Genomic DNA, 288,358 nt, shown 5'->3' on the forward strand with positions numbered 1-288,358 from the left:
CTTTTTTTATACTGTACATGCATAAATTCATCACTGTGAATTACCAAATTCCTCTTGAGGATTTAGTTTTGTTGAGGTTGCAGCAAGTGGAGCCTCCACACTGGATGACAGGGAGCAATCAACCGTGGGGTATGTGGCTGTAAAACAGTAATAGAAGAATAAGAACAAGTTAGGCTATCACACTCTATTCTTGTTCTTCTTTTCAAACTATATACTAAACAATTTATGAAATCAGACATATGTTTGTTAAGTACTTGGTAGTGTCTCCTACAATAATGTCACTGAAAGGTTTATCTACTTTTTAATGTCTTTTTAGATATTTGAATATTTTAAACTCTCAATAAACAATTACATTGTTCTAATTTGAGTTGGTCCAACATTGTCATAGTAAATTCCTACAAATGTCAAATAATCCAGATATAACCTGTAGCGGAGGCTTGGCGTCGCCCTCGGCTTACCACGTCCTACAGAGTCCCTTTTAGAGGTGTGTGGAGGGTCTCGTACACGTTTCCTCTCATCAGCTGCTCTCTGTGTATTGGAGTGAATATTTCTTGTAAGACTGATGTTGATAAAAGTATGGTAACCAAAAGGCAGGTAACTTGTGAAAGGAAAACACAACATAGTGTGTTAGTAAGGTGTTGAACAGCTTAAATGAGCCTTGGAATAGATTCTCCAAGTCTCTGTAACTCAGAGGAATGGAACTGCATATACTATTATTATTATTATATTCCCTTATTAACACGTTACAGAGCATGGCAGGATGCATCATGCAATATACCTGTATTAAATCTTCTGCACTCATCATTCTTACATATTCCTCATCATGTTTTACTTTAATTTGTTATGTTTGTTATAAAATGATTGAGGTGTACAAAAACTCTAACCTTGGCTTCAGCTAGAATGTGTTCATGTTTCAGCTCCAGAGCCATGCGTCTCCTCTCTTGGTAGTGGGGATCCTTTGAATCAAGTTTATGCTTGGTGGCCATTGCAATGCAGTCAGATACAGACAGACAGACAGATACAGACAGACAGACAGACAGACACAGACAGACAGTCAGAGTGAGATACAGACAGACAGATACAGACAGACAGTCAGAGTGAGATACAGACAGACAGTCAGATACAGACAGACAGACAGATACAGACAGACAGTCAGAGTGAGATACAGACAGACAGACACAGTCAGATACAAACAGACAGGCTGACAAAAGATGGGTAAGACAGACAAGTAGACAAAGACAGACAGGGAGGAAAGAAAGAGCAATAGATAAAGACCGTGAGATAGATAAAGATTGAAGAGATGGACAGAAATATAGATAGTGAGAACAGAGAGGATGTAAGATATAGAAAATAATGAAGAGATGGCTCTTAAAAGTGCCTTTGGGTTTTAAAAAGCAGGTTCAGATATGTTCGACAGGTGATATGTTTGACAGGATCTGCAGGGAGAACAAAAGAAAATGTTAATTATGTAGTGTTATGTTGATATAAGATTTAAAAAGTGTACCCTAATAGTGAGTGATTCCCATTTTCTTATAAATGCTTAGGATAAATAAATACAGATCACGTTCTTATTTCCTGTGCTACTGTTAAAAGTCACGTAACATTTTTTTTTTTATTAATTTTTATTAATATATATAGGCCTACATATATATCTAGAACCTATATCTAGGCCTAGAACATGTTTTTTTATAAACTCGTAATTGTATTAATTTTGGACGTGTAAATAATGCTCATGAATTCATCTTGCTTATTAGACTGTTGTAAGCGACTTACCGTGGTGGAATCGCGCTGGGCAATGGTTTCTGCGATGGTCGCACAGTGACGTGTTGCACAAAATTGCGCCAAAATATCAATCATAATTCAAAAGTACAGTCTTAATATTTTATATCCGTGCTCAATTATAAAGGGGTCAGCATAAATGTCCAAGTGAAGGAAAAACGAGTATGTAGCCATTACATTTAAACACATATCACTTCCCAGAATGCATCCATCTCTTTGCCAAAGGATATGTCCATATAAAGTAATAAACATTTCTGCAGTAGGCTATATAATTAATTTATTACAACTTCATAATCAGTATTGAGATTTTTTCTTTTCTTTTTTTGGCGCAAAAAAAAACTAAGTAGGCTCACTATTGCAAATTGAAATACCATCGACAATTATAAAATATCCCACAATAAATTAAGGCATGTTTTAAGCCTACAGCAGATATGCAGTCCTGCAATTATGTCGTTTTAATGTATTCCGAAATTATATTAAAAAGAGAGGAAAAATCGTGATATTACCGAATGAGAAAAGGGTTTCAGCTAGCTACCCTCAACGTCGGCTTATGGACGTGAGGGGGAAATTACCACAATATGTGATCGAAAATTATCAAATATAATGATGAATGTTTTAAGCATATAGAAAATATACCGTCCTGTAATTATGTAATTTTAATGTATAAAATTTAATAAAAAAGAGAGGAAAAAGAGTTAGTGTTAGAAAATAATCAAAGTTCAAAATTCAAAGATGAGGGATTTGCACTCAAATCTATCGGACGACCCTCTCCGTTGTCAAGTGACGAATAGGGGTGAGACCGTGTTGCAAAGAAAGACGTGGTGCAGGCACGGAAAATACGTCCCTTTGAAATACATTAGATTGAAAGTCGTGCCGAGTGACACGAAAAAAAGAAGAAAATTCGTGCTAGAGGACACGAACCAATTCGTGTTGAGTAGCCTACCGAATATAAAGCAATACAACAAGGATTAAAATCTCCTGATTAAATGTTGAGTAATGTAGCCCTTAAAGTTTACAAAATGAATAACAATTGTAAAAAAAAATAGTGTGCTCTCGGAAGAAAGACGTGGTGCAGGCACGAAAAATACGTCCCATTGAAATACATTGAAAGTCGTGCTGAGTGACACGAAAAAAAAAGAAGGATATCTGTGCCCTTGGACACGAATAAATAGATTAATGTTGAGTATAGCCTACCGAATATAAAGCAATAAAAACGAGGATTAAAATCTCTTGATTAAATGTTGAGTAATGTAGCTCTTAAAGTTTGCAAAATGAATTACAATTGAGAAAAAAAACAATAATGTGCTCTCGAAAGAAAAACGTGGTGCAGGCACGAAAAATACGTCCCGTTGAAATAGGCTACATTAGATTGAAAGTCGTGCTGAGTGACACGAAAAAATTGGGAAATTCGTGTCAATGAACACGAATCAATAGATTAAATTTCGTGACTATGTCACGAACTGCGTGAATAATAACATTAATTTTCATCATTGTCATACCACGATAAAGGAATAATACACAAATGTCCTTCAGTCTTTCAGTCAAGATTAAGTTCCAAGTCCTTAAACACAGACACTGTTCTCGTAGCTTTTACGCTTTTAGAAAACTCAATGGATACAAAATACATCTCAAGTTTAAATCTTTAAAAAAAAAATTACATTTATTAATGTGGTATTTGGCTAACAGAAAAATAAGATTTACAAAATAAATATAATTTTTCACCTTAATCAAAACCAAAAATTACATTTGTATGAATCAATTAATATTAGGATCAATCTTTGATAAAATCACAAATATCAAACCAAAATGTCACTGATGTGTGAGAGCAATTCCAAAATAAATGTAAAGTAGATTAAAGTTTCTCTAAACAGAAAGAACTGAGGGTATTAATGTAATTTTAAGTCTTTTGAGAGAGCACTTATCTGGATAAAACCTATGAATTAATTTAACAGTAATTTATCTCATTTTGTTGGTTATCAGATTAAAGTCACTGATATGCAAAAACACACATGAGGTCGCGTGAGCGAGAGCACATCCAATGTCAACACATTTATTGAACAGTTACAATATTTATACACACAACAGTTAACGTAAATATTTTTATTATAATCCGAGAATGCTTCGTGTCCAAAATCTTCATCATTATAGCTCATAAACGTTAATAGAGCAAAACCTCGGTGTCCTGCTGTAGAGATTTATTTAGAGTGTTGTAATGCCAGAGCAACCTTGCGAACAAATTGTGAAAATACTTCAAAACTAAGTCAACCTTATTAGAAATGTTGCAGATGAAACAATAGCAGACAAAAAAGACACATTGTTGCTGTCAAAACCATTTAATTTATTAATTATAAAAAATAGATTCTAATCAATATGTTTAATGTTGGTCTGTTGGTTTGTTCAGATTAAGGCAGTTTTAGGCCGATTTGATGGTGTCCACATTATGCTGACTTTCTTTTTTCTTCCTGCAAGAAACAAAATAAAACTTTTATGAGAGGCTTTTCAAGTTGTAACTTCAGCTCAATTGCCAGTATATTCAGCATAAGGAGAAAAACTACAAAAAAATTATTACATTTGCACATTACAAAAATTTGAGCTGGGTCAGAATGTTTGCCAGTTTAGTCATATTCACAACTAAGGTTACATTTTGTGCTCAGTGCCGTTCAATATACACTGTTTTTTAAGAAACATAAATGTAAGTGTGTCATACTGAACTCACTGGATATGTGCGATAGCTTTATGAACCCATAGATCATCAGGGTTAGCACAGATCAGTCTGTCCTTTACTGTAGTAAATCTGAAGGAGAGAGAATGTTCCAGATTAAGTAGATATCACAGATCATTAATATCCGAGATATGTCATTTTAATCTATCAAGACAGAACCAGCGTTGTTACTCACATGACAGCCTTTATGTTGCAGGTCATGGTGGCGTCCTGCCGAGTGAAGTCTTTCAGCCGGAGAACAGGAAAAGCTTGCGATGAATACTTGGTACAGCACCTCACTGGACCTTAACACATGACAGATTATCAGTTTATGTGCTACCTGACCAACTATCCTGTCCCACAGGTTTATTTAAAGATGCATTAACCCTCAAGGCTGCCCACTTTTCTGGTAGTAAACTTGGCATTGTATTTAAAGTCACTTTGGGTAAAATCATCTGTTCAACGAATACATGTCAATTTAGAATTAACTATAAAATAATGTTTTGAATCTCTATAAGTACAGTAACTTATTTGTAAAACCTTCTTAACAATGCTAGAACCAATGGCATCTTGGAGTCATATGAAAAAGGCAAAAGATGATCATTTTGAGGAAAAGAGCTAAATAATTCTTTAAAATGTCTCCTTTTTGTTCCACAGAAAAAACAACAACATACAGGTTTGGAACGACATAAAGGTGAGTGACAACGACTGAATTTCAACACTTTTGGTGATGCAACTGCAAAAGCCCTATCAAGCCAGTGATGCTCAGATAAGTTAAAGATGTAACATTTTTTAGTAGTAGGTCTATTCAATTCATCACTGAGTTAAGATCTAAATTCATCACAAATCAACTGCAAAAGCCCTGGTTATCAAGCATGGCAGCTATATGGTAAACGTGTTCGTCCCAAATGTATAAAAATGCATTCAAAGCACTGAAAAAACACTTGAAACCAAAGAGAATATCTGATAGAAGTGAGTTTTACTTACTGCTTTGACTCAAAGTGACCCAGAAACACAGCAACAGCAGCAGCGTCGATGACGTCAGGACGAGTCTGCTCATCATGGGACGGAAACAAGCCACTTATAGGTGAAAAATAAAAATTCAACTGATCAAAAGTATTTGATAAATTAGTTGTGCGGACAATAGCAGCAATGTTGAGGATATTGATGATGAAGAGCATCCCCAAAATCTACATTATATAGCTGTTCATGAGGGGAATTTGAAGACCACGTCATGGGGTGGAAGACAGGGGAAAATCAGAGTGTTAAATATTAGTAGGTCAGCTACATTTGTGTGCAATAAAGTGGGATGTTCCATCCCTCTAAATATCCCAATTTGTGAAATAATCACTGCCTTTTTTTCTTTCTTTTTTTAAAGCAATCATTGTGTCATTAATGAAATTACCAGTTTAGACACTAAACATTATAAGAGCTGGTAAATATAATTCTAACGCAATTAATTGAATGCAAATATAATAATCAAAATCACTCTTGACTGTAAATACAATGGTACAAATATTAAAAAGGCTATTGCCTCATTTTAATATTGAAAAAAAAAAGAATAGACTTTCTATATTATAATTATTTAAATAACTGAACATTTTAAACGTTAGATTAATTAAAAAAATGTATGATTTTTTTTTCTTAACAAGTAGATTTTAGGTAAAAATGTACAGTATGAATGTACTGTATAGATTTTAGGTGCTGTGACTGACATTTTTAAACATAAAAACAATCATAGAACAATGAAAAAACGTATTTATACAAGAATTTAAATTATGTACAGCTCATAATGTATATACATGTTTATTTAGTACCAGAGACAGTCGAGTATTTTTACTCTGCTAAAGTACATTTTTCACGTGTCTATTCTTTATCAGAGTGTTTTTCTTTGGAAAACTTTTACTTAACAACATTCCAAAGCATAATGTCATACTTTTTACTGCACTACGTTCCATATTGAATATCATTTAATACTTAATTACATAAAAAATACAAGTAAGAAAGTACTATATTTTTATGTAATTAAGCATTAAAGGTTAAAAAAACCCAAAACTTTTATTTATGAAATGTAGTTCAATAAAAAGTATGACATTATATATTATAATGTATGCTTTGGAATGGAATAATGGAATAATGCTTTGGAATGTAGTTAAGTTTTCGAAAGAAAAACACTGATAAATATACTTGAAAAATGTACTTGAGTAGAAACTATAAATACTTCACTACTGTCCGCCTCTGTTTAGTATAAAAAATGTGACCAAACAAAAATTTGTGCCAAAAACTAAATGCATATGTTCAGTGGAAATTAAGTTTTATTTTTATTTTTATTAAATTCTGTTTATTTTAAATAACGTATGTTTGTCCAGTAGAAACACAACCCTTTAAAATATATGATGTACTGTATAAATAGCATATATTTATATACTAATAAAATAAACAAATACAAGAGACAAAGTCACACCCTAAAGAACAGACTTCATCTCATTGGCAGTGTGTGAATTCCTTCAAATCTTTATTCTATAAAATGCAAAGTCATGCAAATGTTCATTAAACATTAAACACTGAGCAGAGACTCAGATGGCTCAGTTTTTCATGAATTATTCTCGATTTCAGGCAAGCATTTTTGAGGAAGGAAATGGTAAATCTTTGATGGCAGATGAGGTACTCAAGTTAAATAGAATTTCCATCTACTTTTAAGTCCAAAAGAGGTCATGCTTTATATTAGGTTTTTCTTTAACTACTAAAATATGTACTTGAGTCAGAAAAATAAATAAACATGTTTAGGCCCAATGTTAAGGCCCAAACATGTTTTTGTTGTTGCTGCTATTGAGGTGAGATAAGGGTATGGTTGGGGGCAAGGTTTGTGGTATGGTTAGTTTAAGGTGGGTTAAGGGATCGGTGTATTGCAGGATTATTATCGTTAACTAAAACCACCTGAATAAACCTGAAATAAAATAAAATATTAATATTAGTTAAGTAAGTGAAAATTATAAAGGTTGCCTTAGCAATAAATAGAAATAAGTTTAAGTTAAAACATTATTAACTGGAAATAGATTAAAAATAAATTAAACCTAAATAGCAATGTTTAAAAAACAACAACAAACTAATACATTTTCAAAAGCATATAATGAAAGTACTAACATTTAAACTAAAATTAACATAAGAACTAAAAATATAAACATAAAAGCCCATTTTAAATATTGATAAAGCTATAATAACACTGTATAATAATAGTGCAATTATTTATGTATTTAAATAATTTTTTTTTACTGATGTAGGTATTTTTAAAAATATAAGCACAATGTAAAAACATGTATGTATCAAATGATTAAGTTAAATCTTAGTAGTTAAAGACACTTAATATAATATGGGAGTCAAAATAAATAACAGAGATACAGTCATTTAAACATCTAGTCTAACAGTTAGACTAACATTAAGTGGTCAAAGGTGCCTGTCTTTCCAGGAAACCCCACACGCATTCTCTTATCACAGCTTTAGATCAGATCACAGCGTCTGATGAGAAGAAACAGTAGGATCGACTTAATATGATCTAACTATAATTCTTCAGACACTCCCCTGTTTTATAACATCATAAGAGTCTTTCATAGAAATTAAACTTGAAATGTCAAGCACCATGACACTTCTCTAGACCTGGAGGTGTAAATAAAAGAATGTGAGAATGTTTTAGTAAAACCACTACTGAGGGCAATGCTTTTCAGTGACATTAAAATAGGTGTTTAAAGTCGTGCAACAAGACTAAAGCGAAGGATGCGGGTTTGAAGGGAAGTGATTCATCGCTAAAGGAGCACTGTAAGACTTTGTTCTCACTCTTGACCTATTTCACTTTTCGATTTTAGGACATGAGTTACATAAAACATTATGACCTAGAAAACATATGAAAGTCAGCTACACCCGCATAAACCACAGCATGGCATGTGGAAATGAGGACGCTGTTGAACATAGTTCAGAACAATCCATATGTGTGCATCTTGTGTGGTGTGGTGTGTTGTATAATCATAAGACACAGTACAATCATAATTCCATAATGCATTCACACTTTAACCAAAAGGTTAAGGTTTGAGTCTCTGTCCTAGTGGATATTCCCAGTTGCTAAAAGGTTCTTTGTTTCAAAAGTCCCTGATCAAAGGGACCGTGACACTCTTTAGGAAATCATTATCGCTCCATCTGTAATGGTGATTCCAAGCGGTTTGACAGTATGTAAAATATTCCATGTGCTGCTGTCTTTGAGAACAAACACAAACATTGGTCAATAACACTTTAAATAGTAAAAACGTCTTAATTCAGGGGACTTTTTACAACAAGTTGAATAAATGCATGGTGGCCAAGTTAAAAATTTGAATTTATTGACTTAACTTCAAAATTACAAACATTATTTTGTTGAGTTCTGTTGACATAATAATGTTGATGACTACATTAACTTAACATTGTGAGTAATTTAAACTCAGATTTCTGCATGAATTGATGTAAAAAATAAATTGCAGTAGTCCTAATTTAAAGGGATGGTTCACCCAAAAACGAAAATTTGATGTTTTTCTGCTTACCCCTAAGGCATCCAAGATGTAGGTGTCTTCGTTTCTTCAGTAGAACACAAATGAAGATGTTTAACTCCAACCGTTGCTGTGTGTCACTCATATAATGCTTGTCAATGGGGTCGAATTCTATTAGAGTAAAAAAAACATGGACAGACAACTTCAAATTAAACCCCGCGGCTCGTGACGACACATTGTTGTCTTAAGACACGAAACGATCGGTTTCTGAGAGAAACCGAACGGTATTTATGCAAATATATCACCTCATATCAGACAAAGATGTTTTTTTTACTCGATAGAATTCGACCCCATTGACAAGCATTATATGAGTGACACACAGCAACAGTTGGAGTTAAAAATCTTCATTTGTGTTCTACTGAAGAAACGAAGACACCTACATCTTGGATGCCTTGGGGGTAAGCAGAAAAACATCAAATTTTCGTTTTTGGGTGAACTATCCCTTTAATGAAACTGTCTTGATAACTTGGACTGTGAATTTCCCCAGCAAACGTTGGACTGGACAAGGAGAATAAATATTGAAATTAAGTGTTATTTTATTTGTTTTTTAGTGCAGAGAAAAAAACCTGTTAGTGTTTAATGCTGTAAAAAAAATACACTATATTGCCAAAAGTATTGGGACAACCCTCCACATCATTGAATTCAGGTGTTCCAATCACTTCCATGGCCACAGATGCTTGAAAAATGAAGCACCTAGACATGCAGACGGCTTCTACAAACATTTGTGAAAGAATGGGTCGCTCTCAGGAGCTCAGGGAATTTAAGCGTATCATTCAAGTCCATTCGTGAAATTTCCTCACTACTAAATATTCCACGGAGTCACACTTCTCTGTCTGGCAATCCGATGGATGAGTCTGGGTTTGGCGGTTGCCAGGAGTACGGTACTTGCCTGACTGCATTGTGCCAAGTGTAAAGTTTGGTGGAGGGGGGATTATGGTGTGGGGGTTGTTTTTCAGGGATTGGGCTTGGCCCCTTAGTTACAGTGAAAGGAACTCTTAATGCTTCAGCATACCAAGACATTTTGGACAATTTCATGCCCCCAATTTTGTGGGAAAAGTTTGGGGATGACCCCTTCCTGTTCCAACATGACTGCGCACCAGTGCACAAAGCAAGGTCCATGAAGACATGGATGAGCGAGTTTGGTGTGGAGGAACTTGACTGGCCTGCACAGAGTCTTGACCTCAACCCGACAGAACATCTTTGGGATGAATTAGAGAGGAGACTGCAAGCCAGGCCTTCTCGTCCAACATCAGTGACTGACCTCACAAATGCACTGGACCTTAGTTGGACAAAGGTGGACCTTCCCCGACTTCTTAAGTTGTCTATTAAAGCATGTAGACTGATTGGGGGGTCTTAACAACTGGAAATCAGATCATAATGGGTGGTCATCAGTATAATAGTTCCAAACCTTTCCAAGAAATATACTAATAAAATATGTCTGTGGGACAAATCTGATAATTTCCCCTGCCACTTTTACAACTTAATCTATAACTCAAATTTAAAGTGCCATACATTGTAAAAAGTGTAACCTGCAATTATCTCAAAGAGCTGTTTTTTACTTGATTTAAACAGAAACAATTAATTTTGTAGGTATAAATGAATGTATGTGTGTATAGTATAAGTATAATAATATATATTTGATATATATACTTGATATATGTTTGACTGACTGAATTTGGAAGATTTTTTGGATTGGTGCAAGTTGAATTTGGTGCTAATTTCCTTGAGCTTAAAGGAATAGTTCATCCAAAAATGAAAATTCTGTCATCATTAACTCACCCTCATGTTGTTCCTGTATACATTTCTTCAAAAGAAGATATTTTGGGGGATATGGAAAACTAATTACATACACTAAGTCAATGGGGCCCATCAACTGTTTGGTTACTGACCAAAATATCTTCTTTTTTGTTCAGCAGAAGAAAGAATGATGATTTAAATGTAAATGACAGAATTTTCCTTTTGGGGTGAACTATCCTTTTAATGCAAGTAAAACAGAAGAAATTGTGATAGATTTCCAAAAGAAAACACATCAAATTGTCCCTGTAAATATTCAAGGGGTGGACATTGAAACTGTGAAATCTAATAAATATCTTGGAGTCTACTTAAACAAGGGTCATAAGAAGCCATATGCATTTGCTCAGTCAGCTGAGATCATTTGGTGTAGGGATGAAACGGTATGGAAATTTCACATCACGATCATAGTGACCCAAATTATCACGGTTATATTATCAAGTTTTTTTTTTCAAATGCGATGAAAGTGTTCAAAAAGAACAGATGCACACACTTAAAACATGTGATTATAACAGATGGCTTTTGAGAAGGCTATAATAAGTTCAACCGCCCAAGTGGCTATGAGTGACTGTGTTACACGCCTCAGCCGAAATACACCCGCAAATGGCGGTTGTTAATGTCAAGCCCCGATTATTATCCCTTAAACATCACCCTAGTCTTGTCTGAACTAGTTCGTTCGTCTTTGACTCAAGTTTTGGTATTGAGGTTAAAGTCCACTTGCCTTGCTTTCGCAGAAGTGTTTCCCCCTATTACAGCAACTTTCTGCTGGCATGTTCTGCAAACACGGTGACCATCTTCGATTAAGTTTCCCTCAGGACTTTTGTAAAAGCCAAAATATGACCACACCTCAGATTTGGTCCTTTTAGAAGGCTAAAAAATCTCCCAGCGCTGTCACTGCCTTTTGCTATTTCTTCTCATTCAAAAAACAGCTTGCTGACTGGACAGGATTTACCGCAAGTTTTCAAAATCGTGATAAATCACACAAGGTTTTAATGATAATTACATTTTAAAAGATATTACCGTCAGTAGCTACATTTTATCGTGAAACCGGTAATCGTTCCATCCCTAATTTGGTGTGTGCCAGACTTTTAATGATTTTTTATGAGACTGTGGTATCATCTGTTGTGGTATGTTGAAGTGCTAGTTCTGCCCACTGTAGATGAAATTGGGCAAGAAAGAATGGTAAGGAAGTTGTCTTCCATTATGAATCATAAATCTAACCCCCTTTATGAAACAGTGTGGGCTATGTGTAGCTCATTGCTCAAAAGAGAGACACATACGTCTTTCCTTCCATCTGCGTAAAGGGGGGTGAAATGCTGTTTCATGCATACTGAGTTTTTTACACTGATAAAGACCTGGATTCCCATGCTAAACATGGACAAAGTTTTTTTTTTTTTTAAGTTGGACGTTTTAAGGAGTATTTCTGTGCCAAATACTGATGTACAAATACTGCTTCCGGTTTCTCACAAGTGTCGGAAAGTTTTTTTCGAGTATCTGACGTCAGCAAGGGCAGAATGTCCTTGTACGGGTCGTACGGGCTCTTCTCCAGGAAGGGGGCGCGCGCGCGACCAGAGCGAGGGAGCAAATGCACGCTCATTAACGCGCTTTGCTCAGCTTTAGGGAAGCCGGCTGCGCTGCAGTCACAGGACTTCACGAAATCAACCAAAGATGAGTCTTTTTGGTTGTCAGGGCAAGACAACCCTGTACAGCCTCCCAAAGAACCCAGCGTTAATGGGACAGTGGATGGAGTTTGTTTTTCCGGAGAAGCATCGGAGTTGTGCAAGTGTTTTTGTTTGTTCCCTGCATTTCGGCGACGATCGTTTTATAAACAAGGCCCGGTTCATCTCCGGATTTGTAGCTCGTCTAAATCCGAAAGATGGAGCGGTTCCAGCGATTAAGGTTCACGGTCATGCGTTGGAAGAAAACGGTGAGTAAAACTGCTTCAAATGTCTTTGATTTGTTAGCTATCGGCGTGTAAGTGCACCTCAGGTAAACAACATGACGTGCAAAACCGTTCCTCTTGCTACTGCTAACTTTAAGTCCTTATAAACCTGGTTTATGACCTCATAAACCATGAGTAAACATGGTGTTCACACAAATGTTGTAAAACTTGCGCATGACAAGCCGCTAAGCAAATATATACAGTTACAATACATACCACACAGAGACGTCCTGCTGTAGTAGTTGCTGCTGCTGCTCCCGTTCAATTTCAGCCTCTGGATCAGATTCTGGATCATATGTGTGTGGTTGAATCTGATTGATAGTCATGGTTTATTTAGGATAACGTTTTCTTTTCCACGTTTAAGGATGTCACAGCTTTCAGACGCTCTCAGCGCATTAGCTGCGCACGCTCGTGGCTGTTTAGCCCCGCACACATGCCGCTCTGTTTTTTCCGGAAAGACTTGGTACAACGTATCTTTCTTTTATAAATATGATAAAGCTAAAGACTTTTCGGAGATATGAAGGCTGCAAAACTACTCTATAGGTACTCAAGATTGACACGAGATTGGCTGAAACTGAGTGTTTCACCCCCCCTTTAATCAAAGTGATTTGCTGTATACAGTGCCATGAGTTGACGTGTTAGGTTGGTGTAAATGTTGTTTTTTAAATTTATTTTTATATATTCAATTTATAGTATACACAAAAAATTGTGCTATATGGCACTAAAAGTGGCTCTTGGCCGTAATCATAGGGGAACTACTTTTGGTGCTATATAGAACCGTATCTTTAAAGGTGCTCTACAGCACCTTTGTCAAATGGTGCTGTTTGGAACCCATAAGAGGTGCCATATCGCATTTTATTTATTCATCAAAAATGGTGCTAAACAGTACCAACAGTGGTTCTTTGGCTTGTAAGGGGCTTAAAAGGTTCTTTGTACGACAGTGGTGCTAGCACCTTAACCCTTAAATGCATACCGCGGTTCTTTAGCGACCCGAGACATCATTCACTACCCTCCTCCTCATTAATTTGATAAAGTTAGACATCAGTATTCCTCAATCAATCCATTTTAAATAATATAACAAGAAAAAAAAATTTATAATAATTGTATGCCTGTTTTTCCTCTAGTTTTTTGTCAAAATTGTATAGGGTCGCTAACAACCCGAGGTGTGTAAGATTGTACGTATTTTTTTTCTGCACAATAATAAATTAATCTATAGTGACAAAATATGTGCAATTCCCCTTTATTCCACAAGGTGGCAATGTCCGATACACAACGATGAAGTGACGTTTCAAGGTAACGAAATATGTTTTATTTTATTCTCTGTAATTGTTATATACAGTATTATATGACAGGTATAGATCTATCCATATAGATCCGGGTCGCTAAAGACCTGAATATGTAAGAATGTTTGGCGAAACAGTCATGCATTTAAGGGTTAACCACCCCAAAGAACCACTGAAGCACCAATATTTGGAGCTATACAGCACTTAAAGTGGTTCCCCTATGATTATGAGCCAAATAACCACTTTTAGTACTATATAGCACCCTTTTTTTAGAGTGTATGTTGCTGCTGTGACATGTAAATTAAAAAATAATAATAATTTGGTTGATTTAGCAATATTAAATAATATTTTTGATTTGAAATATTACAATACAAAAAAAACAATTCAATAAATTGTTTGTAAAAGTCATTGCTAACATTTATGATGTCATTCTACGTACTCTCAAACTGATAAATGCCACACACCCTTTAGGTGTGTAAATTAATGTACTATTACACAACATCTATTTCGGTCACAACAACACTGAACAAAAGTAGACTTTGAGGTTTATTTTTGGCCGCAGTCTGGTCCTGAAATTTTGTCTTTGTTCCAGTGACCTTCAATTTGTACCTAACGGCCTCTCGGAGTTTCCAACATTATTAATTTACCAGGAGGAAACCATTCAAATATGTTGGTGGTTCACTCTCTCTTTCAAGGAAGTAAACATACAAAAACCTCTGTTCTTTCCCACAGGCCATTTTTTTTCCTCCGTTCTTCCTTGTTGCACCTGTTTGACTGACAGACAGATTATATCTAATTGTGGTTAATTTTTTTTTTTACACATGTACATCTGTTTACGTAGGCACGGAAAGCCCTCGGTTATTCCATGTCCGACCTACTCTACTGTATATAAAGACACCACACTGGCCCCATTTATTATCTCACTCTTGCTCTAAGGATCTCACACAAACACAGATAGAGACGATGACTCGGGTTTCAGCTACTGTGATCGTGCTTATGGTTGTGGCTCTCAGTGTACTCTGTACAGATGCCTCAGCTTTATGTAAGTACATCTTTCTTACCTTTATTCCACAAGTCGATGCGTTATCAGATATTTGCACAATCATAGATACATTTTTAGTTTTTACAACTTTACTGGAATAAGTATTTTGTTTCTCAGAGACATTGATATGTGGAAAATGTTTCAAATGTTTTTGTAATTATCAAATATATACATACACTGAGTAGGTTTTAACATGCTCATATTCTTGTGTTTACAGCGTGTTGCAGAAAGTACACCAGAGGAATAATACCAATGTCATATATCAAAGGATATTCCATCCAGACCATGACAAGAAACTGCCACATTGATGCTGTGATGTAAGTATAAGATGCATAGTGCATTATTTAATAAATGACCGATTCCTGAAGAAAAACAAACTAAAAGATGTTCCCTAACCCCACAGATTACACACAAACAAAGGCAAGAACATTTGCACAGACCCCTCCAAAACCTGGGTGATGGAGACCATTCGTAAACTGAGGTAAGCTTGATTGCCATTGATAAATTAGCACAAATTAAGAAAAATTCATTGTTCAACATTGAATTGAAGCTAATGATTCTGTTATTTCTTTTCTGATTTTAGGGAGAAAGTGCAAGCAATCAACAAAAAACATTCAAGAGTCTAATTTGAACACATCTGAAGCCAAACAGATGTTACTAATTCTTCATTGGAGGAGGATCTATTTTTCATTATGAAATTTGCATAATGTACTCTGCATATTTGTGTATGCATGTTATGTTAAATTGTTTAATTCAATGCATTAAAATATTTTTTTATGTAAAGTGAAAAGTTTTTGTATTTAATTGTGGTTCTTGTAGCTCAAACTTAATTCAATTGTACGAAAAATAATAACTTGAATAATTTTAACTAGTGACACTTGAGTTTCAGAACAACGGCAGTAAAATAAATTGCTGTTCATGTAGCTCAAACGTAAACAGTTAAATTGTACAAAAATAATAATAATTTAACTAGATACATATATGAGTTTCAATAGCAGTAAAATAAATGCACATTAGAAGATTAGCCTACTAGATTTACATATGACTAAAAGATTAAAAGTGCAGAGGAATTCGTGCTGTGATTGAAAAAAATTAAAAAGCGAGTTATTTTGAATATGTTCTGTGACTGAACAGAGAAAGTTATCTTTAATGAGATGAATGAGAGGCGTAGGTGAAAAATTCCCCATACATGCTTCAGCTCTGGGAAATAACATTAAAGGTCATCTAAGAGGAAGCACTGGAATGCAGAACAACTTCATTCTGGTTTAGAACAAACAAACCTTGAAAAGACAATCCGTCAAATGAATAGCCTATTTAGTTACACATGCATTGTTCTTCTCTTGTGTCACGAACTTTACACAGACTAAGAAAATGGATGAAATAATCAGAAGCTCCACATGGTGTCGCCCTCCTCTATAGAAAATAAAACATTTTGATTTCATTGTCCTAAACCAGCGATTGTAGCCAGCACAGGATGGATTAGGTCATCAATAGCAACAAATCTATTAATAAACTAAGTTCTTAATTCAATCTTCTCTATGGTCAGAATCATAACTGCATTGTTAATGAGGTCTTTCTTTCTTATGTGACATTAGTAGGTTATGAACAGCTCATGGTTGAAACTAAGATATAGATGCACAGTGTTCAAAATAAATGACAATAAATGAGCGAATCCGGATCTTTGTTATTTAATTTCAGATATTATAATTTATCTGATTATGAAAAATAAAAACTCCCAAGTGAGAATGATGAAGAAAGACAATTCCCTGCAAACTTCATTGATGACTAGAGTGAGAGTAAATCATAGGCTACAGTTTATTTCATACTGGTAAGGAGATGTATGTGAATATAGCCTACAGAAATACACAAGAAAACAGAAACTAAAGAGGCTTGTCACCGAAAAAAATGATCATTCTTTCATCATTTACTCACCCTCACAATGATCTAAACTCATGACTTTCTTTTAGTGGAACACAAAAGCAGACTATTTGAAGATCACACTGAGACACACAAAAGCATCATAAAAGTATCCAAAAATATAATTTAAAGGTCCCATGGCATGGCATTTTTCTATTATTTTATAATGTTTCCTGAGGTGTACTTATATTGTTAGTATGACTTTTACATCATAAAATGTCATAATTTAGAAATAAAAGGCATTTTTTCTATACAGCTGTTTGCCCTGTGGCTGAATGCCCTGCTTCAAGAGGCGTGTCTGCTGTGAGACTTCAGTAAAAACGCCCACTGTTGTGATTGGCTGACATCTTTGTATTTTAAATGAGCGGAGGGGGCGTGGTTTAACTTGGTCTACGAGGCACGAGCAGGCACAAGCTGCTGCCAGAGAGACGGATGGACCTGAGTTCACTTCACATCAGTTCTCAGCATGTCTGAACTGTTGTAGTTACAGCATATACTTCAGGTTATTAGTCTATTTCTAGTCGGAGGGACTGTCACTCATGTCAGAAAGTTAGTAACTTTAGTAAATTATGGATCAGCGCTGACTGGAGACGAAAACCGTTTAGAACGATTCAGTCCAATTTGGTGAACTGATTCGGTTCACTAAAAAGAACAGGTTCAAAAGAAAGATTGTTCGCGAACCGGACATCACTAACGTACCAGAGACGGAGCTCAGCGATCGCTAACAAAGTTATTTATAGTAACTACTGAGTTACCTACTGAGTCCGTCTTCATCATTTTTACCAACTTTGTAACACATGCAAAGTACCATTACAGCTGTCGAGATGAACGAGTTAAAAGTAAGTGTTGATAATAGCATTATTTTTTAAATAAAATAAAAGCGTCAGTGACGCGCGTTGAGCACACAGCGCAAACAAAGACACAACAGCAGTAATCGAATCTAATCCAGTTTATTGTGGGGCTAGGCTGGCTAGCCCGAATATGCTCACACTTACCCCCCTTCTGCTTAATCTCACGCCACGTTTGGTGCCTCTGCTGTGGGCCAGATGCAGTACTGGGGGCCGGGGATGTTGAAGGCCAACGGCCAGTGCAGCCCGAGCTTCGGCGTGTGTGAGGCCGATGTTGAGCAGAAACTCATGACTGTATGCACATTTTAGAACCGATAGACGCGACGAGGACGTACAAAAACACTGACTCACAAGATTGAAAACACGAAAACACCGTTCTGTCTGGAGAGAGAGAAGCCGCATTGTGTGCACGAATAATAAATAATTAGCTACACATCAGAAATTACTGATCACAGATCAGTAAATAACATTATGAATTGGCGATAATAGTTTTTGTGCGCAAAAAAACCCTAAATAACGACTTACATAGTGATGACGATTTCAAAACAAGGCATCGTGAAGCTTCGAAGTGTTATGAATCAGCGAGTCGATTCAGCGGTTTGAATCGCCAAATTTCAGCAGTTTGGCGGTTTGACACACGATCCGAATCATGAATCGGCTCAGTGATTCATAACAAAAACTTTGCACAAAAACTATTATCGCCGATTCATAAAGTTATTTTAGAACCACTGTAGTGAGATGGACTTTGTAACGACGTCTTTAGTACCTTTTAAGTGTCTTGAGAGTGAACCGTGCCATTGTGCCAATGGAGGCCTTTCAGAGCCATCAGATTTCAACTAAAATATCTTCATTTCTGTTCCGAAGATGAACGGAGGTCTGACGGGTGTCGAACGACATGAGGGTAAGTAATTAATGACAGAATTTTCATTTTTGGGTGAACTAACCCTTTAAGACGTTGAAGCTGCCTAATATGGGAACCTTACACACAGCCAAAATGTCATTGGTATCAAATATCCTTCTAAATATAGGGGAAAACTATGAAATTCTTTTTATTTCCAACTTTTTAATGAGCTGTGTTGGGGGTAACACATTACAAGTAACGGATTACATAATCCGATTACTTTTTTCCAAGTGAATAGTAAAGTAATGCATTACTTTTAAATATACAACAAAATATCTCAGTTACTTTTTTCAAAAAGTAACGCAAGTTACTTTGTTTTCCCATGTATTGGCTGACAGCTCTTCTGTCCTCATGTTGAAAGAAATTGTGAGTAAGTGCAGAGGCTGTGTGTGTGCTGTGTGAACAGGATGCTTATTGTAGCTCTTGACTAAATGTGAGTATGCATTACAAAAACAGATTCAGTATTCCTCAAAATGAAACGTAAACCTGCAATAGTTAAATAGTTTAAAGAACAAAAATATGCTTTATGTAATTAATCTCACTTTATTAACCAATGTCTTTGCTGATGACATTCAAAGATGAAGTTCAACCATATCAATAAGCAAAAATGACACATTAGATCACAATTGTATTTCTTGTTTATTACTGAACTTATTACAGCACAGCTGAAAGGTTTGAGCTGCGCCCTCTACTGTTCAGGTGTGAATTAGCATTTTTCCTTCCGTGGAGAAAGAGCCTTTACATTTGGCTCTACACACTTTTTTTTTTTTTTTTTAAACAAAGCAAGCCCAGCTGAGGTGAGAAAAAAGTATTATTTTCCATAAAAAGTAACTGTAATGCAATCAGTTACTTTTTTAGAGGTTAACACAACATTGTAACACATTACTTTTGAAAGAAACTTTCCCCAAAACTGTTCACAAGTATATCGTTGGTGTTTCAGAGCACTGAACACTAAAATGAAAAGTAACATCCTTTTGGACGAAAATCTCCCACTAACTAATTATAATACTATTAGGTTACTGGCTTAACACTAAAATTCAACTTTGGCTGTTTGTAAAATTGAAAAACACATTATTTACTCTTATGAACCATTTAGTCTATTTCACAGCACCCCAAAATGAATGATTCATTATTGGCTGCTTCTAGGGAATTTTGCAGCCATTTTTGCCCCAAAAAGTACATCACACGCTTCCTGCAGCTGAGTTGTTTAATTACCAGCGACTCTCTCATGATTGGCGATGACATCATTGCCTCAGTCCTCTCTGCACGGCTGCACACACAGAGGACTTCCTGCTGAATAATGGAGAAACACACACATTCCAAAACACCCACACACACAAACAGGAACACGGCAACAAAACAGCTCCACTGCCTAGCGCTAATCTTTCCTTTAACGCAACGGCGAACAGCAAACTTCCCCCACCACATGAACTCATACACATAGTATGTAATAGCTGTCCATATTAGCCCAAACTAACTATTAGCTAAGCATTCATATCCCTTATTATTGGCATTGCAGAGTTTATCTGGTTCATGCAGTGTGAATAAAGTCTATTGGTCATATGTCCCACCCCAAAATCCTATTTAAACAGGAAATAAAGAAAACTGCACTCTTCAAGCCATTCATTGGGGCCCTTAAAATAAACTAGCACTGAGAATAACTCAGACAGACAATGTCATTCTGCATTACTTTTGATTATTTCATTTACAGCTCCAGGCAAGGAGGTGAGATCCCAGTGCTGTGGATCTGTGTTCAAACAGAGCTGTGCTAGAAACGGACTGCTTTAGGGCTCGAAAAGAACCATAAAATCCCAATTGCTGGGTTTATTGAACCGACTCATGACAACAGTTATTTATTACAACAAAGGTGCAGATACAGCTTTATATTTATAGCACTGACGATAATGCAATAACAACCAATTCTGAGTGATAACTCTCAGGGAATCCATAGGTTCACTCGGCTTATGAGGTTTAAGGAATTGCTCTTGGATCAACATCTATGCTTATCCTGAAAGGTAAACCAATCACTGCCTTCCAATTTTCAGGGGTACAACATAATTTTCAACCAATAGCCTGCCATACAATATCATAGTACTCTTGGTATTGAATATTCATCAAATTCACATGGTATTTACATTTAACTCTTTGTTAAGCCATTGATTTAAAAGATGTTCTTTTATATATAGTACATATACATCAGGGGCGCCGCTAGCAATTTTGGGCCCTATGAAAGAAACTGATGTTGGGCCCTCTACCACACCAACCTAGCTATCCAAAATCTTTGTCTGCAATTTAATAATACTGACCAATTAATCTCCGCTCGCTCAACCCAGAATGCCCCAATTGGCTGATGAAACATTGATTAAAATTAAGATACAATTTATCCAAAACAAAACTTAATGAAGTGGTCAATGAATCATGTCTGATCAACTCCATTCATCTTATGATGTGTCCTATCTCATGCTGTTCACTTTTCATAATCAACATAGACAGATCGACAACATAGACAAAAAAAAACCACATTATAATATTTAAACATAAATATAAAAATAAATACCTTAATGGCTGCAACAATTATAGCACGTCATGTCGGAGTGGGATATGAGTGAACGTAGTTTTACCGGTGAGTGAGCGGTTCATGAGTGGAGTGTTTTGCTGGATTTTGCCGGAAATGCGGCATCATTTTTTTATATTTGTAAAGGCCTTTGCACACTGAGTCCGAAATTCGCATGCGAAATTTTCGCACGTCAAAAAATAAATGCGACCTCATGTTATGTCAATTACGCTTGCACACTGTCTCCGAAACTTTCGTTCGTCAAAAAAAAAAATCGGAACAGGTTCGATTTTCTGCATTGTTCGCATCCGTTTTTCCCATCTACAGTGCTGATGCCCAACCTAAAACTGCTGGCAATGGTGGTGAATGAATCGCCAGTGCTCAGATACCTACATATACAAATATCACTGTATCAAAAATACTACAAATATGATTATATCACAGCTATAATTATAGCACACCAAGTCCCTGTAAACCGTGTGTGTGTGTGTGTGTGTGTGTGTGTGTGTGCGCGCGCGCGCGCGGATCCCTTTAGACATAGTCTCTGTTCAGGATAAATTGATTCAAGGAAATTTGTGGTCTTCTTTTTAATATGTGGCTCCAGTATCACTAGCAAAGCATCAAACGGAGCCACTGACAGTCTAAAGTAAACTTTGAATCGGTCTGGATAATCCCGCAGCTCCTTGATAAGAGGAACTCTCCTTCCTCTCTACGCGATCGCAGAAGTGGTTGGACCCAATATTTCCTCTTTTTCATTTTTTAAGAGAGAGGACAAAAAAAATCATCCTCACTACTTGAAGACGGCATTTTATGTTGTTTTGCGGCTTTTTTTCGTAGCGCATTCATTAATACGCATCGGACTCAGTGTGCAAGGTCTCTGTGCGTGACCAATTTTTCGGATCACGAATACGAAAAAACGCATGCAAATATTTCGGACTCAGTGTGCAAAGGCCTTAACTCTTTGGTAGATTATACATTTATAATACATTACTACTAGTACTGTTACTACTAATAAAACCGATCTCTGGGGGCCCCAAAAGTGTGTGGGCCCTTAGAATCGTCCTAACTTTCCCCCCCTTAGCTACGCCCCTGATATACATACACACTCACCTAAAGGATTATTAGGAACACCATACAAATACTGTGTTTGACCCCTTTCGCTTTCAGCCTTAATTCTACGTGGCATTGAATCAACAAGGTGCTGAAAGCATTCTTTAGAAATGTTGGCCCATATTGATAGGATAGCATCTCGCAGTTGAGTGAGATTTGTGGGATGCACATCCAGGGCACGAAGCTCCCGTTCCACCACATCCCAAAGATGCTCTATTGGGTTGAGATCTGGTGACTGTGGGGGCCATTTTAGTACAGTGAACTCATTGTCATGTTCAAGAAACCAATTTGAAATTATTCTAGCTTTGTGACATGACTACTTCCAGCAGGATAATGCACCATCAAAGGATAGGTACATGGTGGTCATAAAGGGATGGACATGGTCAGAAACAATGCTCAGGTAGCCAGTGGCATTTAAACGATGGGCAATTGGCACTAAGGGGCCTAAAGTGTGCCAAGAATACATCCCCCACACCATTACACCACCACCACCAGCCTGCACAGTGGTAACAAGGCATGATGGATCCATGTTCTCATTCTGTTTACGCCAAATTCTGACTCTACCATCTGAATGTCTCAACAGAAAAATCTCTGTCTTCAACTGTCTAATTTTGGTGAGCTTGTGCAAATTGTAGCCTCTTTTTCCTATTTGTAGTGGAGATTAGGGCTGTGCAATTAATTTAATTTCGATTTCAATTTCGATTTTGGCTCCCAACGATCACCAAAATAGTACAATCGAGAAAAAACTATTATTTTGCCATGTTCTGTTTTGCAAGAACACTCTTATTTTGTCTTGCGTTCTGAATGAAACGCTCACACGCACATCCGCCCCTCCCGAAGCCACAAACTCTCTCAGGTCGTGACTCGTGTGCATATCATCCGCTGGAATTTAAAAACTCGGCGCGAGTAAAGATGGCAGAAGGAGGCCAGTTACAGCAGCGTTTGGTGAGCAAAAAAGGCAAAACCAACTCCGTTGTCTGGGAACAGTTTGGCTTCGAGGAATCAGACGACAAGCAGAAACATGCTACGTGCAAGATGGTAGTGGCTGCAACGCAAGGGAACACCACAAATTTGTTTAACCACTTGAAAATTAAACACAGAGTGACCTATGACAATCTAATAAAGAAACAAAAACAGCAATCCACAACCATGAATCATTTTTATTTTGTCTTACATATTAGTTAACTTATTTGCTGTTAATTCTGGGGGCTGATGGTGAGCCAGCCTTTAATATTCTGATCGAGTTACTAGCTGGAATTTGTTAAATTTTCTTTGCCAAAATGTTGCCTACTTGTTTTCAAGAGATTGCGGAAGTGCACTTTATTGTTGATCTTATTTATTTGTGGTTATCATTTTTACTTGAATACTTTTATACTTGATTTGAATATATGTTATATTATTTATTTGAATAGTTCAAAAAGTACAACAAATGTTACAATTTCAATTTAAGAATTGTTGAAAGGTGTCTTTTTAATAAATGCAATAATCGTGTTACATAATCGTGATTTCAATATTGACCAAAATAATCGTGATCATGATTTTTTCCATAATCGAGCAGCCCTAGTGGAGATGAGTGGTACCCGGTGGGGTCTTCTGCTGTTGTAGCCCATCCGCCTCAAGGTTGTGCGTGTTGTGGCTTCACAAATGCTTTGCTGCATACCTTGGTTGTAACGAGTGGTTATTTCAGTCCAAGTTACTCTTCTATCAGCTTGAATCAGTAGGTCCATTCATCATGCATCAACAAGGCATTTTCGCCCACAGGACTGCCACATACTGGATGTTTTTCCCTTTTCACACCATTCTTTGTAAACCCTAGAAATGGTTGTGCGTGAAAATCCCAGTAACTGAGCAGATTGTGAAATACTCAGACCGGCCCGTCTGGCACCAACAACCATGCCACGCTCAAAATTGCTTAAATCACCTTTCTTTCCCATTCTGACATTCAGTTTGGAGTTCAGGAGATTGTCTTGAACAGGACCAATTCAAATTGTGATGGCTAGACGACTGGGTCAGAGCATCTCCAAAACTGCAGCTCTTGTGGGGTGTTCCCGGTCTGCGGTGGTCAGTATCTATCAAACGTGGCGACAGGGTCATGGGTGGGCAAGACTCATTGATGCACGTGGGGAGCGGGGAGCCCGTGTGGTCCGATCAAAAAGAAGAGCAACTGTAGCTCAAATTACTCAAGAAGTTAAAGCTGGTTCTGATAGAAAGGTGTCAGAATACACAATGCATTGCAGTTTGTTGTGTTTGGGGCTGCATAGCCGCAGACCAGTCAGGGTGCCCATGCTGACCCCTGTCCACCGCCGAAAGCACCAACAGTGGGCAGGTGAGCATCAGTACTGGACCTCGGAGCAATGGAAAAAGGTGGCTTGGTCTGATTAATCATATTTTCTTTTACATCATTTGGATGGCCGGGTACGTGTGCGTTGCTTACCTGGGGAACACATGGCACCAGGATGCACTATGGGAAGAAGGCAAGCCGGCGGAGGCAGTGTGATGCTTTGGGCAATGTTCTGCTGGGAAACCTTGGGTCCTGGCATCCGTGTGGATGTTACTTTGACACGTACCACCTACCTAAGCATTGTTGTCATGTACACACACCCTTTCATGGAAATGGTATTCCCTAGTGGCTGTGGCCTCTTTCAGCAGGATAATGCGCATAAATCAAAAATGGTTCAATAATTGGTTTGAGGAGCACGAGTTTGAGGAGTTGACATGGCCCTTCAAATTCCCCAGATCTCAATCCAATCGAGCATCTGTGGGATGTGCTGAACAAACAAGGAGGCCAATCAATGGAGGCCCCACCTCGCAACTAACAGGACTTAAAGGATCTGCTGCTAACATCTTGGTGCCAGATATACCACAGCACACCTTCAGAGGTCTAGTGGAATCCATGCCTCGACGGATCAGGGCTGTTTTGGCAGCAAAAGGGGGACCAACACAATATTAGTCATAATGTTATGCCTGATCGGTGTATATCTGTAAGGAAAAATTGATGAAGGGCAGTTGAATTATTGGAAGCAGAGTGGCTGTTACACCTCGGGTTTGCATAATTTAAAAAAAATACGTCTATGGCCAGGAGTCAAACAGAGAAAGGATCTTTGAAATAACTTAAATTATTTGGCAAAGTGGAACTGTAATGCGGTGAAGACTTGCCTACTTCAGCAGTGCGTTTTCTGGAAAATAATTGCATTCAACAGCCCTGTAATATAAATAAACAATATATTTTAAGCTTATTGCAGTGCTTCATGGGAGCGAGCAGTTCTTTTGGCACAATTAGCTTGTTTCAATGTTCTAATTGGTGGAGTCTTTTTAAAGAACCATGTGTAATGTAGTTTTTTTTTATGTAGTTAAAATAATGCAGGCTGATGGCTTCAACAAAAGCATATACCATTTATTAACAACCTCTTAGCTCATAGTAGGTCTATGGGTTATAAAGGGTTATAAGTTATTGCTTAAAATCCGCTCCCCTATGGAGAAAATGAATGGATTTTGTCGCTCCCTGCTGTTCAAGCACCGGTTTTAAAAAGAGCATCTTCTCCATAACAAGACACGACAACAAACACTCAAAATCAGGACAGAGACACAATGCGCCACTGAGATTTTATTATTCAGACATTTTATTCAGATAACGTTCCGCTGAGAACATGGAGGAATGAAAGGTAGTCAAAGAAAGAGACAGAAAACAGACGGGATTAGACAATGCCTGTGTTGTTGTGTTTCAGTATCTGGAGATTTTAAGACTGAAGCTTTTTTCCTTTGATGTCTGTGACAGAGTCGCATACACGGTCTCACGCTACCTATGTACATAGACTAAAAAGTTGCACCTTATACACTTGCAAGTGCACACAAAACACCAAACAGACACACAGCTGACAGAGAGGACACAGTATTCAGCAGCAAGTGCCATTTTAGGCTCATTTCAGGCTGCAGTGAACACAGTATATAATTTGAGAGACAAAACAGCCAAATGAGGAGAACATCTGAATGATTACACATTCATCCTCCATTTCCTTCTATCCGCTCGACACACACACACACACACACATATATATACACAACCACCAATTAGATGCAGGAGGAAGCAGTCAGTGCAGCAGCTTCTATTTGCGTCTTCCTTCAAGAACTCCAGATCCGTGAGGATGAGAGCAGGAGAAGAAAGGAACAGAAAAGCTGATCTCCGCTGAACTGGCATAGAGGGTGATGAGCGCTGGCATGACAGGCAGGAATCTGGGCCATAGTTACATTCATTGTTCAGAGAGCTGTTACAAAACTAAACCCACCGACAGCAATGAATGTTGATTATGACCTTTGAAGAACGCCTCTATAGAGGTGGGCGTGTCCAAGTGAGGTCTGTTGGGCTGAAGAGGGCGTGGCCTCAGGGCACAGTCAACGGTCGATGGTTTTTCAATGTCAAAAACTCACCGACAGCGTTGAATGTTCAACAAGACCAGCAAGAGGGTGAGGAAAAAAAACAAATATTTCACTCAAACCTTGTCACGTGGGCCTCGGTGTCCTCAGAAACCTTTGAGAAGACTTTCTCCACGCTGAGCCGAGCACCTGCTGGAAGACAAAATGAGAATATTAGTGAAGAATTCAAAATAAGAAAAGCACAATTTGATTAAGAAGACAGAGAGATTTTCAAAAAGACAAGAATAATGGTTACCACATGGATGTATCCATGAAATAAAATTAAATGAAATGTCTATGACAAATTAAATTGATTAAACGTGACGGTAAAGACATTTACTGTATAATGTAATGTTTGCTAAATAAATATAGACACTTCAAATGTTAGGGTCAGTAAGATTTTTTTTTGGCAAGAAATTAATACTTTTATTTAGTAGGGGTGTAGCGATACCCTCATGTCACGATTCGATACATATCACGATAATCACGATACAATATTATTGTGATACTCCAAGAAATACGGTAAACGGTTACCAAAAACTGTACTGGTGATTAAAATGATACATTTGTATTACATTGGGGTGGAAATGAATAGTTTTGGACTTGGTGCTGGAAACCCACTGCACAGGACAATAGTGACACCAGAATTAAAATGACTCTGAAGCTGAAAATACAGAATTATTTTAGATAATATCCTCGCACTGTCACTGACTAGATATATTTAATGTAGGTCAATTTTTACTGGAAACATAAGACATTTGACATTATCAGGACCCACAAATATCCCCCCATTGCATTATTATACATTATATATATAGTAGTTTAATGTAGTACTGACACTAAACTTTATTTATAATTTTCATTTTAAGTGAACTAATCACAATACATATTGTCACTATCCATGATACATATTGTCACATTTTTGTATTGCGATATATTGTGACAAAATATTGTTACATGTTGTTATTATTTAGCAAGGACACATTAAATTGATCAAAAGTGACAGTAAAGTCATTTATAATGTTACAAAAATATTTATATTTCAAATAAATGCTGTTCTTTTGAGCTGTCTATTCGTCAAAGAATCCTGAAAAAAAAATGTATCAAGGTTTCCACAAAAATATTAAGCAGCACAACTGTTTTCAACATTAAAAACTATAAGAAATGTACCAAAATCAGCATATTTGAATTATTTCTGAAGGATCATGTGACACTAAAGACTTGTGCTGAAAATTCAGCTTTGCATTACAGGAATAAATAACATTTTAAAACATATTCAAATAGAAAACAAATTTTAAATGGTAAAAACACTATTACAGCTTGTTTATTTATTTATTTTTGCAGCCTGTGTAAAAGCTCGAAAGAAGAAATGGAATAATAAACAAAAGAACAGAATACTAAACCGAACAAAAATATTCCATCATATTCACATGGTACTAAAATCCTAATAACTCTGGAGGAAATACTGTTGAAGAGGACCTTCCCACACAAAACCCAAATCTAAGGGGAAAATGCTCTGCAAGTGAATCATATCTCATCATAAAATAATAAAAAGTAATGTTATGAAAGCATGCACTGCAGATAGCATTTCATATAATTTCAGTAATTATGTAATTTAAAAAAAATAAAAAATGCACGTTGACCTCTCACGCACACATTCTTTCTTCTCCGACAAAAGACCATGATCTGATTTGTACCAAAACCAAACTTTTCACCCAAATCGCTCTACCATTTCAAACACAATGCACGATGAATTCACACACCGCAGCACCTCTTCAGATGACCATGGGGGGTGAAAGGGTTTCCTATAGCAACAGCAGTATGAGGGAGGGATGTGATAATCCAGGGGGATTGTGGGTAGAGTGGATATGAGTGTACGGGGGTCTCCTGTGAATCCAGATACTCAGCATTACATTTTCACGAGACGGAACACTTCACAGTATATCAAAATGAAATTGTATGATGTAGTCCGGTTTATCCTGCATCACCAAAACCTCAGTTTGGAGGATTCTGTCACACTTCTGCAATCTTTAGATATGATCAGATATATATCAGGATATTTGTGTGAATTACATATGTGTGATCAGTGTATATAATTAGTAAAGTAAAACATAGCATGCAAACGTATGAGACATCTGCCATTAAAGTAGTCCACTGTCCATACACACAGAGACAAAGGGTGCCAAAATTGTACCTTTTGGGGTACAGCAGCTTGTCGCTGGGGCAGTACCCTTAAAAGGATATATTTGTACCCTTTTTACTACAAAAAGGTTCATAATAGTACCATAAGGTACGTATTTAAGGTACTAATATGCACCTTTTAGTAGTAAAAAAGGTGCAAAGATGTCCTTTTAAGGGTACTGCCCCAGCGACAAGCTGCTGTACCCCAAAAGGTACAATTTTGACACCCTTTTTCTAACATTTATCGCTCAGGCTGTTCATGAAGATGCTTGCCTTTCTCAGTCTTCAAAGCTGGAAATGACATGGTCAGTGTAAATTATTTGCTTATATTTGATTTTCACATAGGCAGAAAAAAAAAGTTTTTTTGACCAAAACAATTCAAATCTATTTAGTTTTTAGCCATTTTTAATAGACAAAAAGAAATGTGATTTGTACAAGTATGATCGAAAAACGTTCAGCAGATATTTGACAGTTTCATTACTTTACATTTTTGAAATCCTAAAAATAGTTGTTTCCAGGTGTAATAAAAAAAAAGGCTAAACCCCCATATTTGCACATACACTAGTGATCAAAAGTTTGGAATAATTAAGAATTTTTTTTTTTTTAAAGTCTCTTATGTGATCAAAATTACAGCAAAAAGAGTAATGTTGTGAGATATTATTACAATATAAAAGAGCGGTTTTCTATTTTAATATATTTAAAATGCAATTTATTCCTATATTGGCCAAGCTTTCATTTCTTAGTATTATCAATATTGCTGCTTAATATTTTTTGTGGAATCCGTGACGCACAACCATTCAAATGTTTTGCGCAAGTAAGATTAAAAAATAATAATAATAAAATTAATAAATAAATAAATTATAAATATATATTCAGCAAGAATGTATGACATTGTTCAAAGGTGACAGTAAAGACATTTATAAAGTTACAAAATATTCTATTGCAAATAAATGCTGTTCTTTTGAAGCTTTTTATTAATCAAAGTATCCTTGGTTTCCACAAAAAACCCCAGCAAAAACTATTTCTAATACTGAGAATAAGAACCATTATTAATAATTGAGCACCAATAAGTAAAACTGATAATAACTGAGCACTAAATCATCATATTAGAATGATTTCTGAAGGACCATGTGACACTGAAGACTGGAGTAATGATGCTGAAAATTCAGCTTTGCTAACACCGTAAGTCACATTTTAAAATACATTAACATAGAAAACAGCTATTTTAGATGTTTAGATATATTTCAGAACATGACTGTTTTTGTCTGTATTTTTGATAATTTAATGCAGCCTTGGTGAGCATAAGAGACATTTTTTTCAAAAATATTAAATATCTTAATAATTCCAATCTTTTGACCAGTGGTGTACTGCCATTCAAAATACACACTCCAAACTCACCCTCAGTCCCACAGCAGTTTGTCCTATAGTGTATATCAAGAAAACCAGATCCTGTAGTGTAGATTTCATTCCTTATTTGTCCTAAAAGTACAAAGGGTGGTCCAAAGTGGTCCAACTTCACAAACCGAGAGAGAGAAAGAATGTGCCTTCCTATATATACGCATGTATCTAATATAGAGTCTGTAATGGCTTTCAGACGTGGTGGTCTGATCTTAACGTGGACTGTGGATGTGGCCTTTTTCAGTGCGTCTCCTTGTGGTCTTCCACAGAATTTGGGGGGGAAGTGGGGGGTTGGGAGGGGGCCCCGTTTTAGCTCTTAAAATACCCTGGATCAAGCCGTGGTCGGGCAGCTCGTCTATCAGTGCTGATTACACGTCGCTGCCGCTGCGGACAGGAGGCAATCAGGAACACGTTCACCCCTGATGTGTCTGCACAACGCTTCCGTTCTCTACAGCCACCTGTGGTTTCCACCGATGTGGACGTGTCTTTACTGTGAGAGAGGAAAGGTAGACTATGTGCTAGGATTTCCTTTTTGGTACAAAATATGACTTCATGCCAGAGCTGAAGAGCGCTAATTAAAAGCAGCAATGCTAACTAATGCTTTTTCACAGGAACACGCTACTCCTTCAAACAAGTTACATTATAATTTCAAATGGACTTTTGTATGAATCAGTTCGGTTTAAAAAATGATTCACTTATTTATATAGTTCTGGTGGAAGTCTGATTCGTTTTAGTGGATTAATTCGTTTTTTCAAATCAAACAAATGATTCACTGATGTCTGATTCTTTTTAACGAATTGATTTGTTTGTTCACTTTAAATGAATGATTCACAGATAGATGTGCTGGAGTGGAGCAATTCATTTCAGTGAACTTTTTGTTTGTTTTAAAACATCATTCAGTGATTGATAATTTGTACTGGGAAGTCTGATTAATTTTAACAAACTAATTTGATAAATCCAAACAAATAATTCACTAATAGATGTGCTGGGCAAATCAATTCATTTTAGGTTTTAATAAATGATTCACTGATTGACATACAGTGCCGGGGAAGTCTGATACATTTTAGTGGAACAATTTGTTTGTTCCGATCAAACAAATGATTCACTGATTCATATGAAGTGTTAGGGAAGTCGGATTCTTTTTAATGAATTGATTTGTTTGTTCACTTCAAATTAATGAAATGAATGGACTTTTGTATGAATCAGTTCGGTTAAAAAACTTATTTATATAGTTCCGGTGGAAGTCTGATTCGTTTTAGTGGATGAATTTGTTTTGCCAAATCAAACAAATGATTCACTGATTGATATATAGTGCTGGAGATGTCTGAATCTTTTTAATGAATTGATTTGTTTGTTCACTTCAAATGAATGATTCACAGAAAGATGTTGTGCTGGAGTGGAGCAATTCATTTCAGTTTTTTGTTTGTTTGTTTGAAAAAAATATTCCCTGATTGATATGTTGAGGTGGGGAAGTCGGATTCATTTTAACAAATTAATTTGATAAGTTCAAACAAATAATTAACTGATAGATGTGCTGGGCAGATTAATTCATTTTAGTGAATCAATTTGTTTGGTCTGTTTTAATAAATGATTCACTGATTGATATGCAGTGCAGGGGAAGTCTGATTCATTTTAGTGGATTGATTTGTTTGTTCAGATCAAACAAATGATTCACTGATTCATATGAAGTGATAGGGAAGTCGGATTCTTTTTAATGAATTAATTTTTTTGTTCACTTCAAATGAATTATTCACAGATAGATGTTGTGTTGGGGTTGACCAATTCATTTAAGTGAATCAATTAGTTTGTTCTGTTTTAAAACATCATTCACTGATTGATAAGTAGTACTGGGAAGTCTGATTCATTTTAACAAATTAATTTGTTTAATCAGTTCAAACTAATAATTCACTGATAGATGTTGTGCTGGGCAGATCAATTCATTTTAGTGAGTCAATATGTTTGGTCCGTTTTAAAAAAATTATTCACTGATTAATATGTTGTGCTGGGGAAGTCTGATTTATTTTAGTTAATCAATGTGTTTGTTCAGTTCAAACAAATGATTCACAGATAGATGTGCTGGGCAGATCAAATCATTTAAGGGAATCAATTTGTTCTATTTAATGACTCACTGATTGATATGCTGGGGAAGTCTGACTCATTCTGATTCTGATGTATTTGTTCAGTTAAAAAAAAATGATTCACTGATTATATTCGTTTTTGTTGTTGTATTTAGTGTAAATTTACCTTTTCAAATGTAATTCTGTCAACCTACCTTTGATGCAAAGTAAACATGGAAAATGGGATCTTAAATTGCCTTAAACTGCAACTGCTCTGAAGTGATTTTCTCATAATTGAGATTTTATCTTTTTAACTACAGCTTTAACTTCTAATGATTCCAGCAAAAGGACAATTACACAGTTTATCAGTCATTATACAAAAATATTGACTACAGAATGTCGCGACTGACCAATCCTAATTAAGTTTCCATTTTGATGGTGTCTCTCTCGCCTTTGGTGTGTCAATCTTTCATCTGAGCTTCAGCCCGTTTTGTAAAGGCCCACTGAAGACAAGGCTCTCTTTTGAAGCTGCATGACTGTTTCGTTGAGATGCGCCGTTGGACAGCAATGGAATACCAGACGGACGGTCTGATGAGATAAAAGAGAAGCTTCCCCGAGTTACCACAGCGATACAATCTCACAGAGCCGCAGGTGCCATGAAACTTTTAAGCTGAAACTGAGGTAGGGGGCTGGGAAAACGGTTAACCTAATCAGCCTTTGATATGAAACAATGCAAATGGAGAGCGAGAGAGAGAGAATTAGCTGAATGAACAGCTTTTTGGAAACAATATATCCTACAAGTAATATCACAGTGCTAATGGGTCAATCAATGCATTTATATTTTCCATATATTTCAATTTAGCAGACATTACGCCAAAATAAACCCTATTTTAAGATAATAACCAACTGAACTGCTTATACATGTATTCCTGTGATGGCAAAGCTGAATTTTCAGCATCATTGTCATATGATCCTTCAGAGATCATTCTAATATGCTGATTTTGGTGCTCAAGAAACATTTATAATTATCATCATTGCTGATAATACTGTGCTGCTTAATATTTTTGTGGAAACTGTAATGTAATGAACACCATTTATTCCAAATAGAGATCTTTTGTAACGTGATAAATGTCTTTACTGTCACTTTTGATTAATAAATGTTTTCATTTCTTTTAAAATAATGATAATAATATTAATATCTTACTGACCCTGATCTTTTGAACGGTATTGTATCTGACGGTTTAAGGGGGTTCCGGGAGCGTTTGACCTCAAGTGTGTCAGGTTAGACAGTGAAATGTGTCACATAGGCATTTAACCTTGAGGAAAACAGTTCAAGTGCTCAGGGCTAGTTCGCCGTCTCTGAAGCTTGTTTTAATTTGCAGCACAAAAAGGTAAACCCCGGTTTAACCTTTGACCCCTAAACCTTTAGGAATGCAGTGCAAAGGTTGCTGGTCGCTGGTTGCATTGTTCCAATAACCCCCAAAGGAAAGAGTGTGTATGAACGCATTAGCGTGCGTGTCTACAAGAGGCATTTAGAGTGCTGTCAGGCTTTGAGTGAGAGTTTGTCTCTGATATCAGCCTGAAGGCATTCTAGGGGTCACCTGCTTCAGACCTGAACTCAGAGACCGTCTGGGACTGTGACTCTCCGACCCACAACACACACACCCCCCCCCAAAAAACGATTTACATGCACACAGCTGCTTTCTACACTGCAGACAAAAGGATGTTTGTCAGACATGCCTATGCACAATGTTTCCTATTGTAAAAATCAGGGACTGGACAACCCATTCAATCTCTGGCAAATCACCCCGCAGACACTCACTTTCCTGTTAATCACCACAGAGTTCATTCAAATCCCTCACACAGCATCACAGAGAGATGAGAGAAAGACAGCGAGTGGAAAACATCACATGGCTAGTACATTTCGAAATGTTCCAAACTAGGCGTCAAACGATATAGATCGCCACGGCGATATCGGTCGATGTTTGGCATTTTTTTAAATGATCAACCTTGAATAATAAGTTCCCTTTCAGTCGGTCACGTTTGACCGAACTGACAGACGAATTGGCTATCGCTTCGAGAGACCAATCTACTTTTAATATAACTAAACGAGCCAATGAACATTGGCATTCGGTTCACGCATTCTACGGTCCTCCCCGCCGTGCAGGTATAAATAAGGAAGTGGATGCACCGCATCTTTGCTTTTTCACTGAGGAGCCGAACTTAGTGACTCGGCCGTACAGGAGGTACAGCAACTGTGGCGACAGGATGTACTGTACGTCTCCGTTCCCTCCTTCAGGGAACGAGGGTTACATACATAAGCAAGACGTTTTTCTGTTTGGCAGACTTGACGAAAGCAGGACTTTTAACAGTGTGTAGGACTTTTATTTTGAAAGTGCTGACAATGTCAGCTCCTGAATGTCCGAGCACCCAGTTTCTGTCTTCATAAATTTACTGCCTTTGTTTAACAGTTATGTCTAATAAATGATTAGATAGAGCAGTTAAACAAAGAAAGTAAACGGTAAACAAATTCATATTTTCAACTCTTTCTCTTTTTGTAAAAAAAACACTATAATCGGATTATAGAATCGAAAAGTTGCAATCTAAAGTATAAATCAGTTTTTTTTTACAGATTTTATCATATGAATTTATTTTAGTAAATATGTAAAATATCAATTTAATTTCAGCAATTATTATGCATATGTTTCTTATTATGTTTAAAATTTAAATGAAGCCATAAAATATACAGTGCATGTGACGAAAAATTTATTTTTAGAATATTACGAGCATTTTGAGGTTTTTTTTGCACTAATTAGTCAGTACACAATGTTGCAACACTGGCCCGGGCCATTGTTTTACAGTCAAAAAAGAAACCGGCGACACAGAACAACAATAAACTACTGTAGACAACAACAAAAACAACAACAATATACGCATACTTATAGAATACCCGCAACTCTAGTTTAAACAAGTACAAAAACAGACACTGGATCAAACTTTCTAGTGCACGTGTCGAGCGCATGTGTTCATGCATGATCAATTGTCAAATTGTATGCATACTCTAAAAGTGCGTCGCAATTCGCATACTAATGCACTATTCTATGACTTGACTGAAAATTCCAAGCAGAAAAAGTACACTTTAAACACACGAATGATGCACTTAATTAACCGACGCAAAAATGACATTGTTGGAAATGTCATGCACTCAACTGTCGCAGCTTTAATTACGTAGAGGAGGGGCTATCAGTTTCTGATGTTGAAATACAGAATAACTGTATAAAATGTATACACTACACGGTTGAGTACATAGTGCATAAGTACAATAGTGTACAAGTGCAAAGTGTATAGGGTGTCATTTGGGACACAACTTAAGTAAACTGAAGTATACATTGGGCTTAGATCTCTCCACAACCAATCAAACATCCCTACCTTGAAGCCATAAACCGATCAAACAACAAAAACACACCTAAACTAATAAAAAACAATGGGTCAAGGTTTGGCTAGTTAACATGGGCCAGTTTGCCTCTTCTGGTAGATGCCAGAGTTACACTATTTTCTTGCCAAAAGCTTTTTTCCATGAGTGGGCTTTCAAAAGAAGCACTGTAATCCTCTAATAATATTTAAGTAAATATTTATAAATAATTGTAAAGGTTTAAATAGTGTCATATGGCATGGCCAAGTGCAACAATGGCAGAGCAAATCACATGCACTACAGTTCAAAAGTGTGGGGTTGGTAGTATTTTTTATGTTTTTGAAGTGTCTTCTGCTCACCAAGGCTACATTTATTTGATCAAAATGACAGTACTATTTTGAAATATTTGTATATATACACAGTATAATATATATATATATTTTTTTTTTTATAAATAACTGCTTTATATTTGAATACATTTTAACATGTAATTTACTGCTGTGCTGCAAAGCTGAATTTTCAGCATCATCCCTCCAGTCTTCAGTGTCACATGATCCATCAGAAATCATTCTAAAAAGTTAAAACTACTTAATATTTTTGTGGAAACTGTGATGCATTTGTTCAGGATTCTTTAAAGAGCTTGAAAGATCAAAAAGAACAGCATCTATTTGAAATAGAATTCTTTTGTAACATTATACATGTCTTTTTGTCACTTTTAATGGATTTAATACATCCTTGCTGAATAAAACTATTACTTTCTTTTGAAAAAAAAAAAAAATCTCCAATCTTTTGAGCAGTAGTGAACGACTGTAGGGGTTATGCAAAAAATTAGAAACTCCCATTGGGATGAATTCAAGTATCATAGCTCTTCTTGAATATAACAACCAATCAAACAACCCTACAACCATTCAAAACCACAAACCAGTGAAACAATCCCACTATAAAAACAGCTACCAATCTGAAAGCACCAATTAAACAGCCCCACCTTAAAACATCAATCAATTCAAACAGCTCAAACTGTTCTCCCTAAAACACATCAAAATGTTGCCTCTTCCTTTCACCCTGAATGCCCCTTTTTTCTAAAGCCTGTAGGAGTGGCGAGATTCCAGAGTACAGTGAGACTGTTTACGCCACGGATCACAGCAGACAGACATAAAGCTTTCACCCAGCCTCCCTCACATAGCGGCAACTATGTTAAAAGGACATAAATCTGTGGGAGTGGACACGCAAGAATGTGTATGAGCGTATTAAAGAAAATAAACCTGATGTCAGTCAGAGAAACCAAAGCCCTGCAGATGTGATGATGTCTCCGTGCGCGTTGAAAGAACAACTTTCACCTTGCTTTTCTGGTCAAGACTGGTTTTCATCGTTCCCTCTTCTCTCATTTTTGATTCACGATTTATTAGAGGCTGTTCCACAGACGTCACTTACACATGGAAAGCCATTGAAAAGTCATTTTGAAATAAAGTTACGGTCAGGGTTTGTGTGAGGATGTATGGAGCCCTTATATGCGACAGCCTCATTTTTCTTGGAACACACAAACTGCAATAAATCCCTTATATGAAGGGTCGAGAGCCAAAACCCAAACAATCATTTACATAAAATATATCTACAGCATGTCAGGTTTTGGAAAGTCCACCATTTTACTGTTTTTCTTATTCAACACTGTAGTATTTTATCCTCACAGCTTACTTGGAGGTCCGATGAGGACAAGATGTGCGTGTGTGTTGGAGTTCTTGAAGGCCGACAGTTTATTTCTGTTCCTGCGTCGCGGCGCATTTTTGCCAACTCAGCGAAACCCCTGCAGCTTCTTGGAGACAGAGCGTGGGTGAGAGGGAGCGCAAACCCACAGTCAAAAACTTCAACAGCTCCTACCGTCCAGCACAGCCTCTGAAAAACACAAAAGTCACACACTTACATGATCATGCTCGAACTTCTTGGCCCCCGAGCAGCTGAAACAGTAAAAAAGAAAATCACATGGCATCCCAGTCACACAATACGGTCATAAAAGAGAAAGTGCGCAGCTATGGTTGGCTGAAACAAAAGGACGGGGACAGACCGTCGGGCACCAGAGCCACATCCACAAAAGATGAAAACCCTGGATTACAGAGTACTGCAGAAAACCATATGACTGATGCAAAACAGTCTGGACTTATTCAGCAACCCCGTACACTCATAATTAGGGCTGTGCAAAATGTATCTTCATATTTTTTATATTTACTATAAATAATATATATATACAATATTATTTTTTGTTTACTTTTATCGGTTTAATAAATAACAAAATATATAAATATACCAGGAAAAATATATATCAGTATATATATATTGTGTTATTTATTAAAAGCAAATAAAAATCCAGTAAATGGCCATTTTTCACACAGCTAGAGAAAATTATTATTTTTATCTGTATCTATTTAGCTATTTCTCTATATGGAGTTATTTTTGTACTATTTATATTCTATTATTCCATTTATTTTTATATTAATATTTTACATTTTTAACTCTCATTTTAATATTAGTTTAAGTTTTAGCCATTTTCTTTGCGCTTTTCTTTTCATTCGTTTTTAAAACATTTTTATGCAGCTTTAAATTATTATTATTTTTTGTTGTTGTAATTTTAGGACTTAAACTTTAGTACCTTAACATCAGCTTTATCAGTTTATTTAGTTAACAATAAACAAAGATTTTCAGTAAATGCACCAATAAATAATAGTAAACAGCAATTTATACCTGCATATATTTTTTTACAAAAACACCTCAACATATGAAAAATGTAGGGACTTCTCTTTTATTTACCTATTCATTTGCACCACACTATTACTGCATGCGTTTGTATTATAGACCCATTCAGAGCAGACGTCACCGTTACGTCACTTGCAGCTGTGCGCACATAGTGGCTGCAGAAAAATAGAATAAGAGAAACATTTTTTGTTGTGCCTTTGTATGTCAGAATACGGTCTTCATTTATATAGAATTCCGTCGTTGAGGACACCCTTTGAATCGCTTATGTTGCAAGTCACAGACTGGACTGATGAAACCTGCAATGATTAGTCTACTATTAAAGCATACATTTTGATGTAAACAGTAAGTCTACATAATATTCACATATGCAGTTCATAGGGGACATATGAACCTATACAATTTTACAGATAACTTTTAAACATAGCCTATAACATTGTTATCTCACAATTTTCTTGACTCTTTGTCTTGCATTTGCGTGTTTATATCTCCCAGTTCAGACTTTATAACTCGCAATTGTGAGTTTTTAAATCACAATTCTGAGGGGAAAAGAGTCAGAACTGCAGGACATAAACTTGTAATTCTGAGGAAAAAAGACTGAATAACGAGTAAATCTCAAAATTCTGTTTATCCTTCAAGAATTGTGAGCTTCCATGGCAGAACTAGTGATTTTCTGCAACCGGGTAGGCTCCGCCCACAAAAAAAAGCCATCGCTGTTTGCGAACACAAAATAGGTCCATTCTCTGAAAAAGACAGTTTGAAGTGATTCACAGAAATGAATCAAACCCAAATTGCAAAAAAGTAGAAACATGTCTTAAAGCTTGAGAAACACATAGCATTCTAGTACTACAAACAGAGACAATGGAATTAAACAAAAATCACATAAACAAAGTTGTAAGCTTATCCAGCAAATAACTGATTCATAAGCATTACTTCTATTGGAAATCTGAAGACTTTCATCTATATGGAATACATTTCACCACTAGTTTCTCTGTAAAACATAGGCTAAATATTCAATATACAAATCTCATGCCAGGACTCAAGTCATGCAGACTCAGGTGATCTTTCCAGAAGTTAAAGTGGAAGCAGGGCTGTCACAAAGGGTGTGTCTCAATCAGCTCCCTAGTTTAGAAGTCAGGGCACTTTGAGAGTTGTCTCAAATCTTCCAGTACATTGAAACGTTCACTCCCTAAAAAGTCCCACAATGCACAGTGAAAACCAGGGAGCATCGATGCTCACTATGTTCCCGTAATGGAAGTTCTATCATTTAAAAGTATTTATCATAATGTACTTTACATAACTTACATAAAACAAAGTCAGAAAATGATCAGTTCTCCTGCTGTTCTTACAAGTAGTGACATTGTTCAATGAGGATGTTGTCATGTCGGTTTCCAAACGTGTAGTGAGCCAGGGACCGTAGAGGGAGTTCGAGTACACGATATATGATTCACGGCCTAGGGAGCTAGGAAGCAGAAAATCAAGACGCACCCTATGACAAATGGCAACCTCACACACTGGTCAAACAATCACATGTCTTGCTGACAGGAAGTAAAGAACTGCAGGGATGTATGTGGCAACACAAAGAGCTTTAATCTTCCTTACAAAAGAAGGAAACATGGTGTGTGTGTGATTTACAAGCCAAAACTATCACACGAGGATTCAGCGAATCACAGCAGAGGTCCTTGAGTGTAACGGAGCCCGTTTAAGTTTAACAACACTACACTCTTTATTTCCTCTGCTTCTGTTCTTTTCCCTCTTCACCTCTTTTCTCTCTTCTAAACGCCTCTGCAGGAAGTGCACACTGGAGTTTATTTTTGAATCGGACAAAAGGAATGCATGCCATTTCCTGTTCATGCCGTCTCCATATGGACATATGAAGACATGCACAGGTCTAATAGAAGGGTTTTCCATGACTGAAGAGTCAGGCGCCAATATTAGCTCATCAGACTCCAAACATAAAACAATAAAGGCTTATTTTTCATTCTGGCAAACACTGAGAATCAGACATCCAATATAAAACAGTCCGAATTGAAAATGTATGAAGTTTTTGGCTTTTTTCAGAGACAGTATTCATGAATAATGGCACATGAATTGTCATCTTTCAGCAAAATACTCAAAAACATTTGAGAGCCAAGTACTATAGTTCAAAAGTACAATATTTTGTATTCTTTGACTACTGGTAATGGTGCCATCCTACGCTCAGCCTGTCCCAAATTCCACATGGTCCGGTTGTGCACTCTTAGAAGAAAAGCTTCTATATAGAACTTTCAAGGGTTCTGTCAGGCTCTTCATATATACAACATTTTAGGGGTGCTCATCATGGGATCATTTTATGGATTTCGTTTTTAGTTTTGATAAAATTGTATGTATTGAGCAGCTCGTAAACATACTTTATCACTAGGAAAAAAAGTAAATAACCCATTAAACACTAAAGTATCATGCAATCATTTAAGACATTTCTCTTTATAAAGAACCTTTTTGGCATAAAGGGTTCTTTAAAATTAAAACATACACCCACCGCCCCTACCAACCCACACGTACACACACACACACGGTGGCAATGGGGGCACATGAGTACTCTTCTGCAACTTAAAATGACATATAGGACATGCTACACGATACATACACTATAGACTGCAAGTGCGCAATTTGGGTTCTATAAAAACCTCAGTATTCTGGCCTAACTGTAAACACCAGGCGATCAGATTGGACCGTTTAAAGGGCTGTTCACAACCAAAATGATAACTATAACAATAACTATAACTATATTATCATCCACACCAAGAGACAATAACATTCTTTTTGTTCTAAGCATGCACTGCAGTTTTGTCGTCAGCAGGAAAAAAAATCATTCTGAAAGAGATATTAGGCAACGATAAGAGCAACAACATAATTTCTCTGTCATTACCGTTATAGCTGTGGTGTGGACTTCCCTATTCTCACAGAATTATACAGATTATTTAAACTTTATAGTTATTGTTATCGTTATAGTTATCGTGATGTGAGACTACTGATATTCTTTTGCATCCTCACTAAACTACAGAAAGCGGTGTATGGACACACTCTACTGTAAGAGCCCCAAAATGTGAGTCATTATGTAGTTTTTCGTACTAAAAGCAGCATCTGCTTAGGCGTCTGCTGAAACAAGACAAATTGGTGGCTTCCACTGAAGACAAATTTAGAAGCATACAAAAAGACTTTAATGAGGAAAAAATAAGAAATAATAAAAAAAAATTCTATGTAGGCCAAAACCTCAAGTCTGAAAAGAGAACCGTACATCAGGTTTTATGTGGTCATGTGACATCAAGACTTGAGCGCTAACACTATATGATACAATACAAGTAAAATTACATTTCCATCAGGGTATTGCATCGGAACAGGCTGGTTCTGTTTATGTGGAAAGATTGTAAAATGCGGTTTTTTCCTATTTAAATTAACATAAAAAAAAACTAACGTAACTAAATATTCAGTTCCGTCATCTCCAAGCGGATTAAATGAACAAAACAGTGTCTTTTTCTTTCTCCTTGACATAATCAAAATGAATTAAACTCTCAAACAGTCCTCACTCATTTTTCACACAGAGAGGGGTAACAAGTAAAAAAAGAAAGGGAGAGAAAGAAGAAGAAAATGAAATAAGAGAAATGAACGGCTCATTGCTTGTGCATCCTACAGCAGTGGGGTCCCACACTGCGCCCAGTGGGGTTTACAGCATTATGGGTAATGAAAGGGGAAAAAACGAAATGTTCTAATGGTTTAGACTAGCTGGGTGGTTTTCTTTTGGAAGTGAGAAAAAAAGAGGAATCGTCACTTTCTGTTTATGCCATAGACACTCAATAGAACACAGCGTTCTTCTTTAACTGTACTGTATGTATGTATGTGTGTGTGTGTGTGTGTGTGTGTGTGTGTGTGTGTGTGGTCGCTCTTCAAAAGGTTCCAACTTATTGAGTCTGCAGATCACAGATTACAGCCAACAATACAGAGGTTTCATGCAAACAGACATAAAAAGTAGCCAATTTAGACATTTGGATGTTTTTTTTTTGTATTGCATTTCTTTGGTGGTATTTATGTTTTTTCTTAATTTCTTAATCAGAGGTGTTCTCTTGAGAAACTGCTGTTTAAGACATTTGTGGTTAAATCTTCAGTCATAAACACATGGCACATTCTACAGTCAGCACCTTCAGAAACTGTTCAAGACAGCTTTTAGTTTCCAATGAAAATAGGAAGTTAAAATCTATTTCACTACTGTTTCTTCAATTCAGATTGTAAGGAAAATGTGGTGTATAAATGCAAAGTTTATATCAAAAATGGTCTTTCGTTAAATAAATATTATTCGTTTGGGATCAAAGATAAATTAAACATAAAGCCTTAAAAACTTCATCACAATTAGTCAAATTAATGTCTTTAAGACTGATTGAGGATGCTTTTGAGACAAATTACCACCTACATTTTCCAAACTATATGGAATATAGTATCTCAGTATCTCCAGCCACCATGTGTGAAATGCGAATGTCGTTTTTCACTAGAAGTGCCACTGAATTTAACACATCAACATCAAACAGTTAAAAAAAAAAAACTGTGAATGGAAGCCGAAATGATGACTTTACAGCTGACAACCTTTAAAATGCCCTAGGAGAAAAAAATGCAGTAACTACCAACACTGAATGAGCAGATTGGCTCAGTCTTTTGATTAACTTTGATTTCATATTAATTTTCACACTTCGATTTCTCAGCATTTTGTCACTAGAGAAGTGTCACTAAATTTTCAACACTACGTTCCCATCAAACACAAAAAACTTTAATTGCCCTAGAATATAAAAAAAAGTCAGCAACCACACCAACAAAACACTGAAACAGAGCAGATTGACTTGTTTTTTGATTGACTTTGATTTGATATCAATTTTCGAACATATTTCTCCAAGCACAGCCGAGCCAAGCCCATCTGTCACAGTCAATCATACTTTAAGAGACTTATTTTCGGTTATAATTCAATTGGCAAAATGTGCAGTTAGTGTTTTGCCTTTGTAGGACAGTGTTTTTCCATCCTCAGACTAGGACTGTTATATTTAATTCAGATGCTTAAGTCCTAAACACACCCATTCCAGCTCACAAGTCACCAAAGGCTGCAAGTTGGGTTAGGATACGTTCCACTCAAATTCCATAATGACTACTTCAATTCCAATTAAAACAGCTGTATGTAATCCCTGCGCCACAAGTGGCACTATTTGGAATGAGGGTTTCCATGTAGGACAGTTTCCCCTCATTTTCCATTGTTCGACCAAACAGATAGCCCCACCCCAAACTCGTGCCAATGGCTGAGCCAATGCTGCTACACTCTAAAAAAAAAAAGGTTCTATATGGCACCAAAAATGGTTTTTCGTCGTAATCATACTTTTGGTGCTATATAGCACCATATCTTCACGTTCTGTATATGGTAGCGGTGCTATATACACTCTAAAGAAAAAAGGTTCTATATGGCACCAAAAATGGTTCTTGGCTCGTAATCATAGGGGAACCTTTTTTAGTGCTATATAGCACCAATTTGGTTCTTCAGCGGTTCTTCAGAGGTGCTATATAGCACCTTAGTCAAAGAACCGGTGAAGAACCTCTGAAGAACCGCTGAAGAACCTCTGAAGCACCAAAATTGGTGCTATATAGCACTAAAAAAGGTTCCCCTATGATTACGAGCCAAGAACCATTTTTTGGTGCCATATAAAACCTTTTTTTTTTTTAGTGTAGCACCTTAGTTAGCGGTGCTATATAGCACCTTAGTCAAGGAACCAGTGAAGAACCTCTGAAGAACCGCCGAAGAACCACTAAAGCACCAAAATTGGTGCTATATAGCACTTAAAAAGGTTCCCCTATGAATACGAGCCAAGAACCATTTTTGGTGCCATATAGAACTTTTTTTTTTAGAGTGTACTCAAAAACAAACATACTTTTGAAAGCACACAGAGACACAAGCTATTTACAGTTTTCGGGGAAATGTTTGTGAACAGCTTACTTATAGTTGTCTCTGCATATTAAGCAGGGATAAGAGACGGTATTTTAACACTGAAAGAAGAAAAATGACAGTTTTAGCACCAAACTCATATTTACGACTGTGCAGTAGGTAGTGGAAATTGTCCATAATATCTCATATTTTAACTGCTGAAACCATGCCGTTTTAGTGCGATTTTTTTTTACCAACCAACTGCAGTCATGCTCCAGGGAGCCTGAGCTTGTGTTGTAAGTTTTCAGTGAAGAGTAGAAAGATCGTTAGCATAAATCATTCGCTACGTTAAGGGTTGTTGGTGATGTAGATGCACTTACGCTCTACATTGCCCCACACCACCCAAATGCTCCAGATGGGGACAAAGTTTATGCAGATTGGCTCATTAACCTCACTGTGCTGATCTCTCCACAGTAATGGCACACGCAGCACGCTGGGGCTTCAATAATCCATCTCAACATCCTCTCCACACAACAGATTACAGTGGATGTCACAAAACCCTGCATGGCCCTGGAAATAGTGATGGCTCTAAGGAGTCTACATATGTGAGTGCACATGCTCAAGCGCACCCAGAAAAAGTGTTAGAACAAAAAAAAACTAAACTAGAAGGCATCTTAGCAGCTGGTGTCACATTCCCCCGGAGGTGTTTCCGTTAATTTTAGTTCCTCAGACAGAATGGATGAACATCTCTTTGAAGTGCGGCCCATTCTGGAATATTTCTCTCAAAGCACCACAACCACACATGGAGGTACTGCACGTTATCTATATGTGTGTGTGTGAGTGGGTTTTGTTGAGACTTGGAATGGGCGTGGCTTCCCTCAAGACAGCCCTAGCATTCTCCGGATTTTAGAGCAGCCTTGACGTCTGTACTGTACGTCTGAAAATGATTGATGAATGGTGACTTCTTTTCGCCCACATTTTTGCCGCCAAAATCTCATCTCTCAGTTTTCACTTGAAAAGCAGCCCATGTGCTTATACCTCCTGCAAGTGTTCTTTGATTTCTGGGACTTTTTTGAAAGAGCTGCACTCAAACTATTGGTTTTATAATAGTAATAACTTCATATTTTATTCTTGAAAACAGTTGTGCCACTTAATATTTTTGTGAAAACCATGCTACATTTTTTTTCAGGCTTCTTAAATGAATGGAAAGTCCAAAAGAAAAGCATTTATTTGAAACAAATATTTTGTAACGTTGTGTCTACTGTCATTTTTGATTCATTTAATACATCCTTTCTGTACATAAAAAAAAATCACTCACCCCAAATTTTTGAACGGTGTTGCATGTTTAAAATGTACTTTAATCCTATGTCTTGTGCAAGATACCATTTTGAACTTTCCAGACCTACTATTCCACAAATATGTAGCCAGTTTCAAAGAAACTTTAAGACATGTAGCTCAACACAAAGCAGTATGTAGGAGCCACTTAACATAAAAATAGCCCAAAATTTGCCACCCGTATTTTCAGGTGACGAGAGCAAGAGATCGTAGTAAAAATAAGTCTGAGAATGGTATAATGCCAAATAAACGGAATATGTTTAGATCAAACATATTAATTTATCAATCAAATTACACAAATATTGAGAAGACATGAAATTCAGAGCAGATATCATGGCTGTACATTACATTAGGGGATTGTTAAAAATTAAATGACACAAATTCTAAAAAATTATATCTAACGAGCTCTTAAAATTTCAAATGGTGTCTTATAGTTTATACACGTTTCAATACAACAATAAACCAAGTGGCATTTGCAACCAAATGGGTTTCTCTCAGAAGTAATTTTACTTTTCAGAAATATTTTTTGCAGTTGGACTGGAAAAAAAAAGGCTTTGAACCCATTTTCACTTAGAAATTTCTAGTAAATTTCACAAAGAATTGCCAAGAAATGGCAAGAATTAAATAACTTTGAAGTAAAAAAGACTCAACAATTTTTTGTTTAACAATGTAGCCTTTTAACTTCTCAACTCTGAACCCACAAATTCTAAAAAAATATATATATCTAACGAGCTCTTAATTTCAAATGGTTTCTTACAGTTTATACACGTTTCAATACATTAGACATGAAACAATAAACCAAGTGGCATTTGCAATGGGTTTCTCTCAGAAGTAATTTTACTTTTCAGAAATATTTTTTGCAGTTGGACTGGGAAAAAAAAGGCTTTGAACCCATTTTCACATAGAAATTTCTAGTAAATTTCACAAAGAATTGCAAAGAAATGGCAAGAATTAAACAATTTTGAAGTACAAATAATTATTTTTTTAACAATGTAGCCTTTTAACTTCTGAAATTCCAATGTAATTTGAAATAGTATATTATTTAAAACACAACAAATGTCTTTTTGTTAAATGTGTTGCTTCCAAAAGTGTGTTTGAGCTGTGTTACGTATTAATCAGTTTAAATAGTTGCGCTTGACATTGAGTTGTCTAATGCAATGACATTCATACAATGATTATGATCAAATGTTTAGGCCTGTTTATCTCACCCAGGAGATATACCTGGCATTCAAAACATGGGGATCTGAGTGTCTGATCATTTTGTGTGCGTGTCCTGTTCATGATACAGAGTTCTTGCTGTCTGTTGGGGCCTGCTTGCTTGTGTGAAGAGAAAGAGAAAGAGAGAGACAGTGGAAGAGAGGAGGGGGTGTTCTCCCCAGACGCCGTTGCTGTTGATCATTATGTCTGTGTTCAGGTGTCTTTGAGGGTGGCAGTAGGTGGAGATAACCCGGGAGACAGACAAAGAAGGTGGAGCGAGTGTGTGTGTGTGTGTGTGTGTGGAAGCTGGAGGGGGGTTACTTTCCGGTACAGATATAATCACAGCCTGTAATATATTTAACAGTCGTCTCTCTCTCGGTCTGTTGCGGCTTTCCGTGACCTTACTTTATCTCACTGCAGACCAGAACGGCAACAAACAGATTTCATATATTGCAATTAGACACATCTGGATCCTGTCAGCAACACCAGACGGATTTCAGTGATCAGCTGTGAACTTTTTCACTACTTTTTCTTTTAAACAGTGACTTGTCTACACAAAATACATCAACTGCTGGAGTTAATAAGTAACATTTACTGTACTGTATAACGGGGGGGAAAATGCAGAGAACAATGAAACTGAAAACCCAGATTAAAGGTAATTATGCACATTTAACTTGTCACTGAGCCAAGTTTACCTTCAGCCCACATGCAAGCATCGGTTTACAGATTTAATCTAATGATGCAGTGGTGATGATGAGAGTCTGGACGCTGAGATGACTCATACCACAGTCTGTGTGTGTGTGTGTGTGTGTGTGTGTGTGTGTGTGTGTGTGTGTGTGTGTGTGTGTGTGTGTGTGTGTGTGTGTGTGTGTGTGTGTGTGTGTGTGTGTGTGTGTGTGTGTGTGTGTGTGTGATACCGTCAACGGAAAGCAGTCAAACACAAGAGGTGAAATCCAGGTGATCTGGATCAAGCTGTTCATCTACACACGTTTAGAAAATTGAAATATCACGTCTGAGCAGACGGTGAAAGGTTGCAACACTTTCCAACTGACTTCTGCTGGAGCTATAAAGATTGCATGGAATGGGACAGTGCATTTGTTTCCTATTTTATATGCTTCCAATACACTATTCTGGCAAGTCAATTTCATTGCCACAATAAATTGATGCACAGAATTTAAAATGTCTTTCAATTGATGTTACAGCCCACTCTGGTAGTGGTATAGACTGCAACAATAGCACTCTTTGAATATGAAATTAATATTTACACAGTATTGTAGATTTTTAAACTACTTTCATTTGTTTCAGACAACATTCAGGATATTATATCAATGATTGAGATACAAAACTATTGAAGAAAAATGTCTCTCCCCAGTACTGTACCATATATCACCTTTAACCCTCAATTGAATTGCATGGATTATTAAATCACAAAAGAAACAAACAAACAAAAAAATCGTATTTTTTTCTTTTTACTTCAAAACATCAATTTATTTATTTTACTTCATTTATTTCCAATCCTTTTAATGATCATGTAGATGAGCTTATTGCAATAAAATGTGAATATTTAGTAAATATGAATAAATATATAACCTAGGCAAATATATAGATTAAAAGTGGCTTTTAGAGATCTTTGCATTGTTTCAGCATTATATAAACCGAAGCTTCTTGACTTATAGTTCATTTTTACTACGTATAAATGTAGTCATTTATTCTGATAAACAGCCTAAATACATACAACATGTGAATAAATAGCAATATCTTTTTAAAAGATCAATAAAACTGCAGATATAGCACTTTTATGAATAAGTTATTGGTGTGACAGTTCCTATTTCATGCGCAGCTGCCACCTACAGCTTTTACCCTTAATTCATGACCAATATCTTCAACTTTTGCATTGTGAGAGCAAAGTGAAGGCTTACGTACCTTCTTTCAAATCTTAAGAAGACGTGAAGGAAGACAGTCCACGTAAGGAGCCTTTGTATCGCTGCAGAAATGTCCTCGGATCCTCCAGCTGGTTGGATCTGCGCCGGTCACCGCTGAATCGCTGTAGTTCCACTCGCGCTCTGAATGATTCCACAAATGGGGCGGGGCTTTGTGTCATATGACAGACTCTACAATATATGATTGGACACTGTGATGTAGGTTGACACAATGCTGTTGCTTGTGATTGGTTGAGTGTGAAGCTATTTGACGTTCAGTTCGGCTTGTGTTAAGAATTTGGCGAAGGGGGGCGAGTGAGTGTGGGTGGGTGGGGTCCTTTAGAAAAAAAGAAAGAAAAAAAACCCAAAGGCCCATATTTTCTGCGAGTCTGTCAGTGGTGAGATTTCCAGCTTAAAGATGCTTAAAACGGATACTGAATATGAAAGGTATGTATTCAGAGAAAAATGTGAGAGAAAATGATTTTACTGTGTTTGAAATAAACTCCAAATATTGTTGTGAAAGAATATTTATATAAATAAAAAATATATTTTAAGTAGTTCCCTGATCAACATACTGGAGAATTGTAGAGCAATCACATTTTACACTTAATCTGATCTCTGAACGCTTTTGGTTTTTGTATTGTGTGTGTTTTAGTGTGCTTACAATAGCTGTGTGTTAGTTGATTTGCTCTTAATTCTCTGCCTGTAGACTTCCTGTTTACCCCACAAACCACAAATCTGAATGAATTTGCTTGGCTTAGAGGAGAACGAGTATTGCTGTTGGGACACTTTTAAACAGACTCATTTGTCTTCCTTCTGGTCAGGGCAGAAGAAGGAAGCATTAAAGCATCCTTAAACAGTTCCATTGGGGTATGCTTTTGACCATCATCTGGAACAGATTACATTTTAATTGACAATTGGTTCCCCGAGATCTATAAAACAACAAAGAGGAATGAAAAACATGAAGAGTGCTTCTCCTCTCCTCTGTGCTGTTTCTGCTGAACCGCAGTGCTCTGTGACACATTTCAGTGAATTATTTACAAAAGAAAAACTCAAAATAGGATGCAGTCCTCCTTTTTTGAGCAATGAGCATCAATCGTCAAAGCTATCAGGCCAAATAGATTGTAATACAGATCTGTAAAGTAAAAATGACAGTCATCATCATTTACTCACCATCAAGTTGTTTCCAACCATATGATTTCGTTTCTTCCGTGGAAAACAAAAGGGAGTTAGAAGACAGGAGTCACTTTGAACACTTTTATGGATCTATAATTGCTTGGAAAAAAAGAGCATTCGTCAGAATTTCACCTTTTGTGTTTCATAGAAGAAAGTCATATAGACTTGAATGACACAAGGGTCATGACAACGATATTTTGGGGGCCTGATCACAGAAAGTTGTGAAAACGGGTGTACACTCAAAAAAATACCTCTTTGAATGAACATAAAAAAATCATGGAAAGTATTTCCACATGATTAACTTGCTTTATTTCAGCATTATGCAATTATGTTATTCCAATTTCCTGTACTTACGTTGGGTCAACTAAATTTATTAAGGTTGATTCAACTTATTTACTATGGTTAGGCACAGCTTAATTTAATAGTGTCATCCCAACTAATTTGCAATGTTTTGGACCAACTCATTTATTTAAGTTAGCCTAATACAAGTGCTTCATGCTGAAAGAAAGCCATTTAATCACATGGAAATCCTTTGCATGATTTAATTACATTAATTCAAAGAATAGCTTTTGAGTGCACTTACAAAACCATTTACACGATTTTATTGGTTGGTGGTTTATTGGTAAGATGGTTTTGTTACATCCATGGCATGCCCAGAGTAGATTTTTTTTAATACAACTACTTTAATAGTTATTAGTAGGTCCTCAACCCAAACACATGCTGTACACTTCACCACAATGGTAACCTCCAAAAACACTATCATAACACAAACTTTTAAATACCAACATAACAAAACATTAAGCATTAAAAAGTATCTCAATTTTCTCATCTTGTTAAAAATGCATCAAATTGCACTTTATTTAAACATTTAGACTGCGTCCCAATTCGCCTACTTATACTACGTCCTAAAAGTATGTACTCTTTTTGTGAAGAAAAAGTACATACTTTTGAGTGTGTAGCAGAAGAGTATGCAGGCTTTGGGACATATTACTTCGTCATCTTTAACGGACTCTTACGTGCGTCCCGTCACCATTTAAACTGCCCTATCAATCATCGTCACAGTTAAAATCCCCCACTTTCAATTTAATTTCCTACCGTATCGGAGAGAAATGTAGTCGCTCGTTGATCTGCCTTTTGTGGGTCTTTAATGGGACTTTAGTGGGACTCCTCTCATGTGTTTGCAAAGTTAATGGCCAAACGTATCATTACAAAAGTTCTCAATGCTGCTGAAGGAGAAATATAATGTGGATAATATTAAATAAATATCTTTTCGTCAGGTTAAATACTGATAATTGCTCACTCAAACCACTTTATCTAATCCTCTCCACTTAACCGTCAGACTCGCGTAACCGTCATGTTTGTAGTTTTCTTATACACTTTTTATCCGCGTTTGTAGTTCTAATCGAATCCTCGTCCATCTCGCAATGGGTTGTGGGCAATATCAGCCGTTAGAGTGCGCATCGATCTGCACTTCGGATTCTGACCGGAAATAGTAAACCATCCGGGAATCTTTGGAATACTTTTTTCATCGAATACTATTTAGTACGGATAGTATGCGAATTGGGACGCAGCATTACTCTCCGAATTCAGCCCCTTTGCAAAGCATGATGGGAAGTGAAAGTCTTATTTCTTTGGGTTACTTGATTGAAACATGTTATTTCAAAATGAAAACATCAACATCAAGAGTAACGGTTTTAAGTCAGTTTAACATGAATCAATTACATTTGAACCAGAAACCTAATATAATGGTGTTAAATCAAGATGAATTGCTTAAATAAAGTGAACAGCATCATAAATATTTTTTTTTTTGAGTGTAGATATGGGAAGAAGGAGGCGGGAATCGGCAAGCATTCAACAGACTTTAAACAAATAAACTGAAAGTAAAAGTGTCAGCCCCTCACGGACAACTGCCGCGCACACACATAATAAATGTAAACAAAACACAACGTAAAATCCAGGCCTGGTTCTCTCTCATCCTTCACTGTTGTCGCTCCTCCTTTTATACTCCCGTCACTCCTCCGTGAGAGATCCGAGACCGATGTGACGCGAAGCTGGCGCTCATCATCCAATTACTCACTGGCCTCGCGTCGCTCTCTCACGGCTCTCGCTCGCCCTGCTCGTCACATACCCCCATCGGGGGGTACCAACAAGACTGCGCTCTACTCCCTCCCGGGGCCAGTCTCGGCGGCCGCAACACCTGGGGGTAAGGACAGACGAGACGAGAGAAAAAGAGACGGAAGCACAAGGAGCAACAAAGACGAGAGAGGGGAGAGAGGAAAAAAAATAAATAAATCTTGTTCCGGTTCCGAGAGGCTCTTCCCCGCGGTGCCATGCGATGGTACTCGACGCTCGGTGGACAGCTCGATCCTCCTCCGCCTCCTGGCGGCCGGCGGTGGCTCCTCCGGTTGAGGGCAACTGGCAGCGAGTCCAGCGTTCCCTGCTCCTCCCCATCATGGCAGATGGCCTCCTCCGCTTCCTCTCGGAAGGCAGCCACCCCACCTCGACGCAGGAGCACGGCAGCGAGCTCTCCGTCCCCCGAGCTCTTCACTCGCTCCAGCATGCTGTATCAACACGGAAAAAATGGATCTATGATTGTCAAAAATGCCTTAAATGTTATATTTGAAAAATCTATAATAAAAATAAAAAAAAGATATGTTTGCTGCTACTGAAATGAGCCGTGCAGTGAAACAGCCAATCAGGGCAGAACTCTGCATTAATATTCATGACCCTTCCAAATAAGGCAAAAACAGACCATTTCATTCTAGGGACAATTTCTAGGGTTGTAAATGGACCTGTAAAACCGTGTCTGGACAATTTTTGCCCTTAAATAAGCCACATACCCTCTATGTAGATATTAGAGAACAATTTGAAATATTGTTTCAAATCATTCTAGGGCCCCTTTAAATTATAGCTCATCTAACATTCTGTCCCCATAGGCTCAGAGTTCATAATACTGCACACATTTCTGTCTGTTATGTTGTCTGTTGAAACTGCAATTTATAAGGATGCGGTAGACAGTGTGAAGGAAAATTAATCTCTTTCCTTTTCACACACACACACACACACACATTCATGTGCTCAGTAGTTATTTGCAGGGTTGATAAATTCGCTCCCGCTAAAGGATAATCCATAATGAAAGTATTGCAGGTTTGTGCAGCAGAGGCTGGTTTCTGTCGTCTCCATGGTGATTTGACATAGATGTTCACATGTGGGTAAAAACATTTCACTGGGATGGTATTCAGTGCTGGAATTTATTGCTAAATTTAGGCAGGACATTTTCACAGTTATCTGGCTGACACTGCAGTGTAGAGACCGCATCATGAATTGTATTTGGCAGAGTGTTATGAGAAAAACTCACATCATGTGCATGCTATATTATATCCTTACAAGCAGATTTGGGAAATTACTGCTGGATAAATTCCGACTCTGCTTTGTAAATCAATTCAAATTGGGATGGCACATAATTTTATAACCAAGATCATACCAAAACACTGTTTGTGTGTGATCAGAATGATTGTTCCACCTTTTGTCACTGTCATCACGTGTGGAAATCTGATCTGCTATACTTGATTACCATGGCAACCTACCAAAGCCAGGGATTTAGTAGTATCGGTGCCAAACACTAGGCAAATTTCTATGTGTGCTTCAACAAAAGCCAATCAATCAGCTTTAGCCTGAAGTGAATAATAACTAAAATTAGAAATTCAGAAAAAAAAAAAAAAAGATAAAGTACATCTTCATAATTTACAAAAGAATATGAAGACTGCGCCCGAAATCGCATACTCTCTTGAGTAGGTACTTATTTTGAAAAAGTATGTTCTATATAGTATGAATGTGTGTATGAATGAAATCCATACGTACTACATTCGCCATGTTGGCATTACCATGTGACCTACCAACGTCAGTTACGTCGCTTCAATGCCATTCATAAATCCTCTCCCGTGGCCTCATGGGATAGTAAAGTGTCCATCGAATGCACACTTCAGAATCTTAAAGGAAGTAGTAGATCATCTGGGTACTTTTTGCCTACTCTTTTACATACTGTGAATTCAGAAATACTTCTTTTGTCACATACTGTTTTTCGCCTACTATAAAGAAGGGAAGTATGCGATTTCGGATGCAGCCGTCGATAAAATCTGTATAGATCCCCGTATAGCTCACAGATTATTACAGGTGCTTTATGCCTGCTTAAGACTGTGCGATTTCAGAAGTTCTGTAAGATCTTTACAAAGCAAAAGCACACTGTACAATGTGGATCTAATAAACTTGGGTATGGCATGCATGTAGACTGTACGATGATGACACCTATGAATCGTAGGCTACAACGCAAGTTAGTGTAGAATAATAAAACTAGCATGTGCTAGTGTTAAACCAATAGAGCATGAAGAATCGCATTTGTGGTTTTAATGTGCCATGAAAAAAATGAGGAAGCGAAAGAGGAGAATATGGCTTGGGAAAAGAGGCCAACTCTGCATGGCAATTTTGCAAATGGAGCTTGAGGTAAGTAGTTTTAAGTTTTAGCACCATGTCGATATGATCAATACGACATTTCATGCTGCATTTTTATTGGCTGGTCAGTATGTAGGTCGTAGCAGCAAACACACTGTGAGATTATCATGCTAACATTTCTGACACAGTCAAAAAATTATTGCAGGTTATCTTTGGTCGCAAGACTGTGACGCCGTCTGTCTTCGAACCGCTCTCACTGTACGACGTAGGACCACCATTTAGGAACCACGATCGGTCATTTTTTAATCGGGGACAACCTAAATTCGTTGTACAATGTGTTGGGTAAGTCAGGGTAAGATTCCCCCAGGGTAAAAAGACCCCCCACCTTATTTTTTTTCTCCTGACCATAGATTGCACAACATTCGGACATACTTCTTTTTTAAAAAGTTATAGTTTTTATTTTGAAGTTCAATTCAATTCAATTAAAATTTATTTGTATAGCGCTTTTCACAATACACATTGTTTCAAAGCAGCTTTACAGAAAGTGCATTTCATAAATGTACATTGAAAAATGTTAGAAAGAGAATGTTAAAGCAAAATCTTTGAAAAAGTTAATCAATCATGTATTAATTTAGGCCATAACAACGCTGGCGTTGAGTCGTCTCTTCACAGGCGTTGAGTCGTCTCATCACAGGTGTTGGGGCATCTGAAGTCTCCATGGGAGGCTGGATACAAACCGGAGCTAACGAACTATGATAACAACAGAAAAGCAGATGGGAAATAATTAGCATAGCTGCTGTTCAGAATATTAATGCTTTTGATCCGATTTAACTGTAGTATAAAAGGTAATTATAATGTGAATGCTTGGCTAAAGAGATGCGTCTTTAATCTAGTTTTAAACTGGGACAGCGAGTCTGAACCTCGAACAATATCAGGAAGACTATTCCAGAGTTTAGGAGCTAAATGTGAAAATGCCCTCCCTCCTTTAGTGGACTTAGATATCCTAGGAATGACCAGAAGCCTCGAGTTTAGTGATCTTAAAGAGAGCGATGGATTGTAGGGCGATAGAAGATCCGTTAAATACACTGGAGCTAAACCATTTAGGGCTTTATAGGTCAGTAGCAATACTTTGTAATTGATACGGAGCTTAATAGGTAACCAGTGTAGAGATGATAAAATTGGTGTTATATGATCATATTTTCTTGACCTAGTAAGAACTCTAGCAGCTGCGTTTTGGACTAACTGTAGCTTGTTTATTGAGGATGCAGGACAACCAGCTAATAAAGCATTACAGTAATCTAGGCTCGAGGTCATGAATGCACAAACTAACTTTTCTGCATCAGAAATAGATAGCATGTTACGTAGTTTAGCAATGTTTCTAAGGTGGAAAAATGCCGTTCTTGTAACATATGAAATATGATTTTCGAAAGACAAGTTGCGGTCTAATATAACACCCAGGTCTTTTACTGTAGTGGATAAAGTGACAGGACATCCTTCCAAGTTAAAGCGAAATACTGAGACCGTGTACATTGCTCAGTGTAGCACAGGCTAGAGTAGGGAGGGGAAAAAGGAGGAGAAAAAGGAAAGGAAAGTTTTTTTTATGAGGTTAAGTGGTCACGGAAGAGCTGAGTTTTTAGTTGACTTTTGAATGTTGTCAATGATTCCGCGTTTCGGATGGCGTTGGGAAGATCGTTCCACCAGCTGGGAACGTTGAATGAAAATGTTCTGGAAAGGGATTTTTTGCCTCTCTGTGATGGTACCAGATTCTCTGCCTTGCTCTAGAGCAGGGGTGTCCAATCCTGATCCTGGAGGGCCACTGTCCTGCAGAGTTTAGTTTCAACCCCAATGAAACACACCTGTACCTGCTAATCAAGGTCTTATTAGGCATACTAGAAACTTCCAGACAGGTGTGTTGAGGCAAGTTGGAGCTAAACTCTGCAGGACAGTGACCCTCCAGGACCGACTTTGGACACCCCTGCTACTCTTTGTCTACTCTTTCTCTCTCTCTCTCTCTCTCTCTCTCTCTCTCTCTCTCTCTCTCTCTCTCTCTCTCTCTCTCTCTCTCTCTCTCTCTCTCTCTCTCTCTCTCTCTCTCTCTCTCTCTGGATCAATCAATAGGCCTATGAGTACAATTAAGGGTTTAAGTTTACATCCATTTGAAACTATTTTAAGTGTAACCATAACTAGAATTTATGTTTCCTTTTAAAAAGAGATTTCTGTCTATTATGTAATTGACATTTTACATTTACCTGATTGTTAATAAATTGTTACATTTTGATCCTTTCTGAATTACTCTGTAATTATTAACTATCTCCAGTACGGAACAGTATAATTGCAACAAAGGGTTAAAACGGAATGATTAAATGTATGATTAACTATCAAATATAAATGACCAAACAACCAATTGGTACACTCTAAAAAAAAAAAGGTTCTATATTGCACCAAAAATGGTTCTTGGCTCGTAATCATAGGGGAACCTTTTTTAGTGCTATATAGCACCAATTTTGGTGCTTCAGTGGTTCTTCAGCGGTTCTTCAGAGGTTCTTCAGCGGTTCTTCAGAGGTTCTTCACCGGTTCTTTGACTAAGGTGCTATATAGCACCTCTGAAGAACCGCTGAAGAACCACTGAAGCACCAAAATTGGTGCTATATAGCACTAAAAAAGGTTCCCCTATGATTACGAGCCTTTTTTTTTTAGAGTGTAGCCTGACAAGCCAGACCCACATCAAGATGTTGGGTCTGGGAACTCACCATTGACAGGGCTCAATCCGAGGGGCGGGATAAACGGTTGTCTTTCAAATTCCCTCTGCACGCCATTGGATAGCGCCATGAACGCCACAACCAACCAGCGCAAAGGTGAAGCCGAGCTAACGTTAGTTGATAGACTTTCGCCGTATCCGGTCGGCAAAACTTCGAACATATCTTCTTTTCTTAAGAATGACTTCAGTGCCATTCTTTGTTCTTTTCTCAAAGAAAAGCTTAACTCCAAGTCTTCCAGAGTTGCAGCCAAAGCCGATTCAAAAGGCCGCTTTTCATCAGCTTCTTGGTTTACGAGTAGCACGCGGAACCTCCGCAACTCTGCCGTGACATGCCGTCATTATGTTAAGCCCGCCCACCGACTCTACACACGCTGTGATTGGCCTGACCAGAGTTTGGTTTTTCCAGCTCTCAGGTCTACCGAGAGTTGCTAGACTACACTCGCGGCAAAATACATTTTCTGCCGCTAGGGTGCGTCTAGATTTCTAGGCTAACCAATTGGCATTCTATCCTAAATTCGACAACTATGGTAAATGGAGTCAGATAAAGAATATTATAATTAAATTGGTTCGTTACCGATCATTGGAGCGAATTCGGCGGCCTTACAAAACCTATAGGTTAGTTGAGTAAAATCATTCAATTTACATTCATAGTGTTGCTATTGTGACATATCTTCAATTAAAGTATGGGCAATTAAATATGTAAATATTAATATGCCTGTATATGTCACAGAATAGTTGTACCTTTCAGATAAACCTCTTTTCTGCTTTGTCTGTCATTGGTTATATTCAATTATGCAACTAAATTGTCAAAATTCTATTTCAAATAGAATAGTTGATTTAGTATTTTAAATTAATGTCACTTTAAAAAATACATAAATATTAACAAGAATTAAAGCAAAAGTCATTTATACATTCTGTACAAGTTAAGCCAGGGGGCTAAATTGTTCAAAGAGGCAATCTTAACCTACTACTATGCTAAATTGGCCTCTTTGAACAATTTTGTGCTTTAACATATTAGCAAATGTTTCGATTTATTTCCCATAATAACACGTTGACTGATGCATCACCATCCTGCACATGCTACATTTATATCTAAATATGTTACAATTTAAAAGTAAATGTACATTGTTCTTAAGGAGGGCATCCTCCCCCATGTTACCCTATACTGGGCATAAGGCTTTTATGTGGATGAGGGGGTGGATGAGCTCCCATGTCGAATCTCAGAATGTCTGGTTGATTGCTGACATGCCTTGAGTGAGGGCAGATGTTTGCTAATCGGAGTGATTAGGTCTTAACGAGGGGAGAGGTCCTTAACTAGGCACCCACGGTTTTAGCCAATAACACGTTGCGATGACGAGCGATACAAAAACCCTCCGACGATAAAGAAAATGGATCAAAGAATCAGGATTAATTTGGGAATTCTGAAAATTGCTCTCAATTTTCATATTTTAAAACAGAAAACATTTTGTAGTGTCTGAAACAACACACATGTCTGTGCATGAACTGAATTCTCTGCATGCTTTCTACGATAATTATAAACATGTGAGTCTCTCTGTAGAAATGCCCACAACTTGCTGCTTTCTTGATCTAAAGGAAAAGAAACCATTCCAATTCTCACTGGCGCTGCTTATGAAACTCAACCGGGCTTAATATTTAACCCTAACTGTAATCCAGCACCTGAGTTTTTGTGGACCTGTCTCACTCTGAACGTCAGCTGATTTGGTGTCATCATGACCTGGGCTGAACAGTGGTGTTTTGTAAGAACAGTGTGTCTGATACAGAGGGAGATGCTGAGTAACATGTCTGGGTTCCGGGGTAACTGACGGTTACTTCTGAAGCCGTTACACAACTGTGACCATGGAGGAAGGACATTCTGATATACCAAGAGGAAGTGACTGTGAAACTACAAAAGGGCCCTTTTTTTGACACACAATCCTTCTTCCTCTAATCCTGAATCAGATCTGTCTGGATTTTATATTACACTAGTGTCCAGATAGAACCAGATTTAGCCATACAACTTCCATTTATAACATTAATTTCACTCTCACATGCTCAGCTTCTAAGGATCAAGGGTAGACACTATAGCAACAATAGATCTATCTATCTATCTATCTATCTATCTATCTATCTATCTATCTATCTATCTATCTATCTATCTATCTATCTATCTATCTATCTATCTATCTATCTATCTATCTATCTATCTATCTATCTATCTATCTATCTATCTATCTATCTATCTATCTATCTATCTATCTATCTATCTATCTATCTATCTATCTATCTATCTATCTATCTATCTATCTATCTATCTATCTATCTATCTATGAATCAGTGAGTCGAATGAGCAGTTTGGATCGCCAAATTTCAGCAGTTTGGCGGTTTGACACGCGATCCGAATCATGATTCGACTCACTGATTCATAACGCTTCGAAGCTTCATGAGGCTGTGTTTTGAAATCGTCATCACTATATAAGTCGTTATTTAGGGGTTTTTTTGCGCACAAAAACTATTCTCGCCGATTCATAAAGTTATTTTAGAACCACTGTAATGAGATGGACTTTGTAACCACGTCTTTAGTACCTTTTAAGGGTCTTGAGAGTGTACCGTGCATTGTGCCAATGGAGGCCTTTCAGAGCCATCAGATTTCAACTAAAATATCTTCATTTGTGTTCCGAAGATGAACAGAGGTCTTACGGGTGTCGAACGACATGAGGGTAAGTAATTAATGACAGAATTTTCATTTTTGGGTGAACTAACCCTTTAAGCAAAGCAGCACAACAGTTTCCAACAATAGTAAGAACTGTTTCTTGAGTAGCAAATCAGCATACTATAATAATTTATGAACTCTCTAAAAAATGCTGGGTTAAAAATAACCCAAGTTGGGTTGAAAATGGACTAACCCAGCAATTGGGTTGTTTTAACCCAGCAGTTGGGTTAAATGTTTGCTTAAAACAACCCAATTGCTGGGTTAGTCCATTTTCAACCCAACTTGGGTTATTTTTAACCCAGCATTTTAAAGTGAAGGATCCTCTGACTGATGACTGGAGTATACTTATATATACACTGTAAATATTGCTGTACAATTAGTTACTGTTTTTGCTATTTACAGTATTACTGTATTTTATGATATGAATTGTGGGAGCATGATAAATAATTGCTGTACATTTTACAGTAAAATAAGCCATTGTACATACGATAAGACATTGTTTTTTGTTAGATTTAAATGACTGTTATTTGCTATTAATTGAAAAATGAAAGAAAAAAAATGGCAGTGTTCCTATACAGAAAATCAAAGTATTTGATACCTCTCTAGAATAAGTGCATAACACCAAAGCAATGGTACATTTTTAATAACCATAGGCTTTTTAAACAATCATTTAAAATGTTTGCTTCAACAACACTTAATATGCAAGCAAAAAAAAAAGGTTTTTATCATTACATTTTGTTATCATACATTTGGAGGTGGCAGATGGGTTTGAAATTAAATGCTATTTAATGACAGAATTGTCTTTTTATGTGAACTATTCCTTTAACTAAACATTGACACCTTGCAAAAAACCCTCTCATCAGGCTGCTAAAGCGCTAAAGTAACTACTCTAACCTAAACTAACATTCACCTCCAAAAATGCACCTCTGTGACAAATAGTACTTGTTTCAACGGCCTGCTTAAAATTCACATTTAATGCACCACATTTTCAATAAACACCTTGTGATTAATTTCAATTCAAGCCTCACAGGCCCTTTCTTAAAGTCCATGCCGCTTGGGATAGGTGCTGATGGCAGAATTAGGCAGCGAGCATTACGATATTCCCTGGGGCGCCGGGCCTGTCTCACTGATGTGAAAGCGCGGCATGACGTGTGGACAAGATGCAGGCAGTTGGGCGGCTGGAGGTCTGCTGTGGGGGTTATTCTGCATTGTTGTTAGCTTGGCCTACATGCTCAGCCAAGCATATTCTCTTACTGCAGACACACATCTAACATCATTGATGCATCTCTCCGTGCATCATCTTTCTTCTCCGTCTCTTTTCACTCTTGCTCGAATCAACGTCTCATGATTAAGGATGCTGCCAACAGGCATTATAATGACGATCACGCTCTGGCTAATGCCATGTTGTTGCTGCATAATTTAAGCCTATTTTAAAAATAAATGGCAGTATTGTGTCCATAGCTCTGCCCTGGTCTCAAACACGCATATTAAGTTCAGCAAAATGTTTTTTTAACATTGGCACTGATGCATTTCTTTAGCCATCTAAAAAGTTTTTTTTTTTTAAACCACATTAGCATCTTATTAATATTGGATGTATATCAGGACAGTCATCGTCTGCAACGTAATGTGGCCAAAAATATGACACATATCTCATATTTGGCCTGCGTTTTACTCTGTCACTGTTCCTCACCACTCCAGATGGACACACAGGTTTCATGAATTGTTCATCATGAACATATTTTTTAAAAATCCTCCACTTCAGTAGAAACCTTCCTGTTTCGCATATATTTAAACATTTGTCAGTTTTAGTACTCCAGCTTTCATTTTTTTTAGGATGTGTACCTGTCATAAGCATTATAACATTGGTTTTCCTGGTACTGAGCCGAGAGGTACAATCCGCTGAAATGTATTTAATCTTAAAGTTCAAAAGGTCATAGAGCAGGTATTTAGAAGCACACAACTCAAAAGCAGCTTTAAACAGGGCTTGGGTTTGATTGACAGGGTGTTAGCCAATCAGGATAGAGTAGAGGGACATTGATTGGATGTGTTACTAATAAGTCTTGACAGCAAGAAAGATGGTAAGTCTCTGCTGTTCTCAGACCTTCAATGATATTATAAATGTGCATAGAATTTGAAATAACCCGCTGTTGTCAACTTTGTTTATTCTGCATCCATTTGCATTGATTATATGCTTTCAAATAGCCAATTTTACAAATCTGCAAGGGAAAGACTTAGACCTTGTTCCACAAGGCATAGTTATTCAATAGGAAAAAGGAATCTCTAAATGTTATTAATCAAAATAACATTAAATAAAAAGCTGACTCGCAAATTACATATTCTCATCAGTGTTTTTCTTTATGGTGGATGAATAGAAGGGAATGCAAGATTTGTTTGCAAAACAGGTTGCATGTGATGTTCATGTAGCTAAGTTTGTAGAGTGGGAAGGTTTTGGGGTCAATTCCCAAGGAAAACACCACCTAATAAAATATATTTTGTATAAAAGTGTCTTTAAAATGTCATAAAAGTAATGCATTACAATATAGAGGGTATGCACTTTCCCGCCAGAACACGCCCCCTCAGCTGGATTGAGTGGCAGAAGAGCCGCTGGATGACTGGATTTAATAAGGGAAACTGCGAAAACGTGAATAAAACAAGCAATTATCAGTTTTAAACTAAAGTTTGGCTTGATATTAGTGTTCCTTACAACTTACCAAAGATCCAGTGATCCATGGATATTGACATGCAGCCAAGAAACGTGTTTCCTGACATTTGTATGAGCCTGATTTCAAAGCCTGGGAAATACATAAAGCATATTTGCCTGCTGTGAACACTTTATTTAAATAAAATGGTTTAAATCCTGGTGATCGCTTATATCAATTCGTTTTTGTGAGTGTTTATTTAAAACACTCCAATTATGCAGAATATAAGATGGTAAATATTTAATTGATGAGTTGACAATACAATACATAATGCAATACTAAAATTCAACATATTTATTGACACAAAATGATAACTGCACATCCATGTTTCGCTGACTGCAGGAGTTCGGTTGTTTCTGTGAATTGCAGCGATCCATTTGCTTCTCTTAGCTTTTGACAGTCTGTAAAAATATACCTCAGATTTCTTGTCAAATCTATTTGGACAATCAATATCAAAGCTCTTTCCCGTTTTAGATGTGTTTTGTGTGTTTTTCACGGAATTCACGCTGAAAACCAATGCTGCCGCTCTTTTTGCCACTCAGTGGGCATATCCTCAGTCACTCCGGGAGATGGCTATAGGCAGTATATCGAGTTTGTATATCGATATATTTTCTAGAAACGATATGGAATGAGGCAATACTGCTTATATCGATATACAGTAGATTGATACGAACGCATCTGAAAAATAGCTGAGGATGAGTTGATCCAGTGAAAATAGATGGTACAATTTGTCCTAAACATGACACATGCTTTACACTCACCTAAAGGATTATTAGGAACACATTTTTGCAATTATCTAATCAACCAATCACATGGCAGTTGCTTCAATGCATTTAGGGGTGTGGTCCTGGTCAAGACAATCTCCTGAACTCCAAACTGAAATTCAGAATGGGAAAGAAAGGTGATTTAAGCAATTTTGAGCGTGGCATGGTTGTTGGTGCCAGACGGGCCGGTCTGAGTATTTCACAATCTGCTCAGTTACTGGGATTTTCAAGCACAACCATTTCTAGGGTTTACAAAGAATGGTGTGAAAAGGGAAAAACATCCAGTATGCGGCAGTCCTGTGGGCGAAAATGCCTTGTTGATGCTAGAGGTCAGAGGAGAATGGGCCGACTGATTCAAGCTGATAGAAGAGCAACTTTGACTGAAATAACCACTCGTTACAACCGAGGTATGCAGCAAAGCATTTGTGAAGCCACAACACGCACAACCTTGAGGCGGATGGGTTACAACAGCAGAAGACCCCACCGGGTACCACTCATCTCCACTACATATAGGAAAAAGAGGCTACAATTTGCACAAGCTCACCAAAATTGGACAGTTGAAGACTAGAAAAATGTTGCCTGGTCTGATGAGTCTCGATTTCTGTTGAGACATTCAGATGGTAGTGTCCAATTTTGGCGTAAACAGAATGAGAACATGGATCCATCATGCCTTGTTACCACTGTGCAGGCTGGTGGTGGTGGTGTAATGGTGTGGGGGATGTTTTCTTGGCACACTTTAGGCCCCTTAGTGCCAATTGGGCATCGTTTAAATGCCAACCTGAGGCCTACCTGAGCATTGTTTCTGACCATGTCCATCCCTTTATGACCTCCATGTAACCATCCTCTGATGGCTACTTCCAGCAGGATAATGCACCATGTCACAAAGCTCGAATCATTTCAAATTGGTTTCTTGAACATGACAATGAGTTCACTGTACTAAAATGGCCCACACAGTCACCAGATCTCAACCCAATAGAGCATCTTTGGGATGTGGTGGAACGGGAGCTTCGTGCCCTGGATGTGCAATCTCCATCAACTGCAAGATGCTATCCTATCAATATGGGCCAACATTTCTAAAGAATGCTTTCAGCACCTTGTTGAATCAATGCCACGTAGAATTAAGGCAGTTCTGAAGGCGAAAGGGGGTCAAACACAGTATTAGTATGGTGTTCCTAATAATCCTTTAGGTGAGTGTATATCAAGGGCTTCAAAATAACTGGTAAGATATAGTTAACACGTATAGTTTAAAGCAGCTTGCCCTGTCAGATGCCCTGAGAGTTGACAGACAGATAAATACTTGCGGTGTTTAATGCGTTTGAAAGGTGCTTTCCTCAGTGCATAACTTTCATTTCACAGGTATATTCTCCATCTGTAAATATTAGAAAGTCATGATATTATGTCCATTTTGCTGTCAGGAGAGGGCGCGCCTTCTGCATGTGAATCTCCGCTAAAATTCAGGCTTCCGGGAATGAGCGCCGCCATAATATAAAATATATTTAAAATAAAAAATATTATATTTTTTATAAAATATTTGTTAAAATATTTGTTGTTGGACAATAAATGTGCCATATGTGGAATTTTAAACCTACACATATATTTATGAAAGTGACCATTATAATGGGGTAATCAAATATAGGCTAATATGCTTTTTATTTTCATTTTTAGTTTATTGAATGTAAAAACAAAGTTATTAATTTAGTTTTTAGATTGTAAACCCCCTTTTTGTACATAATATATTGCAAAGCCTACATTACATTCACTGTATTTGTTTATAGCCTTCAATATCAATATTGTTTTTAGGACATCATTGGGCAGGATGTGAAATAAAATTATTAAAATAACTACAGATTTTTTTTTTCTTCTCCCAAATAGAAAAACTTAGAAAATACCGGGATATATGCCGAGTATCACCATTCAACCAAAAAATACAAATATATGATTTTTTTGGCCATTCCGCCCTACCCTATGTCACATGCATATTGCGTTACTCCCTAAAAATGTAACTAATTGTGTTACCTAATTATTTTTTTATGGAAAGTAATGCATTACATTACTTTTGTGTTACTTTTTCTCATCTGGGCTTTCAACTGTTCTGCCTTTCTGGATGCAGGAGAAGAAAGTTCAACATTCTTCCTTCCGCAATAACGACATGAAACACAATTGTGATGTATAACATAAGTCATTTTTGCTTATTAGAATGGTTGAATTGGATTATTGAAGGTCAGCATTAAAGGTGCTTGATAAAGTGAGATTAAACGCATAAAGTATATTTGTGTAATTTAACATTTAATTATTGCAGGTTTGTGTAATATTCTGAATTTACGTTTTTTATTCATTTTGAGGAACACTGAATCTGTTTTTGTGCAAGTGAGATGAGTAAATGCATATTCACATTTAGTCTAAAACTACATCATGCATCATGTTCACACAGCGCACACAATGCCTCTGCACTTACTCATGATTTGTCTCAACATGAGGTCAGAAGAGCTGTCAGTCAATAAATGTAACATGCATTACTTATTTGAAAAAGTATATTTTGTTGTACATTTTAAGGTAATGTTACTTTACTAGTTACAGTACTTTAAAAAAAGTCATCTTAACACATGACTCACGTTACTTTACTTGTAATGCGTTACCCCCAATATGGCATGTAATCTAAATAAATATTATCTTATTGTGCACAATGTAGTTTGCTTCTGTGTTATAATAGTACAGAGAGAGTTATAAGGAATGTGAATCACAGTTCGCCTGGGGCCTGTAAATCACATGGCCTTTGGGTCTCTGTGTTTATTCCACAGAATTATGGGATATGATGCATGTCAAAAGTCACAATGTCACAAAAACACAATATTTCCTGCCAAGTGTCCCTGTCATCAAAAGCTACTTCAAAAAGGACAGCTTGCCATGTCAAAGTCTGAGAGTTTAAAAACCCTTATAAGGCCTGTTAGCTTAAATACAAATCAGTATGTCAGTTCTGTCCAAACTCATTTTTAGCATATAGTACATCACTGTTATGCTTTAAAGTTTAGATTTACAAATACCATGTAAATACCTTACAGATTTAGAGAAAAGATTATTTAATCAGATTTAAGTGAGATTTAGAGTATTGTTTTAAAAGTTAAAAAAAATTCCCCAGCGTTCCTGACAGATTTCCAGTGAAACGGCCTTCCAGATGTTACTTACACAACATATAAAGATGCAGATTGAAACATTTTTCATCAGGCACTCTAAGATATACTCAACTACAGGGAACTTTTTTTTTTTTAAACAAAAAGGCATAATGCAATTTAAATCCAATCCTAAATGCCAGGTGGCCTGTGCAGCAGTGCCAGAATCCTCTCTTTCTGGCTCCTGTTAGGATACAAGCTGTGATACTTTGTGCAATATATAATTTGTGTTTTTGGTCACTTTATAAAAAAGTGTATTGCAGTACCAAAATAATGTTTGCCACATGTGTTTTAGACAGTATTTTAGCATTAATACAGCAATAATGACATTGGAAAAAAAGTGGTAACATGTCCCCTGACTTTTCAACTGAAAACTATTTAAATATTAAACAAATAAATACAAAAATGTAAATTGGCATAATTCAATAACATTTTATTAAATAATATCAAATGTTTTTTTTTATATTATTATAAAAGTGTTTTACCTCTAGCTGGTCTGCACATTATATACACCGATCAGGCGTAACATTGTGACCTTCCTAATATTGTGTTGGTCCCATTTTTGCTGCCAAAACAACCCTGACCCATCGAAGCATGGACTCTACTAGACCCCTGAAGGTGTGCTGTGGTATCTGGCACCAAGATGTTAGCAGCAGATCCTTTAAGTCCTATAAGTTGCAAGTTGGGGCCTCCATGGATCGGACTTGTTTGTTCAGGACATCCCACAGATGCTCGATTGAATTGAGATCTGGAAAATTTGGAGGCCCGGTCAACACCTCAAACTCGTTGTTGTGCCCCTCAAACCATTCCTGAACCATTTGTGCTCTGTTGCCTTCTTCCCATAGTGCATCCTGGTGCCATGTGTTTCCCAGGTAAGCGACGCACACACACCCGGCCATCCATGTGATGTAAAAGAAAACATGATTCATCAGCCCAGCTTCTTTCATTTCTCCGTGGTCCAGTTCTGATGCTCACGTGGCCACTGTTGACGCTTTCAGCGGTGGACAGGGGTCAGCATGGGCACCCTGACTGGTCTGCAGCTATGCAGCCCCATACGCAACAAACTGCGATGCACTGTGTGTTCTGACACCTTTCTATCAGAACCAGCTTTAACTTCTTGAGCAATTTGAGCTACAGTAGCTCGTCTGTTTGATCGGACCACACGGGCCAGCCTTCGCTCCCCATGTGCATCAATGAGCCTTGGCCGCCCATGACCCTGTCACCGATTCACCACTGTTTCTTCCTTGGACCACTTTTGATAGATACTGACCACTGCAGACCAGGAACACCCCACAAGAGCTGCAGTTTTGGAGATGCTCTGACCCAGTCGTCTAGCCATCACAATTTGGCCCCTGTCAAACTCGCTCAACTCCTTACGCTTGCCCATTTATCCTGCTTCTGCCTAATATATCCCACCCATTAACAGGTGCCGTGATGAAGAGATAATCAGTGTTATTCACTTTACCAGTCATAATGTTATGATCGGTGTCTAGCTGTATATCATTTATATATAAGCTAACTATGTTAACTTGTATTTTGAAAATGCAGATAGTTGTGAAATAAAAGCAATTCCAGGGTCAAAGTTCAGACATGATAGTGCACATGGTGAGTTAATTGACATATTTCATTGGTGTTTCACTGTTTAATGTTTGTGTGCAAGATAATTTTTTTTACACAAGATGCTATGGATGCCATTTTGGAAAATGTATCTTTTATGAGTAGTTGACACTTGTTATGGTATGGCCCTTGCTTCAGTTGTCCTTTATGATTAGCAATGTCAAAATGTTAATAAACTCTGAACCCAACTATTTCAACTTGAATCTGAATGCACATTTTGTAGGAATTTCAACCCAACAACCCTGAATTAATCTGATGGTTGAACACAGTATCACATATTTTATCAAACGCATGAGGAAATCAATATAATTTCTCTAGTAGTAATGAGATGACCTCTGCAGTAATGCTCCATTGTGTGTGTGTTGTTTACTGCAGGAACTGTGAAGCCCAAGGGGGAGGCTGAGAGGTGGGCAAACAGGAAGTGACACGGTTGTGTGCGTGTGCTGTGCCTGTGTGGACTGACCCTAATCATAACGGACAGTTTGCACTTATATAAGTGGCTCAAAACAGCCAGTAGGCCTGAAGACCATCCTGGAGCAACATATGTGACTTTATATATGTGAATATGTGCACATGCATGTATGCATCAATGTCCACTTTCTTTAACGTAGACACACACGTGTCTCCCGCTCTGCTGATGCAAGCAACGCTGTCTTTCTAACTTGTTTTGATAAACACATTATTCCCACCATCTCAATTTCGTCTGATCTCTGTACTTAACAGCACCTCACAAAGCATCTCGCAGTTAAAGTGCTGATCTAGAATCAGATTTCCCCCCTTTCCTGGTGCAATCTCAGTGAAATAAACAGATTCTGGCTCAGCACTCCTACACATCTGACTATTCAAGGCAAAAAAACGTATGAAGAATAATGCTGAGGATGAGAGGACGTAAGCACAACCGCTGGCTTTAGCGGCGAAAACGCACACCCGCAAACAGGAGGATGAGGATTTGCTGTGGTATTTACTGAATGCTCAGGTTAACTCTTTTCATTGGTGTATAAGTGAGCGTACTGTATGTATTGGTGGTTTGCTGCTGACGGTGGCTTTGCATTGAGAGCAGATCTGCCCGCTGGCTTCAGCGTTTTACACACGCCATTTCATAGCGGACAAACTAAAGTCACACACCTGAACCCGGAATGAAGTGTTAACAATACAATCTCATAAACAGCATCTTAGCAGTATTGTTAAATCTCTCATGCCAAATAAAGTGAGGGAAATGTAGAATTGGACTCTGTATCGTGTAGCATTTGCTTTAGTAGGATGTTGTTTACAGAATGATGTTGAGTTCTCTTTAAAGGTGCACTATGTAAAACATTTTCAGTAAAATATCCCAAAACCACTAGGCCAGTGTTATATATTTTGTTCAGTTGAGTACTTACAATATCCCAAATGTTTCCAACTGTTTGTAATTCGTGGGAAAATTGCTATTTTAACCAAGGAACCGGGACGTGTGAGGGAGTCGCCTGTCAATTGCGTCATATCTGTGTTACCCTCGGTTTCCAGTTTTATTTTGCAGAAACGCTTTACTCTTACTACAGTGTGCAACAAGTGTCATAGCAGCCGCCGAGCGAACACACAGAATAACGTCATAACATCCTTTTCAACACACAGATGTATCTAATATGACGAACAGAGCTGCGTTACCTCATACTCATGACTGGAAAAGCGGAAATGGCATAATAAAAGTCCTGCTGCTTGCGAGGCGTGTGTTGCGTTCATCTTATTAACAATCGCTCCTGCGGCCTTGCTCAGCTCCCACAACACTCGGCCCTGCCCTGCTTCATACTACAGTAACGTTAATAATCGCATCCATGAACATGATTTCTGCCCGAGTCCTATCCCGATTCTTTTCCACCGGCTGTGAGGTGAAGACCACATGTCCCAAGATTCTGCACTCAAACTTGGCATCATCAAACTACGCCTTTGTTTTTAACATGCGAGGCGACCTCTGGTGGATGGAAAAGTTACATAGTGCAGCTTTAATATCTCAATTTTTTCTGCAAGGATATCCACTGCTGTTCAAAAGTTTGGAGTCGGTAGATTTTAAAATAATAATAATTATTATTATTTTATTTTAAATAAATGCTGTTCTTTTCTTATTATTATCTTTATTGATAATAAGAAATGTTTCTTGAGCAGCAACTCATCATATTAGAATGATTTCTGAAGGATCATGTGACACTGAAGACTGGGGGAATGATGCTGAAAAAATGATTAAAATACAAAAACAATCATTTTAAATTGTAATAAAATGTCACGATATTACTGTATTTTTTATAAAAAATGCAGCCTTGGTGGACATAAGAGACTTTTTTTCAGAAGCATTAAAAATGTTGCCGACCCCAAATTTTTCGAACAACAGTGTAAAAGAGAGCAAATGGTGACATTTCTTTAGATCTCTTGCTTGTCCTGTTTTCCTTTTATCCTTTCCTTTGCCATTTATAAATATGATGACTCCTCTCCTATGTTACTAAAATAGACATAGGGTCTATTTTAGTAACATTTTATTTCGATGGTCAACTTTAGACATTCTACTAACTATAAGTAACTGTAAACAAAACCCTACATGTCAACTAACGCTCATTAGAGTATTAGACTGTAACTAATATCTGTTAACGCTTTATTTTGACGCTCCCCAACAGACATTCAACTGACAATAACTAACTTTGCAAGAACAACTTATTGTACTAACATTAACAAGTCTACAAATACTCTAATGAGAGTTATTCGACATTATTGCAACTTACACCGATCAGGTACAGTGTTGGTCCCCCTTTTGCTGCCAAAAAAAGCCCTGACCCGTTTAGACATAGATTCCACTAGACCCCTGAAGGTTTGCTGTGGTATCAGGCACCAAGATGTTAGCAGCAGTTCCTTTAAGTCCTGTAAGTTGCGAGATGGGGCCTACATGGATCGGAGGCCGGCTTGCCTTCCTCCCATAGTGCATCCTGGTGCCATGTGTTCCCCAGGTAAGCGACGCACACGCACCCGGCCATCCACATGATGTAAAAGAAAACGTGATTCATCAGACCAAGCCACCTTCTTCCATTGCTCCGTGGTCCAGTTCTGAAGCACACATGCTCACTGTTGGCGCTTTCGCTGGTGGACAGGGGTCAGCATGGGCACCCTGACTATGAGCTATGCAGCCCCATACGCAACAAACTGCGATGCACTGTGTGTTCTGACACCTTTCTAGAACCAGCTTTAACTTCTTGAGCAATTTGAGCTACAGTAGCTCGTCTGTTTGATCGGACCACACGGGCAGCCTTCACTCCCCATGTGCATCAATGAGCCTTGGCCGCCCATGACCCTGTCACCGGTTCACCACTGTTCCTTCCTTGGACCACCTTTGATAGATACTGACCACGGCAGACCGGGAACACCCCACAAGAGCTGCAGTTTTGGAGATGTTCTGACCCAGTCCCTTTAGCCATCACAATTTGTCAAACTCGCTCAAATCCTTACTTTTGCCCATTTTTTCTGCTTCTCACATCAACTTTGAGGACAAAATGTTCACTTGCTGCCTAGTATATCCCACCCACTAATAGGTGCTGTGATGAAGAGATAATCAGTGTTATTCACTTGACCTTGGTCACTATACACTGATCTGTGTATAGTTAGAAGACTGTCTAATGTGGACCATCAAAAAAAGTGTTACATATTAGTTATTCTATTTAATCATTCATTTTGCTCTATTTAGTCATCCATATGACTATGATATTTCGACATGAAATGGAATAACCACTGAGTAATACGATTTTCCACTTCCACTTTGCCACTTCACTCAAAAGTTATGATAAAAACAATGTCTCATCCTTGAGTTTCGCAGTTTATTTTTAGTCTGTACTATGAGTAAAACATTTGAGTAAGAGGAAAATGGAACAGAACTGATGTTGAGTGAATCTCTGTGATGGAAAGAGCTGATATTGCAGTTAGTTATCAAGGTTGTGGGTCTCTTGCATGATCATTCCTTTCTTCAATGTTGTCGCAATTGTTGAGAATTTACACAACGCTGCTCTTCGTTCTCCTTCAACAAGCTTTCTTCCATGCAGGCATGGAGAGACCAAACCCTGCATCCTGACTCAACCAATCTAACAACAAAATCAATGCATGTTTATGTGTGAGTAAACAGTTTCATTAAACTCAAGTGGCACTCAAACGCTCAGACTCAATCATTAGGAATGATAATGAATGTTTCCTAAACACATCCTAAACAATTACAAAAAACTGAGGCCTTACCCACTTCCTGTATGCAGTTTAAATGGGAAGCAGATGTATGCAGACGCTTTCACAGATGATTTACATGGCGTAATTGGGGTCATATGCATGTGGGGTTTTTATTTTTTTGTTTTATTTTGTTCCCTGAGATCCATTTATGAAGTTTGTCAAGATTTCTTGCATCAAAAACAGTCATCATTTATTAGTTTTTTGCTACTGTATTTTTAAGACTGCCATGCAAACGTCCTCTTTTGTGTGAAATGTGTAACAAAACTTAGTTGCAGGTTGTGGGTTGTATGTCTGGTCCAATTTAGTTGCTTCAGTAACAAGCTCTTGCAAAGCCTGCATCACATTCATAAAGCACATATTCATAAGACAATCTTCTTGTTTCTAAAACTGGTGTCAAGAGCAACACAATAATTGGTTGGTTTGCCATATTTTACTCTTATTGTTAAATGCCTGCTGGAAAATAATATTGTCATGTGTTGTTTATGGATAATGATGGTATCTATTCAACTTCCTCTTTAATGCTGAATACCAGATTATATACAGTACTGCTTAAAGGAACACGCAGACTTTTTGGACTTTAGCTTATTCACCGTACCCACCAGAGTTAGATAAGTCAATACATACCATTCTTATCGGACAAATTCAGTTTAAACTGATGGTCATTTTGTACAATAGGGACAAAGTTAATACATCAAACTGCTAAATTTCAGAAGATCAATGGAAATGTGATCTTTGGAAATGGAATGGGAATGTGATGATATGATGATGCATTAAAAGCAATTTAGCAACAATTATTCAGTCAGTACTGATGCTGAGGACCCTTCGGTATCATCATTTGTTTCAGAAAATAATCTATTCTTGTCTCACCCTAGCTGTCGTTTCACAGATTTTTTAAAAAGAGCAAAGAAATATTCATGGAAAATGGGCCGCGTGCAAAACTGGAGCAGCACAAATGAAAATAAACACAACTGAACATTTAATTAGCAAGTGAAAATACATTTACTGTTCACGCATGCAGAAAAAGAGTCGACAGAACTCCTGAGGGATGTTCTCTCTTTCTCTTGCAATCCATGTCATTCTCTCTCATTTTTTCTCACTCTACATCCTTATAATCTATATAATATAATTAATATAATCTAAATTATCTATTTTTCTCTCTCTCTTTTAGAGGCTTTGTTTTGATCCCTTTTTTAGTTCGCTGAGAATTTATAGTTAAATGTATTGTTTTTAAATAAAATAAAATAAAATAAAATAAAATGAAGGCAGTTTAACAGTTTGCAAGGCTTTTTCGTTATTGTTGTTAATTTTGGAAAAATGTGACTGTGGCGACATTTATGCAAAATGATATGTTGCTTCTTGGACGTTTCACTACACTTTCAAAGTAAGTGTCCGCTGGTTGTTGTCCGAATGCATTCTAAATAAAAATGGTGCCAAATAGCACTAAAAGTGGTTCATGTAATCATATGGGAACTACTTTAAGTGCTATATAGCAACTATCTTAAAAGGAACACACCGACTTTTTGGGACTTTAGCTTATTCACCGTATCCCCCAGAGTTAGATAAGTCCTGCCATTCTTATCTCAGTGCGTGCCATAACTCTGTCTGACACACTCACCGCTAGCTTAGCTTAGCACAAAGACTGGAGGTAAACGGCTCCAGCTAGCCTACTGCTCAATAAGTGACAAAATAACGCCAACATTTTCCTATTTACATGTTATTGTTGTGATGTGTATAGTTACATCGTGTACTAAGACCGACGGAAAATGAAAAGTACCATGGGTGCAGCGACGCGCAATGATATTACGCAGAGGGTAATTCCTAGCCATATCGGTTATATCAATTTTCCGTCATCCTTAGTACACGATGTAACTATACACATCACATAAATAAGAAAACAGTTCCTCCTGGAACTGCCACCTTAACGTGGTGGAGAGGTTTGAGTACCCGAATGAACCTAGGAGCTATGTTGTCCGGGGCTATATGCCCCTGGTAGGGTCCCAAGGCAAACAGGTCCTAGGTGACGGGTCAGACTAAGAGCAGTTCAAAAAACCCTTATGATGACCAAAAAAAAGAGGACCGTGACGTCGCCCGGTACGGCGCAGCCGGGGCCCCACCCTGGAGCCAGACCTGGGGTTGGGGCGCGTATGCGAGCGCCTGGTGGCCGGGCCTTCCCCCACGGGGTCCGGCCGGGCTCAGCCCAAAGGAGCAACGTGGGGACACCTTCCCGTGGGCCCCCCACCCACAGGAGGGACCGTAAGGGGCCGGTGCAGAGAAGATCGGGCAGCAGTCGAAGGCAGGAGCCTAGACAACCCGATCCCTGGACACGGAAACTGGCTCTTGGGACATGGAATGTCACCTCACTGGCGGGGAAGGAGCCTGAGATTGTGCGTGAGGTTGAGAGGTTCCGACTAGAGATAGTCGGAATCACCTCTACGCACGGCTTGGGCTCTGGAACCACACTCCTCGAGAGAGGATGGACTCTTCACCACTCCGGAGTTGCCCATGGTGAGAGGCGGCGGGCTGGTGTGGGCTTGCTTATAGCCCCCCAGCTCTGCCGCCATGTGTTGGAGTTCACCCCGGTGAACGAGAGGGTCGTTTCCCTGCGGCTTCGGCTCAGGGATAGGTCTCTCACTGTTGTTTGTGCCTACGGGCCGAACGGCAGTGCAGAGTACCCGGCCTTCTTGGTGTCCCTGGGAGGGGTGCTGGAAAGTGCTCCGACTGGGGACTCCGTCGTTCTACTGGGGGACTTCAACGCCCACGTGGGCAATGACAGTGACACCTGGAGGGGCGTGATTGGGAGGAACGGCCCCCCTGATCTGAACCCGAGTGGTGTTCAGTTATTGGACTTCTGTGCTAGTTACGGTTTGTCCATAACGAACACCATGTTCAGGCATAAGAGTGTCCATCAGTGCTCATGGCACCAGGACACTCTAGGTCGTAGGTCAATGATCGACTTTGTGGTCGTTTCATCTGACCTGCACCTGGTGGTGAGTTGGATCCGATGGCGGGGGAGGAAGCTGGACAGACCCGGCAGACCCAAACATACTGTGAGGGTCTGCTGGGAACGTTTGGCCGAGTCTCCTGTCAGAGAGATCTTCAACTCCTACCTCCAGCAGAACTTCGACCGGATCCCGAGGGAGGCTGGAGATATTGAGTCTGAATGGACCATGTTCTCCACCTCCATTGTCGCTGCGGCCACTCGGAGCTGTGGCCGTAAGGTCTCCGGTGCATGTCGAGGCGGCAATCCCCGAACCCGGTGGTGGACACCGGAAGTAAGGGATGCCGTCAAGCTGAAGAAGGAGTCCTATCGGTCCTGGTTGGCTTGTAGGACTCCTGAGGCAGCTGACATGTACCGGCAGGCTAAGCGGACTGCAGCCCGGGTGGTTGTGGAGGCAAAAACTCGGGCCTGGGAGGAGTTCGGTGAGGCCATGGAAAAGGACTATCGGCTGGCCTCGAAGAGATTCTGGCAAACCGTCCGGCGCCTCAGGAGGGGGAAGCAGTGCCCTACCAACGCTGTTTACAGTGGCGATGGGCGGCTGTTGACCTCAACTGGGGATGTCGTCGGACGGTGGAAGGAATACTTCGAGGATCTCCTCAATCCCGCCATCACGCCTTCCATTGAGGAAGCAGAGGCTGGGTGCTCAGAGGAGGACTCGTCCATCACCCAAGCTGAAGTCACCGAGGTGGTCAAGAAACTCCTCGGTGGCAAGGCACCGGGGGTGGATGAGATCCGCCCTGAGTACCTCAAGTCTCTGGATGTTGTGGGGCTGTCTTGGCTGACACGCCTCTGCAGCATCGCGTGGCGGTCGGGGACAGTGCCTCTGGGATGGCAGACCGGGGTGGTGGTCCCTCTTTTTAAGAAGGGGGACCGGAGGGTGTGTTCCAACTACAGGGGGATCACACTTCTCAGCCTCCCTGGGAAAGTCTATGCCAGGGTACTGGAGAGGAGAATACGGCCAATAGTAGAACCTCGGATTCAGGAGGAACAGTCTGGTTTTCGTCCCGGTCGTGGAACACTGGACCAGCTCTATACCCTCTACAGGGTGCTGGAGGGTTCATGGGAGTTTGCCCAACCAGTCCACATGTGTTTTGTGGATTTGGAGAAGGCATTCGACTGTGTCCCTCGCGGCATCCTGTGGAGGGTGCTCGGGGAGTATGGGGTCCGGGGTCCTTTGCTAAGGGCTGTCCGGTCCCTGTACGACCAAAGCAGGAGTTTGGTCCGCATTGCCAGCAGTAAGTCAGACTTGTTCCCGGTGCATGTTGGACTCCGGCAGGGCTGCCCTTTGTCGCCGGTTCTGTTCATAATTTTTATGGACAGAATTTCTAGGCGCAGCCAGGGGCCGGAGGGTGTCAGGTTTGGGGACCACGCGGTTTCGTCTCTGCTCTTTGCGGATGACGTTGTCGTGTTGGCCCCTTCTAACCAGGACCTTCAGCATGCACTGGGACGGTTTGCAGCCGAGTGTGAAGCGGCTGGGATGAGGATCAGCACCTCCAAATCCGAGGCCATGGTCCTCAGTCGGAAAAGGGTGGTTTGCCCTCTTCAGGTTGGTGGAGAGTTCCTGCCTCAAGTGGAGGAGTTCAAGTATCTAGGGGTCTTGTTCACGAGTGAGGGGAGGATGGAACGGGAGATTGACAGACGGATCGGTGCAGCTTCTGCAGTAATGCGGTCGATGTACCGGTCTGTTGTGGTGAAGAAAGAGCTAAGCCGTAAGGCGAAGCTCTCGATTTACCGGTCAATCTACGTTCCTACTCTTACCTATGGTCATGAGCTTTGGGTCATGACTGAAAGGACAAGATCCCGGATACAGGCGGCCGAAATGAGTTTTCTCCGCAGGGTGGCTGGGCGCTCCCTTAGAGATAGGGTGAGGAGCTCAGTCACTCGGGAGGAACTCGGAGTAGAGCCGCTGCTCCTCCACATCGAGAGGGGTCAGCTGAGGTGGCTCGGGCATCTGTTCCGGATGCCTCCCGATCGCCTTCCCGGGAAGGTGTTTCGGGCATGTCCAACCGGGAGGAGGCCCCGGGGAAGACCTAGGACACGCTGGAGGGACTATGTCTTCCGGCTGGCCTGGGAACGCCTCGGTGTACCCCCGGAAGAGCTAGAGGAAGTGTCTAGGGAGAGGGAAGTCTGGGCATCTCTGCTTAGACTGCTGCCCCCGCGACCCGGCCCTGGATAAAGCGGAAGAAGATGGATGGATGGATGTTGGCATTATTTTGTCATTTATTGAGCAGTAGGCTAGATGGAGCCGTTTACCTCCAGTCTTTGTGCTAAGCTAGGCTAGCGGTGGGTGCGTCAGACAGAGTTATGGCACACACGGAGATGAGAATGGTATCGACTTATCTAACTCTGGGGGATAGGGTGAATAAGCTAATGTCCCAAAAAGTTGCCATGTTCCTTTAAAGGGGCTACAGAACCTTTGTCAAATGGTGCTATATGCATTCAAAGATGACAGCCAATCCCTATCTTTCTCTCATCCGCCAATTGCATTCTTCCTTTCACATAATTTAAACTGCAACTGACCAGTGACGGCTGGTCAATAGAGGGCGCTGGGGCGCCGCCCCCATCAAAATTCCAGAAATATACATGTATACAAAAATGATATAAAAATGAAACAAAAATAAAATAGTTTACTCATACGATGTGCCGGCTGTTAGTAAGAGCCTCAGCATTTAATAAAAACTGTCTTTGATCGGTGAACTATTTTATATGTTCTTCAATGTTTCATGCGGTTTCATGCTCAAGGGATGCCGGACAAATGGATGTCTATCTGAGTACAAAAATCTACGGGCAGCATGTGACCTGAAGCTGGTCTCTAATTGGTTTCTTAAAGATCCTCCTCCGGACGCAGGTCGCTGCGTCCCTGGCGAATCAGAATTGGATGCGTGTTATTTTATCCAATCTGATTGGTTCTCGTCACCTGTCATTCAACTTTCTGTTCTTGGCAACTAAAGCGAAAGTGCGCGGGCGACACAGTCACTCCGACTCCTCCAAAACCTTATTAGGATGATCGCTTTCGTAGAGATGGCAGCAGTTAAACCAAATTCTTTCACAAGGCGTTCGCTGGAAGAAAAAAAAGGAGAAAGGATCCCGGACCAACGCGATTTACAAATCCAGCAGCAGGCCAATGACAGAGGATGAAGCTGCAATCGGAGCTTCACGCGCTTGTTATGAGAAACGTAGGTGGCTGGCTGGATGTGTTGTTAGCAATGCCCTTTATTGCTTTCCCTGTCTTTTATTTCAAAGTGTTGGTACTGAAGAACAACAGGGGTAAGAGACCTCAAATATCTAACTGAAATATGCAAACGTCATGACACTACTGAGATGACTGACTTTGATCAGAGAGTCATTGAGAAATTTGCTGGCCAGAAAGAAAGGAGAGCAAAATTTATGTTCAAGTAGTCAACATGCTAGTCTGTTGTTGCTGTTTTCTTTTGTTTTTCCTTTCCTCATTCAATTATATGTGGGAAATTAATGTGTAAAAAGATAAAAGTGAAGACACTGTTTTCTCGTTAATGCTTGAATTTAGTCAACATGCATCTTGATACTACCGAGACCCCCAAAAATAATTATCACCAGCCGCCGCTGCAACTGACAGCTCTCAGTATCCAAACTTGTTTTGTGCATCCCGCCACATTCTCCTCATTAGATTTTAGATATGATACTCCATTCTCATATGTTTTCTGAGAAAGAAAAAAAGTCTTGTGTGGGGGCCCTGGAATATTTCCTCATTTCCTGGAATATTCCTAACATGATTGAGAACCACTTTATCTTCAGGGAATACACTGTATTTGAATGTTGTTTTAATCCTTTCCCAAACTAAACTAAGAGACTAAGAGAGAGTTAGATAACCTTTAAAGAACTACTCAGGGGCTTAACGGGTTCTTTGTATGGCAGTGATGCTGTATCACCTCAACCACCCCAAAGAACCACTGAAGAACCGCTGAAGAACCAATTTTTGTGTGTGCGTGGTGTTCAGAAATGCACTGTCCCATAGTGCCCCATAAAAAAGCAAATGTGAGATAAAAACACATTTGCTGAAGCAACCATGTCATTTCAAGCTTCTACACGTATTTGAGCTTGTACCTGAGCGTTTCGGCACAATGCCACCAGGTTTGCTACTGAACATAGAATTTTGCAAGGAAATTTGGTAATAAAGGCTAAGTCTTAAATATTCAATAAACAGTCCCTGTAATTATCATTTATTCGAAAAGGAATACAAGTTGTAGTGTTCATTTAAGCTGGAAACTGCATTGTGTATTGTGTGTATAGATTAGGAACGTAAAGTTTAAATGTAGGCATTTAATTATTAATTATTTTAAGAAGTTTCTTAAAGGGATAGTTCACCCAAAAATGAATCACTTACTCACCTTCAAGTTGTTCCAAACATCTATGAACAACAGAATCTATTATGTTGAACACAAAAGAAGATATTTTGAAGAATGTTGGTAATAATTTGTTACATTTATATAGCGCTTTTTAGGGTCCTCAAAGCGCTTTACATATCTAAAAAATGCCGGGTTAAAAATAACCCAAGTTGGGTTAAAAATGGACTAACCCAGCAATTGGGTTGTTTTAACCTAGTGGTTGGGTTAAATGTTTGCTTAAAACAACCCAATTGCTGGGTTAAAATAACCCAATCGCTGGGTTAAAACAACCCAATTGTTGGGTTAGTCCATTCTCAACCCAACTTGGGTTATTTTTAACCCAGCATTTTTACAGTGTAGAAGGTCGGAATCTCCTCAACCACCACCAATGTGCAGCATCCACCTGAATGATGTGACGGCAGCCATATTGCGCCAGAACACCCACCACTGATTGGTAGAGAGGAGATGAAGCCAATCAGGATAGGGGGATGATTCGGAGGCCATGATGATGGACAGAGGCCAATGGGCAAATTTGCCCAACTGTCTGGTAACCACGGTAGCCATTGAGTAAATGATGACAGAAATTAAATTTTTAGGTGAACTATCCCTTTAAATGGATGCTCCAGCCAAAAATGACAATTCTGTCATCATTTACTCACAAGACTGTATGACTTTTTTTCTTCTGTGGAACATTTAAGAATGCTCAGTGTTTTTGTCAGTGGGTCAATGGTCTCCAATGTTGTTTGGTTCCCAATCCCATGTTCTTCAAAATATCTTCTTTTGTCTTCTGCAGGAGAGTTTTCTCGTTTTGGGTGCACTGTCCCTTTAAGTTGTGTCATCTTTAGTCTATTCAAACTGCTGTTTATTTAAATGTTTTCATGTTTATGTCAGTTTTCTATGGGAAACATGCATGTAACAGGGAGAAAAGTGTTTATCTGAGTTGTAACCATATTTATTACCTCATTGCATGCTGAAGAGGGTAAATGGGGTAGAACCCCAAAAAAAGCCTATCTGAACTCTTCATTTTAAAGTGTATTGTAATAGAAATGCTTGATTGTTTTGCACTGTTGACGGCGGAGTATGGTGGAATCTCTTATTGTTTCATAACAAAAAAACAAGCCAGATTCAGTGCGGTTTCTGTGTCACTACTGCAAAGTCACAGCGTTTAAGAGAGGATAAACTTAGGGCATACGGTCCAGACTCCCCTCTGGATTTTATTCAGATAAATACATGTTTCTGCTGCCAGTGGGGGAAGCACAGGCCGGTGTGACCCCACCCTCTAACTACAGCCTTGAGGTCTGTGTGCGTTAAAAATACCCCACAGTGACCCAAGCACAGGAGTCTGCCATACTCTGTCTCCTCCTTTTTATTCTCTTCTTCACTTTCTGCACACAATGCACAATGTGGCTAGTTTGTCTACCATCTATCTTACAATATGAATGAATGCTATAATAATAATTCATTAATAGCACTTTTTATTAAATGCAAATCAAAGTGCTTTGCAGGTCAGAATATTAATACATTTAGAAGAAAAAAATACATAAAAACAAAGAAACAAAAAGAATAATGTTTGAAAAATATTTTGAATATAGTCTATTTATTTTGCATTATGACATTATTTTTCATGACAATTAAGCATCTTTCCCTCTAAATTGTCATTAATACATGTTTGGATGATAATTTTTTTAATAATTCCAATTATGTCTAATTTATATTCTCATAAAAGTTATTGCTGCAACAGTATCTCAATGACAAAAAGTGTCCATATATATACATATATATACATATATATATATATATATATATATATATATATATATATATATATATATATATATATATATATATATATATATATATATATATATATATATATATATATATATATATATATATATATATATATATATATATATATATATATATAGGGTCAGTAAAATATATATTTTTATATAATACTTTTATTAAACGGGGATGCATTAAATTATAGCATATTAGAATGATTTCTGAAGGATCATGTGAAAATTCAGGCAGCTGAAAATTCACCTTTGCCATCACAGGAATAAATTACATTTTAAAATATATTAAAATAGAAAAGTTATTTTAAATTGTAATAATATTTCACAATATTACAGTTTTATTGCCCTTTATATCAAATAACTACAGCATTGGTGAGCATAAGAGACTTCTCTCAAAAACATAAAACAATCTTACAAACTCTTAAAATGGTAGTGTATCATTATTTTTCACATTAGGCCTACAGTAATGAGAAATGAAAAAAATAATAATAATAATAATAATGTCACAATGCAAAAATCCTAGTTGTTCATAAAACAGAATCAAGGCAAAATTCGTATTTCATATTTTAGGTTTTGTGGTCAAATCTGACCATACATGGTCTCGACAGATTTTGTGAAAGGGTTGGGTTATGACTTTTGCACTTCAATAACAGCCTCAATAAAATGTTTCATATGACACAGTTCTCTGTTGTGAATGTTAACAGGGATTATAGAAATGTACAGCTACATACTGTGGGCAAACAAAAGGGTGTATCTGCGATTACAGGCAAGGGCGCTGACGTCAGATGGGTCGTATCTGGAAGCATTTTGGCAGCTCAGAGCAAAGAGCACACACTGCACTGCATACATAGACATACAGACAGGAGCGGCGGCCTGAACTGTCCTTTTGTGTGCTGCTTCATGAAGGATGGGGCTCGTCTGTGTATGGGTGGGTGTAGGGCCTGTCGGGGTGGGGGTCAGTGAATGTATGCAGTGGGAAACACACAGTCTGTGTTGTGTTTGCGTGAAGGCATCTTTGTATGAAATATTCAGCACATTATGTGTGTGTGGTTTTGGGGGGGTCGGATGAGGCTGGTAGCATTTAGCGTGATAATGGCACACACTTTGAATTGAACGTCATGTGAATAATCAAAGGTTCTGATGTTCGCAATCATAACACATTCCTGAATGTGCTGGTTGTCTTTACTTGCTCCAACCATTCAATTACATACAAGAAGGGAAAAGACTTTACGTCATGATATCCAGAAAAACAGTTCAATGCAAATTAATCCTAATGAATCTTATTTAACTTTTTTTATTTTTATATTTCACATTCACATATGTGTGAGTGTGTGTGTGTTTGTGATTTATGAGGACACAAATTGGTATAATGACACAGGTATTACACTGGTATTACGACGTAAACATGAAATATGAATATGTCCTCATATTTAAAATAGCTTTAAAAACATACTAAACAATGTTTTATTAAAAATGTAAAAATGCAGACTGTTTCCTGTGATGGTTTAGGGTATAGGATAGTATAGGGGGATAGAATGTACAGTTTGTACAATATAAAAACCATTAAGCCTATGGAATGTCCTCAACAATTAGATAGCAAAACAAACCTGTGTGTGTGTGTGTGTGTGTGTGTGTGTGTGTGTGTGTGTGTGTGTGTGTGTGTGTGTGTGTGTGTGTGTGTGTGTGTGTGTGTGTGTGTGTGTGTGTGTGTGTGTGTGTGTGTGTGTGTGTGTGTGTGTGTGTGTGTGTGTGTGTGTGTGTGTGTGTGTGTAAACTAGTCGTCAGATGGACAGACAGACAAACGGACGGACAGGATAGATAGATAGATAGATAGATAGATAGATAGATAGATAGATAGATAGATAGATAGATAGATAGATAGATAGATAGATAGATAGATAGATAGATAGATAGATAGATAGATAGATAGATAGATAGATAGATAGATAGATAGATAGATAGATAGATAGATAGATAGATAGATAGATAGATAGATAGATAGATAGATAGATAGATAGATAGATAGATAGATATTGTTTTGTAGTCAGGAAAGAATGACGAAAATAAAAAGTAGCCTTTGTATGATTAGAATAAATGAATGCTGCCATCTAGTGGTAGGAATACAACAACGCAGCTTAACCTACTGCTGGCGATATGAGACAAGCGATTTATTATTAGAGAATTTATAAATGTCTGCCATTTATGAACAATAAAAGCACACTATTTCTATCACTGTGCGGATGATCAGCATAATTTCTTAGTTATTTTAATTCGATATTTAGTTCTGGTTGTTTAAATGGGTAGGCCACGTGATAAAAGACTAACAGTATATCCATAAGCAGATGTTTAGATTGCGCATATTTCGAGTTAAACTTCTCTCATTCTTTAATTATTTTACAAAAATGGTGTCAAAATGCTGTAGGCTACATGCTCGATCCCAAACAAAGTAGAGCAGTGTACGCCGGTATCCGCAAGAGGGCAACATTACTCTTGTGGACAGTTGGCACAGATTTCTGCCTTAATTTTAAACGGAAAAGGTTAGGGTTCGCCAAGGGTCGGTTGAGCTTCTGTTTATGTTCGCTGATCAATGTTTATATGTGAATAAAATCCTAAATTCAATCTGTTCATCATATAAAGCGAGTCTCTTCGGAAATTTCTTGAAGCATCAAAGTGTCCGTTGCGTGAGGGTCAGTATGACAGCATTTTCATTTTTGGGTGAACCATCCCTTTAATTATCAGTGAACTATTTTTAGTCAACTCGTCTTTTCTTTTAACATATGATTCAGTGCACATAATGGGTGTGATGTCATTCAAACAGGGTCAGGAGCTTTAACAGTGAGTAAGCCAAGAGCCAACTGCTAAAATTAGCCAGAGAGATTTCAGTCACATCTGGACTCTCTCTCTCTCTCTCTCTCTCTCTCTCTCTCTCTCTCTCTCTCTCTCTCTCTCTCTCTCTCTCTCTCAATAAATGACTTCCATTTGTGCTTGAGAACTATAGGAGCCTCACTCCCTCACACATGAAAGGCTAGTGTGAGAGTATGTTTGATGAAAGAGTTGTGTGTGTGTGTGTGTGTGTGTAATGTATGTGGGTAGAGGGCAGTAATTACAGCTATTCTCCAGAGCTGATAGTCAGAGGCCGCCACAGACGTGGTCACACCCCTTCCTGTCTGTGAGAGCCGATCCATGACTCCTGCTGCTAATACAACCTGAAGACTCACATCTGTCTCAACATCTCACAGTTTGGACTCACTATTCAGCTGTAAACGCCACAGTTAATACTCCACCTCATCAGTCTCAAAGGTTATATGAGTACAGTTTGTGTTTTAGCCTATTGATTTAGCATGCTAATAAATTTAGAAAAACAAATGTAGGTTTTGTATCAAAAATCATTTTTTATTATTTGATTGACATGTTTGGCATGCAGTCTATTTTCATTTCTTACTTTCATGTCACTTAATGTAAGTCAACACTAACAGATACAAAAATAATAAGTGAAATATTTATACATATTGACAAATTTAGTATTTGCATTAATGAACATCTTTATATATATTAGGGCTGTCAAAAGATTAATCGCATCCAAAATAAAAGTTTGTGTTTACAAAATATATGTGTGTGTACTCTGTTAATTATTATTTATATATAAATACACACACATTCATGTATATATTTAAGAAATATTTGCATGTATATACTGTATATACATTTATATAATCTATAATATATATAAATGTTTTATATATAAAAATAATATTTTTTTCTTAAATATATACATGCTTGTGTGTGTATTTATATATAAATAATAATTAACAGAGTACACACACATATATTATGTAAACACAAACTTTTATTTTGGATGCGATTAATCGCGATTAATCTTTTGACAGCCCTATATATATATATATATATATATATATATATATATATATATATATATATATATATATATATATATATATATATATATATATATATATATATATATATATATATATATATATATATATATATATATAGTTGTAAATAAAACTTATTGGAGTATGTTTTACAAGAAAATATTTCAGTCTTTCTACTTCAAAATGTCATGTTTAATATTCATGTTAAAATTAAGAAAATTAACATGTTTATATGTTATAAACCTATCCCTAAACCTACTCCCCATCATACCCATTTATGCATTTTTAAAGTAAAAAAAACAAACTGAAATTCTTTTATTTTTATACCAGTTTTACAAAGTTTTTTCTGGGTACAAATTTATTCCCAAAATATGGTTAAGTAGGTACACACACACACACACACACACATTCACGTGCGCATGCTCGTGCACACACACACACACACACACACACACACACACACACACACACACACACACACACACACACACACACACACACACACACACACACACACACACACACACACACACACACACACACACACACACACACACACACACACACACACACACACACACAGTTTTAACCTCTTCCCTGTCAATTATATATTTCACTAATTATAATATTTATATGTGATTATATTATAAATATATTACACCCACACACAAACCTATCAGGCTTTACTTCTATATATATATTTACAATATTTGAATATCTAAGTTTAATATCTAAGGTCTAAAAACAGTTGTAGGGGTAGTGAGTGATCATGTAATATTTTGATAAAGAGATATAGTACATTAAATCTAATTTAATCTTATTTTAAGATTGAAAATAGGCTATAGCCTACTTTTAGTCACTCAATGAGTATAATTGAGTCACTATTTATTATTGTCCAAAATGACCTGAAGTCAAAATTTTTAACATTCACAGCAATTGAAATCCAAACAATTTTAGAAACATTACAGTAAAAAAAGATTGTTTTATTCAGCGGACGCCTAACCTACATAATCAGTATGCGCATTTTTAAAGAAATAAAAGAATAGATGTGTAAAATAGAAAACAGTGTAGAAAAGTACGGTAATAAAATGAGGTGTGAGGTGGTAAAGATGAGTTTTTATTTGACAGCTGCGTGAATGTGCCCCAGCCAGCAGTGCTTGTCTGCGTCTGGGCGTTTCGCGCATGCGCACTCATCTTTCGACTTTTTTTTCCAGGCCAGTGCGGCAGGCGGACCGCAGGGAGAAGAACAGATTTTAAGAAGGACAGTTACAAAAGTTGAAGAAGAGGAGAAATCATGACACAATGCGGTGAACTCATCGATCGCCTCTCCTCGCCATTAAACGTGACATCCCTCATCATGGCGCTTGTGTCACCTATGAAATATTGATTTTTGTCATCTACACCAACTTGAGGATATAATGCATTGCCGGGAAACGGATGAGAACTAGTGCAGACGCTTGGAATCGCTTGTTGGATATTGAATCCGGCGCTGGGGGATGCAGTTGGGATTGTTTCCGTGTATATAATCAATATATGAGAGGAGGGTTATTGGACTGCACGAGTGTTTGGGCCGACCCGTTATATTTCTCATCATATTTAAGCATGGGAATGTCGTCTACCGCTCTGATCTCATAGTCCCGTGGGACGTGATGCAGCCACGCGTAGATGTCAAGATGGGTGATGCCGCAGAGATCAAGGAGAGCAGGAGGACGTTCATCGTGCCGACGATCAAATCTGTTGATCACTATGATTTCACAAGGGCCAAGATATCATGCAGTTTGACGTGGCTCATCGCCAAAGCCTTTGGATCTGGTAGGTGGCGCTTGAAGGTTTGAAAATCCATATTTTGAGTGCTGGGGGAAGTTGCCACAATAAGGGTAATAGCTGTTTCTCAATTGCTTTATACAGGGGTTTTCAATTTGGGGGTCCCGGACCCCTAAGTGGGTCGCAAGGGAGTGCTTGGGGGTCCGTGGAAATATTTACAGATACAAAACATTTTTAAAGATGAAAATAATCAAATAATTAAGTAAAAGTAATGTGTATAAAATTAATTAGAAAATAAATAAATTTTATTAACTATTAAGTAAATAAATGTGTAAGTCAATTAGTGCTGTCAAACGATTAATCGCGATTAATCACATCAAAATAAAAGTTTGTTTACGTAATATATGTGTGTGTACTGTTTATAATTATGATGTGTGTATATATATATATATATATATATATATATATATATATATATATATATATATATATATATATATATATATATATATATATATATATACACATGCATGCATGTATATATTTAAGAAAAAAATAATATTTATATTTGTGTATCGCGATTAATCGCATCGAAAATAAAAGATACATTATATATGTGTGTGTACTCTGTTCATTATTATTTATATATAAATACACACACATTCATGTATATATTTAAGAAATATTTGCATGTATATACTGTATATACATTTATATTATCTATAATATATATAAATATAAATGTTTTATATATAAAAATTATATATATATTTTTAAATATATACATGATTGTGTGTGTATTTATATATAAATAATAATTAACAGAGCACACACACATAGATTATGTAAACACAAACTTTTATTTTGGATGCGATTAATCTTTTGACAGCCCTAATATATACAGTATATACATGTACATATTTCTTAAATATATACATGTTTTTGAGCATTGTTTTTTGAGTATTCAAATATACATAATATTTATTCACAGTAAAAAACACATATATTAATGTAACCACAATCACAATTAATCGTTTGACAGGCCTAAAATAAATGTATTATTATAATGAGCATTATCATTATGTAACTTAAAATTAACTAAATATTTTCAAAATATTTAGACATTTATAATATTAATTTCTCACAGAATAAAAAAAAACTATACCTAGATCCCTTTTAAATTTCTAGGATGGCTAGGATAATTATATTTGGAAGTCAGTAGCATTTAAAAGATTGAAATCCCCTGGTTTTAATATACCTTTTCATCAATTGTTTTGTCTTTCATAACTATGTTACTTTTTTTTTAATTTTGTTAATGGTAACACCAATTTGTTCAATTTTGAGAAGATAATGAATTAACTTATTTGCATTAACTCGGATGTTCTCTTAGGAGTCATAAACAAGATTAAAAGTTAAACCTCCGGTTTCACAGACAAGGTTTAAGATAGTCCCAGACTAAAATACATGTTTAAACTGTTTTAACTGAGAGCAACTTGTCTTAAAATATATCAGTGCCATTGATTTGTCTCAAGATGCACACCAGTAATGTTTTTTTCTACGGTACACTCTAAAAAAAAGTCTCGTAATCATAGGGGAACCTTTTTTAGTGCTATATAGCACCAATTTTGGTGCTTCAGTGGTTCTTCAGCGGTTCTTCAGAGGTGCTATATAGCACCTTAGTCAAAGAACCGGTGAAGAACCTCTGAAGAACCGGTGAAGAACCTCTGAAGAACCGCTGAAGAACCACTGAAGCACCAAAATTGGTGCTATATAGCACTAAAAAAGGTTCCCCTATGATTACGAGCCAAGAACCATTTTTGGTGCAATATAGAACCTTTTTTTTTTTAGAGTGTACGTTTAAAAAAAAAAAAAAAAAAAAACTTAAATGTCCTAATTGAACTAAGGCCTAATCCTGGTTTAATCTAAGCCCCGTCTGTGAAATCAGGCCCAAATCTGATTTTAAGTGCACAGAGGTTAAAAGCAGGGAATTTGACAAACATCTACATGGTGGTAAGTAACTACTGCCAAGTCTGCAAAAATCATTAGCCTGGATCCCTGCATAGACTCATGAAAGGCCACAGTCTGGCTTATGGCTCTGTGTCCATCTCCACAGTCCATAATAAATGCTCAAAGCAGATTCCCCGCTTCTGCACACTGTAATAGGATTGAATTTTCCAAAATAACTCCCAATGGAGGATGCTGGAATTAACATAAAGACAGACAATCTAACTTGCATGGACAACAAGCAATGTGGCTTTTATTGCTAGAGCGCCCACAAAAGAGACGCCAATGCAACAGGGCCAAGATGAAGATGGCTCCTGACAGAAGTGTGTGTGTGTGTGTGTAAAAAAGCTTTTTTTGCTGGTGGACATGAACTCTAATGTGGTTGATAAAGCATGGATTTACTCCGATTTATATTGCAGATGTCTCTGAATCCCCTGTATTAGATTAAAGGGATAGTTCACCCAAAAATGAAACTTACCCCATGATTTACTCGCCCTCAAGCCATCCTAGTTGTATATGACTTTTTTCTTTTAAACGAGTTATATTAAATATAAATAATGTCCAAGCGTAATAATGACAGTAAAGAGAGGATGAGATTTTGAAGCCCAAAAAGTGCATCCATCCATTATAAAAGTAATCCACACGGCTCCGGTGGGGTTAATAAAGGCCTTCTGAAGCAAAGCGATGCGTTTGTGTAAGAAAAATATCCATATTTAAAACTTTAAAAACTAAAATAACTAGCTTCTGGCAGACGGCCTACACATTTAATAATCATTTGTCAAGTACACTTGTTCGTGGACTACACTGCAAAAAATGCTCTTCTTACTTAGTAATTGTGTCTTGTTTCTAGTCTAAATATCTAAAAATTCTTAAATCAAGATGCTTTTACTAGATAAGTAAAATGACATAAGATTATTTTTCTTGTTTTCTTGAAAATTTAGTGAGTTTTTGCCTAAAACAAGTAAAATTATCTGCCAATGGAGTGAGAAAAATAATCTTGTTTCTGATTGAAATCTTGTTTCTTGTTTCTGTCCCAAACAGAAATAAGATTATTTTGCTCACCCCATTGGCAGATAATTTAGCTTGTTTTAAGCAAAAACTTGGAAAAAAAGACAAGAAAAAATGTCTTATATAATTTTACCTATCTAGTAATGCATCTTGATTTAAGAATTTTCAGATATTTGGACTCGAAACAAGACAAAAATACTAAATAAGAAGAGCATTTTTTGCAGTGTAGTTGACTAACATATTAAAGCACATCCACTTGATTATAATTTTAACTGTAGTTTGTTACTCAGTATTACATTTAAATGTACTAAATTGCGACTTCATCATTTCTAATGTGTAATTACAAATACAGTCAAGTCAAGTCAACTTTATTTATATAGCGCTTTTAACAATGTAGATTGTTTCAAAGCAGCTTTACAGTGTTAAACAGGAAAATAATGCAGCATAATTTTATTCAGCTGTATAGCCATTCTGGAAAAAACGCTGATGTCATCAGTTCATTTCAATTATCATACAGTGACAGTGTGGGCTTTGGATCAATAATTAGATCAGTAATTTAGTTTAAATGGTTAATTTAGTTTATTAATTAGATTTATTTCGATGTTTAGTTGAAAAATTAGTGTACAGGTGCATCTCAATAAATTAGGATGTTGTGGAAAAGTTAATTTATTTAAGTAATTCAACTTAAAAGGTGAAACTAACATATTATATAGACTCATTACATGCAAAGTGAGATATGTCAAGCCTTTATTTGTTATAATTTTGATGATTATGGCTTACAGCTTATGAAAACCCCAAATTCAAAATCTCAGAAAATGAGAATATTGTGAAAAGGTTATGCTCAAAGTGTCACACTCTAATCAGCTAATCAACCAAAACATCTGCAAAGAGTTCCTGAGCCTTTAAATGGTTTCTCAGTCTGGTTGAGTAGAATTCACAATCATGGGGAAGACTGCTGACCTGACAGTTGTGCAGAAAACATCATTGACACCTTCCACAAGGAGGGACAGACTCAAAAGGGAATTGCAAAAGAAGTTGGATGTTCTCAATGTGCTGTATCAAAGCACATTAATAGAAAGTTGAGTGGAAGGGAAAAGTGTGGAAGAAAAAGGTGCACAAGCTGCAGGGATGACTGCAGCATGGAGAAGATTGTCAGGAAATTGCCATTCAAATGTGTGGGGGAGCTTCACAAGGAGTGGACTGAGGCTGGAGTTACTGCATCAAGAGCCACCACACACAGATGGATCCTGGACATGGGCTTCAAATGTCGTCAGAAGAGTTTTTCCTGGGCTAAAGAAATAAAGAACAGGTCTGTTGCTCCTCTCTTCTCATTAGAGCAAATTTTGCATCTCATTTGGAAACTAAGGTCCCAGAGTCTGGAGGAAGAATGGAGAGGCACACAATCCAAGATGCTTGAAGTCCAGTGTGAAGTTTCCACAGTCTGTGTTGGTTTGGGGAGCCATGTCATCGGCTGGTGTTGGTCCACTGTGCTTTATTAAGTCCAGAGTCAACGCAGCGGTCTACCAGGACATTTTTGAGCACTTCATGCTTCCTTCAGCAGACAAGCTTTATGGAGATGCTGACTTCATTTTCCAGCAGGACTTGGCACCTGCCCACACTGCCAATAAGTACCAAAACCTGGTTCAGTGACCATGGGATTACTGTGCTTGATTGGCCAGCAAACTCGCCTGACCTGAACCCCATAGAGAATCTATGGGGCATTGCCAAGAGAAAGATGAGAGACATGAGACCGAACAATGCAGAAGAGCTCAAGGCCGCTATTGAAGCATCCTGGTCTTCCATAACACCTCAGCAGTGCCACAGGCTGATAGCATCCATGCCACGCCGCATTGTGGCAGTAATTCATGCAAAAGGGGCCCAAACCAAGTACTGAGTACACATGCATGATTAGGGCTGGGCGATATGGCTGAAAACTGTATCAATAATTCGTCGATATCGATAATTATTTATATGTTTTATGACCCACTTAAAATAAGGACCAGGAGAAAAATATTTTACTTTTAAACATTTTTATTTTAAACTTAATCTTCCTCTGATTATAATCCCCTCAGTTATAACGGCAGAAATGTCAACACAAGCATGGAAAACACTCAAATAATTAAAATATAAACAAGGCTTTGTCATAAGGCACTAGGGCTGGGTATTATTAGGAATTTGACAATTCGATTCGATTCTTGAGGCTTAAATTCGATTAGATTTCGATTCGATTCGATATTGATTTATTAGCTTCGATATCGATTCAATAATAAGTAAATACACAAGTAATGAAGTACCTAAGTATATTTCTTTCTTCCTATACATTCAAGTTATAAAAGAAATGTAAACAGAAGCACAAAATGTGCATACTCATAAAAGAAAGTACAACCATAGATATGATAACATTACAAAGTGCTATTTTGTCAACACAATAAATAACACTGAACAGCTGATCAGAGAACCTTTGGCTTATTTACTTATTTACGTCGGCTTTTAACGTTGGCGGTGCAGGCTTGAACGGAGCGCAGCTGCTGTCTTCCATCTTGCTGTTTTTGTAAAGCGCGTCTTGTACAACGCTGAACCGCGCTGAACGCTCTCACTAGAGTGTTACCCACAGCGCCGCCACTGGCCGGTGGGCTGAATCGATTCATAGGATTTGATGAATCGATATTGAATTGAGAAACAAATAATTGCAATGCATTGATGAATCGATATTTTTACCCAGCCCTATAAGGCACTGATGCAGAGTACCTCTCCATGTAGTTTCAAAGGCTGAATCCGAAATCGCCGCCTATACCCTACATAGTGCACTATTTGAGGGGACAGCCATTTGTAGTGGTGTCCGAAACCATAGTGGACGTTATTGAGTGCACTCATTCTATCCCACATTGCACCGCAATAACGAGTGTACAGCCGATGTACACACAGCGGCTGTCCGAATTCGCTCAATCGTTTTCATTCACTCCTTCAAGTGAACTGTATCAGTGGACTAAAGTAGGGAATAGTGATTGAGGGTTTAGGGGGCGATTTCGGATTCAACCAAAGTCAAGAATAGCACAACGGCGAGGGCATCGAGTATAAACACTTCCCCCAACGAACGAGGCGCATGCACGCTGTCAGCGGAGACTCGCGCTGCGGAGCCAGACGAAAGTATAACAAGGCTGGTAAAACAAGTTTGTGGTATTACCAGTCTTGGTGGGGACGACAGTCTTGCAGATGACATTGGTCTGACTACATTTAGACTTATACAAGCCAAAAAACTGCCATACTGGCGAGCTGACTTGTTTTCCTGTTTTATTAACAATTTCCTCGCTCGCTGCGGCACTCATTTTCCACTTATCACTCCACGCCGGTTCTGTTTACTGAAGAATGAATCCAACACGAGACAACGATATGGCGCAACCAGACATGATACAGTTACACGATTGGCTGTTAGCCTGTCACTCCCTACGTTGCTTGGTTACCAGAGAGTGAGTGCCTTTGTTCATGCAACCAAACTTGCTTCTAGGGATGAAACGGTATGGAAATTTAACATCACGATTATAGTGACCCAAATTATCACGGTTATCAATATTATCACGGTTTTGTTCAAACGAAATGAAAGTGTTCAAAAAGAACAGATGCACACACTTAAAACATTTCAACAAGTTTTATATTTGAAATTCAACAAACAACAAATAACTAAAGCAGCTCTAAGCACTTTTTTAAGCTAGATTCTGTGGGATTTCCTTCCTTAATGGCCGTCATCAATAGCAATGCATAACACATAAATAATAATAATTTGTCGTAAATATAATCTCTAATATTATCACTGTAAATATATTCCCAAGCAATATTCTCATCAGTGTTCTATCAGACACATTTAAATCTAGCATATTTTGTGTTAGAGCCCAAACAGTATCCTAGTGAAATAATGCATATCCATATTTCCATATGATTTGACAGTTTTTGTTAGTTTCACCAATTTTATTAAATATCAAAATGTGTGCATCATACCTGGCACCTAGATGAACACTTTACAGTCTTTTTATGACTGTCATTCTCTTCAAATGCTATTGAAGTTTGAAACGTGTATAACGTTACCAATGTTGTATGTAACTTTACAGACGGTCCCTAAATTCGCCTGCGTTATGCCAGTCATATCAGATGCGCTGTGGTTCTGCTGTGTTTTTTTTTAAAACCATTTTCGCTGCTGAAATAGAACAAAAGCAGTCATCCACTGTATGATGAATGAATCTCCTGCGTACAGCGCACGTTTATCTCTGCTTTGAGTGCAGATTTCAGCGAGTGAGAGCGGCGCGCGCTCTGAACAAAACTCCGCTAATCTGAACGCCTCTGATTATGAGACGACGTCGCTTTCATAAACTCAATAGAAGCACGTGTAAGTGCTTATAATGCGCAACGTGATTATAACAGATGGCTTTTGAGAAGACTATTATAAGTTCAACAGCCAGAGTGGCTAGTGTGCAGCCGAAATAACGTTACACTCGCAAATGGCGGTTGTTAATGTCAAACCCTGATTATTATCACTTAAATGTCACCCTAGTCTTGTCTGAACTTGTTTGTTCGCTTCACGTTATTATTTCCCAGACGTAGGTTTGGTATTGAGGTCAAAGTCCACTTGCCTTGCGTTCGTAGTTTTGAAGTGTTTTCCCTATTACAGCGACTTTCTTCTGGCATGTTTGCAGACAGGGTGACCATCTTAGATTAAGTTTCCCTCAGGACTTTTGTAAAAGCCAAAATATGACCACGCCTCAGATTTGGTCCTTTTAGAAGGCAGAACAATCCCCCGAGTGCTGTCACTGCTTTCTGCCATTTCTCCTCATTCAGAAAACAGCGGTGCGCCAGACTGACGCTGACTGGACAAGATTTACCGCGAGTTTTCACAACCGTGATAATCACACGCGGTTTTAATGATAATAAAATTTTATACGATATTACTAACCGTCACTAAATTTTATCGTGGTTTATCGTGAAACCGGTAATCGTTTCATCCCTACTTGCTTCGCAACCTCTGGTTTCTTTCTGACGAAGAAAAAAATTATTGAACGTTTTATCAAACGCATTTTTTATTGATATCGATTACATGTCTATCGCGATACATATCGTTATCGTTTTATCGCCCAGCCCTATGCATGATTATACTTTTCAGAGGGTCGACATTTCTCTACTTAAAATCCTTTTTTTATTGATTTCATGTAATATTCAAATTTTCTGAGATTTTGAATTTGGGGTTTTCATAAGCTATAAGATATAACAAATAAAGGCTTGAAATATCTCACTTTGCATGCAAGGAGTCTATATAATACATTAGTTTCACCTTTTAAGTTGAATTACTGAAATAAACCCATGACATTCTAATTTATTGAGATGCATCTGCATATTCAAACACGACATACAAGTCTCAATAGAAATGACATAAAAGTATAATTTAGTTGCATTTAATAGAAATGTAATTATTTCCGTAATAAGTTCTCTTTTTAAAAGTATGCTAAAGTGTACTATTTTTCACAAGAGAGGGATGTGAAAATAACATTCATTTACCTTGATAATTCTATATATGGTAGTGCCATGTAAAAATACCAAGAGTACCATGGGTGATAACATCTCCCCATCAGTCGCCGCTCTTCGCAGTAGAATGAAACTGCTGATCAGCATGAGAAACAAACACAGGAAAATGAGCCCCACCATTGCCAGGCATCCTTAGATTGAAAATAGAGTCTGGTGGATGTCTGTTCATTCTGATATTTTGCTCGGAAATGAAAAATAAACAAGGCCACAAACAGCTGCTTTGAGTGCCAGTAGGCCTTCATACTGTTGTGCTGTCTTTCCCCCCAGCCTAACATCTGTGGCATACTGCACATACCACGACAGAGAGCATTCGTTTCTGTTACATCACTGAAGCCTGAGGGCTGCTGGGAGTGTGTGACGTTCACATGTGACTGTGTGCACTGTTATTCTCGCTGTGAACTGTTATTAAGGACATTAAATGTAACATGCCCATGCTACAGATGAGAAATCCATAGTGTGATTGTGCATCTTAAGATAATAGTGTCAGCAGATTTTTATATGAGACTGACTAAATTAATGTTTTTCTGTGTTATGAGAAATGTAAATAGCGCAAATGCCAAGTCTGACAGAAATATTATTCTGTCATCATTAACTCACCAAACCCCAAATTACTTATTTTTTTCCTCAAAAGTTGACATTTTCGAATATTCTGGCTGCTTTTTTTAGGACTAAGGCTGTCAAGCTCTAAGATGACAAAGCCATTTTGAAGCTATGATGATTTAGTGTGAGAAACACACTAGTGTGCCCTACTTTCCTTTCTTTGTTCAGGAGAGTAAGAGTTTATAAGATAAGAGTTTATAAGGCATTGCCTGATTTGTGAAGTGTTGTTTTGAGTCAAATATGTTTAATGGAACATTTGATCCTGTTCAAGATATTAGTCAAATTATTAATTTACAAATTAAACCAGTTCTTTAGTTGAAACTAGTTCAGACAAACTGGAGGGGAAGTTTATCAGTGAATTATGTGACTTATGAATTTTGGTCTGATTTTATGGCTTCAGATAACTGGGAGCATTTTTATTAGGGCTGGGTAAAAATCGATTCTCATTTTTATGAACCGATCGATTCTTAAATCCCACGAATCGATTAGTCATCCTGTTTTCAGTTGATGAATGAACCTAAAGTTGTAGAGCCCCTCCCAGCCAATAAATCGCAATAGTCTTTGTGCTTTGTTACTTTTGATAAGATACAAAGTCTCTTTCGTCTTTTCGTCAAAACATCGAAATAAACATGAATGAACGTCAAGGTATGTTAAAAGATTAGTACAAAGCACTGAAATCTTTATCACGTCACATGTAATCGCTCAATAAGTGTTTCAATCACGGAAAGATGTCAATTAAACATCTTGTAAACAATGTCACGTAACATCACATTTACCTCAGAAAAACCATATCCATCACTGTCCATAAACTCATTAGTCAGCTAGAAAAATTAACTCTAGAGAGGAGCATTTTAATAAATATATGCACCATATTACATAGGCTGTCCATTATAATTTTTAATGTTCCTCTATGCATGTTAGAATAAATCCGTCAAGTTTTTATGATTGCCACCATTTAAATGTTTATATTTAAAAAAAACTAATTAGAGTAGAAATATGATTATGTAATTGTAAAGTTAGAATTATAACTTTATTATTATTAAAAAAAACATAATTGAGTGTAATTTATGTTTGTATTTAAATCAGTTAATGTTCACCTTCAATATTATAGTAATGTAGGCCTACCTACTGACTACCAGGTATAGTTTACAGCAGTAGTTAAGACATTTTTTCCTCCAAGAAAATTTGCCATTTACTGTATCTGATATATCTGCAATAATTGATATTGAATCGAATCGTAATCGAATTGAATCGAAAGCTTGTGAATGGAAATAGAATCGAATCGTGAAATTTGTGTCAATATCCATCCCTAATTTTTATGATTCGTTTATAATGCTTTTGGTGGCTTTTTGAAGAAAAAACATAGCAGATTTGAGTAAATCATGACAGAATTATAATTTTTGGTCAAGTTGTTTGGAATGATTATTATAAGCATATTCCTGAAATATCTTGAAAATTTCTACAGAATGTAGTATACTATCTGTGAATGGACCTTAAAACTATTTTATGTTTACTTAATGAGTTATGTTTACTTACTGTAATATTTAAACAAAAGTGCAGGGGTTGGACTCTTTAAAGGCATTTGTGGGTCGTGGTGACTTGCTGCCTCAGGCTTTTCTCTTTCTGACCCCTCACTTCCTCCCTGTGTTTGTCATGCCTTCGAGAGCCGCTTCCTGCCTCTGTCCGAGTTGGGATGAAACGCAGGGGGAAAAAAACCTTTCCATAACCAGGCAGCTCTTTATGAGCATGTTCAGGAAAAACTGTAAGCTTTACAGGAGTGTGTGTGAGTGTGTTTTATGCTTTTGGCTCTGAACTAGTGGAGACTGGCAGGGAAAGGGTTTCCATTGACGCAGCAGCTTTTCATAAAGGTTATGGGGGGGATGATTTTAAGAGTTTTCTGATGCCTCTGTAAATATAGGAACATACTGTTGCCAGCAGTTTTAAGTTAATGCTAATGGAGAAAAAAAGGGATGGATAATGATGGTCAGCTAGTCATTCAAAAACTAAATAAATCAATAGTGTGGAAGATTATATTTTTTATTAAAAAAAAATGTTTTTTTCCTTATGTTAACTCCCCATAAGAAACTTGTCCAATTGGGGACAGGTGAAATCAAAGCTATCCCAAATATACAAGACTTTCTTAAATCAGTTGTTTTACATTTATTTGTGTACACTATATGATTTTACAGTACTTTTAGCGCCTGGTTAAACTGGATGGCAGGTGTTTAAGAAAAAGTTGAGTGAATTCACACTTAATAAAAAATCACTTATGTCCGCTACACATTGTATGACTTTAGGCTCTCCCAGACAAAAGATGACCAATAGTGGCAATTTCTGTGGTCATGGCCCCTAAACGTCCTACGTCGTGCAGTGAGAGAGGTTCAAAGGCGGCCGTTGTCATGGTCTTGTGACCAAAGATAGCCTGCAATCATTTTCTGACAGTGTCAGAAATTTAGCATGATCATCTCAGTGTTTGCTGCTGGCCAGAGGAGAACTGGCCCCCGACTGAGCCTGGTTTCTCCCAAGGTTTTGTTTTCCCATTCTGTCACCTGATGGAGTTTTGGTTCCTTGGCACTGTCGCCTTTAGCTTTTGGCTTGCTTAGTTGGTGACACTTAATATTCAACAATATTATTGATCTGCCTGCATTGACACCATTTTACTAGAACTGAGCTAAATGATGACATCATTGTTTTCTCCAGAGCTGCGGTACACTCTCAAAAAAGTACAAAATTGTACCTTTTAAGGTACAAGTGGCCGTCACTGGGGTGGTACCCTTTAGGGTACATTTTTGTACCTCTAAGTCAGGGGTAGGCAAGTTTGGTCCTAGAGAGCTGATGTCCTGCAGAGTTTAGCTCCAACCCTACTAAGCCACTACAGTATAAAACTCATGGCTCCCAGCATGCATTGCAGCATTAAGTATGTCACCATTGTTGAGATTCATATGCTGATTCTTGCTTGATATCTGTGTGCATCTAAACCTTTTCCCCCTTAGAATGTATTTAAAAATCTGAATTCAGAATGTCTGATCTGTGGCAAGAAAGTATTGTTGGTGAATATTATTTATTAACATTTTTAGTCGGTGATGAGTTTAGTCAAACATTTTTCCTCATGACAATTTTTGTTTATGGCTTCTTCTGATTTGAACAGATTATGTGTTTTGTTAACACTGTATCAAAAATACAGTTTGATTTGATTCTTGGCTCGCATAAAAAGCCAAGAATCAAACTGCCCAACTAAACAAGACTTTGATCGCCATAATGGTGACCACGTATTTTCAATAAAACATCAACATCTAAACCTCTGTTAATTCTTAATAAGAGCTTTTATAGATGTCTTTCAGGGTTGGAGCCAAACTCTGCAGGACAGTGACTCACTAGGACCAAACTTGCCTACCCCTGCTGCTCTAAGTAGAGGAAAACAATAGTATAATTGTACCCTAAGGACCAGTTGTGTACCTTTAAAGGTACAGTCTCGTGCTATATACTGCCAGCAGAACAGACCCTTCTCAGAGCTCTTGTACTGTGTAAGAATAGCGCATCCGTCTCAGCCGCTCCAGCAACGGACGCAACTCGGAAAAACTATCGGTGTGGATTTTTGCAAAACCGATGAATCGGTCGATGTAGTAACGTATGTAGGTTCAGGGAAGAAGGAGGCGGGAACCGGCGAACAATACAACATACTTTAATAAAATAAATGAACAAAGTGAAAGTAAAAGCGGCAGCCCCTCACGGACGACTGCCGCGCACATACATAAACAAAACATAAATAAAACACAACTAAAAGTCCAGGCCTGGGGCGCATTTCAGTAAGGAGGTTCAACCAACTCTGAGTTTAAACCTGAACTCTGAGTTGACTTACTCTGAGATGGGAAACTCTGAGTTTTGGGTTTCAGAACAGCTGAATTGAGGTAGTTCAATCAACTCTGAGTAGACTGACTCTGAGTTAAGCTCATGCACTCCAACTATGAAAAGCCACGATCAATGGAGCTCCGAAATTACGATTCACCATGGCAACAGCACCCAACAAAAAGATGTTTGCATACTTCTGGGTCAATATGTAAGTTTAATTCTTAATTATTTTAATTAAGTTTAATTTTCATGGTATCCAAAAGGCAAACAAAGAATGTGGCAGCAGCTAAAAATGAAAAATAAAAACATAATTCAATCAGGTAAAGCTTTAAGCATAAAATGTTCATGGGTGTTGGTTTAATGACTTTACATTTGACATATTAATTAAATATCATTCAGTGTCCAATGTGCAGCAGCTTTTCCCACATAGACCCTTTTCACAGTGATGACGTGTTTTAATGGTCATCAATATCGTAAATCCTGCAACGTTTTTTTAATTTATTTTTTATGTATGTACATTTATAACACTAATACTTTGTATTATATTACTTTTGCATCAAATTACAAAAATCAAGTTACCGCTGCTGTGAGAGTGTTTCTAATACAGCGTCTATGGGAGTGATAGTGAAAATTAACATCTTTCTCTCTTTTCACTGCAGTTATCAGTCTCACTTTAATTTTTCCATCTTTTTGAAATCACTATTGTGGAGTTTTTCTTTTGCTATTTGAGCAAATGGAGACACAAAAATATATATTTAATGTATTCTCTCATTCACCGCTATAAGAGTTAACCCAACTATGACGACTTCAGCTTCGGAAACCCAGAAATGTGAAAAGGGTCTATGCTTTTTTCACATAATGAAATGTTCTCTGATCCCACCTGTTACATTTATTAATCAGGGTAATGACATTATTGACTTCTACTCAGGCCAGCCAAACTCCAGCACCACTGACAGATGAAGAGGAGATGGAGGAAGAATTTTAACATCCAACAGGAAAAAGAATAAAGTATTTGAAGGAAATAAATATGACCATAAAAATTGTAAATAAATGTATTTAACAGCTGTGGTGGTGGTTATGCCATATATCTCGTACTACCATCTGGCAGTATCCTTCCATTCCATACAGTAATCCGTTTTCAGAAAGTGTGATGATGGGAATATGAGTGTCATCAATGCGTCCAACCACTGGAAATCCTAAAGGAAATTCGAATTATTAGGTTACTTCTAGAGGATTATCAAGTGAACGTCAGGATCCTGTATAAAAGGACATGCCATTTTTGTCACTTTGACAGTGTCCTCATGATGAAAATATGAGCAATGAATGTTCCTGCAAAGAATGCCTTTTCTTACTTTTTATTTTTGTCAAGTGGCAGATAATTTAATTTGTTTTAAGTAAACTTTGCTTACTTTAGATTTAGATTAAATTTATATATTTTTTTATATTTATACTTGAAATACGACCAAAATACTCCGTAAGAAAAGCATTTGTGGCGTTTGAATGAATGAATAAACTATTTAAACACTGTTGGTGCTTTAAAAAGGGGGAGGAGAACGAAAGAAACTCTGTGTTTACCAAAGAAAACCTGCTCCTGACCAGGTTAGGTTCACAGAGTAAGTTACCCTGGTAACTGACTCTGAGTATAAGTTACCTCTCTTTCAGAAACGGGCTTGGCTTACCCTGCTTTCTCGGGTTTGACATACCTCCCATTCTGAAACAGAAAACCCAGAGTTTCCCTTATTTCAGGGTTAACATACTCAGAGTTTTCACTTAACCTCCTTTCTGAAACGGGCCCCTGGTCCATATGCCTCCGTGCTTCCTCATGAGAGGACTCGAGACCGGTGTGCCTCGCAGGTGACGTTCATTCTCAATCACGCACACCGATCTCGCTCGCTCCTCCCATGTCTCTCGCTCTTCCACCTCGCCACAGTCGACCTCTAATTTTCTTCTAGATCTGCTGTTCAGCCGAAAACAAACATTGTTGCATTATTTTCCTGTTATTACTGTACAGCTGCTTTGAAATAATCTGTATTGTAAAAAGCACTATATAAATAAAGTTGACTTGACTATGACCTATGTCTACTGACAAGCCAATAAAATTGCAACATGAAATGCCATATTGATCATAGCCACATGGCGCTAAAACTTAAAACTACTTACCTCTGGCTCCATTTACAAAATTGGCATCTCAAGTTGGCCTTTATTCCCTAGCCATGACCGCAATCCATTCTTCTTTTTCAGTGCACATACAAATACCACAAGTGTGATTCCTCTTGCTCTTTTAGTTTACCACTAGCACATGCTAATGGCATTTTATTATTTGATTCTAACTTGCGTCGTAGCCCATGATTCAATAGGTGTCATCATCGGACGGTCTACATACATATATACCCAAGTTTATTAGATCAATGTCATAAAGTGTGATTTGTAATGATCTTATAGGATTGCCGAAATCGCACAGTCAGTAGCAGGCATTACACACTGATACAACGATGCATGCGTTTAAGATCATCTAACAAAGAGACCTTACTGCTCCTTTAAGTTTCCTGCTGCTGAAAAAGAAAATCAACAAGCACACAGACATAGCTGACTAATAGAGATTTTTATTTATCTATTTATTTATTTTCAATTAATTTAATTTAATCTTAAAATGTATTTTTTACCCTTCATTTTGTTATTTGTAATGTTTTATTTACTTAAACTCTGCGGACCCTGTACAGGATCCCTTCAGAACCATTTGAATAAATCTTGCAAACAACATGATACAGACAAAATAATTTTTTCTAGTATTTTCTGGGGGGGTGGGGGTGACACAAAGATTTTGTATTTAGACCACTGTATGTGGGTATGGGAAGGTTTTCAATTTGGGTAGGCCAAATCCCAAAAATGGTCCCAGCTTAAGAGGTGAAGCAAGAACTGTACTGCACCTTTAAGACACATTTCCTGCTGCTGAAAATGAACACACATACACAAAGACATACTGAAAGGAAATGACCCGGGAAGAGCAGGAATCTACATTGCCTGTAGTCTGACTCACGCTGAAGCATTATGGGATGCCAGGAATTTCCTTGGCCTTCTAGACTCAGACATTTTACAGTCACACTTCAGCGTCAGAAACAGAGTTGAATTGTCAGTCTGTTTGCAGATGTTATTTTCTGTTTGCGTGCATCAAACCGCCTTTTATTTTGTGGGCAAGTGCTCGTGACTCAGTTCTTGCAGGCCTGTACCTGGGTGTTTACGTTTGTTGTGTGTAATTGTGTCTGCCCAGTGATTGCAGTCTGTGTGTGTGACTGAATTCATGCATGCCTGTACCTGTCTGTTTGTGTGTGTTTGGGTCTATGGTGCTTTTCTGAAGAGCTTCAGTAAATCAGATTAAGTGAGAGCCATAATGGGATTAGTCTGAAAACAGTGTGTCTTTCTTTTCAGATTCCACTCATTGACCTCACATCACTCTGTCTGACCAAGCATTGATCTTGAATCAGATTTAAAGGCACATTAAGTTCTTTTTTTTACACCAAAAGAATTGAATAGAACTGTTTTTTGACAAATATGTTTTACTCACCTCACATGACCAGCTCAAGTAATCACTTTTTCTCATTACCCTCCAAATTCTTAAACACATTTGGTTGTGTAATCACAGTCTCTCTCTTTCTCTCTTCAGACTGTGTACCTGTGGAGTTGGACGATCCGTTTTACCAGGACCAGTATGATCAGGAGCATGTGAAGCCGCCCGTTGTGTCTCTGCTGCTGTCTGCGGAGTTGTATTGCCGCGCGGGGAGTCTGATCCTCAGGAGCGACGCGGCTAAACCTCTGCTGGGTCATAACGCCATCATCCAGGCCCTCGCACAGAAAGGCCTCTATGTCACTGACCAGGAGAGACTCGTGACTGAGAGAGACCTCTGCAAGACCCCCATACAGATGGCAAGTGATTTGGCACTACACCTTCATTTTTTTCTGTTGCAGAACTGACATACATTCAGATTTAGAGTGTAAGGGTTTATCTTAGTAGTGATGTGAATCTGCAAATGCTTTCAAAAGACTGTTGCAATGTGTACCAATAAGGAATGTACAATCGGTACTAGGAATGCACAATTTGGGGGGAAATAATTGGATAAAAATTGTGATTTGCAATTTTAAAAAATCACCAGGTTAGTAGGGCTGCGCAATTTATCCAAAAATGTTGTGATTAGATATCAATAATAATAATAATATTTAAATATTAAAAAATATTAACTAAAACAATATTACTATTATAATATTTAACTGTAAAATAAGATTTTAAAAATCATAATTTAATAACGATGTCTCAAAATTAATATTCATTATCATACTGTGAATTATAATTTTGTAATGCCTAAATTTACTAGCATTTAAGTTTTATTTTTTGATTTATTATGAATTATTTAGACAATATAGTATAGAATTAATATATTGAACATAATTATCAGCCTATCAATCATAATTTTAATATCAGTGCATCACTTGTACCAACTGAAGCTAACGCTGTTAAATGTAATCTTTAGCAAATCTCATCATGAATATCCCTAATATTTTCATACTGTTGTGAGACATGTTGTGATGACTAAATTCACTTGTATTTAAAATTATTTATTTTCATTTTTAGTCTTTTGTTTTTATATTATTATTATTAATTCGGTTTAACTTTAGTTTAGGGTTGCTTTATATAGCATGCATATTGATATTACTAGGATATTGGATTATTAGTACTTATAAAGCACATATTAATGCCTTATTCTACATCCCTTACTCCTACCCAATACCTAACCTTACCACTAACTTACTATTAATAAGCAGTAATTAGGAGTGTATTGAGGCAAAAATAGTTAGTTAATAGTGAGAATTGGACCCTAAACTAAAGTGTAATAGTAATAGTATAGAATTTTAATATACAGCTACTTATTGGCCATAAAAATTGCTTATTGGTATTGACTTACATTTTAATATCAGTGCATCCTTAGTACCGAATAAAGCTTTCATTAGTCTGTCATAATGCCTTCATAGTGATTTTCATAGAACAAGCATTAAAAGGCCTTACATGTGGAAATTATTTTGGAATGGACATAATTTTCTTCAGGTTTTCCTTGCAGTTACTATCATAGGTAAGGCAGTGATAACATGAATCTGCTGATAGTGCACTGGTAATGCATACAGTGCTGCTTTTGATCATATGTAAGCTGCAGTGTGGACTTGATTTAAGGGTGTTGTAAGGTGTAAAGTGTAGGGGGGATGAGGAGGAGAACTGGACATTGCCATATTAGGAACTGCTGATGTCTGCATTGCAGTAGTGCCTTTCTCTCCCTCACTCTCTGTTTCTGCAGTAACTGCTAGTATCCTTTCAGTATTCAATTTAGGTGCTTTTCCCTCTCTGAGAGCACAGCGTTCAGTCTAGACCATCTGTTTTAACACAGACACAGCACACACATTAAGACACGAACACGCATTCACAACCTTGCAGTCACCCTACATACAGTAAGCTTCAAAATGAAATCTCCACATGCTATTAGATTGGTTTTTGCATCAGCCACATTGTGTGTGTTTATGATTGGCAGGGTTGTTCGGATAAGACGTGCATATGTGTGAAGTGAACGTCTTATCCGACCTTCGTTTTGTCTTACAGTGTGCAAATCTCTCCCACTGAGATACATTTACCATGTCCACAAACACAGGTCATTCCCCCTGTCTCTTTATGAGTTCACTCTAATATAATGTTCACATGGGTGGGTTTGTCTGTTGGCATGGCGATTAGCACTGCGGCAATGTGTCGAGGTGTGTGTGACTCAATTGGAGAGGAGAGGTCTGCACTGCTGTGAAACTGCATTGATAATATTCCCTTTAATCAGCATATTTGGGGGAAAAAGTGTCGACTGCACATATGCTCTCACTCGACCATGTAGCAGGTTAAACACAGAAGGTTTAAACTGTATATGTACAGTGGAGACTGAAGGTCAGAAACCACTGATGAAAATGCTTCTGTTTTGCATTTTGCATTACCATCCAATCAATTCCCATCGATAAAATCAAGTTCCGTCCTACCTTTTTTTCACTCGGTTATATGTCACAATAGGAAATAAAAAAAAATATTGCAACTTCCGTTTCATGTCGACTTTAAGGTGCGGTCACATAAATTTTTTCTGAACCTATATGATTTTCGTCTGTTGAAACAAAATAAGATATTTTGAAGAATTTTGATATTGGCAAAACAGTTTCTGGTCCCCATTGACTTCTCTAGTCATGTACTTCATACTATGGAAGTCAATGGGGACCAGCAACTCATACAGCCTGAAGGCCTGCAAGTCTTTCAAAGTATACTCCTTTGGCCGTGAGCGAGGAAAGACGCGTTTGGCGTGTACGCACTATCTATGGATTTTGTTTTTCAAGCGCTCAAATCACTCGCATATGCGCGGTTGTACGTGCACCACCTGCACAGTCACAAACATTTAGCTGCACGATGACAAAAAATCACACGAATGGCCGAAGTATATTTTGGGCTTAAGAACAACTTGAGGGTAAGTAAATGATGACAGAATTTTCGTTTTGAGTGAACTATCCCTTTAATTATTTGATATTTTACCTAGAAATGTTTCTTCATCAAATGTCATGATGTTTCTTTGTTCTAAAACTTTCTTTACAGGTTTAAATATCAAATATAAAAAATTCTCAAAGTGGTCTTTCGGGACCCCACTGTCTAAAAAGTATGCGGACACTTATTCAGATTTAAATAAGTACTTTTTTGCATTATACAGCAAATTATCAAAAACATTTGTTCATTTCAAATATGAAAAAATAAATGGTTACACTATAATGTCTCTTTTGTAGTTTTTATTAGTCTTTGTTAGTTAGTTCATAAAAATACAACTGTTCATGTTAGTTCACTCACAATGAATTAACTATTGTTAAAGGGTTACTTCAGCGATTTAGCATTAAGCTTTGTATAAGTAGAAACCCGGTAGTATATTCGAATGATCGTGCTTCCCCCCCTCAAATCCCCCTGAGACAAGAGATTTACGTATTTTATGTCTGGAAAAAAGAGGTTAAAGACTACAGCCAGTAGTAGGATCTAGTTCCGCAACCCGCCCACAGGGGTGGGATCTCACTCGCAGAATGTAAGATAACACCCATGATAACACCCAAACTTTTAACCTGTGAGGAAGGAGATATTGCATTATTGTCAATGTACAAAGAAAAATTATTAGATTTCGATAAAACGGATCTAGTGCCAACAGGTAAGGGTTCAGTTTTGTTGCCATTTAGCTGCAAGAAGTTCACTGAAAGCCAGTCTTTAATTTCAGCTAAACAGCTGGACAAAGATGGTGGAGGAAAAGAACCAGTCGGTTTGGCAGACAGGTAAAGTTGAGTGTCATCCGCATAACAATGAAAATTAATACCATGTTTTCTCAAAATATAACCAAGGGGAAGCATATAAATAATGAAAAGTAGTGGGCCCAAAACAGAACCCTGGGGAACACCAGTGGTGACTGCAGATGTTCTTGATTTAAAACCTTTTAATTTAACATGCTGTGTGCGTCCAGAAAGATACGACCTAAACCAAGAAAGAGCAGTGCCAGCAATCCCAATTGAAGCGAACCTGTCGAGAAGAATCTTATGTGAAACAGTGTCAAATGCAGCGCTCAAGTCAAGAAGAACATGTATGGTTAAAAGCCCAGAGTCAGCTGCCAGCAGCAAATCATTGGTTATTCTGACAAGAGCAGTCTCAGTGCTATGGTGAGGACGAAAACCAGTGAAGGAATTCCTATAAAAATTAAGCTTCCATTGGCATGAAGTGAAAACGCGCCAGACTGGACACACACTGTGCGGCCGTGAATGACTGACAATGCGGCCATGAATGAATGCCGATCGTCCGTGCTCATTTTAGTTTTGGTTTAAAATTAGCGCCATTCTGGGCGGGTCGCTTGAATTGTGTGTTCATGAAAACACAACAACAAAACGGTACAATGACAAACTCACTAAAATTGGCGCATTTCGCTTTGAAACCAAATCTTCTGCGATCATCTGGTCTGTCATCTCCTCACTCTCTGTGGAAATCGGACTCCTGCTGCATTTGTGCTGCGACACTCATTCGGCTCGTGCTGTATTGAGCAGACACGTTCAGTTTTTAATTGCAGTGAACTAAATAATTTTATTACTATAAAAATGAAAACAACGGTGGGGCAGTGCCGTGGTGGGCAAGAGATGTAACCAGTAGGCGTGGCTTGGGAGTGGCCTCGTAGGGCAGGGAAGCAAGTGCATTCTGGGAGTTGTTGTCTTTCATCCATATGAGCCAAAAATACATTTTCTGGCTTTTCTCAGTCTAGAAGGCACCAACTTAAAAAATAATTTCACATTTCTACTACATAAATGACCCAAATTTAAATACACTTGTATCTTTCCAGCGCTGAAGTACCCCTTTAACAAATACAACCGTTGAAATTAACATTAAATAAGATTAATAAATGCTGCAGAAATATTGTTTATTATTAGTTCATGTTAACTAAAGTAGTTAACTAATGAAACCTTATTGTAAAGTTTTATCATATATTGCTCAGAATTAAGACACACAGTCTTGGACCCTTTCTGGTTGTCAAACAATATGCGAATATGTGTATTGTTAATATAATGATGTTCTTAAAAATGACCAGTTAAAAAATTGTTCAGAAAAATTACAAATGTCCAAATTTTTCTATCATGGTTAACATTAATCTAATTTGACATTGAACCTCTTCCACAATTTACTGTAATGCACTTACAATTTGTTCGCAAACTGTACCACCCAGTCTTGAATGGTTTACTTATTGAATCTCCTGTAATTTTCTGAATGTATGTTTGTGTGTGAGCATGTTAATAGTTGTAGTGTTATTGTAGGTGAGGATGAAAGTCAGGTGAGCAGGATAAAAAATCCATGCAGAATAGTCACTAGATTTACTCTTCACCTTCTTTGTTTGTCAGTGCTCCACCCTTCAGCCTCTCTGCTAGAAGGATGGAGGACAAACACAACAGGTCTTTATGCAGAGAGAAAGAGAGAAGAAAAGCATGTTTGCATAGCGAAGCATGAACCCTACTGAAAATGGCACCATATGCATCAACACATTATGTCTATCAGTGAAAGATACCTGAGCTCTCAGAAGCAGTTCCAGACCTGCTGCTCACAGCCTTTGATGATGTCAAAGCACTTCCTGTTGATGCACACTGTACCAGGCCAGTTTTCAGTGCCCATTTTATGAGAACTTCTTTGGATCTCTATTTTACATTTAGACAGTTGATTAGCCAGTGGATGTACCATACGTTAAACAGCATTAGTAATACTAGAGCGTACAATGCTCCACTTTTTTCCTGTAAAAAGTACTTTGAAGAGTAAAACTGGACGTTATTGTTTTTTAAAAGAACAGCTGAAAGTATATAATGGAGAAATGTGAAAACCTCATTAATAGACCCTTTTCACAGACTGTGATGATGCTTTTTTTTTACTGTAAATCTTGCGTTTCTTTTTTTTTTTCTTTTTTAAAAAATGTATGTACATTTATAACACTAATACTTTGCATTTTATTACTTTTGCATCAAATTACAAAAAGACAAGTTATCGCTGCTGTGAGGGTGTTTCTAATACAGCCTCTATGGGAGTGATGGTGAAAATGAACATATTTCTCTCTTTTGACTGCCGTTATTAATCTCATTCTATTTTTTCCCTCTTTTTGAAAGTTGTGAAATCACTATTGTTGCATTTTTCTTTTGCTATTTGAGCAAATGGACACACATAAAAAAAATATTTAATGTATTTTCTTAATCACAACTACAATAGTTAACCCAACTATGACGACTTCCGCTCTGAGAAACCCGGAAATGTGAAAAGGGTCGGTAACACTTTATAATAACTACACGCTATGAAGCATTAGTTAAGCATTAGTAAATAGTTAATTCATCATTTATGAAGCATTAAAGCAGCACTAGGTAGGTTTTGTTCTCGGGGTCCCCCTACAGTTGGGAAACAGTATTGTCCTCTACTACTGTCGTAAACTCTGTCATCCTACCAGGGGATGTGCACGTGCATTTGTTGACATGACAACCATGATAGCCCTGAACACTGCTGGAGGAGTTCACATGCAGGTGTTCTGCTTGCGTCACGTGTGAAATGCCTTCATCCCAGGTACAGTGGCATATGTTTCAGCATGTGTTACGTGTTTAAAAGATGTTTAAAAGGGATGACGCAACATTTATGTGAGATGTGACTGTTGAGGGGTGCAGGTAGAAAAACATCCAACAACCTGAATAAATGACATTAAAGTAATTTATTCCCAGGAAAACAATACCACAAAAATCACCATAATGAAAAGTAACAGAACACGAAAGAATCAAGAATAACAAGAGTCGCCCAAATCAATGAAATAATCAAAATAAAACCCAATGATTACTAACCCAACCTCTAATACTAACTAACAAAGAAAAATGTAGAAACCAAACCGAAATCTTCAGCGTATGCGACGCTATAAATAAACTACACTAACTACCAAACAAAATTACAATTGAGGGCGATCTCTCTTTCTAACTAAATAACATTAGAGAAAACTAACTATCTAAATGGAAGTAAATAGACAAATAACTAACACAAAACAAAGAAATCCGACCTCCACTGACGAGTTATTTCACCATGAGACTCATACGCGTGTAACGCTCTGATCTCAAACACCTGCCGGCAATACAATTATCGCAAGCACTCTCAAACGTGACGAGTCTAACTCTAACATAGCAACGAACAAACTCCAAGATAGAGTTAACAAGGACAGATTAAGCAAAGGCTTCTCATAACAGTTAGGATACTTTGACAGTCACAAATATGACTAAAGCAGAGACTTCTCATAACAATTAGAATACTTTGACAGTCACAAATATGACTAAAGCAGAGACTTCTCATAACAATTAGAATACTTTGACAGTCACAAATATGACTAAGACAGAGACAGCAATGAGTGAGAGTTCGCGTTGATCTGCTCACTGGCCATCCATGGGAAACGAGGCCTCTTATCCTGCAGGCACGTCCGCCGATTGGCCGAACGTCAATCGTTACGCATGACGTAGTGACGTCAATAATGTTCGTCCGTAGTGAGGATTCCCTAAAGAAATTAACCAAACAGACAAAAAGTGGAAGAGAAACAAACACCCTCCAAAACATGTTAATGAAAACACATGGAATGTAACAGCATGTCATATGAATATAATTTCATGGGTTTTATTTTTTTCAAACGCCAAATGATCGCGATGCTCACGTTTACGATCCTCGTCCTGCCTTTAATCTGATCACAAGCTTGTTAATAACAGTAGTAAAGCAGGGGTGGTCAGGGCCGGCTCTAGCTCTTTGGTTGCCCTAGGCGAGATTGAGTTTTGAAAGCAGTTATTTTGAGTTAGATGCTAAATGTTCTCCTCTTATACATATTTGACATTGAAGGGGTGCATAGGCTACAACATATTTGCCCACCGGCAACTATAGTTGCCACAGATTCAAATACGATTTTCAAGAAAAAATACAAAAACCTGGGGAAAATAAATGCAGGACATGCCATTCAGAAAAAAATTGGGCACAAATGGGGTTAAGTATTTATAAAAACTATACAAACAAAAATGCTCCTATAGTTACTCCAAGACTTAAAAAGCTAATTATGACTTAAATGATACAAAAATGTTACAAAGAACGTTGGAGGATATTTAACAAATTATGACTCAAACTATGGATGAACAAACAAAAAGGCTTTTATAGTCACTCCAACACTTAATCAAGAAAATTAAGACTTGAAGGATCAACTGCAATAAATTGTTCATACACAAATGCTAGAAAGAATGTTAAAGGATATTTACCAAATATTAACTCCATAAACTGTGCAAAAACTCTTAAGCAAATGATGACCCATAAACTGGATTAACTTTGCCCTCTACAAACAAAAGTGCTATTATGGATACACTGTACTTACCACTACAAAATTAAAATATATAAGTTCTCGTAGCTCTATCCCTATCTTAAATAATAAAAGATGAACAGTTGTTTCTGGCATTTCTATTCACCTTCAAAATTGACGCAGCATTAAAATTTGGCTCGTCTGGATTTCCTTATTGTCAGTGAAATGCGTAGAAATATGTAGATAACTAGCTAGCTAGTGATAGCTTAGTGACAGCAATAAAACGTCCAATGCCGTCCAATATTAGTTGATAATATCGATAATACGAAGTAAATTTATTTCGTTTGACACCTTTATGGCTGAGATGAGAAGACTTACCTCTATACTGGGCTTTCTTGTGATCGTCTGCCTTTCTCTTTTTCCGTCCCTGTGCACTCGAGGGTTTAGACCGCTTCATTTTTGAAGAACGCGCCAGTGATGAGCACATGCCTGACCAACCGCCTGAACGCCTGTGCTCGACAATACTCACTATCAATTCAATCTAATAATCAGGTTAAGTAATTAAACTTGCGGCTGAGGGGGCGCCCAAGGATGATCATGTTTAATAAACAGTATGTTTTATTTCGCTTGTTTTAATTCTATGCTTAATGGGAAGTAAGTTTAAGGGCGCCACTAGAGGGCGCCTGGCTGCGCCCCCAACACATTTGTCGCCCTAGGCAACCGCCTAGCTCGCCTATAGCAAACGCCGGCCCTGGGGGTGGTATAGTTTGCAAGACTAAAGACACGTTTTTATTCACTTGCCTTTTTTGGCCCATTCATTTTTCAATCTGTTGCTATGTTAATTTCGTTGACCAATAATTTGTCAGTATTTTAATCAACAACATTTTTCACAGACAAAAACGAGACGAAAATCAAAACCATCTTTGAATGACAAAAACTATGATTAATATCTATTGTCATTTTAGGTCAGCATTCGGTCTTAAAGTGACAGCAGTCCATTAACCTGCTTTAGTTTTAATAAGGATTCATTATATTTATTAAACATTAATTATTTAATCCATATTTAATCTATAAGGAATGTTGTATGCAAGTTGTTATAAAGAATGCATATCATTCATTAAAAATAAGACATTGTGTTCTTCTTTAGGAGGAGTAGTTTTATTTAATTGTTACATAATATTTTTTTAATATGTCACAGCAGTTAAATCTGTGTCTGGATTTAATATCATTCATATTAATAAGTTAATACAGTAGATGTTTTCTCCAGGAGTATATAATGGGACATTTTAGAGAAATTCTTAATGCATTACAATTTAACTAAACCCATTAATTTTTGTTTGTGAGTGTGTGCGTCTGAGTGTAGGGTAGAGAACAAGTTCTAACATCCTGTTAAGTTTTCTGATTAGTATTTTTCTTTATAAAAATAGATTTATTGTAGCAACCTTTGCACTTTCTGAAGATTTTTTGCACTGTGAATTTGCACTGTCAGTTCTTTTTTTGAATAAAGGATTGGAAATAATTTTTTTTTTTATCTGATTCATCGATTAATCAAAGAAATAATCGTCAGATTAATCGATTATTAAAATAATCGTTAGTTGCAGCCCTACATACTTTATAAATTATCAATTTATCATTTCTAAATTAAGTAATACATTATTTACAAACCAGTTATTTAGGAATTGTCAGTGGTTCATCAGATCATTTAGAAAGTGTAAGTAAAGGATTAATAAACAATTTAAATATACATTTATACATCTTATTATTTAGACATACTGTAATAGTTACTCATTGTGTTAATAAATGCTTTATTAACATGTATTTCTACTGTAATTCATGATTAATTCAGGTAGTTATAAAACATGTACTAGTTGTCAGTAAATTATTTTTGTGAGCTCATCTAAAGTGAGGACTATTTATGCCTCGTAAAGCTTTTACAAAGGAGATATAAAGGCTCAGTTCTCTTCTGAACAGAAAAAGGAAACAAACACAACACAGAGGAATATAGCACATAGAAATGTATTATTATTTCAAAATGCAAAAATGGAGACTGTACAACTAGTAACTTAATATAAAATTAAAATTAAACCTCTTCAATGTCATAGAAAATAATATTCCTGTAGACCGCCAGAAAACATAACTGCAGTCAAATGAAACTAAGCCTCTGCAGTCTGATATAAAAATACATTTATGTAAAGTGTTAACATTGCTGAATAAAAATGTACCAGTGGATCACACTGGATTACAGGAGTGCCAAAATACAACAAATAAAATTGAGATAAAACAATAACAATATAATAAAATATTTTGCAGGTACAGTAGTAACTTTAAAACATTAGAGAACAGCCTTGCAGAAGAGAACTGAGCCTTTATATCCCCTTTGTAAAAGCTTTACGAGGCATAAATAGTCCTCACTTTAGATGAGCTCACAAAAATAGTTTACTGACAACTAGTAAATGTTTTATAACTACCTGAATTAATCATGAATTACAGTAGAAATACATGTTAATAAAGCATTTATTAACACAATGAGTAACTATTACTATATGTCTAAATAATAAGATGTATAAATGTATATTTAAATTGTTTTATTAATTTACTTACACTTTCTAAATGATCTGATGAACCACTGACAACTCCTAAATAACTGGTTTGTAAATAATGTAATACTTAATTTGGAAATGATAAATTGATCATTTATAAAGTATGAAAATACAATTATTAAACACATTATACATGCTTATAAATCAAAAATAAAGCATTTATAGCTGCATTTATAAACTGCTTAGTAATGTCTAGTAATGCTTTATAAATTATGAATTAACTATTTACTAACGCTTCATAGCGTGTAGTTATTATAAAGTGTTACCCCATATTTAGTGCTCTATAGAAAGGTTCAGTGATTTGTCCTCTGTGGTTGGATATACAGTATGCAGTATACAGACAAACTTATCAGATTCAATCTGCCAGGGCCTTACAATCCTCTGCTATCTCTAAACAGCACGGTTTGAGATGAACTACAGGCTTTGTGTTTGTTTTTACAATTAAGATGAAAAAATGTGTTGAAACATGAGTTTAATCTCTAAAATTGATTTCCATGCTTTAGCTTGATTTCTTTAGTGTTGTATGATCAAGAAGTCTGTAAATACATTATTAATGCAAGGATGCATTCCAGTTGCCCGATAGTGTCCTGCAAAGTAGACTTTTGGGCCCAGAAATTCTATAGTATTGTAACGAGGACTCAGATAGGTTGGGATCCATATGCAGTTTATTAAAAGTACACTAACTCACAAGCAGGCGTGGATCGGTAAACCAGGGAGAACGGCAAAATCAGAGGCAGAGCAGAAAACGTGGTCATAACAGGCAATGGGTCAGGGCAGGCAGCAATCAGTTGTGAAACAATGTCCAGGCAAACAGAGATCAAGGGGCAGGCAGCACAGGGTCGTCAACGATAGTCCAAGGCAGATTCAAACACAGGCAGAAGAATAACAAGGGGACAAAAACACTCAGAGATGCAGCTGGGGCAAACAAGACTTCGCAATGAGTGTGTGTGTGTGTGTGTGTGTGTGTGTGTTCAGGGTATAAATAGGCAGAGTGATGATGATCAGGTGTGCAGTAATCAGTCTCAGAGTGATGGTGCATGGGAAATGGAGTCCGAATGAAAATCAGTACTCTGGTGAGTGAGACCTCTGGTGGCCAACGGTGGGATCTTCACCTGCGTTTGTGACAAGCATTAGAACCTTCTTGAAGAACAGTAAAAATTACTGGTCCATAATAGTAATTTGTTTGTGAATAGTACATGATTGCTTGTGCTGTTTGTTTGTGGTTATAGGTAAACACTGCATGCTATAAAGATGCAGTTAAAGGAGTAGTTCACTTTAAAATGAAAATTAGCCCATGATTTACTCACCCTCAAGACATCCTAGATGTAGATGACTTTCTTATTTCCGATAAACACAATCTGAGTTATATTAATAAATATCCTGATGTTTCCAAGCTTTATAATGACAGTGAACGGGGCCAATGAGTTTGAAGCTCAAAAAAGTGCATCCATCCATCATAAATGTACTGCACACGGCTCCGTAGGTTAATAAAGGCCTTCTGAAACCAATCAATGGATTTTTGTAAGAGCGATATCAATATTTTAAACTTTATAAAGTAAAATATCTAGCTTCCACCAGACCGCCTTCCTTATTCAACTTACGAAAAGCGTAACGTTTATTATGGATGCACTTTTTTGAGCTTCAGACTCGTTGGCCCCGTTCACTGCCATTATAAATCTGGGAAACATCAGGATATTTATAACTTTAAAGTGAACTAATACTTTAACGCTGGCTCACAAGATTATATCTGACAAATCCGCATGTGGATGTACACAAAGTTTTCCCAATCCCAGCCGTGGCAAATTGAGAGCAAATTATTATTTTAATAGCATCATTTTTTATAGCATTGCCTGTCATGACTGTGCAAGTTGTGTGTGGCAGCACTCAGTTGGACATTCAGCAAGAGAAAGATTTTTGGATGCTTACGATAAACACTTGGTAAGATACTTAAGACATAAAACAGATTAAAAAGTAATACGTTTAAATACTTGTCATATGTTAGTATTCATTAGAGGAGCTTTACTTTTGCTTATTGAATTAGTTTTTACTAAATGGCAAAATATGAGCACATGCAAGCACACATGTTTCTTCTGAAATTGATTTATATATCATGTTTGGATTTTAATCAAAATCTTTTCTTCATTATTTAGGGATGTTGAAATGCTTGCTGATCTCCACGGATTAAACTGTAATTTGTTCATTTTAGTAGCTTAAGGGTTTGTTTGGTTTTGTAACATGCCCTTTTTATAATTTTAATCAGAAAGTTTTTAAGATGAAAAAAGAGATTTTATGTCAGTCACAGCCTACAGATAAATACTCTTGTATCAAAGTCGAATAAATAAATAAACACATAATAGAAGCGACATAATTTTAAATGATCACAATCACATGGGATGGGACTTCCCCATTGTACAAATACACAAGTAATGGTTTACCACTGCTGCACTTTCCAAAGATAGGACTGCTATAGTAATTAAGTGTTTTATATTGGTAAATGGGGTTAAGGAGAGTAAAATATAGAGTTTTGGTCAGGCATTCCTCCAGGGCACCACTTCCACAGTTTTTGTTGCAGATCTGCTTTTCCATTCAGAGCCATCAAAGCTACTGTTATGTATTTCAACAAACATTATAACATTTTCTGTTTTCTGAGAAAGAATGGTGCACAGCTGAACATGGACCTTTCACTACTTTCTTCATACTCTGTTTAAAATGGCTTCACTGTCACCCTCTAGAGGACTGAAACTGTCACTGACTAACCAGACAACATGAATTGATGTTCGAATCAACAGAAATTAGAAAAGGCACCACCACCAGTCATCATGGATAGTGTGTTGCTTATTTTATTGTTTCTAAAATTAAGCTCCAGGTGACCTTTATAATGAGAAACTAATTTTTACTAAGATCGTATTCAGTAAATTTGTAAGAAATGTAAATGTATGCCAAGTAGATATGTTTATTTATTTTTTTGCTAATTTAGATAATAATGAGAAATATTTTGAAACAGTAATGTGCAGTATATAGCTGTAAATATTGTATGTTCCTGTCAATTATGTATGTCAAGGCCTGCCATTTAAAACATTTGCATTTGTGTTGTTATTGGAAAATGTGTAATTTCTTTAATTATTTTTTTATTTCAGAGTTCTCACCTTGCGATGATCGACACTTTAATGATGGCGTACACAGTAGAAATGGTCAGCGTGGAGAGAGTTCTGACCTGCATACAAAAATTTACTCCTTTCCTTCCTGAAGAGGACTTCCCTTATGATGCTGAAGAGGCAATAACCACTTGGATCAATAAGGTAAGAATCCTACCGCATTCATTATCCACTTGTTACGTCACATGTCACCATTTACAGGTCCAAACGCTTTATCAGATGGCAAAAGCAAACAACAAATGGTATACATAAACTGTTATACACGTTATGTGTTCTCTAATACTGCTGAAAAAACTTAAAGTGTATTGTAATCAGGGTGTCCGGGGGTCCTTAAAAAGTCTTAAAATGTCTTAAAAAAGGTTTTCCTTAAAAAAGGCCTTAAAGTCTTAAAATGTCTTAAATTCAGATTCGATGGGTCTTAAATATTTTTGGTCACATTACCGGGAAAATTTCTCCAGCCTGACAGACGCAGTGACTGTCATAAGTGTAAATGAGTGTTATTATTGGACAAAGCACCGATTTTCGTTACTGCGCCGTCATCATCAGAGAGAAGTGCGGTGGCAGAATCCAGTCGAACTACAGCATTTAGCTGACCAGCCTCCTAACTAGTTTAGATGGGTTCATGCAAGTTTACACAAATGGTAGCATCACATCACGAGAATGATTCTTCTGATTTTATTACATTCAGCGATATATAAGGGATAGTGTATATCTGGTATCAGTGTCGCACTGTTGTTGAGGCTCGCGCTGCCTGACTGTGAGAAACTTTCATGGAGACATAAAATGAGCGTAACGGCAACCTTAAAAAAATCCACAGAAGAAACAAACTGAGGTAAAAATTCAACATGTTTAGTTTATTTCTAAGATATGCCTATAGTTAAATAATATACAATGACAAGGGAGCTATTTTGCTGAGAATTTTCACGAGTGCAATGCTCCCGCAGTGCTTTGTGTGTGTGTGTGTGTGTGTGTGTGTGTGTGTGTGTGTGTGTTGCAGTTCTTTCTTTCGCTAGCCCAACTATAGTTCGCTGTATTACAAATACAAATGAGACCAACATGCATCTTATATGGCAGCCAAGCAGCTTTCATGTTATTGGCGCGAGTCTCTTTCAGATTGTACCACAGACACATAAAACGGATTTTATTCTTCAGCTAATAGTTCTTCAGTTCTTGTTCTAATTATCCTCTGATCATTGCTTTTATTGCAAAAAATGAATAATGTATTACAATTAATTTGATATTTTTACATTATCACACATTGTTGTACAGCACTTTTTACTTGCTTCTTATGTGTATTTCTATATTTTTTATATATTTATATCTATATTTATATATCTATATTCAATTGTAAGGTGTTCTATTCTGTACATGCATTTTACCTAATAGAAAATATTTAAATAATAACTCTCACATGCAAAACATTTTTTCTTAAATATCTTTTATTGTGCATTTTAACTTGTAAAAAAATACCATATAATTAGCTTTTGTCTTACTACAATGTCGCTGTTGTATTGTTTCCATTTATTTTAAGTTTTTATCCCATTCCACTTGGTACTTTAATATCAAACAAATATCAGACAAATATCAAACACATAGTTCACTACACCGAATCCTGAAAACTGAAAAACATGAGGATGACAAATATCATTTGTATACAAACATCAGGTTGACAAAAGTTACATCTGATTACATCTCAAATCACATAAAATACTTATATAAGAATAAGTGTGTAAAGTGTAATATAACTGATATAATTTGAAAATTGGCTCCTTGATTGAAAGTTGGATTATAAAAACATTCCAAACAAGTCAGCCTTGCAAAGAATCATATTAACCACCATGCACAATTCTTCTTTTCTTCTCCAGACTCTGGTTAGGAAGATCCTCTCTGCCACTATATTTAGATTAAGGACAGAACTGGACAGTTCATTTAGTTCATTTATCCATTCTCATGTCTGCATACTGAATGTCATAGGCAAGTGGGCCATCAATAGCGAAGCCAATGTAGAAAGTCACCCTCTCTGTACTATGACCACTTCTTAGTCCTCCAAGGTAGGTGCGTCGCACAGGGATCTTTAGCTTTCCATACTCGGCGTAAAGCTCACCAAACTCCAATGTGCCGTTTACTCTGAAGAGCTTGTCTTTGATTGCCTGTTCTTTGAAAATGTCTGCATTTTGCCATAGGACATTACGGTCTCTTACTTTACTGAAGTCACTGTCAAGGTTTGCTTTGGAAACCAGTCTTTCAAGTCCATCAGACTTCCCCAGATAGAAGTGGGCAATTGGATTTCTGACTTTAAAAATGTGTGAGAGTTGCTTTCTGGAGGATTTTTTAAGCATTTCCACATATGTTGTTATTCGTAGATCTGTGTTATTTTTTCCAGGCCACAGCAACAATACAGCAAGGTAGTAAGGCTCTGGGTGTTGATGCTGTGTTCCAGCTTCTTGCAAGAGTTCTTTCAAAAGATCTGTAAGTTCTCTTTGGGTTTTTGCTAACGGTGAATTTGGTTTATTCAGCTTAAGAATTATGTGGGCAAGCAGATGGTTAGTTTTGTCCTTGAGAGATTTGGTGACACAGTTCTTGTATATGAATGAATGTTTTTCAACAATTTGCTGGATCATGTTTTTTCTGAACTCCAGAAACTGAAGAATTCTTGGGAAATTGTTTGCTCTGTTTTCCTCTAGGAACATTCGACATTCCTCAATTTCCATGTTCATGTTGAGCTTTGGTTTACGCTTTTTCTCATTTAGTCTATCCTCTGATGAAGAGCAAAACAGGGAGATGTATTTTTTAAAGTGATCAGAGATCTTTTCCCTGTTCTTAAACTGCTTTTCTTTGTCAACAATGCCTTTTTCTCGTGTGTAAGTGAAGAAAACTTCAAGGAAATCAAAGGCTTTGTCTACTTGTGTCTTCAAAGAAACAAGGAATGGTTCATACTCCTTAAGAATATCAACCCGTTTGTTGTTAGCTTCATCCTCGAATATGGGAATGTTTGTTATGGACATTTTCCCTTTGAAAAACTGCTGAATGTAATAATCTTTCATGGAGTCCCCCTCCTTGAACAACGGCAGTCCCCTCACAATGTCAAAGACTGTCATAGCAATGTCAATCTCACTCATGTATCCAGAAATGTTGTAGGTGTTTGGTTTCCTGTGAAGTGTCTCTTCCTGATCAGGAGTATCACCTTCCTTTGCCAAGATTTGTGCCCTCTGGAAAGCTTTTATCGCTGCATCAGCTAGATCCAGATATTCTTTCAAGTCATCAGGTGTGGATTTTTTGTTCTCTTGCTTATTGCAATCCATTTTATGTTTTAGCTCACTTCTAGAGACCTGTCCAACTGTGTCGAGAGTATATGAATTTGCTTTGATGGTTTTAGCTGTGTTTGCCCATTCCTTTGCTAAACCAAAGTTCTTTTCAGTCAGATAGAAATGTCTTGCTAAAGCTTGAGGAATTACAAAGTCCTTATCAAATCGTCTTGATGCCTCTGTAAAGATGTCCTGGATTTTTTTCAGTCCGTCATTCTGTTTATTGATGTCCTCTATCAAAAGTGAAAAGAGTGTGTCTTTCTCATCACCTTCTTTCTTGCGTTGTCGTGTGATAAGCATGCTTTTTACTGACTGCAAGAGGTTATCTTTTCCTATTCCACTTTTAAAAAACAAGTCAGAATACAGCAAATTTTGGACTATGTCAGATCTTGGGATTTTGTGTGTCTCTTCTAACTGCTTGACACACTCTGTTGCAATATGTTGATGAACAAAACGGATTGCTTTGTACACTCCACACTGCTCAACTGCAAACTCAATTAGCAAACAGGACTGAGGTTCCATTTCATCCAAAACTGTTTGCTTCCCCCATAAATTTCTTTTAATGCCAAGAAAATCCTCACACAGTGACACAGAAATTGCTGATTCAGCCACATAGGAATTCAGTAATGCCAGAATTGAGAGAAGTAGTGCTTGTTTTCTTTCAATATCAAGATCTTTCAGAATGTTACGAGTAACATTTGTAACATACTCTTGACTGAAGTTTGTTTTCATGATCATGAAACTATAGAAATTTTCTGGTTTTTCATGCGTTTTTTGCAGTTCTGTTAGTTTCATCTCAAAGGCATCCATTTCTTCTTTAGATAGTGTTGCTGTGATGTACTGACTCTCAATGACGCTGTTTGAGAATCTCACTCTTGGGGTTTTTGAACGTAAACAATTTAGAATGACGACAAGTGCATTTGGAGAAATTTCCTCAAGAGTTTTTCGTGTACAGTGCTGAAGTTCCTCTGTATTTTCCGTCTCTTCTGAGTCATCAACCAATAAAAGTACTGGCGTTGTCTGTGAAGTCTCATTTTTTCCACACATTACCAAGTAGGCAACTTCTTGTGCTACATTAAGTTTGGAAGCAGTATTGTCTCTCAGAACTGCACAACGGAAATCTTTCCTCAGATTCCACATTACATGCATGGCTAAAGTGGAGCCCCCACAACCAGGGTGATGAAAAAGATTCAGCATGACGCATGTGCTTGTTGGATTTTTGGTTTTAGATTCAATTATGCGTTTAAGTTGATCATATTTGTCCCGTTTTATGAATGGTTCTGCTTTATTTTTTTCGGAGAAATAGAAATTCCACCATTTCACTTCGTCACCTCTGTAGAATTCAGCTTCTTTTTTCTTTCGGAATTCTCGAAATTCTGGACTATTCTCATCAAACACATTCTCACACTCATTTTCACAAAGGATCTCAAGAGAAGGCATTAGGTCCTCATTGTTCTGATGGAGAATCACTGAACTTCCCTCAGCAGATGGAAGAAGTCTCTGAGCATTTATCTTGTTCTGGCCCAGTTTCAGTATTGTCCCATTGATTTCACTGAGCTCCAGGTCATATACACTTCGGTGACTGATGTCATGTTCACATCTGGCATGAATGAAATCTCTCCATTTTTGAAAGGAAGTATCTAAAGTACAAATACATAAAATGTTCTCTGTACCCCCAAGGTTTTTATAAAATGACATGAATGTGTCAAACATTTGATCATTCATGGCTTCAACAGTCGAGAGGAGGAGGAATATGACTAAGAATCGTCCTCTTTGAAGAGTTTCACGGTTGCAGAGGAATGAAATCATGTGTTGTACCTCTCCTGCTTTGTGTGTTAACCAATCGCTTGGTCTGAGGGGACTGTCAGATTCAGTGTTGAGGTCTTCTCTGCCATTACAAAATACCCAACTTGTTTGTTTGTACAAGTTGAGATTTTTCACAACTATTCCTGGATCTGCATTGAACTGACTTGGCATGTGAAGGTTTGCAAATCTTTTTCCGGGTAAAACGTTTCTATAGTTGTGGCAGGACCCACTTACTTCAGAGTTAGAATCATAGTCCAATACACAGAATAATCTCAATATTGTCATGAACTGAAGATGCTGGAGTTGTTCAGGGTGGCTTTTGTTTGTTACAATGATGAAGTAATCATAATAATCCAGTTTGCCACTTCCACATGTCAGTAGATTTTTCAGCTTTCCCCCCTGGTTTGTTCCTTTGCTTTCAGGCTTCTTTTCTGCCTCCTTCCTCCTGGCATCCAGAACATTTATTTTTGTACCTATTTGGGCTATTTCTGATTGCAAGTCTCTTGGGTTACCAATTTTACAGATATCCCTGGTTGCAGCTCCCTCTCTGATTAAGAGTGATTGTACATTCCTCATTTTCCCTCCTTTGTCCTCAACCTGAGACTTGGTATAAAACAGCTTACCATGCACTATGCTGTGGGATGAAACAACATCCACCTCAATGACATATTTGCCAGACAGGGTACCGTTAGGGCAGAGCACTTCTACAAAACGTGGTTGTCTTATGCATGCCTTTGCTTCATCTGTGTGCTCTTCAAAGTATGATTTAATGTCCTGATTAAACTGATCAATGATGGTGTCCTTCTTGTCAACACTGACCCCAATGATCTCACCATGAGCGTATTGAGAATCTTTGGAGTCTGCTACACCAAAGTGGATGGTTCCATTTGTGCGGCTGTTCAAACAGCCAGCAGCAAACCTGAACACCTCTTTGCTGAACTTCTTCTTTATCACGTTCATATCATCTGTTCTGCCCATAAACTTGTACTCATGAACTGGATCAGTCAGATTACCTGGTCCCGTCTCTGGTGGTAAAGTGTAGTTTTGAATATACCGATGAGAAGCAGAGTTCTGATCAAAGGGATAGAGGGTACATGAGTGCTGTAAGGATCCAGACTTCCTCGTATGTTTTTCTTTTTCAGCTACTTGATCAGCATTCATGTCCGATGTTTCAGGGTCAACTATCTCTGTTGGTTTGATATCTTTGGAAGATGAACACCTAGAAGTTCCTGAAAGCTGAACATTTTTGTTTTGTGAACATGGTGCCTTTAAAGGTTCTAAAGGTTCTTCTTTTGGAGTGCTTCTTGAAGCTGTGTTATCCATTGAAATCTTTACCAAATTTTCCATGGAATTATCCTTTCGAAGTTCTGTTATTTTAGTTTTATGTGATTTTCTGCTTGATTTGTTTGAATTTTTAGATGTTTGATCTGTTGAAATGGTGTCTTTGTTTTCAGATTGATGGAGAGTACATGAATGCTGTAAGGATCCAGACTTCCTCTTATGCTTTTCTTTTTCAGCTACTTTATCAGCATTCATGTCCGATGTTTTAGGGTCAGCAATCTCTGTTGGTTCGATTTCTTTTGAAGATGTACAACTAGAAGTTACTGAAAGCTGAACATTTTTGTTTAGTGAAGATGGTGCCTTTAAAGGTTCTTCTGTTGGAGTGCTTCTTGGAAAGGTGTTATCCATTGAAATTGTTACCAAATTTTCCATGGAATTATTCTTTCTAAGTTCTGTTTTTCTTGTTTTATGTGATTTTCTCCTTGATTTTTTTGATTTTTTAGATGTTTGATCTGTTGAAAGGGTGTCTTTGTTTTCAGATTGATAGAGAGTACATGCGTCCTGTAAGGATCCAGACTTTCCCGCATGCTTTTCTTTTTCAGCTACTTTATCAGCATTCATGTCCGATGTTTTAGGGTCAACTATCTCTGTTGGTTTGATTTCTTTGGAAGATGTACAACTAGAAGTTCCTGAAAGCTGAACATTTGTTTTTTTTGAAGAGGGTGCCTTTAAAGTTTCTAAAGGTTCTTCTGTTGGAGTGCTTCTTGGAAAGGTGTTATCCATTGAAATATTTACCAAATTTCCCATGGAATTATCCTTTCCAAGTTTTGTTGAATTTTTAGATGTTAGATCTGTTGAAATGGTGTCTTTGTTTTCCACTGTTGTGTCTAGCTTGTCTTCACTGTGTTGTATGTGGGAATATGATCTATCCATGTTTAATTCCTCTAAATGGGTGATAATCCTAACTGCTGGACCATGCTTAATACCAAGTTCCTGCAGATGTTTGGGCTGGTAACAAACTAGTTCTTTCCCTGAAACTTCTTCCTCAAGGAGCTTGTCTGCATGTTTTTTATCCACTTGAATCACCTCAGTCAGCCAGTAATAAACTTGCTCTCTCGTCCACTCCTCTACTCGGAGAGGAAGTTGTGTATGTTGACTCATTGTAGCCATACTAAAACAAACAAACAAAAAATTAAAAAAGAAAAGAAAATGTGTGATTTCTATGCAGTAAGCAACAATCCAATACACAGAATTTTGTTTACAGTACTTGATGAACTGTATGCTTATATAATGAACATTTAATTTAACTTATGCTTACATTCTCATATAAACATTGATCAATGTTTATATGTGAATGAACGCATACATTAAATGTTTATTATATAAAGTAATCATGTCTCTGCAGGCGTGATTCATATTGATCACTTTTACAATGGAGGAACAAAAATGTCTCGGGATTAAAAATATCTTAAATGTGTTTGGAAGATTTATGAGGTTGGAACTAGGGGTGTGCAACATATATAAGATAAGATAGTATTTAGAATTTTGTTATAATAATGTGCTATCTGACAATTTCTGTGTCACGGGTGTTAGCAGGCAGAGAGATGAAGACAGAAGAATAAAGTTCCAAACAACTCAAGGTTTAATAATCATTCCAAAGAGGCAGACAGGCAGTAGCAAACACTTTAACATAACGGTGACCGGACCAAGAGTGACTGTGAAAGCACAAATTACAGAGCAAACACAAATTAGATGATTAATCAAACAGCTGAAACACAGAACTCATAATGACGGTGACCATAGTAACTAAAGAGTGGCGGGAAATAAAACAAAGGAAGGCATGAACTGAAGAAGTACAAACTAAAAGTCCTTGTGGTGTGAGCATGTGACAATCGGGTATGTCCCTCACTTGTAAAAAACACACATAGAGAGTGCACGCATACACTACGGAATGTAGTCTAGTAGATAATGGGTACATTTACATTCATGAATGTTGATTGATGTACACTTTCCCATTTTAAATAAATAAATAATAAAAAATAAATAAATAAAACTAAAAGTCCGAAATCACGTACTATGTGAGTAGGTACTACATTTGGATTTGAACTTTGCGACCGTTAAAAAAGTATGTTCTATGAATGTGTGTAGTATGAATGAAATCTGGACGTAATACATCCGCTATGTTGTCATTATCACATGACCTTCTAGCGTCAGTTGCGTCCCTTTACCTCCATCTATAAATCCTTTATATGAATATTATATATATTAAAAAAAAATTTACTTTGTTTTTCAAATAATTATTAGTGCTGTCAACGTTAACGTGTTAATGCATGCAATTAATTTTTTTTCCAGTGTAATGCATTAAATATTTATAAACAGCTGCATAACATAAATAATGTTAATCAAAGAACAAAGGTAAAAGAGAAAAGTGAATCTTAAATGAAGATTCATCTATATTTAATTTATTATTTATGCAGTACAGACTGTTTGGTAACTTTATTCAATTTCTGTATATTTCCTACCTGTTAAGCAGGTAGGAAGGCCACAGGTAATTATGACATTTATTATAATGGGTTTATGTAAAGATTGTTTTAAGTTCACTTAAATTAAACGTTATTTTTAAAAGGCTAATAAATTTAGAAATGGATATAACTTTCAATTATACTGTAATGTTGAATGTCTATCATTAATGTTTCATAGAGACATCAGTAGCAGTAGTATCACTTATAAAAAGATGCCATTACAATATAAAAAAATACTGTCTTCAAGTTGTTTCTAGATTAATTTGGAGAGTAACTGAAATTATTACAATATAAAAATAAAAATAACTAATATAAAAAATGTGCAATTAATTACAGAAAAAATGTTAATATTATGCGAGTAAAACAGTTCTGTCTTGCCGCTGTCTGCCTGCCATGCACCTCTATCAACCACTGTATGTGATTTAAAAGAGCTTGTGTCATCATGTCATAGCAATAAAAATGACATCATCCATAGCAATGTGGTCAACCCTGCCTTACTGTTATATTAATAGTTCCTTAGTAAATCTTGCTCTAAAGCCCGGGACACACCAAGTTGATGTTAAAGGGTCATGAACTCATATGAATAATATTAATGAGGACCTTTAGTGTTTTCAATGATGTGCAGCCTATACATATCTGTTTACATCTCAAAAAAAGTGTTTTGGGGTTTCATGACCCTTTAAGGAACTAGCGGTGATAAAGCCGTCTATTGTCGCCTCTCGTTGGCTGTGTCTCAGCCAAAAAGCTGCGCTTAAACACACCAAAAGGACTAAAGGCGACTGTCAACTAGCATGTGCGTTCTGCACCTGCGTGCAAGTAAATATCTGTCTATATCAACAGGTATCAATAGTCTATTTTCATCTTTGAAAAGGGAAATCCAAACTAGGACTGCATATATACAAACCGTAAAACAAAGCAGCGCTTGCTTACCATTTTGAATAGCAATCACACTGATCACTTTCTTCATTCCTCTTGACTTCTTTGTTCGCTTTTATCAGTTTTGCTTTTATTCTTGTGCACTGACTTGTTCGCTAATCTGAACAGCCAATCAGAGTTCTCACTCTCTCTCTGATGGCCCAATAAAACACGACAGCATTCGACTAGAGCAACAGTGCAGAACACACCGAAAATAATAAGCCAACCAATGCTCAAAAACAGCCAGATGTTGGCCGACTGTTGGCTTGTTGTGTCCCGGCCTTTAAGTGCTTTTGTGCATAGGTTTTAAGCTAAAACTAGGAACTCTTATGTGGACTTTTATTGGTAAGATACAATTCTTTGTTTATACGGTTTATATTTTGCAGCACTAAAATCTAAATGAGATTTTACTTGATTTCCTTGTGTATTTTTTAATACTTCATTACACTAAAATATTGCTTGAACGACTAAAGCATTGCATTTTTGAATCAGGTACATTTTTGACATTCAAACACATTTGTTAGTTCGTTTGTCCATTCATTTTGTGATGACAGACAAAATTAAATGTGTGCTTATTAGGGCCCAAGCCCTGAAAGGGCGCAGAGCCCTATTGTTCTTCCTCAGATTATTCTTTGTTTTTTTTTTTTTTTTTTTTTTATTTTTTTTTTCGACTTCTCGGGTACTTTTGGGGCACTTAACATGCTCGAAAACTCTTGAAACTTCGCACAGGCGTCGGAATGCGCGGCCATCAGAGCCGGGCTGAAGCTGGTACCCGGGCGTGGCAGGGGGGCTCGACAGCGCCCCCTTAAGTGGGGTCTGAAAACTTGGTCCATATATCAAACACACTTGCACGTACATGTATGAAACTCGGTACACATATAGACCTCATCGGGCCAAACAACTTTCGTGCTCATAGTTATGCGTCAGCCCAACAGGAAGTGAGCTATAATCGGTTGTTCGGAAAACCCATGCTCTGGAATTTAATATACTCCTCCGAGGCCATTGTTTCGATCATCGCCAAACTCGGTCAGCATGAAGAGAACATATCCAGGATGCTAAATTGCGAGCGGATTTTTGATATCTCAAATGGTGTGGCCGTGGCGAAGCAACGAATTTATGGCGAGAAAAGGGAAACAGGAAGTGTGTTATAACTTGTGCAAACATTGACTGATTTGGATGAAACTTCAGCTGTGTGTTTGTTGTAAGAGGCCGATCACATGGATATGACTTTTGTGAGTCAAAGTTATAGCGCCACCAACTGGCAGCAGGAAGTGTGTCACTTTCAAAAATGCTTTGAATCACCATCTTATTTTCACCCCATTTACTTCAAACTTCATCAGTATAATGTGAAAACATGAGAGATAGAGACGTATGAAATGGATTCCTGAAATTTCAAATACTGTTGCCATGGCAACGTGTCAAAGTTTAATAATCTTTTGGCTGTTCTGAGGCTCTTAGCATGCTTGAAATTGCTTGAAACTGCTTGAAACTCAACACACGCATCAGAGATGTCAGTCAGTACACATGGACAAAGCCTCAGAAACGGGCGGGGATGAGGGGCTCTCTAGCGCCACCTTTTGACAAAAGTGAAGGGCTTCGTTTCATCTACAATCACCAAACTCAGTATATATATTGACCTCATCGAGCCGGACAACTTTCTAATTTACAGTCATTAGCTCCGACCAACAGGAAGTCAGATATTTTGGTTTGAAGGTAAATTTTTGGTTAAATCGGGGTCTGAGTTTTTACGTTCTCCTCGTAGGCGTTTTATTCAATCTCCACCAAACTCGGTCAACATGAAACAAAGATACTGAAGATGCTAAAATGTGAACGGATATTGGATATCTCAAACGGTGTTTCCATGGCGAGGGATTAAATAAGGACAAAAAAGGGGAACAGAAATTCTCTGTCTGCTGCTCTCCCCTCAATGAACACAAGATGGCAGCATTGTATTAGTTTTGAAGCAGGATAAAAAAAAAACTTGTTTCTCTCTCTCTCTCTCTCTCTCTCTCTCTTGTTTGTGATTTATGAGGACACAAATTTGTATAATGACATGGGTATTACACTGGTATTACAACGTGTATGTGTGTGTGTTTAAAAACATACTAAAACAATGTTTTATTAAAATGTAACCAAATAGCTTTAAAATAATCATACTATTTTTCAGATCAATATATTTATTTTATTTAATATATTTCTTCTGAATATTTATTCTCTGTCTGCCCTCCCCTCACTAAAGGGTGGCAGTGTTGTGTTATTTTTTAAACTCTCTTTCTGTGTGTGTGTGTGTGTGTGTGTGTGTGTGTGTGTGTGTGTGTGTGTGTGTGTGTGTGTGTGTGTGTGTGTGTGTGTGTGTGTGTGTGTGTGTGTGTGTGTGTGTGTGTGTGTGTGTGTGTGTGTGTGTGTGTGTGTGTGTGTGTGCAGGCCCGTCGCGACAAGGCAGGCAAACCAAGCAATTGCTTGGGGCCTCGAGCTGGCCTGGGGCCCCAAGACAGCGACAGGTTAAGAATAAAATGAAACGACAAACTGTGTGAGCGCCCCATTGATAGTCAATGCAGTAAAGTGCAATGACACTGCTATCGGGATCCCCCTTAAGGGGCCCCTCTCAGAAGTCGCTGACAGCAGCCAGCCAACCACGCGATCTCTGCTGCGGCAAAATACAAAATCTTCGGATTTTAAGCGGAATTTTATGCTTCAGGAAGCCAGAAAAGAAAATAGAGAAAGGAAGAGGAGGATAAGAAAAAACAAGATAGTGGTATGTGATAAATTACACTGGATAAAATAGCTCTACTTGTCTTGTACAAAAAAAGTGTAAGTTTGCAGCAGGTAGGCTAGCAAAAATATGTTTATGTTAGCTATCGTTACCTGCCTGACGGCAAATGCTGCTTGTAACGAACAGTTAGTGCAACTTTTTTTTCGAAAAGACGGAATGACATGAGATTGCTATAGCTTTGTAATAGGTTTTGATGAAAGTGGCATAGCATGCTATACTAACTATTATTTATGCTATGCATAAATAACCTGGAATAGTTAATATAGCATGCTATCCCAGATAGCAAAAAATATCGGCACGGCTTCTTTTTGCCGCCGGCCCTAAGCTGTCGGCTATAGGTGCGTCCCGCTGGCGGTGATGAAACGTTTGCCGCCGAATACGTCACTCCCATTTCTTGCGAGATGCCGCGGCCGACTAGCCGGCGGGCCGCCGGCTTCATTTTCTCTGGCGGTTGCCTCCGCCTAATGGACCGCGGCCGGCTGGCGGCAAGCCGCTGTGAAATACAAGGATTTCTACTCTCAAATTCGACCAGCCACGTTGGCTATGTTTGGCTTGTTGGGAAATAGAGTGGAACTGACAGCATTTTAACTAGTTCTCACATTTGAAGCGATTATAAAATCATAATAGCCTATATGTGAATTATATCAAATATTAGTTTTTTTTGCTCCAAAGCCATTAGGGTTTATAACAGATTCTTGACTCTTGATTCCATGATAAGGTTAGGTTTAGGAAATTACATTTAAATTTTCACTTGATTATTTGCATGTCGAGTGTGTTTAAACAGTGTTGGTCAATTTGACCCATAATGGATGTAGGCTAATACTTTTTTTTTTTTTAGCATAATAGGAGGGTTAAGAAAGTTTGAAAGTTCATTTTAGGATAACACTTATTTTTGTATTGGCCTTTTTTCTATTTCTTTTTGGACTGACTTTAAAATAGACATGACAAAAAATTAGAACTAACTTCATGACATTTTACTTTGTTTTCAAAACCCATATTTTTCTGAAAAACAAAAATATATTATTAATTATTTAGGAAAAATTCTACATTCATAAGACAAGAATAACTCAAAAGAAGCCCTCTAATATTACCTCTTATAAAGCTGATTTTTACAATATTTGAAACCCTCTCAAACATGAGGTCGCAAAACAAAAAGCTTACAAAAACAGAAACCTGAAAGCTTTTCAATTTCATGTGACTGCCTTAATATTATAAAGTATTTTCTATCTCAGAATTCTTATTTTTATTATTTATTTTATATACAGTGTTACATTTGTTGTTATTCTTTGTTCTACATATTCGGAACTGTACCACAATGCTTTATTATTTTTATTTTTCTCTCATTGTACTTTTTGTATTGTACTTGTCTATACATGTACTAATTTAAATAAAAATAAAATAAAAAAAAACAGAGAAGTACCTCCACCGGCCGAGAGGGGCAGTATACTTAAAAAAGACGGAAGACAAACCGGTAAAACATACAGATTTACCAACAGCGGCCGCTCATCACATGGTTTTAGTATTTGAAGAGAGGAGATCAGAAAATATCCTCGACTACGAGCGTTTAAGTAAGTACATGTTTCCTTTTTGTGTCACACAATATTATGTTCATTTTTGATGTATAGCTATACCGGTAGGTTGTTTTAATTAGTTTGTTCAGACACGCACGCTGATATAGTGCACAATACACAGTGTTAGCTAACACGTGCTGTTTCGCCTTTTTTACACACTGAGTTCAAGCATGTTCTACATGTTAAAATGTATCTAGCTACTGTAGGTAAGTTAGCCAAAGCTTTACATCTAGAAAGACTTAAGTTTAACTTTTGGTGTTTTCTAACAAAACAGAATGATGTATATAGGTTATTTAAATTATTTTGTTAGTCCGAACAAGCATGCTGCTAACGTTAGGTCAGTTTTAGCAAGTGTTAGCTAACATGTGCTGTGTTGCTACTGTTCTTCTAGCATTTAAGGTCATTTATGAGTTATTTCTCTGAACTGCTGTACTTATTATGTTTGAGGACAATGCAGTTTACTTGAATCACTACACTGAATGAATACATTTTACTGTTCCACATTTGGCTGACCAGTTTTTCCCCCCACAGCATAGCTACTGTATATTCTGTATTTAACGTTAACAATGCGGTTTTGTTCACATTTTCTTGCAGATACCTTGACCAGAGCACAATCGGTTATCTTCATCCAAGAGACCTATTGTTGGACAATCGTTTCGGCTTTCAAGGTAAATAAATTGTTAGTCACAATGTCTAGTTACTGGGCTATAAGGAGAAGAATATTGAAAGGAGTTGAGATGGACAAACAGGAAATTGCAGATGTTGGAAACTTTAACAGTATGGAAAATTGTGCCTGTAGTTGTTGTTATATATATATATATATATATATATATATATATATATATATATATATATATATATATATATATATATATATATATATATATATAATTAAAATAAAATATTTTTTATGTAGATTTCCAGAATGAGAACCAAGCCCTGAGGGAAAGCAATGCACGAGCAGGTGAGAACATGCACTCTTTCTTAAATTTTACTTTTTTGACTGTGATGTAGGTCCAAAATTACCAAATGCCTTTCATTTTGTAGCTTCGGATGACAGCGGCTCACTTCATGAGCAGGTGAAGCAAGTTGGGACAATGTTGACGACGTTTGCTCGTACTGGGCAATCAGGTACAACTTGCAAACAACACCTGTGGTTGTTGGTTTAATTCCCACTGGGGCCACCTGTACATGTAGTAGACCTAGTTGTAAATGTCATAGTTTAGTAGTTGAGGGACCAGGACTGACTGCTTTATTCTTTTATTCTGTGAACCCCTGTAGGTGCAGATCAGACCCTAATGCTGCGACGTCTTGGAGAGTTTGGCGATGTTGTGCATAGCATGGACAACAAAATGGACACTATGCTGCAACATTTCAGTGCCAATGTGTCTTTTGGAGAGTTATCCCTGCCAGGGGGTCTGTTACTCCCCCTAGACAACCCATTTGGCGTTGCTTGACAACAGTTTGAGGCAGGATAAAGAGCTCCAGTAAGTGTGCTGATTTTGTTTATAATGCTGTAGGGTAATCTAAAAAGTAAAATTTAAGATTGTACACTGCATATTCTACAGTCTGAATCACAGCCTGTCACATTTTTATATTTATGTATGAGAAGCTTCAGAGATATGTAATTTGTAACACTTTTTTGTATTTTCAGCTTCGGTTTTTGGCAATCAAATGTGGGAGGGACCTAAAGACAACCGTGTGGCGAATGCTTTAGAGTATCTTCTCTAATCACCTTTCCATTAATACAACCTGGACGGGTGTAGGGGATAAAGCATGTTTTAGAGACATGTTCCTGAAGACCATTGTTCAAAGTAATATATATATAAATATATAAATTTGTTATATATTTAAGTAGATGTGTGTGGCCTTATGACATTCACATGGAATGACAGATCTGTATTTTCTACAGGAGCCATCCGGAAGAACCCGGCAACCCAGGATGCCACTGATGAGGCGGTCCAGGTTAGCGCTATGCGTTACCTGAAAGGAGCATCTGATCGTGAAGGTGGAAAAAGACGCCGCACAGCTGAGAGGGACCCACAGCCGACCTCTTACACCTAGGCTGACTACTGACACCTGGAACCCTTTCTTTATCCTGCAGTCAGTAACATCAAGACCCCTAAAGAAGCCAGAAGTTTCAGGCTACACTCACCCAATCCACACTGTTCACTGTGGAAATTACTTTTTTTTTATTCCCTGTGACCCTGCCTTGAAGGCAGCTCCTTGGATAGATATGGGATGGCGAGGTTGTTTGTCCTTTATATAGGCGCACAAGAAATCACTGAAGATAAGCCAATTTGCGCTGCCTCATTCTGGAGGTCGGGGAAAACCGGAGAACCCATAGTCAGGCTTGTTATAATGTTCTGTTCTACTACTGTTCTATTCTTCTCCAGAGCTTTACTCTAAATTATTACCATTTATGCTATTGTTAGAAATGGCTTGTTAAATGTGATGTTATACCTCGATTTATTTGGTATCCTGCACATTCTTTGGTACCAAATATCCTCATTATTTGATATAATATTTAATGGTAATTCTTTTCATCCCAGAGCTGACCTATTTGTTATTAACAAATATTGTAAGTGTTATAATTTGCTTGTAAGGCTGTTTTTTTTTTTTTTAAACCAAAATTTAATTGGAAACATGCAGGTTCTTTAGTAAAAATGTTTTTTGTTATTTATAGGCCTATTTAAGCTTATTTATTGTCTGTTATATTTAATTTATATTATCTTGTATCATTGATAGTTAATGTACTTTGAAATGTGGAATAAAAATGCCAAATGGGAATTTATCTGGTTTGTTCAATTATTATCCATCATAAACTGCATGTTACAAATATATGAATAATAAATAAATATATATATTATTTATTACACAATAAGCGGAGGCAGATCGTTCGAAAAAAGCGTTTGCCTCCGCCGGGCCGCCTTCTGGTATAAAGGCGGCGGAACGGCGGTTTGCCTGCGGGCCGGCGGCGGTACGAAGGCGGTAGGAAGCCGGCTGCCGCTTTTAAAAAGCGGCTGCCGCCGGCGGTGCGCCGTCAAACGTGTTTGCGATTACGCAATTCTGACGCTTCTACAGCCGCCGGATCACCGCCGGTGGTCCGCCGACTCATTGCTATCTGGGATATTAACAATTATTATAAACATTATTTAACCAGAAAGAGGCAGAGGAACATGATTTTTTTCATAGCTTATCTTAATGTGCTAGTGTCGGGATATATACGGTAGTGACAGTTTATGCAAATATGACATTATTTTTATGAGTTACCAATAGATCTTGAACAATTACTTTATTCTGTGGCAATTTTTACACTGTTACATTTTGAAGTACAGTATCAGGACAACCCACATGTTTGACTGGTACTGTTTACATGTTTTACTGGTACTGCCCACGTTTTACTGGTACTGTTTATTAACTATTTAACAAGGTATTATAGTCATCGGTTGCAACTTTATAATAACCATCCAGATAATGTTTATAGACAGTTTACAAAACAACTAGTAACCCTTAAGTATTCCCAAAGTGTTAGGAATATCTGGTCCGTCTATCTATGTAAAAGTAATGTTTATAGATGTTTAAAAAATGGTTACTTAAAGGTTTAAAAAAAATTAATGATACAGTGGTGTTTTTTGCAAATGTTTTCAAATTTTATGCACAGTATATGCAACAACAGTATTTGCACTGTAAACCTTTTTATTAATATAAAGTGTAGGTGAACTTAAACTGTATGGCTATGCTGGTATGCTGTGTGTGTGTGTGTGTGTGTGTGTGTGTGTGTGTGTGTGTGTGTGTGTGTGTGTGTGTGTCAGTGTCCTATCTGTGTGGATGCGTCTCATGTCAGCTAATCAAGGGACACTGACACACACACACACACACACACACACACACACACACACACACACACACACACACACACACACACTCGACGCATAGATAGACTCGCGTCAGTTTCCTGCTCACATCGAGTTCTCTTTTGCTCTTGAACAAACAATAACACAGAGGATTTTGAGTATTCTCATATTAGGAGTCTTAAATTAGTTAAATAACGTCTTAAATGAACTTTAAAGAGTTGTGAGGAAATGAGATGCGCGGGACCGCGCGTGAGATCCGCGGTTGTTCTTAAAGTGACAGGAGCACTGATGATGCCTGTCATTAATGTTCATCAAAGAACAACGGGAACAGAGAAAATTGTAGCTTTAATGATGATTCATCTATATTTCATTTATTATTTATGCAGTTAAGGAAGGTTTGATAACTATTACATTTCTGTATAACAGGGAAGGCCATGGGTAAATATAACATTTATTATTTTGGTGATTTAGGTAAAATGGTTTAAAAAAAACACAGCAGAACCACAGCGCATCTGATATGACTGGCATAACGCTGGCGAAGTTAGGGACCGTCTGCAAAGTTACATACAACATTGAAACGTGTATAACGTTACCAAACTTCACTAGCATTTAAAGAGAATGACAGTCATAAAACTGACTGTAAAGTGTTCATCTAGGTGTCAGGTATGATGCACACATTTTGATATTTAATAAAATAAACTGTCAAATCATATGGAAATATGGATATGCATTATTTCACTTGGATACTGTTTGGGCTCTAACACAAAATATGCTTGATTTAAATGCATCGTAGCTGAACACTGATGAGAATATTTATTGAGAATATATTTACAGAGATAATATTAGAGATTATATTTACGACAAATTATTATTATTTATGCGTTATGCGTTGCTATTGACGACGGCCATTAAGTAAAGAAATCCCACAGAATCTAGCTTAAAAAAGTGCTTAGAGCTGCTTTAGTTATTTGTTGTTTGTTTAATTTCAAATATAAAACTTGTTGAAATGTTTTAAGTGTGTGCATCTGTTCTTTTTGAACACTTTCATCTTGTTTGAACAAAACCGTGATAATATTGATAACCGTGATAATTTGGGTCACTATAATCGTGATGTTAAATTTCCATACCGTTTCATCCCTACTTTAGTGTGAATAAGTAAAAAAGAACTACAAACACCTTGAATTAAATACTGGCCTTCTGGACTTACAAAATTTTGAGCAGGAAAATATAACTTTTATTTATTTTATCCTATGATATTAAAATTAATCTAGATTTAAATTACATCATGGGTGTGGCTTGTGGTGATAGTGGCACCAGTTGCTGCGGTAAATGTGGCATATTCGAGCGATTCTAAAATATTCTCCTGTTTAAATGCATATTGCCTGCCGTGCACAGTTAAGCTGATGCCACCGGCGTGGCGGTGCCACCGGCTTGGGCCCGTCATCGCTGCTCGCAGCTTTAATTGTGTTTAAATTTTCAACTAAATATCCAAATAAATCTAATTAGTAAACTAAATTAACCATATCAACTAAATTACTGATCTAATTACTGATCTAATGCCCACATTGTCACTGTATGATTATTGTAATGAGCTGATGACATCACTGTTTTCTCCGGAGCGGCTGTACGGCTGAATAAAATTCTGTTGTATTATTTTCCTGTTTAACACTGTGAAGCTGCTTTGAAAAAAATCTGCATTGTAAAAAGTGCTATACGTATAAATAAAGTTGACTTGACTTTAACATCATGCTGTAAACTAAAATCTTAACCTTTCTTTTGTAGGAAGTAGAATATCAAAATAGTATGTTCTGTTGTTTATCTTACCTCTGGTGGAGTATGAAACGACTCTAAGCTCTGTCCATCCCTGTTACTAAGCATGCAGCTGACAAGACAAGTAAAAACAAAGACATATTTGAGTTAAATTCACACACAGTAATTCACTGTTTCAGAGGCCCATTACTCTACACCACAGGATAATTCATAATTGCACACATCTGGGCATTGTTTCCTTAAATCAACTATATACCTTGCCCAGGCGTCTCAAAAGTTTTCTTGAAAGCCATTATTTAACCATTTAACCATAAAAACATTCATTTTGATCATAATGTCAATAAAAATATGAATGGACAGTTTATTTCTAAAATGTGTGTAAATGAGTCTGTTAGCAGAATGCACAGAAAAATGTGTGTGTGAAATTAATCTGTGTTTATTTGTTCTTGTGTGTCCCTATGTAGGCTACATGCTTATTGTACATGTGTTCATTTTCCAATGCAGGTAAATGAACATCTTAGAGACCTTTTGGCCCAAGAACATAGTGTCCGAAATATAGGAGAACCTTGCGCAGTTCAAAAGGTGAGGAGATATTCAGAATATTTTGAGTCTGAAACTATTATTTTTTTCCATAATGCCAATAATTTTATTCCTTAAAATTCATCTGTGATAATCAAAATTGACATATTTTTAAAAAACATCTCTTCCTGTGAAAATAATTTCAGAAGAAGAAGACGAGGAGCGAATTAACAAAGTGTAGACACATTGTAAATAAGAGATTCTTTGTGCAGTGTAGACAGCTTTATTGATTATAACGGAACTTTGTGAGATCGCAATAAACTGAGATGAGTGACAGCTTTTTAGTGATTATGAAGGGAACTGTCTTTGTGCACTTTCTAAATTATAATCCACTCAGAATTGGAATAAAAGTCAACACATTACGGTAATTTATATGATTAGCCTTTTGCTTTACTATGTCATCAAAGAACAGCTAATAATGTGTTTCTAATGTTGCACAAACCATGTTCCCGTTCACCATCTCAGTCAGACAGATGCCTTCTAAAAATCAGCATCCTTAGAAATACTGATAGAAAAAGCCCTGTCTGCACATTGATGGGATTGGTTACAAGTTTGTGACAGTAGGAGAGAGGGGCGGGTTCAAACCACATTTTTGAGACTGTCTTTGCAGTTTTAAGGAGAAAAAACTCAGCTATAGTGTAGGGATGCAACGATTATAGATTTAGTTGGTACAATTATAGTCTGAGGAATAATCAGAGTTTCACGATTATCACGATTATTATGCATTCATTAATTTTTTACAAAACTACTAATGTATAAAACCACATGAACACTCGTTAGATTTTAAAGTGTTATTTATTGCTGACTTTTGAAATAGAAAGAACACAGTAGCCAAAAACTACAGCACAAAATAATCATCAAAATCTACATTCCTTTTGGACTTGGGGTAGAGAACTTGGAAATTATGGTAAAAAAGGATTCTGCAACAGTTGGTTGTTGAACTGCAGCTAAAGCACCACCAGTCTTATGCTAAAAGAGCATAAGAAAAATGAAAATAAATAATCCATACAAAGATGAACTTTGACTGGACTTAATAACTAAATGACTATGAGTAATGACTTAAGTTGATTTTCAATATTTGATTACATTAACAATTATATTTCTATAATATTTAAGTATTATTATTATTAATATAAAACTAATATTAACTTTAGGGGGAATAAACTGAACTTTTATTGTCATTAATATGTAGTCATCTCATTGACGGGCTCTGATAATGCATTACTAATGTTAGCAATGACGACTCGCCGTTTTTATTTACCAAACAATTCCTTAACGTTACCTTTTCAATTAAATGACCCACCTCCTCCATCTGCGCTAACCTAACGTTACTTTGCACGAACATGCATAACTTTGTTCAACTGTCATGAATATTTGAAATGTCCATTTACATTAAGTACAAGTTAGCCAAACATAGATGAACCTTACCTGTCCAGGAGAAAATTAGCAACGTTGGCATCAGTCTTCAAATTATTCTCAGTTTCAGCCGTCTCTATCTTTCAAAGGCATCTCAAATCCTTGTTTTATTTCAGACACTGTCACAACGTTTTTCTGATTCATAATGAGGTTGTTTAGGTTTCGTAAAGTTAGACATTGTTTATCCAAAAAGTTTGTAGCTGCAGCTGTTGTAACTAGAGCAGAGCTGGCCACCCGAATGCAGAAACACTACTGACTTCGTGATTGGTAGACAGGTGGAGGGTGGCGCTTCAGGCCAAAACACAACATGTCAACATCAACATCAGTTGAGGGCTGCAACTTCCCTTTTAAAATGACAATATCTTGGCCGGACAACCGTTGTCAGTGATATAAATATTTGAAATGAACATGATTTCTTAATGTCTAGTGACATATCAGGGCCATTTTATGATTAATTGAAATACATTTCTTACATACAGTTCCTTTAAGCATCAACATTAAACAGCATCTAAATCAAAACGTCCTAATGTTACTGAATAAAATGCCAGGATGAGCTACAGGACCGTGAAGCTCTGGGGTGTTATTGGACTCTATCTACTCCATCTGCATTTGATCATCGCTCTGAATCTGATCTGTATGTAGTCTTTGACAAAAACGCTCAAAATGTTGCTTTTTTTAATGAGACATGCCCACATTCAAGTGTTGATTAAAAAGGATTGCATTAAAGGGGCTATATGCGTTTTTCTGAAATTTAAACTTGCGACTGACACCTGTGGCCAAAAAACAGAACTGCTCTTATTTTCTGCTCGCTCTCGCAGCGTAGGTGACGTCACATCCGCAGACAGCGCGGGAAAAAAACGACCCGACAGAAAATAGGAAAAATAGGATACAGGCTTATAGGTGCACCCACTGTGAGTGGACAAGGTGTCAGTATGCTCATCAGGAGATGTTTGAGTCATAAATGGTAAAATAAAAAGGCTATTGTTACGTTTATTTTGGGGAAAAAGTTGCATATAGCCCCTTTAAGCTAGAATAAAACAGATTTTTATGTTTCAAAGCAGAGACTCTTTGAACGTTCGTTCTTTCTTTCTATGTATTACATGTTCAGATATTCATACAATATTCAACGCAATGTTTCATTAAGTAATTTGCCACGCCATTTTTACTCAGTTATTATGTATTACCTTTAATTGAGCCAGCGTGCAAAGCTGGGTGATGATCCCGCAGGTGCTGCATCCCTCTGCCATAGTTAATCTACGGTAGTAAAGCAGTAGCCTCCGTGTCTCCGATAAGCACGTCACTTAAACTGGCACGCCGCTGGTGTAACCTTGTTTTCATTCCGTACAACAGAAACGCGGTGTAGTGGAACCTTTCCGATTCATTAACCGTGACGTTTTTAAGCGAGGTTAATCGTGAAACCGGTTAATCGTTGCATCCCTACTATAGTGTTTACTGTTGAATGTACACATGTTCCCCTTCGAGGGAACTCGCACTGCGTGGTCGAGTGACGACACTCTGGGAACGCCCACAGTGTTACGCATCTGAAGTGTGAATGAAATCAAGCCAATCTGATTGGTGGTGCGTCGTGACGTAGTAGATGACGGCATACCCGGAAGATACAAAAAGGTAGCTGATGCAAACGCACACTAGCTTTTTTGCTCTTCAGCGAAGCGCTATATGTGAAATTGTCTGTCTATTTGGTGTTGTTTTGTCACAAATATTGTATCCAAAGATGGCTAGTGAGCAACAGTTCACGAGGTGTGTGCACCCGTGTCCGCGATTCATTTCGGGCACGGACACACACCTTTTGTGTGTGCAATGCCTGGGCGTGCAGCACGCTAGGGCGGTAGCGAGTGTGAAAAGCTGCCGCTCAAGGTATTGCGCTCACGGCTGGCCGTGTTCAATGAGACCGGCCAAGCCCGCGAGCCCCAGGGTTCTGGGCCCGCTATTGCTGAGGCACAGCGGCGCCGTAGATCATGGGGCTCGCAGCGGGACCTCGTGACAGGATATGGGACTGCTGAGGCACTTTCCCTATCCTTGTCCGAGGACTCCGATGTTCTCCCGGCCCGTGTGGAAGCCCGCGATGCGGCTTCTTCCCGCGGGGCGGAGAACCCGGCGTTTTTAGCTATCTGGCTCCGAGGAGTCGGATGTGCTGAGCGTCGAGGCGGGTGCAGTGGAGCCTGAGCCATCGCTTCACGCACCCGCTCCAGAGGAGCTAGTGGAGGTTTTGACCCGCGCCGTGGCCAAGTTAAACATCGATTGGCCACAGGAAGAACCGGAAATCCAGCCGCCCAGTAAGCTGGATGAACGGTTCTTCAGGCGCAGGCCTCAACCTCCACGCCGGGGTCTGCCTTTTTTCCCGGACCTACACAATGAGTTGTGTAGGTCCTGGGATAAACCCTATTCGGCCAGACTCACCAGCCCTCCAGTACTCGACTTCGGTAACGTACTGGGGGCGGCCGAACAGGGTTATGGGACACTGCAGAGAGTAGAGGAAGCTCTCGCGAGCTACCTCTCTCCCGAGGCCGCTTCGTCCCTCAAGACCCCGGTATTGCCCACCAAACCAGCGCGCGATACATCAACGCTGGTAGGGAGGGCATATATGGCGGCTGGGCGGGCTGGTAGTTGCCTGCACACTATGGTGGTGTTGCAGGCCTACCAGGCCGACCTCCTCAAGGAGCTCGACGAGGGCGGGGGCCCGTCTCCGGACGATGTCCTCGAACTAAGGAAGGCCACCGATTTGTCTCTCCGCATCGCCAAGGAGACGGCCCGTTCCATCGACCGCTCCATGGCGGGTATGGTGTGTGTGGAGAGACATTTATGGTTAAACCTGTCGGGGATGAAAAAGAGAGAGAAACACTTTCTCCTAGATTCCCCGGTCTCGCCTTCTGGGCTTTTCGGCGGCGCGGTTAACACCGTCGTCGAGAGGTTCCAGGAGGTGAGAAAGCAGGTGGCGGCCTTCCAACAATATCTCCCTCGTCGATCCAGCTCCTCGGGGAAGGCTGTCTCAAAGGGACAGCCTCGGCCGTCTACTAGCTCCTCGCACCGGCAGGTGCAGAAAGAGAGCGTTGCTTCTCGCGCCCCTCCTGAGGGAGCTTGGCAAAAGAGGCGGTGCTCTCGTGGCAAGCCTTCCGAGCCTAAGGTCGATCTGAGGACCGTCCTAGCTGCGGCTGGATCGCTGAGAGCCCCCCCCCCCCCCCCCCCCCCGGGATGGAACGACCGAGGTCGTCTTCCCCCCGGAGCTCTTGGGAGATCAGTGCTGTGTTCCCGCCGTCACAGACGCTTCGGGCCTCACTGATCTCCCGCACACGCGTACTGTCTTCGCTGCCTCCAACAGGACTTGCGGCTGGACAGCAAACGTGTGCACCCACCGAAAATCGTTCCCGACTTCTCCCTGCTGGTCAGCCGCTTCAGGGGAACGAGGCTCGGTTGACACCCGAGGCCAGCCTCGAGAGGCTGGTTCCCTTAGTAGATTATCTTGGCGCATGGACATGCCTTCCGAGTGTATCTACATGGGTCCTGCAGACTGTAGAGCTGGGTTACAGACTACAGTTCGGTTCTCCTCCCCCGAAGTTCAACGGTGTGGTCCGGACTGTGGTCGGCCCAGAGCAGGTTCGGATTATGGAACAAGAAGTACAGGCTTAGCCAAGTTAGCCAAGGAAGCCATAGAGCGGGTTCCGTTGGCAAACAGAGACTCCGGGTTCTACAGCCGGTACTTTATAGTTCCCAAGAAGGATGGTGGGTTGCGTCCGATAATAGATCTCAGGCTCCTGAATCGGTCTCTGAGGAGATTCAGGTTCAGGATGCTCACAATTCCAGCCATCGTGAGTCAGATCCAGTCCGAGGACTGGTTCGTCATGATAGATCTAAAGGACGCATACTTCCATATTTCCATCCTTCCAACCCGCAGGAAGTTCCTGAGGTTCGCTTTCGGGGGCGAAGCGTACCAATATCGGGTTCTTCCCTTCGGCCTGGCACTCTCCCCTCGCACCTTCACCAAGTGTATGGATGCAGCACTGGCTCCGCTGAGACTCCAGGGCATCCGTATACTAAATTACATCGACGACTGGCTCATACTGGCCAGAACGATGGTGATACCACATAAGGTGCTTGGGGCTGAGACTCAACACGTAGAAAAGCGTGTTGACGCCCTCCCAGAGGACCACATTCCTGGGAGTCGTATGGGATTCCACGTCGATGCGGGCACGTATGTCTCCCGCGCGCGTGGAATCCATACTGGCGACGGTCTCCAGAGTGAAGCCAGGCCGCAGCCTCACTGTGAAGCAGTTCCAGAGACTGCTGGGGCTCATGGCAGCAGCGTCCAACGTGATACCTTTTGGCCTGCTGCATATGAGACCCCTACAGTGGTGGCTTAGGGCCAAGGGGTTTTCCCCGAGGGGAAATCCGTTTCGTATGATCAGGGTAACGCGCAGATGCCTTCGTTCCCTCGTCATATGGCAGAAACCTTGGTTCCTGTCCCAGGGGCCAGTGCTGGGAGCATCATGTTGCCGGAGAGCCATTTCAACAGATGCCTCCCTCACTGGTTGGGGCGCGGTCATGGAAGGCCGCTTTGCGAGAGGTCTGTGGGAGACCCGGCATTCGTCATGGCACATCAACTGCCTGGAGATGCTGGCGGTCTACAAAGCTCTGATGAGCTTTTACCCGGACCTCCGCGGCCACCATGTCCTGATACGCTCAGACAACACTTCGGTTGTCGCGTATCTCAATCACCAGGGGAGTCTGAGGTCGCGCCCTCTATGCAGACTGGCGCATCAAATCCTCCTGTGGTCCCAGGGGAAGTTATCGTCCCTCAAGGCGATGTACATTCCCGGGGACCAAAATCAGGGAGCAGACATCCTGTCGAGGCAGGGGCTGAGGCCCGGGGAGTGGCGACTCCACCCAGAGGTGGTGGAGGCCATGTGCGAGAGATTCGGCCCAGTGGAAGTGGACTTGTTCGCGTCTCGAGAGACGTCCCACTGTCCACTGTGGTTCTCTCTCAGGCATCTAGCCCCATTGGGACTGGACGCCATGATGCAGACGTGGCCGAGGCTGCGTCTGTACGCATTTCCGGAGTTCTGGAGCGGGTCCGCCGGGAGGGCATCAGCCTGCTCTTAGTAGCACCCCGGTGGCCCACTCGAGTATGGTTCTCGGACATCATAGCTCTGCTAGACGGCTCTCCGTGGCAGGTTCCTCTGAGGAGGGATCTGCTCTCTCAGGCAGGGGGCACAATATTTCACCCCCGGCCAGAGTTGTGGAGCCTCTGGGTCTGGCCCCTGAGGGGGCTCGGTACCTAGAGGCGGGCCTGTCAGCAGAGGTAGTCGAGACCTTACTCAGCTCCAGGGCTCCTTCTACCAGGAGACTGTACAGCCTCAAGTGGAATGTATTTTCCACTTGGTGTAGAGAGCGTGAGGTGGATCCAGTTAACTGCCCAGTGGCTTCAGTGCTGGAGTTCCTCCAAGATCGCTTCTCCGCTGGTCTTACCCCGTCCACCCTGAAGGTGTACGTGGCTGCCCTTGGGGCTTTCCACGCACCTCTAGGTGATGGACCTTTGGGGAAGCACCACCTGGTTGTACAGTTCCTCCGTGGGGCTCGGAGGATGAGGCCGGTAGCTCGCTCCAGAGTCCCAACCTGGGACCTGGCGGTGGTTCTGGAAGGGCTGGCTGAGGCCCCCTTCGAGCCACTGGAGCTGGCTGAGCCTAAGAACCTGAGCCTGAAGATGGCCTTTCTCCTCGCCATTACCTCTCTGAGGAGAGTGGGAGATCTCCAGGCCTTGGCGGTCACGCCAACCTGCCTGGAGTTTGCCCCCGGCGGAGTAAGGGCCATCCTTCACCCTAGACCGGGTTACATTTCCAAGGTTCCATCTCAGGGAGCCCGGTCTCTGGTTCTTCAGGCTTTCCATCCCCCTCCCCACCTGACAGCGGAAGAGGGGAGACTTCATCTGCTCTGCCCAGTCAGAGCTCTGAGTATTTATCTAGAGAAGTCTTCCCATTGGAGAAGGTCAGACCAGTTGTTGGTGTGCTTTGGCTCACCCAAGAAGGGGCTGCCTGCGTCAACTCAGACGATCAGTAACTGGATCGTCCAGGCTATAGCCACGGCTTATAGGGTGCGCAATTTGCCTTCACCCATGGCCGTGAGGGCCCATTCCACCAGGAGCATGGCTTGATCAGTGGCCCTCCTTTCTGGCGTCTCGCTTCAAGAGGTATGCGAGGCGGCCGGGTTGGCCACCCCGCACACCTTCATACGTTTTTACAGTCTGCACCTCCCGGTGACGCCTGGTGCTCGAGTTCTTGCGTCCTGAGTGTGCCTGGGTTTCCAGCTTCACACTGCGATGTGGGGGTGATTTCGGTGTGGCCTAGTGGGTATTAACGTTCCCAGAGTGTCGTCACTCGACGACGCAGTGCGAGTTCCCTCGAAGGGGAACGTCTTGGGTTCTGACTATAACCCTTGTTCCCCGAGAAGGGAACGAGACACTGCGTCTCGTCGCCACACCTATCACGGCTAGAGCGCTTGCTTCATCGCAAAAGAGCTAGTGTGTGTTTGCATCAGCTTCCTTTTTGTATCTTCCGGGTATGCCGTCATCTACTACGTCACGACGCACCACCAATCAGATTGGCTTGATTTCATTCATACTTCAGATGCGTAACGCTGTGGGCGTTCCCAGAGTGTCATCACTCGACGACGCAGTGTCTCGTTCCCTTCTCGGGGAACAAGGGTTATAGTCATAACCCGAGACGGTTTGGCATATTAAAAACACCACACAGACATAAAAAAACATTACAACTTTTCACCAGGGATTTTTATTTTTGGATTCTGTTTAAAACTGACTACAGTGATAAATTAATGTCATTAAATGTGTGCCGCAACACCCTCTGGGTGGTTTCTATTGGAACTCTATGTTGATTACGAGCCACTTCCTCTATTCATATTACTCAGCTGTTGTAAAAGATTCAGAAGGATTCAGGTAGGTGTATAATATGCTCTTTTCAATTAAATTATCTCAGGGTCTACTCGGTTCACTACCATACCCCCTAGGCCTACGGTTCAGATAACAACCAAGCCTACCTGGGTGTGGTGGGTTAGCCTCTTCTAGGCTCTTCGCCCTCGGAAGACAGCTATGCCTCCCAAGCACTCCCCACGAATGTTGCGAATGGTTGGCAACCTTAACCAAGGTTGTCGGGATATCACTATAAAAGATAAGACATTTAGACATTCATCTCATGATACCCCAAATGGATTCTTACTCTACAGCAGGGGTCACCAACCTTTTCAAGCCAAAGATCCCTGACCTCAACCTTGATGAAAGGCAAGATCTATCTATAGATTTTTCATGGCCGATTCAGAGGTTTTTTTTATTTCCGAGACCATCTGTCGTTTTTTTCTTTTCTTTATTTAAGCAAATTTATTTGTTGTTTATTTGCTCTATAACAGGCCAAACTGACCTTAAAAAAATTGCCATTTGAAATGTGAGGCAACCACTGCATTTTAATTACGATCCAAACAAAGATACACATATGTAGCATGAGCAGTTGTTTTTTATTTAAATTATTGCATAATTTCAAGACTTAGAGTAAATACAGAATGCTCTGACTTTAGCTTTGTGAAATTGTAACATAAGACACACCTGCACAAAACAAAAACAGATGGACTGAATAAAAATGCTAATTCACTCTCTGACAGTAGGAGGTGCTTATGGAAAACAAGCGTTTATTTGGGTACCACTGTAAAATGCCATAGAAACTATTCTGAAGACAGTCAGTTTTGTTCAGGGATACATTCATGTAACCCCCCCCCCAATTCAATATCTATATTTTTCTTCCTATATTTCAAGCTTCCCAAAGAGTGATCTTGCTGAGCCTATTAGGCTGGTCCACTTCATGTGTTTTTACAGATCAGATATTTATCTGATTTATCAGAACCATTACATTTACACTTGGCCACATAAATGTGTCTCCACAAAACGGATATAAATCCAATCTTCAATTCCCACGCTATATGCCTGTTCACATTACGTATATGAGTTCACATCACCAAAATTTTATTGATCAACAGTTAATTCAAGGACCGAAATGAGAGAGTGGCATAAGAACTGATCATTTAGTTTATTTACCTTTAATGATGATGATGATTGTGTATTGAGCGTCTGCAACGATGCGTGCTGCAGTAGCGCTGTCATCTCTAACTATAACATCGGTTGATTTGTGCTGTGCGAATTTTGAGCAGTGTTTCCCCTACAATGTATTCACAGATTTTCAGCGCCACTGCAGAATCTTCACATGATTAGTAATATCACATTCACAGAGAACTAAACAAAAATGTAGTCTGCTTACACTTACACAATATCACAGGGCTGTGATATTAATCTTATTTTATTTTCGCTTCCAAGTATTATAAAAAGAAGATATGAGGTAAAACTATTATAAACTATGCTCACCTGATTGGTGTTGCGTCATGACGTAACTATGACGGCATACCCGGAAGATACATAAAGGGGAGCCCAGGCATAGTAATGGCAGTTATCGCTCTTCAGCATAGCGCTCTGTGTGAAATCTGTCTGTCTATTTATTGTTGTTTGTCAAAAAGTGAAAGTGTGTGTGAAATGGCGACTGGAAAGTGAGAGAGTTTAAGCAGTGTGTGCATCCGTGTCCCCGTTACATGTCGGGCTCGGATGCACACCTGCTGTGTGTGCAGTGTCTGGGTGTTCAGCATACTCGGGCGGCTCTCGAGGGAGCCGCTTACGAGCATTATGAAAGCTGACACTCAGGCTGCTCCGCTCTCGGCTGGCCGTGTTCAGTGAGACCAGCCAGCCTCGTGAGCCCTGTGGATCTCCCACTTTCCAAGATGGCAGCCTATCCTTTGTTCTGTGGAGTGTTTGTTTGTTTTAACTTGTTTTAATTTGTTTTTAATAGATTTTTAACATCCTCTCATACTAAATTACTTTGCTTTAAAACAAGTTTGGTGATACCCAAATGGAAAAGTTATGGTATGACCCATAACTCATGACCAATGTTTTTACTGACCTGGAGAACCATTCCATGTGCTGTGTTTGATCAGTTTGGGCCCTTTAACTATAAACTGTCTGTTTGCCTGGATCTCTGTATTCATCTACTTTCGGTGTGGATCTGGGTCGCTCTGCGTGCACCGATTGTGGCCTGGGGCTACATTGATTGCAATCCGGCTTCCTGCTCCGGCTGTGTTTGGGATTTCCACTGGGTCTCCTTCAGCTATAGACTGGGTCCCCACCAGCTAAACCCTGGTTCCATCTACAGTTTCATCCGGCCTCCAATCCTCCTGCAAACATCTACACCCTGGGTCTCTTTCAGCTATAGACTGGGTCCCCACCAGCTAAACCCTGGTTCCATCTACAGTTTCATCGGGCCTCCAACCCTACAGCCTGGGTCTCTTTCAGCTATAGACTGGGTCCCCACCAGCTAAACCCTGGTTCCATCTACAGTTTCATCGGGCCTCCAATCCTCCTGCAAACATCTACAGCCTGGGTCTCTTTTTTAGCTATAGACTGGGTCTCCACCAGCTAAACCCTTGTTCCATCTACAGTTCCATCTGGCCTCCATTAAACCTGCAAACATCTACAGCCTGGGTCTCCACTATCTATCAGCTTTAACCCTGGGGATTTTTACTAGCTACACTCTGGATACCCTGTTCTGTCTCTTCAAACTACACTCCGGCTACCCTGCTCGGTGGTGTGCAAATTCTAGTATGGCGAGTATGATTCTTGCCTTTCTGTCTTTGCTCTGTCTGCCTAAAATCTCAGAGCATGAAGTGCACCGTGAGGTCCAAGTGAGTAACTATAATGTTTCTTTGAATGTACTTTATATGTTATCACGATCAAAGGTCACGGATTATGCACATGACGGCAGTCTGGTTGGCAGTCAAGGGAGCTGGATGTATGGCATGAGCCTGGTCTCACAACAGGGAAATTTAAAACATCTCTTAAGTCTGCTTCTTTTAAGTGATTGTTTTATTACAGCAGAAAGAAACTCTTGGCCCAAAATCATAATGAATGGGGACTCTAAAAACTGCAGAAAGCACTGTCTTAATATGCGCATGTTGAAATGTATTATTACACTTATGTTGCTGATGTCAGGAAATGTGCAACCTAACCCAGGTCCTGTGACAGATATGATATCGTTGCAAACCCCTGCTGATTTTTTAAAGAGGTCAGGTATTGGTTTTGTGCATATAAATGTGAGAAGTCTACTACCAAAAATTGATATGGTCAGAATTTGGGCCAAATCGACAAATGTTGATATAATGGTGTTATCTGAGACTTGGCTGGGTAGATCCACTCCTGATAGTTATATTAATATGGAGGGGTATAATTTATTCCGTACTGATCGTCGCACTAAAGGCGGAGGAGTGGCGATCTATGTAAAAAATTGTTTGCATGTAACAGTACAATTATCCAAGTCTGTGCCTAGACAATTTGAATTGTTAGTGTTGAAAATTGAATTATCACAGAATTATGCTTTGACAGTTGCGGGATGTTATAGACCTCCTTCTGCGCTAAAGGACACATTGTCCTCATTGTCGGATTGTTTGTCAGTTATAAAATATTCAGAATTGGTTCTAATGGGGGACTTAAATTGGGACTGGCTAACATCTGCATCTGACCAAATTAAAAGTTTTTGTGATTCAGCGAATTTGACTCAAATTATAGATTCACCAACTAGGCCAAATCCTAAACATCCAGAAAAGTCTACGCTCCTTGATTTGTTCTTAACAAATGTACCGCAGAAATATAAATCTACTGCTGTTTTTGCAAATGATATGAGTGATCACTGCGTTATTGCTGGTGTGAGAGATACCAAGATATCAAAATGTAAACCGCGTATTATAATTAAGAGAAATCTGAAGTCGTTTTGTAAACAAGCTTTTTTTATTGATCTTAATCTCTGTGACTGGACCAGGGTGATTTTGATACCGGAGCCGGAAATAGCATTGAAATATTTTAAATCACTATTTATGGACATTATAAACAAGCATGCTCCATTTAGGAAATATAAGGTTAAAGGGCGTGATAATCCGTGGTTTTCAGAGAAATTGTCTGATTTAATTCATGACCGCGATCTTGCTTGGTCAATGGCAAAGAAATCGAAAAATATCTCAGACTGGCAACATTTTAGGCACCTGAGAAACAAATGTGTTTCTCAAATACGTAAAGCAAAATCTGATTTTTATGTACATGAATTATGTGATAGTTCAGCTAATCCTTCTAAATTTTGGAAAGTTATAAAATCACTTTCTTCTGACTCTCGGGATGCTGTAATGCCCAATATATTGAAGTTCAATGATAAAATTATTACAGATAGGAAAAGTATGCTAGATTCCCTAAATCAGCACTTTATATCTTCTGGGTTGTTGTTTGAGCATGCAACACAACAACAGAGGAGACCAGAGGACTACTCTTTGTTTAGGGAAAATGTACCAATCAATTTTGAACTTGTTCCTATTTCGACACAGGAGGTATGTGATGCTTTTAGAGGGCTAAATGTTAAGAAATCTGCAGGTCCGGATGGGTTGGATCCCTACTTTTTAAATATTGCTGCTGAACATATTGCAGAACCTTTGACACACATTTTCAATCTGACTATTGAAACTGGATTAATACCGAGTGTATGGAAGTCAGCATATGTCACTCCTTTATTAAAGAGTGGGGACCGATCAAATCCAAACAATTATAGGCCAATATCTAAGCTATCTGCTTTAGCCAAGGTTCTAGAAGGACTTATAAGTGACCAGTTGAAAGACTATTTAGAAACAAAAAATATTTTAAATGATTCACAGTCGGGTTTTCGTAAAAAACACAGTACCGTTACTGCTACTATGAAAGTGTTAAATGATTTTATAAGTGCTATTGATTCTAAAGAATATTGTGCTGCTCTATTCTTAGATCTTTCAAAAGCGTTTGATACAGTTGACCACTATGTTCTGTCACAGAGATTGGTGGATATTGGGATGTCTTCAAAGGCTGTCAAATGGTTTGGCAACTATTTGAATGGCAGAACACAAAGTGTATATGTTGATGGTGTGTCCTCAAACTCATTACTTATACAAAAAGGTGTCCCCCAGGGGTCCATTTTGGGTCCCATTTTATTTACTATTTATATAAATGACTTGTGTCAGAATGTAACAAAAGTAAAGTGTCATTTTTATGCGGATGATACGGTTTTGTTTTGTTCTGCCCCATCCTTGAAAAATGCAATAGAACATCTGCAATCCTCTTTTATAATTATTCAGAAGAATCTTAATAAATTGCGACTTGTATTAAATGCAGATAAAACTAAAATGATGTGCTTTTATAAATCAAGGAAAATAGAAGATGCTTGTCAAATTGTTACACTAGATGAGAAAGTAATTGAACGAGTATCAGTATATAAATATCTTGGTTTCCTTTTAGAAGAAAATTTGTCTTTCAAACAGCATATAGAGTGTTTAACAAAAAAACTTAGAGTAAAGTTGGGGTTCTATTATAGAAACAAAGGCTGTTTCTCTTTTAGTACGAGAAAAACACTTATACAAACAACATTTTTGACAATGCTGGATTATGGTGATATTTTATACATGCATGCAAATCAATCTTCTTTGAAAATGTTGGATTCAGTATATCATGCAGCACTGAGATTTGTAACTGATTCAAATTTCCGTACTCATCACTGTAGCTTGTATGAGAGTGTGGGTTGGCCATCTTTGCACAATCGCAGGCTGGAGCACTGGTATACTTTTCTTTTTAAGGCCATACTTTGTAAATTGCCTTCTTACTTATGTACTCTTCTGACTCCAAAAGTCACTACGAGGAATTGTAATCTTAGATCATATGGGCAAATCATGTATGATATCCCACGAACGCGAACTGTTTTCGGTGAAAGTGCTTTTAAAGTTTTTGCACCTTTTTCCTGGTATACATTGCAGAAACGGCTCAAATTTGAGTATCTACCGACAATGACACAGTTTAAAACTAGGATAAAGGACTATTTGAGTACTAAATGCACATGTGATGTTATTGAGTGCTGCTGGGGATTTTGTTGAGATGATGTTAAAGTGTTAAATGTCTTCTTTCGGTTATTTGTGTGTATATGTATTTTATTTTTCTGCCGTCTTGGCCAGGACTCCCTTGAAAAAGAGATTTTGAATCTCAATGGGATTATTTCCTGGTAAAATAAAGGATAAAAAAAAAAATAAATAAAATAAAAAAAAAATCGGTCCGCATCCGCCGAGGCGGTGCGGCGAGGCCGGTCATGGGGCTCACGGATGGACTGTCAGCGGGACTTGGGACTGCTGAGGCATCTTCCCAGTCTTTGTCTGACAGTTCAGATGTTCTCCTTCCCCGTGTGGAAGCCCGCGCTGCGGCTTCTTCCCCCGGGGCGGAGGACCCGATGCTTCAGCGGTCTGATTCTGAGGAATTAGACGCGCTCAGCATCGAGGCAGTCAAAGTCATGAAGCACTCCTTATATATGCAAATAAAGTGAACACACGCGATCGGTGTGCATGAGATACTGGTTGGCTTAACGGCTTGAGCCACGTTGCTGAGGCAACGTGTGGGTTACGAGTCCGTATAGTACGATAAAACAGTATCGTCTGATGATGGCTGCATTTAAATCTGAGGATTTAAATGAAATATGAGTTGACTCTGAGGAGTTAGATATTCAGCCTGTTATTCAGACCATGTTTCACCGTATTGTTTGAAACTGTTTGGCTTTTTTTCTCGAGGGATGAAAGCCAATTGTATTATGACGGCTTGAACCACGTTGCTGAGGCAACGCTGGGTTTATGAGTCCATATAAATACAAATAAACAGTTCGTCTGATGATTACGGCCACATTTAATTCTGAGGAATTAAATAAAATATAATCTGACTTTGAGGAGTTAGATATTCAGCCTATCATTCAGACTTTGTTTCACCTTATTGTGGCTGCATTTAATTCTGAGGAATTAAATTAAAATATTATCTGACTTTGAGGAGTTAGATGTATTTTTATTCAGCCTGTCATTCAGTTCAGTTGGCACGGGGTTGGTGATTATGATGGCATTTAATTCCGAGGAATTGAGTGTCGTGTTATCCGACTTTGATAAATTGGATACTTTAATTCTGTCACCCAAGCGTGTTTAACTTGTGAACTGGATATTCATCTAAGATGGAGCCCTCCTGAAGTGATGTCGTTCTCGTCGCCTTGTGGCCTGCGGGACACATCAGGTTTAGGCAAGGGCTAATCGCAGTGTCCGCCCTAGTGTTGCGGCCCTGTCGAGCTGCTCCCTTAGATGAGGCCCCTGCTGGCCAGCCCCCTCTCCCGGGTAGAAGCGACCGAGGTCGTTTTCCCCCAGGAGCTCTCGTGAAATCAGTGCTGTGTTCCCGCCGTCAAAGACGCTTCGGGCCTCACTGATTTCCCGCGCACGCACGCCGACGTCGTCGCCTCCAGTAGGACTTGCGACTGGGCAGCGAACGTGTGCGCCAACCGTAAAACGTTCTCGACTGCTCCCTGCCGGTTAGCCGCTTCAGGGGGTCGGGAATGAGTTTCGGTTGACACCCGAGGCCAGCCTCGAGAGGCTGGTTCCCTTAGTAGATTATCTCGGCGCATGGTCATGCCTTCCGAGTGTGTCTACGCGGGTCCTGCAGACTGTAGAGCTGGGTTACAGGCTTCAATTCGGTTCTCCTCCCCCGAAGTTCAACGGGGTGGTCCGGACTGTGGTCGGCCCAGGGCAGGTTCGGGTTATGGAACAAGAAGTACGGCCCTGTTAGCCAAGGAGGCCATAGAACGGGTCCCTCTGGCAGACAGGAAGTCCGGATTCTAATGCCGGTACTTCATAGTTCCTAAGAGGGATGGCGAGTTGTGTCCAACTTTAGACCTGAGGTACTTGAATCGTTCTCTGAGGAGATTCAGATTCAAGATGCTTAGCAATTCCTCCATTGTGATTCAGATCCAGTCTGAGGACTGGTCTGTCACGATAGGTCTGAAGAGGACGCATACTTCCCTGTATCCATCCTTCTGTGTCACAGGGAGTTCCTGAGGTTCGCTTTTTGGGGGCAAAGCGTATCAATATCGGGTTCTTCCAGGCGGCCTAGCCCTTTGAGACTCTACACGCAGTAGCGTGTTGACGCCTTCTCAGAGAACTGTGTTCCTGGGAGTCTTATGGGATTCTCTATGTTGGGGGCACAATTGTCTCCCGCACGTATCGAGTCCATACGGGCGGTGGTCTCTAGAAGGAAGCTAGGCCACAGCATCACTGTGAAGCAGTTTAAGGACTGCTGGGGCTCATTGCGGCTGTGTCCAACAGAATATCTCTTGGCCTGCTGCATGAGATCCTTACAGTGATGGCTGGGAATCAAGGGGTTTTCCTCGAGGGGAAAACTATTCTGTGTGATCAGGGTAACGCGCAGATGCCTTCGTTCCCTAGTCATATGGAAGAACCTTGGTTTCTGTCCCAAGGGCCAGTGTTAGGAGCGTCCTGTTGCCGGGATTCCGTTTCAACAGACGCCTCCCTCACTGGCTGGGACGTGGTCATGGCAGCCGCTTGCGAGAGGTCTGTGGGAGACCCGGCATTTCTCCTGGCACATCTATTGCCTGGAAATGCTGGCGGTCTACAAAGCTCTGAGGAGCTTTTTCCCGGACCTCCGCGGCCACCATGTCCTGATACGGAAGTAAACCAGGTGGCTTTCCCTAAGGGGAAATCCATTCTGTATGATCAGGGTAACGCGCAGTGGCCTTCGTTCCCTAGTCATCAGGGGGGTTGAGGTCGCACCCTCTATGCAGACTGGCGCATCACATCCTCCTGTGGTCCCAAGAGAAACTGTTGTCCATCAGGGCAATGTATGTCCCGGGGGTCCAAAATCAGGGAGCAGACATCCTGTCGAGGCAGGGGCTGAGGCCCGGGGAGTGGCGACTCCACCCTGAGGTGGTGGAGGCCATGTGCGAGAGGTTCGGCCCAGTGGAAGTGGATTTATTCGCGTCTCGAGAGACGACCCACTGTCCACTGTGGTTTTTTCTCACGCATCGGGCCCCACTGGGTTGCGTCTGTACTCCTTTCCCCCGATCGCTCTGCTCCCGGGAGTCCTGGAGCGGGTCCGTCGACAAGGCGCCAGCCTGCTTCTGGCGGCGCCACGTTGGCCGACTCGAGTTTGGTTCTCAGACATCATAGCTCTGCTAGCGGGTCAGCCGTGGGAGATTCCTCTGAGGAGGGATCTCCTGTCTCAAGCAGGGGGCACAATATTTCACCCCCGGCCAGAGATATGGAACCTTTGGGTCTGGCTCCTGAGGGGGCCAGATACCTAGAGGCTGGCCTGCCGGCAGATGTGGTTGAGACCTTGCTCAGTTCCAGGGCTCCGTCTACAAGGAGACTGTACAGCCTCAAGTGGAATGTATTTTCCACTTAGTGTAGAGAGTGTGAGGTGGACCCAGTTAACTGCCCAGTGGCTTCAGTGCTGGAGTTCCTCCAACATCATTTCTCTGCAGGGCTTACCCCGTCCACACTCAAGGTGTACGTGGCTGCCATTGGGGCTTTCCACACACCGTTGGGTGATGGGCCTTTGGGTAGGCACCAGTTGGTTGTACGGTTCCTCCGTGGGGCTCGGAGGATGAGGCCTGCGGCTCGTTCCAGAGTCCCAACCTGGGACCTGGCAGTGGTTCTCGAGGGATTGGCTGAGGCCCCCTTCGAGCCACTAGAGTCAGCAGACCCAAAGAGCTTGACCCTTAAGATGGCCTTTCTCTTAGCCATCACTTCTCTGAGGAGAGTGGGGGACCTTCAGGCCTTGGCGCTTACGCCGACTTGCCTGGAGTTTGCCCCTGGCGAAGTGAAGGCCATCTTACACCCTAGGGCCGGTTATGTGCCCAAGGTGCCATCAAGCGTGGTCAGGCCTTTGGTTCTTCAGGCATTTCATCCTCCGCCTCACGTGACGGCGGAAGAAGGGAGGCTTCACCTGCTCTGCCCGGTCAGAGCCCTTAAATTATATGTGGAGAAGTCTGCGCAGTGGAGGAAATCTGAGCAGCTATTAGTGTGTTTTGGTTCATCTAGGAAGGGGCTGCCTGCGTCAACCCAGACTATCAGTAACTGGATTGTCCAGGCAATAGCCACGGCCTATCAGGTGCGCAACCTGCCTTCACCTATGGCCGTGAGGGCACATTCCACCAGGGGCATGGCCTCTTTGGTGGCCCTCCTTTCTGGGGTCCCTTTGCAGGACATTTGCTAGGCGGCCGGATGGGCTACTCCACACACTTTTATTAGATTTTATAGTCTGCACCTCCCTGCGACGCCCGGTGCTAGGGTACTCCAGTCCTAGCTGTGCCCAGTCTCCGGCTTCACACTAGGACTGGTGCTACCGTCGGTGTGGCCTAGTGGGTACTCGTTCCCCAAATTCGTCGTTCCGATGCAGTGGGAGTTCCCTCGAAAGGGAACGGCTCGGGTTATGTATATAACCCTTGTTCCCTGAGAAAGGGAACGAGCACTGCATCTCGTCGCCACACCTCGGCAGGCCTGGAGCGCATGCTTCATCGCGATAACTGCCATTACTATGCCTGTGCTCCCCTTTATGTATCTTCCGGGTATGCCGTCATAGTTACGTCATGACGCAACACCAATCAGGATTGGCCTGATTTCATTCATACTTCAGACGCGCTGTTGCTTAGGGAGTGTCCCCAAATTCGTCGTTCCGATGCAGTGCTCGTTCCCTTTCTCAGGGAACAAGGGTTATATACATAACCCGAGCCGATCTGTGTTCAACAAAGAGTTATGACCCTTACACGTTTTGTCAATCAAGATAATCTTTACAAATTAATCCAAAATGTATACATTTTGAAGCCTAAATAAAGCCGTCAGATATAAAATGCTAACGGTAGGCTATAAACGGACTACAGCACACCATGGTCGCGGGTCAACGTCATCATCAAGCTTCCTCAAACTTTATTTAAAAGCACGCTCGCTCATTATGATCTGCGCTGTGTATGAACACTTATCCACTTTTTCATGAGAAATATTGCCCATTCGTTTTTTCCAAAAATGTTAGAAACTAATTTTGTTTATGCGTGTCTCTCTGAGATTTATCTTTTGTTAATGTTTTTTCAGACAATATGATTATCACTGTGATAACATTAAATGACATGAAACACAACCCAGTCTCTTTTTGTTAGATGCAAGTTTATGTATGATCAATAATACAAAAGTACAAAAGATATAATAAGCTATACATGAAATAAAGCAAACAATTCAGTCAAACATTCAAAGTCAGTGCTAGTCGGCTAACTTACAACGGTAACGTACAGTTATAGCCTAAAAATAAACAAGTAATGAAACTTCACTTTGCACTCAGCCTAAACGATTTGCCAGGGAGCAAATTATAGATCCATGAGAGCAAAGATCGGCCGTTACATCTACACAAGACAAATTATAGCTGGAGACGCCACAGAGACATCAGAGCCAGCGGCAGACGTCAGAAGGACTAGCCGAGGAAAGTCTACTCTCGCCGGCTAAACAAGCGCTGACTGCCGTTGACTCACTGGCAGGGCTCTGAACCGGTTCAAGGAACGAAAACGAAAACCGGAAACGAACGAAATTTTAAGAGGAACAAAAACGAAAACGAAATCAAAATCAATTTGAATCGTTCTGAACAGAAACGTTAATTTGAAATGACCATTAACCGGTTAATAACGTTATTTTATCGTTCTCTTTAATATTTTTATTTGGCAGTGACCAATCATGAATAGAGTAGCTACAGCATGTGACGTTGGTGGATCAAGCGTGAGTGAAATGCCCGCGCACCATCATCTATGAATCTACCGTCAGTGCAGACTCAGAGCGCGCATTTTCATGCCTCAAGTACATTTCTTTCCCCGCTGAGGTCTACAATGAAAGCGCAGGTATTGGAGGACATTCTTTTCGAACGTTTAAATAAGCAGTACGGACTTTAAGCTCAAATAGTCAGATTTAGGCTAGTTTGTGGATTTCGTTTAAGCCAATCCAAGTAGGTTACTAGCATCTATCAAACATTTTTCCTATAGTCTTTCAGATTGCCAATACAGGTCAATGTTTTCTATATAGACGGCTGATGCTTCGTATTAAATGGTATATTGCATTAAATGATCAAGCTTTATTAGCTGACTGAATTTGATTATGTGATGCAAGGACGTGTTGCGCAGTGTTTGCTTTGAAATTACCAGTTGACGGTGCATTAATGGTTATCCAGTTTATTTATTCTTTATTTATACATTTTTTAAAACAAGTCGTGTTGAAAAAAAGTTATGTAACGTTACAAAGAATGTTATCACTCTTCTGAAAAGAATTAGGCATAAGAGGCCACTTTCGATTGTCTAACGCTCCAAAACAGGTCCGCTGTTTATGCTTTGTAATTAATGCATGTATTTCTGTTGTGGTTTTAAAAATGTTATGAAATAAATATTCAAGTTTAATTACCATGCGTTATATTATTATTGAGTGAAAATAAGTCTATTATACATATTTGTTTAAAGTATAGGCTAAATTAAAATAACGTTATTAACCGGTATTTTTTCAAATCAAACCGTTTTCGGAACAGTAATTTTTAATGAGGAACGCAAAAACGGAAACGCTATAATATCGATTCTGCTCGGAGTGAACCGATTGATATTTTTTTCCGTTTTTAAGCCCTGCTCACTGGAGCTCACAACTAACCACAGATTTGAGCTTTAAACAACTACATTATCGACTGAAAAAGTCTTAAAACTACGTTTTGTCACACATTAACAGTAGATTTTAACACAAAAAGATGTGTAAACACAGCCCATGTCAGCCATTTCTCAACGAGACGAACATGTGAAGAGAGTAAACTCCAAATGTTCAAGCATCCAACTTTGCGCGAATAGCGCGATTTATTCACGCCACATAAGTTCTTCATAAGGCTGAAACGCGGGCTAGTGAGAGATTGCCTGTTTGTCACGATGACGTATAAAGTCCCCGCCAAAGGATGTAGTCCCTTTTAGCAACTTGTTAGCAACCATCGTTTTTAAGACACAATAAAGTTTTAAAAAATCACAAGCAGGTTTTAACTAATGTGTTTTATGGCATAGATCAAAACGTGAAAATATTTAGAGGCTTTGTTAACCACAGACCTTATTTCAGGCGATTTAGCAAAAACCCATTCAAAAAACCCAGACTTTAGGGCGAGGGAACCGGTAGGGCTAAAATGCTAACTCACTTCCGCGTTTTGGCCTACAAAGTGACGTCATTACTTCGGCACTCTATAGACGCTGTTTCCAAGTTCAAGGCGGGTGTGTGTGTGTGTACGCCCTGCGAAACGGACCGACTTGCACATATGCTTCGTTTGCGTGACTAAACCATCAAATACACAACAAAATAGCCTATATCTCAAAATGACAGGCTTGGAGAGTATTCACTTAAACACAGTTTAGCTTAAATGGGCGTAAATAGTTGGGAGAAATTAATGGGAGAATGATATTAGATCTGCGTCTTAAAGGGTCAGCATCTAATAAACCTGGTGACGATTGAACCAATAATGTGAATCAAACAACAAAAGGCAAAGAGAAAATTACTTGCAGCTCTTGTATGATATGTGATGCACTTAAAAATTTTTTTTTTTTTTTTTTTACCTTTATATAATAATATTTCACAATATGTTTTTTCTTACATTTGAGCCCTTGCCCCTTAGGGACTTTTTGCACGTCCCTGCAGGTTATTGAAGTAAAATAGGCTATAAGCTAGTCACCTTTTAAACTAATAAAAAATTATAAATAAAAAGCTTAATTTGGATTTTAATGTTCAAAATGTCTATTTCTATCCACAAAACTTGCTAGAAATCATGGTTTAAGGGGTTATTTTTTTATTTTTTTATTCCGGAGGTGCATGCCCCAGGACCCCCCGACGCGCGGCTTGGTAACAACCACCGGCACGTAACAGCACCGCTGCTGGAAAAAATTATAGGGGAAACACTGTTGAGGTAGCACAGAATACATTTTGGGAGCATATGTAGCGATTTCGTGCCTTGATAATGTGTTTGTAACGCTCAGAGAGGCCGGATAGCTGGCCTTAAAGGTCCCGTTTTTCATGTTTTTTTGAAGCTTTGATTGTGTTTACAGTGTGCAATATAACATGCGTTCATGTTTCGCGTGTAAAAAAACACAGTATTTTTCACACAATTCACTTATCTGTATACCGCTGTTTTCACTGTCCTCAAAACGGCTTGAAAGATTTCCCTGTTCTATGAAGTCCCTCCTTCAGAAACACGTAACGAGTTCTGATTGTGCCAGCGGTTCCCGTGTTGTGATTCGACAGCAGCTTAGCGCACGCAGAGCGCACGTTACCGGAAAGGTCACGCCTCTCACCATAACGGGGATGCATGCGCTCAATGATCTCTAAGTACAGCGTCCCTGGGAAAGCCAAACAAAGGTGACTTGACTCCGGGATGAAAATAACAGCGTCTCGACGACATGGCGACAAACAAACTACACAAACGCAACTGAACGCAACACTTCCTCTTATCCACGCGGGAGCAACAAGACCACGCCCCCTTTTTCGCGTACTCTTGTGGGCGGAGGTTAGTCGACAAACTGCTCTACTGACGTAATTAAAGCAGGATGTACAGGTATGTAGTCCCAACCGGCCGTTCGCTGTAGGCTTTGAAAGGGAACTTCTGTTAAATAAAATATCTCACATGTCAGCTAAGCTGGAAGTTCCACAGGCCAGATACACAATTTATATTTTAAGGCTTAAGTTACCCTCTTCTTCACCTGGTATATGTGTTCTTCTGAGTGCGTTTATCCTGCAGTGATACTCCCCTGAACAGAGCCTCAAAGGGGATCCCCGAATCAAAGGGAGTGCAACCCCCAGGGAACATCAGAGCTCATTCCACATTCCACTCATTCCAGAGCTCATTCTAAGCCCCTCGTGGAATGAGCTCTGATGTTCCCTGGGGGTTGCACTCCCTTTGATTCGGGGATCCCCTTTGATTCGGGGAGGAGCCCATAAAACAAAGAGTTGGTCACTCTTCCGGAACGCACTAGTCCTAGCTAAATACGTCTGTAACGCACGGAGCGGACACAGGGCATTCAACCTTTAATCCTCCACGGAGGAAAAGGGCAGAGGGTGAAAAGTGGACAGCTCCAACACCTCCGATGTGAACGCAGGGAAACATTTCAGCATGAATGCTGGATTAGGCTTAAGGAAAACCTTATCTCCACCCAGAGAGAATTTAATGCATGAGTGGTGGGCCGAGAGTGCATGTAACTCACTGACACGTTTGGCTGACGCCAAGGCCAAGAGTAAGGCTGTCTTGAAGGACAGCAACTTTAGGGAAATATTCCCCAGAGGCTCAAAAGGGAATTGAGACAGAGCTTCCAGCACCATGGAGAGGTCCCATTCATGGATCGATCTCCTAAATGACTGGCGACGGGCACCCTTCATAAATCTGCGGATAAGAGGATGCTGCCCAACCGTTGAGCCCTCAAAACACACATGACAAGCACAGATAGCTGCCAGATAGACCTTAATAGTGGAAAAAGACCTGCCATTATCCATAAGGTCTTGGAGGAAACACAAAATATCAGAAACTGAGCACTGATATAAAGTGAGACCCCGCCCATCACATCACTCATCGAACACCTGCCACTTACAGCCATATAAGGACTGTGTAGAAACGGCTCTGGCATTCTGTATAGTAGCCACCACGCGTGGGGGAAGCCCTAACGCGCTTAGGTTCATCCTTTCACGGGCCAAGCCCAGAGAGCTACCCTGTCCGGGTGTGGGTGATAAATCTCCCCGTTCGCTTGAGACAATAGGTCTGTGCGGAGGGGGAGGTGCCACGGCCTGGCGTCGCGCGTAACGATAGGAAAAATCGTCTGCTCCATACCAAAAGCTTGTAAGCTAGATCATGAAGTTTCGACAAGCGCACGCCGCCTTGACGGTTGACATAAGCCACTGCTGTGGTATTGTCGGAGCGTACGAGCACATAATGTCCCTGCAGACGAGGCAGAAAATGTGCTCTGAGCGTAGTTTGCTCGGTCACAAACCTTTCACAGTTCTGCCCTCTTGGGTGGCACCCCAGCCTGTTAAGGACGCATCAGTCGTCACAACTTTCCGCAACATAACCGTCCCCAGAGGGGCTCCCTGTGCGTAAAAGTCCACGCTCTTCCAGTGGCGCAGAGTGTAATTGGCTTAAATGTAGTGACAAACCCCATTTCATGAATGCCCTCCTTCTCAGGAGTCCTAGTTGCAAAACCTGGATAGATGAAGCCAGAAGACCCTGTAGCCTGAGACATCAGGGGTGCGATATTGCACCCCCCCCCCCCTGAACTGCGACAGACAGTTCATCAGAGAGAGAATGCGCTCCTGAGAGAGACGCGCTCGCATGGAGACTGAGTTCAGCTCCATGTCCAGGAAGATCACATTCTGGCTCACAAATTGCTTTTGTTCACATTCACCCTTAAGCCCAGAGATTTGATGTGCGCAAGCACACGGCAGGTGTCCTGCAACACCTTTTCCCTCGAATCGACTATAATGAGCCAATCATCTATGTATGTCAGGATCCGTAGACCAGACATTCTCAGGGGAGTCAAGCCCGCTTCCGCACACAGACAGAAACTGCGAGGGATTCATAACAAATGCCTTGATAGGCGAAACAAAGAAATATATGTGGATAAATGTGTAAAAAAGCATCTTTCAGATTGACCGATGTGAACCAGTCGCTCCGTTTAATGGTGCGGGCGAGTGAACCATGAGTTAACATTCTGAAATTGTATTTCCTCAAATGTTTGGTCAACACCCTGAGGTCCAGAATAGGACGGAGGAAACCTATTTTACGGAGGTTTTATAGCAAACGGCAGACGATAGCCCTGCGATATTGTGCGCATTACCCATTTGGGTGGTGCTGCAGTTCACCAAGCTGACACACTGCTCACGACCATGCCAACCCGAGCCGCGCTGGCTTCGTGCATGCCCAGCTGGCTTATTTCTGATGCAATGACGCCCTCTAGTGGGGAAACTAGAGACGGCATGCGAGGTTTCAGAGAGGTGTCTACTCTTTGCAGAGCAAAGAGCTTTCCCTGCAGAGAGTGGGTATCTCTCTGTAAAAAAAAAACATTTGATTTGTTTGATTTAATGTGTTTTTTGTGGGGGCTTTTGTGTGTTTTGTTGTTTGGGTAACACTGGGGCCGAAGCCTTTATTAACTGGGTGAGGGGAACACAGTGTGTGTGGTGTGGTGACACTGCTTTTGCACTTTTCCTCACAACAGACCCCCTGAACAGGGGGGAAACACACATCATCCACTATACACATGGGCTGGGCAGTCTGTGAAGCTGGCCACTCGATGTTGAGAAAAGGGGCCGCTCGCTCACACACATCCAGGTGTCCTCTTTGGGGACAAATTAAACTGAAAACGACTTTGCCATTAACTAACAAAAACCTGGTCTAAAGTCAATAGCGCAGTATTTTTTTGTGTTATTTAAAGGGTGCAGTGCGTTAGTAATATGTGCATATAGGCGGATGCACAACATACATACACTCTGCTTATTACACACACAGGGACGCACAGCAGCACACAAACATTTTAATAAAAAGATTCCTCTCTGGAGGAGTGTTCAGTCTTTGCGAGCGGAAAGACTCATAAACACTCATAAAGTGTTTGTATAAGCTGTACACTGGTACAAAAGCTGTTACTGGGGCAGTACCTTTTCGAAAGTGACTAATATGTACCTTTAAGTATTATTAGCACCCTTTAGGAGTAAATAGTACCACCCCAGTGACAGCTTTTGTTTCTTGAGTGTAGCCATGATAATAACATTTAGAAAAGTGTTTGAATACACTTGATTTTCATGTACAGATCAAATCTATCTGTAATATGAAGGTCAATAAAGACTCTGTAGATGTAATTTATTTTTCATGACATCATTTATCATTTAGGGCCCTATTTTAACGATCTGAGCACATGGTCTGAAGTGCATGGCGCAGGTGCTCTTAGGGCGTGTCCGTTTCCACTTTTGCTAGTTGATTCGGACACGTATCAAGTAACAGCTTTTGTACCAGTGTACATACAAACTATACTTTTCTTTGAGGTGAGAGACATCCTTATTGTAGAGCTGAATCATAAATCACCCTGCAGATGTTTGGGACAATCTAGTAAACTCACTCCACAGAAAAGTCGATAGTCCAAAAGTCCATCAATTCACGAGTTCACACTTACATCAAATTAAATAGAGTAAAGTTTATGCATGTTTGGCATGCTGTCCGGGGGAGGGAATTTTGGCCCGAAACCAGAGTACCACACCCAGCCACCACCATTAAACACAAACTGACATTTAACAAAAATAGACTGGGTTGTGTTTTATGTCATAATTCATTTTATATAGTGATAACCACACTTGTCTGAACCACATAATAATGGTTTTTTTATGTAAACGAAAAGAGGCAGGGTTTTTAATATTTCGTTTTGTTATAAATATACATGCAATAACATTACCTGCACTACATTTGTGTGGCTATAATATGTTTAATATTTTTTAATGAAAATGAAAAGAGGCAGTGGTGTTTTATCATATATTTCGTTTTATTGTAGCCTAAAATATACATATATACACTGAATAACACTATCAAGAACGCTGCTGTTCCATTAGCAGAGTACCGGACTATTGTCCTCCCGTCCTCGGGAGTTCGTTCTCCGGAGTTGAACTTGGCGAGCCTGAATTAACTACCACGGACGCAAGTCAGAAGTTCGCGTAGGCCTACTTGGTATAGAGAAACGTATATTTTAGGCTACAATAAAACGAAATATGTCATAAAACACCACTGCCTCTTTTCATTTTCATTAAACATCTTAAACATATTAGCCACACAAATGTTGTTCAGGCAGTTACATTGATTATCTAATATAGTTATAACAAAACGAAGTATAAAACACAACCCTGCCTCTTTTCGTTTAGATAAAAAAAAAAATAGGCCTATATTAAACATTAATATGTGGTTTAGGTAAGGTGACCAGATTTCTGAAATGGAAACCGGGGACATTTCCTATTTGAGTGGTCAAAATATCACTAAAATCTCATTTGTTATTATCTTTTAATTAAAAAACGGGTTTGTTTGTTTGTTTATTTGTTGTTGTTGTGGGGTCTCTATATTATTATAATATTACCATTAATAATTATTATGATTTAGTTTGATTATTAGGATTTTTATGTGGATTTAATACAATTCAACGCACCCGAAAAAAAAATTAAACAGTTAATTGTTGCCATTGTAAATAACAAGCAGTTCAAAACAATATTATAACATGACTTAAAGGGGGGGTGAAATGCTGTTTCATGCATACTGATCTTTTTGCACTGTTAAAGACTTGGATTCCCATGCTAAACATGGACACAGTTTCAAAAGCTAAGGTGGACGTTTGATGGGAGTATTTCTTTGCCAAAATTAGTACTTCCTGTTAGTCATAAGTTTCGGAAAGTTTTTTTCGATCATGGGTCCGCTTGACGTCAACAGGGCGGATTTTCCTTGTATGGGCCGTACGGACAATTCTACCGGAAGAGCGCGCGAGAGAGAGAGAGAGAGAGAGCGTGAAAGCAATAGGCTACGCCCATCAAAGCGCTGGCTTGTACAGATGGAATTTGCTTTTCCGGATCAGCAACTGAGTTGCGCAAATATTTATGTCTGTTCCCTGCATTTCGGTGCCAATTGTTTTATAAACAAGGCCCAGTTCGACGCCGAATTTTCAGATCGCCTAATACTGAAGGATGGAGCGGTCCCAACGATAAAGGTCCCAACGTTGGAACCGCAGGTTTGACTGCTTCAAATGTCTGTTTTTGCCTATGCCCATCAAGTAGCCCAAACAATGTCACGTATTGATCAATGGAGCATGCGATGTATAGTGTGTGTACATTTGTTTAGCTGGCCACTATATGTGTATGTTTGTGTATTGTAAAAGCACTCCAAACAACAATACACAAAGAGTGGGGAAATATGTTGAACTAAATAAGCGCGCTTCTTCAGTCAAATGCGCTACTATTCCATGTCTTTCTAAGTAAACACTAGCCTGACGCGCAAAACCAGTCCGCTTACTACAAATCATGTCTACACAAACCACGCGTAAACACACACACACACACATACACACACACACACACACACACACACACACACACACACACACACACACACACACACACACACACACACACACACACACACACACACACACATTGTAACACTCGCGCTTGACATGGTGTTCTAAATAACACAAGCCGCTAAACATATTATATAGTTAGTGTAATTTATACCACATAGTTGACGTCCTGCTCTAGCCGTTTTTGCTGCTGCTCCTGTTCAACTTCAGCCTCTGGGTCTGATTCCGGATCATAGATGTATGGCTGTATCTGATTAAAAGCCATTTTTTATTTTGAATAAAGTTTTTCCCTGCTTTTAGGGATGACGCAGCTTTCAGACGCACTCAACACAGTAATAGTTGTGTGCGCACAGTAATTTTTGTGTGCGTTGACACCGCCGCCGGCGAGAGCGTCAAACTTCGCTCTGGCCGCCCTGCCATCGACGCTGTATAAGATTCGTGGACGCGCTGCCGCTCTGACGTAGATCGAATGCTTGGTCTTTTTTGAAACAGCATTTAAAGGGGCTGCAAAGCAAACAATCATGTTGATCGGCGTTTGTGCTGACTGACCACAAGTAGGGTATAACCGTATAATATAACCTCATGAAATCATTTAAATGTGAAAGTTAAAAAAAGCAGATCGATGGAAAGAACTTAACAAATATAGTTACATGTTTGCTAACGAAATAAACCAATTAAAAGCCATTTGTGTGGTGTATAAATAATGTTGCGCATCTTCTTATCAAACCCGCCGCACCAGCAGTGATCAACCTCTCTCTATTTTGCTTGGGAACTAATGTGGTCGGAACCAAAGTTTACAGCGCTGCGTTCTCTAGAATCATCTCAAGCGGAGCACTTCTACATTCCCATTGGTTGCCGCCGGCTGCCGCCGAAGCGCGTCGTAGCTCATTACCATAAAGTTGACCTGATCCCAACTCTCCTCGACTCCCAAATCGTCCAAGACGCGCTGCGCCGCTCTCGCCGGAGCTCGCCGCCGGGCTCCCATTGAGAATGAATGACTTCCGGCCACTTTGACGCTCTCGCCGGTGGCGGTGTGAACGCACAGTAACAGCGGCGCACGCTCTACATTCTTTAGCTCCGCCCACACGATACGCCCCCAGCCGCACGGCTTTTTCCGGAAAGACTCGGAACAGCGCATCTTTCTTTTATAATTATAATAAAAATAAAGACTTTTCGGAGATATGCAGGATGCAATGCTACTCTATAGGTACTCAAGATTGACATGAGACTGACTGAAACTGTGTCCCCCCCCCCCCCCCCCCCCCCTTTAACAAAAACACATTACAAAAAAAAACAGAAATATGATAAATAAAACTATTTAACAAATATTTTAACATTTTATAATTGTATTTAATATTTTAATTTTCACAAGTTTATACTACTATATAAGTAATACATAAAAAAAATTTTTTTTTTACTTCAAATGTTTTATTAGGCTTGTGCTTAAAAATAACTCTTACTATCCTAAATTGGTCTTGTTTTTCTCCGTTCCCCGTTGAGACTGTTATAAAGCACATGCAAACAGTATTATTATATGATAATGTCGCTCTGCTCTCGGTTACGTTCTTAGTAGTAGAGGCTCGCGCACGACCAAGTTCAGCTTATCATGCGGGGGTGTTGGGGGGCATTACTGATCGTTGCGTCCGTTGGTGCGAGATGCATTCTGGGATACCGGTCTGTCTGAAGTCTCCTCTCGATGCATCCTCGATAAAAGGGGCGGATCAAGGACACATCCGGGCATTTGAGCTGTACTTGTCTATGGCTAGATGTGAACTTTGAATTGGAACAGTACTTGGGCAGCGACTGATGACGTTTCACAAGTCCACGAGAACACAAGTACAGACAAGTACGCATATTGAGGAACGGCCTTCGTGTGTGTCGCACTCACAACAAGACTCGCAATGGGGGGCGTGGCATCCCGATGGTGGCGCACAACCCTAACTGACACTAGTATATATTCGGCTACAGTCTGGAGCCCTGCGCTTAGATAAACACGGAAGCCACTGAACGCAGCTTCGGGTACCGAATATACTCGGGAGTTGGTACTACCGGTACTACAGAAATCCAACTTGGTACCGAAGTACCGGTACTTGTTGTGACATCCGTAGTCTGTATTCGTAAAGTTAAACTCAAGAGTGTTAGAAATGATTAGTGCAGTGCCTCCAATTTAACATTTATTCGACACAATATAAATAAATCCCAGAAATTATATATCTGGTTAATTACAGGAATAAACCAAAATAAATAAAATAATATAGTAAAAGAAAATAAAGTAAAAGAAACCCGGTTAAATGCATTTCAAAATAGAAAATAAAGATTATTCCCAAATTAATTTAGTCTTTGTGTCTCCATTTAAACCTTTTAAAGTAAAACCTGACCACACACCCAACAGGGATTTAAATATATATATATATATATATATATATATATATATATATATATATATATATATATATATATATATATATATATATATATATATATATATACATATATATATATATATATATACATATATATATATATATATATACATATATATATATATATATATACATATATATATATATATATATATATATATAAAATTAATTATTAATTAATTATATATATATATATATATATATATATATATATATATATATATATATATATATATATATATATATATATATATATATATATATATATATATATATATATATATATATATATATATATATATAAAAATTGAGTATTTAATAATCATAACAATATATTATAATACAATGTTAGTTATTAGTATTAATAGCAATGTTTATAATTATGATTTTCATTATTTTATTTCACAGAACAACAATTAAATTACAATACTAACATTTATGGTTGCCTTAATTTCTTTGTTAAACCATTTATATTTTATTTTGCCGGAAAACTGCTCGGGTTATGTATATAACCCTTGTTCCCTGAGAAGGGGAACGAGCACTGCATCGGGACGACGCTTTGGGGATGCTCCCTTAGCATCAGCGAATCTGAAACCAGAATGCCAACTAGGCCAATCCGATTGGCGTGCGTGATGACGTCATCGTGACGGCATACCCGGAAGTATAAAAGGGTTGCTGGAGCGTAATGGCGGTAGTAATTGCTCTGAAGCATGCGCTCCAGGCGCGCCAAGGTGTGGCGTCGGGATGCAGTGCTCGTTCCCCTTCTCAGGGAACAAGGGTTATATACATAACCCGAGCAGTTCCCTTTCGAGGGAACTCGCACTGCATCGGGACGACGCTTTGGGGAACGAGTACCCACTAGGCCACACCGAAGGGTAGCGCCTGCCCTAGTGTGAAGCCGGAGACCGGGCACAGCTAGGACTGGAGCACCCTCGCACCAGGCGTCGTAGGGAGATCCAGGCTATAAAACCTGATAAAAGTGTGTGGGGTAGCCCACCCGGCCGCCTCGCAGATATCCTGCAAGGGGACCCCAGAAAGAAGGGCCACCGAAGAGGCCATGCCTCTGGTGGAATGAGCCCTCACAGCCACAGGTGAAGGCAAACTGCGCACCTGATAGGCCATGGTAATCGCCTGGACAATCCAATTACTGATTGTCTGAGTAGACGCAGGCAATCCCTTCTTAGGTGAGCCAAAACACACCAACAGTTGTTGTGATCTCCTCCACTGTGCAGACTTCGCCAGATAAACTCTTAGAGCCCTAACCGGGCAGAGTAGGTGAAGCCTCCCTTCTTCCGCCGTCACATGAGGCGGAGGATGAAATGCCTGCAGGACCAATGACCTGACCACCCTTGATGGCACCTTAGGCACGTAGCCCGGCCTAGGGTGTAAGATGGCCTTTACTCCTCCCGGGGCAAACTCCAGGCAGGTTGGCGTTACCGCCAAGGCCTGGAGATCTCCCACTCTCCTGAGAGAGGTAATGGCAAGGAGAAAAGCCACCTTAAGGGTCAGATCCTTCGGTCCAGCCGACTCCAATGGTTCGAAGGGGGCCTCAGCCAATCCTTCGAGAACCACTGCCAGGTCCCAGGTTGGAACTCTGGACCGAGCCGCAGGCCTCATCCTCCGAGCCCCACGGAGGAATTGTACAACCAGCTGGTGCCTACCCAGAGGCCCATCACCCAAAGGAGTGTGGAAAGCCGCAATGGCAGCCACGTACACCTTGAGTGTGGACGGGGTAAGCCCTGCAGAAAAACGATCTTGGAGGAACTCCAGCACTGAAGCCACTGGGCAGTTAACTGGGTCCACCTCACGTTCTCTGCACCAAGTGGAAAATACATTCCACTTGAGGCTGTACAGTCTCCTCGTAGACGGAGCCCTGGAGCTGAGTAAGGTCTCTATCACGTCTGCCGATAGGCCAGCCTCTATGAACCTGGTCCCCTCAGGGGCCAGACCCACAGGTTCCAAATCTCCGGGCGGGGGTAAAATATCGTACCCGCCGCCTGAGATAGGAGATCCCTCCTCAGAGGAATCTCCCACGGCTGACCTGCTAGCAGAGCTATGATATCCGAGAACCAAACTCGAGTCGGCCAACGGGGTGCTACCAGAAGTAGACTGACCCCCTGTCGACGGACCCTTTCCAGGACTCCCGGGAGCAGAGCAATCGGGGGAAATGCGTACAGACGCAGCCTCGGCCACGTCTGCACCATGGCATCCAGCCCCAGCGGAGCTGGATGCGTGAGGGAAAACCACAGTGGACAGTGGGACGTCTCTCGAGACGCAAACAGATCCACTTCCACTGGGCCGAACCTCTTGCATATGGCCTCCACCACCTCTGGGTGGAGTCGCCACTCCCCGGGCCTCAGCCCCTGCCTCGACAGGATGTCTGCTCCCTGATTTTGGACCCCTGGGACATACATTGCCCTGATGGACAACAGTTTCCCCTGGGTCCACAGGAGGACTTGGCGTGCTGTCTTGTACAGAAAGCGCGACCTCAGTCCTCCCTGGCGGTTGATGTACGCTACGACAGACGTATTGTCTGTCCGTACCAGGACGTGCTGGCCTCGGAGGTGCGGGAGAAAGCTCCTGAGAGCTTTGTATACCGCCATCATCTCCAGGCAATTTATATGCCAGGAGGAATGACGGCTCTCCCATGGGCCCCTCGCAAAGCGGCCGTCCATGACCGCGCCCCAGCCAGTGAGGGAGGCGTCTGTTGAAACGGATTTCCGGCAACAAGACGCTCCCAACACTGGCCCTTGGGACAGAAACCAAGGTTTCTTCCATATGGCTAGGGAACGAGAGCATTTGCGCGTTACCCTGATCATACGGAAAGGATTCCCTCTGGGGGAAAACCCCTTGGTTTTCAACCACCACTGGATGGGTCTCATGTATAGCAGGCCAAAAGGTATTATGTTGGACGCTGCTGCCATGTGACCCAGCACTCTCTGAAAGTGCTTCACAGTGATGTTGTGGCCTAGCCTTATTCCTGAGACCATCGCCTGTATGGTCTCGACTCGCGCGGGAGACAATCGTGCCCGCATCGTTGTCGAGTCCCACACGACCCCGAGGAACGTAATCCTCTGGGACGGCGTCAACACGCTCTTTTTCGTGTTGAGTCTCAGCCCCAAGCATTTCATGTGGTTCAGAACGACATCTCGATGCCGAACCGCCACCTCGTACGACTGGGCCAGTATGAGCCAGTCGTCGATATAATTCAGCACACGGATGCCCTGAAGTCTCATTGGAGCCAGGGCTGCATCCATGCACTTCGTGAACGTGCGTGGGGAGAGGGCTAGGCCAAAGGGAAGCACTCGATACTGGTACGCTTCGCCCCCGAAAGCGAACCTCAGGTACTTCCTGTGACATGGAAGGATGGAGATATGGAAATATGCGTCCTTTAGATCTATCGTGACGAACCAGTCCTCGGACTGGATCTGACTCACGATCATGGGAATAGTGAGCATTTTGAACCTGAAGCTCCTCAGAGACAGATTCAAAACCCTCAGATCTATAATCGGACGCAACCCTCCATCCTTTTTGGGAACTATAAAGTACCGGCTGTAGAACCCGGACTCTCTTTCCAGCGGAGAAACACGCTCTATGGCTTCCTTCGCTAGAAGAGTTTTTACTTCTAGTTCCATTACCCGAACCTGCTCGGGTATCACTGCTGTCCAGTATAACCCCCTGAATTGTGGAGGAGGAAAACCGAACTGCAGTTTGTACCCCTTTTCTACAGTACGCAGGACCCATGTAGAAATATTCGGAAGGCATTTCCATGCGCCGAAAAAATCTACTAAGGGAACCAGCCTCTCGAGGCTGGCGTCGGGTGTTACACGGTTCCCGTTCCCAACCTCCTGAAGCGGCTGACCGGCAGGAAGTAGTTGGGAACGGTTCTCCGTGTGCGGACGCGCGAGCTGACCAGCCGCAGGTCTTTCCAGAGGCGGCTGGTGCAGCATGCGTTCGCGGGAAATCGATGTGGCCCGAAGCGTCATAGACGGCGGGATTACCACATCGATTTTCCCAGAGCGCCGCGGAGGAAACAACCTCGGTTGTTTCTCCGCGGGGGGGACCGCTCTTAGAAGCCCAGCCGTGGCTAGGACTTCTTCCCAGCAGCCTTCCGCGCCTGAAGGACGTTCCGAAGATCGCCTTTAGGGGCTGAAGGTTGCTGCTGAGAGCGCCGCCTCTGTTGCCAGGCTCCCGGGGGAGGGGCTCTAGAAGCGACGCTCTCCTTTTGCACCTTCCGGTGCGAGGAGCTGGATGACGGCTGAGGCTGCCCGCTAGGGCCAGCCTTCCCAGGTTTAGAGCGGCGAGGGAGATACTGGTGGAAGGCTGCTGACTGTTTCTTCGCCTCCTGGTGTCTGGAAACGACGGTGTTAACCGCGTCTCCAAACAACCCAGAAGGCGAGATCGGGGAGTCCAGGAGAAAAGCTCTATCCTTCTCCTTTATCCCCGACAGATTCAGCCAGAGATGTCTCTCCACTGTCACCATGGAAGCCATGGAGCGGCCGATAGCGCGGGCCGTCTCCTTGGTGACTCGGAGAGACAAATCTGCAGCCTTCCTTAGTTCCAGAATGTCCTCCGGAGAGGGACCATCTCCCTCGTCCAACTCTTTAAGGAGGTCGGCCTGGTAGGCCTGCAGAATTGATAATGTGTGCAGGGAACCACCAGCCCGACCAGCCGCCATATATGCTTTGCCCACCAAAGATGAGGTGTCCCGACAGGGTTTGGTGGGCAAAACCGGAGCCTTAAGGGACGATGCAGAGTCGGGTGAAAGATAGCTCGCGAGAGCTTCCTCCACCCGAGGCATCGCCCCATAGCCCGCTTCGCGTGCCCCCAGAACATTGGAATAGTCCAATACTGGGGGATTGCAAACACGCGAAGAATAGGGCCGTTTCCATGATCTACACACCTCGGTGTGTAGATCCGGGAAAAAAGGCAGGCCCCGGCGAGGTGTTTGAACCCGGTGTGAGAGGAACCGGTCATCCAGCCTGCTGGGTAGCTGGATTTCCGGAGCCTCTTGTGGCCAACTTATATTTAATTTGACCACTGCCCGGGCCAACACCTCGACCAGCTCCTCTTGGGCGGGTGGATGAAGCGATGAAACAATTCCTGCTTCATCCCCCGCCTCGGTGCCTATTTCCTCCGGCTCCTCGGAACCGGAGAGAATAAGCATCGGACCTCCCACCCCGGGGGAAGAAGCCGCAGCGCGGGCTTCCACACGGGGAGGAAGATCCTCGGAACTGTCAGAGGAGGATCGGGAAAGTGCCGCAGCAGTCCCGAAACCCTCTGACAAATCCCGCTGTGAGCCCCATGATCTGCGACGCCGAGCCGCCTCAGCGACTGCGGGTCCAGAACCACGAGGCTCACGAGGCTGGCCGGCCTCATCAAACGCAGCCAGCCGAGAGCGAAGCACCCTGAGCGTCAGTTTTTCGCAGTGCTCACAAGCGGCTCCCTCGAGAGCCGCTTGGGCATGCTGGACGCCCAGGCAGTGCACACAAAGCAGGTGTGTATCCGAGCCCGACATGAACCTGGGAACCTCATCACGCACGCCAATCGGATTGGCCTAGTTGGCATTCTGGTTTCAGATTCGCTGATGCTAAGGGAGCATCCCCAAAGCGTCGTCCCGATGCAGTGCGAGTTCCCTCGAAAGGGAACTGCAGCGAGACCTTATCGCTTCTTTGTTGACAAACTATTCTCATGGCGACCGTTGTGTTCACAAATGCACTCAAACACACAGCACTTGACGAGTATCATTTACTGTGAATCGAAAGTGAAAGCACAGTGCCGTTACAGTTCTCTGAAACATGCAGCACGTCAGACTATATATTTATATAATTACCACAAAATTGTTGCGATTTGATGATCGCACAAACCCATCTCACCACCGTGCATTGTCAAAATTAATTTAAAAAACACAGTTTTCTACTTGCATTTCGCACTTTGAAACTTGTCTAACATGCTTAGGGTGTCCCGAAGATGGCGACGCGAGCTCGTTCAGAATTAAAGATTCAGATATTATTCCCTTTCAGAATAAACGCCCTAAAGGAACACTACCTTGGAATTATTCAACAATTAGGGAATTATACAATCAATGTGAATACCAGAAAATCACAGGGTTTCCATATCAGGATATGAAATGAATCAACTTTCATTCACCTTGTTTGATCATCTTGTATCAATAGACTCAAATGAAGTGAACTGAATGGCCATTTAAAGTATCACAAAGAATCAATAGTTCAAGTAGATTTAAACAATGTCACAAATACCCAGGTATCTGTCACTCGTTGGGGCTCTTATACTGACCCATTTATTCAGACTTAAAGGGTTAGTTCACCCAAAAATGACATTAATTTGTTGCTTTCTTAGGTGCATTACCGCCACCTGCTCGTTAGGATTGTGGGTCAAGATCGTACAACCTTATTGATGTTATCTCCTGAAAATCCATTCTTTTAATTAATTCTGTCTTTTTTTTTTTCATTTATTAGATTAAGGAATTAAACGATTCCTCATGTGAATTCCTTTGTAAAATATAGGTCAACTCAAAATTCATCTGAATTATTTTAAAGTTGCAAATCAAAGCTTTTTTTTTTTAATCATTATTAAATTTGGGAAATAAAGAACTACTTAAACTGAGCTTCGTGACGCACTTCCTTTTGAAATAGTACATCTCACTTATTTCCAGTTATGTATATTTTCAATATAATGTAGTCATCGAGTTTAATAAACGCCAACTAAAATGAGTGTCCAAAGATATAAAAATCTGGACATTTTCAGGGACAAGAGAAGAGATATCTGATGATTACAATGTACAGAATTTTCCAAATTTAAGTTTTAATCCAACCAAGCCGATCTGAGAAAGCAGCGGCTGTGATTATTTCACCAAAGGGTACCAGTGCTCGTCTAAACTAGTGGCCTTGATGCTGAAGTGTGTGAGACCTGATGAATGCAAACCTTTATTTATTTGTATTAAATATTTTTAACCACTATTCTGTTATTTTTCAGTGTCAATTATTTTACTCTATGCAATTTACATCTCAATAGCAGCCTTCTTTCTGTAACATCTTGACTTCTTTTATCGCTTTTATTACTTTTGATTTAATGCTGCCTTCACATGCTATCAGAATTATTGTAAATACAAGTTTCCTAGGGGAAAAAATGCACATGAACGCCTCTGATGTCGTGTTTACCACTGGGAAGTTCGGAAAAAATTTGTTACCCAAATTCCCAAGATGGGCATGCCATAATCTTTAAACACAGCCGACTGTTGGCTCGGTGTGTCCCCCTTTAAGTGTTTTTGTGCATAGGTTTTAAGATAAAACAAGGAACTCTTAGGAGGACTCCTACTAGTAAGATAAAATTCTTTGTGAAAACGGCACCTGTTTTTACTTTGGTTTTTATATTTTATATGCAATTTGGTTTTTACAATTATGTTTCTATTTGTATGACCATGTTCATTATGTATTTTGCAACACTAAAATCTAAGTGAGATTTTACTTGATTTCCTCATGTATTTTTAATACTTTATTGTTAAAAAGTTAAGAAGTATTCTATGAGTACCCTAAAATATTTCTTGAACTCCTAAATTTAAATTTGATTTGTTAATTAGTTTGTCCATTAATTTTGTGATGACAGACAAAATGTGTGCTTATGGTGTTTAGCATCATGCTGTAAACTTAAATCTTAAAACGTTCCTTTTGTATGAAATAGAATATCAAAATAGTATTTTCTGTTGGTTTTCTTACCTCTTGTGGAGTATGAAAACACTCTAATCTCTGTCCATCCCTGTTTTTTTCTCACATTGTGTTACCAAGCATGCAGCTGATAAGACAAGTAAAAACAAAGACATTTTTGAGTTAAATCCACACACAGTAATTCACTGTTCCAGAGGCCCATTACTCTACACCACAGGATAATTCATTATTGCGCACATTTGTGTATTGTTTCCTTAAATCAACTATATACCTTGCCCAGGTGTCTCAAAAGTTTTCTTGAAAGCCATTATTTAACAATTTAACCATAAAAAAAAACATACATTTTTATCAGAGACTTAATGTAAATAAAAATATGAATGGACAGTTTATTTCTAAAATGTGTCTGTTAGCAGAATGCACAGAAAAATGTGTTTGAATCTGTGTTTATTTGTTCTTGTGTGTCCCTATGTAGGCTACATGCTTATTGTGCATGTTTTCATTTTCCAATGCAGGTCAAAGAACATCTTAGAGACCTTTTGGCCCAAGAACAGAGAGTCCGAGATATAGGAGAACCCTGCGCAGTTCAAAAGGTGAGGAGATATTCAGAATATGTTGAGTCTGAAACTATATTTTTTTCCGTTAAAGGTCCAGTGTGTAGTATTTATGAGGATCTATTGACAGAAATGCAATATAATATAAATAACTATGTTTTCAGTGGAGTATAAAGACCTTACATAATGCACCGTTATGTTTTTATTACCTTAGAATGAGCCATTTCTATCTACATACACCACGGGTCCCCTTACAGTGAAGTCACCATTTTGCACCGTCATGTTTCTACAGTAACCCTAAACAGACAGACAAACTTCCCTACAGAGCGCTAGTCACTCTCTGCTCTCTCTGACGACGACATTTTTGTCCTGTGTCGGCTGGTCGATTGCAATTCACAACCTCACCACTAGATGCCACTAAAATTCACACACTGCACCTTTAAGTCAAAATTTTTATTCCTTAAAACTCATCTTTGATAACATATTTCATAAACATTTCTTCCTTTGAAAATAATTTCGGAAGAAGAAGAGAAGGAGCTATTTAACAAAGTGTAGACACATTGTAAATAAGAGATTCATTGTGCAATGTAGAGAGCCTCATTGATTATAACGGAACTTTGTGAGATCGCAATAAACTGAGATGAGTTACAGCATTTTAGTGATTATAAAGGGAAATGTCTTTGTGCACTTTCTTGGCTAATCCACTCAGAATTTGAATAAAAGTCGACACATTGCGGTAATTTTTTTATATGATTAGCCTTTTGCTTGACTATGTTATCAAACAGCTAATCATGTGTTGCAAATGTGGCACAAACTAGGGGTGTGCACGAATATTCGATTATTCGAGTATTCGATCTGTAATTAATATTTGAAAAATAAAAATACTATTCGAATTTTACTAAATTGCTTTGCAGGCCGTAAATGCAGTAAATCCATGATAAATCCCACTAAAACTCGCAGTTGTAACTAAATCCACTGGGTGGCGCTGTGGAGCGTGTTAATAAGTTAAGTGTATTTGATCACATAATGTCGTCGTCTGCCTCGCAATTTTTGGAATTACTTAGATGAACATTGAAAATGATCTTACAAAATGGAGTTACTTTTGATAAGATTAATTAATGAAACTGAGTCTGAGAAATCACATCAAATCCAAACACCAGTCGAATGAGGACAGCTGTCCATCACTGCTTTGTTGAAAAATTGTTGAAAGTTCCCCTGCCGATCGAAAGACTAACGCGACCAGGTCCGCTCGTCATGAAGTCACGCACGCATCTTGAGTTTCACTTTCAACATTTTTCCACGGAAGGCGGTCAGCCGAAAGTTTACTTGATAAAGTTTTAAATATGGATATTTTTCTTACACAAACGTGTCGATTCGCTTCAGAAGGCCTTTATTAACACCCCGGAGCCGCGTGGAGCACGTTATTTGACGGACAGATGCACTTTTTATGGACTTCAAAAACAGAGCCACTATTAGTGCAATTGTAATGCTTGGATTAGCCTGGACTTTTGTAATATAACTCCGATTTTTTTCGTCTGAATGAAGAATGTCATATACACCTAGGATGACTTGAGGGTGAGTAAATTATGGGCCAATTTTCATTTTTGGGTGAACTATCCCTTTAAGTTACCCTCTTCTTCACTCAGTATATGTGTTCTTCTCTTAAGAATGAGTGTGTTTACATGCAACCTCATAATGCTATTATAATGTCATTTTGGCAATATTGCGATTAAACTTTACCTCATATAAACTCAATACTTTAATCAAACTAATGTGATTAAGCTCATAATCATAGTAACCGTTCGCATTAAACTATGTGGCGTATACGCCAGTTTTAATCGCAATAAACTGGTATGTAAACCACTTAAACCCAAAGTGTACCGCCGGCGGTCTCACATCCCCACCACCGCGAAAAAAAATCATAATCAAATTACTAAGCAACCACTGAATGTAATAACACATAATAGGTTGTTTAAAGCTTAGAATCTCAGCTTTTTTAATGCATCTATCCATTTTGATCAACTGTTAACGAGATTGATCAACACAAAATAGGTGTCATTTGAAAGCTTAGAGTCTAAACTTTATAATGAATGTAGCCATTATGATTATCTCCAAAGTACTGCAGAGTTATTTGCTGATAAAATGAATTTTAAAAAATCATAATTTATGGGGGGCGGGGGATTACTATGTACTGCAATGTGTCAAAAACATCATACTGCTCAGATCATCAGTCATGTGTCATATGTCATTTGAAAGGTCTCACAGAGTATAACACAATAAGTACACTAATTGTTTTGGGATTTGACTAAATTTGAGCGAGTTTTTGTAAGTTAAGTCCTGCAAGATACGTATGTAAATAATATATTGATGCGGCATTCACGTGGCGTTGTTCACTCATAACTTCATAGAACGTGGAAAATGGCACATCGTTATTTACACCAGATTCTCACGATTAAAAAGAGCCCAAAGTCACCATAATCCGTCACTAAGATCTGAAGATATTCCTCATGAAGTTATAACACATATAACCTCACAGGCGCACATGAGCTAAGCACAAACAGATGTAGCTTTAAAGTCGCGTTTACGATTTTGTGACTTAATGAAAACACCACATCAGTACTTACAGGTGATGCTCCCGATTGAAATGAGTCCGAAATCAACATAATCCATTTCGTCGATCAAGAGATATTCCTCACGGATTTTGTGTTGATCAATGCCGTAGTTTTGAAAAATATGGCAATTAATTTTTTCGCAACCCGCCGGTGGAACACTCCGTTTTAGAGGAATAACTCAGCGCTCGTTAAGAGTTGATCAAAATGGATAGATGCATTAAAACGTTTTTAACGTTTTTGAGATTTTAAGCTTTAAAATGATACCTATTTTTACCTCTTGACTCTCCTAGCTATAGTTTTGGAGTTATGAATCTTTAAATTTGTGTATGTCACTCAGAAAACAACAGTTTTAAAAATACCTTCTGGGTGTCAAGGACTGAACAAAAAGACTACCTTTGTTACAAATGCTGTAACTTTTGATTACTTTATGCTATCACTCCAAAATTTGATCTAGATGCAGACCACGTATAGGGGAACATCACCAAAAATATTTTCCTGCTCCCCTATTTCCTTCTTGCATGTCAAATAATAATTTATTTGTAAAATTATAAAAAATATATTTTTAAAAAATTGTTTCTCAGCATTAGAATGTCCAAAATATAATACCATTTTTAAACCTTTAAGTGTATGTCACTCTTGACAACTCTAAAAATGCCTTCAGGGCTTAAGGGTTAATCAAACCAAAGTGTGGATGTGCTCGGTTATGCATGGATGTTGTTCACACAATTTCATGATTGAAATGCCCTGCTTTTTAAAATCTCTAATGATGCACACACTATCTTTACATTTTTCTACATATTTCCTGTGTGCGTTAATTGTTACATTACTTGCATCAATTGCTCTATTTACCTGCGTCAACACATTTTTGTTCTGGTGTAGCAATACAAAAAAAATGTCATTGTAGCCTACATTTTATCAGATTTCTAACTTTCTAGACATTTCATTCCTGACTGTCTTCATATTTGGCAGTTACACACAATTATGCTCTTGTCCCCCAGAAACCATATTTACACACACACATAATGAAACATGCATCATATTTACAGGATGTGGTAAACACAGTGCACAGTATGTGTTTTTGTCACCAACGAAAACTTCAGGGCCACGAGAGAATCTCTAGTCTAAGATCTTCGATTTCCTGCTTTTTGTTATATATTTTCTTATAATTTAGGTCTTTATCTAATTGTTTGGAAGAAAACACTTCATTTCTCTTGACAAATTACATTAAGTGATAAATTATGTCATGAAAAATAAATTCTATCTACAGTCTTTATTTACTTTAATCGTACAGAAAGATTTGATGTGTACATGAAAATCAAGTCTGTTCAAACACTTTATTAGAATTTCTACATATAATTATCATGGCTACACTCTCAGTATAAAAGGTAAAAAAGCTGTCACTGGTGTGACTATTTACTCCTAAAGGGTGCATAATAATACCTTAAAGGGACATATTAGTACCTTTTGAAAAGGTACCGCCCCAGTGAAAGCTTTTGTACCAGTGTACAGCTCATACAAACTATAAAGACTCAAGTCTGAATCATAAATCGCCCTGCAGATGTTTGGGGCAATCTCGTAAAGTCAATCCACAGAAAAGTCTAAAAGTCCATCAATAAAAGTTAAGCTTTCATATAAAAAATTGAAAATAATGTGTAAACAAAAACATTTAAATAAAGCTCTTATATACCAAAGCACTGAAGGCTTTTATTTGTATTATTTCTCTGATTTATTTACTTTTGACAAGTATTTAAATGATTAATAAATAAGGTAATTTAAATGTATAGAAAGTAGTTAAAAATATAACTGTAGCTACTAAACAATTAGTACATCATTCTACAGCTTGAGAAATCAATTAAAATTTCAGCACTACTTACCCTGTAAATCTTCTTTTTGAGTTCATGCAAGACTGGGTGCTGCTTAGCAGGTTTTGCTTTCTAGAATAGGCATGCAAATACAGTCACAGTGAAGGTACTGTTGAGGAACACTTCCGTATAAACATGCGCAGTGCCTATACACTGCATTAAAATGTCCAAAGACCAGTTTGATTGTTTACCTGCCTTTGTGAGTTTGACCACACCCAAACCACAGCAAACTAAAACTCAAACACACCCACACCCACAAAACCCATAAAATCTATTCAGCCAAACACAGATATCACAAAGTCAACATTAAATAAACTAAAGATGAAATGCAAGGTTGGAGAGATGCTAGGTTTGCTTATACAGATCAAATAACAAGAAGATATCAGATTTCTGTAGTGATCTTGTATTCCTTGTATTTTTGCAATAGCTGCAAACTAATCTGGTTAATTCACATTAGCCCTATCACAATATGTAATATTATTTAAGTAATTTAATTAATTGTGTGTGTGTGTGTGTGTGTCCCTTAACTGACTGTTTGATTATGATGCATTTCAATGGTATTGCTGTCATGGCAACCATCAGGGCCATTTTCAGGCATAGGCAAACTAGGCGGTCACCTAGGGCGCCATCAGTGGAGGGGTGCCAATAAGCACATATCTGGCATTAGATTTTTGTGTGTAAGGGGTGTCACGGCCACCCTAAAATGTTATTGCCATCCCCACTAGTTCCCCCACACTATTGGATCAGAGTACTGTCAATCTGGCGATTTCTATATGCCAATGGATCAGAGTACTGTCAAAAAAGTTTGCATTTGGAGCACTTAAACAACACCATTAGATCAAAGAGCTTTGTCAATTCTTTGGCAAGGTAGTGTTTTTTTTTTTTTTACCATACACTAAAGCTAAATTGAAACTAAAGGCCAATTTAAAAAAACAGGTACCGTAAAAAGTGCACAAATCTGTATTTTGTTAGGGCAGTATTTGTGGCAGTCAACAAATCACACCGTGAAATGGGCCGATGGCCTTGCTCGGTGTGTATGTTAGAGGCAAAATATAACTGCGAAATGAGTGTGCAGTTATATTTTAGAAAGCTTTCTTCTCTTACTTCAGGGGTGTCCAAAGTTTTTTAAAAGGGGGCCAGATTCGATGTTGTGGACATACTCGGGGGCCGGTCCCTTTTCTATTATTTATATATATATATATATATATATATATATATATATATATATATATATATATATATATATATATATATATATATATATATTATATATATATATATATATATATATATATATATATATATATATATATATATATATATATATATATATATATATATATATAAATGAAATATTTTGTTTCTTGGAAACATGACAGATTTGACAAAAGCTTGAACTGACAGTAGAGTAGCTTGAGATAGGACTCAGATGTTAATTTATAGATATTTAACAATATCTGTAAAACTTTCATCAACCATAAAGTGTTAATGGGTGAAATTTAAATATTATTACTGAGTTAGAACTCTATTCTTATTTAAATTTAACAAGTGCTCTATTAAGATCACCACAGGTACTTTTCTTACTTGGTATTTCTGTCTTTTTTCCAGTCCAAATATCTAAAAATTCTTAAATCAAGAATCAAGAAAATCAAAATTACATATTTTTTCTTGATTCCTGGGGGAAAAAAATCTAAATGAATTGAGTTTTTGCTTGAAACAAACTAAATTATCTGCCAATGGATTAGAAAAATAATCTTGTTTCTGTTTGGGACAGAAACAAGATTCCAATCAGAAACATTATTTTTCTTACCCCGTTGGCAGATATATTTGCTTATTTTAACCAAAAACTATTTCATTTTATTTTCCAGAAAATAAGAAAAAATATCTAATGTAATTTCACTTCACAAATGCGTCTTGATTTAAGAATTTTTACATATTTTTACTAGAAACAAGACAAAAATACTAAATTACAGCATTTTTTGCAGTGCACACAAGGCAAAAAATACACACAAAAAAATATGTATTTCTATATCTAGAAAGGCTTTATTGTATTTAGTCTATAAACATATAAATACAAATGCACAAAACTGCAAGTGACAAAAATAGTCTGCAATTTGGCCTTTATTACTACTTTAATACATGTCTACAGTACAAATGAAATAAAATTAGATATTAACCTACATTTCTGACAAATTACCACGGCTACAGGTAGTGTTACCACAGTAAACACATGATAAATGTTGGTGAATTGTTGTTTGAGTTAAGTATTTGAACTGAATCGGCTCAGCTGATTTGCACGTTAGAGTTGTTGATTAAGTCAGCGCTGTTTAACTGGATTTAAATGAAATCAAATCACAGAGAGATTCGCAGCTCGTACCGGAGACATCTGTGCCGAACTCGAACACTTCTCACGGGCTGTTTAGTGGCCGCGTGATCGAGACACTCAGCAGGTAAACACATTTGTTCAGAGCTTCGTTCTTTGGTTCAGAGTCAGAGCTCGCGAGTTGCGCAGAGCACAAGAAGCGCTGTTCCCATTCAGTCGGTCAACTCGGTACAACACATGACTATGGGATATCGCGCTCTAGCGCCATCTGCTGAAGACACCTTTATTCACGCCTGAAAGGCCAATGACGCATGACGACGTGGGCGGGGTCACGACCCACAGCATATAAATGCAGTCGTATGCGTCATTTCCCTTGTTCTTCAGCTCTTCACCGTGCTGCTTGAACACCATCACGCCACATTTTCGCAAGAAAAGCCCACGGTGGTGATTATTGTCGAAATTAAGGCAAAAAGAGAAAGCTTATTTAGCAACAAGTTTAGCTTTGCTAACGAAAGGCTAATAAGTTTTTCTCAAACAAAATGTTCAAACTTATGCCACATTCACAAGATAATCCACAGTGATGACTCTTGTTAATGGAAAAGACATAAAAGAGAAGTTTTTGGCTTGAGTTTAGTACAACTAACAAATGGCTAATAAATTTTATCATGATAAATATCTGAACAGGTTATCTCCCCTGTCCTATGGCATGTGGGTGTTCATGGTATAATCATAAGTAGGGTGTTCAGCATGCTCGGGCGGCTCTCGAGGGAGCCGCTTGCGAGCATTATGAGAGCTGACACTCAGGCTGCTCCGCTCTCGGCTGGCCGTGTTCGATGAGGCCGGCCAGCCTCGTGAGCCCCGTGGATCGGTCCCGCATCCGCCGAGGCGGTGCGGCGAGGCCGGTCATGGGGCTCACGGATGGGCTGTCAGCGGGACTTGGGACTGCTGAGGCATCTTCCCAGTCTTTGTCTAATTAGGCTGGACTAGATCTCTCCAACCCCAGTGCGTGTAAGTTGTGCCCTACCGGCAGCTCTGCCGTTCCGCTTGGCGGGGCAGTGGTCGAACACAGCCCGCTCCTGTCTTCAGGTGCTGATCCAGATACGGCGATCGCCGGTTTTGGAGGCCACGGAGAGTTGGGATGATCGGGTATAGACCGAGGAGTGTCGGTGTAGCGTTCACGGGGTGATTCGGTCTCGCTAGAAGCGGGCGAGGAATGCTCTGATGATATATATTTTCAAACCGGGCAGATCGCGTCTCCCCGAGGTGGGTGAAAGTGAAATGATAGCCCTTGAATTGATCTGTGTTGGAGAGCGGCAACAAAGTTTGTCGATAGTCCTGCCGTGATACAGAAGCTTGCGGGTTTGATTCATGTAAAATCAGCGATGCAAACTCGCCTGCCGATCTATCCAGATTGGGCAGTAACCCAGCAAAATAGCGGGTTCAGTTTAAGTATGTTGTCAATAAAATGTGTGTTGAGCATACAAGACCTCATGTGTTGATTTGTTAAAACAATCAGATTGCACTGGAACCTCTAACCTCACAGTCTGGCCGTATGCCGACAGATGAGAATAATGCAGTGTTATGCAATTTACAGTGATGTTTGCAGAAGGACGCGGGATTCCACAAGTGATGCTTGAGAATCCTCCTCGCTGTCTGCCTTGAACGGTGGCGCGTAAGCGCACTAACAACACCATGGCTTCTTTGCACGATTCCAGTAGGGCTGTCGGCTGCGGTTTCTCTCGCGCCCCCCTCTGGTTTGGCGGAGTAATTGCAACTTCATTGTTTGAGAGGGGAAATCCGTGCTCTCCTCAGCAAAATGGCAATTCAAGTTTTGCCACAAGGGAAAATGGAGAAAGAGATTTTTCAGAGTAAATTCCTCCTCCTCCTCCTCCTCCTCCAAAAAAAAAAAAAAAAAATACCAGACTTGCAGCAGTTGAACAAACACTTTAGAGTGGTTAATGTGTCAAGTTCAAAAATGCTTGCAGTATGTCACCTGTTCTGCCCTCTGCATCCTCGGGATCGGCTTACATCGGTGTGTTTTTGCCCGATGCATCTTGCCACAATCAAACAGGAGCACAGAAAACATTTCTGAGGTCTCCGTTGATGGGATTGCCTATAGATCCTAATGGCACTGCGCATATCTGAAAGATATGCAGAAGCGGTGTTGGTTCTGCTGTGCCATCAGAGCATAATATTGTTCTCCTATTTGGATGACGTGCTCCTGGCTGCAGACAGCAGGGAACACGCAGTGTTGTAAAACACATGCACTTGTTTTTCCATTTTACGAGCTCTGGGATTTTTCAGATAATCTCAAAAGGGGCTGTTATGTCTCGGTCTGTTATATCTTGGTCTGGGGATAGATTCAGAACCGAACAGAGGGCAGAGGACTTTTGCAGTGCTGAGACTGCTAGGGCTCATGACCCCGATAGCAGTAGTACTGCTGGATTCTCCTCTTTGTGTTTGCAGTTCCGGCGCTGGGCGTTCGGTAACTTGCTATATGCCATGTGACATTTAAGCATGGTTCAGTAGCGCTGTTGGGCATTCAGACCATGGTCCCCTGGGAGTCCTAGATCTGTTAACAGAAGGAATTCCCCTGGGCAGGGTTACGGCATGTTCATTAGTGATGACAAACGTCACAACATGGACGAGAAACTCTGTAAGAGGAGAGTGGTTGACAGCGCTGTAAGAGCTTCACATACATTTATGTGGAATAGTTCTCCTGGTGCTGAAACACTTGACCCAGCAGGGCAAGCATTATTCAGAATGGAAAATATGACAATGGTTGTATATATGTAGGCAAGGAGGTACTCCCTCTCTGCTGCAATTGGCATGGATGCTCTTGATACAAGGCAGACCTGCGGTGGCTTATGCACTCTTGAATAGTGGTGCAGATCGGGTGCAGAAATGTGTATCTTTTTGCATCTGCAGAAAACATGCGCCGCCCGCTGTTTTCTTGATTATGGACTGGAGTGCCCCGTAGGGGGTGGATGTCCCAACACGTATAGCCCAGGATTCTGCTGTATGCAGAAGGGTCCATCACTGATTTTGGTGGCATCTTGCTGGCCAGAGAAAAAGAAATGGTACACAAGCATCATGGCATTGCTGTTAAGGACACACACCATGGTGTCTTCCCCTATGCAGGAGGCAGATTCTGCACCCTCGGCCGGAACTGTGGTCTCTAAGGGTCTACATGTTAAGAGAGGGAGAATCTGACTATAGCTACAAAACAGGGCGCTTGCTTTCTGAAGCACACCGTGTTGTGTTGAAGTAGCGCATGTTTGAAGTTTGGTGCAGGTGAAAATCTGTATCACTGTGTCAGTGCCTGATTGATACTGTTTTCTTCTCCGAAGAAAAGTCACTCCCATTCCATGCTGGAAGTTTATCGGGCGACTGTTTTCGGCTTTCATGAGGGCATTAATGGTGCTGCGCTAAAGCGCGCATTTTTCGGTTCCTTAAGAGGGTCCTGGCATACTACGATTTTTGCTCCGTTTCGGGCACAGTCGAGAGTGTGAGTTTTTCAAAGTATAGCCTACTCCATTGCCCACATCAGTGGAAAGGTGCTTTTGGCGCATGTGCACTATCTAGTGCATTTTTGGTTTTCGAGTGCTTTGGTTTTCAAGTGCTCTCTCTCTCCTCTCCACCTATAGTTGGTGTGTGGTGAGCGCGCTGGTGCCATTGTACTGTGACTGCCCTTGCATCATCCAAGTGGATGCTGAACACTGCTGGTGGTTGAGGAGAGACCCCTGACATGAGTGTAAAGCGCTTTGAGTGTACAGTAGTGCATAGGAAACATGCTATATGATTCATGTCACTCGCACATGTGCTGTTTTATGTGCACCGTCCGCGGTCCCAAAAATTGGGCTGCACACGGACAGTGTGCGCGGCCATCTGCAGACTCTCCTAATGGTGATTATTACGTCACACGGACAGTTCACGGACTGTCAGGGAACTCTCGCGTTCCACTCCATCTGTTGAGAGTGTGAGCTGGTCACGGTATACTCCTTTGGCCAGGAAGGCCGGGTATGGTTAATTTCCCGCATCCAGATGCGTCACACACGCAGTCGAATGAGCGCGGATGACCAAGTTCAATACATGTGCAGTATAATTGTTGTGACTCTTCTGTCGCTTCTGTTTTTCTTGCACATGCGCTGTTGTATGCGCACCTTCCATGCATTCTCAAAAACAATTGGGCTGCATGCTGACGGAATACTTTGGACTTAAGTGTAGATGGGTTCGGAATGCGTGCTTCTGAGTGAACTTTGTCCGCAAGTGGTCAAGTCACTCATACGCTGTGGCATGCGCACCAAAGGCCCTCCTGTTGACGAGATTTTACGTCACACGAATGGTGCGCAGAACGCAGACATCCAAAGTATACCTGGAGCTTTAAGGTCAGCGTTTTTAGGCTCGTTACAAACTGTAATGGTCATGACCTGATGGTTGATCTGGAGGCTAGGTGTGAACCTCCGTTTAAGCCTTTAGAATCCTTGAATATAAGGATGATTCCTTGTCATGGATACTGGCACCAGCAAAGCATGTTGGTTATCTTCATGCGCTATTGGTGCATCCCCTTTGCACCCAAGCTGCACTTGGTGGTGTTGCATCCAAATGCGGCGTATATGCCTAAAGTCAGGTTGGGAGTATGCTCTCGTTCGAGCTGTCTGCCCTATGAAATCTCTGACTCAGAGAAAAACAGGATACTTGCTTTGTGCTTTGCGCCATTTGCGATTCGTACGCAGGTGCGTTCGGCAGTTGCAGGCTATGCACTCGCCTGACCAGCCTTTTGTCATGTTTTCCAACTCAGCCAGTGGGAAGCCGCTATCTGAGCGATGTCTTTCACATTGGATTGTACAAGGCTATTTCTATAGCATGGAAGGAGTTGGTTCTGCCTGGTGAGGTGTGTGAGCACTCTACAAGGGCATGGAGATGTCAGGGGCTTGGTTTAATATTCTCGTGGGATGCCAGCTGGGCATCACTGTGCACATTTGTCCGGTGTACCCGCTAGTTGCCACTACGGCAACAGTAACTCAGGCTGTGCAAACCACAGGGGTTTTTATAGGGGCCATGCATCTTTCCCTCGGAAAAGGGTTATGTGGCGGTGCTGGTCTATTACGTTTAGTTCAGCGACTTGGCGGGGCGTGAATATATGTCCCATAGTCATGTGTTGTACCGAGTTGACCGACTGAATGGGAACGTTGAGTTATGCATATAACTACTGTTCCCAGAAGGAGGGAAACGAGGTACAACACCTCTGGGCCCCGCACAGTCGGGGCTCGGTGAAGAGCTGGACTGAACAAGGGAAATGACGCATACGACTGCATTTATATGCTGTGGGTCGTGACCCCGCCCACGTCGTCATGCGTCATTGGCCTTTCAGGCGTGAATAAAGGTGTCTTCAGCAGATGGCGCTAGAGCGCGATATCCCATAGTCATGTGTTGTACCTCGTTTCCCTCCTTCTGGGAACAGTAGTTATATGCATAACTCAACGTTTCGTTCCACTTTTGCCGCTGTTTCCCTGGCCAAAAATCTAGTACTGCCACCTTGCGTTGACATTGTGAAACTGCACGATGTATAAATTATCCGTAGCGGGCCACATATAATATATTTTAATAGACAAGCTGCGGGCCGTTTGAAATTCATGGGCCGGACTTTGGACACCCCTGTCTTACTTGCACCTCCAAAAGGTGTTTGCGCAAATGCATTGTTAAAAAAATCATTGTGTTTGGTAACTGTCCCATATAAAACTTTAACGACCAATTTAAAAATGGTATAATAAATTGTGCTAATTTACAACATTAATACGCATCTTCACGGATGGTGTTGAATGCTGAATCGATTCATTCAGTTCTAATAGTGCGTAATTAAAGCTGTGTTGTACAGACAGAAGGCATAGCGTCTCGTTATTTAAAGGAAGTTCAAGCATCAATGAGTAACAAAAACCGCACTGAATCAGTATTTATTCTTATTACTTTTTTTATGTGAAATGTAATTATAACACGTAATATTTATGTAGTTATATCTGAGAACCATTTCTTAGCAACTAGGGAATGCACAAATACAGACTATATATTATATAGGCCTAGGGCTATATAGGCATCTGGCTACATAATGCTACTGGTATTAATTTTAACTCTTATTAACAAATATATGCAAATATAATTTGGAATATATGTATGTATTTATTTATTAATACCGGTAATAACAATGTTGCTTTTTAAAATTTGACTGTGGCACCAATAAGGATTTCGCCTAGGGCGTCATAATGGCTAGAAACGGCCCTGGCAACCATTCTGTGTGTGTAATCCTCAGGGGCGGTATAGGAAAGAAGACTCTAAAGCACATCCGGCTCTTTGTCTCCCCCTGGTGGACAATCTCCTGAAGGACAACACAGACGGCTGCACACTGGCTGCACTGCTGCACTTCTACTGTCCTGATGCTGTGCCACTGGAAGGTACTGCTGCTGGAATCTCTCTCTCTCTCTCTCTCTCTCTCTCTCTCTATATATATATATATATATATATATATATATATATATATATATATATATATATATATATATATATATATATATATATATATATATATATATATATATTTATATATACTGTACATTTTTAGAGTGAAGAAGGCTTAGGTAAACATACGAAAATACATAAATAATTCTCTAAATGAGCTAATTTTAGACTAATGGGCATAGTTTTTAAAGTACTAGAATCCATTCAGTATCTTTTGCACGAGGAACAGACATATATTTATGTAGAGTTAATGATAACAGATTTTGCATTTTGGGCAAACTATTCATTTAATAGAATTATAGTAAATTATTTTATATTATACTGCACATTTTTATTTTATTGTATTTCTTTTTTGAGGAGAATGTCAGGATTGGGAAGTGCCATGAGTTGGACTCCAAATCTGTGTCAGCTGCATGAGCACCAAGACTTATTGTCTCATATTATGTGTTTTAACTGCTAGACACATCTCCGATACTGCACTATGAGTAGTGATTTTCTAATCTTGTACTAAGACTGCTAAATTTTATTGTGTTGTCCTGGGAAGTGGTCAATATTTTGTACAATATACAATATTTTAGTCAGAAAGAGTGTGTCTTCATTTTAGGTTTCATTGAGAGGTGTAGTTGAGTACAAACCCTCCAACAGAGGCCTGTACAGATAAACCCTCAACAAAATACTCTGCCCCTAATCTGGCCCTGTAGATAACAGACGTACACACCCAAACAGCATCAGGAAAACGTCTCGGTTATGTATGTAACCCTGGTTCCCTGAAGGAGGGAACGGAGACGTATGTCGGACGTCACTGACGGATTGGAATCACTTCTGGGAGCCCTATCATCTTCGAGTGCCAATGCACTTTGGCGTATGGGATTTGCTTCTCGCGCTCCGTGTTAGGTGTCACCCAGCCCGCAGCTCTACATATATCTGCCAGCGAGGCGCCATACGCCAGCGCCCAGGAAGAGCCAACACTCCTAGTGGAGTGGGCTCTCAACCCGAGCGGGAAAGGTACGCCTTGGGTTTGGTACGCCAAGGCGATGGCATCCACTATCCAGTGGGCCATCCTCTGCTTGGAGACAGCCTTTCCCTTCTGCTGGCCTCTGCAACAGATGAAGAGCTGTTCTGAGTTCCTTAAGCTTTGCGTTCTGTCCATGTGTAACCACAGAGCGTGGACGGGACAGAGAAAAGCCAGGGCGGGGTCTGCCTCCTCCAAGGGCAGCACTTGCAGGTTCACCACCTGGTCCCGGAAGGAAGTGATGGGAACCGTGGTCACATATCAGGGCTGGGGTCTCAGGAATTCTTGGCACGATTCGTTGACCAAAAATGTGTGCAGATCCCCTACCCTTTTGATGGAGGCCAATGCAGTCAGGAGTACTGTCTTCCATGAATTTTCAGCCAGTGTTGAAGCAGCCTCTTATGAAGCAATCCGAGCGGCGTTACTGTGGCTGCGGATGCCATATGCCCCAGGAGCCTCTGAAAACGTTTCAGTGGAGCCGCTGCAACTGAGTAAGCGGGACCAGCGGCACTACAGACGTACCCACATTGTGGCAGTGAGGAGGAATGCAGCGACCTACTCAGACGGCATATTGGCCTGAAGTGGAGTCTGATTGTGCGGAGCAACACTTACCTGCTTCCGCTGGAGGCCTCTTGAGTGTGTCCTGGACACAGCCGCTACGCTCCGCTGGCGACGGGAGAGGGACAAGGCATAGCATCGTACACCGGGACCCAGAGATATAGGAAACTGCTCTTTTATTGATCATTTGGGGACCACTGGACTCCAAGTAGCCAGCAGCGGAACAAAACAAAAGGTAACGTAAGATTTACCATCCGGTCCTCCTCTGGGGGAGGGAGTGGTGCCTTCACCATCTCCTGAAGAGCTGTTCCCTCTATCTCTGGGTCGCCCATCTCAGGGCCGCTTTGCTTTACGCTTGCCACCTGGTTTAGCAGCGGCCGGGATGGGCTGGGCGGCTCTCCTACGACCAGCTCCATGCTGAGGCCCGGGTGGAGGCTGCTGCTTGGCCTTTGTGGGAGTGGAGGTGGCCACCGTAGGCCGCCCTCTGCGACAAGCAGGTGGAGGATCGAGTGGACTACTGGAGCAGTAGCAGCGGCCCGCCGGGACAGGATATGATTAATCGCCTCCGTCTGCTTCTGTGTGGCAAAGCTCTCAACTGCATCGCCAAAAAGCCCAGCCTGGGACACGGGGGTGTCCAGGAACCGATATTTATCGTCTCCCTTATGTTGGCCAGGTTGACTCCTGGACCACTAATGTGAACATCGCCTGAGCGATTGAACGTGCTGTGATTTTCGTCGATTTTTGTCCATCGCCGCACGGAGCTCACGCAAGCCTTGCCCGTGAGAACGGACGAAAACTTACAGGCCTTGGATGGGAGACGTGGATTACCCCTCCAGGTGGAAGCGGACACCGGACACAGTTGCATCGCAACGGCCCGCTCCACTGGGGGATCTCCACAGACCCTTTGGCTTCTCCGCCATTGAGGGTAGTGAGGGGTGAGGAGGTATCAGATCGGTTCCTCTCAGAAAAAGGTGCCTTCCACGATCTGGTAATCTCCTCATGCACCTCCGGGAAGAATGGCACCGGGCGGGACGCTGAAAACCATCGCGACCAACCCCAAGAAACCAGTCGTCCAACCTAGAAGGCTCTTTTAGGGAAATAGCTCTCTTATGAACTTTTAGTGCTGAAGCCCCCAGGGCTGGCCACGGTGCACAGCAGGAATAGTGCAGCCTGCTGGCACACTCAATGGTGCTGCGTAATATCATTGTCCCGCTCCACCCACGGTACGGCAGCAAAGTTCCTTGATTACTACGCAGGAATGAGAGTATAGTTCCTAGCCATATCGGCCTAGAAATTCGCAACTTTTCATTTTCCTTCTGTCTTAGTACACGATGTAACTATACACATCACAACATGTAAATAGGAAAATGTTGGCATTATTTTGTCACTTATTGAGCAGTAGGCTATATGGAGCCATTTACCTCCAGTCTTTGTGCTAAGCTAGGCTAGCGGTGGGTGCTTCAGACAGAGTTATGGCACGCACGGAGATGGGAATGGTATGTATGGACTCATCTAACTCTGGGGGATACGGTAAATAAGCTAAAGTCCCAAAAAGTCGGCGTGTTCCTTTAAAAGTGACGTTAATATAATGGCTGGATTTCTTTGATTTTAAACTCTGTTTAATAGAAAAAAAAGCCTCTTGACACTGTTTGGGGTCATTTTTAAGGTGTTTAAAAAGTCTCTTATGCTCACCAAGGTTGCATTTATTTGATCAGAAATATAATAAAACTAATATTGCGATATTGTGAAAAATAAGATCCCTCAGTAATAAATTTTAATATCTTGATTTGGTGCTCAATAAATATTTTTTATCAATGTTGAAAACAGTTGTGCTGATTATATTTTAGTGAAAACTGTGATACATTTTTCCCAAAAAAATTATTTGAAGAATAGAAAGTTCAAATAGTTCAAATCTTTTCTGTCACTTTTAATCAATTTAAGGCATCATTGCTGAATAAAAGTTTTAATTTCTTGATACGAATGAGGGCATATGAGTCAGGAAGTAGAAATGAGTGAAAGGAATAAACAGAGTGAGTAGGAGTGCGTGAATGGAAGTTTGAGAGAGAGAACAGAGGGGCAGTTATTCAAACATAAACACATCCCCACCCCGTGACTCTGAAGATTCTGTTCATCACATCACACATTTTGTTCCCGCCCTCAAAGACTCCATTGGCTTCTTCTTCTTTTCTGTCTCCGCCCCCTCAGATTAATTCATAACGTCATTGGCTGTTATGTGGTTTGTTCCCTCCCCATCCAGATATCTGTATCAAAGAAACAATGTCATTGGCTGACAGTCTGTACAATCTCCAGCTGATCCAGGAGTTCTGCAGGGAAAACCTCAGCAACTGCTGTCACTTCACCCTGGAGGATATGCTGTATGCCTCCAGCACCATCAAGGTAAAACTTGACATCCACATGCAGCACTTCTTCACTTCTCTTTACTGATAGCATTTTACTGAAAGATTGATTGATTGATTGATTTATTTAGAACGACAGATCATCTTGACATGTTTTGATGTTATGCTTTACTGATTTTTCACATCTCTTGCATTTGTTTTTACACATATTTAGTTTTACATCACTATTACTGTTTAACCAGTTATGGATTTCAACAAACCCCTAACTCTAAATATTAAACTTCTTGTCCTGCACTGTTTATTCTATGGACGTGAACCTCAAATTGTGTGGCTTATTGAGGAGATCTGTGCTGTCTTAAAGGGGTAGTTCACTCAAAATGAAAATTCTTGTCATTCCAAACCTGTATGACTTTCTTTCTTCTGTGAAACAAAGATATTTTGAGAAATGTATCAGTATTGTTGTTTTTGTCCATTGTGCATACGATGGAAGTCAGTGGTCACCAAAACTGTTTGGTTACCGACATTCTTCAAAATATCTTCTTTTGTGTTCCACAGAAAAAAATAATTCATACAGGTTTGGAGCAACATGAGGATAAGTAAATTATTTGGGTTGAACTAGTTTGGGGTTTTTCCTAGTATGATTTAGTGTCTGAAGCTTTCTCAGATGTTTCATCACAATGAGTAGGATGAGTGTTTCCCATTTTGTTCAGTGTTGCAAACTTTGTATGGTTTCTAGGATACGGATTCTGGGCTTTTTCTGTGGTGATTTTCCACTAAATATCCTATTTTAGTTTGAGACCATGAATGAGTGATCACTAGAGTATTACAGGGAATTTCAGCAGGGCTGATGCAGGATGGGAAAACCGACCAGTGCGTGTTTTAAATCTGACCGTTTGGAATGACTGAGTCATAGTTTGTGTGTGTGAGAGAGTGCTGCCATGTGGATCGCCTCAGACAGTTATGTTAGTGAAGCAGTTTGTCTAGATAAACACACTCCATGTGTAGCCGTTACCTCACACAACCACCATCATAACACCAGCCAGTAATATTTTTCAGGCAAAATGTTACATTTTCCAAACCGGCACCCGTGGATTTGCCGTTATGTCAGATGTGGTCGATTATGTAAACCAGGTTAAAATGCTTGTCGGCTGTTTCAGCCAATCACATGGTCACCAGTAAAACAAAGGTACATCTGATTTCTTTGGTCATTTAGGCCTTAAATGTTGTGATTGCACTAAATGAGGCCTATTTTTATGAGGCTAACAGCCCCTAACTGTGGTTAAATAAAGATGTCAGAACTGAATAAGTCTGCAGAGAGTGCTGGGTCTGTTCTGTTTGTGTCAGGCTGCCCTGGTTCCTCTTGTCGGGTCAGAACACCCTTTAATGCGCTGAATGAGACACTTCTCATGGCTGCTGTGCCTTATTCTTTGAATAAATACACTATGTTAGGTTATACACTAAGTGTATTCTGCACAGTTATTATAGTATTTCAAATGCTTAAACTTGTGTACTTGTGTTTTTCCTTCACAACAGAATGTGTTGATATCAGATGAATACATCAACACATGACACTCTAAATGTATGCATCATATTCACACAAACCTGGATTAAAGAAAGCTTTTTTTCTGATATAATAGCTGGATGCCATTTGTTGAACTTAATATGCAACGTAATAAGATCATGGGACAAGTTTTTGAAATACAAGACAATATATATTGCACATATTAATGTAAACATTATGATATTTTGCTAGTATTCATTTTAAATACACTGTATCCATGAAGTATCCGCAAAGGTTTTTAAAGGCTCAATCTCTATCTAAAGGAGAACAGGGACACCTTGTGGTTATCGAACAACATTACATGAGCAGGACTTTACACACACACACACACACACACACATCTGGTTCACTATCTTTGTGGGGACTCTCCATAGACGTAATAGTTTTTTTACTGTACAAACTGTATATTCTATCCCCTTACACTATACTTACCCATCACAGAAAACGTTCTGCATTTTTAGATTTTCAAAAAAACTTATAATTATGATGATTTATAAGACCTCAATTTAAGTCCTCACAGTGACACGAGTCCCCTTGAGTCTGTGTGCATTCAGGTTCAAGTCATGAAAAACATGCGCACACACACACAAACACACCAGTCTCTTAATCTCTCCTCTGTCTTTGGTCTGTTTCTTTTCCTCCTAATTAATATTAACATCTGTTTGTGTGTTTCAGAGTAACTACCTTGTGTTTATGGCAGAGCTATTCTGGTGGTGTGAAGTTGTGAAACCATCATTTGTTCAGCCCCGCACATTCAATACCAAAGGTAAGGTCAGTCTCGTCGGGGGTTATGTTTGGTGTTTATGCTGTGCATTTGGTTAACGCTAAATTTCATATATTTTCTTTTGTAGCTTCTGACCCATCCCAGTCCAATAATCTGGCTCCCATAACCAAACATGACCCGATCCACAGACCAGGCAGTCCAGAGCAGTCTAGGTTTGTCTTTAATACAATGCAAGTTTGAGGTTTCATTTATTATGATTTTATGAAGGAATTTAAATTTCAAACAATTTCTTCATATAGGTCACAACCTAAAAATGACAACTCAGGTAAGACTTTAACATTTTGAGTCATTCTTTTATAAAACTAAAAAGAGATTTTGCTTCCCTCTTTAGTTTTATGTGTATCCTGTAACTCAACTGGTAAAACATGGCTCTAGCAATAGGTTCCATTCACAGCGAACACACATACTGATACAATTTATAGCTTGAATGCATGGAATAGATGAAGCTTTTATTTATTAGTTGTAAACATGCCCCTTGCAGGAAAATAAATGGGTTTTCTTTCTTTCACAGCAGTTATCAGGCAGTCATCACCCATGTCATATGTGGAGGGATGTGTGGGGACATGGCCAAAAGAGAAACGGTCTGTGCCCTATACTAACTCTCTATCCCTTTCACTCTCTTACTCTGTCTTTACATGCTCCAGATATATAAATCTTTGCGTTCACTTCAGGTCTTCAGCTCATGGGATATCATTTGAGATTCCACTTGATGACTGCACGAGTCCATCTTCAAGACGTGGACTGAGCCGATCGGCAAGCACAGAAGGTGTGTGTTTTAAAGTCCACCATGCAGCCCGAGGAATGCGGAGGAACCTTTCGTTCCAGCCCGTTAACGGGAACGCCAACAGCAAAATACATGTGGGGGATGATGAGAAATCCAACAGACAAATCAGTAGACATCGTCTGGAAACATACACTGGGTACATCTTTTATTTGTATTAATTTATAAATTTTTGCTTTTATCTTTGCCCTTCTTTTGTCATCATTTACTCACCCTGATGTTATTTTACCCTTATGACTTTTAATTTTAATTAGTTTTGGGGGAATGTACAATAAATGTGACCAGGGATGGATATTGGATGCTCATCCCTGAAGTTCAAATGAGATCTACTGTATGATGATTTTTAGTGAATAAAGGTTTATATTTCAGTCCTTTCCTCACAAGACTGTCATATGTTTTCCAAAGACAAGACTTATATTGTGTTAAAGGGATAGTTCACCCAAAAATGAAAATTCTGTCATCATTTATTCACCCTCAAGTTGTTGTAAACCTGTTTGAGTTTCTTTGTTCTGCTGAACACAAAAGAAGATATTTAGAAGAATGTTTGTAACAAAGCAGAGAGAGCAACCATTGACTACCATAGTATTTTTTCCCCTACTATGGTAGTCAATGGTTTACAACTTGAGGGTGAGTAAATGATGACAGAATTTTCATTTTAGGGTGAACTATCCCTTTAAGTCATTTGAACTACTTTTATGGTGCCTTTTTTTTGGTCATTTTTGGAGGTCAATACCATCAGACCTATTTTTGTATTTTTTCATGTTTTCTAAAAATTCTATTAAACTTTTACTTTTGTGCTTCTTGGAAGAAACCAAGTCATGAGGGAGAGAAATAATGACATCATTTTCAATTAACCATTAACATTTTTCACTTATCTATTCCTTCAATAATATTAATCTTTAAAAAAGATTATATTTTTAACAGTAAACATATTAAAGAAAATGTTAGTTTTATTATGTTCAATGTCAAGCAGTTTTATTTTGAAGCTATATAAATCTTGAAAGTTGACTATAATTGAATGAAAATCCCATGTTTCAGGTACTCAAATGGTGTGTCAGCAGATAACCTCAGCCCTTCGTATGACCCTCAGCCCAACACTCCTAGTATAGAAGAAGCCCTGAAGATCATCCATGACTCTGAACAACCCCACAGCAGCTTGCAGCCCCCATCTGGGGACAGCACCTTTTTCCTGCACAACCCATCTGCCCAAAACTCTGGCACTGACTCGAACGATTCCGAGGACTCTCTTTCCAAGGTCAGAGCAGACGACGCCGATCTAAATTCCACCTCTACTGACATGGACACTGGAATCCATGTACGTACAGAGGACATCCAGGATGGACAGGATGAGGATTCGTCCCTGAAGGACTACTCGGACATGGACCCGGACCATGAGGCTCGTTCCTGCCCACTTCCGGAGGCGGCCGGCAGCCCGTGTCCAAGCCTTTTGGGAATGCGTTCCCTGGCCACCAGCATGGCCTCCTCGTTGGGTTCTGCGGTTCGCATGACCAGCTTTGCCGAACAGAAATTTCGTAAACTAAACCATGGCGATGGCCGCAGCAGCGGTAGCGGCGGTAACACACCTGAGAGTGGCGAGCTAAACATCACAACCCCTGGAGCGACTGGGACGGTTCGCTCGATTACTCCTGACGCACGCAGCCCTGCTCGCATCACCTCCCCTCGTGATCCCTCACATCTTTTGGCGTCGGAGATGGTGCAGTTGAAGATGAAGCTGGAAGAGAAACGCAGAGCCATTGAGGCGCAGAAGAAGAAAGTCGAAGAGGCTTTCACACGTCACAGGCAGCGCATGGGAAGGACCGCCTTCCTCAATGTGGTCAGGCGCAAAGGAGTCGTGTCGCCACTAGGGGGTGACAGCAAAGGCCCAGATGGTCAAGAAAAAGAGATCAGTGACCCACAACCCCTAAAGTCACCCTTGAATTTGAATGACTCCAATTCCAGACTTGAGAGATGCCGACCAGATGGTGCACCACCGAAATCACCCCTGGAGGAAGCAGCCGTGGAGGTGGACTTGGCAGAGTACACGCAATCCATCGAGCGACTGAACACGTCTCTGAGCTTCCTACAGTCGGAGATGCAGCGTTTGGCACAGCAGCAGGAACGCATCATGCAGATGCGTGATCACCAGAGTTGGGTGATTCCGCCGCCGGACCCGGTGCCACGCAAACAGCTGCGCGAGTTTCGCAGCAGCAGTGTAGTGGGCCGAGGTTCGGTGGGGTCGCTCTCCCCCATTTTGTCATCCACTGGCTCGCCACGTACATCACACCGTTCACCCTCTACAATCAAAAGGAAGTCTGCATCTTTCCATGCAAGGACGCCACGAACGCCAAGGCCCAACGACCTGAAGGTCACGCCCTTCAGCCGCGTGCTCAACACACAGCAGTCGGTGGACAGCCTGCCTCGACTTAGACGTTTCTTGCCCAGCCAGATGCAGACCAGCTCATTTGCTTACTTGGGACATGATGAGGGACCTTCAAGTGAGGACGCACAAAAAGCAGCTGCAAAGCAGGAAGAAGCAAAACATGACAGAAACATGAATGTGCCAACATCTGAGGTTCTGTCTCAGCCAACAATGGACCGTTCGACGGAAACGGCAAGTGGGAACACAAATGAAGAAGAGTCGCAAGAGAAGAAGAATCTGATTGAGGTTCCTCTATCTATTCTGAAGCCTCTAGATGGGCATGACCTGGAGAGCAACAGAGAAACAGAGACTGGACCAGAATCTAGTCTAGACCAGAAGATGTGCTGCGGCTTCTTCTACAAGGTGAGACTTAGATATTTACATTCAAAGTATGGAGAGTAGAAAGCACACGCATACAGAGAAAAGCTGCCTAAATAACTGAAGCTCAAAGTATCCGTTAGTTTTGGCCCAAATGCTTTGCGCATTTGACTGCCAAACGCACAGCCATATTTCAAAATATAGCATTCAAGCTGAGAGTACATTATATGTGTGGTTAGAAAATTTTTACTGTGCATGTTAGGGGTGTAACATACACAGAAGTCACGGTTCGGTATGTATCTCAGTTTTGGGGTCACGTTTCGAACCATTTACATGTCCGGCACTCCCAGATTCCTGATTGCTTAAAATAAAAAATTAAGGAAAATTTGATTTGTTACTCTGATTGATAGATGATGTGATAGAATTGCTATGCTGCATGGGAAAATGCAACGGCTATTTTCAAACGTTTAATTAACGTGTTTTGCGTAGCCTACGCTGTCATTTTCTTTGCGCATGAGAGTTCAATAACATGCAGCGACAATGGCGGATGCACGAAGTTCAGTATTACGCTTTTTCAAGAACTCATAGAAAGATGAGCGAGAAAAGGATCCTACTTCACCTTTCCACAACGAGACAGCAAATGAAGTGGCACCTGCGGCTTCCCATTTCCAGGACACACATATTTCATCACTGGACTTAGTAGTGAGACTTCCATGAGTCACGACACATTTCAGCACAATGACAAATGATTTAGTCCATTATAACAGCGGAAACAACTCAAAATACTCCATTTATGGTCATACAGATAAGAGTAAGACATCATTCTGACATTATTCAGAAAACTGTAAAGGGTCTGTTTTTATTTGAGTATACTCCCAATAAATCTTTGTGCTTTTGATAAAATAAAGAAAACAAACAAGGTGCCGCTCTCTGCCGTCCTGGTTTCCTTTCCGTGAAGCTTGTGGAGCATGCCACAAAAATTAACCGAAACTCAGCGTATAGTCTGCTAGCAAGCTCTTGTGTGCTATCTGAACTCTTGGTTCAATCCGAAATCACCCCCTATACCCTCAAATAGAGCATTATTTGAGGGGACAGCCATTTGTAGTGGTGTCCGAAACCACAGTGTGATGCTTTGGGCAATGTTCTGCTGGGTCAGGGCTGTTTTGGCAGCAAAATGGGGACCAACACAATATTAGGAAGGTGGTCATAATGTTATGCCTGCTCGGTGTATATATACTTTATTTCAAACAACGTAAATCAAATATATATAACTTGTTGTGACAGCATATGTTTCTTTGTATATGAGCTTCAACAAATTATTCTTTGTTATCTTATTTTTCATCTTATGTAAACACTCCTTTGAAATGAACATTTTGTGTTGTAAAAATGTGTTTTTTCTTCATGACACACATAACAATGTTCTCTGAGAGACATTGTCTCATACAGCCAGCTGCACACGAGCTTCTGTGTCAGATTGAATAATTGTTTGTTTGTGTTGCTGTGACTCAGGACGACCTGAAGGGAGAGGAGGATATTGCACAGAAGAAAGCAGCTCTGATGGAGAAAAGGCTGCGGAGGGAGAAAGAGATGCAGATGAAGAAACAGCAACAGGAGGCTGAGATAGAACAGAAGAAAGAAGCAGCACGGTATGGAAAACACCACAACAACACAACAAAACAATAGAAAATGACATGATCACAGAAAACAAAACACAGATAGCACAACTATGTCAGGTTTACTTAAATCAATATACACTAGAGCTGTTAAAGATAAAAATATGATGCCTCGATAGGATGCCTCGATGTGTTCAACCTTTATTCAATATATAACTCTATTTATTTGTGCTAAAAAGGCATACAAATTTAAAAGCAAGGGAACTAATTATTTTCATTTATTTATCAATACTTAGTAATATAATGTAATAATTACCTATATTTTTTTACTAAAACTCCATGCAACATTCACCTGTTTTGCTTCTGTATTTAAATTAATCTTAAATGGTTTGTAAAAGTCATTATACTCGTAAACTTGGTCGATATGCATGAATTCTCTGCTTCCTTGATCAGAATGAAAGCGGAGGAGGATCTTGTGAAGAAGGAGGAGGAGAAGGCAAGACGGGAGTTTATACGAAATGAATATATGAGGAAAAAGCAGCTGAAGCTGATGGATGACATGAACAGTGTCATTAAGCCCCGCACCCCTGGTGTCAAGCAAAAGAAGCCACGCCCCAAATCTATGCACAGAGACATCATGGAGTCTCCAAAACCTCCAGCACGGACAGCCACAGGTACGATGGGAAATCCAGGTTGTCAGCCAATGTGTCAGTGTTGATGTGCCTGGCTGATTAAAGAGAGGTTTTTTTTACAGACACAGCAGTTACACTTTATATAGATTTGAACCTACGAATGGCTTACTTATTGTGCTTATTAATAGGTGATATATTTTAATTAAAATGATTTTAATTATATTTATAATATTACGAATATTAATATTGTCTTTATTTTTACATTTTAATAAAATATTTATATTTTTATAATATAAAAAGTATTCATTCTATTTATTTCATAATATTAATCATTAATAATATATTTAGATTCTTAATTAATGAATAAAATATTTTAATAATATTAAAATGTATTAATTTTAGCCATTTTATATTAATAATTTTTAATATATATATTTTTAATAAAGTATTTATATTTTAATTATATAAAAATTGAATTATTTTATGTTTTTAAATAATATTAATCATTAATAATATACCTATATATTTTTTGTAATAAAATATTTATTAAACTGGGATATATTATTTTAATAATATTAAAATAATTTGAAAAATAATATTCTAATTATATGTCTAATATTAAGAATATTCATATTATATCTATATTTGTAATTTTGAATAAAATATGAATATTTTAATAATATTAATAATATGTCTATATTATTCATTATTTCATGCAATATTTATATTTTAATAATATAAAAATTATTATTTATTATATTAATAAGTATTAATATATATATTTTTATAAAGTATTTATATCTTAAAAACTATATATAATAACTATCATATTTTTCAATAATATTAATCATTAATAATATACCTATATTTTTTGTTTTGTAATAAAATATTTATATTTTTAATTAATAACTGTAAAATTCTACATTTAATTTGTTGTGATATCAAGAGAGCTTTTGAAAGTGGCTTCTAAAAGAAAATTTATGCGTATGCATAATATGCAAATATGTGTATTTGTGTGTTCAGGGTCACGGCCTCGTGGATATTCCGTGTCCAGCTTATCACTTGCCTCCCTTAACTTGGCAGACAATGAGAGCGTCCAATCAGATAAGAGGATATCTAGGTGAGTGGACCATGTCCAGTTCACTTTTACCTTCCCTGTAAAAGATCATTAAAAAGCAGAGAAAATACTGACAGTTATTGCCGTGATTACAAATGGCACGCTCTTTTGTTAATCAACACTGACACACATCTCTATTGCTGTGAGACCAGTCGTGTTCGTGTTCATAACCTTCTGTCCTCCCTCTGTCTTTGGTATCTCTGTCTTTTCTCTGTGCTGGTTGCTCAGAGGCAGCAGACTGTCTCCTGGCAATCTGTGTTTCTTTCTGAGCTCCCCCAAAGGGAGAAAAGGAAGGTCAGTTTGCAGACAGCATCACACCCATGTCATTACCTCACAGTGCTGACGGCTGTCAGTTCAGATTGGGTGCTGAACAAACTCATTCGCTTGGACAGTTCACTGGTTCATCGGCATATTGGTGGAACATAATAAACTGCTATATAATTATCATCTTTGAATCATGTTATAAAACGATCAATGGTACAGCATACGACATGACATTATTAGTTTACTTGATTTTCTTGTGATTCTCATGTTTCTTTGCAGTGGTGTTTATTTTGTCAGCTACTTTATCATTGCAGCATCCGAAAATGGCTCATCTTTTAAGCAATTGTTTATGAGACTCAGTGTAGCATTGTGTATTAACCGGGTGCAATGTGACAAAGCAACAAGTGAAACTGTAAATTCCGTCTCCATGTTAGTTTCTGTCCAAAGCGTCCGCGAGAGACGAAAAAATTCAAAGCAACATGAATTCGTCAATCCACCTAGTTGACATCTCAGCGCTACAGAAGCATGTTCAACAACACTGTATATGTTCTGATTGGCTATGACTTCTATAACAAGTCGTGCAGCATTTTTGGTTTAACTTTGGGCTTTACTTGTCGCCGGAAACTTGCACCTGGTTAGAACATGGTGCTATGGGTAGCCTATGTCTGCTTTATCCATGCTTTGCTTCTGTGATTTTTTTTTTTTTTTTCAGCCTTCAGCTTCTCGGCATCAGTGTGTAGGTTTATGCTTACTAGGGATGTGTGAGACTAGTCAACTTAACACTGCTGCTGCTAGTAAATACTAAACTTTTATTTGAGGAATTCCATTTATAATATTGCGTTTGTACTTATTGGTCCTGCACTGCCTATTGATTCAGTTGATCTGTAATAAACATGTCTATGGTTAACATTAAGTGAACGCTTAAAGGGATAGTTCCTCCTAAAATGAAAATAATTCACTCACCCTGGTGTTCTAATGCGGTATGCCGTTCTTTCTTTTATGGACCGTTATGTGCCTTCACTGTTGGTCTTCTCTGCACGCACGGCTACGCGCACAAGTTTTGAGTAATCAAGATTAAAAACGCGACATGAAATACAACGCCTAGAAATCCCAAAAAAGTATCCTTATGCTTTCTTCACGGAGTCAAATATCACTGGACTGGAACTCTGTTTTTCTGATGACAGTCAGAATGACAGTTGACAGATGTAAACGCGATAACTTCTTGTTGTGACAAACACAACGGATATATTCACCTCAGAGAAGAAGGTTACATGGGTTGTATTTCATGTCGCGTTTATATTAATCTTGATTTTATTAATTTTGCTTATAGAATCTCATGAATGCGCACGTTGTGTAGCCATGCACAAAAGACCAACGGCCAAGGTCAGTGTTTTCTTTAAATAATACATTTCATTTCGGTTTGTTTTTCACCAAACCCCAGAACATTTGGAATACACGGCATGTGTCGCATCAGACCATTCTGTGATATTTTTGCATCTTTTGCAAATTTTGCAAAGTTTGATGTCGGTCACTAAAAGCTTGATGTTGGTCGCTATTCACTGCCATTATATGGATGAGCGAAAGCGGGACATTTTTTAAAAAAAATCTCCTTTTGTGGTCCATAAAAGAAAGAAGGGCATACGGCATTAGAACAACACCAGGGCGAGTAAATGATTACTTAATTTTCATTTTAGGGTGAACTATCCTTTTAAGGTAAGTAATATATAAGGATCATAATGCACAGTTCATGTATATGACCTATTTTTCAGCAGCATTCAGTATCGGATTTGACTCTTTAAAGGGATATTTCACCCAAAAATGAAAATTAGCCCATGATTTACTCACCCTCAAGCCATCCTAGGTGTATATGACATTCTTCGTTCAGATGAATACAATCGGAGTTATATTAATAAATGTCCTGGCTAATCCAAGCATTATAATGGCAGTAAATGGCAACCCAAAAAATGACTTCTGAAGCGAATCGATGGGTTTTTATAAGAAAAATATCCATATTTAAAACTTTATAAAGTTTATATTCTATATCTAACTTGCGAAGAAAGTGTAACGGCTCTTGCTGTTCAAAACACGTTTTTTTTTTTGTAAGTTGAATATGGAAGGCAGTCTGGCGTAAGCTAGATATTTTAACGTGTTAAATACAGTTAAATACATATCTTTCTTATAAAAACGCATCTCTTTGCTTCAGAAGGCCTTTATTAACCCTCCGGAGCTGTGTGGATTACCTTTATAATGGATGGATACACTTTTTTTGGGCTTCAAATTTTGGGTTGCCATTTACTGCCATTATAATGCTTGGAAGAGCCAGAAAATGTTTTAACATAACTCCGATTGTATTCGTCTGAAAGAAGAATGTCATATACACCTAGGATGGCTTTAGGGTGAGCAAATCATGGGGTCATTTTCATTTTTGGGTGAACTATCCCTTTAATTCATAGATTAAGTAGGCTGTTTCAGATGGATTGCTTATACAGACTGAACTTATACTGACTGTCATCTGGAGGATTCTTAGACTAACAAAATTTCCATTTAAATGTTATGGAAATTAGTCATGGCACACATCCCTAATGCTTACTACAATTTCTTTGGGCATTGGCAAATTTATGAGTTGATTTGATTTGAAAACTGTCCTTTTCCAGCAGCAATAAGGGCCCACCTGCTAAATTAGTACTTAAGTCTTTATAAAAGAGTTTTTTGCAGTGTGTATGTTTGTTTATTCTCAGGCCGGAGTCCACAGAGGGCTTTCTGTCACCGTGTCCATCAGTAAGTGGAAATGGGGAGAACTGGGAGCTCGAATCAACATCATCTGCAGCATCTAACACAGAATACACAGGTGGGCAGGTGACATGACATCAGTGTCACATTCTATATTCCAAAACTATTTCTAACTAACTTTTTTGATTATTATGCATGCATGCACTTTGTATGACTTGTTTGTGGTCAGTAAAATTTTGTATTGTTTTTGAAAGAAGTCTGTGCCTTTATTTGTTAAAAAACAGTAAAAACTGTAATATTGTGATATATTATTATTAATATTAAATATTATTACAATTTAAATATTTTTTTCTATTTTAATACAATGTAATTTATCCATGTAATGGCAAAGCCACATTTTCAGCTCAAGAAACATTTCTTATTATCAATGTTGAAAACAGTTTTCGTGGAAATCGTGACACTATTTTTTAGGATGCTTTGAGTAGAGAGTTCAATAGAACAGGTTTAATTTGAGATAGAAATCTTTTGTAACATTATAAATGTCTTTACTGTCACTTTTAAAAAATGTAATGTGTCCATTTCTTGAAGGGGGCATTAATGAGCCTAGTTTTCATTACATTTATTTTAATGAACTGCAAAAACTAACAATTTACCGATTTTTATAATATTGAATAATTACATTTAAACTAACATTTTGATGCAGAAGAAAGAATGTGTTTACAGTATTTTATCAGCTACAAACATATTTTATGCTGTAATAGGCCAAACTGGATACACTGAACTTTAGCATTTAAAATGGATGGAATTACATATATAATAGTACTGACCCAGATAAATGCCATAACCTTTACCTTCAACGGTATGGTAGTCTGCACACAAATGTTGACCGTTTCCTTGAATTCTTATGTCTCTTCCTTCCTTAGGGCCAAAGTTGTACAAGGAGCCCAGTGCTAAATCCAACAAATACATCATCCAGAACGCACTGGCTCACTGCTGCCTCGCAGGCCGCGTCAATGAGGGACAGAAGAACAAAATCCTGGAGGTGAGGGGAAAAATGTTTTTTGAGAATGGCGGTAGAAAATCTTTTGTTTTGATCTGATCAGTTTTGATCTGATCATTATATTTATTTATTTTATTATAATATTAGAATTTGTTTGTTATTTTTTAATTACAAATTGTTTTATCCTGGAACTGTGGAATATTATGGAAGCTTGTTTGCGGTTTGCACCACAGAATAAAAAATAAAGATAATTGCGACTTTTTTTCTTGCAATTGAAGTTTACATCTTGCAATTCTGACTTTTTTCTCAAATTGCGTGATATTAATTTTGCTATTATGAGAAAAAAAGTCTGTATTTTTCCCCCTCAGAATTGGACTTTATAACTCGCAATTCTGACTTTATCCCCTGGTTTCACAGACAAGGCTTAAGCTAGTCTCAGACTAAAATGCATGTTTTGAGTGAAAGAAACTTGCACTGACATATCTTAAAATATGTCAGTGCCATTGTTTTGTTCCAAGATGCACACCATTTTTATATAAGGCATGTTTATAAAAGTCCTAATTGAACTAAGGCTTAGTCTTAGTTCAACTTAGTCTAAGCCCTATCTGTGAAACCGGGCCTATATCACGCAGTTTTGACTTTATAACATTATAACGATTGCGAGTTTATATCAATGCAATTCTGACTTTATCTCACAATTCTGACTTTATATCTTGCAATTCTGACTTTATAACTCGCGATTGTGAGAAAATTGAGGAAAAAAGTCAGAATAGCGAGATGTAAACTCACAATTGTGAGATAAAAAGTCGCAATTATCTTTTTAAATCTTTTATTCTGTGGCTGAAACAAGCTTCCATAGCATATGAAGAGATTACATGAGTCGTTTTTAAAGAATTCTTGATTTACTTGGTACAGAGGTCTAGATTGTCATTTAAAACCTCAAGGGAAATAATAATAATTTCACATTTGTAAATATTTGTTTTATTTTCCCCAGGAAATGGAGAAAACCGAAGCCAACAACTTTCTAATTCTGTTCCGAGATGCTGGCTGCCAGTTTCGCTCTCTGTACTCATATTATCCAGAGGCGGAGGAGATCAACAAGCTAGCTGGCATCGGGCCAAAGACCATCACGCCCAAAATGATCGAGAACCTTTACAAATACAGCTCGGATAAGAAACAGTTCAGCAAAATCCCCGCCAAGACCATGTCAGCTAGTGTGGATGCCATCACCATCTACAGCCACCTCTGGCAGAACAAGAAACAAAACACACCCAAAAAACTCTTCAAATAAGTTCACAGCTCACTATCGGACATTATAATGCACATCCTGAATGTAAAGAAAACACTTTTGCAGGCTTTGTTGGATGGTCATTCGTGGCGAATTTCGAGACCCTCTGTTCTACAGTCTTTGCGCTTTTACGCAATTTTCATTTCAAACATGTTAAATTTTGTGGCCTTATGCTTGTCTTGTCGTGTCTTTTATGCAATGCTTAACGCACAGTTACTGAGTTTATGAGCAAGTCATTTCATCGTACACAATCTGCTTCTTTTGTGTTTGCGGAAATGCAGGTGTACAAGAATATTAGGGACATACTACACTTGAAGACTAACTTTTCATGCGGTTGAAGAAGCATTTAATGTACTGGAACCTCAGAAACAGACTTTTTTTGCTTTATTTAATGTCTGTGTTTTTATATTTTGGGTAGGATCCGTAATTCTTGTTGCACATCTGCTACTCCAGAGGAACTTGTGTGTAAATTTAGCTACAGTGAGAGTGGTTCGCTCCAGACTCTTTCTACAAAATGAACACACTGGCGTTGCTCTATATCTGTCGTGTAAAAGTAATGATGGGGCCTTTAACTGATGAAGTTGAGGACCAAAACTAAACATTATAGCTTTAGAATTATACATCCCTAGATATGTTGCTATCACTTGTGTCACGGCCCAGAATATCTATGTGCCATGTATGTTTGAAACATACATTTTAGAGAGACAGATCAGTTAACTGAGAAGTGTAAATGATACAAAGGAAACAGATATATATGAGATATTGAAGAGATGGTGAGTGTTATTGTTAAATGATGTTGTTACTCATTTTTAATTATGAAGTGCATTTTAAAGAACTGGGGTATTTGGGAAAGCCGTTGTCTGGTAAGACATTTTGTCTTCTGGTGCAAAAGAATCGAAAGATATTTGTTATTTTTACTAAGTGAAGTAAATCATTGTTTGAATTTATTGATGCTGTACAGATATAGTTTTACATACTAAGCATATTTTTTAAGCCATTGAATATTACTGATATTTTTCATATGAAAAAGATGATGTTTAACAGGTGCCAGTATGGGTCAGTGATGAAAGCTGTTCTGAGAGATGTTCATTTCCACACGCTGTCTAATCTTTTTCCAGGTCATGTCCGCTGTGTTTGTTCATCATATGCTTTGTCTATTTGTATTTGAATGTTAACCTTAACATAAATACAGATTTACATCCAAAACATTGACCTATCTGACCCTTTTTTCCCTTGTGTCATGATCCAATATTGTTCTTATTCTTAATCTACTTATTATAACATAAGTCATGACTTTGTGAGTAATTGTGAGTATAGAAAGGAATCGAGAAAAATTTAACCATTCTGGTATTGGTTCCTTAAAAGAAGTTTAAAAGTTGTTAATGGACCTGTAAAGGGAAAAAATACTTAGAAACGCAGTGCAAATATGATAAATACAAATATTCAATAATAAATACATTGAATGATAATACAATACAATCAATAACATTTGTCCAAAAGGTTCCATACACAGAATTTTAAATGACCTTTTACAGTCTCCTTAAATATTTCCAACAAACAATAAAACGTTTACTCATACGTAAATTCGTTATAATTTATAATAAGTAACGAAAAACATAGTGTTTATTAAAGGTATGAACATTAAAAAACTCAACACGTGTCTCGGTTTTTTGAAAGCGTTTGGCTTTGTTTGATTCACTAAAAAGAACCGGTTCATAAGAGTCATAAGTTCAAGAGTCAGATTACACTGGCCGCGCTTTGTGCATTTTGATTGTCTAAAAAGAACCGACTCACAAGTTATTCATTAGGGAGTCGAACTACACGTGTCGCGAAATATATATAAAAAAAACAATTATGGAACATAATTAAACAGTACAAAAAAGAAAAGAAAAAAGAAAATAGTTGGAATTAATTCAAATGTAAAATTACCACATATAAAAACAATATTAACCCATTTTGAATCAAATATCAGTGTTTTATCTTCTGTTGTGTAACTTGTATTGTCTTACATTTTTGTGTGTTATTTGAGAATTATTTGTAAGAATTTACAATTCATTAGAAGAACACGATAATGTCTGACATCCCATAAGCCAAAACACTCCCTGTAAACCGCTACTTTCTCGGCTTAGTATAAATGTACACACATCGTATAATGCGTATATAATGCTGCTAATCACAAATCCCCATTAAGCCTCAGTTTGTTGAATAACACGCAGGTCGGTGCTGGCCGGGGCGGGTTTTGCGGGGGTTTGTGTGCGTGAGCGCGGATTGGTGGAGCGCGCAGAGGAAGCTTGCGCTTGACAACCAGCGAGCGCAGAGACAACAAGAGCCTCTCTCCCCGAAACACGGAGGAAAAAGCACCAGACAGTGAGTGTCGACACACCCTCGGTGGACCCATAGAGGATTTCTGCACTTTGCGTATATGTAGAGATTATCAGGTGAGATTTAAATCGCTCTTCGCGACGCTTATCGCCGTTGTTTTGAGGATAGGCGAGGCCGGGGAGGCTGCTGCTGCTCCGCCTGGATGACACACTCTCTCCCCCCGCAGCTTCAGAAAGAATACGGTGGATATGGGTGGATATCCCCTCTCACTGTTGCTTGATAGGATGTAATTTGGCTTATCTAAGACATAATCAATGAAAGCGATTGAAAGATAAATGCATAGCAATGAACTCATTCAGATCAAGCGGTGGGAAAGCATGAGAAAGCAAATCTGCGTTTACCATGGTGCATGTTTGGGGCCGAGTGGTGTGGCTTAGTGGTTAAGGTTTAAATCCCCCAAAAAAGGGCAATTCGTGAGCTACTACCACTATGCTTGTTGTAGAGATGTTATAGGTGACCAGAGATGGATGTGTGTTTTTTTCCCCACATTTTCCATCATTTCCTATGCGATTATTAACCCATCTCAGCTAAGAACATCCCCACATGAATAATAATATTGTTTTAATGATTAATATTAATATAGTTTTCTCATTTTTATGGTTGTATTTCCTTTAGCTTTCAGCAATAATGTGTAATTTTAAAGCGTAAGTCTAAGTGGTATTTTTTATTACAGTTATTTGAAATGATTTAAAACAGGTTAAGTTGGATGTGAAAACATCTGCTGACTCTGAGAAGAGAATAGTATTGAGGAACAGGCTGTTTTGTTTTGGGTGGAATGTCATGTCACCTCCCATGCTTGTGTGTTTACATCTGCAATTTCTGGCATGATGAATCTCTTGTTTCTCAACGGTTTGGTATTTTAATTAGAAGGTTGTTGTCACTTTTTCACTTGCAGTCTTCAAGCAATACAGTGTTTTACAGTAGCTACATCAGAGCACTTTATATACTGGAATAAATAATAAATAATTATTGGTAACACTTTACAATACATTCCCATTAGTCAATGTGTTAGTTAAGGCAATAACTATAACATTAACAATGAGCAATACATTTATTACAGTATTATACATCTTTATTAACATTAGGAAATACAAATATTTGTTAGCTCAGGTACATTAAATAATATAAACAGATACAATTATTTGATATTAATATTGATATTAACATTAACTTTGGTTAATAAATGCTTAGAATTATTTATTGGTCATTTTACAACAATAAAAACAAAACGCATTATAAATATTTTAGTAGCATTTCATTTTACACAGTCCTCTTTCGCATGTACATACTGTAGTAATGACACCAACTGGGTAATAATAACTACTAACCCTGGCCTGAACCTACCCCTTAACCTAACCTTAACCCATGTTGTTACCTTACATTACTCATGTGGGTAAGTACACTGTACATTAAAAGTGCATGTACTATCAAATAAAGTGCAACCAATATTTTAATAATTAATAATAATATCCATGCCAGATTTATTTTTTTATCGAAATGATTTCAAATTTATTTTCATTTGTTCATTTAGGCCTAAACCTGTTCATTTGCATGTAACTTATGTACAATTCCTCCATGTATGTTAATTTTTTTTGACCTTGTAATATCCAATCAAATCTTTGGGTGAAACAACAGACTTCTCCAATCATTTAGTTTGCTGAAACTCCGCCCCTTTTTTTAGAGTTGACTGCAAGCTTGCTTTCAGATCTGCCTCCATCCAATCAACAACTGATTGATAGAACCTAGACCACACCCTACGTTTTTATAATCCATTTAGGTTTCACTTTGATGCACTTCACAGAATGTCACAATAAAGTTGAAACTACTTATGTTACATTGCAACTTGAAGCCAAACATGTAAACACAATGAGAGCATTAATGTGGAAATACCCTATAATAATAATAATAATAATAATAAATTGTTTCACGTCCCTTAGTAGTGGGTCCTGGTTCAAACCCTACAATGCCTGATCCCCACTGGTCACTTCTTGCTTGAGCAAATGTGTACTATAACTGTTTTTGGATAAAACCTTCTAATTGAAGTGTTCATTCTTTCTGTGAAAGCTTGCCACCATGACGGCTGAGGAGATCATAAATGTAAAGGAAGTGGAGATCATCAAGGTGATGCTGGACTTCCTAAACTCACGCAAGCTGCACATTAGCATGTTGGCCCTGGAGAAGGAGAGCGGGGTCATCAATGGCCTCTATTCAGATGACATGCTCTTCCTCAGGTATGATCCATACGCACCTTATACTCAGGCAGAATTCAAATAAAAAAGACCACTGGCATATAAGACACCTAATGTGAAGCTCAAGCAAGTGCCGCAGTGTTAACACATTTTTTGTAGGCCAACCCAGAAGATAGCATCACCCTGGTTTCCTCGACTAGAACCCATTTGGATTTTACCATTGGCTTTTGGTTTATTGCAGAAAATAAGCTCTGTGACCAGCAAAAGTTTAAACATTTTGTTCATAATGATTATATTCACAAATTAACATAATTTGCATAGATATTGAAGCCTAAATACAGCAGAAGTAAAAAGCTAAACATAGCTATACACACCGATCACACAACTTCAAAGTCACCGCCATTACACTTCCGACAACTCTTTCAGTCTTTATTTACCTGTTCGGTCCGATGACGTTTAATGTCACAGACAACCTCTGTAGTCCCATTTTGCCACTTCTAACTATGTTTGTTAAGACAAGTTAAAGTTTTAAATAATATCACAAGGGGGTATAACTGTTGTATTTTATATCATAGAATGAAACATGAAAATATATTGAGCTTGTGTTAACCACAGACCTTATTTCAGGCATTTGACCAAAAACCCATTCAAAAATCCCATGGATTTTGGGACGATTGAGGCAGAAGTGTAAAATGCGAACTTGTTTCTGGGTTTTAGCCTACAAAAGTACATACAGCGCTAGTGATTTTTAACTCAAGGAAAAGTCTAGACAATTTTGACTTCAGTTTTGAATCGACTGACAACCCATTGCTCAGATCTCACTACCGTTCCTCATTATTCAAATAGCGCATGAGAGTTTGAGCCCCTCTTCAGAAACCGGGCCTCTTATAAACAACGATACTCTTCACACCACAACACTAATTAACAGTCTAGACTAGAGCACAGTCAGAAAAAGGCATAAGACAACTCCAGAGTTTTACCCCAATGTTTGGTTTTACCACCAAGAATTTGCATGTAATTTGTCTCTGGTGATTATCATACTATGTGAGACAGTGTAAGACAACATCAATTCAGGTGGGACATTTAAAAGGTGGTTTTATTTAAAAATGTTCCTTTGAATATAGTCTAAACTTCTCTATGTTATTAGTTTGAAGTTGGTACTATTATTGTGCTATTATGAGTCAAATTATCTAGCCAAACTCCTTTTCTCTCTTTCTCTCTCATTCTTCCCGGCTGCAGGCAGCTCATTCTGGATGGACAGTGGGATGAAGTGTTACAGTTTATTCAGCCTCTTGAGTGTCTGGATAAATTTGACAGGAAAAGGTGAGAGATCAGCTCGGAATCTTTCCAGAATTTCAACCCAAATAATTAAAGCTCACTTGCACTTACACCCTTATACCACTTATAATCTTTTACCCTTTAGAATTGTATCATTTTGTACATAAATACTGATTAGGGGTTCACTAAATATTAAACATTTAACAGTTGCTAAAAAGATAAACACTGAAAATGATGTATTATGAATATAAAAAAAAACTGTTGGTTTAACTTCACATATATGTGCTGCATTTTCCCATGTCCTCTCAGGTTCCGCTACATTGTTTTGAAACAGAAGTTTCTGGAAGCTTTGTGTGTGAACAACGCCATGTCTGCTGAGGATGAGCCACAACATGTGAGTAACATCTATTCATCAAAGAATCCTGAAAAGAGTATCACAGTTTCCACAAAAATATGAAGCAGCACAACTGTTTTACATTTTGGTAATAAGAATAAATGTTTTTTTGCGCACCAAATCAGCAGAATGATTTCTGAAGGATCATATGACTCTGAAAACTAGAGTAATGATGCTGAAAATTCAGCTTTGCATTACAGGAAAAAATTACATTTTAAAATGTTATTTTAAATCGTAATAATACTTTACAATATCACTGTATTTACTTTATTTTTCATTAAAGGGGTCATGAACTGGCTTTTTTTTAATACTGTTGTCTGAGGTCAACTTATAACATTTGTGTGGTTTTCACACTCAAAAACATCATTATGAATAAGTAATAGGCTATTTTCTGCCTTGGTTTTGAGGCTCTCTGAAAAACACTCGGATTTGATGGGCGTGCCGCACTGAACACTTGGAAGTAAACGCCCACAGCTAGGATTGGATAAGATTTGCATATTTAAAGAGCTTCAGCTACCGTCAGTCCATATGGGTATCATCTGGGGAAATGCTCAGAGGGCTCGCAAAATATCAAACAAACACAATGATTAAATCTCACACACACTTGTGTCTCGCGGACTCGCACACACTCGTCCCTGGCCCATAACGTTACAAGTCCGATCACGAGTGAACCAATAACACCTTCTCCACCCTGTGACAGCACTAAGGTATGTAATTAATAGATTTCAAACAATCTGTAATGTTATGCAAAACTAACACATAAAAAAACATGTTTTAGCCTACTCACATAAGTGTGTGTTCAGAAAGAAGCTTATGCAGGGACTGCAACGCCATGTTTATAGCTTGGTAGCGCAATGCAAAGGTCCGCATATTCTGAGAGCTCTCGTTTTCTGGGCCTGGTGTCAGTAAAAGCTTTTCTTTGACTAACAAGGAAGTTTTCAGCTCTGAAACTTACAGGATATTCTTATATTACCATAACCTTTTATATATCAAAAGCTCAAGGGAAAGTTGATTTCTCAGTTCATCACCCCTTTAAAATAAATGCAGTCTTGGTGAGCATAATAGAGTTTCAAAAATATTTAAAAATCGTACCTACCTCAAACTTTTGAACTGTAGTTTCAGTATAATAATAATAATATAAAATCTTCAAAATAATCAACAGTAATGTGAACCAAACTAATATTATATTATATTATATTATATTATATTATATTATATTATATTATATTATATTATATTATATTATATTATATTATATTATATTATATTATATTATATTATATTATATTATATTATATTATATTATATTATGTACTCTATTACACTGAACAAAATTATAAACGCAACAGATGGATTCCACATTTTCGAGTGGCCTTTTATTGTGGCCAGCCTAATGCCGAGTTCAGACTGCACGATTTTCAAACTCGTCGGATCACTGCTCTTTTCACACTGCATGACTACCTGGGGTAGCATTCAGTCACTGCTGTGTTCACACTGCATGACGGATCAGGAGGTTTCACACTGCATGACTTTACAATAGGAAGAATCACCGACAACTCTCTCCGGTGTGCAAACTACGTTTCACAACCAAACGCACGTCACGTGAAATGTGACAAGTAAACAACGCGAGATTGCGGCGTGCGTCAGACCGTTCTCGTGCCAGACTGGAATTGTTATTAAAAATGATAAACTGCATAAAGTTTGCGATCCAAATTGTTTGTGCGCTGATTTTCAGGGAGCAAGGATTGTGTGTTCTGCAAAAAATGTTTGTGCTTTGTTTCTGTTTGATATAATTGTAAATATATCTATTAAAGCAGCACTAGGTAGTTTTTGCTCTCGGGGTCCCCCTACAGTTGGAAAACAGTATTGTCCTCTACTACTGTCGTAAACTGTCATTCTACATCAGTGGATGCATGGCACGTACATTTGTTGACATGACAACTATGATAGCCCTGAACACTGCAGGAGGAGTTCACATGTCTATGGAGTTCACATGCAGGTGTTCTGCTTGCGTCGCGTGTGAAATGTCTTCATCCCAGGTACAGAGGCATATGTTTCATTATGTCATATGAATATCATTTCATGGGTTTTATTTTTTTCAAATGCCAAATGATCGCGATGCTCACGTTTACAAGCCAGCGTCATTATAGTAGCCTAGTCTATTGGTTACCGTTTTACAGAATCTATATGATACTTCAATTCAATGTTTGAGTGGTAGGTAATAACCATATATCGTCAATATTATAATATCAAGCTAGATGAATCTGCAAATTTGAAAAATCTATTTGCATTATAGCTTGAGGCAAGACAAATAAACCAATATCACAGACATGTTAGGTATCCTAAAATATGATTTTGTACAACTTATGTATTTACTTGCAAGAATGTAGCCCCTCCTCCTTCAGCTCACGCCAACGAGCAAACGCTGGCCCAATGTTGATCCTCGTCCTGCCTTTAATCCGATCACTTTCTCGTTTCCTCTTTTTGCTTTCCTCCGACAAAACCTTTGCTTTCTTATTTTTCTGTGCTGCTTCGGCCATGACTATAACATTCGGCAAACAAATGATAGTTTGGCTCGCACGTCGGAATTTAAGGAAGTGGGGGTGGTGGTGGAAGAGACGTATATGCTGTAAAGCAGTCGAATTTTGTAGTTCTTTTTTTTCTCGAGTTACTACCCGAAACCCGAAGTTTAAAAGTACGATTAAAAACGATACAGACCCTGTCAGGCTATGGCAGACGTGTCATTCAACCTATTGTAAGTCGATGTATCATCACAAGAGGTTTGAAAATATATTATAAAGGTTGAAAAGTTACCTAGTGCTGCTTTAAAATACTGATATTCTGGTCTATAACTCCTCCCTGAACCTCCAGCTGCCCTGTATCTTGCTCTCTCATTGGCTGTCGGTCATCACCGACGTATTTTTCAGTCAAAACACATTTCGCACAGCAAGAGTTTGAATCGCCAACAAGTCCAGATATTTAGCATTCCAAATATCTCACGGGCGTCTGCAATTTCTCTCTCTGATCGTGTCTTTGATAATTGATCACTCACGTGCACAATCATCAATTTGCCTAACATTTCGGGCATTTGTCTGCGATTTTCAAAAAACCTGACGGCGAGTCAAAATCGGGCCTAAAATCGGGCAGTGTGAACTCTGCTTAAGGCACACTTGTGCAATAATCATGCTGTCTAATCAGCATCTTGATATGCCACACCTGTGACCATGGATTATCTCGGCAAAGGAGAAGTGCTCACTAACACAGATTTGTGAGCAATATTTGAGAGAAATAGGTCTTTTGTCTACATAGAAAAAGTCTTAGATCTTTGAGTTCAGCTCATGAAAAATGGGGGCATGAACTAAAGTGTTGTGTTTATAATTTTGTTCAGTGTATATAGAAGATAAAGAAACATGCATATAAAGTCACATTAGTTTATTTTGTTTCTGCTAATCTTATTTTACTAGCATGTAAATCTTGAGAGAGTATTAATGCTATGGTAACACCATGTGAGAAACTGCTCAGAGCTTGTTTGCAAATGGCTCTGAATAGCTTTCTTAAGCTTCTCTCTCTCATTCTGTCTGTCTATGTTCAGTTGGAGCTGACCATGCAAGAGGCTGTGAAGTGTCTGCATGCTCTGGAAGAGTTTTGTCCATCTAAAGATGACTACAGCAAGCTTTGCCTTCTCCTGACACTGCCCCGCCTCACCAACCATGCTGAGTTCAAGGACTGGAATCCGAGTACGGCGCGCGTGCAGTGTTTTGAGGAGGCCTGTGGCATGGTGGCGGAGTTTATTCCCGCTGATCGAAAGCTGAGTGAGGCCGGGTTCCGCGCCAGCTCCAACCGTCTATTCCAGCTTCTGATTAAAGGCGTACTGTACGAATGCTGCGTGGAGTTCTGCCAGAGCAAAGCCACTGGAGAAGAGATCACAGAAAGTGAGGTTCTTTTGGGTATAGACATGTTGTGCGGGAACGGCTGCGATGATCTCGACCTGAGCTTGCTTTCTTGGCTCCAGAACCTGTCGCCCAATATCTTCTCTTGCGCCTTTGAGCAGAAGATGCTCAATATCCACGTGGATCGTCTTGTTAAACCTGCCAAGGCCGCTTACGCCGACCTCCTTACTCCGCTCATCAGCAAGCTCTCCCCGTATCCCGCTTCCCCTCTCCGGCGCCCGCAGTCTGCAGACACCTACATGACGCGCTCTCTGAACCCAGCACTGGATGGCCTGTCCTATGGTCTCTCTGGCCAAGACAAGAGAGGTGCGGGAACAGATGGAGGGAAAACTTCACCCATGTCACACTCGTTTGCTAATTTTCAACACCTGAACCGCAGTGTGATGATGGAGAATTCAGGATGTCATAGCATCTTTGAGGAGTCACCAGAGAGGTAAACCTCACCTGATTTACCTGTATATCTACATTAGAGCTTGAGATACGCAACTCATTTAAAACATTCTAAACTGTACATATTTTCTCTAATCAGTGGCACCATGTGGAGGACACTATTCAGTGTGAATTAGCTGATTATTAGCAAATTAGCTGTAATTATTAAAATGAAAATGTCTATGATGTATTTTAAAGTATATCATTATAAAATACACTGATCAGGCATAACATAATTCCTAATATTGTGTTGGTCCCCTGTTTGCTGCCAAAACAGCCCTAACCCGTCAAGGCATGGACTCCACTAGACCCCTGAAGGTGTGCTATGGTATCTGGCACTAAGATGTTAGCAGCAGATCATTTAAGTCCTGTAAGTTTGGAGGTGGGGCCTCCATGGATTGGACTTGTTTATTCAGGACATCCCACAGATGCTCGATTGGATTGAGATCTAGGGAATTTGGAGGCCAAATCAACACCTCAAACTTGTGCTCCTCAAACCATTCCTGAACCATTTATGCTTTGTGTCAGGGCGCATGTCCCTGCTGAAAGGGGGAATACTGTTTCCATGTAAGGGTTTACATGGTCTGCAACAATGCTTAGGTAGGTGGTACGTGTCAAAGTAACAGTTTCCAAGCAGAACATTGCCCAAAGCATCACACTACCTCCGCCGGCTTGCCTGTCACCGGTTCAGCTCTATTCCTTCCTTGGGCCACTTTTGATAGATACTGACCAATGCAGACCACGGACACCCCACAGGAGCTGCAGTTTTGGAGATGCTCTGATCCAGTCGTCTATCATCACAATTTGGCCCTGAGTCAACTCACTCAAATCCTTACGCTTGCCCATTTTTCCTGCTTCAAACAACTTTGAGGACAAAATGTTCACTTGCAGTCTAATATATCCCACCCATTAACAGGTGCCGTGATGAAGAGATAATCAGTGTTATTCACTTCACTGTTATGCCTGATCAGTGTATATTATAATAGAAAATAATTATTTTAAATTATAATAATATTCCACAACATTACTCAATTTACTATATTTTTGATCAAATAAATGCAGCCTTGGTAAGCATAAGAGACTTCTTTCAAAAACATGAAATAATCTTGATTGTTCCAAATTGTTGTTATTGTTTAAACACCATGTGAAAAAAGGGCAGTTTGTGTTGCATATTCAAGGCATATTCAGTTTGGAGACATTTCGATGGGTGTGGTAGAGAATAATGACTTGAAAGAAGAATATTTTCAGAACAAAGTCATTACAAAGGCGTGTGAGGTGTGTGTTTAAAACAGTAATGTGGACTCTCTGGTCTTGCAGCTCCAGAACTGAAACTCCATCCGATAAAATGATGAGCTCACCTGGTCCTCAAAACTCTCGCCCGGCCTCTGCCCCGGGTCAAGATGCTCCGGAACCTGGTTCTGCAGAGAAGAATGAGGTATGTTGTCAGTCAATGAATCCATTGATATCTCCTGAACATTTCTCCTCTTTCTCCTCTCCTCTTGTCATATTAAACCTCCCATTGTATATTATGGATATTGTTGGCTGTTCGACGAATTGCGTTGTTCGTCTCTTGTAAGTCTCCTTGGATAAAGCGTCTGCTAAATGCATAAATGTAAATGTTACAAAATTTTCATTTAGCATTCAAGTTCAAGTTTATTTTTAGTGGCTTTCTGGTTTAGTTTTAGTTTATTTGCACCAGCTATTATTAACATGCTTTGTAATTGTCTGTGAGCAGTAGAAGTTTGCATGTGCACTCTGTTAAACAGCCTGTAGCCCTGAGCAGGGTCACACATAACTTGCAAGCTCAGCTACTGCTTGCACTTTTACACTGCATAGTTTCAGAGGGCTTGGATTGGCTGTTTACAAGCTAAAGTTGCTAGGCATGTGTTTGTGAGGAGACTGCAATGAGAAAAATTCTAGAATGTTGATTGATAAAGTTTGTTTTTCTGTGAAGAATTCTAAAATGTTGACCTTTTGTAGATTGCTCTTGTGTGAAGGGTTCTAGAATGCAGACTGTCAGAGGTTGTGATGAAAAGAGTTCTATATTGTTCACTATTAGTGGCTGTTGTCTGGAATGCTGATATTTAGCCTAGAGCCCGACGGATATGGGGGCCAATGCCGATATTAGGGAGTAAAAAATTTTGATATCAATATATCGGCCGATATTCTTTATGTGTATATTATAGTACAGTACCAGTCAAACGTTTGGACACACTTTTCCATTGGTGTGTCCAAACGTTTGACTGGTACTGTATATAGAATACAGTATATACCTAAAGGATTATTAGGAACACCTGTTCAATTTCTCATAAATGCAATTAATGCAATCAACCAATCACATGGCAGTTGCTTCAATGCATTTAGGGGTGTGGTCCTGGTCAAGACAATCTCCTGAACTCCAAACTTAATGTCAGAATGGGAAAGAAAGGTGATTTAAGCAATTTTGAGCGTGGCATGGTTGTTGGTGCCAGACGGGCCGGTCTGAGTATTTCACAATCTGCTCAGTTACTGGGATTTTTACGCACAACCATTTCTAGGGTTTACAAAAAATCTTGTGAAAAGGGAAAAACATCCAGTACGCGGCAGTCCTGTGGGCGAAAATGCCTTGTTGATGCTAGAGGTCAGAGGAGAATGGGCCGACTGATTCAAGCTGATAGAAGAGCAACTTTGACTGAAATAACCACTCGTTACAACCGAGGTATGCAGCAAAGCATTTGTGAAGCCACAACACACACAACCTTGAGGCGGATGGGCTACAACAGCAGAAGACCCCACCCGGTACCACTCATCTCCACTTCAAATAGGAAAAAGAGGCTACAATTTGCACGAGCTCACCAAAATTGGACAGTTGAAGACTGGAAAAATGTTGCCTGGTCTGATGAGTCTCGATTTCTGTTGAGACATTCAGATGGTAGAGTCAGAATTTGGCGTAAACAGAATGAGAACATGGATCCATCATGCCTTGTTACCACTGTGCAGGCTGGTGGTGGTGGTGTAATGGTGTGGGGGATGTTTTCTTGGCACACTTTAGGCCCCTTAGTGCCAATTGGGCATCGTTTAAATGCCAACCTGAGGCCTACCTCAGCATTGTTTCTGACCATGTCCATCCCTTTATGACCACCATGTACCCATCCTCTGATGGCTACTTCCAGCTGGATAATGCACCATGTCACAAAGCTTGAATCATTTCAAATTGGTTTCTTGAACATGACAATGAGTTCACTGTACTAAAATGGCCCACACAGTCACCAGATCTCAACCCAATAGAGCATCTTTGGGATGTGGTGGAACGGGAGCTTCGTGCCTTGGATGTGCATCCCACAAATCTCCATCAACTGCAAGATGCTATCCTATCAATATGGGCCAACATTTCTAAAGAATGCTTTCAGCACCTTGTTGATTCAATGCCACGTAAAATTAAGGCAGTTCTGAAGGCGAAAGGGGGTCAAACACAGTATTAGTATGGTGTTCCTAATAATCCTTTAGGTGAGTGTATACATAAACAAATTTTTTGAAATGATCACTCAAATGTGGGGATAAAACACTTATAATGATGTGTAAAAAGATATGTAATGGAGGCAGGGTATTTAACAATTTAACAAAATTTATTATCCAAAATGAATACAACACATAGGCTAACCGACTGTTGTTTACGAGGATACTCGCCGAGACGGCATTTTGACTTAATTTTGCGTGCACGTGTCCGTTTAAGCTCGAAAGAAAGAAAAAGAGAACTGAATTGGAGGTGCTGTCAGCCCGGCTCTGTGTGTGCGTACAGAAAACAGTGCGCGAGTTACAGTCCTCTTGCACTTGATGGGTTAGGGACTTAAAAACTCATGAAAATGATAAACTTTCACTCTATGATGGTTAAACTTTGCAATTAATATGCGAATCACATGCGCTCTGAACCGGGGGTGCAAGCCCAGTACCAGTTGTGTGCGGATCAACTACGATCCCTATACTTCACATCGCACATCCTACGATGAGACTATCGCGGATACGCGCATCACCATATCAATGCTAAAGCGATACATCGTGCAGCCCTACTTTACAGTAAGTTATGCATTTCACAAACTAGTTAGCAACTTACCGTTAAGTTGACTGCCTGTCTTCGGGCTGCCTGAATAAGAGAGCTCCTTACTGAAGTGAAAGGGTTGGCTGGTATCACTAAGGTGACCTGGGTCGCCAGTTGCAAACAATGGAGCATGCTCTACTGGACAAACTGTGTAATTACACAATTTACAAGCATTTTATCTGCGTTATATGTTCTGTAAAACTTTTCATATCGGTGGTATATCTGCGGCATATACACCAATGCCGATATATTTGTCAAGCTCATATCGGCCGATAAAATTGGCAGACTGATAAATCGGTCGGGTTCTAATTAAGTCTGTGGTAAAAAGAGTTCTAAAGTAAAAAAGTTAATTGGAATGTTGTGCTATAGAACAGTGTCATTTTAGTATCATTGATACTATTACACCGTGTCTTCCACACAGTACCCGACCTATCCATACCGGACGTGACAAAGCGACCGTTGCAAATCCATTTGTCCTTCGTATCAAAATTAGCGTGAGTGCTTGAAGTGCGACAGAAATAGAATGAGGCGTCAGTTTACCATCAGGAATTTTCAGCACCACAGATTATAATGGGTTCTATTTGCTTTTGTTGCGTTGTGTTCCACCAATGAGCTTGTCTGCTCAACCTTCAAATATTTGGTTAGCATTTGCTGTAGCAGTGCAGTGTGCTTTCAGAACCCTCCAACTTCCCCAGCTCCACCTGTTTGTTCTTTCAAGGTAGCTTGGCAAGACCGGTCTTCACGAGAACACAAGTCCATTCTTTACGTTCTTAGAATTGACAAACAGCCAATGTATGCTATCTCTGATTGCAGAGGCTCTGAGCTCTGTGACAACAAACACAGTTTATTTCCTGTCTGGGTTTTCAATCTGCGGTAATAATCACTGTAGAGCTGTGATGTATTAAATCTGTTCACCAGACCAGAAAGCGACTCCTTTTCAGTGTCTGTCTACTAAGATTTGAGGGTGAAATGGGGGTAACTTTTCTGCATTAGGCTTTAAAGTCAGAAATGGAAAATTTTAATAAATAAATTAAAAAAAAATTTAAAAAAATTGTCTTTTCTTTCGTATTGTGATGTATATCCAGGTTAAAGGGCTTCTTGAACAAGAAAAAAAATTGGGTGAGATTTGATTTTGTCCATGGGGATTTGATTTGATAGTTGAATGGTTGTGGTTTGCTATTGCTGTGATCTCATGTGAGTGACAGGTTGTCCCGCCCTCGCGTCAGTAAACATGACATCAGAGAAAAGATGTTGCTGCAAGAGGGAGGGGAAGTTATTTTGGTTAAAGATTACGAGGGCACATGAATTAAAAAAATAAATAAATCATGATGTGCACGAATATATAATTTATAATAAACACTGTCTACTATATTCCATAAAAAATTAAGAATTGTCCATTTTGATTTCATGGTGACTTTAAGAATCTCTCTGTTACATCTCATCTTTGTCCCCTCTGTTTCTGTGCAGTTGTGGGACTCCACCGAGCAGTTTCAGGAGTACTACCGCCAGCGTTTGCGTGTCCAGCAACATCTGGAACAGAAGCAGCAGCAGAGGGAACTCTACCAGCAGATGCTGCGAGAGGGCGGAGTCCAGCAGCACGAGGCCCCGCCCACCGCCAAGCACAACCTCACAGAAGCCTTCCTTACCAGGTCAGCCAAGCTCCACGTCACCACTAACATCACATCCAAAGGTCAGCGTTTGTGTAGCTGCACTGATGTACAGCAAACCAATCCACAAACACAAAGACACAAGGTGAAATCTGATGCTGCGAAAAGCAAGAGGGTGGGATGCAGAGGAAAAGGCATGGCAGGTTCAATATCAAGTGAAAGACTAATAAGATGTAGATGAGAATGACCTCAGGGTTTTACAGATGGGGCAGCGAGCAGCCACAGAACTCAAGTGGGTGGAGAATTCCCCAAGGAATACAAACACGCATACACACACATGCTTTTAGACCGGTTTTACATTTGTGTGCCTGTGCCTTCAACTCACATTTACATGTTTATGTTTTATTTAGTATGAGGCAGGTTGGTAGCTTGTATTCATGGTTCCCAGGACACATTTTTGGAACACAAATGAAGATATTTTTAAGAAAACTGAAAGTGTTTTTACCCAACACGTTCATAAAGAGATTGTAAAAGAAATCCATATGAATTGAGTGGTTTAATCCAAGTCTTCAAGAATTGTTGTTCTTGCACATTAAAGTATGGTTGAGCTTCCGTTTACCATATTTGATGTGCTCCATGTTTGTTCGCTGATCACTGTTTAAATGTGATTAAAGGCCTGAATGAAATCTGTTCATCATATAAAGTGATTGTGTCTCTTCAGAAGACTTGGATTAAACTGCTTGATTAATATGGCTTTGTTTTACAATCTCTTTATAAACGTTTAGAAAGGTCAGAGGTTTTAGTGAATAGACTTTCAATGGAGGGACAAAAATCTCTCAGATTTCATAAAAAATATCTTCATTTGCAGGACTCCAGACTGTGACCAAAATGGTCGCGTTTGCAACCAAAAAAATACATTTGCAAGTGATATTTTTGCTGAGATCACCACTGGCGACCATATAAATTGACATGTTACGTTTAAAAATGTGTGCCTTTTTACCGGCATGCTCTGTGATGAGTAGCCCATCACATCTTTTGTTGTGTTGACGTAATAAAATGAGATGACGCGCAGCAAAGTTGCAGTGGAAAAAAAAGATTTGTACTTAACTATCACTGTTAATATGTCGCTTTCAATGTGTTTGTTAATTTTAGTAAACAATTAAACAACTTGTTTAAAAGCTTTAAAAGGATCGATTTTATCATGAAATACAAGCAATAAATGTCATTTTGGCGCTCTTTAATGTGGCCTGACAGATCGCTCAATCAGCATTTCGACCTTGGAAAGAGCTTGTGTAACAACAGCTTAAAAACAATAATGTTAAATTTACCTCAGAAAAGACATTCAATGCTCATAAACTCGTTAATCAGCTAGAAATATTATAATAGAAAGGGGCACTTTGCTAAATATATGCGCTCAAATAATCCTTATACTTTTACTTAACCTGTTGTCTATATAAAGGAGCTCAAAATTAAATTCAACACTGCCTATATAATTGCATGTGAAGAACTGCATTTCACCAAATTTATCCTTGCAGATATTACTAATGACGAAAAAATTAATAGGTGTGTGCAAGATATACTGTTTATAGGATGCATTGAGGAGACCAAATATATTCAGTGGCCAAATTATGGATGAAAATGCAATAAAATGAAAATGAAAAGGAGGGCAGATGTGACAACACATGACAAAATTAAAACACGTTTATTATTTTGTGACACTTAAAAAAAATGTCTGGCTCTTATTTTTTTTTTCCCTATAGGAGCCAATGGCTCCTTAGTTGATTTTTTTTTGTCTGAACTCTGAAACCCTGATTTGAGTTTCCAAGAAGAATGAAAGTCTTATGGGTTTGGAACGAGTAGGATGACAGAATTTTCATTTTTTTGGGTGAACTATCCCTTTAAGTTACATTTTGAATTCTGAATCTTTAGCATGGATTTTTGAACCCTACTTTTTGTGAGTTTTTGTGCTATATGGTTTTCATCCCACATGATTGGCCTTGTAACAGGCGTATGGTTGTGTCTTTTTATGTGTCAATTCATATTGTAAAAAGATGAGAGGTTCATATTGATTCATAGAAGAGATGATAAACTAAACATAATAGATTTGAATAAAGACTTTTTACAAGACTGACTCCAAATGTGTCAGTAATCCTCTCTGAGTATGCAAATTTGTTGAAGTTTTTTTTTTTTTTTTTGGAACTGTATTCATTATTTATTGATTGTTGCATGAGCTGTCACTCAAATTATAGACCCCTCAAAGACAGGAAAACTAGCTAAATGTAATGATGCAATCAGAGAGGAAGCTGAGAATCACTGAACTCATTTTAGAACCCTGTTCTCTTGTTCGGAACCATGCCGTGCCGTTCCACTGGTGATGTCATCATTAAAGGCCACAACCATAAATAATGCAGTGTGTCGAAGGGGAGGGCAGAAGAAACGTTCATTGTTCTGTCAACAGAAGCTGCACTGGTCATGATTTATAGGTACAGAAACTTAGGATATTAATTTGACACATAGATTATTAGGACAAATAATCTAGAAACAAATAAAAATCTATTCTGTGTGGACACGGGTCTTATGTCACCAGCTTCAGGGGATTTTAAGGAGGAAACCCCCCTTAGCCACGGGGAAATGACCAGTTGTGTTAATCGGGGTTTGTGTTTGGCAGAGAGTAAGATGAATATTAAATGAAAGGCTAATGAGAGGAACCTACAGATGGTGCAGCGAGCAGCTATGGAACTTGAAGTGGGTGGAGAAATCCCCAAGGAAAACACAAATACATTTTATAAGCTATATGCACTTTGATGTGTATGTGATTAAAAAAAGCAACTGTGATCATCAGTAATGTGAGCTTAAAAATAAGGTCTTTTGAGCAAGCTTAAAGTTATCCCCATTTAGCCAGGCATTTAACTATTAGTATCCATGCTGCAGTTTATTCTGGTCCCTTTTACAGGAAGCAACTGTAAGAGCAACATGTCAAATGACCAGTGGTCATATTCACATACAGTTTACATTCATCTCTAGTGTACTTTTTACTGAAAGCCTGGGTCCACTTGCAACCAGGGTCCACAGTTTCATGGCTTTATGCATGGCAAATGTTCTTAGTTTACTCACTAATTATGGTAAAAAGTTTGTTTTAAATGTATTTTGTTAGTTAGTTACTGATTTGCACAAACTCCATAAAGCCAAACTGGATTTTTGATATAACTTAAATAGGATATTATCATTTTGTGTGCCTTTTTTGTGTGCACTGCATGGTCGGTGAAAAATCAGTGGGCACCAATTGGCTGAAAGCTTCATGTTTTTGTATGTGTGCAGGTCTATTCAAAGACTGGAGGAGCTGAATGTGGGAATGGATGATTTGGGAGAAGAGGTGCAGGCTCTCTCTCAGCAGTGTAATGGAGCCAGCGACAACAACAGTGAGGCGAAAGATGCCTCAGCCACGCCACAGACACAGGAAGAGGGTGGAGGAGCCAGCGATGTGGTCACCAGCACTCCTCTGAGGTCAGCAGGTCAAGCAGCCTCCCCTCTACCCAGCCAGTCTCCTGTACTGCCCCAGAGGTGAGAAGAGACCAGTTCTTTAACTCTTTAGTCACACTCAAGTCAGTTTTTCAAAATCATTCAAAGAGTTTCAGAATTTCTATTCTAATGCTTCCTTAAAGTAAGATGATCGTGAGCTTTTTGTCATTTCAAAATCAAATACATAGGGTTTTTTTTAAGTGAAATTTGCTTGGTAATGTTTTTTAGCGATTATTAATGTTTGGAGTCCTAAAAAGGTTTTGTTTTCATCTGCAGTGCCCAGGGAGACAAAACTGGACAGATTGACAGCAGTTTGACCCGCTCTATAGACCCAGAGGTACAGCTCAACATAATTAACCCTATAAAGGCTACATATTTCATATTTGGTACACAAAATTCTAAGGTTTCAAAATTATCAACATGACTTTACAGACATGCTTTCTGTTGTTGTCTGATTGATAGTTCTTACTTTTTAGCAAGTAAAAGTCCTTTTAGTGTTGTTCTAAAAATATCTCCTGTACGTTCGCTGTGAAATCTTTAATGATTTTCCTAAAGTATTTTTCCTCTTTGAGTATGTGCTCAAAAGCCTGATTGTGATACTCAACAAAAAATGCTAACATTTTTAGATTTTGTCTGAAGGTTCAATAAATTGTTCCATTTAAAAAAAAAAATTTTTTTTTAAGTTGTTTTATTGTTTCTTATGTCAGGCTTTACAGGGTTAACATTCACTGAATAAAGCATTCTCCCTCTGAAGGCTTTAGTGTTGGTTTAATTACAGCTCTAAAACTTCTCAGATCAAAAACAGATTAGGGATTGTTCAGGGATTATTTGAGATTGAATGAACATAATCTTCAAATAACCCTTCTCACATACTAAATGTTTGTTTAAATGTGTGTAATGCAGAAAGAGACGTCTAAAGCCAAGTTTGTGATGGTCAACACCCTGGAGGATACGCAGGCGGTCCGCGCCGTGGCCTTCCACCCCACAGGAACGTTATACGCGGTCGGCTCCAACTCTAAGACGCTGCGCGTGTGTGCCTATCCTGACACGCTGGACACGAGGTCAGTCGCCCACACACTGCATTAAAACCTGCTTAAGAGATCTGAATCAGATACAATATAGATGATGGAATACAAGCAAGGGCCTGAAATCCTCATTTCAGCCACCCAACTTTAATTATAAATACTAGAAAATGAAAAAAACACTATGAAATGTCTGAGCAAGAGTGCTGTTTTTGCCAACGATTTTTGAACAATTTAATGATCCATTCATAAAGACAGTCACTTGCTTTGTTCCTGAATCAGCCGTTTGAATGAATGACTCAGTGACTCACAGTTACTTGCCGCCACCTACTGGTGGTTTAAGTTTCATATGTAAAGTTTTTCAATTAAAGATTTTCAATTAAAATACTGTTTTTAAACATTAATGCATTATTAATGCAATCATAATTGCAGTGTAAATATGTCTAAATGCTGCTTTAGATGCAGCTTCTGTGCCACCTCTGCAATGCAAAATGGATTTTGTTGAGACTGATTTCATTTCATTGGTAAATGGTAACTGTTTATAGTGTCTTATTATTCTAATTTAAAGGCACAGTATGTAAGATTTTTGGATTAAAATATCCAAAAACCACTAGAACAGATTTTTTGTTACTTGTGTACTTAAATTATCCCAGGTGTTTCCAAGAATGTTTAAATCCAGAGAAATAAGCCTTTTTTTACCAGGACATGGACCATGTCCGTGCATCGCCTATCAATGACATCATACCTGCGTTACCCTCGATTTCCAGTTTTATTTTGTAGAAACCTAGCCTGATGTCGTCATACTCAATTCTAGTCAAAGAACCCCCCCCCCCCCCCCCCGGAAAGCTATTGGGCTTGTTTTTGGCTAGTTTTGAGTAACGTTAGCAGTTGGGCGGTTTTTGTTGTAAAAACTTGGCAACCCTGTCTGCACGCACGCTGGAATAAGTGGCCTAACGTTAGAAGAAAAAGATGAGTGTAAACGATCTTTGCCGGTGTTGTAAAAAAAGAATTTAAGGATACACAGAGTACTTACCAACACGATCATCATTTCTGAGAGAAATAGTAAAGGTGAAAGCATATACAAACAAGTTCTCCGTTTAGGATTAGAACAAATTCAACCCAAGCAGCTTTGATGACGTGGATAATTATGTTACTGTTTATCATATGTTACTGCCCACCCTGACAATTTCATTGGTCTGAACAGTTTCTGTTCGGGCATAATTACTTCTCTACGGATCAAGTCCAGACCGAACTGCCCGAGTTAAAATGTTGTGGGCGGGGCTAAGTTCAGCTGGCATCCAGGCTATTAGAAACCATGAAGACACTACAGACGCGTTAATATATTATATGCTTTATTAGACAAGGGAACAACTGTCTGGAGACATTTATAGACAGAAAACGAATCATTGTTATTATATAGCTCAACACGTTAAGTCTTGTTGTTTGAATCTCATTTTCTTGATTTACCGTGAGTACCATGTTTTACCATAATTAATATTGATCTAGCCCACTGCAGTGTGCAACAAGTGTCTCATAGCAGCCGCCGAGCGAATGCACAGAATAACATTAGTACAACATTTTCAACACGCTGAAATGTATCTAATATGATCAACAGCGCTGCATTACCCCACATACGCATGACTAGAAGAAGCAAAAGTGGCGATCGTGACATGATAAAAGTTCCGCTGCTCTCCAGCCATGTGTCGTGCTCGTCTCTCATTAGCAATCGCTCCAGCGGCCACGTTGCGCTCTCACTACACTCGGCCCTGCTCTGCTTCACACTACAGTAACGTAATAATCTCATCCATGAACATGATTTCTGCCCGAGTCCCATCCCGATTCTTTTCCGCCGGCTGTGAGGGGAAGACGACAACTCCACGCTCAATCTCGGCATCAAGCAACGCCTTTGTTTTGAATAGGCGACCTCTAGCGACCTCTACATAGTGTGCCTTTTAATAATAACGTCTAGTTATTGTTCTCAACAAAACCGTCATTTTTTTGTCAGTATTGCACACCCTATCCTGGTCTTATTGTGAGAACAATAAGAGCAATAAGATTCATCAGAGCATGTTATTCCAAAGAAAGAAAAAAAAAAGTATAACGTTGGATGGCTGGCTGGAAAAAGTGCAACAGTTCATTTGTAGGGAACCAGAACCTTTAAATGACATTAATGATGTCTAAATATACTTATATATATATATATATATATATATATATATATATATATATATATATATATATATATATATATATATATAAGTATATTTAGACATCATTAATTTATATATATATATTTATATATATACATTAACTTATATATATATATATATATATATATATATATATATATATATATATATATATATATATATATATATATATATATATAAGTATATTTAGACATCATTAATGTCATTTAAAGGTTCTGGTTCCCTACAAATGAACTGTTGCACTTTTTCCAGCCAGCCATCCAACGTTATACTTTTTTTTTTCTTTCTTTGGAATAACATGCTCTGATGAATCTTATTGCTCTTATTGTTCTCACAATAAGACCAGGATAGGGTGTGCAATACTGACAAAAAAATGACGGTTTTGTTGAGAACAATAACTAGACGTTATTATTAAAAGGCACACTATGTAGAGGTCGCTAGAGGTCGCCTATTCAAAACAAAGGCGTATATATATATATATATATATATATATATATATATATATATATTTTATATACTTTACATACTATATTGTTGTTTCTCTCAGTGGCTCAGGCACGATTAAACCTCCTGTAATCCGCTTCAAGAGGAACAAGCATCACAAAGGCTCCATATATTGTGTGGCCTGGAGCCCCTGCGGACAGTTACTGGCCACCGGCTCTAATGACAAATACGTCAAAGTGCTCCCCTTCAACCCTGAAACCTGCAATGCTACAGGTGAGAGAAAGAGAGATTGCAAACCAACATCCAGCAATCTTCATAGAATAATTTAACATAGAAAAAGGAGATGGTGGTCCAGTGGGTTAAACCATGGAACTGACACGCAGAAGGTTGCTGGTTTGATCCCAGCGGTCACCACCAGTGTGTCCTTGAGCAAGGCACTTTACTCCATGTTGCTCCATGGGGATTGTCCCTGTATTAAGGGCACTGTAAGTCGCTTTGGATAAAAGCGTCTGCCAAATGCATAAATATAAAATGTAAATGTAATTTAAGGGAGTTTGGTTGAATGACTTGTACTTTTATATATTTAAATTCAGGCCCTGATCTGGAGTTCAGTATGCATGATGGGACTATCAGAGATCTGGCGTTTATGGAGGGTCCTGAGAGTGGAGGGGCCATTTTAATTAGTGCAGGAGCTGGAGACTGTAACATCTACACAACCGACTGCCAAAGAGGACAGGGCCTTCATGCACTGAGCGGACACACAGGTACCTACCAACCCCCCCGCCCCCCAACACACACACACACCCACAAAGAAATACGATTTTATATTACATAAACTCACACACATTGTGTGTTTTCTCTCCTCAGGTCATATCTTGTCTCTGTACACATGGGGGGGCTGGATGATCGCATCCGGCTCTCTGGATAAGACTGTGCGTTTCTGGGACCTGCGTGTTCCCAGCTGTGTGAGAGTGGTTGGGACATCCTTCCAGGGCTCAGGTAGACTTCACCTCCTTAATTTTACACTTTTAGCACTTTGCCTGCTGAAAAATGCACATAATAGGATATTAAAATATCTTTTATGCTTCTTGACATGTCCTATGCCATTGTTTTCATAGAGAAAACTAAATAGTTACAACATTATTTGTTCTTCAGACATTCCTCTTAAAAAAAAAGAAAAAAAGAACTGGCTGTATGCAAAGTGACCCACATTTTGTTTTTGACCTTTGCAAATGTGTACAATTTAACACTTTATTCTTGGAGACATTTATGGCTTTCATTTTAGTTAAATATAATAACCCTGTTTCAAAATTGTTGTAATTATTTTCAATGTAGTATGTTTTAATTGTTCAACACACGCTACATTCCCTCTTTTCTTCTTTATGTCCATTGAGAAATATTGTGAGAATTTTTTGGCAAAATACAATTCATATAAATCTTGTCTCCCCATTTAGAGTCTGGGTAATCAGTTTTGGGCAGTGTTGTTGAATTGTATGGTAAGTTTGTGGTTGTTTATGTGGTGTATGTCCTGTGTGTGTTTCAGGCAGTCCTGTGGCGTCGGTGGCCGTGGACCCGAGTGGGCGTCTGCTGGCAGCAGGGCAGGAGGACAGCTCCTGTATGCTGTATGACATCAGAGGCGGGCGGATGGTTCAGACGTACCAACCGCACTCCAGTGATGTCCGATCGGTTCGCTTCTCCCCCGGGGCTCATTACCTGCTCACGGGATCCTACGACACCAAGGTCATCGTCACTGACCTACAAGGTGAGATTGCAGATGCCCCTCATTTTAGTGTCATTGAACTGCATACATGAAACCAGTGTTATTTTAGTATTGAGATACTGTTTTTTAGGTACACTTTTGACCACTGCAGACCAGGAACACCCCACAAGAGCAGCAGTTTTCGAGATGCTCTGATCCAGTTGTCTAGCCATCACAATTTGGCCCTTGTCAAACTCGCTCAAATCCTTACGCTTGCCCATTTTTCCTGCTTCTAACACATCAACTTTGAGGACAAAATGTTCACTTTCTGCCTAATATATCCCACCATTAACAGGTGCCGTGAGGAAGAGATAATCAGTTATTCACTTCACCTGTCATAATGTTATGCCTGATCTGTGTTTTCCCCAGTTATGCTCTTGTGTATAATATTTAATCCGCTTGAAATTGCTCTTTCATAACTCTTGCCCATTCATCAACTTTGAGGACAAAGGGTGCGTTCCATTCGACCGTAAGTGGACTGCGAAGGGGACTTCGGAGGGTATTTCGCCATCTTAAGTGAGAATCCAATCCAAAGGGAGCGAACATGTTCAGTTCGAAGGGTACTGCGAACGGCGTAGGGGAGAAGGGAACATCGATTCATCACTTCACAGGAAGTGTAGAGTGAAAAACACCCAACTGTCATTGCGCGTCGGCGTTCATTTTTTAAAAATGTTTTTTTAATGTTGCTTTTTTTCTACTTAGTTCCTAAACTATGAAATAAACTTCCTAGCCATGTTCGGGATTCAGACCCTCGATCAGTTTAAGTGTAGACTTAAAACTCAAAACGTCTGAACGGAGCAGAGCCGTTGAAAGAGTTTTAAACAGCTCTGCGATGGAGGAGTTTATAGCATTTGAATTTTCATAGTTATTATACAAACTAGAGTATTTATGAATGGTAATGGCAATTCGCATATTATATTTTATGAATATGTAAACAAATTAAAAGTGTTGAGAAGCAGCTGAGGGCTGTTGTTTTTTTAATATTTTACTTTATTTACCTCAGGAATGTTTACTATGTAGCTGCGCTTGGGAAAGAAAGTGCACGAGATGAGACCACTACAAAGACCATTGATTAAGAATAGCCTACATTTATACATAGGCCTAGTTAACCAAATCAAAATTTATATTCATATTGAATGACAGGTGCAGCTTCAAATGTGTTCATAGTCAATACAACTTATATGTAAACTAATAAAACTAATGTTTTGATTATATGTTTTAGATACATACTGTTTGTTTTGTAAATGTATATAGGCCTACGTATTATATGGTTTTAAATGTGAAAGTAAAGTAAATTACAATATTAATTTATGTTATATCATAATCTGCGCGACCCCTGTCTTTGCCTTTCTTTGATGCCGTTGCAGGGCGTTCCAAATGAGTGATTATTGTCAGCGAAGTCCACTTCAATTGATATACCGTGCTCATGGAGTAGGGAGCAGTGAACAGTGCGTAGGGACCCTGTCGAATGGAATGCACCCAAAATGTTCACTTGCTGCCTAATATATCCCACCCACTAACAGGTGCCGTGAGGAAGAGATAATCAGTGTTATTCACTTCACCTGTCATAATGTTATGCCTGATCTGTGTTTTCCCAAGTTATGCTCTTGTGTATAATATTTAATCCGCTTGAAATTGCTCTTTTTTTTGTTTAATCCCAATCAAATAATTTTTTTAAATCTGTAAAATATCCAATAATCTCAAATAACTGAAGTTAATTGGTCAAAAGGTGTGGGAACCTGGTTGTGGAAGTGTCAGTTACACTTATAATGTAGCGTGTAATCGATGCGGATGATGCATTTCTGAAACATTTAAAGAAATGAAGCAAATTTATAATCATTGTACTGTATGTGTGCAACAGGGGACCTGACAAAGCAGCTGCCGTTGACTGTAGTGGGAGAGCATGCGGATAAGGTGATCCAGTGCAGGTGGCACACACACCACCTCTCCTTCTTGTCCTCCTCCGCTGACCGCACGGTCACACTCTGGACGCAGGCCACGTAGAGCCAGCTCTGGCCACTAGAGGGAAACAACACATGTATTTATATATGTGAGGCGCTGTGCTTCTGTTTTGTGTCCGTCTGTTTGGTATGAGTGTGTATTTATTTAGTTTCTGGACATTGAGTTCTGATTCACAGTGTATGGCTGAGATAAATGCAAACCGTTTTTATGTACATAGTAACCGATTGACTGCCAGTGCCATGTGTCGGATGGCCCTGCTGAGCCATATTGGGATGTGATGCTTTGCTGTAGTGTGCTTGGCTATATATGCGCTTCCATTCAATAACCTTTATCAAACACTGAACCTCACCACACATGATTGGATAAACACAGGCTCAGTCGTGTCATGTGATCTATTCTGTGGCCTTCCTGAGATTTTATAACATCTCTGAACCACACCATTTGGATAAACACAGACTCCGTGGTGTCATGTGATCTATTTTGTGGCCTTCCTGAGATTTTATAGCATCTCTGTGTGTCCGCTTTCCATAATCACAGTGCGTCTGTACTTGCCTGTTTAAATAGCCTCTGGAAATAGATGCAGTATTCTTTATTTAAGTCATTACTGATGTATCATTGCAAACCGCTGAGTGAAAACCGTATGAATGGAACATGTTTTGAGTGAGATGTACATGCAGTCCAATGCTTGGCTGAAATATGGACATTTTTATGGTCTGCTGCAAAAACTGTATCGAAATTCAGCTGCTCGTGCAAATATCAAAACCAAGTCAATGTAAACTGCCTTTGTAAATGCTGTCAAGTAAGTCCGTCATTTAAAGTGGTTACTGTTTGAATTTCACCGTTTTTGCTTGAAAGAGTTTGCAGCCCTTGTGAGTGCCTCTGAACTGATGGCATGGATCAAAGTATTGAGTTTTTAAATGTAGATTTATGAAGGGAATTTAAACTTCAGTCTATATGTAGTGCTAAAGAAACATTAGATTAAATGTTTTTTTGGCATTGGCACATAGGCTTGTTAACTTTAAAAAAAAAATTGAAATAGTTTGATACTATGATCTTGCACTTTTTTTGTGTTTTATAATATGTTTCCTGTTTGTTTGGGTTATTTATGTTGTATATTTTCTAATGATGCAGATTTTATTATTTAATCTCATTGGGGTTTTGTTGTTATTAATGTTATTCATTTTAAATCGAAGCCAAACTAACGTTTTGAAACGTTTATGCTAATAAGCAGCTCTCACTTGAAGTCGTGTAGTGAAATATTGTGTTTTTCCCTGCGATCCTTTCTTAAATCATATTTGGACATCAGTGACTACAGTAAAGGCTCATGGGATAAGTCTGCTGCTGTTGTGTCTGAATAAATAACCCTATTCTCTACTAAGACTCCATTCATTTGCATTAAGCAATAGTGGCTCAAATACTTTTTTTGATTCACTGTGAAAACGTTGAGGTCATTCATTTTAGAAACATTGGTCAATTGACCATTTGGGAGCAGACATCAGTCATCGCTGCAGTTGTGTGTGCGCATTGTGGTGGCATAAAAACCGTGGTAACAAGTGGAGGAAGAGAGGCGAAATACCTTTGGATGTCAGAATCGGATTGCAAAAAAAAGATGGTCTTCATTTTTACAGAATATACCATCATCGAAGACGCCCTTTGAAACAGATGTTTATAGGTGCAAGCCATTAAATGGACATACTAGATTGACTAGACCAGGGGTTTTCAAACTTTATGATGCCAAGGACCCCCAAATATGACGAACCTTTATGAGGGACCCCCTTCCTAAAATCCATCTATTTTTATGTACGAAAAAAAAACATTTAAATTGTTAGATAAATAGTAAGCATGGCATTATAAATACAACATATTGTTTCCCAACTTAAATTGGCTATTAATGTTGGATGTATAAACCTGAAGAAGAACCTTTTCAATTAAAAATTATTAAAAGTGCATCTATCCATCATATAACTGCTCCACACGGCTCCGAGGGGTTAGGGTTAGGCCTTCTGAAGTGAAGTGATGCGTTTGTGTAAGAAAAATATACATATTTAAAACTTTATAGACCAAAATAACTAGCTTCCGGCTGATTCTTCGCAGAAGCGCAGAGGATAGAGCAAAACAAACAACCAGTCATGAATTAGAGTCTAAAACAAGAATTTGAAAAGAGAAATGGCGGAAGATTTCGATATAAGAGAAGAGGGGCGAAGAGTTTGTTGCTCAGCACTATCCGCGAGAGACGTCAAAGCTTAAAAAGGATTTGTATAAGCAACTTTCACAATAAATGTATGCAAGCAGCGTACGTACAGTGTTAAGAAAACTGCCTTACAACCCCGGTGAGCAAGATAAAGCGGACTATAGTGAGAAAAACAAACTAAAGAGACAAAGCAATTCTGGAATGTATATGGCAAGAAAAGAGAGAAACATTTAGAAATGAAACTGTTAGAATATTAGGTCGACTTTATCCATTTTTGCTTTGACTTTTTATTTTCTGAAATTTTCTGGGGACCCCATAGAACCTTCTGGAGGACTCCTGGGGGTCCCCGGACCCCAGTTTGAAAACCCCTGGACTAGACGATTACCTACCGAAAAATATTTAAGTTTTATTGTGATTTATTGTGCAGTCCTAGTGTAAACCTCACTCCCCCAGCCTCAAGAGGCACACAAGCAACTGACACTAGAGACTGCGGTCTTTAGCGTCATTGTTAAATCGCATTTTTAGATCACCTGTTAAATCACCTGCTCCGAATCCCACTCGGAGCAGGTGTGAGTAGGACTGGTTACATTTGGTCCCGTGACCCGGATGGGAGTGAGGTTTAGGGGGTGAGTGTAACAGAGGCCAGCTAGTAAGAGTTGTACATGTAAACCTCACTCCCCTGGCCACAAGAGGCACTGCGGTCTTTAGCATCCTTGTTAGCGCCCGCCACCCATGCCGGAGATGCTGGTTCAAATCCCGCTTGGAGTGGGTCGAGTAGGACTTGTTACATTTGGTGCCGTGACCCGGATGGGAGTGAGGTTTAGGGGAGTAAGTGTAACAGTGGCAAACCCCGGTTTGTACCCCAATCGGAGTGGGTTGACTATAGGGCCGGTTAAACATAGACAACAATAATTAAACCAATAACAGTTGTTTTTTTTTCTCGCAATTGTGTGTTTTTATCTACCTTTTCAGACTTTATAACTTGCTATTGCGGATTTATATCACAATTCCTTGAAATTGAGGGATATAAACTCTTAAAATTAACAAAATCTAAACAAATTCTGAGACAAAAAGTCAGAATATCGAGTTTATATCTCACAATTCTGATTTGTTAGTGTAGTTAATGTGATGAACTATGTTATTAGTTTGAAGCAAACATGATGCATCTAGCTTACTAAAAATTACATTGACAACAATTGTTCAAGAAAGTGCAAAAACAACAAAAATGAGATTTGACTATAGCTTTAGCGTCATTTGTCTCTCTGGCACATGTTTGATGGAAACCTGTGCCAGTCATCTAATGAAATTTCCAGCAACAAATCATGATCTTTGCTTTCTGTCATTGCCTTTCTATTATGTCTGTAAGGCATGAAAATAGGCAGTAGTGCCATTGTGCCAGTAGACCATTTGAGTGTTTGCAAACAGTGATGACGTGTTTTGTGGGCCGAGCCTATCTGGTGCCTGTACCATGATGGTAGTTTAACAAACACAGGGTTACAGGATTCGTTTTGAGTTGACAAAACCAATCCAATCAGGCTTTGTTGGTCCCATGATGCTGATCATCAGCTTTCTCTGTCAACTCAGGCTTTGATCCTGAGTTTAGGAGTTTAGCTGTGACATCAGAAGTGAACATGCTGTGGATCAACTGAGATTAATTTCTCTCTTCTGCAGAATATTACATGATCGAAAAATATTAAGCATTTAATCAAATTTACACAGCAAGAAGAAAAGAGTTGTCTATGAAAGAAGACCACTTAAAGAAAAATCGTACTACGTCAATGCGAGTAAAAGTTATGAAGGTAAGATATATTTAGTTGATATAGAGAGAGAATTGAAAATTTAAGCTCACATGTAGTCATTTTATAGCTTTATTTATTGATTTCATATATGACCTTTATATAGGTGGCTATTTATATTAATTTTAACAAAGTGCCTATTATTGATTGATTAACTAAAATGATACGTGTGTAATTGATTAAGGGTATAATAATTACATAAATTATATCTAAATCATTCAAAATTCATTGTTAAAAGCCAGACACTTTAGTCTTTTAAAACCATTTGCTATGTAGTGACCTTTAATCTGGAGTAGAAACGTTATTGCATCAGAGGTGTGTCACTTTGCTCACAGCTGATTGGTCCAATTTCAGTTTGAGATCTCTTATCCAGGGCTGCGTTTCCCAAAAGCATCGTAAGCCTAAGTTGATCGTAAAAACGATCGTACGAGTGATCTTAATATTAAGGTCTGTTTCCCAAAAGCATCGTAACTTAAGTAGCACTTGAAAATGATCGTAGATCTACGAGGGCTCTGGAGTAATCGTAAAGCTCTAAGTGTATCGTAAGAAGACAGAGTTATGAGGTCACCTACAGGACAACCGGCAGATTACACCTTTAACTTTATTCAACTGCATTGTGATAATACTATAAGGTTTTGATTGTACTTTATTGTACACTTTTTTATTTATTTTTTTATTTTAATATTCTCATTATTATCAATGTTGATAAAAAAAATAAAAAAAACTGTTCTGCTGCTTGATATTTTTGTGGAAACTGACTTTATGATCACTGGATTTTATAAAAAAAAAATTATGAGGGCAGGTAAAAAACTAAAAAATTATAAATACACATCTGAATTAAATGAGGATATTTATTTCGTCTTTTTGAAAGTTATCTTTTCTTGTTTTTTTTTGTTCAGCCATTTTGTCAGTGCCTCAGCCTGTAGGTAGTTGCTTTATATAGCCTAGACGTGTTTTGATTGCTAATCCACATCAGATGACAATTATTAGGTGAAACGTTCAGAGGAAACGATTCCATATAAGGTTATATTTCAGCACTTCGCAAATGGACAGCGACTCTTAAGTAGCACTTAGAGTGCGTTCTCGCGCGTTCATGTTAAGTACATTTTTGGGAAACGCACGTGGAATTGCTGCGAGTGATCGTAACTTCGCTCGTAGAACACGCTCTTTAGAGCTAAGATACATCGTTATTGGGAAACCCGGCCCAGAACATAACCTGTCCTGGAGCAGGTTGAGCAAGTATGGAGATGAATACTGCTAAAATCCAAACCACTTTAATGGTAGCAACCCAGGGTTGGCACAAACTAAGCTTAAACATATTTGGTTAGCTAGCTAAACCGGCTTCATGGTATAGGCATTCATTCAACAGATTTTCAGGTATAAAGTTACATTTTTCATCAAGATTATGTTTTGCCTAGCAATCATTGAATTGTATGTAAAATTATTTAACTTACATGACCTGAAGTAGCTATTTCTCTAGTTTATTTCGATGCTTTGTATTTATGCTAACTTCAAACCCATATGTTTAAAAAAAAAAAGCCAAGTTAGCTAAGTTATGGCTATTAGGGGTGGGGATAGTTGTAACAGTTTATTAAAAATGTTACAACCGATTCTAACGAGTCCAGTTATCAATCACCTCTGTTGAAGTCACGTGAGTTTATTTTTATTGCGTATCGAGGGATTTATTCAGTAAACGTGTTTCTATCATAGTTTATGTGCATGCTTCTTAGGTAAAAATGATCTGCCTCAATTGAACTCACAAGTTTTTTGTGCACATTATTAGAATGTATGTGCATCTTGATGTTTCCACCCAGCGTTTTGAATGCAATATTTCAAAATTCAAATAAAAATAGGCGGATCTTGGAAACATAGCTATAGTGAATGAACGTGTGATAGGAATACAGTACACTTACACTCACACAAACGCGCAGTTTAAATAGTTCACATTGTTCAAAACTGTTTTTTCGTTGTTCTTCAATTATGTTTATGCAAAAATTGGATAGTGTGGGTGTTATTTCAACGAATGACCTCTATCCCCGGCTAGTGTTACAACTCAACCCAGTAGTGCGGTAGGTTGTAACAACGGAACTCTTTTTATTTGACATTAACTGTGATCGTGTGAGTTATATTAGTAGCAGACAAATGGGGCTACCATGTATCAAAATCTGAGACATCTAGAACAAACCATCACCGAGTTACTGATGCTCAAACAAAAAGTGTTACAACTATCCCCAGTCTCCCCATATTTGTAAATGCAGACACTTGAGATGTTACGCAATAGGCTACAGTTTAAACTCCGCCTGCATGGATGGAAATAATTAATTTAAAAACATATAGGCTATCTAAACCAAAGGCAAATCATCATCGAGTCTCTTTATTTCATTAAATATCACAGCTATGCTGTGTAACTTAGCCTACTAATAATATATACAAATAGCGTGATGCTATTTGGTACAGGATGATGGACGTAATGTTTTACGACGTTATACGCCCAGCCCATTTTATTTACATTGAAAAGTGCTTTCGTTTTCGCGGGACTCGGCAAACTAGTTCTGAATTTTGCGAACGCGTGTTAGAAGTGGTTAGAGTAAAATAATAATAATAATAATTATAATAATCAAGAGTTATAGCCAAACTAGGTAGGCCTACCTGGCTGATCGGCATATTTTAATTCGTGGATCAAGTTTTGTGATCCAACAGGATGAGCAGATTTGGTAAGTGAGAGAAACGGCGCGATCTGAAGTTGCCTAACTCAAATAGTTTGAACGTCTAAATATCTATTTTGTATTAAACAATTTACCCGTCTGTTTGTTTTTTATAATCGTAAATTAAGAAAACTTTTAAATATAGCCTTGTTTCAATGCTATTGCCTAATTCGTTATTTTATGCCCAGAGGTCCAGTTTGTGGATGGGAACGAAGCAGCCCTTATTCAAAGGGTTACTTCAGTGATGCCAATAGTAGATGAGCTAAAAAATAAAGGCATGATACAACGTGAAAAATATGCAGAGATCAGAGCAAAAGATACCAACCAGGAAAAAATGAGAAAGCTGTTTGAAGTACTAGAAGGCGGAGGAGACAAAGTGAAAACTCATTTTTTTTACGCACTGAAAAATCATGAACTATACCTCTTCAAAGACCTGGGTAAGATAATCTACTACAGTTGATATTCATTTGACACCACTCAAACCTGCATACATATGACCTGTCATGTTGTTGTTAACAGGTGGGACGACTGAAAACCAATGTGAGGTGGACAACTGTGAGCCGAACCTGGCGAAGAACATGGAGCTACGGTGAACTGAACAGTGAGTGTCATTTTCATTGCATGTTTAATATGTCAAATACTTTTTTGTAAGGAATTTTCTCGCTGGAGAGCAAAGCAAACCTTTTATTGTACTTTTACAGATTGCTGATATTCTGTCCAAGACTTAGACCTAACCATGGACAAAAGAGAGAAGATGCAGTCACATGCAGTTAAAGGAACAGTCTTCATTTAATATACCAGAATTTGTAGGCTGTGTTTGAAATGGATGAATGTGTGACCTTTTTGAAACATTTGACCATTGCGTTACATGGAAGAAAATGTCAGGTTTTTAGGTGAACTTTTTTAAGCCATAAAAATGTGTATACTGCTTATTGTTAAAAAGCCAATATTGTATAGGCCTACACCATCATCCATAGTTAGGCTATTCGACTTTTTTATATGAATAAATATATTAAAATGAAAGCGTTTATATTAATAAAATTGATGTTTTTTAAAAAAGAAATAAGGAATAATTTTACAGTGCTTGCAAAGTAAATAGATTTGAGATTAAACTTTGAAAATCATCCACTGACGTTCATCAATGATGATGTCACAATGCCATACACTTGCCTTTATGTAATTTAGAGCTGCTTTTATGCCTTTGATTGCCTTTATGCTGTTCATTTCCTTTCACGACACATTGAAATTACTGTGCATCTGTTTTTACATTCAGGATTCTCTTCTTGATAAATTGATAACTTTGTGAATTGGTTTAGGCTACACTGTATTTTTGTAATTAAACATTCTTACCTGACAAATAAATTACTATTGAATATTCTGGACTCTGATTTATCTCTAGAAGTTTACAAGGACGAACGAAGCAGCTTCATCTGGTACCTTTAGATTTCTGTCTTTCTCCTCATTTGCATGAATGTGCACAGCTAAGTTGAACTACCCTTTACTTATGAGCGAGGTTAACCTCAAACTGTGTGTGTATTTGTGTGTGAATTGTGTGTAATTTTTACTTTGCATTGAAGTTAAAACTGCACTCGCTGAATGGATATGCACTTTAACTCTCTGACAGAAGGGCACACGTATGGAACAGCAGAAATATGTTGGTTTCTCTTTTTTAACTACTCTTAGATTTAGTTTAATTTAAGCACTTTCAAAGGTCAATGTTTGTTTTCACATCCTTGAATACTGGAAATTGAAATTCAAGAACCGTGAAGCCTCTTATTATCAAACAAATGTTACGTGAAGAACGTGACATTAAAAAGTAACCATAGTTAAAAACCTGTAACGTAGGGCCTAATATTGAGTTAATACAAAGGCTATAAAAACACAATCCAACACATTCTCACCTGTGAAAGGTTATCCAATTTCTTCGGGAATTTAAATCGCGCTGGGCTTTACAGAGGCTGCGCAGTGTTTTTTTTTTTTATTTATTATTATTTGTATACAAGTGATGATTGACAGCATCTGAAGTGTTGACCGTTCTAAAATGGCGGCGCGTCGACGTGCCTGGAGCAGTCGAATGAGGCATCTATGTATACATATATATGGTTTTAGCCAGGGGTGTCCAAAGTCTGGCCCGCGGGCCAAATGCGGCCCGGGGATGAATTTCAAAAGGCCCGCAGCGCGTCTATTAAAATGTATTATATGTGGCCCGTCACGGATCATTTACAAATCATGCAGTTTCACGATGTCACCGCAAGGTGGCAGTACTAGACTTTAGGCCAGGGAAACAGCGCCCAAAGCTGAACGAAAAGGCGCTGCTTGTGCTCTGCGCAACTCGCGAGCTCTGACTCTGAACCATAGATCTGAACCAAGCCTGTAGTGCTTCAGTCAGAAATTGAAGCTTTCGCGACTCGATCGCCCCCCGGTGGCCGGTCCCAGTATAGCTCCTAAACCCCGCCTCTCCATGTATTAGAATGGGCGCGAGACACACTAAACAATTTAATTACACTTCAAATAATTGTTTCCTAAAGATGGTTTCTGTCATTTTAGGCAGTTTTTATTACAATAATTTCATTTCAAGTGTTCGTTTTTTAAATAAGTTTAGTTTTAGTGAGTTATTTGATGCTATAAAAACGAGGGGTGTGACGTCATGATTGACAGCTGAGATTGACGGCTTCTCTGAATGAACTTGTCACTGAGGCACTAACGGACTTTTTTCTGGATTTTTGGGAGGAGATTGGAGCTTTAGCTTTAATTTCTAAACTTCCATAACTGTTTATTTCACACCAACAAAATGAATTGTTCTGCATCTGCGAGAGTGTGGGCGGGCTTTTGATAATCGCGCCTCTACTTCCTGTTCTCTACTGCGCAACTCCGGTCCCGAGATCGCTACTGCGCAGACTCGGTCCCAAGATGTCAGCGCCGTGAGCGGGCCTATGAAAGCTTCAACTTTGGTCAGCGGAAGTCAATGAAGTCGCGTCGTCCATATTTTTTTACGGTCTATGATCTGAACCTGCTCTGAACAAATGTGTTTACCTGCTGAGTGTCCCGATCACGCGCCCACTAAACAGCCCGTCAGAAGTGTTCGAGTTCGGCGCAAAGGTCTCCGGTACGAGCTGCGAATCTCTCTGCGATTTGATTTGATTTAATTTAAATCCAGTTAAACAGCGCTGACTTAATAAACAACACTAACGTGCAAATCAGCTGAGCCGATTCAAAATACTTTTCAAACAACGCAACGCATTTCGAATTTATCATGGATTTACTGTGGTAACTACCTGTGTAACCATGGTAATTTGTCAGAAATGTAGGTTAATATCTAATTTTATTTAATTTGTAATGTAGACATGTAGATTAAATGAGTAATAAAGGCCAAATTGCAGACTTTTTTTGTCATAAACTTGCAGTTTTGTGCATTTGTACGTCTATAGACTAAATACCATTCTAGATTTAGAAAAAAAAAAAAAAAAAAAAAAAAAAAAAATATATATATATATATATATATATATATATATATATATATATATATATATATATATATATATATATATGTGTGTGTGTGTGTGTGTGTGTGTGTGTATATATGTATTTGTATGTATGTATGAATTACTTTTTGCCTTGTGCACTGCAAAAAAATGCTGTCATTTAGTATTTTTGTCTTGTTTCTAGTCTAAATATATCTAAAAATTCTTAAATCAAGATGTTACGAGAAGTTAAATGACATTAGATATTTTTTCTTGTTTTCTGGAAAATAAATTAAATTGAAGTGAGTTTTTGTTTAAAAGAAGCAAATATATCTGCCAATGGGGTAAGAAAAATAATGTTTCTGTTTGGAATCTTTAAGGAAGATTTTGGAAGATTATTTTTCTAATCCATTGGCAGATAATTTAGTTTTTTTCAAGCAAAAACTCAATTCATTTTGATTTTTTTTCCCCCAGGAATCAAGAAAAAAATCATGTAATTTTCCTTAGTAAAAGCATCTTGATTTAAGAATTTTTAGATATTTGGACTGGAAAAAAGACAGAAATACAGTCAGAAAAGCATGTTTTGTAGTGTGGTTTTACCTGTGGTTATCTAAATAGAGCACTTATTAAATTTAAATAAGAATAGAGTTCTAACTCCGTAATAATATTACAATTTCACCCATTAAAACTTTTTGGTTGATGAAAGTTTTACAGATATTGTTAAATATCTATACATTTCCTATGTCTTATCTCAAGCTACTCTACTGTCAGCTCAAGCTTTTGTCAAATCTGTCATGTTTCAAAGAAACAAAACATGTCATATATATATATATATATATATAACAAAACATGTCATATATATATATATATAGTGATTATAGTATATATATATATATATATATATATATATATATATATATATATATATATATATATATATATATATATATATATATATATATACTATAATCACTATATATATATATATATATGACATGTTTTGTTTCTTTGAAACATGACAGATTTGACAAAAGCTTGAGCTGACAGTATAGCTTGAGGACTGTCCCGGGCATGGCCGCAATATCAAATCCGGCCCCCTTTAAAAAAAGTTTGGACACCCCTGGTTTTAGCGCTCTAGCAAGGAGGAGCCAGCATTTTTCAAATATTGCCACGTTTGCCAGTGGGTGGAGTTCTTTACTGTCTATGGTGGAGATATGCTGCCTTCACGTGCTATCAGAAGTTACTTCCCACTTCTGAAGTCCGGATTACGAGCTCCTCGCATTCAAATTTTGACTTGAGAGGGCGTTCATTTCCAATTTTTTACATAGGAAACTAATATTTACGATAATTCTGATAGCACATGAAGGCAGCATTTGGCCCCGAGCAGAACGGGTTTAAAACGTTTTTTAATCAATACCTGACATATCTCGGCTGATCGGCATATTTTAATTCGCAGTTATCCAACACGATGAACAGATTTGGTAAGTGGGAGAAGCGGCGATTTTATTTTAAGGTTATGTCTACTAACCGTACAATGTATGCTATAACCTAATTCATTCTTTTAGTGGCACAGTTTGTGGATTGGAACTATGCCACGCTTGTTCAAAGGGTTACTTCAGTGATGGCAATAGTAGATGAGCTAAAAAGTCGGCGCATGATACATGATGAAAAATATGCAGAGATAATAGCAGAAGTAACCAACCAGGGCAAAATGAGAAAGCTGTTTGAAGCAGTATGTTCTGGAGGAGACAAAGTGAAAAATCACTTTTATTATGCGCTGGAACATCATGAAATATACCTCTTCAGAGACCTGGGTAAGGGAATCTACAGTTGGTATGAGATTATAAACTCAAACCTATCTGTATAGGTAGTGTATATGACCTGTCCTGTGGTTGATGGTAATAGGGGGTGTGCCAAATGAAAACTTTCCTGCAGAATAAGAGCAGCTATGGTGAACTGAACAGTGAGTGTCAATTGCATGTTATGTATTATATATGTCACACTTATGCTGTGAAATCAAATAACCAACTTTGTTAGGAATATTCTCGCTAGAGAGCAAAGCAAACGTTTTATTTGATTTTTTTTTTTTTACAGATTGCTGACATTCTGTCCAAGACTTTACAGACCTAAAATGGAAAAAAGAGAGAAGATGGAGTCACATGAGCATGAAAGGAAGGAACAGTTCAACCCAAACATTTAAATTGTCATCATTTTAAATGAAAAGTCTTTCAGCCGCTGCGTAATATCATTGCGCCACAGCTGCATCCATGGTACGGCAGCAAAGTTCGCAGAGTTGAACAGAGTTGAACAAAGTTGATTATTACGCAGGAATGAGAGACTAGTTCCTAGCCATATTGGTCTAGAAAATAGCAACTTTTCATTTTCCATCGGTCTTAGTAGCTACACAATGTAACTCATGGGCTTTCGCCGAACTCAATTTTCTCCGTTTTCCCATCACATATCAAATCGGAAAGGCATTTATTTTCAATAAAAATGAAGAAAATATTAGGAAAGTGGAAATAAAGCGTCTAACGTTTTTAATAATAAGTGTTTATCGATTAGGGGTAGGTAAACAGACATGTGCTGAATGTTAGAGACGATAAACGCGAGTGGGTCCAATATCATTGATCGTAAAAAATGGGTGAGTCTTGTCCCACGCACATACAATGGTTCCGACGCCCATGATGTAACTACAGAAGAGTCAAGTTTTAAATAGGAAAAATATCGAAAGTCTTTGGTAATTTTTGAGCGAGATGCTAACGGTCTAATCAGATTCAGACCCGGAGATTGGCTGAACGGATTTGAAAACGATAAAACTCAACTTTTTAACTCTAAGGGAGTTGGAAAATAAGCCTATTTTCAAAAAAAGTGGAGTGTTCCTTTAACACTTTCAAGTTCTGTTCTCTGTTAAGTCTCTGTAATGATTAACATTGAACTGTGACATTTTACAATTTTAATATTGTACTAAACCGTACAATATATTTACTATATAATAAAATACATAGCATACATGGTCATTATGTAAACAATATTACTGTCCCCCAATATTTTGCACTTCAAGCTCTGAGTACTTACACATTGTTACTGTCACAGTTATGTTCACTTTGTCTTATTTATTTAGCTTAGTTATTTGACTTTTGTTTGACTTCCCGCCACTCCTTTGTTACCATGGTCAACGTTCAGTTGTGTTCTATTAATCTTGTTTGAGTTCCTATTTAAGTTGTACCCTCACGTTCATTCTCTGTCCGATCACATTAACAGTATGGGTTGTGTGTGTGTGTGTGTTAGTCTTCTTTGAATGGATCACTACCTGTTTTCATTATAAGTAAAGTTACCTGTTTGAATCTTCATCTTCTGTGTCTATGTCTTCCTGCCTGCACGCACCCGTTACAGTTACAATATTTGTTTGTTTTTTCATTTTTTCAACTCTTTGCTTATTGGATTTTCGTTTTTTTGCTTTTCTATGTATTTATTTATTTATTTATTTTTTACATTTATTTGTATATTTATTTATGTATTTATTTTTTTTTAATAATGGCAGATTTGGAATTCCATACGGCTCTAGTAACAGCCATCTCTAGGGAGTTGTCAGCAGGTCACAACACCCCTGTTTCTACACCTGTCACGCCTCCACATGCCTCTATCAGCACTATTACTCCCTCTAGCAACAGCACAGTCCAGCCTTTTAACACCACCACTGATACATCTGCCAGAGTGTACCAGGCTTTAAAGAGGTAGAATTATAACACATTATTTAAAGTTAATGTTTGTACAATTTTGACAATATAACCTTTAAATTAAATAATTTTAATAAATAATTAAAGGTCCCATGGCATGGCATTTTTCTATTATTTTATAGTGTTTCCTGAGGTGTACTTATATTGTTAGTATGATTTTTACATCATAAAATGTCATAATTTAGAAATAAAAGGCATTTTTTCTATACTGCTGTTTGCCCTGTGGCTGAATGCCCTGCTTCAAGAGGCGTGTCTGCTGTGAGACTTCAGGAAAAACGCCCACTGTTGTGATTGGCTGACATCTTTGCATTTTAAATGAGCGGAGGGGGCGTGGTTTAACGAGGCACGAGTCTGCCAGAGACAGATGGACCTGTGTTCACTTCTCATCAGTTCTCTCAGCATGTCTCAGTTCAGGGTGAACTGTTGTAGTTACTAGAATATACTTCAGGTTATTAGTTTATTTCTAGTCAGAGGGGCTGTCACTCATGTCAGAAAGTTAGTAAATTATGGATCAGCGCTGACTCGAGACGCGAACCGTTTAGAACGATTCAGTCCATAGTTGCCAAGTCCGCGTATAACACGCGACTTTGGGCTTCTTTTTTTGGTAAGTCGCGTTAAAAAATCACGAGTCGCGGGTTGCGGTTTTTTGGGCTTATTTTAAAAAATGTGGTTGCTTGTTAGGAAAATATAATAAGCAACTTCGTTTCTTTACATTTATGGTCGCTGTTTTGTCCAATACATTGACTGACACTGTCTTCTCACAACAGGCATTCAGTGCAACGATACAAGTGCTGTAGTAATCTGTCCTTTTATAACCCGCCTCCTTCTCCCCTTCATTGAAGAAAAATCGCGTTCAACGTGCAGGCATGTGACGTTATAAATGCACGTAATGAAAGTTAGTAGACTTAAATAGACGTATACATTTTTACAAACCACAGCACAAGCAGAGATGGAGAGGAAAGAGGGAGGAGAGGCACCTAATTTAATTTAAAAAATATTTTTGTAATGTATTTAAAATTACAGGCTATTATAAAAAAACAAGTCTACTAATAATAACAGTAGGTATGGTTCGAATTTATTTTATTTTAAATATGTGGCTATATTGCAGCGCTGTAGTGCTTGTGTCCCAATGTGCACACTATCCATCCTAAATAGTGTGACATTAGTAATTTTCAGTACTATTTAGGGCAGATAGTGTGCACAATGAGATGCAGGGCTTGTCTTTTTCACAGTTTGCAGTGTGTGTGTTGTTCACTACTTACTGCCCCTAATATGTGTGCACTAACTCCGACTATGGGTTACCATAATTGGCCTCCATGTCACTCTTTACTCTTCAAACCTCTTCTGTTCACAGCTGATCGGAGGATATTGTGTGTCCTTTATTGCAATTTGATGATTTTTGTAAAATCACATCTGTTTTTGCTTTTCAAACTCTGAGAGGTTTCAGTTTAATATGTTGCAGGCTCATTTATTGATAAAAAAATTATTTATTATAAATAATATTGATGATAATAAATAATATAATAATATTGGGCTTGTTTTGGGCTTGTTTTTGAAGCTGCGGTTGCTTATTTGTCTCGCGAGAGTTGGCAACACTGATTCAGTCCGATTTGGTGAACTGGTTCGGTTCACTAAAAAGAACCGATTCAAAAGAATGATTCGTTCGCGAACAGGACATCACGGAGACGGAGCGATTGCTAACAAAGTTATTTATAGTAACTACTGAGTTATGAGAGCGTTGTCTGTCAGCGCGAGTTTATTGTGTTTGTATCTGAGAGTTCTGAATAAACACGAGTCCCAGTCACACCGAGTCCTCTTCATCATTATTCTACCAACTTTGTAACACATGCAATGTACCATTACAGCGAGATGAACGAGTTAGTAAGTTTGATTAAAGCATTATTTCTAGATATGTTCCAATCATATGAATAGCGTCAGTGATGCGCATTGAGTAACTTACACAGCGCAAACAAAGACACAACAGCAGTAATCGAATGTAATCCAGTTTATTGTGGGGAAAGCTGGCTAGCCTAGCCCAGATACCCTCACGCTTACCCCCCTTCTGCTTAATCTCACGCCGCGTTTGGTGCCTCCGCTGTGGGCCAGATGCAGTACTGGGGGTCGGGGATGTTGAAGGCCGAGCTTCGGCGTGTGTGAGGTTTATCTCTAAAGATGTTACTGCTGATGTTAAACAGAAAAGACTGTATGCACATTTTAGAACAGATAGACGCGACGAGGATATACAAAACACTGACTCACAAGATAGAAAACACGAAAACACCGTTCTGTCGGGAGAGAGAGAAGCCGCAGCGTGTGCACGAATAATAAATAATTAGCTACACATCAGAAATCAATGATCACAGATCAGAAGGAACTGAAGAAAGACTTCTGTTTTCATTTGTACATCCAAACACTGAGAAACTGCCAGTGTTCACTCTTCTTCTTCTTCTTCAGTGAATTTTATTGGCAGTTTGCAATCTTTGTGCATTACCGCCATCTACAGGATTGAGGTGTGATCACATTGGGAAATCATAAATAAATGTGTATATATATATATACACACATACATATACACATACACACATACATGTACACATACACACATACATATATAATAATAATAAATAAATAAATAAAAAAGGAGATCAGAGCCCAAGCTTCAGCTAGCGCTGCGTGTTCAGCTCCTCCAGCTTCAACCTCAGCTCAAACCTCCAGAAAAAAAAAAAAAAAAAAAAAAAAAAACCTACAGTCTTCTTGCTAGTTGTGTTTCTTTTAGAAACTCTATCACTGCTTTAGTTATAGACTGTGTTCCAGGTAGACTCAACAAGTTGCTCAAAGTAACAGAGTTCTTTGTTACCCTCTTAAATATTTCTCTCTCTTCAGAATCAGTGTTCACTCGTTCACAAGTAACGTTAATGATCTCGAGTGTTTGCATGGGCGTGCCAGATTCTCTGGGCGGAGGAAAGGGAGGAAACCGTTCCTGCTTGGACGTCAAACCAGGAGGCTTCAGGATTGGCTAGTCTGGCCTGTCATTTTCTCAAAGGCAGAGAGAGACAGCCAGAACTCGGGTTTACACCGATCAACATTTCTATCCACTTGGGGACAATATTCAGGCTAGGGGAACTCATATTAATGTTGAAATACCTCATAAAATGAAAATTTCATGCCATGGGACCTTTAAAGTGTAGTACCCCTCAATCTCTGTACTCAATGCCACTTGTGAATGCACTTTATACTTTTGAAAGCTGTTTTTTATTTGCATTTTCTTAGACAGCTTCCAAATATGTTTAATGCTAAATCTGATGCAAAGAGAGTCAAAGGTCGGATTACCAGGACAGTGCCTATCAAGTGTACAGATCTTACAGTCTGTGTTCTACCTTCACCGACAACTCTAGCAAAGCCTACTGTGGAGCTGGAACTGGCTCAGGCAGGGTTAGGGAGAAAGGTGGTGCCAATAGGACTGCACACACACGGATGCAAGTACTATACAGTTGCAAGAAAAAGTATGTGAACCACTTGCAGAATCTTTGAAAATATGAATAATTTTAACAAAATATGAGAGATCATACAAAATGCATGTTATTTTTTATTTAGTACTGTCCCGAATAAAAAATTGTACATAAAAATATATTTACATATAGTCCACAAGACAAAAAAAAAATAGCTGAATTTATTAAAATGACCCCGTTAAAAAATGTATGAACCATTGATTCTCAGTACTGTGTGTCGTTCCCTGGATGATCCACGGCTGTTCTTTTTGTGATGGTTGTTCTTGAGTCTCTTGTTTGTCCTGAGCAGTTAAACTGCCCAATGTTCTTCAGTTCTTCACAGGATTAAGAGTCAAGGGTTCATAAACTTTTGAACGGGGTCGTTTTAATAAATTCAGCAATTTTTTTTTTGTCTTGTGGAGTATATGTAAACACATTTTATGTAAAATATCTTATTCAGGACAGCACTAAATAAATTGTATTTGTATTATCTCTTTTATTTTATAAAAAATATTCACATTTTCACATATTCTGCAAGTGGTTCACATACTTTTTCTTGCAACTGTATGTCTGATGATTTTGTATATATGTATGTTTTTTGTATTCAAAAAGCTATATGCTATGTTGCAATTTTTTCTATTACCTGTTCTAAATTAGAAATATTATGTTTGACTTTTCATGTATTATCCATTTATAGATAGTAAGAATTATGGAGGAAGAGTTCCCCAAACTGTGCCCACTACAAGGACGGTGGATGTTGTATAAAGCAACAGGTAAATATGGGGATTTTGAGCTGGTTTGAAGAGTTCAGTTCACTACAGATGATCTGCCATTTAGGATCCATTCATTACCTATGTACAAATTCTGTTGCAGGAGGAAGTGGCCAGAGAAAAATGACTCTTGTCTCCATGGACACAGAGAGTTACTCTGGTCGGCAAATCCGGTCTGTCTCGAACAGTGGCAAAAATTTCCTTTTTTTGGTGCCCCTTCAGGAGAAGATGGACACCCAGCCTCTTCCCTACAATTCTGCTGAATTTGCAAAGATGCCAAAGGTGCCCTGTGTCACCTGTAATACTACAATGCCACTGTAAATGTTGGCTCTACATGCTGAGGAGTGCAAACACAATTCAAATGTGAGCAGCAAAATACAGTTGTTATCTAAATGTTAAACACACAATTTGGTTTTAATTTAAAATATTGTCTTTGATCCGCAATGACACACCAAGGACAATAACTGTAACTAATGTAACGGAGGTTAATATAATATTAAAATCACAGGAGAAGATTGATCTAATCACTGTGGAGGATACAGATTGTAATGACAACTTGGAGGAGCAGGTCACAAATATTGCTGCAGCTGCCATAGATGTTTCTGAAGACAGCCTTGCGGTAATGTTTATTTCTCATATTTTACTGTATCTAAAACATGGCGTACTTCCTGCTAACTTTTACTTTTTGCATAAATATTCTTGTCATTATAGATTTGCCCTATATGCCAAAAGGAGTTGCCTTTGTCTGTACTACCTTATCATGGCAGTTTATGTGCTGAGAGGTATAAGTTGTGTTTTTAAAATTACAGTAAGACAACTTTAATATATATATATGCTAGGCACTAAAATGTTATTATGTGAAGGATTTATGCAGTCATGCCACTGGTTTCACAAACAAGGCTTAAGCTAGTCCCAGACTAAACTGCATGTTTGCGCTATTTTAACTGAAAGAAGCTTGCACTGATATATCTTAACATTTATAAAAGCTACTTAAATTCTCTAATTGAACCAAGGCCTTATCCTGGCTTAATCTAAGCCCTGTCTGTGAAACCAGGCCAAGATGTATTAATATGTCAGGTTATACCTGACATTACAAACAATAAAAGAAGGCATGAATTAAGTTGTTAAGAATGACCCATAGTACTAAATGCTTGAGAGATGGGCTAGGATTGTGCATAGCACAACAAGGGCCATTTTGTATCGCTACGTTTTTTTCCACACCAAACGCGAATGTGCTGCATCGAAAAAACAACGTTTATTTTTTCTGTTTCATTGTCGATTTTTTTTTTTAACACTCGCAACGATAGAAAAGGCTTAAACCAATCACATACAAGGAAACAAAGGTGACGAAATGTCCAGTTGATGTCACTAGCCATTCAATCAAAAATAAACTTCGCATTTCTCATGAGATTACAGCTGTAGTTCTGTGTTTACAGCTGTACAGATGCAGCTGTGTTTGCCCACTAGCCTATAGGCTACAGATTACGATATTATAATCAATACGTTGATTTTTTTTCTAACTTAATTGTGTCCGCGACTATGGAAAGTGAATGTGTTTCCGTCAGTACGACTGTGGCACTAAAATGTTTACATTGTGACTCAACTAGAAACACAGCTGCTGCGGATCGACTGGTTCCTGAAGTGTGTGTTTGTCTCGTCAGATGCGCTTCTACTGTCTCTGGAGGAGCTCCTCAAATTGTCCCACGGACATTTGAAAGTGAGTGCAAAACCGGCCATGATAAAGTTTTAGCTCCTGTACAAGATTAGCATACTCCCCTTCAGACTCTCTGTTCTCTGGGTGCACCCAAAACCTTCTTTTCGGTCTTTTAAAGACAATGAATATCTCGTCTCCACTGAATGATGAAGTGTCCGTGTTTTCTCAGCTGTCGCTGTGAATGTTTTGGAATGTTGGAGCTCTGAAACGTCGCAAACTCGCGTCGCGGCTGATGTGAATGGTTTTGACGCGAAATATTTGCTTTTTCCGCTTCGCTTTTTCGTTACGCGTCCGGTGTGAAAGGGCCTTAATACTGCCAAAGCACAGTCTACCGGTAAAGGTAAGGGACGTGACGTTTCCGACAAACGTGCACTAGGCGGTTAACGAATCACAACACACTGGGCCAGCTAACCAATCTGAGCCCATTGCGTATTTTTGAGGGACTGGCTTCATACAACCCGGAAACCATCAGACCGTTTTTACAAGGAGGGACAGAGCAGTGTAGAATAAAGGTCAAATAAATGAAAAATAATGAAATTTTTTAAAAACGAAGCATGAACACATGTTACAGTGCACCCCACAAACACAATCAAGCCTTCAAAAGAATGTGTTTTACCACCCCTTTAATAATTAACTTTTTATTGAGCAGTATTTTATTGATGTACATGTGTGAAAATAGTTGTATGCATTTAAGACATTGGTGGAAAATAAGTGGAACATTTTTTTAAATGCATAAAATGAAATGTTCTGAGATGATATTGAGGTCATCTCAATGCTACTGATTGATTGTATTTATTTATTTATTCTTTATTTGACAGGGACAATGGACAATAAAATATTACCCCAGAATTAGCTACAGAGCTAAATTTCATCTGTTGTCCCTGGGCAGGAGTACACCAAATTATCAATAAAAATACCATACAGATTAAATACAATAGTATACAAAAAAAAAACATATTCAAAAATCGTTTACCTTGTATAATTAATGATCACAAACCTGACTTGCCTTTAAAAATCTTTTCAAATGTAATTTAAACTGGACAAAGGTAGTTCACTGTCTAATATCAGTTGGTAAACTATTCCAGTTATTACAAACGATTCATACAAATCGAATCAAATGAAACGTCTCAGTTACATATGTAACCCTCTTTCCCTGAGGAGGGAACGGAGACGTAACGTTAGTGACTGACGAATGGGGGTTTCGCTTAGAAGCCAATCATCTTCGAGAATTTAACAATGCCCAATGGCAGTGCCAATGCCATGGGCATGCGGAATTTGCATGTGTAACTCCGCCCCACCGTGTGGGTATACAAGGAAGCACGCTGGCAACATCGCATTATGTTATCTGCTGCGGAGCCAAGACTGAACTACCGGCCGTTCCAGCAGTACAGCGGATGTGGCAAAGGGACGTTACGGCTCCGTTCCCTCCTCGGGGAACGAGGGTTACATACGAGACGTTCCCTTTCGTTCAGTCACTATGACGTAACGTTAGTGACTAACGAATGGGGGTCCCAATACAGTGATGCCACTCGGCTATCTTCCAGTGCCCTGCGTAAGTGAGAGTACCCTGCCGTAAGACTAGTACGGACGAAGGACTCCCACTTATCACAGGAATACTAAGGTAGACTGGGAAGCATATTCCAGGTGGAGATATGCCAAAATGCCTACCCATAGGGAGGACTTAAGAATACACATATGACCCGCTAAGGGCTGCATATGGAGATCTCTGGGGTACCAGCCGGAGGGTGGATTTTTAACCCCAGGGGTGGCAGGGACTTGCCAAAGGAAAGACACCTGCTCACTAAGGAGGCTTACGGCGGAAATACACGTGTGGGGGTCGCCGGAGGGGAACCATGCACACGGGGCACCTGGCCGGACACAAGGGTCTGGCCTCGAGAGGGCAGACTTACTGGTGTCGGCGTCGACAGTGCTGGAGGAACTCAGGGCTTCACCTGAGGAGAAATCGCACATATCCAGTCCGTGGAGTGGAATGGCGAGCAAGCGAAGACACCTGAGCCTAGTCCATTACCGGCCACTAGTGGAGGCGAGTACAAAGTCGGACATAGGCTCCACTCGGAGATTGTAGAATCTAGCGAATGTGTTAGGTGTCGCCCAGCCTGCAGCTCTGCAGATGTCTGTTAGCGAGGCGCCATGTGCTAGAGCCCAAGAGGAGGCCACACTCTGAGTGGAGTGGGCCCTAACCCCAAGGGGGCATGGTTGACCCTGCTGCTGTTAAGCCAAAGCAATGGTGTCCACTATCCAGTGAGACAGCCTTTGCTTTGAGAGAGCTCTTCCCTTCCGCTCCCCACCATAATAGACAAAGAGCTGGTCTGAGGTCCTGAAACACTGCATCCTGTCTACGTAAGCGCGGAGGGCGTGTACTGGACAGAGCAATGCCAAGGCTGGGTCTGCCCCCTCGAAGGGCAGCGCTTGCAGGTTCACCACATGTTCTCTGAACGGAGTGGTGGAAACCTTGGGCACATATCCGGGCCGGGGTCTCAGGAACACGTGAGAGTTGGCTGGCCCGAACTCCAGGCACGCTTCGTCAACTGAAAATGCCTGCAGGTCCCCTACCCTCTTGATGGAGGCCAGTGCGGTCAAGACAGGAACTTAAGATCTTCATTGACAGGAACTTAAGATCGACTGACCGCAAAGGCTCAAAGGGAAGCCTCTGCAGAGCATCTAAGACTACTGAAAGGTCCCAAGAGGGTACGAGGGGAGGGCAAGGAGGATTCAGTCTCCTCGCTCCCCTCAGGAACCTGATGACCAGGTCGTGCTGACTTACCTGTTTGTTCTCAACAAGGTCGTGGTAGGCTGATATAGCGGCCACGTACACCTTGAGGGTGGAAGGAGACAGCCTTCGTTCCAACCCCTCTTGGAGAAACGAGAGCACGGACCCGATAGGGCATTTCCAGGGGTCTTCTTGGCGGGAAGAACACCAGATGACGAAGAGGTTCCACTTCAACGCATAGGCACGCCTAGTGGACTCTGCCCTAGCGGAAGTGATGGTAGCCACCACCGGAGGTAGTAGGGTACTCAAACCTGCCGTGTCCCGTCCAGGAGTCCCACGTGGAGGTTCCAGAGCTCGGGACACGGGTGCCAGAGGGTGCCCCGTCTCTGAGAAAGGAGGTCCTTCCTCAGAGGCAGGGCTCCAGACTAACTTTTTTCACTAGGAGCACAGTGGCCCCCAACTGAAAATTTTAGGGGCACAACCAGAAAATTTAGGGGCGCACACAGCGTAAATCAACATGCTAACCAAATCTACTAATTTCCACTGTATTAAGAACATTAAGAACATAATTAACATGGCTTTATAAACTGAAAAGTAAAATATCTATAGCAAAAGAAACAGCAATGTTTGAACAAAAATATACAACATCTATTTGTAAATGGACCAGTGTGCAGGCATTCGGAAGGTCTGCTAACATTAATATTACTTAGAAAGAACAAACCTACAAATAAATCTAATAAAGTAATGAAATGTAAAATAACACTGCATAGTTTTCACTGTATAAATTGATAGATTCATGCTTATAAAAGCTAAAGTTATTCATTCAAGAGATGTGAATATTTTCTCTTTGCCTTTTGTTCGATTCGAATTAATGGCTCAATCGTCAGCAGGTGTATTATACGCTGCCCCTTTAAGACCGAATGCAGAACTAATAATATCATATTCTCCTATTTCTCCAAACTATTTACGCCCATTTAAGATATACACTGTTAAAGTAACTACTCTCCAATCCGGTCATTTTGACACAGGCTATTTGTTGTTTATTTGATGGCTTAGACGCGCATACGAAGCCTAAAATATTAAGTGCAATTCGGTCCATTTCGCAGCACACACACATAAGCCGCCTTGAAGTTGGAAACAGCGTCTCTTGCGCGGATTATTGTGCAATTAATAGCTCATTATCAAACACATCCCGCAGTTTGGCAACAGTAGAGACTGCAGTTTACAACAATCACTGATTCTGACGTTAAGTTTAGGTTTAGGGAGAAATGACAGCGCAAGGCTGTGAAAGGAAGGATGTCGCGCTCAACGGAATACGGCTATAGGAATAGTTTTACCTCATATCTTCTTTTTATAATTATTGGAAGCCGAAATCGAAAATAAAATAATTTTAATATCACAGCGCTTAAAGGTAGGGTAGGTAGGATTTGGTTAAAAAACTTTTTTCCAAATTTGTTTAAACTTTCTTTATATATCAATACATAATTAAAATGTAAGTACTCAGAAAAAGAAAGTATAAAAATTGAGTGTCTGTAGACCTCTCACGACTGTTTTAAAGACAGCTCATTATTTCCATTCACTCCACCTTCTCCCTTCTGGGCTCTTTCCAAAGCCACGCCCCCAAAACACATGAACGCGCTACGCCCACCGCTCAGCTCAGCTGAAAGACGCATTATTTACCTGAGACGAGCAGAGAAGAAGTGCATGTAGTGACATCATGTCAGAATCACATGTAATAAAAAATCTAACTTTATCATTATGAATATAAACAAATAAGATGTATTTTAGTACTCACTATCAAGCTAGAATAACGATACTGGTAAAGTTTAAAATACACACACAACACCGTGTCTACGACACACACAGATACAAGATAAAAACATCAACATAAACATTGGTAGAGTATATAAAAACAAACCAAGGGCCGAAATAAACGTGCAGGTAAAGTTTCCGGTGAACATGGTAAAAGAGTTTAGACAGAGGGTAGTAGCTAAAGCTAACTTAGTTCTAAAAAAAGTTCCTGGATGCGGTGTACTAGCTTTTACACATGTATTTTGTTATCTTAAGTTACATTTTGCGAAATTCAACACAACAGCGATCAACTTGAGCTAAGCATATTGAGTATCTATCATCTCTACTAATGGTTCGCTAAGTGTATAACATTGTAACTTTATGCTAAGTAATGTTATGTTAGCTATATTAGGCAGCTACGTGTGCTAGTGAGACATGCTTCATGAAAACATAAACCAAAAAAATGTATAATCAAAATGAAAGATTACCTGTCCAGCAGAAATACAGTCTCTTGAACTCCTCAAATCAAACGGGTGCGCCAGGGTTGCCAGGTTTTCACAACAAAATCCGCCCAATTGCTACTCAAAACTAGCCCAAAACAAGCCCAATCGCGTTGGTGGGGCTGCCTGCTAAAATTCGCAAATCCCGGGGCAAAATATCACATAATAAGGGTCGCTTCCACCCGCGGACATGAAAAACAGCCCGCGGCAACAGTGTTTGAAGTAGCCCGACTTGGCAAAACTGGGGCGTGCGCATGTGGGCAGATCCTGTAGCAAAAGCGGTGGTAGCCATGGTAGCGAGAGAGAGTGACAGTCGCCCAAGCCAATCACTTGTTTCGGCCCGAACGAAAATAATGAGCGGTGTTTATTGCAGATTAAAAAGTCTAGAGTCACTCGATTTTTATACTCTCTTTTTCAGAGTACTTAAATTTTAATTATGTATTGACATATAAAGAAAGTTTAAACAAATTTGGACAAAAGTGTTTTAGATCATTCTTACCTACCCCACCTTTAAAAGACTAAACGTTTGTGTAGTTCTCTTGGCCATCGTCACTCATTAAGCTGACTGTGATGTTGCGTTCGCTGTAGCTCCACATGAGAGAGCTCGCTCGCTTTCTCTCAGTCTCTCCTGGATTGCGAATAGCAAAAATGCATCACGGACAAATAGTTAAATATTATCTAATATAGAAACGGCTGGGAAAGATAGAATTATAAATAGTATGTGTATTTTCTTAATTTATCCAGTACCGACAGCAGGCAAATTTACTGGTCGCACATTCTCAAATTTTAGTTGCAAAATGCGACCATTTAGTCGCAGTCTGGAGCCCTGAGAGGGATAGGCCAGGGAGGGGCTGTCGCAAGGAGTAAGAGTTCTGGGAACCAGGTCTGGCCGTGCGAATATGAGGCAACCAACATGACCTGCTCCTTATCCTCCCAGATCTTGCACAGGACTCGTGCGAGAAGGCTCACTGGGGGGAACGCATATTTGCGCAGGCTCCGCGGCCAGCTGTGCGCCAGTGCATCCGTGCCGAGCGTGCCCTCTGTCAGGGAACATAACAGACTGCAATGGGAAGAGTCGTGGGAGGCAAACAGATCTACCTGTGTGTCGCCGAACTGTTCCCAACTGGGCCGTCTGGGGATGGAGTCTCCATTCTCCGGGGAGTGGCCGAGACCGTGAGAGTTCGTCAGCTGCATGGTTCAGTTCTCCCGGGATATGGACAGCATGAAGGGACCTCAGATGACTCCATAGAACGAGATGGTGGGGGAGTTGAGACATACGGCGAGCGTAGACCAGCCTGGTGGTTGATGTGCGCTACTGACCGTGTAGTCTGACCGGACTAGTACATGTTGACCCTTCAGCAACGCTTGGAAGCGGTGCAGGGCGAACCGCACTGCCAGCAACTCGACGCAATAGACATGCAGGAGGTGCAGGGGTCCGTGGAGCCCACGGCAGCACGTCCATTGCACATGGCACCCCAGCCCGTGGTGGAGGCCTCTGTTGATACAACAAAATGCCTTGAAACTTGTTGTAAGGGCCCACCAAAAACTCTCGATTTATCGGAGGCAAGCCAGCAATGACTGCGCGCGCTCGCTGGTAAGCTGCACGCACATGGCGACTGAGTTGAAAACCATACCAAGAAAAGAGATCCTCTGCACGGGGCAGAGTCGCTCTTCTCCCAGTTGACCCGAAGGCCCAAACGGGCTAAGTGCTGGAGCACTAAGACTCTGTGTTCGTACCCTGCTCTCGAGAGTTGCTCAGTGTGAGCCAGTCGCCGAGGCAGTTCAGGATGCGAACTCCGTGCTGCCTGAGTGGCGCAAGGGCTGCCTCGACAGACTTCGTGAAGTCACGAGGGGACAGAGCTAGCCCGAATGGGAGGACTGCATACTGAAAAGTCCGCCCCTCGAAGCAAACCGTAGGAACGGTCTGTGTCGAGGTAGGAGACATGGAAGTAGGCGCCCTTCAGGTCGATCGCTGCAAACCATTCTACTGGACGAACACATTCGAGAAGGCGTTCGCTGCCAACATCCCGAACGGAAGCCTGTGAAGGGATCGGTTCAGGACGGGCAGATCCAGGATTGGCCGTAACCCACCGGTTTTCTAGGGCACAATGAAGTATGGGCTGAGGAAGCCGGACTTCATTTCAGCTGGAGGGACAGGCTTGATCGCACCCTTCGCCAGTAGGGTGGCAACCTCCGCACGCATGACTGGGGCATTGGGCCCCACCATGGGGAGCGGACTCCCTGGAAGCGGGGCGCCCTCGGCGGCGAGCAGACTGAGGCAACTGAGGCCGCCGGGGCAGTTCGTGTTACAGCCTCAGTCTGCTTTCGTGCGGCCGAGAACCGTTGGGCGCAGTTCTCAGCCGTGCCGCCGCTTGCCCCGTAGCTCTGCAGGACCACGCCACCGAAGTAGACGAGGCCACAGGCTTTGGGAGGGCGCTTAGGATAGCCACGCCACGTCGAAGCCCTCCGTGGACACCGTAGTGCGCAACAGAGTGTTCAACAGTGGGGGGGACCCCAGTGTACCCTAGGCCGCGGCCCCATCGAGGGCAGAGAAGGCGGAGGAGGCCACCGAACAGTCACAGGAAGCACAGGGACTTCCAGGACCGCGTGATCTCCTCATGCACCTCGGGAGCGAAAGGCTTTGGGGGCGGGGCCCAACAGCTGTCAGGTGCCGCCCCCAAAAACCAATCGCGCAACCACGAGCACTCGTGACAGGGCGGAGTTCCACACCAGCCCGAGGCTCGCGGCTGCCCGAGATAACATGGCTGTCAACTCTAGGTCGGATCCGGCAGCGCTGGCACTCCCGAAGGCCGGAGCACAGCCTAATCATCATCTCCAAAGGACTCTAGCCGACCTTGAGATGTGGCGATCGACATCTCGCTGCTATCTGAAGTGTGAACGAAACGAACGAGGCGTCAGGGATGGGCCGCTGTTTCAGTTCAGCACTCGCGGGAAGTGGTGTGCGAGAGGGGGGCGTGGCCCGAGGACCACGGCACCGCCCTGGCCACCAGCCAAAGTACCACCTCACTCGGAGACGGTAGATTGTGGTGTGGCAGAGGGGACTCTCTCTCCTCACGGAGTTCACCGAGTCTCGACCGCGACATCGCGATGGTCACGTTCCCGCAGTGGGAACATGACACATCCACAAACACTGCCCGAACATGCTGAAGCCCAAACACATTGAGCAGTGAATGTGCCCATAGACAGCAACGACGATCGAATCGCACCCGGAAGTGCGCGGGTGAACTGTCTTGAATAAGACGTGCCACGTGCAAGCTCTTTTTGTGAGAGGAAAGCTCTGCAGAGTGCCGAAGCGCCCAGGGAAAACACACAGCTGTTGCAGATCACTGCACAGATCAGCAGGCAGGCAATGTGAGATCGCTGGACTGCGCCGTCACACCAACACCCTGGAGAACCGCTCGTCTCAAAGACTGAAGAGAGGACTTCAGAATTCAGGCTTGCAGGAGTGAAGAGATGCTCTTGGCTCCAAAGCAGAAACATAATGCGATGTTGCCAGCGTCCTTCCTTATATACCCACAAGGTGGGGCGGAGTTACGCATGCAAATACGGCATGCCCATGGCATTGGCACTGCCATTGGGCGTTGTTAAATTCTCGAAGATGATTGGCTTCTAAGCGAAACCCCCATTCGTTAGTCACTAACGTTACGTCATAGTGACTGAACGTAAGGGAACTTCATCTTACATAAAACTTTAACTTTCTCTACTGAAACATTTCATGACAAAAATGCATTGCTATATGATATGCAATATCTTATGGGTTCCAGCTTGATGGTTGCCAAGTCATTGTCTATTTAATTTTATAAAAATAATTTGTTTTTAGAATGGAAAACAGTTGAAAACCCTCAAGAGGATGTACAGCTCTTTTTTGAGCAATTGCGTGAAGGAGGTAAAAGGCAGCCAAGACTTTTCCTGTCACTGGATGCCAGGGATACTGATGAGGAACGGGACAGGTCCCTCATTTCATTTTACAAACAACAACGTGAAAAGAACCAGTGAGCTGCTCCATTTAACTGTCACATTCAAGGTATCAAGTGAAAAACAGATGATGTTTTTAAACAGATAAGATTCTAATAAACTGTTTAGATATCTAAAACACATAGGATAACAACATAAGATGAAAGATTTTTTTTTTGTGCCAATTAGTATTCTTATTTAAAAAAAACTTGTTAAAAGACGTTTGAAATGTTTAGAGGACATTGTGACATCAACCTTTCCCAAATAAAAATGAAAAGAGTTCAGATCCAGACTGTGGATAAAAAGTATTTAACATTCATTTTTACAATAACATTGATGCATGATGCAGATCCTCTGCTGGTACCGTAGGGAATAAGTCAACATATAAACCAATATTAAGTGAATCTATGATTTTTAAAATTGAATCATTGTTTGTTTTTGTGTGTGTTTGTTTAATTATTTTGATACTTTGTGTTTTGTAGGGGATGCTGGAATTGGCATTGGCGTGAATAGACATATCCTGTCACAGCCATTGGTAAATTAAAGCATAGATTTAAACTGAACTATGGTATCAAATATTGCTAATGCAGTCATCACATTATTTAGCAAATTTACAGGACTGTGTGCATCCAGTAAAGTGAAACAGCCATTTTAGTGTCCTCACAGAGAGTTTTTGTTGTTGTTGTTGATGGCCTCTAAGGGCCTGAACAATGTCTAGTAAAAAGAACATTTTAATTTAAAAACAAAATGTACCCCTAATATGAAACAAGAAATATCTAGCATTGCAAACTTCATCACATTTCATCAAAGAATCTTCTAGTTTATTATACAGATTCATAATACGTGTTTCCAAACTTTTTGCATTTATTATTTTTATAGTACTGAAAATCTTTACCCATTACCCGATTGCAGCAAATAATTTTAATGTACAGGTCCTTGGCCGAGTCGGTGCTCAACTAAAACAATTAAAAAAGGAAATGAAGGACACTGGTGTTTGGCCACTTATCAGCTTTAGACCAGATGTGTTACCCCTGTTGTTCCCGAGAGAAAGCGAAGTTGAAATCACACCTGAGGTAAATTGTCAAAATGTGCAACAATTATAATTCACTTGAAAAAAATATTTGGTTTAGTAGCATGACTTGAGCACTTAATTTTTTGTTTTTGTTTGGATAACAGATGATCCTGCAGGCCATCCAGTGGCCCCAACAACAGCGACTCTGACGACATACATCCTGAGAAACTTGATCTCGTTACAGGCCTTTTGAGAACCTTTGTCGAACATGGTAATATTTTTGTATTTTACTATATGGTACTAGTTAAGATTTTTTTTCTTCTGTTATATGTAAACAATAACAATAATTGTTATATATATTTTTTTCTTTCACTTTTTGTCTTAGCATCACCCAGCAACCTGAGGAAACTTCTGAAATTCTGGGTTGGATGGGAAGTTGTGCCACACATGCTCAAGCTGGAAGTTGTTCAGTCCGGTGGACCAAACCAATTACCAAAGGCATACACTTGTCAAGATCGCATTCGCCTGCCAGATCACTATACCTCCCTCTCAGCTCTCACAGCTGACATGATGGTATGTCTGCAGTCTGTGGAGAGTGCTTTTGGCCTTGTGTAAATGTTCATGAATTTCTTAAACATTTTAGATTGAGAATGTTGCTTGTTACTGTTGCTCATCTTTTAAATGTCAGTGTTATAATTGTTATTGCACTTCTTCACACTGAAATGCATAATTTGGGCCGTTCACCCACTTTTTGGTTTTACATTTTGTAGTTCCAACTGAATTTTTTTCTTGGGCATTGCATGGCCCTTGGCTGACCTTTTGCAGTACAGGTCTGATACTTAATGTTCACTGTGATATGGCCAATAAAAATCTTGTCCAATGACTAAATGTTATTTATTTGAATTGATTAAATGACATCTACTTGAGAAAAAAAAAGTATAATGGTTAGAAAAATCAACAAAAAAGCAGCAAAAAAACATGCAGTATCTAATTTGCAGCAAGTACATTTTCTACATATTGAACTGTAGTCAAAAAAATGTCCATGCCACTGGACTCTGAGGGTTGTAGAAGATTAATATGTTCTCTCAGCTGCTCCATTTCTTCAGGAGTTAGAGGGCTGTCAAACTGTGGCACATTCACCACAGTGTGTGGATCCACAATATAACCACTGTCCTCCCAGTCGATGTAAGGAATGTTCATCTCCTGAAATAAAACCACAGCTGGTTTGGTGAGAGGTTTTGCTCTGTTCTCAATGGGTGGTTGTCCCATCCCTCATGGAACACATTGAGGTTGGCTTGCAGTCGGAGCAAAAATACATAATGGCAGCAAAACAGGTGAAGAGTGCTGCTCAAATCCAGCATGTCCTGTTCCTCTAGTGTATGCAAGATTTGGTAGAACACACTGCTGACTCCCATCCAGAGATCACACCAGAGCCTCTCTACTCTTAATTTAAAAAATAATGACAAAAAACAATTAGTCTTTCAAGTAGTAAATTCAAGGTCTATTAGATATTTGATCTTAGATTAATCTATCTTGCCTCTGATTGTGCACACTTGTGCCTGCTATAAAGCAGTTACTGTCTGGCCCACGAACAGAAAACATCAGATGAGCCACGCCGACATTCTCCCCTCCCTGATCAGCTCGCACTCTAAACAATAATATAACAAAGATTTGTGTTAATGTCATCAAATTAACATTAAAAATGTTTTAATTAATATTGTCAAACATATTAATGTATTAAATGTACAATATTAAATGTTTTTATCTTACTAGTCTATAGGAAGTTTAAAAAAAATATATTATTCGATAAAAGAAAAAAAATTAATAGTTTTACTTCAGTGGGTATAATTTCTCAACAGCCTGACTGAAGAAAGACAGGGTTGTGTCAGATCTGTTGTTGTCTGCAGCTCTCAGGTACATTATCTAAACAAAAGACACAAGCATTTTAAGCACCCATATCCAGTATGTACTGTACTTTTAGATTGAAATGTGTGCTTGAAATAGCTTTGGCTGTGTATGTTTTCTCACCTTACGTGAAAAACCATCAATCCTTGCAAAGATCGCTATATTGTACCTGTAGAAAGATGTAATGCTTTTGAACTGTTAGAAATATTATGAAAACAGACATTCAAGTCTATTGAGCATATTACATTTATTGTTAAAGAAATGCTCAGGTTACCTGATGAGCTTATGGTTTGTGTCAGTATGTACTAAGTACTTTGGGCATGGCACCGAGTATGTCCGTCTGATGACACATCCCAATTGAGTCATTCTTGAGAGAATCCCAAGACTATCCACCCGGTGCATTGCTGCTTTTGCTCTGTTCCACTGCAGTCGATGACCTTGAGCCTTCAGTGTTCTGTAGCCTGCATGTGGCATTCTTTCTTTGACTTGTGAAACAAGTCCATCAAATTCTGCATCAGTTTAGGTACTGTACAGTCCCCTTACTGATAGATTGTTTTCAGTCATCCTCCTAAAGATTGTAGCCCAGGAAACACCCAACAAATGTGCAATGGTTGTAACAGGGAGTCCAATCTCCAGAAGATTTGAGGCACTACAATCCTTGGACGCCCGCTTGCACTTTGTCTTTCCACCTGAACAACTGATTGTGGAATTTGTGCGTGTCTGTGACTCTGGATGGCATTATGTAGTTCAGTTAATCTTTCTGTCACATCCTGAGACACATGAACATGCTGTGCCACAGCATCAAGAAATACTACTTCCTGCCTACATACAAAATCCAAATAGTCAATGTCAAGTTGGGGTTGCTGAAGAGCATGTGTAACCCGTGGAGTAATCTCTCCAGAATGTGGTTGTGTAGTAATTCCTAAAGTGAAATGGAATAAAGAGAAATGGATAAAAATGATCAATGACATTTGTACTGACTATAAATTAGATGATGTTTTACAAGAAGTATGAAACATTAACTTGACTAACAATGTTTTTGAGAAACGCACCACCATTCAAGTCCTATAAACTTGAAGATTTGTCATCCAGTTATGTAGTTCAAATTTGTTTTACTTACCTAACCAGCTTGTTGGTTTAAAATGGTATTATCCATTTTCCAAGATAATTTAAAGATTTTTTTCGGGGAAATGCAAACCATATGTTCAATATCATCTGTTCACAAACCAGGCAAGGAGGCAGGTTGGCTATACCAGCTCGGTAATTCTGCGACTGCCATCTAGTGGTAGCTGCCAGGCTGCCTGCCTTGCCTTTCAGTTGCGTGTGGATCATCCAAGCTAAAAACTGCGGAAAGAAAGTCTCAGAATCCAAATGAACCGAACAGGATGGACTCGAGCAAGAAATCAATAAATGCATGCGTGTCACCTGATCCACAAATGCACGGATTACTTTTTGCACGCGGAAATTATTTACAAAATAGAACGTTTATACTCACAAAAATGACTTTATTGGTACAAAATGCTTCATGTTAATGAAAATCTTAATTCTACAGACACCAGTTGAAAAGCATTTGTTTCAGTGTAGTAACGCACATTTGCAAATTTTTTAAATCGTTTACACCTTAAAGCAGCACTAGGTAACTTTTCAACCTTCATAATATATTTTCAAGACTCTTGTGATGATACATCGACTTACAATAGGTTGAATGACACGTCTGCCATAGCCTGACGGGGTCTGTATCCTTTTTAATCGTACTTTTAAACTTCGGGTTTCGGGTAGTAACCCGAGAACAAAAAGAACTACAAGATTCGACTGCTTCACGGCATATACGTCACTTCCACCACCACCCCCACTTCCTTAAATTCGGACGTGCGAGCCCAACTATCGTTTATTTGCCGGATGTTATAGTCATGGCCGAAGCAGCACAGAAAAATAAGAAAGCAAAGGTTTTTTCGGAGGAAAGCAAAAAGAGGAAACGAGAAAGTGATCGGATTAAAGGCAGGACGAGGATCAACATTGGGCCAGCGTTTGCTCGTTCGCGTGAGCTGAAGGAGGAGGGGCTACATTCTTGCAAGTAAATACATAAGTTGTACAAAATCATATTTTAGGATACCTAACATGTCTGTGATATTTGTTTATTTGTCTTGTCAAGCTATAATGCAAATCAATTTTTCAAATTTGCAGATTCATCTATGGTAGCTTGATATTATAATATTGACGATTTATGGTTATTACCTACCACTCAAACATTGAATTGAAGTATCATATAGATTCTGTAAAACGGTAACCAATAGACTAGGCTACTATAATGACGCTGACTTGTAAACGTGAGCATCGCGATCATTTGGCGTTTGAAAAAAATAAAACCCATGAAATTATATTAAAAGACATGCTGAAACATATGCCACTGTAACTGGGATGAAGACATTTCACACGCGACGCAAGCAGAACACCTGCATGTGAACTCCTCCTGCAGTGTTCAGGGCTATCATAGTTGTCATGTCAACAAATACACGTGCGATGCATCCACTGATGTAAGATGACAAGAGTTTACGACAGTAGTAGAGGACAATACTGTTTCCCAACTGTAAGGGGACCCCGAGAACAAAACCTACCTAGTGCTGCTTTAATGAATAGCACTGGGCTTGTTCGCTGGTTGTTTGTGTGTGTGCGGGTCTTGAAATGCTGTAAACTGCGAAAAGGTAGTCTCAAAATCCAAATGAACCGAACGCGAATTTATGATTTATGAATGCAGAACGGAAAATTTTTATTTGCAAGCATGTACAAATCACTGCACAATCATTCAAACCCAAATTCCACATATTCAAATTGAATGGCATTTGTTTGTGGCTAGTAAGCAGTGGCGGCTGGTCAATAGAGTGCCGAAGTTATGGCGTCACTTTGTAGGACAACCCGGAAGTTAGCGGCGCATGGGTTCCCTCCATAGACAGTGAAAGAAATGGACACAGCGACCCCATTGACTTCGACGGAGAGAATTGAAGTCAGGATAGGAGCACTTACTTCCTGATGGCTGAGCGTACTGCGCAGCCTCAGACTGAGCTTGACGACGTAGATGTGACGTGATCAGCCTGTCCGACAGTGGCAAGTCTTCTAGTAGTTGTGCAACGTAAAATCTGAATCACCGAATCTTGCAGAGACAGAGAGGGTGAGCAGGAGCAACTTTTGATGAATGAAGCAGGATCTGCAACATCTCTATCTGCGTTTATGCCTCCACGTCCCCCCGATTGCCTCATAGACAGTAAAAGATTGCCTACGAGCTTCTCCTCAGGTCTATATGGTTATTTTCTCAACAGCGCGACACAGTCACGTGGTTAAGACGCAATCGTTAGCCTATATTTTACAAAAACAGCTTCAACGGGGCGATAGTGTAAGATACAAGGTAATGGAGCATTTTATACATTGTCGTGTTTGTTTAGAAATAAACAATGGACGAATGGAGTCTTTTATCGCCTCAGATGTAAAGATATTCACTGTCAAAGTGAGGCCAAAATGAATGGGAGTCAATGGGATGCTAACAACAGGTGATGGCTTGGTTAGCAATGGCCGCGCCTATGGGTGGTAAGCTTTCCAGGGGCTGGGCTACCCCCTTGGTCGATTCGAGTACAGCCGGACCAGAATGCGATGGGTCTGTGCTGGTGACGTCACTCTCCAGTACTGTGAAGTGGATGGACATTTCCTCAGTGCAGAGCTGAAGAGGCTTCAGTAGGCGTTTCTCAATGTCAAGGAAGGATCCTCGGAAGCCAGGATTCCGAGGATGCTACGTCATCGACGTCCATCGAAGGGCTGTTCCAATGTCGGGGATCCTCGGAATTTCAACCAAGGTCTGAGTCCTTTGTTCGAAAAATATGCCATATACAGGAAAGGATGCTTACGAGTAGCCTTCGCGCTCTTAGCGTTCTCAAATCACCCACAATCCTATGCGCGCAGCTTTGCTATCTTGTTAAAAAAATATCGGACGTTGGCGGAGTCGGAGCGCTAACGGGGCAATATGCTTTCAAGTGTAAGTATTTATGTTACCAAACATTTGTTATAACCGTAGTAAATATAAGTAAAGGTTAACTTTTAAATGCCAGTACAAATGACAACCGTATTGATATTATACAAATTACGTTATTGATGGCTAACGGACCTTTTCACTGACGTAATGAGGCTGACGTGCACTTGCTAGCCTGTTCCATTTACATGTTCTCCGAATGCTAAAGAGGAGCCTTGCCTAGCCTCTGAAGGAAGTGACTTGGAAGGACCAGTCCTGCAGAGGAAGGATCCTTGACATTGAGAAACACCTAGTGTGAGAGAAGTGGTCCAGTGATTGATGTGTGTCAGGGTTCTGTAACTTCAGTCTAGCTTACTCTTGGTTTGTGACAGAGCCCTGACATTCTTGTATTGTTTGTCTTATCTTGTGCGAGCGCACAGCTTTGAGCATGTTCGAGCTGCGTGCTCTTCTGTCCTTAGTTTTAAAGAAAAAATTAGGATGGAGGAAAAATCGAGTCATCCAATCAAGTGTCCAAGACTTGAAACCCCACTGCGGATGAAGAAACAACACAGTCTTGAAGTTCCTGGTACTTTTTTAAGGAAACTTCTTTAAGGTCAAACAAACTGAGGTTGATGACACCAATTTGACTCTCAGCCGAGTGGATGATCAGAAATCATTATGGATTGCAACAATTTGGAAAGAGGAACTAGCCGAAACAATTGCAAGTAAAGTCGAGTTGTTACAACTTGAAGAATGGCGCCGCTGCAGCCATGGTACGGCTGCGAAGATCCGCGACTATTACCCAGGAATGAGAAAGTAGTTCCTAGCCATATAGGTGTAGAAAATCGAAACTTTTCATTTTCAGTTGGTCTTAGCACACGATGTAACTGTAGAAGAGTCAAGTTTTAAATAGGAAAAATATTGAAAGTGTCTTTGGTCATTTTTTGAATGAGATGCTAATGGACTGATCTGAATCAATGATGTATGCTAAGCTATGCTGAAAGTGCTACCGCCAGATACAAAGATCGGCTGAATGGATTCAAAAACGGTAAAACTCAACTATTTAACTCTAGGGGACTTGTAAAATGAGCCTATTTCCAAAAAAAGTGGAGTGTTCCTTTAAGCTCTATTCTTCAGGAAGAGGAGCCGAACCTTTTAAAGGATTTGCATTTAACCCACTATTAGTCTTGAAAGGTTAATATGGTTTAAACCCACAAGTGCAGAGTGAAATGATGCAAGTCAAGCAGGTTGGTTACCAGTGGATAAAACCATGTAAAATATGGTTAGAGATTAATGAATTTTTTTAAAGTATTTTCAAGTCAAACATGTTTATATTTAAAACAACAAAGAGATTTAACAAGTTTAAAGTGTTTTTTTTCCCACTATATGGAAAGACAGTTACAGAGTCTGTCATGTTTTTCAGCATAATGTAGTTATTTGACTGTTAACAATACATTTGGGTGTTAACAATAAATCGTGGTCTCAATGTACTTCTTCTTTTCTCTTCTCTATTTTGTCCAAAGCTATTTTCTCAAGGCAGACACAAAAATATATCACTTATTCTTCTTTAAGATTTTGATGGAGGATTATCTTAAGAAGGATGATGTCACACAAATGTAAGTGTTTATTTCAGAGTTGCTCTTTACGACTGAATATTCAAAAAGTTTAGTTTGTTTATAATTTGCATTATATTTTGCATTGTGGTTTAACAAAAATGGCTGGACAGTTCAAATGTACCAAATCAAAATTGCCTAAAACCAAAGCATATAATGGCACAAAATGCTTTTTTCCTGCATGTATGATTTAGATTTACAAAGCCCATTATGGAAGGTCACATTGACTGTTTCTGTGATACAGTTATATAAATAGAAAATAATATGATTGATAATAGTAATAAAGAACTAGCTTTGCACAAAGTGTTTGAATGACAGTAAAACTTTACACATTTTTAATAAATTGAGGTTGCCTTTTTTGTTCATAACTTTTGATTACACATTGGATACTACAGACTCAGATGTAGATATTATGTCTGTTTCATTTGGTACAAGAAGTTGGTTTATATGGAAGTGCAAATGTGGCATACTTGCTTCCTTTTTGCAAAGACAACCAATTGAAACTACTCTAAAAAAACAGCCTAACGACCAACACAATACTAAAACTCCACAGGTTTTGTGGAGGTCTTCAAATTTTTCATTTATACATTATCGATTATATGACAGGCAGCTACCCTCTCTATGATAATTAGGCTACCATCTATTTGATGTCCTACCTTTTTTAAATTGAATGTAAGTCAGTGACTGTTTCATGTTTCTTATAGGCTCGAGCCCTGGGATTGTTCTGTATAAGGCATCAGTCACTGACAAATGTAAATTTGTGAGTGAGAACAATCTTCCATTTGATGAACGTGTTGAACTGGCCGCCCGTTTTACTGAACCGATGATCATTCAGAGGAACAAAGAGCAGAATGAGAAATACTATCATGAACATGTGAGGTCTGCCCACACTTCTGGAACAAAAACCTCATCTCAACTGTTATCAAATGACAAGAATCACAGCGTCAGAATAGACCAGCTGTTCAGTCCCGACCGTGATGGAAACACAAGGGGGAGAACAACAAAGAGAGGTTAGTCCAGCAGTGCATTCAGCTCGAGACCAGAGTCTGTCCGTCTGCTCAGCCGTAGCTGCTTTTATATCTCTGAGCTGATGCGGTGCAGCTGTGACCGATCAGCCCATGGTGATGATGTGCAGGTGTGTTGTTGCCAGGGCGACGCTGATTCCTCTGGGTGGACTCGTCACATTCCCCCCCCCCCTAAGCGTTGTTCTGGTCCTGCGAACATATGGAGACAGTAGGGGTGAAACAAAGTGAGGGTGGGGAATGACCCCTGACCGACCTGCATAAGCTGTCCATATCCTTGAGAGGCCGTCGGCGTTCGCGTTGGCGGCCCCGGCCCGATGACGTACCTCAAAGTGGAAGTCCTGGAGTGCTAGGAACCAGCGAGTCACCCTGGCGTTGGTGCCCTTGGCGCGGGCCATCCATTGAAGGGGCGCATGGTCGGTGACCAGGGTGAACTTGCGGCCTAACAGATAGAACCTTAGCTCCAGGACTGCCCACTTGATGGCCAGGGCCTCCCTCTCGACGGCGGCGTACCTCGTCTCAGCCGGGGACAGCTTCCTGCTGATGTAGATGACCGGATGCTCCTCGCCTTCCTGGATTTGCGACAGGACGGCTCCCAGTCCTGTGTCGGAAGCATCCGTCTGAAGCAGGAAGGGGCAACCGAAGTCTGGAGCGCGGAGTACCGGCGACGACGTCAGGGCTGTCTTGACCCGGGCGAAAGCCTCCTCGAGGGCTGGGGTCCAGCAGACTTTCTCCGGCTGCCCCTTCCTGGTCAGGTCTGTCAGGGGGGCGGCTAGAGAGGAGAAGTTGGGGATAAAACATCGGTAATACCCTGCCAACCCCAAAAAGGCCCGTACCTGGGTCTTCGTCTGCGGTCTTGGGGCGGAGTGGATGGCCTCGACTTTCTTCTCCTGGGGCTGGATGAGGCCCCTTCCGACTCGGAAACCCAGGTACTTGGCCTCGGAGAGGGCGAGGTGACACTTGCGGGGGTTGGCAGTGAGTCCAGCCCGCCGGAGCTCCGAAAGCACCCTCCGCAGACGTTCCAGGTGGTCTCCCCATGCCTCGGAATGGATGACGACATCATCGATGTAGGCCGCCGCGTAGGCCTGGTGGGGCCTTAGGATGATGTCCATCATCCGTTGGAAGGTCGCTGGGGCCCCGTGGAGGCCGAAGGGAAGGGTCCGGTACTGCCAGTGGCCACTGGGGGTCGAGAAAGCAGTCTTGGGTTTAGCGGATTCAGAGAGTGGTACCTGCCAATAGCCTTTGGTGAGGTCCAAGGTGCTGATGTACCGGGCCCTTCCCAGTCGATCCAGCAGCTCGTCGACCCGAGGCATGGGGTACCCGTCGAATTCGGAGACTTCGTTCAGGCGTCGGAAGTCGTTGCAAAAGCGGAGGGTGCCATCCGGCTTTGGGACCATCACAATGGGGCTGGACCACGGGCTCCGGGATGGTTCGATTACCCCCAACTTCAGCATTTGTTGAATCTCTTCCTCAATAGCCTGCCGACGAGCCTCCGGGACACGGTAGGGCCGTTGCCTGACGATGACTCCTGGTGGTGTTCTGACGTCATGTTGGACCACGTTGGTCTGCCCGGGCTGGGTCGAGAACACATCCTGGAACTGACTGACCAGGTGCTGCAGCTCCGCCTTCTGGGCAGCCGAAAGATGGGGGTTGACATCTACAACCACGGGATCGGTGATGCTTAGGGCCGCCACCTGGTCCCGGGTCCCCACCCACTTCTTCAGGAGGTTGAAGAATAGAGTTGCTCTGTCTGGCGTCGTCCCGGCTGTCTCAGGCGGTACGTGACTGGCCCAATCTTCTCAATCACGGTATACGGACCCTTCCAGGTGGCCAGGAACTTGCAGGCAGAGCTGGGGACCAGGACCATGACCATGACGCGGTCTCCCGGCTGGAACTCCCGTGGTTGGGCTGCCCGGTCATAACGGCGTTGCTGCGCTTGTTGAGCCTTGCTGAGGTGTTCCCGGACTAATGGCATCACCCGGTCGATCCGTTCCCTCATCTGGCGGACGTGCTCGATGAGGGTGCGATGAGGGGCAGGCTGCTGCTCCCAAGCTTCTCGGGCGATGTCCAGGAGCCCTCGTGGTTGGCGGCCGAAGAGAAGCTCGAAGGGGGTGAAGCCAGTTGAGGCCTGGGGTACTTCGCGGATCCCGAAGAGCACATAAGGAATCATGAGGTCCCAATCCCGCTTATCCTCCGCCGCCACACGTCTCAGCATCTGCTTGAGGGTCTGGTTGAACCTTTCTACCAGCCCGTCCGTTTGTGGGTGGTAGACTGTGGTCCTCAACTGCTTCACCCGCAGCAGCCTGCAGAGATCTGCCATTAGCCGGGACATGAACGGAGTACCCTGGTCAGTCAGTATCTCCGTTGGTATGCCCACCCGGCTGGCCAGCAGAAACAGCTCCTGGGCGATGTTCTTCGCGGTAGCCTTGCGGAGGGGAATCGCTTCGGGGTACCGGGTGGCATAATCGACGATGACCAGGATGTGCTCGTGGCCACGGGCAGACTTTGGCAACGGCCCCACTATGTCCATCCCAATCCGCTCGAAGGGCACCTCGATGATGGGCAGCGGAATGAGTGGACTGGGGGGAGGAGTCCTGGGCGACGTGACTTGGCAGGTCGGGCAGGCCTGGCAGAACCTCTTCACCTCGGCCTCCAGCCCAGGCCAGTGGAACCGGTCGCGGATGCGTTGGGTGGTGTTAGCTGCCCCGAGGTGACCTGCCATAGGATGGGAATGGGCCAGCTCCAGGATGGTTTCGGTCTTGGTCCGAGGAACAACTAACAATTTTTTCTCCTCCCCCCTCCGCTGTGCGACACAGTATAGCAGGCCATTCTCAACGACGAAATGCGGGAGAGGATGGGGCCGTGGGAGGACGTCTTTCCCGTCGATGACCCGCACTTGGGACCAGCAGTGCTTCAGGCGATCGTCCTCCCATTGTTCCTTGGCGAACGAGCCCCCTCCGGCAGCCTGCTGATACACATCCAGAAATGGATTAGTGGATTGGGAGGGGGACTCACCATCTCTCCCGCTGTCGGAGGCTAGAAGGGCTGGTCGGCGGCGGGGTCCACGCGGCCGTCTCCGTCTTCGACGGTTCCCCTCTCGGCTGGCAGGCTGAGTGGCGGCGGTGAGCAGGGCGTTGAAGCCCGGCCAGTCTCTACCCAGCAGTACGGCCACCGGAAGATCCTCGACCACGCCGACTTCCACCGGCCAGGTGCCTTGGGGCGATGAGATGGTGACTCGACGGGTCAGCACTTGGCGAGTGTCTCCGTGCACACAGGTGATGGGGAGGAAGCTCTTCTCGCCTCCTCGGGACCCGCACAACCCTGGCTGGATGAGGGTGACCGTACTGCCGGAGTCCAGCAGGGCTCTGAAGTGTCTCCCGTCGATCACCACGTCTGCTTCCGGGGCTCCCGATGGCATCCGCTGGTGGACGATGCAGCCTGCCAGCCACGCACGCGGAGGCGGCATGGATTCGGCGCTGGGCATGGGCAACCGTCGGCCTGCCTACTGGTCGCGGGGCGCCTTCGAGCGGCCGTCGCTCCTGGACCACCCTCCGGGGGAACGGCAACGCTCGCTCCCCTGCCTCACGGTGGTGAATGGCATCCGCCAGCTCTGCGGTGTTGGATGGATTTCTCATACCGACCGCCTGCCGGATGGGACGGGGAAGAGCACGGAGGAGGCAATCGACCACCACCCGTTCCGCTACCTGAGCTGCCGTGGGACCTCCTTCCATCAGCCAATGTTGAGCGATGCGTTTGAGTTCGGCGGCTTGGGCACGGGCTGGCACCCGGGGCTTGAATTCCCATTCGTGAAACTGCTGGGCGGCACAGATGGATGAGAGTCCCAACCTCGCTAGGATTTCACGCTTGACTTCGCCATAATCCTCAGCGATCGCACGGGGAAGTGAGAAATAAGCCCGCTGGGCTTCTCCAGTGAGTAGTAGTGCCAGCGCACGTGCCCAATCGTCCTCTGGCCACTCCTCACTTTGCGCAGTCGTTTCAAATACCTGCAGGAAAGGCTCCACGTCATCATCTGCCGTCATCTTCGGCAGCAGGCGGGTGGCTTGGGCACGCGGATCAGGTAGCGGAACACGCTGGGCAGCGGCAAGACGAATGGCGGTCAGTTCATCTTCCGTCCTGCCCTGGCGGGTGGCGAGGTGTTCCGCGATTTGTTGCTGGCGGATGCTCACCTCCGTGAGGCGCTGGCGTGCAGAAAAAAAACAAACGGAGAAGATTAGGATTTGGGTGCGGTGAACTTGTCGGTGATTCCTCACGCTTCTGCCCGCATTCTCCACCACTGTCACGGGGTGAGGAATCACACGACAAGGCAGGTTGAGTGAAAAGGCCCCGGAGGGTGGATTTATTACAGTGCTCGTGCAAAAGGTGAAAACAGTCAGTGAGCCGGTGCGTGATGGCTGGTGATCCTTGTGCTCGGTGGTGCTCAATCCTCGTGAAAGTGGGTGTCCAAACGTGCTCCTAGTGAAGTGGGCTGTCGGTCACTCGCTGCTTTCTGGGGGGAGAACAACAAAGAGAGGTTAGTCCAGCAGTGCATTCAGCTCGAGACCAGAGTCTGTCCGTCTGCTCAGCCGTAGCTGCTTTTATATCTCTGAGCTGATGCGGTGCAGCTGTGACCGATCAGCCCATGGTGATGATGTGCAGGTGTGTTGTTGCCAGGGCGACGCTGATTCCTCTGGGTGGACTCGTCACAATATATATATATTAAATATTTATATATAATATAAATTATCTAAATATAGTATATATGCAAATATTTCTTAAATATTTACATGAATGAGTGTGTATTCATCTATACATATTTATTTACATTATACACAGTATACACGCACATATATTGTATATCTACTACAATAAATTTTTACTTATTGTTCCACCTGACTTTTGTTATGGAACTGTTTTTCAAACCATATGAAACCGTACCAAATACAAATATCACAAAAAATGTGCACATGCACTATTTTTCCTTTCCTCTATCTTGGACAATTTTATTTGTCATTAAATTATCATTCATGTTTATGTCATGATTTAATTATTTTTTTAAATCAATAAATGTTTTTGTCAACAGGCTGACAGTGGACTACCTGTATGATGTTGGAGATTTGATCCAGATTCTTGGTGAATCAAAAATCTTGAGAAAACTGAAGTAATTAACAGACAACATCCTACTTACAATGGGGTCATAGGAAATCTTTTCATCCTGAATGTAGTGTTTTAACATTTGTTTGTATATTTTACCATAAAGGTCACAATGTAATAATTTATTAGTTGTCTATCTGACTTGAGGAGTATGTTGGAAGATATATTTTGTGTCTTTGCTCCGGTTGGTAGAGTTCAAGAGGATGAATACAGTGCTGAGAGTCTCAGATGGTCACTTGACATATCGGTCACTCGTGGAGATGTCTTGTAAGAAACTGTTGTACATACACTGTTATTTTTCTTATTAAGTTATGTTTCAGAACACAACAGATATCCTTCATAGTGAGTGTACATTGCTGTTATTAACTGTTCCTCTGTATCTCTGTCTGGTCTTTTTCAGGTTGTCTTTGAGCTCCTCAGAGCAGAATCCATCATTTCCAGCAGTCTTAAACATCAGTCTGACATGTTCACACTCAGACATATCCAGCACTGACTGGACACTCTTCTTACAGACACTCAGCAAGGCAGGAAAACTAGCAGAAGAGTAAGAAAAATATTCCTTGACCATTACTCTATATATCTCATCAGTAGCTTTACTATTATTCAAACATCTTGTTGTTGTCAAATATATTTGTGCAGCTCTTCATCTCTCGAGGATCATGTCAGTTTGCTGCTGTCTTCATTTCACTCTGTGGGTTTGAAGACGTTGGATCTGAAGGTGTTCGGTCTGAATGAGAGCTGGGCTTCTGGGATCATTTCCCTCCTCCAGACCTGCACCAGTCTACAGGAGCTGAGGTTGCTTTTATTCATAAAATTTATTTCTGTTGTCTGATATAAAGAACAGCCACACTGGGGAAGTCAAATACTGTATACAGTGGCCCCATATACAATTTGGACACTTAAGTAACTTAAAAATCTTAATTTCTTTGCATCAGATACAAAATATCAATCCTTTTGACAATCCACTTATCTCCATGTTTATTCTGCTTGACAGTGTTGAAGAAGAAATTTACAGTGCTGAGAGTCTCTTCTCATCTGTCAGTGTTTTGGTTTGTGATAAAGACATCAGGTATGTCACACACAAATCTTAACCTTTGCATGGAATACATTACCAAATATATGTGCATGTAAGCAATTCATTGCCTAACTAAATAATTGTATAATTGCCATGTTAAATCATAACATGGGCAACCTGTATGTTTTTTTAGGCTGGATGTGAGGCAAAGACAGACGTTTAAGTCTCTCTCACATAATACTCTCACTTGTCCTCACTCAGCGTTAAGCAGCTCAGACTGGAAAATCTTCTTCCAGAGATTCCACACACAGACTAGATACAACCCAGAGTAATTAAGAATTACTAACATGAAACTAGCATTTAATATGCAGTTCCTTCTTTTTGGTCATTTGTCTTTATCTTTTTATCATTGTATTATTGTACTTCTTGCAGATCTTCAGAGTGTAATGAGCATGAGGATGGTCTGTTTGCTTTCCTGCACTCTGTGTGTGGTTTGAAGAGTGTGGAGCTGATGATATTCAGTCTGAATCAGAGCTGGTCTCTCAGGATTCTCTCTCTCATCCAGACCTGCAGCAGTCTCCAAGAAGTCTGGTAAGACTGAGATGTGAAACTCAACTGTAGCATTAATTGATGAATCAGACCGTGCTGTGATTTTTAAACCACTCTGTCATCAGTTTCTGAGAGTAAAAAGATAGTTTACTCAGAAATGAAAGTTCTGGTCATAATTTTATTCACCTTCTAAATTCATAGGAACCATTTTCTTTCATGGAACACAAAAAAACTGTTTGTCTGTTCCTCATTCAAAACTATTTTATGGCTTTAGAAGATTTGAAATGGAGTGCAAAGCTATATCTTTTAGGATGCTTTTGAGTACTTTATGATATTTGAAATCGGTAACACTTTACAATAAGGTTTCATTAGTTAACGTATTAACAAACATGAACTAACCATGAGCAGTACATTTGTTATATTTCTTCATCTTTGTTAACGTTAGTTAATAAAAATAAAGCTGTTATGTTAGTCACAGTGCATTAACTAATGTTAATACGATTTTAATAGTAAATGTTGAAATAAACATTAACAAAGATTAATAAATGCTTTATAAGTGCAGTTCATTATTAATTCATGTTAACTAACTAAAGTTAAAGGTGCACTATGTAACTTTTCGTCCACTAGAGGTCGCCTGTTCAAAACAAAGGCGTAGTTTGATGACGGCAAGTTTGAGCGCAGAATCTTGGGACATGTGGTCTTCACTTCACAGCCGGTGGAAATGAATCGGGATAGTACTCGGGCAGAAATCATGTTCATGGATGCGATTTTTACACTAAAAATTTTTTGTACATTTTAAAGCAATGTAATCAATTACATACACCGTATAAGTTGAACAAATGCAAGTAAAAAAATGAAGTAGATCTGAGTAACTACATTTGGCACATTTACAAATAAAATTGAGTAGAACAAATTGAAGGAAAAACAATTAAAAAACAATATTTATGAGTAATATTAACTGTTTTTATTCATGAGTAATACTAATTCTTATAGTATAACTTTAAGATTAATTTTAATTTCCTCTAAACCTTTGTAAAATACTCCACACAACAACACTTATACATGACATTGGCCTTTATTGTCGATGAGTAAAGCAATACAGCATATATTACAGTTTTGACATGTATACAATATTGACAACATTTAAACTCATGTAACAAACATTTTAGAAGTAAAAATTAAACATTTAAAAGTAATTCAAGTGTAATCAACCTGTCTGTTATCCCATTTCTACCGTATCAGCGCCGTTTCTCGAGCCTGAGATGGACTCGCCGTCCTGCGTTTCACTCATAGCTCAAAGATGCTGCAACGCGCCTGAGTCCATAACCTGCCAATAAACAAACAGTGCACAGTTTTAAGAACATTTTATCATCCAAATTAATTATATTCATTATCTTAAGGAATAAAGTTGTGTGCATTGGCTTCAAAGACAGATGCCACACCCGTTTAGGTGACTCACATTGCGTCCCTGCATGTTGTTTTGCATTAAATAAAATTATTTTAAGCACAGTAATGATTTTATAGATAAAATAAAACACACAAACCTGAATTTCACTGAGGAAATGCACCAATTCTGCAACGCTGAGAAGAAGGAACTGCTCCGGTGGAGACTGAAGAGAATTCAAACAGCCTGCGCTCACTCAACCGTCGAGCCGTCGTCACGTCAAGGGGCGGGGTGCAGTGTTATAATCGAGTAAAGTTACTAAATTTCTTCAGTGTGTGTTAAAGATTAATAATCTTGATTTGAATTAAGTAATATTTGTGGTTCTTGAAACAGATCGATTTAATTCTCCTTTCTCAAATATTTTGATGGAAATTTCACAAATATATTAAGTATATTTTAAATAAATAATTGGTTATTCGAACACTAAATTCTTTTAGTGAAAAAAAACTTAAATATAACTGTACATTTGAGACAAAATGAACTGCGGGATTTTTAGTCAATTATTTTGGTATGTTCAACTCAAAACATCAAGTAAATGATATTTAGAGATTTTATTAAGTTAATAAAGTTAATTATTACTGTAATATTTACTAAGCCACTGAATTATTTTTTAGAGTGTAACGTTACTCTGTGCGTTCGCTCTGCGGCTGCTATGACACTTGTCGCACACTGCAGTAAGAGTAAAGCGTTTCTGCAAAATAATACTGGAAACCGAGGGTAATGCAGATATGATGCAATTGTGACTCCCTCACACGTCCCGGTTCCTTGGTTAAAATAGCAATTTCTCACAATTTACAAATAGTTGGAAACATTTGGGATATTGTAAGTACTCAACTGAACAAAATATATAACACTGGGCTTTAATGGTTTTTGGATGTTTTACTGAAAAAATGTTACATAGTGCACCTTTAACTAATAAACCTTATTGTAAAGTGTTACCTTGAAAAATTATATTATTCTTCATAACTCATACTAGTTTGGAATTAAATGAGGGTGAGTAAATAATGACAGAATTTAACCAAAACCATTCCTTGAACTCAATATTCTGACAGTCTGTATTGACACATACATCATTAGGGTGCTCATTCTTACTGTTAAATTACATTATCGTTGTTGCTGGTTTATTGCATCGTAAGTAATTGCTAATATAGATTAAAAATAAATAAATAAAGATCCCATTCAAAATTAATTTGTGCTGAATGTTTTGTCATTACAACAGTGTCACCGAACAATACACTAAAATTATAAAATATTGTTTAGGGTCAGTGTCACTGGTTTGCTGCTGAAGGAGGGACTCGAGTTACTGCATGAGTCACTGACGGATCCACACTGCACTGTGATCATTGAAGGGTATGTGTGCTCAATGTGCATTTGACTTTTTTAATTTAATGATAAATCATGTCTTAGGACGACAAAACTACAAAACAAAACCAATGGGTTATATTTTGTTGAAAGGAATGAATGTATGACACATATCTACAAAAATCTAAAATCAATCTAAAGTGTTCATCAAAATAGTTTTTATTTTTTAGCAAATTTTCTTTTTATTTTACAAAATTAGTTGTAAAATAAACCACAGTCTCCCCCTTTAAATCCATTTAAGTCTCTAATAAATGTTTTTGAAATACAATAAATAAGAATGTACTCCAAAAAAACCCGACTCTATAGGTCGTTTTTCAAGCACCTTATTACGACCTTTATTTACGTTTTAAAGTCATGCGCCCTCTAGTTGCCGTAAAAATAATGACAGTGTCGTGTTACGTCTGTCGTCATGAAATGACGTATGACTGTCGTTACCAATCAATACAACTAATTTCTTATCATTATTTCATATCTCTCGTACCTTTATTTTATTTTGTTTGCGTCTTTATAAAGGATGAAGTGCAGTAAACCCTCTGACCAGTGCACAGAACAGGACTGGAGTCATAGCTGTAACGAGAAAGTGACGATTCACTTCAAACCAAAGGTTTTGGAAAAGCTGAAAAAGTGAGATAATTTTATGGTCAAAATTTTCTCTGTTATACATTAGTCATTTAATTTATCATTTTCCTTTCTGTTCTCTAGACTGAACATCTCTCCACCTGAACCTTCTGAAATGAATCTTCACTGTCAGTCTTGTGTTCACATTGCTGATTGTGATCAGTGGGTTCAGGTGGAGCCGTCAGTATGTACAGATGAAGGAGGGTCAAAGTTCAGGATCAGCACTCAGGCGGGTCGGTTCGAGTGCAGCCGGACCAGAATGCGATGGGTCTGTGCTGGTGACGTCACTCTCCAGTACTGTGAAGTGGATGGACGTTTCCTCAGTGCAGAGCTGAAGATGCTTCAGTGTGAGAGAATTGGTCCAGTGATTGATGTGACCGTGATCTCAGGGAAACTGGAGGAGGCCCATCTGCCTCATTACGCCTGTTTAGCAGAGTCTGACCCCGCTCTCAAAGATGCTGGGAAGCTCCTCAGCAAAAGAGATGAAGGAATATCTTTACAATCTGTAGAGTTGACCCGTTATCATGCCAAAATTCTCCAACCATCCTTCTCTCTTACAACTCTAATTATAAGCTGGTTCATGCAGTGGGAAGAACACTGCAACCTTCTTCTCTACATGTGCTGTAAAGATCCTCTCATTCTTCACATCTACTTTTTTCCACTGAATGACACTTGTTCAAAAGAGAAAGTTGAGCAGAATGAAAAATCAAGTCATCCGATCAGCCATCCCAGACCTAACAGGCCCTTTCGGATGAAAACGCCACACCTTCTTGAGGTTCCTGGAGCTTCTGTTCATCCCATAGAGGGGATTTCATTTAGAACAGATGTTGAGCCAAACTTCTTCGAGATCATGCAACATCCCCATGGGGACGTACAAATGTATCTTATCAGAGAGGAGGACAAGAAGTCTGTGTGGACTGCCACAATATGGAAAGACAAACTTGCCCAGTTAAATCGAAGGCAAGTCCAAGATGAGCCGCAACTGAATTTTGAGATTGATAAAGCAACATTTTTTGATAATCACAGATTGGCTCTCATTCAAAGGGCTAAAAACGTGAAGAGCATTGCAGATAAACTGTATGAGCACAGAATAATTCATGAAGAACTATATTCTGAAATCACACATATTAATTCAACCCCTCAGGATAGTATGAGAAAGATCTGGTACACAGTGCATTCAAGTGGCATGATTGCAAAAGCTCAATTCATTGTGATTCTTCAGGAAGAAGAGCCCTACCTCTTTGAAGAACTGGTGCGTTCTGATTCTTAATGATTCTCTTAGTGAATATATTGTTTTAGAACAAACTACCTTGTAACCAATCCTGTGTGGGTGGGGTTTAGCATATTGTATAATGTTGAAAAAAACAGAAGTTCAGGTACATTGTAAGAATGTTTATGTGAAGAGTTGGATACAGTCGTACAACCCCTTTAAGTTTAAGTTTATTATCTATTTGACAGGGACCATGTGCAAGTACATTAATCTTACAAAAGAAAAGATGCTTTACACCAGATTTAGCCACAGCTAATTTCCATCCGCAGTCCCTGGGCAGATAAAACAATAAAATATATACATCTAAACATCAATAACTCACTATCTATTTACAACCTCATTTACATTTACACTTCAGCCTAAGCTAACCCTGTACATACTGTTTACAATCAACCTTTTAAAATTGCTACAGTCAATTCTTACTGAACATTAACAGAATCAGTGCTGACATAGTTGGTTTTCTAATAATACCTTTTTAACATTTTGAGAGAAGTCCCTCAGGTCAGAGGTTAATTTTAGATCTGGAAGCTTGTTCCATTCTTTAACAGCTTTGAATGAGAAGGCTGTCTGTGCAAAGGCAGAGCAGCTTTTAGGTAATCTACAGTCATTTCGACTTGTGGACCTAGATGTCCTGGTAGTCTGTTCTGAGCAGAGCTGTACAAATCGCCTCAGTGGTGGAGGTGCGTTATTATTAAGAATCTTAAAAATTAACCTAACATTTGAGTATACAATTAGATTTTTGATCTAGGACTTTTTTTTTTCATGCAAGTATGTTTTTAGAAAAAGACCATCACGTGCTGTCTGTAATTGAAAGGAGCACATGACAAAGGTTTTACATTTATTTTAGGCATTTTATATTTACTTGACAGGTAATTTATGTCAAAGTAATAATAGCTAGCCTATCTAAAACTATTATTTTTGTTGAACTTTTTTTAATCTCAATACATTTTCCTCTTTAATTCTCTCATCAATTTAATTTCAAAATCATCAATTGTCAATATAGAAAGATTCATCAGCAGAATGGTGTAGTTACGGCATCTAAAGAGGGAATCTCCTCAACCACCACCAATGTACAGCATCCACCTGGTTGATGCGACGGCAGCCATATTGTACCAGAATGCCCACCACACACCAGCTGATTGGTGGAGAGGAGAGAGAGTGATGAAGCCAATCGTATATATATATATATATATATATATATATATATATATATATATATATATGGGGATGATTAGGAGGCCATGATGAACAGGGGCCAATGGGCAAATTTGGCCAGGATGCCGGGGTTACACACCTACTCTTTATCAAATGACATCCTGGGATTTTTAATGACCTTAGAGAGTCAGGACCTCGGTTTAACCTCTCATCCGACAGTACAGTGTCCCCATCACTATACTGAGGTGTTAGGACCCACACACGCTGAGCACCCCCTGCTGGCCTCACTAACACCTCTACCAGCAGCAACCTAGTTTTCCCAGGAGGTCTCCCATCCAGGTACTGACCAGGCTCAGCCCTGCTTAGCTTCAGTGGGAAACCAGTCTTGGGCTACAGGGTGATATGGCTGCTGATAATGTGCTGTATAGCAAGACTTGAAGACTAGTTTTAACTGGGAGGTAAATATAAGACATGATAAAGACTGTTAGTGCTGAGTCATAAATTAAAATGATCTGTTACAAAAATAAAACGACACTCATTTTAACAAAGATAGTGATGTATGCAAAATCGTCCATATTTATTATTTTTATTGATCTATTTTTATTAATTTATTTTATTAATTGTTACTTGTTATAAATCAGAATTTTTTTTCTTTTTGATTTCTGGACCCTTTTTATGCTTTTACATGTTATTGCCTTATTTAATCATTTACACATATCCTACTATATGCTCTGATATGTAAAAAAAAAAAAAAAAAAAAAAAAAAAAAATGCTTTTGT

At 39.5% G+C, this 288,358-nt stretch overlaps 7 protein-coding genes and 2 long non-coding RNA genes across 13 annotated transcripts; 7 read left to right on the forward strand and 2 right to left on the reverse strand.

Annotated features, from left to right (window-relative positions):
• Positions 1-4,491: 4,491 nt before the first annotated feature.
• Positions 4,492-5,543, reverse strand: ccl20a.4 (chemokine (C-C motif) ligand 20a, duplicate 4; the record flags this gene model as incomplete). Its single annotated transcript, XM_079818479.1, has 3 exons — positions 4,492-4,573; positions 4,677-4,785; positions 5,468-5,543. 3 exons carry the CDS (start codon positions 5,541-5,543, stop codon positions 4,492-4,494), a joined length of 267 nt encoding a protein of 88 aa, XP_079674605.1.
• Positions 5,544-15,012: 9,469 nt separating this feature from the next.
• Positions 15,013-15,822, forward strand: ccl20a.3 (chemokine (C-C motif) ligand 20a, duplicate 3). The gene is made up of 4 exons (XM_079819773.1): positions 15,013-15,109; positions 15,327-15,426; positions 15,513-15,590; positions 15,693-15,822. Exons 1-4 carry the CDS (start codon positions 15,031-15,033, stop codon positions 15,733-15,735), a joined length of 300 nt encoding a protein of 99 aa, XP_079675899.1. The 5' UTR covers positions 15,013-15,030; the 3' UTR covers positions 15,736-15,822.
• A 71,020-nt stretch (positions 15,823-86,842) lies between these two features.
• Positions 86,843-210,600, forward strand: camsap2b (calmodulin regulated spectrin-associated protein family, member 2b). 4 transcript variants are annotated; one of them, XM_079818958.1, is made up of 19 exons: positions 86,843-87,455; positions 104,098-104,357; positions 118,074-118,235; positions 138,396-138,473; positions 177,608-177,685; positions 190,751-190,892; positions 194,784-194,923; positions 197,120-197,210; positions 197,296-197,380; positions 197,468-197,493; positions 197,740-197,809; positions 197,900-198,148; positions 199,048-200,791; positions 202,256-202,392; positions 202,813-203,033; positions 204,015-204,111; positions 207,111-207,220; positions 208,026-208,144; positions 209,097-210,600. In XM_079818958.1, the coding sequence occupies exons 1-19, from the start codon at positions 87,293-87,295 to the stop codon at positions 209,391-209,393; spliced, it is 4,269 nt and encodes a 1,422-aa protein (XP_079675084.1). In that variant the 5' UTR covers positions 86,843-87,292; the 3' UTR covers positions 209,394-210,600. The 4 variants fall into 4 exon arrangements, with proteins under 4 accessions (XP_079675084.1, XP_079675086.1, XP_079675085.1 ...); XM_079818957.1 differs by having other exon boundaries at positions 87,164-87,455; positions 197,743-197,809; positions 209,097-210,592; XM_079818960.1 differs by lacking the exon at positions 138,396-138,473 and having other exon boundaries at positions 86,856-87,455.
• On the reverse strand, positions 119,528-182,199 carry LOC307127613 (sterile alpha motif domain-containing protein 9-like). Its single transcript, XM_079818956.1, has 5 exons — positions 182,133-182,199; positions 177,147-177,222; positions 146,949-147,070; positions 137,946-138,003; positions 119,528-125,654 (listed from the first exon to the last, which is right to left on the reverse strand). The coding sequence occupies exon 5, from the start codon at positions 125,651-125,653 to the stop codon at positions 120,026-120,028; it is 5,628 nt and encodes a 1,875-aa protein (XP_079675082.1). The 5' UTR covers position 125,654; positions 137,946-138,003; positions 146,949-147,070; positions 177,147-177,222; positions 182,133-182,199; the 3' UTR covers positions 119,528-120,025.
• Positions 132,143-135,057, forward strand: LOC307127618. 2 transcript variants are annotated; one of them, XR_013816662.1, is made up of 7 exons: positions 132,143-132,261; positions 132,859-132,932; positions 133,181-133,228; positions 133,312-133,395; positions 133,546-133,751; positions 133,919-134,078; positions 134,177-135,057. It is a non-coding gene; the product is annotated as an uncharacterized lncRNA (long non-coding RNA). The 2 variants fall into 2 exon arrangements; XR_013816663.1 differs by lacking the exon at positions 132,143-132,261 and having other exon boundaries at positions 132,746-132,932.
• A 1,085-nt stretch (positions 210,601-211,685) lies between the features above and the next one.
• On the forward strand, positions 211,686-237,984 carry wdr47a (WD repeat domain 47a). The gene is made up of 15 exons (XM_079818452.1): positions 211,686-211,828; positions 213,837-214,003; positions 215,201-215,284; positions 215,549-215,633; positions 219,226-220,016; positions 221,330-221,447; positions 225,555-225,736; positions 229,013-229,255; positions 229,490-229,550; positions 230,117-230,274; positions 232,993-233,162; positions 233,483-233,653; positions 233,757-233,888; positions 234,433-234,651; positions 236,510-237,984. The coding sequence occupies exons 2-15, from the start codon at positions 213,846-213,848 to the stop codon at positions 236,650-236,652; spliced, it is 2,715 nt and encodes a 904-aa protein (XP_079674578.1). The 5' UTR covers positions 211,686-211,828; positions 213,837-213,845; the 3' UTR covers positions 236,653-237,984.
• A 4,923-nt stretch (positions 237,985-242,907) lies between these two features.
• LOC307127271 (apoptosis-associated speck-like protein containing a CARD) lies at positions 242,908-244,683 on the forward strand. Its single transcript, XM_079818402.1, has 4 exons — positions 242,908-243,311; positions 243,491-243,739; positions 243,822-243,903; positions 244,004-244,683. The coding sequence occupies exons 1-3, from the start codon at positions 243,299-243,301 to the stop codon at positions 243,893-243,895; spliced, it is 336 nt and encodes a 111-aa protein (XP_079674528.1). The 5' UTR covers positions 242,908-243,298; the 3' UTR covers positions 243,896-243,903; positions 244,004-244,683.
• A 3,276-nt stretch (positions 244,684-247,959) lies between these two features.
• Positions 247,960-250,113, forward strand: LOC307127274. Its single transcript, XR_013816614.1, has 4 exons — positions 247,960-248,244; positions 248,329-248,577; positions 248,669-248,726; positions 248,858-250,113. It is a non-coding gene; the product is annotated as an uncharacterized lncRNA (long non-coding RNA).
• Positions 250,114-272,878: 22,765 nt separating this feature from the next.
• Positions 272,879-286,453, forward strand: LOC307128568 (uncharacterized protein; the record flags this gene model as incomplete). The annotated part of the gene is made up of 16 exons (XM_079820479.1): positions 272,879-272,966; positions 274,698-275,003; positions 276,141-276,324; positions 276,493-276,689; positions 277,518-277,725; positions 278,179-278,766; positions 280,096-280,173; positions 280,359-280,433; positions 280,567-280,710; positions 280,806-280,961; positions 281,161-281,235; positions 281,375-281,509; positions 281,614-281,772; positions 284,435-284,524; positions 285,050-285,160; positions 285,239-286,453. The coding sequence occupies 16 exons, from the start codon at positions 272,879-272,881 to the stop codon at positions 286,422-286,424; spliced, it is 3,780 nt and encodes a 1,259-aa protein (XP_079676605.1). The 3' UTR covers positions 286,425-286,453.
• Positions 286,454-288,358: the final 1,905 nt, after the last annotated feature.

This window comes from Gobio gobio (genome assembly GCF_949357685.1).
Source record: "Gobio gobio genome assembly, chromosome: 6".
NCBI lineage: Eukaryota > Metazoa > Chordata > Actinopteri > Cypriniformes > Gobionidae > Gobio > Gobio gobio.

What these genes read in the sequence shown, in the direction of transcription:
- ccl20a.3 (XM_079819773.1), top strand. Translation starts at nt 15,031, where the DNA reads ATGACTCGGGTTTCAGCTACTGTGATCGTGCTTATGGTTGTGGCTCTC. An exon ending in TACAGATGCCTCAGCTTTAT is followed by an intron (nt 15,110 to 15,326) that starts GTAAGTACATCT and finishes TTGTGTTTACAG; the next exon opens with CGTGTTGCAGAAAGTACACC. An exon ending in TGCCACATTGATGCTGTGAT is followed by an intron (nt 15,427 to 15,512) that starts GTAAGTATAAGA and finishes CTAACCCCACAG; the next exon opens with ATTACACACAAACAAAGGCA.
- camsap2b (XM_079818958.1), top strand. Translation starts at nt 87,293, where the DNA reads ATGCAGCCACGCGTAGATGTCAAGATGGGTGATGCCGCAGAGATCAAG. An exon ending in GCAAGACCCCCATACAGATG is followed by an intron (nt 104,358 to 118,073) that starts GCAAGTGATTTG and finishes TTTTTATTTCAG; the next exon opens with AGTTCTCACCTTGCGATGAT. An exon ending in CAGAAGAAAGAAGCAGCACG is followed by an intron (nt 202,393 to 202,812) that starts GTATGGAAAACA and finishes TTCCTTGATCAG; the next exon opens with AATGAAAGCGGAGGAGGATC.
- LOC307127613 (XM_079818956.1), bottom strand. Translation starts at nt 125,653, where the DNA reads ATGGCTACAATGAGTCAACATACACAACTTCCTCTCCGAGTAGAGGAG.
- wdr47a (XM_079818452.1), top strand. Translation starts at nt 213,846, where the DNA reads ATGACGGCTGAGGAGATCATAAATGTAAAGGAAGTGGAGATCATCAAG. An exon ending in GTTCTGCAGAGAAGAATGAG is followed by an intron (nt 221,448 to 225,554) that starts GTATGTTGTCAG and finishes GTTTCTGTGCAG; the next exon opens with TTGTGGGACTCCACCGAGCA. An exon ending in CCTGACACGCTGGACACGAG is followed by an intron (nt 230,275 to 232,992) that starts GTCAGTCGCCCA and finishes TGTTTCTCTCAG; the next exon opens with TGGCTCAGGCACGATTAAAC.
- LOC307127271 (XM_079818402.1), top strand. An exon ending in ATACCTCTTCAAAGACCTGG is followed by an intron (nt 243,740 to 243,821) that starts GTAAGATAATCT and finishes TGTTGTTAACAG; the next exon opens with GTGGGACGACTGAAAACCAA.